General features: G+C 47.5%; 3 protein-coding genes, 1 long non-coding RNA gene and 1 other non-coding gene across 7 annotated transcripts in view; 3 read left to right on the top strand and 2 right to left on the bottom strand.

Moving 5' to 3' along the window:
- The first annotated feature begins 97,071 nt into the window (after positions 1–97,071).
- Positions 97,072–254,873, top strand: LOC138745403 (leucine-rich repeat and immunoglobulin-like domain-containing nogo receptor-interacting protein 1). Of its 3 annotated transcripts, none has more exons than XM_069902400.1 (4): positions 97,072–97,141; positions 148,408–148,592; positions 219,571–219,658; positions 252,985–254,873. In XM_069902400.1, exon 4 carries the CDS (start codon positions 252,995–252,997, stop codon positions 254,834–254,836), a length of 1,842 nt encoding a protein of 613 aa, XP_069758501.1. In that variant the 5' UTR covers positions 97,072–97,141; positions 148,408–148,592; positions 219,571–219,658; positions 252,985–252,994; the 3' UTR covers positions 254,837–254,873. The 3 variants fall into 3 exon arrangements, with proteins under 3 accessions (XP_069758501.1, XP_069758500.1, XP_069758502.1); XM_069902399.1 differs by lacking the exon at positions 97,072–97,141 and adding an exon at positions 116,318–116,559; XM_069902401.1 differs by lacking the exons at positions 97,072–97,141; positions 148,408–148,592; positions 219,571–219,658 and adding an exon at positions 231,708–231,786.
- Positions 245,078–255,371, bottom strand: LOC138745404 (uncharacterized). The gene is made up of 3 exons (XR_011346242.1): positions 255,318–255,371; positions 251,301–251,400; positions 245,078–246,399 (listed from the first exon to the last, which is right to left on the bottom strand). It is a non-coding gene; the product is annotated as an uncharacterized lncRNA (long non-coding RNA).
- Positions 255,372–270,825: 15,454 nt separating this feature from the next.
- On the top strand, positions 270,826–275,881 carry ppib (peptidylprolyl isomerase B (cyclophilin B)). The gene is made up of 5 exons (XM_069902398.1): positions 270,826–270,970; positions 271,632–271,745; positions 272,839–272,932; positions 274,819–275,003; positions 275,587–275,881. The coding sequence occupies exons 1-5, from the start codon at positions 270,842–270,844 to the stop codon at positions 275,707–275,709; spliced, it is 645 nt and encodes a 214-aa protein (XP_069758499.1). The 5' UTR covers positions 270,826–270,841; the 3' UTR covers positions 275,710–275,881.
- Positions 272,965–273,103, top strand: LOC138746403 (small nucleolar RNA SNORA79). The gene has a single exon (XR_011346942.1). It is a non-coding gene; the product is annotated as a small nucleolar RNA SNORA79 (small nucleolar RNA).
- Positions 275,874–288,358, bottom strand: part of LOC138745863 (sorting nexin-24-like) — an 18,732-nt gene continuing 6,247 nt past the window's right edge. Inside the window, exons 5-8 of the mRNA XM_069903287.1 lie at positions 284,276–284,370; positions 283,926–283,958; positions 283,679–283,746; positions 275,874–276,150 (exon numbers count right to left, since the gene is read on the bottom strand). Of these exons, the coding sequence (XP_069759388.1) occupies positions 276,014–276,150; positions 283,679–283,746; positions 283,926–283,958; positions 284,276–284,370 (333 nt within the window). The 3' untranslated portion in view covers positions 275,874–276,013. The remainder of the gene's footprint in view (positions 276,151–283,678; positions 283,747–283,925; positions 283,959–284,275; positions 284,371–288,358) is intronic.

The following is a 288,358-nucleotide window of genomic DNA, read 5'->3' as shown; positions in this document are numbered from 1 at the left end:
AAACAAATTCACAACAAAAAAAATCTGATTCAAATGTCGGAAAGTAGACAGTCGTGCACTTTGGCAGAAAAAAAATAAGTGGGCACATTATTTTCTAAACGGTGGGGGGGGGGGGGGGGGAGGAAATTGGAAATTCCCAGATGCAAAGGGACCAGGAGCCCTTGAGCAGGACAGCCTGAAGGTGAACCTGTAGGTTGAGGGGACGATGAAGGCAAGTGCAGTGCTGGTGTTCATTTCCAGAGGAGTAGAATGTAAGAGCCAGGGATGTGAAGTTGAGGCCTTTATAAGGCCCTGGGGAGACCTCACCTGGAGGATTGTGAGCAGTTCTGGGCTCCTCATTTAAGAGAGGATGAGCTGAAATTGGAGAGGGTTCAAAGGATGATTCAGTGAATGAAAGAACCATAGAACACTACAGCACAGAAACAAGCCCTTTTGGCCCTTGTCTGAGCTGGACCATTTTTTTAAACCTAGTCCCACTGACCTGCACCCAGTTCATCGCCCTCCATACTCCTCCCATCCATGTACTTGTCCAAATTATTAAATGTTAAAATTGAGCTCTCATTCACCACCTCAGCTGGCAGCTCATTCCACACTCCCACCCTGTCAGTGCGAAGAAGTTCCCCCGAATGTTCTCCCTAAACCTTTCTCCTTTTCTCCCTTAACTCGTGTCCTCTGGTTTGTATTTCACCTACCCTCTGTGGAAGAAGCTGACCTATATTTACTGTCTATTCCCTTCATAATTTTAAACACTTCTATTAAATTTACCCTCATTCTTCTATGCTCCAGGGAATTAAGTCCTGACTGTTGAACCTTTCCCTGTAACTCAGTTCCTGAAGTCCTGGCAACATCCCTGTAAATCTTCTCTGCACTCTTCCTATCTTATTGATATCCTTCCTGTTCGTGGCCAAAACCATACAATACTCCAAATTTGGCCTCCATGTCATGTACAACTTTAACATAACATTCCAGCTCCTGTACTCAATACTTTGATTTCTGAAGGCCAGTATGCCAACAACCCTATCCACCTGTGACCCCACTGTCAGGGTATAATGTCTGTATTCCCAGAATACAGATAAATAATACATAATGAAAAGGTTATTATATGATCAGTGTTTGACAGCTCTTGGCTTGTACTTGTTGGGATTTAGAAGATGAGGGGGATCTCACTGACAAATTTTGAATGTTGAAAGGCATGAACAGAGTTGTTTTTCCACGGTGGGAGAGTCCAGGATGAGAGGGGACAACTTCAAGATTGAAGGATGTACACTTAGAGCAGAGATGTGGAGGGATCTCTTCAGCCAGAGGGTGGTGAATCTGTGGAATTTGTTGCCACAGCTGGTTGTGGAGGCCAGGCCAGAGATTGATAGGTTCTTGATTAGCCAGAGCATCAAAGGTTATGGGGGGAAGGCTGGACAGTGAGGATCAACTTATGATGAGCAGACTCAATGGGCTGAATGGCCTATTTCTCTTCCTGTGTCTTGTACTGCTTTGGTCTAAACAGGACATCTGTAAATGCTGGGGTTCAGTGCAAGACGTTGAGCTGCAAGACCATTTCAGTGGCATTCAGCTGCAGTATTGTGGGTCTATGATGGGGCAAGGCCACGCAAGGAAGGCAGATTTCCCATTTTTACTCTTAGATGTACATTGGCTCAGTAGTTCCTTACAACACTCAGCAAGGACCCAGCATGCAAAATGTTTTGAAACAAGTTGGCGAAGGAAACTTTCTTTCTCTTTTCCTTCTCTGAATTTGAAGAAATTCTGTCTCACTAAGATTGCTCGGTTAAAGATATCCTGCACTCTCAAAAATCACACCGGCCATGCTCAATGCTTTTCTGTCAAGACCCAGGCTCCTCATGCTCTCCATCACTTTCCAGTTGATGTTTGAAATTCAGCATCTCTGGATCAATTTTCTCTCATTATTAGTATATTTGACTTGCATCGATCTTTTGGCTGAATTCCATTTACCAAATACAATAATGCTGTCAGAATTTTCCAAACTAAATGTAGTTCAGAAGCTCCATAACTCTGCTTCCCCTGAGTGCAGAGTTGGCTTCTACTTCCAAAGGTTGGCTTCTCGCCATCAGCTGGGGCAATGAGGCCAGGACTTCACTTGAGCATGTTGGGCACAATATCTGTGTGGGATTGAGAAGGGGTTTCTACTTGTTATGCAGTAGAAGTCCAAAAATCTGGATGCCAGAAATCCAGACCACCAGAGAACCCGCACTTTTCAAACTCTCAAACTTTTTAAATTTAGTGGCCTTTTGTATGAATAAGGCCCATAGATGCACAGCAGCAGGACGGCCACACTTTATTTTGCTTTAAAGCTTCTTGTTTTGATAAATGAAGTGTGATGTATTTGCTAATGTAAAAACTATCAAAATGTTGTTCACCTCTTTACTCTTTCTTAAATTAGAATTTTAAAAGTACTGCCCAAGAATCTGGACTGACCCTATCCCTGAGCAGTCTGGATTTTTGGACTTCTGCTTCCAGACTAGAATCTGCGAAGTATTTATGGAGCCCACCTGAATTGGTGGTAGATATCACCATGAGTAAAACACCAGCCCTCAGACAACAGAGTAACTTTCACAACACATTTTCATAAGATATAGAAGCAGGAATAGGCTGTTCAGCCCATCAAGTCTACCCTACTATTTAATCAGAAGCTGATCCACTTTCCCACAGGCTTCTCCCTATATCCCTGGCTGGTCAAGAACCTATCAATCTAAATGCACCCATGAATTGACCTCCACAATGATCTGTGACAACAAATTCAGATTTACTAATCCATCCAATAGTTCCAGTCCTTGAAGGAACGTTGGCCCAAAAGACAAGGACACTCTTCCTCTGAGTCTGAGGAAACCTTCCATGCACTGACCATCCTCTCCACTTGGCCCGCATCCCTCCACTGAGTCTCCCTGTGAGTTGCTCTGTTGAGCAAGTAGGTAAAAGGACCTAAAGCCCTTCTCCTCCATTAGCAACTCGAGTTCACTGCTTTAGTTAACGTGAGATGGCATCAATTTGACTTTGGGATTCTGCTGACCCCCATGGAGCTGAAAGAGGGTCGTCCCAAGTGATAAATTAGATACCTTTATCGTATCGAAGGCTGATCCAGGCCTCTGCCAATGGCCGATACCTGTCGAGACCCCTCACATTGGCTTGTTAGTTTGGCATGGAAGGCCATTGACTGAATCACAGTCTGAGACCGTCATTCCAAGTCTTGACTCTGTCAACCAGGGGACAATGCAGTGCTGTTTGGACAGAGAGCTCTCCTGTCCAAGGCTCCAAATTGTACCACTGCTCATGGAGAGGTTAAAGGTGTTGATGGAGCATTTGACAAAAAGCTGGGGATTTCTCCTTGTGTCCTGACCAGCAGTGCTCCATCAATCATTGCCACAGGTTTAACTGAAAAGCCAAAAAGATCCTTTGATGGTGGAATTAGAAAAAAAAACCTCTTAATGCTGTTTACACACATTAGCAGCAGATTTTTGTGTTTTATAACCACCACCAGATTTTAAGTGCTTTAACTGGCCATGAAGGGCTCTGCAGCATCCTAAAACAAGAGCATTGATTTTTTTTTTCTCGCTATTCTTTCGTGAGGGGATCAAGCAGTTGCCACTTGGTTGAAGTATGTCAATTCAACACAGAATGGCAGCTAAAATCAAAGCAGCTGGCTTTTTATTTCTTGTTCAATGTATCCTTTTTATTTTATTTCACTCTCCTTCCTTGGTATTCAAGGTAGGAATGAATAGGACATAGCAGAGCTCCTTCGGCCCACAATGTTATGCTGACCTATATATATCTACCCAATAAAGCTAAACCCTCCCTACCTCGTAACCCCTCATTTTCCAGATGCCTATCTCAGAGTCTCTTAAATACCCCTCATGTTCTAGCCTCCTCCACCACCCCAGCAAGGCATTCCAGGCCCCCACAACTGTTTATATATATATTTTTAAAACTTACCCCTGACGTCTCCTCTAAACTTCCCTCCTTTCACTTTCTACTATGTCCTATGGTGTTTGCTGCCCCTGCCTGGGGAAAAAGGCACTGGTGTCCACCTTATCTATACCTCTCAGAATCTTGTAGACCTCTAAGTCTCCTCTCATCCTTCTTCACTCCAAAGAGAATAGTCCCAGCTCTCCTAAGCTTGCCTCAGTGGAGATATTTTCCAATCCAGGCCACATCCTGTGAATCTCCTCTGCTCCCTCTCCACAGCGTCCACATCCTTCCTGTAACACAATATTCCAAATGGGATTTAATAAGTTCTTGTATAGCTGCAACATGACCTCGTGACCCTTGAATGCAGCCTCGCGGTTAGTGAAGGCTAGCATACCATACAACACCTTTATAACACTATTAACTTGTGCAGCAGCTTTGAATGTCCTATGCTTGATTTGCATAATTTGCATAATTTGCATAAAATTCTCATAAAGGCCTTGTCTCCTTGGCTGCAGGGGAGCGCTAAAGGATTGGAGAACAGCAAATGTAGTCCCCTTGTTCAAAAAGAATCCTGGGAATTGTAGACCAGTGAGTCTTACATCGGTGGGCAAACTATTGGAGAGGATTCTCAAGGATAGGATCTATGAGCATTTGGAGAGGTTCAGTTTACTCAAGGACAGTCAGCACGGCTTTGTCATGCCTCACGAGCCTAATTGAGGTTTTTGAGGAGGTAACAAAAGAAATCGGTGAGGGTTGGATGGTAAATGTGATTTAGTAAGGCATTTGACAAGGTCCCCCTTGAGATACTTGTTCTGAAAGTCAGGGGGCATGGAATCCTTGGAACCTTCAGTGTGGATAAGAACAGGCTTGCCTGTAGAAAGCGGAGCGTAGTAGACTAGTTGTAGGGACTGCGCTGTAATGTTCTATAGCTCTGGTAAGGAGCTTTCACTGATGGTGGGGAAGGGATACAGGGCTCTGTGATAATGAAGGAACAGTGATCCATTTCCAAGGTGAGATGGGGTAAGACTGGGACAGTAGTCTGAATGCTTCCTTGTGCCAGCTGCCATTTCTGAGAATTAAAGGGCAGAAAGGAAGGCAGGGCTTGATTTGGTGCAGCTGGTATGGACAAAGGATGAAAATTGTTCACGGGCATTGAAGAAACTGCAGACAGTTGTAAACATGGTTCAGGGCAATGAGTTAACCACCTCCCTCCATCGACTGGGTAGACACCTTCTGCTCTCTCAGGACAGCTTCTATCATACTAAACTGACTAATCCCACCCTGCTCTTGTTCTCATCATCCCTTTCATTGCACAGAAGGGTGCATGAGTCTGAAAACCTCTAGATTTAAGACACAAGTCAAACCAATAAGGCCTACACAGGCAGAGCCTTGAAGCTGTGAAAGTACAATTAAAATAAACACAATTTCCATGAGTTGCTGTAAATGAGACATCTAAAAATGAGAAGTGTTTGATGGCAGCTTCTTTGCCTCCTTGGTCTATGGGCCATTGCCTGCCTCAGGGCTGCCTTGCTATCTTCTTCCAGAAGGTAGTGACAAGATTGAGTCAAACGGCATGAATCAGACATCACACAGCTCAGACCTGCACCTTAACAGAGAATAAACTGCAGCTGAAAATGTTTCATGACTGCATTCACCATCTTGTTGCCAAACAATGTGAGCCATTCCATTTATTTTAAACAAAACGAACATCTGAGATGATCCCAGTTGTCGACAAACAAATGGACTTGGAAATTACTGAGCATTACTGATTGTTTCAGAATGAAGTGATTTGAAAGTAATCTCTGAAATTTGGCAGAATTTTCTCCATGTGTCTGGTGGATTTCACTGCTGGACAAGTATCAATGACTGGAATTCCCTGTGTAACGTTTCTTTTGGAGAGCTGAAGGTTGTTTCCATGCCAATCCCAGGACCACTAGCATCTCACCAATCTCTGCCTTGTATCCCTCTCATGTTCTTCAGGCTTTCCATACATCATTCTCTCCATACTTCCCAAATCCTGACTGAAGAACCAGCCACACTCAAGATGCACAAACCTTCTTTGCCTGCCCCCCCCCCACCCCCACCCTCCAGAATTTAAATTTGCTGGTTTTGAAAGGATCAGGATCAGCACATGTCCATAACTTGTTATTTTATATGATTTCCCAGAAGCCTCATCTCTTCTCCCCCCCACCCACCTTGCACATTGGCTCACTCTGAACAATGAAGCCAATATTCCAAGGGAAATCTGATCATAAACAAGGTATTGAAGCTCTTAGATGAAAGAAAAAATGAGATTGCCCTGAAAGAGCCAAGGGATGGGTCTCTCCTAGTGTATAAAGGTGTGGTCAGGGGCTCTCTATCAAAAGGTGAGAGCTGGATGAAGAATGCTGATTCCTTCTGATGTAAAAACAGCAGTTGTCACCCCGGAGAGCTGCCACAATGAAGTATCTCTTCACAATTACATGTCAACACTGACATTTCAAATAATACAGTAAATGAGACCAAATGCAGATTGGTGAACACAGTTCACTTAGAATCACTCATTTGCTATCAGAGACTCACCTGAAAGTCGATTAGTATCAATCTGAATTACTTCTGAATAATCTGAGAGCTGTAGTGTGAAAAAACAAGAAAGAAACCAATCATGAAACCTCAGCATTTAACATGTCACTTCACTGAGTTAATGCTTCCAAAGGGCCTTTGAAGGCAGAAACTCCACCCAGATATTTTGCACATTTGTTGGCTTTCTTTCTCCAATTGCCGACTGAATATTAAAAATACAAATGCTGGAGGAACTCGGCAGGTCTCGTAGCATCCGTTGGAGGTAAAGATGCATCACCGATGTTTCGGATATGGGCAATGAGAATGCAGAACGACCAAAGGAACTGCTCACACCCAACCATCTGAGGCTCTCTTATTCATGAAGCAATATTTGTCTCTGAATACTTGTCCTGCATATGTATTGTTTGTGAGTTAAGTCGAGTTGTGTGTCCGCGTATTTTGCACAGAGGACGGGAAGATGCTGTTTCAGCAGGTTGCGCGCCCCCTTCAGATAACGACCCCAGAAGATCACGTCAACGAGGAGGGCAGGGAGGAGACCCCAGTGATCCTCTCTGCCACTCTTATGGTCCTGTGGATTGACCTCTGATCCAGTTCCCTGCAGCAACCGAACCCACACTGTGATGCAACTGGCAAAGACAAATAGAGTTCGCAGCACTTGACTTAATTCACCTATCGTTATAAATACTGGGTGCAGCGGATAAATTTGGCTTTGCCTTTTTGCCATCTTTCCCTGCTTTGAGTCCATTTGGAGTGATGCTCTGTCCTTCCATAACCATGGTGGTAATAGATACAAATTTCGCTAGCTGTACAATCTGTTTCTGCCAGAGTGCTTTCCCCTTTCCCAGCACAACTGCCGGTGTCTCCTGAATCACAACCTACATCTCCATCACACATTTCGCCTGTGCTGCCACCAATTTGTGTTGAGCCCAGTCACAACCTGGAGAATATATCCTGTTTGGTTCTGCATTTTAGTTTGGACTCGAGCTTCTTCGCACTGGTAAATCTCTGACCTTCTCAACTCCAGAGAGCTGTGGAGGCCAGATCATTGGAGCTGTTTGAAGAGGAGATGGATGCATTTTATTTTTGGAAAGATGGAGTTGAGGCCTGGGGCACCTCAGCCATGGCCATAATGAATGGTGGAGCAGGGGAGGGGCTGGCTTTGATAGAACCCCCTCGTTTGTCCAACCTGGTGCAAGGCCGACAAGAGGGCCTTTGGAACATGGAGAACAGAATCTGGCCCCCTTTTGCCACCACCTTCCCTTTCACTTTCAATCCTAGCAGCACATCATGCGTGGTATTTGTAATATTCATCCCTATGTTGCCACTCTCTGCACATTTCTTCATCCAGGTCTGTGGCAGAGCCCAAGGGTGGGTGGGATAAAGCACAAATGTCTGCAGACCCCATAGTTGAAATAAAAACATGATGCTAGGTGTAAATGGGCAGCATGAGCTCGTGAACCAAAGGGCTTGTTATATCTAAATGGGCAACATGGGCTCGTGGACCAAAGGGCTTGTTATATCTAAATGGGCAACATGGGCTCGTGGACCAAGGGGCTTGTTATATCTAAATGGGCAACACGGACTCGTGGACCAAAGGGCTTGTTATATCTAAATGGGCAACACGGGCTCGTGGACCAAGGGGCTTGTTATATCTAAATGGGCAGCTTGGGCTTGTGGACCAAGGGGCTTGTAATATCTAAATTTAAAAAAAAATAAAACCAGTTTTGAGCTTGAGCCCTTCATCGGTATCACAAACAAAATTATAGGGGGAGGGGCAGAGTCCCACTGGCAGGGTGGGAGGGCACAGCAGCAAACGGGGAGGGGTTGGCTCTGTGAATGGAGAGGGAAGAAGATGGGGGAATGGGGAAGTGAGTGAGAATGGGGAGTGGGCTAGCAGAAGCCAGAGAAGTTGATGTTAATGCTATCTGACTGTAGAGTGCCCAGACAGAAAATTAAGGGTTGCTCATCCAGTATTTGGGGGTGGGGTTTCTGATGGGAATCGTGACTATTTGCACCTAATTCCCCCCCCCCCCCCTTTCAATTTCTTTAATAACTGCAGGTAAACTCCATTTGCCTTTTTTTCTTTTGTTTCACTTATTCTTGTAATTCTGAGAAAATAAGGGGTGTATTTAAGCAATTGAAGGATTTAGTACAGCCAAGGGTGGGATTACTAAGATCGAGCTTGTAGAGAGCAGGTGAGAACTTTGAGAAGTGTTTTCTATTACTGATGCAGAAATGCTTTTTATAAAATTATAGTGTTTCACTCTCAGTACCAAAATCCAGGCTTAAGGATCTCATTTCCAACTCCACACCAACCATTTCATACATTCAGGCACCATCCACAGCCTGCTGTACACAGTATACAAAGGGAAGATCTGTTGTCCCTCTGTTCTGTACTGAAGACTCAACTTGGCAGAGCAAGGTTTAGGATGAGGAATTTCAAGGCCCACTCTTGGATCCTGATAGCCATGATATCTAATGAGGGAGAGCTTTTCAGCGCAGTGAATCTATTAGCAGATCCTGGCATAAGGTGAGGAAACTCCCAGCATTAGATACCTTTGGAAACCATTGTCCAAATCAGAATTTATTGTCACAAAGTGTGTTGTTTTGTGGCAGCATCCAGTGCCAATATTTATGGAAGCTATCTTACAAAATAAATAAAAATAGTGCAAGAAAAAGACCAAGTGAGGCAGTGCCTGTGGTTCATTGTCCATTCAGGAATCTGATGCTGGAGGGGAAGAAGCCGTGCTTGTACCACTGAGTGCTTGTCTTCAGGCTCCTGTACCTTTTTCCCAACGGGAGCAGAGTAAAGTGGGCATGGCCTGGGTGGATGTTGGGGGGTCCTTGAAGATAGAAGCTGCTTTCTCAATGCATGTCCTGATGGATTGAGGTCTGGTGCCCGTGATGGCGTTGGCTGCGTTGGTCACCCTCTGGAGTTTTTTCCTGACCTGAGAGTTGGCACAGGGAGAGATGATTGTGGAGGTGACTGGTGTCCTGTTCACACTGAATTGATGAGTTGCAGACAGGAATATTTCAAATTAGAAAAGTTCTCGAGTGATCTCTTGACTAACTGTTTTCCCAAAGAGATGGATAATGAAGTCATCAGGCAGATGGTGACAGCGTTGGGATTATGGAGAAAAGTAATGGAGCCTGACTGATGTTTCTGATCATCTATGGACTTCTCCTGCACCTGGGTCTATACGCCATCATCTGCAGTTTTCAGAAGCCCTCAACAGGCCAACTGAAGTTTCTTTTTAAAACATTTTATTGATATTTATTCTATATTTTTTTAAAAAGTAATCAATACAATTAAGATCTGTGCGACAGAACAAATACAAAATGATACAATAATGATCGTACGTAGAAATTACGAAGTAGAATCGCAGGAACGTAATGATACAATAGAACCAAACAAAAAAAAAACCATAAAAAAGAGAAATTCTACACCCCTTCCCCTCAGCAAGGTTGGAGGTTGACATTTAAAAAATCCAAGTGGATTTTTGGGTTAGGGTTTTTTGGGATTTTTGGATCTTGGCGAGAGACAGCATGGTGCTCCAAAATTCCAAATCAACACCAGGAGACCATTGTAGTCCATAAATGAGCCCCACATCATTTGGAATTTGTTATGTGAATCTAATTAATTCCAAGTTTAAACAAGACGTGATATCCCTTTGTCCATGTGCGTGTGGAGGTGAAAGGTCGTCTTTCCATTTCATCAAAATTCCACTTCTGGCCATTCACGAAGAGAAGGATAAAAATGCAAGATTTGAATTGAAGTTTCTACAATATCCAAAAAGAGCAATTAGAGGGTTAAGTTCCAAATTTAATTTTAAAATAACTGATAGAGTCAGAAGTTTCCAGAACAGGTGCCTCACGTTATCCTGTCAGGCAAATTCTTCCAAGACCTGTTCTAAACACTCTCCTGGGCTCTTCTGCATCCAGAACAATCCAGACCCGCACCCCTGGTCCTGAGTAAAGTTCCCACCTTAAAGTACTTAATAAAAGAACACGAGACTCCACTACCCACCTACACAGCTGTCCCATCGGCCTTCCGGAGAGTGAACCCGTGCGAAGCCACTGGCCCAGATGGGAATCCCTGGACAAGCCCTTCTGCCTGCGCAGATCAGCTGGTGGGAGTGTTACAGACATCTTCTGAAGTACCCAGCTGACTGGCCAAAGGCCACTGTCATCGCGGAGCCAACGAAGAATGAATTGACAGGTTAGACCAGACTGGGAATACCATGCACAGGCTTGGTCTCTCTGTTCATGGATGATGATCTTGTACTGGGCTGGTGTAGTGTCGGATCACTGGGTAATTTCTTGAGATTAACAATCCCATAATAATGTGCTCCATTCTGGGCAGAACCCTAGTGAATCTGCTCTGTCCTTTCTCCAGTAAATAACGTGCTTCTCAAAGCAAACTATGTGTTGTGTTAAGCTGCAATATAGCATCCCAATCCTTGATTTTGCTTTCTCCTATGCCATCTGCATCATTCCATCTGCTTTCTTGAAACAAAAGTATTTGGACCTACCGTATATATGCATGTAATCATCAATTACGTAAAATTCAATACCCTATTTTTGCCGCCCACCCATCTGAACTCCTGTCTCCTTGAACAATGCAGGCACTTAGCTTGGTTAAAAGTAGTATGCCACTAATAGTTGACCCCCTAAATTTTACCCTAAAAATTGGTCCATAAAATTCAACTATTACAGGCAAACGGAAGGCCTCTCTGTTTATCAACTTTCTGTAGTACCTTACCATTGCCTGTATATGTCCTAACCAACCCTGCTCTAGTTCCTGTGGTGACCTAATTGCAAGGTGCTAGCCAACAGGAAAATTACAAATTCTGCTCAAACAATTAACCTTCCTGTAACCACGTCATCATTCAGCGATTGTAAAGTGTGTTTCGCTAGAGGAGTGACCTGTCGCCAGAGCAATTCAGAACAGGAGGCGATCCAGAAGGACGAAACCGGAGTCGAGCTTAAATAAATGAACTTTGGGACAGAGCGAGGGAGCCAGCTGATCAATGAGGGCAGGAGAAATGGAATTATAACAGCAAAGACCACTTTTAAAAGGTGTAATTAAGGGAACTCAGTAAGTGTGCAGACAAGAGATTAAACACTTTAGGACTGGAGGCATGGTTCCATTGATCCATGAAGTGCATTCCTGAGCTCCCATGAACAATGGGAACATTTCTGCAGAAGTGCTCTGTAATTCAATTAAAAGCCACTGGGAATATTAGTTTATTCAGTTACATGGTGAATGATTGGATCATCATTTCCCTCTGAACCATGTTAACTGTGATCTTCTCTATTTACATTCTGAAATTGGGATTTATTTCAGAGATTTTCAATTTTATATGTTTTTGATATAATAATCAGGAGAAACTTGGTTGGAATAAAAATGAAGCAAAATTGCGTTTCTGGCATGCTAAGCAGGAACCTTCATTTTGGAGGCTGATTTAAGGTCACGTCTTTCTAACAAAGCATCAAGGACCGTTAATGTTAAAATAACATCTTAGAAATTGGCCATCAGTCGTGCTGAGAGAAGTAGAAGGAGACAACAATGCTTCAATTTGGAGGGAAATTCCTGTCACACTGCCCCCTTCAAGCACTCATAGGCCAGGGTCCACGCAGTTTAGATAGGGAATAAAGTCCCTCTGCACTGCCCCACAGCAACAACGGCACAGTGCGTTCAGAGAAAAGCTCTCTCCGTACAGTCCCATCCCAGGGCAGATACAGCATTCGTTAGGGACAAGGTTTAGCTCTCGTTACACTGTCCCTCGATTTTCTCAGACCAGGGAAAAACCCTTACTGCCACAGACAAGAGAAAGGGAATGGACTTTGTAGTGGAGAGAGTGACCTATCGCGGATGCACAACATCTTCTCACTTGTCAGGAAGGCACAACAGCGACTGCACTTCCTGAGAAGACTGAAGTGGGCACGGCTACCGGCCGCCATCACGTCAACCTTCTAGAGGAGCTCTATCGAGAGCGTCCTGGCCGACTACATCCCAGTTGCTGCAGAGAAATGGATCAGAAGTCAATCCACAGGACTGTAAGAGTGGCCAAGAGGATCACTGGTCTCCCTCCCCTCTGTGCCCCACCATCGACGGGATCTACCAGGATCATTGTCTTAAGAGGGTGGGCAGAATCAGTGATGACCCCTTCCACCCGGCACACAACATTTTTCAGATGCTCTCATCAGAGAAGAGATCCAGGAGTAACAGAGCCAGCATCACCAGACTGAGGAACAGCTTATTCCCACAGGCAGTGAGAACACTGGACAACCAAAGGAACTGTTCACAATGAACCCCTCTCATATTCACAAAGCAATATTTATTTGTATATATGAATACTTGTCCTGTACATGTATTGTGTGTCAATACATGTGTTGTGTCTGGTTGTGTGTCTGCGTGTTTTGGACCGAGGACCGGAGAACGTTGTTTCGTTGAGTTGGACTTGTGCAATTTCCCCTGTGGTGGTGAGTAAATTTAAATTAAAATGATGAAATCTATTGAGAATAAAAATAATGTCAGTGTTAGTGAGTATAAAACTGATAGACCCACCTGGTTCACTGTTAGCCATGGGAGTGGGGAGAGGGGAAGGAATTTACCATCCCCACCTGTCCATCTAGTTTTTGTCTCCCAGAATTTATTTTACCCTGGATCTCTCTGCACCTAATTCCATTTGCCCATCACCCTCACCCCATCTTCTTCCACCTATTGCCCATCGGCGCTCCCTGCTGCTGCTATATCCTGACACAGGGTCTTGACCCAAAGCACCAACTTCCACATCTTGTCTCCACAGATGCTGCTTGACAAATTACGGATCAGTGCTTACACTTTTTTATTTGATTATATGTTGTGTCCTGTTTTTTAATACTTCCGCTGAATGGTAATTCTGCCTGGCCCACAAGAGAAAGAATCTCAGGGTTGTATGTGATGTTGTGTACATACTCTGACAATAAATCCGAAATCATCTCCATAATACCATAATAATGAGGATGTGAGCAAATGCTACATGCTGTTGACCATCACGACGTGGTTTCTTGTCTCCTGCCACCCTGCTTGGCTCCTGGTCCTGGCCTGATTGCAAGCCTAGCCTGGGGAGTCGAGCCTCAGTGGTTCACACAGCTCCGAGATGGGTGGCAAACACAGAGACTTTGAACCTTTTACGCTTGGAGGCGTTGACAGTCAGTGGTTGGACGGTGGGCTGGAAGTTCACCTTCATGCTCTGAAGGTTAGGAGCTCTATTCTGTGTCTGCATTGATACCCTCGTTGGGTTGGGGTCTGAGTTTACAGGGGTGAATACAAACGTGAGACTGTGCTGGCACAGACATTTATTAGAGGTTCAACTTTATTTATCATCTGATTGTACAACTGGACAAAGCAGCATTCTCCAGTGCCAAAAAACACGCAGACAACCAGACGTGACCCACACACAGACAAACACTACAAATTCTGGACAAGTATTCATAGATATAAATAAATATTGTCTATCGAATGAGGAAATGTACAGGAAGAAGAGAGGTCAGCTCGTTGAATGGTGTCACCAACAACCTGGCACTCAATGTTAGCAAAACCAAGGAGATGACTGTGGAATTCAGGAGAACATGAGCCAGTCCGCATTGAGGGCTGAATAGGGAAAAAGGCCAAGAACTTCAAATTCCTGGGTGTCAACATCTCTGAGGATCTGTCCTGGAGCCTCCATGTCGATGCATTCATGCCAGCAGCTGTACTTCGTGAGGTGTTTGAGGAGATTCGGTACGTCACCAAAGACTAGCGTAAACTTCTACAGATGTACCGTGGAGAGCATTTTGGCTGGTTGCATCGCTGTCTGGTATGGAGGGCCCAATGCACAGGACAGAGGTGGTGTCTTAGGACCCCCACCACCCAGACCATGCCCTCTTCGCTCTGCTACTATCAGGAAGAAGGTACAGGAGCCTGAAGACGAGCACCCAACGGCATAAGGACGGCTTCTACCCCTCCGCCTTTAGATTCCTGAATGATCGATGACCACACTTTGTCTTTTTCTTGCACTATTTTTATTTATTTTGTAAGGTGGTTTATATAAATGTTTGGCGTGATACTGCCGCAAAACAACAAATTTTGTGACTTGTTCATGACAATAAATTCTCATTCTGAATCTGAATTCTAAATAGTATCGTCTCGCATGGTGAGTGTGAGCAGTTCCTTTGGTCGTTCAGCATCCTCACTGCCTGTGGGAAGAAGCTGTTCCTCAGCCTGGTCGTGCTGGCTCTGATCCAGGGTGGAAGGGGTCCTCAATGATTTTGCACAGCCTCTTCAGACAATGATCCCAGTAAATTACATTGATGAGGGGAAGGGAGACCCCAGTGATCCTTTATGCCACTCTTATGGTCCTGTGGGTTGACCGATGATCCACTTCTCTGCAGCAACTGTACCCACACTGTAATGCAGCTGGCCAGGATGCCCTCTACTACCAGGTTATTAATGTGTAGTGGAGGGTGGTCGTTCCTGCTTGATGTTTTGGTGTCCGGTAGCCTTGCCCACTTCAGTCTTCTCAGGAAGTGCAGTTGCTGTTGCCCCTTCCTGACAAGTGAGGAGATGTTGTGTGTCCATGATAGGTCACTTGTTAGGTGGACTCCGAGGAAGTTGGTATTATCTACCCTCTCCACTACTGAGTTATTGATGTGTTGTGGAGGGTGGTCATTCCTGGTCCTGCTGAAGTCCACGATCATCTCCTTCGTCTTGTTCACGTTGGGACTTCCACCATTTCATGAGATTTTCCACCTCTTCTCTGCAGTGCGACTCACCGTTGTTGCTGATGAGGCCGACGACTGTCGCGTAATCTGCAAACTCACTAAACTGTTGGAGCTGAATCTGGTGATGCAGTCGAGGGTCAGTAGTGTGAACAGGAGTGGGCTGAGCCCTGACGGTGTTCTGCTGCTGACCTGGACACTCGGTGGTCTTTCTGTTAGGAAGTTCAGGATCCCGTTACAAAGAGGGGAATTGAGTCCCAGCCTCTCCAACAGCCTCTGAGGAATGATTGTATTAAACACTGAGCTGAAGTTGATGAACAGCAACCTGGTGTATGAAGTGGGCCAGGCCAGAGTGCAGGGACAAGGCTAGAACATTGTCTGTGGAACAGTTTCTTCTATAGGTGAATTGGAAAGGGACCAGTGTCTCTGGGAGTGTGCTTTGATGCGTTCCACACCAGACACTCAAAAGTGAGCGGGGATTTAATCTTACTCCTTCTTCCACCTCCTTGGCACAGGCTGGTTGCACCAGGTTCTCAAACTGCTACTGTGGCAAACTGAATCGAAAGAAATGGCCCTCACTTCATCAGAATTGGATGAACTAATATGGCCACTCCCTGTCTGTCCAACTAGCCCTCGGGCCATTCTGAGAAGCACAGTGGCCTGGTTTACACAGCCATTTGTCAGCCTGACGGATAACTCATTATTCCATAAACCAAAACCCGGAAGACGAAAGTGTCTCTGACTGAAGGCTAGTCCATCACTGGTGTGTTGTTGCTATATGCAGATCAATTCAAAATTAAGATGAATTAATGGAAGGACGTGAAATAACATTGCCAGTTTTAATCCATCATTTCATCATTAATGTGATGCAGAGCAAGCTGTTGAACATTAATATATCAGATTACATATCAATCTGTGACATAATTTAGACGTTTGTATATTCAAGGATTTTTTTTTATTTCCATCCGTCTGCGAAACAGTGGTTCTATCATTAGATTTGGAAATGCTTTGGCAAATTCTGCAGGCAAACTGAGCACAAGCCCTGCCCGTTAAGCTATTAATCACTAGAATCTAGATTCTCCCTTCAATCATGTTAATATTAATGGATCAATGTAGTAAAATATATTTGTGATGCTAATTTTGCCAATTCTCGCTGATTTATTGCAATAACACAAGGCAGGGAGTGGGTGAACTAGAAACGTGGAGTTTCGAGATTCAGAGAGCGTTCTCCTGCGATGAGAGCACTTTAATAATAATGTTGCTCCTGGTCCCAAAACAGCATTGCTGCACAAGATTGCTGAGCTGGATAGAATTAAGAGCTGAGAAAATAATTCTCTCCTGCCATTTCCCTGCCCCCACCCCATCCTGGACAAAAGGGAATCCACAAAGGATGGCGCGCGAGGCTGACATGGGGGACAGAGAGAGCTGAAGATACTGCTTCACCAACCTTTAAACGACGTGATACCACATCCATCGGCAACATTGAGAGGACGGACGGCTACCTGACCTGAGCTTTATTTCAGAATCTTGTCCAAGTGATTAGGCTGGACAGTTAATTATATTAATCTGAATCAAAATTCATTGTCATGAGCAAGTCATGAAATTCAGGGTTTGGGACAGCATCATAGGGCAAACATTCATATTATAACCATCTTACAACATTACTATATAAAAATAAATAAATAATGGAGCACGGAAAGTGAGGCAGTGACTGTGGTTCATTGTTCATTCAGGAATCTGATGGCGGAGTGGAAAAAGCCGTCCTTGTGCCGTTGAGAGCTCATCTTCAGGCTCCTGTACCTTTTCCCCAATGGTACAGCAGAGTGAAGAGAGCATGGCCCGGGTGGTGAGGGGGGCGGGGTCCTGAGGATAGAGGCTGCTTTTTTAAGCAGAATTAATGAATATGGTCAATTGCGAGAAGCTCCGGTGATCAGGTCTCTGGAGTCTGGTCCTGTAGCTAAGAAGGGAAAGGAGGAGATGGGGCAAGCTGTTGTGATAGGGGATTCCATAGTTGGTGGGACAGTGGGGCAGCTAAGAGGTTCTGTGAAAGAGATCGAGAATTCCAGATGGTGTGTTGCCTCCCTGGTGCCAGGGTCCAAGATATCTCAGATCAAGTTCACGCCATTCTCAGTCGTGGTGGGGGGAGGGGGGGCAGAGCTGCAAGCTGAAGTTGTGAATGAGGGCTCTATTAAGAAAGGGTAAGGAGGGCTCTGGACTGGGTGCGAGTCGGTGGGAATAGGCAGAAAAATGCTTCGTCACAGACTAGATGGGCCGAAGGGCCTATTTCTGTGCTGTAATGTTTTATGATACAGAAGTGGATGCAGATCAGCTTGGTAGGTAGTCAGATCTCTTGCTTCAACACAGGCCCATCACCAGCTGACTTTATGAGATCCAGCTCCAACAGTGTCATCAAGTTTGCAGGTGACACAAGTCGTCGGCCTCATCAGCAACAAAGATGAGTTGCCCTGCATAGAAGAGGTGGGAAAATCTCGTGAAATGGTGCGAGTGTAACAGCCTGAGTCTCAACGGGACAAGACGAAGGAGATGATCGTGGACATCTGGAGGACCAGGAATGACCACCCTCCACTACACATCAACAACTCTGGAGTAGAGAGAGTGGAGTCACCAAGTTCAACTAGTGACTAACTAGTGACCTATTGTGGAAACCCAACATCTCCTCACTTGTCAGGAAGGCTCAACCAGCAACTGCATTTTCTGAGAAGACTGAAGTGGGCAAAGCTACCAGCCACCATCATGTCAACCTTCTACAGGAACTCTATCGAGAGTGTCCAGGCCAGCTGCATCACAGTGTATTACGGTTGGTGCAGAGAAATGGATCAGAGGTCAATCCACAGGAAGAGTGGCAAAGACAATTTCCCTCCCCTCATTAAAATAATCTTACACATCGTTTTCTGAAGAGGGCACACAGAATCAGAACCCTTTCCACCCCACACACAGCATCTTTCAGCTGCTCCTGTTGGGGAAGAGATCCAGGAGGATCAGAGCCAGCACCACCAGCTGAGGATCAGCTTCTTCCCACGGGCAGTGAGAACGCTGATCGACAAAGGAACTGCTCATACTAACCAGCTGAGACCCTTATATTCATGAAACAATAATTATTTGTCTGTATGAAAACTTCTCGTGCATGTGTATTGTATGTGTATGTGCGTTATGTCTGGTTGTGTGTCTGGGTTTTGCACTGTGGACCGGAGAATGCTGTTTCGTTGGGTTGTACTTGTATAGTCAGAAGACCATAAACTTGACTTGAAATAAAGATACAGAGTGAAATATGCACAGGGATGGAGAAAAGATGTATGGACCAGGGACAAGATAGCACCCAGATACAAGCATTAATTAGTGCTGCTTAACAGATTATTGGCTTTTCTATTTGAATTTGCCAGATTAGTTTCATGAGAATGAATAGCAGATCCACAAACTAAACAATGGAAATGACAAGTATTCTTGGACTTGAAACTTCACCAGGTCTCGAAGGAAAGGAAAGGCCAAAGGTTGAAATGCTACTTGGATATGCCCTGGTTTGAAGGCTGAACTCCACATTACTTTTTGGCCCATTCTTTGAAGTACAATCAAGAATGGTCCAACCCTCAACACCCACAAATTCTACCTACCTGGCCCCAATGTTGCTCTCAAAGTTCCTGGTGAGATTGTGGAAATGTGAAGCACATCTATCTTTCAGGAACCACTTTTCCATGAAGCAGGTATCTATGATTGAATTTGCCTGGAGTGTTTCAGCACCAGATCTTCAAAGATCAAGATCTTAGAGCCAGAACCATTGCCACGGTACATTTGGACATGCCTCACCTGGAGCAGGCACTTCAAACACCGCAGAGAGGGGTCATTGCTGTTATTGCAAAATCATCCAAATCTGCTGCAAACCAGCCTCTCCCGGGGCAAATCTCCAGCCCAAGTCAGAATGACCCATCGTTGACATCTTTGGACATAATTTTTAAACTCAATGGCTCATCCAAAAGCAGGATATTCCAATTTTCCTCAGGTTACCAGGTAGACAGAGGAAGAGTAAAAATACATCAAAACGCTGGAGGAACTCAGCCGGTCTCGCAACATCCACAGGAGATAAGGATATGTGGCCGACTTTTCGGCCCTAACCCCTTCTTCAAAGAAGTCAGATTCCAGGAAGTTCTGGAGGCTCCCTGAGAAAAGGTAACCTGGCCACCAGTTTATGGATGGCTCAGATTGGAGGAGATAGATTTAGACATTGAGTCATCAGTTGGATGAAAGTGCATGAGGATTTCCAGCTGAGGTTCAGGTGGAGTGTTCCACCTCCTGAAGAACCCACCCACCCCATTGTGAACCTGCCATCTGGGCCTCATCAGCTGCTACAGAATCAAAACTGGAGTGGAGGCAAGTCGTCCTCAACCACAAGAGACCAGGGCTGAAGAAGAATGTGAGCAGAGTGTCTCTGCCCTTAATGAGCACCGACTTACCTCTCCTGCATTTAGATTGCGCAAGGTGCATTAACTTTTCAAGCATGTGAGTCATTTGCATAATTTATCCTGTCCTGGGGAAAAAATGAGCCCAGTGTCATCCATAATGGAAGAAACATCTTTGTTAATAATGGAAAGTCCTGGCAGGCAGCTCTATCCCATCGCCATATCTAGCAGTGGCTGTTATTATGATGTGTTTCCAGTAGATGTACACAGCCTTCCATCATCTAACACCCAGATGACATTGGATTGTCAGGTGATACTTTCTGGAATAGCAACACTACTCTGTTTTACTGTGGCACAGACGATGGCCAGTGGCTGGGATTATGGCGTTTGTCAAAACATGAGTCTGTTGTTTTTTGCCTCTAGGCTCAATGTGGTGGAGGAGCAGGGTCAAGCAACATCAGTGGGAAAAAAGGAAGATTGATGTTTAGAGAGATGGAATTTAAGAACGGGGATCTGCATCTGGACAAGGTCCTGGTGAGGCCGCATCTGGAGGACTGCGTGCAGTTCTGGTCTCCTGACTTGAGGAAGGGTGCACTGGCTTTGGAGGGGGTGCAAAGGAGGTTCGCCAGGTTGATTCCAGAGTTGGAGGGGTTGGCCTACGAGGTGAGATTAGGTTGTCTGGGGCTGTACTCACTGGAATTTAAAAGAATGAGAAGGAATCTTGTAAAATTATGAAAGGCCTAGATAAGATAGAGGTAGGGAAGTTGTTTCCATTGGTGGGGAGACCGGAACTAGGGGACAGAGCCTCAAGTTCCAGGGGAGTAAATTCAGGACGGAGCTGAGGAGGAACTGCTTTTCCCAGTAGGGGGTGAATCTGCGGAATTCACTGCCCATTGAAGCAGTGGAGGTGACCTCAGTGAATGTATTTAAGACAAGGTTGGATCGATTTTTACATAATAGTGGATTTAAGGGATATGGGGAAAAGGCAGGTTGGTGGAGATCAGCCAGTCATCAGATCAGCTATTGAATGGTCGAGCAGACTCGATGGGCTGGATGGCCGACTCCTGCTCCTATTTATGTTTTTACAGAGTGTTTGGGTCAGAATCCCTCCAAGACTAGAGGGCAGAGGGGAGAGGCCAGTAGGACATCAGACAGCCGCAGAGTGAGCAGTGGAGACAAAGGCCCCTAGTGCCGGAATCTACTCCAGAGATCTCATCATTAACTGTTGCGTTGAAAGGTTCCCTGGTATCGCTGCATGTAAAAGGATATAACAGAACTCAAACCATCACCCGAATGTTTCCCCTCGCAGCTGGTACGGCTGACAGAAGAGTGGTGTCTGGCACAAGAGTTCCACACTCTCTCAGTACTTGCACATTTACACACAACAGTGACTCGCTTTTGGTCACCTGTTCAAATGTTCTCAAATAGAAAGTAGATGAGCACAGGAACAGGCCCTTCATCCCACGTCTATGCCAAACGTGATGCCCAATTTACACTAAAACATTAAAAGATTCCCGGTAGTTCTGTATATTCACATTTTCTGCCTAGAGCTTCATAATGACTTAATGTCAAGATGTTTTGGTAATCATTCTAAGGCAACTTTAGATGTTTTATCATATTAAGAGTGCTTTATAATTGCCAATGTCACTGTGGGCATTAGTGGACCCTCTCCAACCGGCTCCATTAACATCGACTTCTCTGGTTTCTACCAGCCTGTTCTCCGTCCTTCCCCGTTTCTCTGTTTTCTTTCCTCCAGCTCTCCACCCCCTTCACAGAGCCGTCCCCACTCCCCCTGCTGTGCCCTCCCACCTTTATCCACCTATTACCTCCTCCCTGTGGGACCGTGCTCTTCCCCCTGCCCCTCACGCCCACCATTTTGTTCAGGCACCTGCAGACATTTTGCTCAGACCTCGAAGGGCTCAGTCCCAAAACATTGGTTCTGTACCTTTATCTTTGCTGTATTCTTTGACCTGCTCTGCACCCTCCAGCAAAATGACCACCTGGGGCCACTTGATGAGGAAGCGCCTTCCTAAATGCTGCTCAGCCAAGGGGGCCACGTAACCAAAGGCAGTTTCCAGCACCACGTCTGAACGGCAGGTCATTGACCTAGTGAGGACATGAGGCAGTGACATCCGCGTAACCAAAGGCAGTTTCCAGCACCACGTGTGAGCGGCAGGTCATTGACCTGGTGAGGACATGAGGCAGTGACATCCGTGACCCTTAGTCCTGCCCCAGCCAGGGCTCCAGAACGGCGCCCATCTGTTACCTCCTGCTCGACCACAACACCATCTACAAATTTGTTGATGATACCACGGTAGAGGGTTGTCAGCACACAGGAGGGAGATTGAACACTTGGCGAAGGGTGCACCAACAACAACCTCGCACTCAGTGTCACCAAAACCAAGGAGCTAATTGTTGACTTCAGGTCGGGAAAACCAGAGGTCATTGGGGGATCAGAGGTGGAGAGGGTGAACAAATCGAAGGTCTTGAGAGTCACTGTCTTGGAGGATCTTTCCTGGACCAAATACACCTCAGGAGGTTTGGTATGACATCAGAAACCCTGGCAGATTTCCATAAATGTATGGAGGAGCGTGTGCTGACCGGCTGCTTCATGGTCTGGTATGGGGACACCAATACCCCTGAGTGTAAAATGCAAAAGGTAATGGACACACACAGGGACATTACAGGCAAAGTCCTCCCCACCATCAAGAACATCTGCAGGGAACGCTGCCATCGGAGAGCAGCAGCAATCATCAAAGATCTGCACCACCCAGCACACACTCTATTCTTACTGCTGCCATCAGGAAAGAGATCTGGGTGCAACAAGACTTGCAGTGTCCACGTGCTCGAAGGTTTCTTGCCAGTCTTCAACCAGAAGTATTCCAGACCGCAAAGTGGTGTCAGCGCATCAATCACATCTGGTCAAACACTTCTGTGGAATCGCAAAGCCCAGAATATTGACTCGTTCTCCCTTGAACTCCCACTGAGCGGAGCAGAGGTGGATGCATTCTGCACATGTCCCTGCTCTGACAACAGATGTGTTCCACCACATCCTGTACGTGCTCGGCCACAACACTGGGCAGTGTGAGTGGGAGGTCAGAGCAAGGGGAAGCCCCCACTTCCGTGCCTCCTGCCACCATGATCCTTCCTGCCCAGCACGTTGCTGGAGCAGGGCTCAGGCAAGGGTATCTCGGCCTTTCCAGTTCTAATGCTCAACAGCTGCAGGAGTACGTGATTACTGTGACTGAAGCAATGGTGCCACTCCACCCTGTGAGCCTGCCAGGACATCTGGCCCTCCTGGGGCAGGGTAAGTGAAGTATGGCACACAGTTTCCCCCTGCACGGCTGCCCCCATCACTTGTGAAGTATGGATCACGGTGAAAGCCCATTCTTCTGCCTCACCTGACCCACTGTTGCTGGAGCCAGTGGCCAACCATTTCCATTCTGTGCCCCGCTGCATGACTGTCCATGTACTGTCAAACCAAGACCATGCATAAATTGGAGGACCAACACCTAATTTTCCGAAATGCGCCCTCTCCAACTGGACGGCATTAAGATCAATTTCTCCAGTTTCTGCCAACCCACTCCCCGTTCTCCCTCCCCTCCCATCCCTCTGTCCTTCATCCAGCTCTCCACCCCCTTCCCTCTCCATTCACAAAGCCACCACCCCCCCTCTGTTTGCTGCTGTTCCCTCCCTCCCTTATCCACCTCTTACCTCCTGCCTACATTTTTCCAGACCTTGATGAAAGGCTCAAGCCCGAACCATAGGTTCTGTATCTTTATCTTTGCTACATAAAGGAGACCATTTGACCTGCCGAGTTTCTCCAGCTTCGTGTTTTTATTTCAATCATGGTGTCGGCAGACTTTTGTGTTTTACCGCTGCTGGAGTCAGTGAGTCCACACTCTGATGCAAAGTTCCAAAGGAACTGCCTACACTAACCACCCCAGACTTTCATATGTACAAAACAATATTTGTATACGTGAGCACTAGTCCTGCGTGTGTACTGTTTGTCTGTATGTGTGTTCTGTCTGGTTGTGTGTCTGCGTGTTTTGTACTGAGGACCAGAGAATGCAGTTTTGTCGGGTTGTACTTGTACAATCAGATGGCTATAACCTTGACTTGTCTGTCACTCAGCACCCAGTTCGATCAGATGCTTGTCCGATGTTCTCTCTGCTTCCCCCTTGTTCTTGCCCAATTTGAGTGGTTTTGAATTTCTCATTGTGGAGTTGCAGCTGGGTAATTTGGAGAAACTCCACAAGAGACCAAAGTCTCCTTCTTCAATAGCTGCGGCTCGGCTGACCTGAATTGGATCTACAGTTCCACACAGTGCTTTTGCAATGGGTCACAATAAGGTTCATAACTGCATCACTGATAGAGAGAATGGAGGCAGCTTGGGGTCGCTGAAGATGATTCAGCTGGAAGTAATAATGATACAGTGGGGGCAGGAGGAGGCAGCACAGAGTGGTGACTAGTGCGGGACGGGCTGCAATGAAACATCGCCGAGATACATGGTGCATGCAGCTCCATCTCTGCTTTGTAGCTGCAAGGTTTCCTCTCCTGTCTGGTGTGTACTTTTACAGTTTTCTTGTCCAAAGGGACTGCTGCGTTCCTGGAGCATTCCATTCACACCACAGCCCACGTTGCCAGCAGTTTGCCATTATCCCCGCTGAGTGGCACTGGCAGAGAGCCCCGCATTTCCAGTCCATGACAGCAACTGGCTAGTGGAGGCATGACGGCCCTTGGGCCGAATTCCCTAATGTGAGCACTTTGGCTGTCAACGGGTAGTTGAGGTAAGGAACTCAGTGCACCCTCATGTCGTCCTGTCCTAGCACAATGATCTCTTCACAACAAGAATGGGGTTGGAATCAGGAGTAGTGACCTTGTGTAAATGTTCATACAATACCAGGAGCGCAGGGAGCACCGTGTTTATTCTTGCTACAGTAAAACCCCTCGTATCTGGCACCTATGAGGATTGGTAGATGCCAGATAAGTGTATTTAACAGTTGCTTAATTCTTAATTTTACAATGTCTATCTAATACTCCTGCATTAAGAATAAACAGTTTAAAAGACAAAAATACTGCACTAGTTACACTGAGCAAACTTCACTTCATAAATATATAAACCTTAAAGCATTTTACTTTATTTTCAGTTGCATTCTTTAAAAATATTTAACCGTCGCTGCACCTACAGGTTCCTCCCCCTCCACGGAGCCACCTGAGGAACGAACAATAACATTATAGATAATTATGCCCACCCCAAGTTTACAGATAAACCCTCTGACCGGGACAACTCTTTCTCAGCAGGGATAAGGGGACTCTTTAAGAGAGTCGCCCCAACAGCGAGCGCCACCAACCAGCTCTTCATCCTGGGCGACGCCATTACTGTTTCACACAACTTTATTCAAACAGCTGCAACAAGCAAAGCCTGACCAAAGCCCTCCACTGGCTGAATATTTGCTCCCATCTTCACCACAGGTTTAAGTGTTACTTCAGGGAACATTTACTTTTACAATTTTAAACTTGCGTATTTTACCTATTATTTTATACTTATTTATTTTACATTTAAAAAAATTATTTTCCTCGTTTTTTCTTTGCCGTTTGTTTGAATTCCAGATACCAGGGGTTTTACTGTATTCCTCAACATTTGGAATGTATCTCCATTCAGAGACAAGGAACATCTTTCCATTCATTCAATGGGTTGGAATCCTTTGCATCTGTTCATTGATCAGAGAGTCTGAGGAAATTTTACCAGGGTCTGGCCCATCACTCTGCAGGGCTGGGAGGGCTTTAAGCTGCATCCCTGCTAACTGGAGCTCTTGCTAACTGTAGTGGCCTGGAATGTGCCAGCTGGCACTACTCACCTGTTGTCATCTGGCGCCTGCATGCTGAAGAATTAGCCCAATGTGAAAGGGACATTAATTAACCAGGGACAAAGTAGTGACGCGTGGATGACGTTTTTGCATGAGTGCAGGAACATGAAGGAAGCAAAAGATTGAAAAGAAGGTATAAACTTTACTGACCCATATAAACCTTTATAAATCTCTGAAGGACCATGGGAAAGTTGCAGCAGGAGAGAGAGAGAGCGATGGCAGATCTGACCTCTCAGAATTCCGTGCGGCAGAGAAATTCCTCTATGAGTGCTCCTTGAGTGCTCCATGAATACAGCCCTGCCACATGGAATTCTGGGAGGGCAAGTCTGCCATGGCTCTTTCCCACAGTCTTTATAAATTGTGCGCTATTGCCTCTAGGACTTTTCTATGGTGTTTATAAATTGTGTGTTTTATACCACTTTCCCATGGTCTTTTATAAATCTATAAAGGTTTATATAGGACGGTGCAACAACAGGGGCTGAAGGGCTCAAACTGTGCTGTACATAATGCTTAATTATTTTAAAATTAGGCATGATTAATTTTGTTTAAATACAAGATGATAATGCATTGATCAGGATTTAGGGCAGGTCCACCATTACTCGAAGTGTCACTCAGATGTCACCAGTAGAGCATAGAATCCCCTATCCTCGGGGATACCTCGTGGTGACTGTGAAAGGATGCCGAGAACCGATTAACGGTGGTCCAGTGTGAATGGCAAAAACGGCTTCTAAAACCGGTTCACTGAATGGCCAATCTACTGGTTAGCCAGTTTGAAAAGGACAACTGCCTCTCAGAATTGTGTAGACTTCTATCAAGTCTCCTCTCATCCTTCTTCACTCCAAAGAGAAAAATCCCAGCTCTGCTAACCTTGCCTCTTAAGACATTTTCCAATCCAGGTAACATCCTGGTAAATCTCCTCTGCACTCTCTCCACAGCTTCCACATCCTTCCTGTAATGAGGATACCAGAACTGAACACAATACTCCAAGTGTGGTCTGACCAGAGATATGTAGAGTTGCAACATGACCTCCCTACTCCTGAACTCAATCCCCCTATTAATGAAGCCCAGAGTCCCATAGGCCTTCTTAACTATCCTGTCAACCTGTGACCTTGAGGGATGTATGGATTTGGACCCTCTGTTCATCCACACTCTTAAGTAACCGACTATTAACCCTGAACTCAGCTTTCTAGTTTGTCCTTCCAACATGCATCACCTCACACTCAGTCAGTTTGTTTACATTTCTTTATTTGTTTACATGTGTACATTGTCTATGGTCCTTTTTTGCACTTCCAATAATTGATAATTCTGCCTCGTCCGCAGAATAAAGAATCTCAGGGTTGTATTTTTTTAAAGAAGGACTATATGGGTTGCACAACATCAAGAGCCTGTACTGTGCTGTATTGTTCCATGTTCTGTCATGAACATGCTCTGAAATTTGAATCTGAGTTTCAAAGGAAATCTGGGGAAAGTTTTTCTGTCCAGAGGATATCTGCAACTCACTGCCAGAGGAGGTGGTGAAGTCAGATACAGTCACTAGGTTTAACCCTTTGGACTCCGTGTCCCTGTTTTCAGCGGCTACCAACAAGTGCATATACTCCATGTCCCCGTTTTCCAGGACTGATTTTATACCCACCCACCAGCTGGTTCATACTAGAGTTTACCAATGGAGCGAGTCCAAGGGGTTAAGGGGTTTTCAACAGACACCTAAATGGATAAACAACAAAGGATATGATCAGAGTGCGGGCGAATGGGACTGGTGTAGGTGGACAAAGTGGGCAGCATAGAGCTGTTGGGCCCATGTCTGCGCATAGGACTCCGAGACCCAGCATCATCCTTTGTTGAGCATTCTGTTGATTCACAGTATGTGCTGCACAACATTGCCGGAAGCTTCAAGCAATCAGATCGGCGGTGAAGGCACCAAGGGATCAGTTGGTCTCTTGGCCAGTTAACATGCTGCCATGTATTCTGCCCCCAGGAACTGGCTGCTCACAGAGGCTGATCTATCAGCCTGAAGGGCTTTGGTCAAGGAAGGTATTTCCACCATTGCCTCCCCTGCCCTCTTCCACCCATTCCCTTCCTGATGGGCACGGAGAAAGCTGTAACAAGATGAGGAGGGAGGACTGGATACAACTCCATATTTGCTGGAGAAACTTCCTTTTTCCTGCACGCTGATCAGGACTCCAGTGCACACGGCTTTGAGCAGCAGTGAGGCCAATTATCCATCACATCTCCGTTGCTTAGGCAACAGTACAGATCAGGGATTAAACCCTCAATCTCTAGGGTTCACATCAAGCTGAATGTTGGTTTTACTCATTCAAATCAAAGCGCATGCTCTGCAGACATCAGCAGTGCCAGGCAACCACCTCCAAATGTGCATCATTTGCATTGTTGAGTGTACATGAGTCATACAAGTAACATATTGTATGTCAGACGGACAGAGAGCAGTGAAATCTCGGTTGCCACATGCATCTTTTCTCAATGCATTTATTAAAGGGTGATTGTAAAGCCAGCATTCCTGCAGCATCCCAGGCTCCACACAGTCAATACCCATCACCAGTCAGCGTGTCTATCACCACTCAGGCAAGGTCTAGCTCAGACGGGCTGAGCAGAAGGGGGTTCGACAGAAAGACCACAGTCTGGTCCGGGTCGGTAGCAGAACATGGAGCACCGTCACGCTGAGCACTGGCGCACCTCAGGGCTGTGTGCTCAACCCGCTCGTGTTCATGCTGCTGGCCCACGACTGCATCGCCAGATCCATCTCTAACAGTGTCATCAAGTTTGCAGATGTCACAACAGTCGGCCTCATCAGCAACAACGATGAGTCGCCCTGCAGGGAAGAGGTGAGAAATCTCGTGAAATGGTGCGAGAGAAACAACCTGAGTCTCAACGTGGACAAGACGAAGGCGATGATCGTGGATTTCAGGAGGACCAGGAACGACCGCCCTCCACTATTGTGGTAGAGAGAGTGGCGGGCACCAAATTCCTTGACGTTCACTTAACTGGTGACCTATTGTGGACTCTCAACATCTCCTTACTTGTTGGGAAGGCGCAACAGCGACTGCACTTCCTAAGAAGACTGAGTCTGGCAAGGTTACCGGCCACCATCATATCAACCATCTTCAGGAGCTCTATCGAGAGCGTCCTGGCAGCTGCATCACAGTGTGGGTACGGTTGCTGCAGAGAAATGGATCGGAGGTCAATCCACAGAGTGGCAGAGAGAATCACTGGAGACTCTCTCCCCGCCATCGACGTGATCTACCGGGATAGTTGTCTGAAGAGGGCACGCAAAATCACTGAGGACCCCTTCCACCCTGCACACAGCATCTTTCAGCTGCTCCCGTCGGGGAAGAGATCCAGGAGGATCAGAGCCAGCACCACCAGGCTGAGGAGCAGCTTCTTCCCATGGGCAGTGAGATGCTGAACGACCAAAGGAACTGCTCACATGAACCATATGGGACTCTCATTGTATAAAGCATCATTTATTTATTTATTTTTGTAGATGAAATACTCGTCCTGCATATGTATTGTTTGTCTCTCTGTGTGTTATGTCTAGTTGTGTGTCTGCGTGTTTCGCACCGAGGACCGGAGAATGCTGTCTCGTTGAGTTGTACTTGTACAATCAGATGGCAATAAACATGATTTGATTCCCTTGATTGACAGGGAAATAACAACTCAAAGTCGTTAGTAGGGCTGCCTTCTCCATTGTCTCTCCAGATAAGGAGCTTTGTCACAAAACATCGAAAATTCCTTCTCTCCAATGGCTGCTGAGTTCCATCAGCAGATTGTGCTTGGCTTTAGATTGCAGCATCTGGACCCTCCTGAGTGTCATCGGCTGAGGGATTAGTCAGGAGCTGCCAAAAGTAGGAGGGGTGGATTAGAACTTGTTGTTGGAAAAGGTGCTGGACACACAATCCAAGCATGTCTGGCTGAGCACCAGGAATTAGAACCAATGCTTGGGATCCTTTTCTAGCCAGAGGGATCTGATGGACCTTCTGCTCTATGAACTTTGATGATGTTCTGATCTCAGGTGTAGTCTGTTGAACAAAGGTCCTTGGGTTGTGATGTTAGCTTTGTTTTTTGGGCTATCCAGGCAAGTCAACCTGTACAGAACGATGAGGGGGGACATCATAGAGGCTGAAAGGCCTGGATAATATTGAGGTGGCAAGGATGTTTCCCCATGGTAGGGAAGTCTAGGAGGAGGGGTTTGATAGCTCAGTGGTTAGAGCACTGGTCTTGTAAACCAGGGGTGAGGTTATTCCTCACTGGGACCTTATTTCTGTGAGGGGCGCTGGACAAACGGTCGACAATGTTCAAGAATTTCATGTATATTACATTTTAAATATAGTATTCTGTGACAATAATGGACAAAAAGGGCATCAATTTAAAACAGAAATGTAGAAAATTTTCTTTCGTCAGAGGGTCATGAGTCTGTGGAACGTTGGCAAAGGTGGTTGTGGAAACGAGGAAGTTTTCAGGTATTTGATTAGTCAGGGCATCATTGAACAAAATCAGGATCAGGATTTATAGTCATGAACAAGTTATGAAATTCGTTGTTTTGTGGCAGCGTCACAGGGCAAACATTCATATAAATCACTTTCTAACAATAATCATGAAAAGTGAGGCCGTGTCTGTGGTTCATTGATCATTCATGAATCTGGTGGCAGAAGAGAAGAAGCCATCTTTGTGCCGCTGAATACTAGTCTTCAGGCTCCTGTACCTTTTTCCCGATCATAGCAGAGTGAAGAGGGCGTGGCCTGGGTGGTGGGGGTCCTTGAGGATAGGGGCTGCTTTCTTGACACCACCTCATGGAGATGTCCTTGATGGAGTGAAGTTTGGTGCCCATGATGTCGCAGGCCAAGTTAACAACCCTCTGGAGCTTATTCTTGTCCTAAGAGTTGGTGCCTCCATACCAGACAGTGATGCAACCAGCCAGAATGGTACATCTGTAGAAGTTTCCAAGAGTCTTCAGTGACGATACCGAACCTCCTCAAACTCCTCATGGAGTATAGCCACTGGGGAGCCTTCTTCGTGATTGCCTCAGTGTGGAGGCTCCAGGACAGATCCTCGGAGATGTTGACACGCAGGAATTTGAAGTTCTTGACCCTCGATGAGGACTGGTGGGTCAATGAAATATATGGAATTGAAAAGAAGGGAAACAATGTTGCTGATGGTCCGGTGACCACCTTGACAGCTGGGATAGTGCTGTAACATTGTGTTGGCTGAAGGATGTGTTGCACTTTGTATGATAATTGAACTTTAATAAATGCATTGAGGAAAGATCTCTGTGATATTTCTGAAGGATTTAATGAGGCTTCATATTGTGCATACCGCAGGAACCTACTGCTTAGGCCCTCCCCCAAGAATGTTGAATACCATTGACAGTCAACTGAAAAATAAAGTTATTTTAAAACACTTAAAATAAAAATTGTCATACCCACACTCCTGTTCGGCTCCGAATCATGGGTCCTCTACCGGCACCACCTACGACTCCTAGAACGCTTTCACCAGCGTTGTCTCCGCTCCATCCTCAACATCCATTGGAGCGCTTTCATCCCTAACGTCGAAGTACTCGAGATGGCAGAGGTCGACAGCATCGAGTCCACGCTGCTGAAGATCCAGCTGCGCTGGATGGGTCACGTCTCCAGAATGGAGGACCATCGCCTTCCCAAGATCGTGTTATATGGCGAGCTCTCCACTGGCCACCGTGACAGAGGTGCACCAAAGAAAAGGTACAAGGACTGCCTAAAGAAATCTCTTGGTGCCTGCCACATTGACCACCGCCAGTGGGCTGATAACGCCTCAAACCGTGCATCTTGGTGCCTCACAATTTGGCGGGCAGCAACCTCCTTTGAAGAAGACCGCAGAGCCCACCTCACTGACAAAAGGCAAAGGAGGAAAAACCCAACACCCAACCCCAACCAACCAATTTTCCCCTGCAACCGCTGCAACCGTGTCTGCCTGTCCCGCATCGGACTTGTCAGCCACAAACGAGCCTGCAGCTGACATGGACTTTTTACCCCCTCCATAAATCTTCGTCCGCGAAGCCAAGCCAAAGAAAAAATAAAAATTAATGAAAAAAATAAAACCACATAAATATATAAAAAGAAAAAAACTCTTTTATCTTCAGTTGAAATCTGGAGAGACAGGCTCCAGTGTAGAGTGCTGGTGGCTGGCCAGTACGTCCGCCCAGTCATCTGGTCAAAACACTCAGATACATTACTCGACATTCTCCATCCGGATCAGTAATATTGATTGGAGATAGCAAAAGGTTCAGTGGGACCTCTATGTCACTCAGTGAGTAACAGCTCGGCAACTTTAATGTAACCCATACATTCCAATATCAATCAGTCCTCTATCCCTGTTATTGTGTTCCTATTATAACAGGCAGCACGGTGAGCATAGCAGTTAACACAATGCTGTTACAACGCCAGTGACCCGAGTTCAAATCCAGCGCTCTCTGTAAGGAGTTTGTACATTCTCCCCATGGATTTCCTCCGGGGGCTCCAGTTTGCTTCACTTCAAAATGTACTGGGGGTTGTAGATTAATTGGGTGTAAATTGGGCAACACGGGCTTGTGGGCGGAAAGTGCCCGTTACCGTGCTGTATGTCTAAAATCTAATTTAATTTTAAATAAAATGGTTCCATTTATAAAGCTGTGACCCTTTAATTTGCACATAATCTTTTATGTAGCATCTTATCAAAAATGTTTGGAAAGTCCTGAAACGTGGCATCCATTATATCTCCGTCATTTAGCGTGTTGGTCACAGATTTCAAATCTCTATTAGAACTTCAAATTCTTGGGTGTTAACATCGCCGAGGATCTGTCCTGGAGCCTCCAAGTTGACGCAATCACAAAGAAGGTTCGCCAGTGGCTAGACTTTGTGAGGTGTCTGAGGAGATTCAGTAGGTCACTGAAGACTCTCGTAAACTTCAACAGGTGGACCATGAAGAGCATTCTGGCTGGTTGCATCACTGCCTGGTATGGAGGCACCAACTGTCTGGACAAGAATAAACCAGAGGGTCGTTGCAACATCTCAGGCACCAGACTTCGCTCCATCGAGGACATCTACGAGGCGGTGTCTTAAAAAAGCAGTCTCTATCTTCAAAGACCCCCACCAGCCAGGTCATGCGCTCTTCACGCTGCTACCATCTGGGAAAAAGGTCCAGGAGCCTGAAGACAAGCACTCAGCAGCACAAGGACAGCTTCTTCCCCTCCGCCACCAGATTCCCGAATGATCAATGAACCACAGACACGGCCTGACCTTTTGTGCACAATTTATTGTTATTAATATTTTAGTTTAGTTTTATAGTAATATTGTAAGATGTTTCCACTGTGACGCTGGTGCAAAACACTGTATTTCATGACTTGTTCATGACAATAATTCCTGATTCTGATTTGTCCGACAAGGGTTCCCTTCGTAAGACAATGCTGATTTTGTATAATTACTGTATTACTCTTTAGGTGCCCTGTTAACAAGTCTGAAACAATGGCTATTATAGATGGGTCAAGCAGAAATGTCTGATGCTGTGGCATCTGCCCCAAAGATCTTCCACCTCTGTCTCATTGAACAATGATTGTATTAAAAACTGTCGTCCCGATGTAGTAGATGCAAGCCTTCCCAGCTCGAACTCCCTCTACAACACCTTGCTCAGGAATCCAGGCCGACCGTAAGGTGACGTAAGCTCAACACCCAGTATCTGCCCACCTTGCTGCTATCTACCGTGTGTCTGTCCTTGAAAGAAATATTCGTAAGGGAGGAAGCCCTTTGTTTGTCAGGAGCTTAAGGGAAAGCTGGAATCAGCAAGCAGACTGTAATTGGGGTCACGGCAGTTGAATTGAACAGCTACTGCGTACAAGAGCGGTTGGTGAGTAAGGTGAATACATTTAAGCTTGTTAGTGAAGGGACACTCAGATTTTGGATCCCCTTCAGCATTTAATGTGTGGCTAGGATGTCTAACGTGCTGAGTGCTGTGTTCTCTTACCTTGGCTGATCTGGTAAGTTCATTTGTTCTGGAAGTCATGCCGTGGCTTTCGAAAACTTTGGTTAGACCGCACTTGAAACTAGTTGGAATTTAGGGGAATGCGGGTATGGGGAGCAGGGGGCTCACTGAAACATTTTGACTGTTGGAAAGCATGGACAGAGTAGATGTAGAAAGGTTGTTTTCCATAGTGGGAGAGTCAAGGAGACTGGTTCTCAACCAATGGGCCATGGTGGGCCACAGCATGTTTCGATGTGGTCAGGGTGAGTCTGAGGTCACGTCGACCACTTATCTTCATGAATCAGGCATTCCGACATGGCTGCAGTTGAAGACGGGCACAAAACCACATTGAGGTGGAGGCAGATTTCAGGTGTGTATTATCTACAACAGAACCAAGGATATGGAAATTGGTGAAGAAACTTTAGGAACAGGGACTCATTAAAGAGGTTTCAGCTTTGATTTTGACTGAGAATTTTTATGTTCAGTGTGGACTTGCAGTGTTTTTTGTTCTTTAAAAAGGTGAAATAAAATATTTTAAATGAGAAAAATATGTGTTTCTTACAGAGCTGTCTTTGAATTGAAAATTTTGCTCAGTTATTAGCACGAGGTGGGCCATAGCTTGTTAGGCCGAAGCCAGGTTGGCCTTAGACTGACCGGAAAAGGTTGAAAAGAGGGCAAATCTTCAGGAATGAAGGACATCCACTTAGAACAAAGATGTAAAGGGAATACTTTAGCCAGAGGGCAGTGAATCTGTGGAATTTGTTGCCACAGGTGATTGAGGAGGCTGGGTCATTTAAGGCAAAGATTGATAGGTTCTTGATTAGCCAGGACATCAAAAGAGGAGAAGACCAAAGGAACTGCTCACACTAACCATCTGTGACTCTCATATTCATGAAACAATATTTATTTATATAGATGAATACTTGTCCTGCATATGTTTGTCTGTATATGTGTTATGTCTGGTTGTGTATCTGCGTGTTTTGCACCAAGAACCGGAGAACACTGCTTTGTTGGGTTGTACAATCAGATGACTTGATAATCTGGGACACCTCCCCATAACCAAAGACAATAAAGATCAGAAAAAAGGAATCTTTCTTTAAATGCTTTCATATTTCAGTGAAACCCTTCAGCGATCACACTTCTGAAATTACAAGATAATTAAACAACTTTAATCAAATCAGTGTGAGTGTTCGTGCCAACTAATATGCTTTCAATTTATTTTTTCCTTTTTATTTCAAAGGGTTTTTGTTATTTAAGAAATCTTTAGCATTTCACACAATATTGTGAGGCATTCACCCAGGATTAGCCCTGCACTCTGCCAGAGGCACACGAGATGAATGATTCATTATTTCCTAAGAGTGCCACTGACTTCATCTGTTGAAACACTAACCTTGAATAGACAACAGCTTTATGTAGTTACTCAGAGAAATACCGCGAGCACAGAGGGAGACGCAAAGAAGACAAAACAATGGAAGCACTGATGGGTCTTACAAAGGTTTAAAGAGAGCTAAATGCAACAGTTATGCTCCACTCCCGCACAACCCAACTTTAAGGAGCTCATGATTCAGAAGCCATCAAGTGGGTTTGACCACGTGGTGTTTGGCAGCTGATGTTTTGGCTAGAGGGAATATTGTGATTACTGCATCTGGCCTAATTTACAAAGCTCCAAAAAGTCCCCTTCACAGCCGCCATCCATCATCCGTGCCCAGGAGTAGGCAGGGCGAGTCTCGAGCTTACTCTCTGCCTGTCGTCCTGGGTTGAACATCCCCTGCCAACCCCCACACCCTACCCCACTCACCGAGTAGCTCCTCAGGTTGAAGAATCTGCAGGACTTCGCCTTTGTGAAGAGTTTCCTCTGCTTTAATGGTTGAACAAATCTTTCATTGAATGTTTCCACATCTTTTCCCCATCTCTGATATCTTTATAGCTGATATCCTTCAAGAAATCAAACTATTTCAATGGTCCTTTGACTTTTATTCTAGTTTTGTGACTCAAGGATTGTCGTTTAGATTCGTGGGGAATTCTCGTTTTCAGGGAGGTGCAACAGTGACTGCATTTCCTGAGAAGACTGAAGTGGTCAAGGCTACGGCCACCATCACGTCAACCTTCCACAGGAGGCTCTGTCGAGAACGTCCTGGCTGGCTGCGTCACAGTATGGCACGGTTGCTATAGACCAGTGGTTTTCAAACATTTTCTTTCCACTCTTATACCACCTTAATATGCCAGAGGTGCTCGGTAATTAGTAAGAGATACTTGCTATGAGATGTGGTATGTGAATGGAAAGAAAATGTTTGAAAACCACTGTTTTAATCGTACCTAATTGACTTGTTATGTGCACGATTCCAACCACAATTCTTCTCAAGTAAAAGATTTCAGTAACAATTGGGCCTAGAGGAGTGGTTCTCAACCTTATTTTCCCACTTATATCCCACTTTAAGTAATCCCTTACTAATCACATAGCCCCGATGACATAGGGATTACTTAAGGTGGTATGGGAGTGGAAAGAAAAAGTTTGAAAACTACTGTTACAGAGAAATGGTTCCGAGGACTGTAAGAGCGGCAGAGAGGATCACTGGAGTTTCCCTCCCCAACCCCATCAATGTGATCTCCCATGATCGTTGTCTGAAGGGGGTGCGCAAAATCATTGAGGACCCCTTCCACCCTGCACACAGCATCTTTCAGCTGCTCCCATCAGGGAAGAGATCCAGGAGGATCAAAGCCAGCACCATCAGGCTGAGGAACAGCTTCTTCCCACAGGCAGTGAGATACTGAACAACTGATGAACTGCCCCTCCAAAAATCTACGATTTATTTAACAATTTTTTTTTCATGTGTGCTATTTATAAATCCCTTGTAAATATGTGTGGACCGAAGAACACCAGATCGTCCAGTTGTACTTTACAATTGTATGGCAATAACAAAGTTGAACGTGAATCCAAGGAGGGTTGGTGGGTCCCCCTCTCAGCTCCCCCACATGTTGCCCACTCCCCATCTTAGGTTTATTCGAAAATGTCTGTAAGGGTTAAAACAAGCATGAAGTTACATTGAAACCACTTTGATCTTTCAGGGCCTCATGAAGATATGTTGGAAATCTGAAATAAACACTGAAAATGCATAGATGCTGCTGGACCTAATGCAGTGGTTCTTAACCCACTCACATGCCCCCTTAACCAGTCCCTGGGATGTCATAGGTGCTCTGTGGTTAGTAATGGAGCCAGAATCAGGAGTAAGGTTCGGGGTGGAAGACCCCACGATGGAACTGGAAGGAGCGATCTGGCCAGACCGCGCTACCTGTCCTTTCCTATTCCCATGTGGCTTTGCCCATGTTGTTGCTCAAAATCTGTTGCATCCAAAATATTAGCTGTCGGCGCAACGCTGTTACAGAGCCAGCGACAAGGGTTCAAATCCCGCACTGTCTATAAGGAGTTTGTACGCTCTCCCTGTGTCTGCGTGAGTTTTCCCCAGGGGCTCTGGTTTCAACCCAACCCTCAATGCATACTGGGGGTTGTAGGTCCGTTGGGTGTGCACCAGAAGGGCCTGTTACTGTGCTGTATCTCTAAATTTAAAATCTCCCTGATCTCTGATCATTATCACCTTCCTGTCAAGGGACCCGTGTTTCTGATATTACGGCAGTGGCTACACTTCCAGGGTGGTGGAGAGGGGGGAGTAAATGCAGTTCTCCCCATCTCCACACATAATGAGAGTCTGGAGTGTCTTCTGCTTGTGGTGGATCCCGACTGCTGAACCAACTGTTGCCTGGTGGATTTGCCACAGGGAACGATGTGGGACTGGAGGAGTATCCTAGTGGAGCAGTGAAGAGTGCTGAGCTTGGTTCTGAGGCATCTCCTTCACCAGGGTAGACAGGGACCTTAACAATACATCAGAGTGAGATCTGCTGTCAGGGGTAATGTTCAGACTCACTGTAGTGACAGTAATTTGGGCAAGTTATTAAGAATAGGCACACTGAGACCTTCAGAATCATCCTGACTGGACTCTGACCAATATTAATTCATCAAACACACCCAAAAAAAGGATTGCCTAGTCATTACCACAGTGCCAGCTGTGGGATCTTGCTGTGCTCAAGAGCTATATTTCTGACATTATCCTGATGTCTGAGAATCGAATCATGTGTGACGGGGTACAGTGGAACTTTATTTTACCATATAACCATTGACGGAGCAGAAACAGGCCCTGTTGGCCTTTCGAGTCCGCACCGGTTCACTGATTTTGTGCGCCCTCTTCAGGCCTTGGTCCCGGGAGATCTTCATTCAATAACGATGGGCGAATTCAATGCAGGTGGATTGAGAGCTCTCTGGTCAAATCAACCTATCCTTGAATACCGGAGGTAGTTAAAATAAAACAAAACTTCAGAGCACAAGACCATAAGACATAGAGCAGAAATAGGCCATTCAGCCCATCAAGTCTTCCCCACCATTCAATCATGAGCTGATCCATTTCCTCACTGTCCGGCCTTCTCCCCATAACCTGGCTAATCAAGAACCTATCAACCTCTGCCTTAAAAACACCCAATGACCCGGCCTCCACAACCGCCTGTGGCAACAAATTCCACAGATTCGCTGCCCTCTGGCTGAAGAAATTCCTCCACATCTCTGTTCAAAGCAGATGCCCTTCAATCCTGAAGTTGTGGCCTCTTGTCCTAGACTCTCCCACCATGGGAAACAGCCTTTCCACATCGACTCTGTTCACACCTTTCAATATTCTAAATGTTTCAATGAGATTCCCCCCTCATTCTCCTTAGTTCCAAGAGTGATCAAACATATGATCATCCTTTCATTCCCAGTATCATCCTTGTGACCTTCCTCCCCGAACCCTCTCTGATGACTGCACATTCTTTATTAAATGAGGAGCCCAAAAATTGCTCACAATACTCTACATGAGGCCTCACCAGTGCTTTATAAAGCCTCAACATCACATCCCTGCTCTTACATTCTATTCTTCTTGAAATGTATCTGGGTATTTTCAATTTTCTCCTCATTTAGAAAATAGTCTTCCCATTTATTTTTTTCTACCAAAGTGCATTTCCACACACTTTCCGATATTGAATTTCATTTGCCATTTCCCTGCCAATTCTCCTAATCTAGGTCCTTCTGCAGTCTACACTATCTGCTCCGCCACCTACCTTTGTATCATCTGCAAACTTGGCCCCCAAAGCCAGACGTTCCACAATCTAAATCATTGATATTCAAGAAGCAGCCCCAACATCAACCCCTGTGGAACAATGCTAGCAACTGGCAGCCAAACAGAATATAACCATATAACCATTTACGGAGCGGGAACAGGCCAGGTTGACCTTTTGAGTCCGCACCAGTTCACTAGAACAACTCCACTAGCTCAAACCTCCCGCTCTCCACCAATAACCCTCCAACCCCCTCTCCTCCACGTACACATCCAACCTTCTCTTAAATTTGTGAATAAGATTCCTAGAATTGGCCTTGGAAAGGTTCAGCTGAAAACAGTTCAACAGCAGTCCATTCAGGAGTCTGATAACGGTGGGCAAGGATCTGTCCTTGAATCTGAAGGTTGTGTTTTTAATATGGTCTCTTTTCTGTCCAAAGGGATTGGGGGAGAAGAGAGTGTGACAGGATGGGATGGGACTGACTGACTGACCTGGTTGGTGTTCACCTGTCCTCAGTAGTGACCTCAAGTCAAGTCAAGTTTATTATTATCTGATTGTACAAGTGCAACCCGACAAAACAGCATTCTCTGGTTCTTGGTACAAAACACATAGACACATAACCAGACATAACCCACAGACAATATATATGTAGGACAAGTATTTCAGCTATACAAATAAATAAATGTTGTTTCGTATAGATGAGAGTGTCAGATCATGATGAAATTAATAAAGTATTTTGGGAAATTTTATTCAGATTTATACAAATATCCAGATAATTCTGTTTTAATTGATACATTTTTGCAGTATTCCTAAAATATCACCAGAAGATCAAAACTTGTTGGAAGCTCCAATTTCAGAGTTGGAAGTTTCCCAAGCTATATCTTCTTTTCAATCTGGCAAGGCCCCAGGTGAAGATGGCTTTACAGTGGAATTTTAAAAATCATTGATTCCTCTGGGACCTTACAGGTAACTTTTTATGAAGCATCAATTTGACTAATTCCTAAAAAAAGTCTGACTGAATATACTTCCTTGCAGCCAATTTATTTTTTGAATGTAGATTTTAAGGCTCTTTCTAAGATTCTAGCCAGCAGGTTGGAAAATATTCTTCTAAAGATCAGACCGGATTTATTAAACATTGATATTCACATTTTAATATCTGTAGATTAATGAATATTATTTATTCCCCTTCAGACATAATTCCAGAATATGTCATTTCTCTAAATGCAGAAAAGGCTTTTAATAGAGTGGAGTGGAACTATTTATTTGAAACATTAAGGAGATTTAATTTTGATGGGGTTTTATATCATGGATTAAATTGATTTGGAGTAGCCCTGTAGCAATGGTGCTGACTAATAATAACAAATCCTCCTCATTTAGGTTGTTTGGGGAATTGGACGGGGATGTCCCCTTAGCCCCTTGCTATTTGATCCAGCTTTAGAACCTCTGGCAATAGCCCTTAGAGCAGTGGATCTCAACCATGCACAAAACAAGTCAATTCAGTACAATTAAAACAGTGGTTCTCAACCTTTTTCTTTCCACTGACATCTCACTTTAAGTAATGCCTATTCTATAGGTTCTCTGTGATGAGTAAGGGATTGCTTAAGGTGGGATGTGAATGGAGATAAAAGTTTGAAAGCCACTGTTTTAATCGTACCTCATTGACTCGTTATGTGCACGGTCTCAGAACTCCAAAGGAAATGGGCCAATTACAATTTTTCTCAAGTCAAATATTTCGGTAACAATTGGGTCTAGAGCAGTGGTTCTCAACCTTCCCTTCCCACTCACATCCCACCTTAAGCAATCCCTTACTAATCACAGAGCACTGATGGCAGAGGGATTACTTAAAGTAGTCTGTGAGTGGAAAGAAAAAGGTTGAGAACCACTGCCTTAGAGACTCTTATGAGGTTGAAGGGATTGTCAGAGATGGTTTCTTTGTGTGCAGATGACTTATGAGTTTATATTTCAGATCCCGAAATCTATCCCAGTTATGTAATCTATGTTTTCTCAATTCAGCTCTTTCTCTGGATATAAATTATTCCGATGACTATGCACTCAGGTTCCATTTAAGATTGTTAGAGATAAGTTCACATACTTGGGGGTTAAAATTACTAAAGATTGAAAGATTTGGATAAACTCAATTTTCTTCTTCAATTCGAGTAGGTGAGATTGTCGATTTCTAGATGCTCTCCCTTATTGTTATCTTTAAAAGGTCATATTAATGCAGTTATAATGATAATATTACCTAAGCATTTTATATTTATTTCAAGCGTTTCCAGTTTTCATTCCAAAATATTTTTTATTAATATTGATTCAAAAGTTTCTTCATTCATTTGGAAGAACAAAAACCTTAGAATTAGTAAATTTCATTTACAAAAATTGAAAAAAGGATGGACGTCTTCCCCTACCTAATTTTAGATTTTATTACTGGGCTGTTAATATTTGTTATCTAACTTTTTGGATTTTTTTTATTCTGACAAATTGGATCGTCCATTATGGACAGATTTCAAATTGAGATCGACACAGCAGTATTCAGGTGCCACTTTATTGGGACCTCTCTTCCATTTAGTTTTCCCAAGATCAATAAGAATATATCTAATCCAATACTCAAACATACATTGCGAATATGGTTCCAATTTAGGAATTTTTTAATTAAAAAAAACTTTGTTTTATCAAGTGCTATCTCTCATAATTACTTTTTTTAACCATCAATAATTGATCAATCCTTCTCTGTATGGAAAATCAAGGTATTATTTCTTTTGCCAATTTATTTAAGGAAAGTTGTTTAATGTCTTTTGAACAGCTGGCAAGTTGATATGATTTATCAAATTGTCATTCTTTTAGACATTTACAGATTAGAAATTTCTTAAATACCATATTACTGGATTTTCCATTTGTATATCCAGCAGATCTAGTTGGTAATATTTTTCAGTTGAATCCTTCTCAGAAAGGATTAATTGAAATTATGTATGATCAATTATTGAAATTACATCCAGTTATTCATGATAAGATTGAAAAGGCTTGGGAATTGGAACTTGCAAGACCCTTATTGGAGGATCTATGGGACAAGATTCTTAAACTGGTGAATACATCTTAATATGTGCCCGATGTTCATTAATCCACTTCAAAGTGGTGCATCATGTTTACATGTCCAAAGATAAGTTGGCTTGTATCTTTTCTAATATTAACCCGACTTGTGACAGATGCAAATCAGATATTGCTACATTGGCACATGAGTTTTGGTCTTGTCCATTCTTAGAAATCTATTGGATGGAGCTACGACCCAGTCCAATAACTGCTCTTTTTGGGGTTATTCCATCAGACATAGGGAGTTTTTTTTTCTGTACCTACGCAACTAGTTGTGGCCTTCTTTACATTGTTGGCTGGAAGAGCCATCCTTTTCAAATGGAAAGACTCTAAATCTCCAACAGTGTTTCACTGGTTTTCCCATATTATGTCCTGTTTAAGTTCAGAAAAAAAAGAGATATCATGTAATTGCTTCATCAGTGAAATGTTGTGTCTTATTTCATATGATGTAAATGTTTTGTAATGTGATTAGGTGTCCTCACTCTTCCAGATGAGATCTAGTGTCACCTTTTTTAAAAATTTACAGTAGGAACCAAAAACTACAAAATATCTGTAACCCTCAGGATAAGCTGCTCAGCTGTTTTTTGTTAGTTTTTTTTATTATGGAAGATTCGGTGGGGGTTTTTATACAGTACTTTTGATTTTTTTTTTCATTTTCACCCATTGCAGTGGAGGGGGCTGTGTTTAGACTGTTTGAAGTTTAATATTAATATATATACATATGTATGTGATTCTGCATTTTCAATTTCATTCCCTTTTCTTCATTCCACTGTATTTCTTACAAAAACCAATCAAAAAGAGAAAAAGAATGGGAGTCTCAGAGAGTTCGTGTGAGCAGTTCCTTTGGTTGTTCAGCATTCTCCTAGTCTGTGGGAAGAAGCTGTTCCTCAGCCTGGTGGTGTTGACTCTGATCTTCCTGGATCTCTTCCCCGATGGGAGCAGCTGAAAGACGCTGTGTGCGGAGTGGAAGGGGTCCTCCCTGATCCTGTGCGTCCTCTTCAGACAACGATCCCGGTCAATCACGTCAGTGGGGGAAAGAGACCTCAGTGATCCTCTCTGCCACTCTTGTGGATTGACCTCCGATCCATTGATCTGCACCAACTGTACCCGCACTGTAATGCAGCGGCCAGGACGCTCTTGAGAGAGGCTCCTGTTGAAGGATGACGTGACTGTGACCAGAAGCCTCGCTTGCTTCAGCCACACAAACGTGTGTCCACCACATGGTTTGATATCATGGTTCTGCAGCAACTCTGCACCATAGCTATAGAAGACAAACATATTCCCGAGACTCCGGGGATCTAAAGCAATTGATAATCTGTACAGATCTTGGCCAAGTGCAACCTTTAAATGAAGATGCAGTTGGCTGCACAGATTTGTGGCACTGTTTAAATTAGGTCAGGTCAACTCCAAGGAGACAAATTGAGTTTTTAGAGCTTGTAAACTGCCTCTGAATTGGAAATTTTCTTACTGCAATTATGAAAGAAATTGCAATGTTCTAATGGATTTCTCCACCACTGTGAAGGTTAACAGTTGTTTTGGGGATGAAATAGCTCTCAGTGGGATCTGCACTGAACTTGTTGTGGATATTTTAATATCAATATGTTAAAGCATTTGTTTACTCAGTTACTTCACAGGGAGAAATTCCACTGAATGTTCCTCTCTGAGAGGCTGAGCAGAACTGCACCCCTATAATATATTTTGTGCTTGGGCATGGTGAGATGGCAGACCATTCCATGTGGGGTGAGGTGTATACACACAGAGGCAATTAGCACCATGCTGTTACAGCGCCAGCGATTGGGACCAGGGTTTGAATCCTGCGCTGTCCGTAAGGAGTTTGTACACTCTTCCCGTGTCTGCACGGATTTCCTCCGGGGGCTCCAGTTTCCTCCCACCATTCTACACATCCTAGGGTTGTAGGTCAATTGGGTATAATTGGATGGTACTGATTTGTGGACTGGAAGGGCCTGTTACCATGCTGTAGGTCGAAGACCAGTTCTGGCAGAGCACAACAGGCAACAGAGACAATATTAAGTTTTAGGGCACCTCTCACACAGTTAAAGACAAAACCTTCTTCAAGCACTGTCCAACGACACGGTCGACGAGATTTTACCACAATAAGGAGATATTAGAATGTGACCAGAGCTTGGTCAAAGAGAGGGCTTAAAATGGGGGCAGAGAGGATCAGGGAAGGAATTCTTCAGCTTGGGCCTTAGGGGATGATCAAACAGAGGGTTTTTTTTAATTAAATTTTTTTTATTTTTCACACCATAAACCACATTAACCATGATATATACTTTTTCCTTTTCAAATATATACAGTGCCATTTTCTCCCCCCCCCTCCCTCCTCCCATCCCACCCTCCCTACCTCCCCCCCCCGTCCATTTAAAGTACAAAATCTAGGATACATTAAACCAGTCAAACAATGTTGTCATTCAATAAAAATAAACAAGAAATTCCACTGAGTCAATTCTTTTCATTTCCTTCTCCTTTCGTTAATTTAGGTAGTGAATGTCCCCGGTAGGTTTTCTCTATTGTGTTTCATGTAAGGCTCCCATATTTGTTCGAATATTTCAATATTATTTCTTAAACTATATGTTATTTTTTCTAATGGAATACATTTATTCATTTCTATATACCATTGTTGTATTTTCAAATTATCTTCCAATTTCCAGGTTGACATAATACATTTTTTTGCTACGGCTAGGGCTATCTTAACAAATCTTTTTTGTGCATCCTCCAAATCAATTCCAAATTCTTTGTTTTTTATGTTACTTAGGAGGAAGATCTCTGGATTCTTTGGTATATTGTTTTCTGTAATTTTATTTAATATTTGGTTTAGATCTTCCCAAAATTTTTTTACTTTCTCACATGTCCAGATTGCATGAATTGTTGTTCCCATTTCTTTTTTACATCAAAAACATCTATCAGATACTGTTGGGTCCCATTTATTTAACTTTTGAGATGTAATGTATAGCCTGTGTATCCAGTTATATTGTATCATACCTAACCTCGTATTTATTGTATTTCTCATCGTTCCAGAACATAACTTCTCCCATGTTTCCTTTTTTATCTTTATATTTAAATCTTGTTCCCATCTTTGCTTAGTTTTACCATTTGTTTCCTCATTCTCCTTTTCTTGCAGTTTAATATACATATTTGTTATAAATCTTTTGATTGTCATTGTATCTGTAATCACATATTCAAAGTTACTTCCCTCTGGTAAACTCAGACTGCTTCCTAATTTGTCCTTCAAGTAGGATCTCAATTGGTAATATGCCAGCGCTGTATCTTGAGTTATATTGTATTTATCTTTCATTTGTTCAAAGGATAATAATCTATTTCCTGAAAAAAAAAATTCTATTCTTTTGATCCCTTTTTTCTCCCATTCTCTAAAGGAAAGGTTATCTATTGTAAAAGGGAGTAACTTATTTTGCGTCAATATTAGTTTTGGTAATTGATAATTTGTTTTATTCCTTTCTACATGAATCTTTTTCCAAATATTGAGTAGATGATGTAATACTGGAGAACTTCTATGTTGTACCAATTTTTCATCCCATTTATATAATATGTGTTCAGGTATCTTTTCCCCTATTTTATCTAATTCTAATCTAGTCCAATCTGGCCTTTCCCTTGTTTGATAAAAATCTGATAGGTATCTTAATTATGCGGCTCTATAATAATTTTTAAAGTTTGGCAGTTGTAAGCCTCCTTGTTTATACCATTCTGTTAATTTATCTAGTGCTATCCTCAGTTTCCCCCCTTTCCATAAAAATTTCCTTACTATTTTCTTTAACTCCTTGAAGAATTTCTCTGTCAAGTGTATTGGCAATGCCTGAAATAGGTATAATATCCTTGGGAAAATGTTCATTTTAATACAGTTTATCCTTCCTATTAGTGTTAATGGTAAATCTTTCCAATGCTCTAAATCGTCCTGTAATTTTTTCATTAGTGGATAATAATTGAGTTTATATAGTTGGCCGAGATTTTTATTTATTTGTATACCTAGGTATCTTATTGCTTGCATTTGCCATCTGAATGGTGATTCCTTCTTAAATTTTGAGAAATCCGCATTATTCATTGGCATTGCTTCACTTTTATTTACGTTAATCTTGTAACCCGACACTTCTCCATATTCCTTCAATTTCTTATATAATTCTTTTATTGATAGTTCTGGTTCTGTTAAGTATACTATAACATCATCCGCAAATAAACTGATTTTATATTCCTTGTCTTTTATTTTTATCCCTTTTATATTATTTTCTGTTCTTATCAATTCTGCTAGTGGTTCTATAGCTAACACGAACAATAAGGGTGATAACGGGCATCCCTGCCATGTTGACCTGCTTAAGTTAAATTGCTTTGATATATATCCATTTACTGTCACTTTCGCCAATGGCCCCTTATATAATGCTTTAACCCAATTAATATACTTCTCTGATAAACTGAATTTTTGCAATACTTTGAATAAATAATTCCATTCTACTCTGTCAAAGGCCTTCTCTGCGTTTAAAGTAACTGCTACTGTTGGCGCTTTACTCCCTTCTACTGCATGAATTAAGTTAATAAATTTACAAATATTGTCTGTTGTGCATCTTTTTTTAATAAATCCAATTTGGTCTAGATTTACCATTTTTGGTACATAGTCGGCTAATCTGTTTGCTAATAGTTTAGCTATTATCTTATAATCTGTGTTAAGTAATGATATTGGTCTATATGACGCTGGTGTGAGTGGATCTTTCCCTTGCCTTAGTGTTACTGTAATTATTGCTGTTTTACATGAATCAGGTAAGCTTTGTGTTTTATCAATCTGGTTGATTACTTCCAGGAGGGGAGGAATTAATAAATCTTTAAATGTTTTATAGAATTGTATTGGGAATCCATCCTCTCCTGGTGTCTTATTATTTGGTAATTTTTTTATTATCTCTTGTATTTCTACTATTTCAAATGGTTCTGTTAATTTATTTTGTTCCTCTATTTGTAATTTTGGTAGTTCAGTTTTAGTTAGAAATTCATCTATTTTCCCTTCTTTCCCTTTGTTTTCAGTTTGGTATAATTGTTCATAGAATTCTCTAAAGTTTTCCTTGATCTCCTTTGGATTATATGTGATTTGTTTGTCTTTCTTCCTTGATGCCATTTTCTTAGCTTGTTCTGTCTTAAGCTGCCATGCTAGAATTTTGTGCGTTTTTTCCCCTAGTTCATAATATTTCTGTTTTGTCTTCATTATGTTCTTCTCCACCTTATATGTTTGTAGTGTTTCATATTTTATCCGCCAATTCTATTCTTTTAGTTGTGTCTTCCTTCATTGCTAATTCTTTTTCTATATTTACTATTTCCTTTTCCAACTGCTCTGTTTCCTGATTGTAGTCCTTCTTCATCTTGGTTACATAACTTATTATTTGCCCTCTAATGAATGCTTTCATTGCGTCCCATAGTATAAACTTATCTTTCACTGATTCCGTATTTATTTCAAAATACATTTTAATTTGTCTTTCAATGAATTCTCTAAAATCCTGCCTTTTGAGTAGCATGGAGTTTAATCTCCATCTGTACATTCTTGGAGGGATGTCCTCTAACTTTACTGTCAATATTAAGGTGAATGGTCCGATAATATTCTAGCTTTATATTCTGTTTTTCTTACTCTATCTTGCATACGAGCTGATAACAAAAATAGGTCTATTCTTGAGTATGTTTTATGTCTACCCGAGTAATATGAATATTCCTTTTTATTTGGGTGTTGTTTCCTCCATATATCCAAAAGTTGCATTTCTTCCATCGATTTAATTATAAATTTGGTTACTTTGTTCTTTCTGTTAATTTTTTCCCCAGTTTTGTCCATATTTGAATCCAAATTCAGGTTGAAATCTCCTCCTATTAATATGTTCCCTTGCGTATCTGCTATCTTCAAAAAAATATCTTGCATAAACTTTTGATCTTCTTCGTTAGGTGAATATACATTGAGTAGATTCCAAAACTCCGAATATATCTGACATTTTATCATTACATATCTCCCTGCTGGATCTATTATTTCCTCTTCTATTTTAATTGGCACATTTTTACTAATTAATATAGCTACTCCTCTTGCTTGTGAATTATACGACGTGTCCTACCCAATCTCTCTTTAATTTCTTGTGCTCCAATTCAGTTAAATGTGTTTCTTGCACAAATGCTATATCAATTTTTTCTTTTTTCAGTAAATTTAACAGTTTCTTCCTTTTAATTTGGTTATGTATTCCGTTAATATTTAAAGTCATATAGTTCAGCGTAGCCATTTCATACTTTGTTTATCTTCCCTTTCCGTTTCTCCATCATCACCTTTCCTTCTTATCCATTTCTGCTTTCTTGTTTTGAACACTTTATAAGACAACATTTCTAAAACATCAAACATTTTCCTTATTCTCCTATTTAAAACTTCTTTAACCCCATTCTCCCCTCCCCCTCCTGAGTTGCCCTTTATCCCTTGTCGGACAACCACATCTCCCCTCTCCATTTGGATTTGCGAATTCACTCGCAAATGTCAGCTGCTTTTGCAGTGACCGTAACTCCTCCCCACCCAGCCCCCTCCGAAAAGATTTCAATTTTCATATGTAACAAAGGTCACTCTTTTAATTCCCTCCTTATTCCCTCTATTCCATTTCCCTCCCTTATTAATTCTTGTCTATACTCTATATATTTTCCTTTAAATACGGATACATTCATGTATGCACACTATATATATATATATATATATATACACACGTATACCCCTTTACACACATACATATAGATCGTGATCATTTTTACTCTTATTACATGTCTTCATCTCTCTGCTTGTTTTGTAGTTGTTCTGCAAATTTTCGTGCTTCCTCTGGATCCGAGAATAGTCTGTTTTGTTGCCCTGGAATAACTATTTTAAGTACCACTGGGTACCTTAACATAAACTTGTATCCTTTTTTCCATAAGATCGTTTTTGCTGTATTGAACTCCTTCCTCTTCTTCAGGAGTTCAAAACTTATGTCTGGATAGAAAAAAATTTTTGACCTTTATATTCCAGTGGCTTTTTGTCCTCTCTTACTTTCTTCATTGCTTTCTCCAATATATTTTCTCTTCTATATCTTAAGAATTTTACTAAAATGGATCTTGGTCTTTGCTGCGGTTGTGGTTTCGGGGCTAAAGTTCTATGTGCCCTCTCTATTTCCATTTCTCCCTGTAATTCTGGTGTTCCCAGGACCCTGGGGATCCATTCTTTTATAAATTCTCTCATATTCTTGCCTTCTTCATCTTCATATTATTTCTTCTATTATTTCTTTCTTTCTTTGGCTTGGCTTCGCGGACGAAGATTTATGGAGGGGGTAAAAAGTCCACGTCAGCTGCAGGCTCGTTTGTGGCTGACAAGTCCGATGCGGGACAGGCAGACACGGTTGCAGCGGTTCTGAGCTAACAGCTCCTGTGTCTCTTTAACTTTTTTATTAGATTCTTCTAATTTCTCTTTTAAGTCTTCTACTTCCATTTCTACGATTATTTCTCGTTCTTCCATTTTTCCACTCTTTTTGCCAATTCTGATATGGCCACTTCCATTTTATTCATTCTTTCTTCTGCACTCTTAATTCTTCTTTTTATCATCAAATTCTTGTAATTGCCATTCTTTCACTGATTCCATATATTTTTTAAAAAAGGATACATCCATTGTTTTGCTTTTCTCTTCTTCCACTTCTTTCTGTTCTTCTTCTTCCTCCTCTGGGTTGACCATCTGTTGTTTCCTTGTTTTCTTTTTACCCTCTTCTTTCTTGTTCTCGTTATTGTCTGTGTTCTGCACCTGTTGCTGTGCTGCAGGTGTCTCTCTCAGCTGTGGAGATCGACTCCGCAGCTGTTCCCCCCTCCCGTCAGTGGGTTTTTTTTCATGCGCATCACGCATGCGTGAGGAGTCGCGCATGCACGGTTGCGCACTTTTACTCGGCTCTGCGAGCCATTTTTGTAGTCCCGAGCCCGGGACCTCCACTGACCTGTGGGAGCGGGCCTCTCTCTCCGCGGCGGGCCTCTTCGGACAGGTAAGGCCTTCACCTTCTTCTTCCGACATCTTTCCTTCTTCTTTTCTCCCGTTGTTTTTGGTTTTTCTTTCTTCGCTGCCATTTTCTCCACACTTTTACTTTCACTTTGTTTTGGTTTTTAAGTTTGTGCCTTTGCTTTTTCTCTATCTTTTTTTTAACTTTTCTGGAGAGGGCTGGAGTTCCCCGACCGGCCACTACTCCATCACGTGACTCCTGTAAAACAGAGGGTTTTGATGGGACATGTGCTGATGGAGAATGGTAGACTGAGGTAGGTAGAGAGATTTGCATTTGACCCGCTGCACTTGGAGTGAGCACAGGTTCGCAAGTGGAGCAGGCCTGAGTGTTGCCTTTCTGTTACTGTGTGAACCTTCACTTGGTGAGGCCCAACTTAACAAGACATTTGACTGCTCACTCCTCCAATGGAGGTGGCAACAGAGAAACCTCAAGGCAACACAGCCCAGGAGAGAAAGCCCTGTCCTACCCCATCCTTGGCACAGATTGGGTGCAGAGTAACAGTTTCAGATTTATTGTCAGAGAACATACACGACATCACATACAACCCTGAGATTCTTTTCCCTGTGAGTCAGACAGAATTACCACTAATTGGTAGTGCAAAAAAACTGTACACAATGTTCACATGTAAACAGATAATGAATGTAAATAAACTGACTACAATACAGAGAGAGTTCAAAAAAAATCAATAAAGTGCACGAGTCCGAGTCCTGAAATGAGCCCCTGATTGAGTTTGTGATTGAGGAGCCTGGTGCTGGAGGGGGAGCGGCTGTTCCTGAACCTGGGGCTGCGAGTCTTGTGGCACCGAGACCTCTTTCCTGATGGCAGCAGCGAGAACAGAGCGTGTGCTGGGTGGTGCGGGTCCTTGATGATCGCTGCTGCTCTCTGATGGTTCTCGATGGTGACGAAGGTTTTGTCTGAGATATTCTGAGCTGTGCCCCATCACACATGCGGAGTACAGGCGGCAATAGTAGATACAGTATAAGGCTCCACTGCACAGTCCCAACAAACAGTGCCAGGACAATGTTAGAAGACAAAGAATCAAGTTTCATCTTTGTAGATTCGTCCATGTCTACAGTGAGGAGGGAGGAGGACACTCAGGGACATCTGTGCATACGGGGGTGGGGGGGGGCGGCTAGTCTATAGCTCACTGCATGCGATGTGGATGTGTTGTAGAGACATGCTTGTCTTCGGTGTTCAAGACATTGAAAGTAAAGGTTGCAGCAGTATAAAATTTGGCAAGGCCACACCTGGAGCACTGCATCGTGGGCAGACTGGTGCCTACATTACCGGGAGGGCGTGGAAGCTTTGGAGAGGCTGCAGAAGGGGGTTCATCAGGATTGGAGTGCATAGGTGCTGAGGAGAGGTTGGACAAACTTGGATGATTTCAAGGGCTTAGGGGAGACCTGACCGATTTACAGTAAGTTCCTGGGTTAAGAGCGTCCATGTTACGGACAACTCGTACTTACAAATGGACTACGCACGGCTTCAGCGGCTTAAGGTAAGAGAGTGTTATCCACCATTTTAAGTCGGATTTACATTGCCGTTAACACTGTGTTGAGTGTGTAACTTAGAATTTGGCTAAAAACTTTCTCTTGTTTACCCTTGTAATCATATGTCCAAAGCGTAAATCTGACACAAGTGCTGGTGATGTGCAGGTTCTGTCTTACTGTCAAATTTGACTTAAAGACAGACTTTGGAACGGATCTTGTTCGTAACCCAACGACTGCCTGTACCTGCACTTATGAGAGGATGGTCAGATTTTTTTTATTCCTGGGATGGAAATGTAAAATACCACAGGATAGGGGTTTAAGGTGAGAGAGGGATATTTGAAAGCAAGTTTTCACACAGAAAGCGCGGTGCGTAGAAGGTGCTGCCAGGGGAGGGAGTGGAAGTAAAAGATCAGCAACATTTACATTTTTAATTCGAGACCTACATCACAGTAACAGGCCCTATCGGCCCATGAGCGCAAGCCGCCCAGTTACACCCAGTTGGCCTACAACCCCCGTACGTATTTGAACAGTGGGAGGAAACTCACACAGACGCGGAGAGAACGTCCAAATTCCTTACAGACAGCACTGGATTAGAACCCATGTTCACTGGTGTTGTAACAGCGTTGCACTAACAGTCGCATCCTTATCTGGACCAGCACTGAAATTGCCAGATGAGAGAAGGCTGTGGTCCAACTGCCGGTGAATGGGATTTACGTCGATGGCAACTCACTGGTCAGCATGGAGTGGATGGGCTGAAGGGCCTGTTTCTGAGTTCTATGACACTGAGGCTCCGGTAAATACAATTCTGCTGAATTCATTATTTGACTTCTCTGTGACCTTGTGATTTTCTTTTCCTTTCTGATTGACCATCAAAACATTGAAGAATTTTAAATGACTTCTGGCCTCAGAGCTGCAGCAGGCTCTGTCTCTCCTAAAGGAAATAACAATCCTCACAAATCTGTTGTGAAGACCCCCTCTACGACCATTTCCCTTTCATAATGTGGCAGGTGGAATTGACCTCACATTGCAAAGCTGATCCAGTTAAGGTTGGTTTGCAGCACACCCTGTTCCTGCCCTTATCAATTCCATCCCTGAAGAAACCAGCTCTGGTGCTCGATCTTATTCTTCTGGCCATCATTAATCCACATCGCTAACGCTGGTGATTTATGTGTTTGTAGTTTAGGATCACTTTATTCCTCAACCCCATTTAGATTCTTATTTTCCACAAACTACTGAAAATTTATTGAAAACATTTTCACTCCTGCAGTAATAGAGAGTTCTTAAAACCAGAGATTTTCAAAATTTTCCCATTCTCTTGGAACAGCGCAGTCTCTGCCAATTTCCCACTGCTCCCTTTACTGACAAGCTCAGGTTGCAACAATTCCCTGTGTGCCGGGCCATTTTGACAAAATGCTAACACTTGTTAACAAAATGTAGTTTGAGGCATCGCCAACTTGTTAACTGAAGAGGGGAGAGAGAGCTGACAGCATGGTGAAGCCAGACACCCCACGGGTGAATGACTGAGTCACCGTCATGGAGAGAGGAGGAGGAGAGAGGAGGGGGAGAGGGAGCTGACAGCATGGTGAAGCCAGACACCCCACGGGTGAATGACTTGAGTCACCGTCATGGAGAGAGGAGGGGGAGAGAGGAGAAGGAGAGAGGAGAGGTAGAGGGAGAGAGGAGGGGGAGAGGGAGCTGACAGCATGGTGAAGCCAGACACCCCACGGGTGAATGACTGAGTCACCGTCATGGAGAGAGGAGGGGGAGAGAGGGGAGAGGAGAAGGAGAGAGGAGGGGTAGAGGGAGAGAGGAGGGGGAGAGGGAGATGACAGCATGGTGAAGCCAGACACCCCACAGGTGAATGACTGAGTCACCGTCATGGAGAGAGGAGGGGGAGAGAGGAGGGGTAGAGGGAGAGAAGAGGGGGAGAGGTGAAGGAGAGAGGAGGGGTAGAGGGAAGAGGGAGCTGACAGCATGGTGAAGCCAGACACCCTACAGATGAATGACTGAGTCACCGTCATGGCCAGCTTGGGCTGATGCTGTGCAGATGTTGCAGGTATGCACTGAGCAACTGTGATTTGGGCTGCTCGCTGGTACCTGCTGCCATTCACGTTGCAGGATCAGAGGGAACATCCTGGGGATTAAGGCTGGCTGACAGATTTGAGTGGGGATCCCCGCTGCTCAATGAACATATGACGGAGACTTTATTCCGTTCACTTTGTCCTGTGGTCTGTGGGCAGCCAGCATTCAGTCCACTGGCTGAGGCTAAGATGCAGCCAAAATACCCTTTGACATTTCCTCCCCAGTTGCTTTCTTGGTGACAGTAACTGGTAGATTCAGAGACACACAGCCTGTTCAATTAGATGCATGGGAAACAAAACACTGAATATGGTGTCAACCCTTATCTGTCTGCCCTCAGCAAACAGGGAATCTCCCCACAAAGCCACTCATCTCCTGAGGTGGTCACAGTCACTTTTCTCCTTCGGTCCCTGCTCTGTCCCTGCACTCCCCAACCTTTATTGTGAGCAATTCACTTTTCTCTCTGTCGGTCCTTTAGGACCCGCACTAGTTCAGGAGGGTGTCCTGAGGCCGGTTGTCAGTTGCGGGGTGGAATCACAGTCCCTTCAACAACAATGACACCTTCAGGGAGTTAAACACAAAAGTCTGCAAATGCTGGAATTGAAGTAAAATCACAATGTTGGAGAAACTCAGCAGGTCAAACAGTGTCCATTATCCAGCAAAGTTAAAGATACAGAAACAATGTTTCAGGCTTCAGCCCTTCATCAAGGTGTGGGAAAATGTCGGCAGGCACCCAATCAAAATGGTTGTGGGGAGAAGGGCAGGGGGAGGAGCACGGTTCCACAGGCAAGAGGTAATAAGTGGATAAGGGAGGGAGGGCACAGCAGCAAACAGGGGGAGGGGGGATGATGGCTCTGTGAATGGTGAGGGAAGAGGTGGAGAACTGGAGGAGAGAATACAGAGGGACGGAGAAGGGAGGAAGAATAGGGAGTGGGCTGGCAAAAACTGGAGAAGTCAAGGTTAATGGTGTCTGGTTGGAGAGTGGCCCAGATGATTGCCCTTCCAATGTACAGGTGGCCTTGGTGTGACAGTTCACGGGGCCATGGACAGTGCAGGAGTGAGGCACAGAATTGAAATGGTTGGCCACTGGATTTGACAACTCTCAAGAACACAGTCCCACAACTAGCATGCGATGAGCAGGTATCCCTATCAATGATGGTGAGGGACCACCCGAGGGAGATACAGGTTCCAAGACATGAGGGAGGGGGGGGTCCACGCTCCTCTTCAAAATTGGACTGTGGGCTCCAGTTCAGCACCACAATGGAGAGAGAGTGCAGCACCACACCTGGAGCCAGTCTTGACTCTTACACCTGCCCATGAACTCGAACTGATAACCTAACTCTGAAACAAGTGTCCTCAACCCCACCACAACTGATGCTTGGCTGGGATTCCAGAATGCTGAGGCAATGAATCAGAAGGGCTTTCTGGAAGAGGTGGGGGATTTTGGAGGGAGAGATCAGGGAAGGAGTTTCATCCTACCATGGTCGTAAACCACTGTTATCCTATGATTGGCTGTGGCTGATTGGACCCTCCTCCCCCAGTTCAATCCTACCCATGGCCCCTTGCAAGCTCCCCATTCCACTCTGCCTTGATCTGTCAATGAGGTTGACAGCTGTTCCAGTCTAGAGTTAGTAAATGCCTGATAGTTTCACAACTCCAGTCCTTTGTGATTATTGATGATGTATCAGCCATTTAAGGAGCTCTTCTTATTACCAGTGGGTGAGACTAGGGCATCTACCACATTAAGTAATCCTGTACTAATCACAGAGCACATCTGGCATAGGATGTCGTTGGTGCTGTGTGGTTAATAAGGGATTACTGAAGGAGGTACATAAGTGGGAAAAATAGAACCACTGGACTAGAGTGAAGAATAAAGGCAGCAGACACCCAAGTTGAGCCATTGATCAAAGATCAGTCATCCCTTTAATCTATAAATATCATTGAGCACATTTCCTCCAAATGACTTTCAAGCAGTTTGGTTGTAGAGGTAATTAAACTGGAAATTCGGAATGGTCATCTTAATGAGAGCATCCTATCCACGAAGCACTGAATATATGACCTCAAAAAACTTAAACTTGCTTTTCTTAGGTTTCCAGTGAAATTGGCCGACAGGAGTTCTGTAATTGACAAGTCCAGGCAAAGGGAAAAGCTCAGAAGAAACCATTTAAATTGAAAACACAGTAGAAGTCTTAAAATCCGGACCACTCGGGAAATGGGTCTAGATTCTTGGGCAGTACTTTTAAGATTCAAATTTAAGGAGGAACAAGGAAGAGATGAACAGGTAAATGTTGATAGTTTATTCAGTAGCAAATACAGTGCACTTCATATATCAAAACGAGCAGTTTGAAAGAAAGATAAAGTGGTCACTTGTGGCCGCTCTGCACCTGCGGAGATTACGCACGCCCACTCGCACACAAAAGCCCACCAAATTTTAAAAGTTTGAGCTTTTTTGAAAATGCAGATTCTCGGGTGGTCCTGATTTCTGGCATCTAGATTTTTGGACTTGTAGTGTGAAAGAAAGTGACCATGAATAAGGAAGTGAGGAGTAAAATACGAGAGTCTGCAGACCCCATGGGTTTTTTTTTTAATATAATTTTTTTATTTTTCACACCATAAATCACATTAGCCATGATATACACTTTTTCTTTTTCACACATATACAGTGACTTTTTCTCCCCCCTCCTCCCTCCTCCCAAGCCACCCCCCCACCCCCCCCCCCTCATCCATTTTAGGTATACAATCTAGGTTGCATTAAACCCGTCAGACAATGTTGTCATTCAACAAAAATACACCAGAAATTCTACTGAGTCCATTCTTTTCTTTCCTTCTCCTTCCATCAACTTAGGTAATGTTTGTCCCCGGTAGGTTTTCGCTATTGTATTTAATGTAAGGCTCCCATATTTGTTCGAATATTTCAATATTATTTCTTAAACTATATGTTATTTTTTCAAATGGAATACATTTATTCATTTCTATATACCATTGTTGTATTTTCAAATTATCTTCCAATTTCCAGGTTGACATAATACATTTTTTTGCTACGGCTAGGGCTATCTTAACAAATCTTTTTTGTGCATCCTCCAAATCAATTCCAAATTCTTTGTTTTTTATGTTACTTAGGAGAAAGATCTCTGGATTCTTTGGTATATTGTTTTCTGTTATTTTATTTAATATCTGATTGAGATCTTCCCAAATTTTTTCTACTCTCTCACATGTCCAGATTGCATGAATTGTTGTTCCCATTTCTTTTTTACATCGAAAACATCTATCAGATACTGTTGGGTCCCATTTATTTAACTTTTGAGGTGTAATGTATAGTCTGTGTAACCAATTATATTGTATCATACGTAGCCTCGTATTTATTGTATTTCTCATCGTTCCAGAACATAAATTCTCCCATATTTCCTTTTTTATCTTTATATTTAAATCTTGTTCCCATTTTTGTTTAGTTTTACCATTTGTTTCCTCATCCTCCTTTTCTTGCAGTTTAATATACATATTTGTTATAAATCTTTTGATTAACATTGTATCTGTAATCACATATTCAAGGTTACTTCCCTCTGGCAAACTCAAATTGCTTCCTAATTTATCCTTCAAGTAGGATCTCAGTTGGTAATATGCCAGCGCTGTATCTCCAGTTATATTGTACTTATCTCTCATTTGTTCAAAGGATAAGAATCTACTTCCTGAAAAACAATTTTCTATTCTTTTAATCCCTTTTTTTTCCCACTCTCTAAAGGAAAGGTTATCTATTGTAAAAGGGAGTAGCTTATTTTGCGTCAATATTAGTTTTGGTAATTGGTAATTTGTTTTATTTCTTTCTACATGAATCTTCTTCCAAATATTGAGGAGATGATGTAATACTGGAGAAGTTCTATGTTGTACCAATTTTTCGTCCCATTTATATAATATGTGTTCAGGTATCTTTTCCCCTATTTTTTCTAATTCTAATCTCGTCCAGTCTGGTTTTTCCCTTGTTTGATAAAAATCTGATAGGTATCTTAATTGTGCGGCTCTATAATAATTTTTAAAGTTTGGCAATTGTAAGCCTCCTTGTTTATACTATTCTGTTAATTTATCTAGTGCTATCCTCGGTTTCCCCCCTCTCCATAAAAATTTCCTTATTATTTTCTTTAACTCTTTGAAGAATTTTTCTGTCAGTTGTATTGGCAATGCCTGAAATAAGTACAATATCCTTGGAAAAATGTTCATTTTAATACAGTTTATCCTTCCTATTAGTGTTAGTGGTAGATCTTTCCAATGCTCTAAATTGTCCTGTAATTTTTTCATTAGTGGATTATAATTGAGTTTATATAATTGGCCTAGATTTTTGTTTATTTGTACACCTAGGTATCTTATTGCCTGCATTTGCCATCTGAATGGAGATTCCTTCTTAAATTTTGAGAAATCCGCATTATTCATAGGCATTGCTTCACTTTTATTTACGTTTATCTTGTAACCCGACACTTCTCCATATTCCTTCAATTTCTTATATAATTCTTTTATTGATAGTTCTGGTTCTGTTAAGTACACTATGACATCATCCGCAAATAGACTGATTTTATATTCCTTGTCTTTTATTTTTATTCCTTTTATATTATTATCTATTCTTATCAATTCTGCTAGTGGTTCTATAGCTAGCGCAAACAATAAAGGTGATAGTGGGCATCCCTGCCGCGTTGACCTGCTTAAGTTAAATTGCTTTGATACATGTCCATTTACTGTCACTTTCGCTAACGGTCCCTTATATAATGCTTTAATCCAATTAATATACTTCTCCGGTAAACTGAATTTTTGCAATACTTTGAACAAATAATTCCATTCTACTCTGTCGAAGGCCTTCTCTGCGTCTAAAGCAACTGTTACTGCAGGTGCTTTATTTCCTTCTACTGCATGAATTAAGTTAATAAATTTACAAATATTGTCTGTTGTGCGTCTTTTTTTGATAAATCCAGTTTGGTCTAAATTTACCATTTTCGGTACCTGTTCTGCTAATCTGTTTGCTAATAGTTTAGCTATTATCTTATAATCTGTGTTTAGCAAAGATATTGGTCTATATGACGCTGGTGAGAGTGGATCTTTCCCTTGTTTTAGTATTACTGTAATTATTGCTGTTTTACATGAATCTGGTAAGCTTTGTGTTTCATCAATCTGGTTGATTACATCCAGGAGGGGCGGAATTAATAAGTCTTTAAATGTTTTGTAGAATTCTATTGGAAATCCATCCTCCCCTGGTGTCTTATTATTTGGTAATTTTTTTATTATCTCTTGTATTTCTACTGTTCCAAATGGTTCTGTTAATTTATTTTGCTCCTCTATTTGTAGTTTTGGTAGTTCAATTTTAGTCAAAAATTCATCTATTTTCCCTTCTTTCCCTTCGTTTTCAGTTCGGTATAATTGTTCATAGAATTCTCTAAAGTTTTCCTTAATTTCTTTTGGATTATATGTAATTTGTTTGTCTTTTTTCCTTGATGCCAATACCATTTTCTTAGCTTGTTCTGTCTTAAGCTGCCATGCTAGGATTTTGTGCGTTTTTTCACCTAGTTCATAATATTTCTGTTTTGTCTTCATTATATTCTTCTCTACCTTGTATGTTTGAAGTAAAAACCCAATGCTGGAGAAACTCCATCGGTGAAACAGTGTCCTTTATACAGCATATATAAAGCATTGGTTTTAACCACGTTTCAGGCTTGAGCGGATGGATACCTGCCGACATTTTGCTAACACCTTGAAGGCCTCAAGCCCAAACCGTTGGTTCTGTATCTTTACCTTTGCTACATAAAGGACACTGTTTGACGTGTTGAGTTTCTCCAGCTCTGAGTGTTTTTACATGAATAAAGAAGTCTTGATTGGGTGAAGATAAGCTCAAAATTACAAAGCTACATGTTTGGAGGAACACAAGGTGGGGGTAGGCAATTCATTTAAGTTTATTGATGGGGGTTCAACGCGTAGGACACAGTGCAAAAAAACTGCAGAGATACAGAGAGGGCTCATTTTGTACAGAGCAAGGGGAATATAATTGAACTCTTCTGAGGTTCGTTCAGAAGTCTAATAATAGTGGGAAAAAAACTGAATATGTTGTCACAAGATCACAAGCTCTAGGAGCAGGTTGGCCCATCGAATCTGCTTTGCCATTCTAATCATGAGCTGATCTACCCTACCACTCTCCGTCTTTCTCCCTATAACCCATGATGTCCTGACTAATCAAATACCTGTCAATTTCGGCCTTAAATACACCCAACGACCTCACTTCCACAACCACAAGTTCACAACCACCTGACTAAATTAATTTTTCTGCATCTCCGTTTTAAATGGATGCCCTTTTATCCTGACATTATGCCGTCTTGTCCTAGACTCCCCTACCGTGGTGTTCGATCTCCTCCTTGTGAATTTTCTTCCTCACGGGATGGGGGTCGGGGAGGGTGAAGAGAGTGTGGCCAGGGTGAGATGTTTTTTAAGTTGTTGGCTGCTTTTCCAAGGCAGTAGGAGGTGTACACAAATCGATGGAGGGGAGGGGGTACCACGTTCACAATCCCCTGGCATTTCTCGTGGTCATGGGCGGAGCAGTTCCCATCCCACACAGTGACACACCACGACAGGATGATTTCAATGGTGCATTTGTAGACATTATTAAGGAACACAGGCGACAAGTCTGAATTTCCTTGGGTTTCTGAGGACATGGAGACATTTTCCTGGCCATTGTGTCAATGTGGGTGGGCCAGGACAGGTCACTGGAGCACGATTAACACAATGCTATTTCAGCACCTGCATCCCTTGTTCGAATCCCGTGCTGTCTGTCAGGAGTTTGTGTCTGTGTGGGTTTCCTCCGGGTGCTCCGGTTTCCTCCCACCCTTCAAAATGTATGGGAGTTGTAGGTCAGATGGATGTAATTGGGTGGCACCTCCTTGTGGGCTGAAAGGGCCTGTTATCATGCTGTATGTCTAAATTTAAATTTATTTTGAAATATAATTACCTCCACTTCGCAGTGTTGATGCGGACTGGGGGGTGAGCTCCATCCTCCTGTGGAGGTCCATACCCTGCTACTTGGCCTTGATGACATTGAGGGAGTGGTCATTATCCTGAGACAGAGCCGCAAGGAGTCAGTATTCAATCAGAGATTAATCAATGAGGAGGTAGGAAGGGGGAAAACTGTGCAGAATGGAACATTTTATCTTGAATAGAAAGAAAAGAAAGTTGGTGAAAATAGCACAATATGGGAGAAAGTGAGAAAACTCAGGAGCTTAATTTAGTGACTGAGAAAGTATCGTCAAGTTTATTGTTCACCGGTCCTCGCGCGGGAGAAGTATTCATGTATACAAATAAATATTGTTTCGTGAATAAGAGAGTCTCGGGTGGTTAGTGTGAGCAATTCCTTTGGTCGTTCAGCATTCTCACTGCCCGTGGGAAGAAGCTGTTCCTCAGCCTGGTGGTGCTGGCTCGGATCCTCCTGGATCTCTTCCCCGCCTGGAGCAGCTGCAAGATGCTGCATGCGGGGAGGAAGGGGTCTTCGATGATTTTGTGCACCCTCTTCAGTCAACGATCCTGATAAATCACGTCGATGTGGGGGTGGGGGGAGAAGATTTGATTTGGATTTAAAATTATGGATATTTATTTCAAAACAGAAATGATATAGAGGCTGGAAGGATCATCTGGACAGTTGAATCAGTGCTTGACCTTTTGTTTAAATGTCAGATCAAGTGTTTTTGGAAGAGCAGGAATTGTGCCGCCATCTTTGATTTGTGTCAGGTTGCCACGGCAGCAGCTAAGTTTGCTGCAGGTTGCGGCCGAGGTGAATTGCTTTGTACTCCCCTGTGCTTTCCAAAAGAAATTTGAAGATCGCTGGTGTGACATTTCCACGACCTAATCTCTGTGGTATGCAGGAGATAATGAGATGTGAAATTAACCCAATAAATTGAACAACCAACAGATTAAGCTCTGCAAACTTGAGACTGGAGGCCTTTAATCGTTTGAATCAGTTTGTAGTGAAGCCAAGGTCTGAACATCTGTACATTGTGTGAGCAGAGAGACGGCACTAGAGCCCTGGACATCGCTGAACAACCAGACTTCGACAGAACACAAACCTCGTACACAGACGTAGCAGGGTCAAGGTGCAGAGCAGTCCTGAGACTGAACTGAGCAGAATATCAGGAAAAGTGTCCTTCTATAAACAAGGAAGGAGAGTAGAAGTTCCAACAGCTCTGCAAAGGATGGTTTATCACTGAACAACAAAGATTTTGCTTCTTGAACACTCTTGGGTGTAATTTATGGATTTTGGGCTGCTGATCTCGAAAATCACCTCAACGTTTTCCTATCACGTAACTGTTTTAGATTTCCTGTCATATTTTAAGTCTACTTAAAATATACAAAACCATAAAGTGCAACACGTCATTGAAAATTCATTTTCTGCTTTTGCACTTGGACTCCTTCCCCGCTGATCTTGGTGCCGTCAGTGACGAACGCAGGATATTGCGACTCTGGAAAAGCGGGATCAGGGCAACAGGAATCCATCAACACTGGCCGACTATTGTTGGACACTGACATGAGGGGCATCAGATGCTGAGTACAAACGAAAATTAGCAGCAAAACGTTTTTAGGTCGGTTGAACTAACACAACGTGTCAGCGTCACGATCCGATTACACAGGCTAAATTCAATAAAAGTTAATTTAATCTTTCTCCAACTTCCTACGCGATACAGCAAATCTGAAATTATCCTTGTGTTTAGCTTGAAGTTGTCTATCATAATCCCCAATGTCTTTTCTGGAAGCCAAGCTTTTGAAAAAGATTGTTGTCCAGTGTAATTCCTCGGTTTGCAGTACTGTACTCCAGAATGGTTCTGACGAAGAATAGGTTGTTCCACTGTTCGATTCCCTGAACCCTGACTGATTCCAGCGTTGGTCTTCAATGCGCATGGATGTGGATGGTTTAGAGCAGTAGTTTTCAGACTTTTTTATTTCCACTCACATATCACCTTCAGTAATCCCTATGCCATCGGTGCTCTGTGGTTGGTGGGATGTGGGTGGGAAGGGAAGGTTGAGAAGCACTGCTCTGGACCCAATTGTTACTGAAATATTTTGCTTGAGAAAAATTGTCTTTGGAATTATGAAACCGTGCACATGATGATTAAAACAGTGGCTTTCAAACTACTTCTTTCCATTCACCTCAAGTGATCCCTCAGTAATCACAGAGCACCTATGGCATAGGGATTATTTAAGGTGGTATGTGAGTGGAAAGAAAAAGTTTGAAAACTACTGGTGTAGAATCTGTCTGGAGGGCAAGATTTTGGAATGACAATCTGCTTCTGACCCCATGTTTAATCATGCAGTGGATTGAAAGAGCTCTTGAAACATCAGCGTCAATAGCATTATGTTCAGCTCCCAGATCTGCAGTCCAACCACCTCAGGCCTGCGCCCAGGTATCTGACAACTTCAAACCCACTGCTCCCCAAAGCCAACTGGTCCTTGAGACAGTCTGACCTGAGAAGTGTTACAATGCCAAGTGCAGGATAGATCTTGGCCCAAGTAGCCCAGTGGTCTCCACTGGCAGGACACACAGAAGGGTGTTACCAGCCTTGTGGCTGGAAACAAGAGCTCAGCTTTCGGACCGATCCAGAGTAGAGTGTGAGAGGAGAAGGAGGGGAAGGGAACAGAAGATCAAAGTTTGGAAAGTTCCAATGAGCAGTGAACCTGCATCTGTTTTCAGTCGTGCTGTAATTACACCGCAGTGAATCCAAAGCAGCTCAGAACTGATATGTTTCCGAAGACCCTTTTTATGAATCAAGGTTTACTGATCACAGTAATTATCAGGTTATGAATATATGGATATTTTATCTTCACATTGTATACTAAGTAGAAGAAAATGTGTTCAAACACCAATAATTTGACAGAAGAGCAAGAATTTCGGCAATGGATCTCACAGCAGGTAATTTTACACGAGCATCCTGATTGCGGGCGCTGTAACAGCAATGTGATCACCACTACACTAACCGTGTTGCCCAAAGTTATCCTTTGATAACTGTCAGGGATCTGGGGGTGTGCCATAGATGTGAAAGGTACTTTAGAAAACTAATTTCTTTCCTTGGAGCCACCTTGTTACATCCGAGATTGAACTGGGTGTAGCCAAAGAATGTGGGGATCGTCACTGATACGGCCATTGAAACCACAGAGTTTTTGACGGCCTCTGTCTGTGTGGAAGATCCTGAGGAAAAGCAGGTGAATTATCCCCCTGTAACCAGGCCACGATTTACTGCCCAGCCATACTGGTCCGTGGGCCAGCTGGTCAACTTCGGCCCTGCACAGGGCATTTTGTTTCCTCAGTTGGGCACCACCGTGAGGGTGAGGAGGGAGATATCACGGTGTCTGATACTGCTGGCTCTTTAATCTGAGCAAGATTAAGGATGGACCAGCAACGTTAGCCATGGCAGAGAAGCCCACGTCCAGCAAACACATCCTCAGAGTTTCGACAGGGCGTGTGGCGTTGACAATGAGGAGATGGATTCATTATGAAGGGGTGAATATTCCACCCTGGCCACTTTTCTCTTGATCATTGAGAGTCACAGTTCCATCAGCACCTTGTAGTATCTCATCCTCCATGAGCTTTGAAGAATAGGGCATCAGACTGGAATGTCAGAGAGATTGGAGCAGCATCTGATGTCAGACCCATGCCCATTCACAGCAGATGCTACCATTAGTGTAATCAGAAGTACGCCATTGTTTCACCTTCCCTAAGCTCTGAGGGTTTTGAGTAATTGCAATGGCCTATCACAGCCCTGTCAAAGATTTATGAACTTGCCCGGGGTTGAAATTTAATCAGGGTCTTCCACGGTGACTCAGGTTTATGATCATCTGATTGTACAAGTACAACCCAACGAAACAGCATTCTCCGGTCCTCGGTGCAAAACACACAGACACACAACCAGACATAGCACACATACAGACAAACAATGCACATTCAGGACAAGTATTTCAATGACACAAATAAATAAATAAATAGATTGGGTTTTGTGAATAGGAGAGTCTCAGAGGGTGAGTGTGAGCGGTTCCTTTGGTCGTTCAGCATCTCGCTGCCCATGGGAAAAAGCTATTCTTCAGCCTGGTGGTGCTGGCTCCGATCCTCCTGGATCTCTTCCCCAACAGGACCAGCTGAAAGATGCTGTGTGCGGGGTGGAAGGGGTCCTCAATAATTTTGCGCTCCCTCTTCAGACAGTGATCCTGGTAGTTCACGTCGATTGTGGGGAGGGAGACTCCAGCGATCCTCTCTGCCACTCTTATGGTCCTATGAATTGACCTCCGATCCATTTCTCTGCAGCAACCCCGTATCACACTGTGACACAACCGGCCAGGATGTTCTCAATAGAGGCTCCTGTGGAAGGATGACACAATGGTGCCCACTTCAGTCTTCTCAGGAAGTGCAGTTGCTGTTGTACCTTCCTGACAAGTGAAGAGATGTTGTGTGTCCATGATAGGTCACCAGTTATGTGAACCCCAAGAAACTTGGTGCTCTCCTTTCTCTCTATGACAGAGTTGTTGATGTGTTGTGGAGGGTGGTCGCTCCTGGTCCTCCTGACGTCCACGATCATCTCCTTCATCCTGTCCATGTTTTTTAAAAATAATTTTTTATTTTTCACACTGTCAACCAAAATATATACAAACATTTCTCATTAAATATACACAGTGGCATTTTCTCCCTTTTTTTCCCCCCTACCTTCCCACCCTCTTCCAAAACCAATAAATATTCAACATATACAATATCATCCTGTCCATGTTGAGACGAAGATTTTACTCATGCATCATTTCACGAGATTTTCCCACCTCTTCTCTGCAGTTCGACTCATCATTGTTGCTGATGAGGCCGACGACTGTTGTGTAGTCTGCAAGCGTGATGACACTGTTAGACCTGGATCTGGAGATGCGGTTGTGGGTCAGTAGCGTGAACAGGAGCGGTTACACACTGGACAACTTCATGGAGACCTGCTTCCTGCACATCACTGCACAGGCCCTTCAGCCCATGATGCTGTGTGACCTTTGTAAACCTACTCTACAATAATCTAATCCTTTCCTGCCTAACACCCATAACCCTCAAATTATCTGCCTCCTGCTCCAGTGTACGGAACATTATATCCAATTTCCCAAAGGTGAAGAAGGTGACTGTGGTACACTGTGCTCTTGTGGAGGGTGTGTGCACTGGCCCAAAGCAGGGATGAGTTTGTGTTTTCCAAAATGAAACAATCAAAAGAAAGGCATTTTAAGGAAGGAATGTTTGAGTGGTTTTGGCATTCAGTGGACTTCACAATCAAGGTTCAGATGTGCATCCTGTGCCAACAAACCAGTGAGGTTCAGTGATTAACTCCAGAAGAGATGAAAGAAGTAAAACACAAAATTCGGCAGACCCTGCGGGCGAAGTAAAAACACGATGCTGGAGAAACTCAGCAGGTCCAACAGTGCCCTTTATGTGGCAAAGCTACAGATATATAGCCAACATTTCAGGTTTGACCCCTTCATTGAGATAACCAGATGAGATGAAGTGTTTTGTGAGGCAATGTTCACCTGGTGCTGAAAGGGAGAAGAGAACAAAGCTTTCATGACCATCGATTGATATTCGTAGCTGTTCATGAGGTCAAGTGGCATAACTTAATATTCTTGAGGATAGGTATTGGCTGAAAGACTTCGATCAATGTTGTGGAGCAAGGACAGAATCAGGATTTATTGTCATGAACAAGCCATGAAATCGGGTGTTTTGTGAACATATTGTTATGAGAATTCAAAGACATCGGATCACTTTGGAAGCGATGAGTTTGCTTAGATATGGATGCATCTGTCTCCACTCATTTTCTGTGCTGGAGCACTGCAGACCACGTGATTTTCCTGAATTTTGCAAATCTTGCCAGAGTAGGGACTTAAATTTAATCTCATGGGCCCAATATTTGGGCTTCCCTGTTGGTGGATTTTATCCAGAATCTCTCAGGTGTCCCTCCACCATTTTGCCCCTGCACCCTAACCACCATTTTGATTGGGCGCCTACCTCCATTTTGTCCAGACATTGATGAAGGGCTCAGTTCTGTATCTGTATCTTTGCTATATAAAGGACACTGTTTGACCAGCTGAGTTTCTCCAGTGTTGTGTTTTTACTTCAACCACGGTGACTGCAGACTCTCGTGTTTAACATATCTCAGGTGTTCCCCAGCCCAGCCATCCCCTGGAATCCAGCGGATACAGTCTTCACTTGGTTGTTTACTGTGTGAATCATGGATTCCTTGCCTGCCGTCGGTGGAGAGATATATATCTCGAAATCTGCTTACTCAAGCATAAGGATGAATAAATTTTGAATTCATGTTCTCTAGTGACTTGAAGGTTTTACAAGGTAATTGGGAATGGGCACTGTGACATTTCCATGAAGTACTTCATGAAATGAGACAAGTCTATTAGTGAGTCTCTGAGTCTGCAATGATTGGTACTCTGTCTGATTCAGCTCTGATACTGCAAGTCTGCTGACCTCCTCTGCAGCACAATGCAATCCTTTGTGAAATAATTTAATATCAAGATCCCTGTAGTCATTTGGGTCACATTGATCCCACGTGCTTCCTTCTTTCAAGACCACGTTGCAAGCAGCCAGCATTCTAAAGTAAGCAGGAATCGATCCCTAACTCATGCCATAACAAGACATGTCTGATTTTTGCGTGTACAGTATATCTTTTTCTTGTACACCTTATTCATCCGTGGTGAGGAGTCTTCTTATTCATCTTTTTCGAGAGCAAAGATTTATTGATCACACAGAGCCCTGTGTGGCAGAGATTTCCAGATTCTCACAGCCTCTGTAGAGGAAGGTTCATGATCTCTGTCCCAAATGGCAGCCCTTCACCTTAACACCATACACCCTAGTGTAGACTCCCTAGGCTACTGCTTGATTGGTGCAGGGTGTGGTAAAGAGTGAGGCAACCAAGGCCTTTAGCCCTCAGCGAATGTCCACAGCTTCACATAGTCGGAGCTGGCCATCAATCTCTTTCCACTCCATGGGACCATTTATCCTTTGCCATTTTGTAAGCTCTTTGGTTCCTTCCTCCTTCCTAAAGTTCAAAAATTTCAAAGATCAGATTTATTGTCAGAGTACATACGTGACATCCCATATAACCTTGAGATTCTTTTCCCTGCGGGCCAGGCAGAATTACCACTTAATGGTCGTGGAAAAAATAAACTGTACACAACGTACACATTTAAACAAACAAACAAATGTGAACAGACTGTGAAATACAGAGAAAAAAAATCAATATAGTGCAAGAGTACGAGTCCTTTAATGAGACCCTGATTGAGTTTGTGGTTGAGGAGTCTGATGGTGGAGGGGGAGCAGCTGTTCCTGAACCTGCTGGTATGAGTCTTGTGGCACCGAGACCTCTTTCCTGGTGATAGTAGTGAGAACAGAGCGTGTGCTGGGTGGTGTGGATCCTTGATGTTTGCTGCTGCTCTCCGATGGCAGCACTGCCTGTCGATGTTCTCGATGGTGGGGAGGGTGTGTCCATCATGTTTCACAGGGCTTTCCACTCAGGGGTATTGGTGTCCCCATACCAGACCATGATGTAGCTGGTCAACACACTTTCCACCACATATCTGTAGAAATTTGCTGACAGCACCTCTCCCATCACCTCCCCCCCCCCCCCACCCACCCCAACACAATGAAACCAGGAGCAGGGATCATCAACACACAGTGATCTGTGTACCAAGAGCGCCAGGCTTTTCAACCCCCACAGTTTCTGGGAATATTTGTGTCTGATGAGTTGTTAAATGAGCCTTTTGGTGTTCGATTCTCCTCTGATACTCTGGATTTGAACAGAAAGGAAGAAAAGTAATTATGTTCATTGTTCGAACAGTGGTAACATTCATCCTTTTATGCCTTTGGCCTGTCTGACGTGATTAATTGCTACTGAGCTACATTCTCTCTCGTGGTACACCTACATCTTCATGATGGAAAAAAACAGTCTTGATTGGTGCTATCAAAGTTTACACAATAAACTATTTAAGTATGGAGTGTATTATACAAAGTTTCATCTCACTGCTTGAAATCAAATCTCAGAACTGTCTCTCCCAATCACTGAGGCTGTGATGTGTGCCGAGACTGGAAAGGCACCCCATGCTTTGATTGTTAAGTCGCCCACTGGAAAACAAATCTCTCTTTCACTGCAACCTGGATCATCAGGCACAACTCACGTTGCAAAGAGGGCTGGACACCTGATTCGAGCAAAGAATTGCAATCAGATTTATTGAACTTCGTGTCTGGCATTTAGGATCCCTGAGGATTGGTTCATGAATGAAGATGCGTGCTTTTTTGTTCAGCAGTGTCTGACGATGCTGAGAAAAAACTAGGATATCCCTGAATCCGTCGGGGTGGAACAGAGCTCAGCGGCACCAAACCAGTCAATGGATGTGGGCCTGTTTCGCTGCTGTGGCTCCATCAGTGCTACAATTCACCATCTGGCTCCCTGTTGCCTTCCATCTGTTCTTTCTCTCTCGCTCTCCCCAGGCTGCACTCAATCTGTCCGTCTCACAATGAATCAGAATGGATGCCAGCTCATCAGCCTGCAGAGAACTTTGCCCAGTTTGCCATTCCCAGTCCACCCTGCCTTGCCTCCACCTGCTTTGTGGCCTCACTCAGACCCTGGCTTTGAAGCCTCAGCTGTGCTTTGGCTGCCTTCTGCAGCTCTAATAAGTGCCTTTGACCCAACTGAAGGACCTACAGCAAGGCAGGAGGGGGCGGCTGGAATTGGAGAAGATTTGTGTGGAGCCCAAAGTTTAACCTGTTGAGCTGAATGCTTCTCTTCTGTACAGAGAATTCCCTGAGACTTTGTAATAGCCCAAAGGTAAATGATGCAGATTATTTACGTGTTTTGAGATGAAGGCTGTGACTTCAAGTAAATCAAAGGTCTGTAGACCCCGTGATTGAAGTGAGAAAACAATGCTGGGGAAACTCAGCAGGTTAAACAGTTGCAAAGATAGAGATGCAGAACCAACATTTCAGGCTTGAGTCCTTCATCAAATTCATTTTTAGGGCATTCCCCTGCAGAGCCCCTGGGACCTCTCCCTTCCCTGTGAACCACTTGAGTCCCTGTTCTACTGTCAGCCTCAAGGCTGGACAGGCTGGGCCATTTCTCCTTGGAGTACAGAAGGTGGAGGAGGGACTATATAGAGGTTTATTAAATCCTGAGGAGCATCAATGTTAAATATCCACATAACAGTTTATGGCATGGAAACAGTCCATCTCGGCCCTTCAAGTTCACGCCTGTTCATTCAAACAACTCTGCGAGATCCCCCCACCTATTCTCTGCCCATAACCCTCCAACCCCCTCATCCATGTACATATCCAGCCTCCTCTTAAATGAAAGAATAGACTCTGCCTCTACTATTTCCTCCAGAAGATTATTCCATTCAGCCACCACTCTCTGAGTGAAGAAACATCTTCTAATGTTTCTCCTAAAATGTTGCTCCCTTACCCTCAACTTGTGTCCTCTTGTTTCAACCTCCCCTGCTCTCAGAGGGAAGAGTCTACTTGCATCTAGTCTATCTATTCCCTTCATCATTTTAAACACCTCTATCAAATCCCCTCTCAACCGTCTATGTTCCAGTGAATAAAGTCCTAACCTCTTCAATCTTTCTCTGTACTCTAGATATTTTAAGCCAGGCAACATCCTTGTAAATCTTCTCTGCACCCTCTCCACACAATAATAGCAGGGTTTTTTGGCTGCTACATCAGAAGGGTGGCCAGCACCAACCCCCACTACCCCACCGCCCTCTCCGCTGACTGCCTACGACTGACAGACTGTATTCCACCCGGGCAGGTAGGCTGCCGCCAGCACCCACCCCCTCCCCGGTTACCCTAATGCCTTCCTCTAACACTGACCCTGGCACTGACCCTGGCTCCCTCTCACTTCCCAATTCCCTTCAGCCAGACTTGGCCCATTCTCCATGAATCTGCAGCCTGGTTGACCATAGTTGCCGGCAGCCCACAGCCTGCATGGGTTCCCTGCCTCATCGCCAACATCTTCCATCTCAGTAAGTCGGATGACGTGGTGGAGATGCATTATTAAGAAGGATCATTGCTGGTGCAGACCAAAGGAGAGTTGAGAGAAGAGACACAGTGCTCCGCTGCAGGGCTCTATTGATGGCTAAAGAAGGCGCTGTCAAGGCTTTTAACGGCCCATTAAAGGAGCTGCTGGTTTACTTTCAACTTCTGTGACCGTGGGGTCTGGGCCCAAGATGGCAGTGGCTGTGTTCGGCAGTGACCATGAAGGGTTACAGATTCCGGGGAAGCGGTGGACCGGCCCAGGGCACCAGAAAACAGGGAGAAGATCCCGTGTTTAAGAAGGAGAAGAAGAGGCAGTGAGACCAGTGAGGGGCTTTGCAGCTGAAAGATAGATTCAACATCAGTAGAAATCACCCAGCACCCCTTACAGTCAGAAAGAGTCCCACCCCCCCCCCCCCGCCCACCCCAGAGTCACCGAGTGTCCGTGGATTCGTGCAACCTCCGCAGAGTCTGAGACCGATGACATGAGGTTCAGAGCACTTTAGGTGGTCAGGACATTGCATTTTTGAGCCTAGAGTCCTTTTTAACTCAAGATTAGGAAATGGTGAGTAGAGGTTCTCTCTCGGTGAATGGACATCTGGTCCATTTTCTGGGAGTTGTGGAGTGGATCAATTTACAAAATGGTTGAGCCTGTGTGGCAACAGCAATGAGGCGGGGGGGGGGGGGGCGGAATCTTGGGGGTGAAATGTGGGCAGAAAGGTCTGTGGTGCACCCCATGAGGGGCAGTTCAGTATCCTTGAATGATCTGGTTTTGTTAATGGGAGTAGATACGAAGCCATTGAGGATTGCCAGCTATTAACTAAGGTTTGTTTTTGACTGTGCTGTCAGCATGCATTAGTGAGGGCAAGCTGAGACAAGACTCTTGAACCGGGCTGAACCCGTGTGAAGAGTCTTCGGGATCACCCAGTTGCCACTGGGCTGACATTACTCTAAACCTGATACCATTTACTGACTTGATTACAGCTGTAATTGGTCAGGGTGGAGCACATGATTTCACTGAGTGGCCTCATTCAGTGGCCATTGACAGTGTCAGCTGAATCAATCAATGAGCTCTTATCAGGCATTGATTTGGAGTCCCTTCCAGTTGCTTAACCCTTGAAACCTCTGCCTGTCATGCTGTATATTAGTGAGTGCATGTCTGCTCTTGGTTCGCTGAAGTCTTCCATCAACGGCAGTACGCACCAGATCAGTGGTTAAATGTTAATGTGGAATTGATATTTATTAATGGAAGCTAGGAAATTAGATCTTGATCGCTCATGGAATGGTAGAAGGTATGGAGGGGATGAATAGCTCCCTCCTGTTATGAAGTCAGAAGAATGCTTTGGTGGGGGGAACATTTAATGTAGACATACAGCATGGAAACAAGCCCTACCAGCCCATGAGCCCATGCCGCCCAATTGACCTGCAACCCTAACCCTAATGTGGGAAGTCATGGTTGGTGTAACAATTAGTGCAACGCCTTTACAGCTGCAGCAATCAGGACCAAGGTTCGAATCACACACTATCTGTCAGGAGTTTGTACATTCTTCCCATGTCTGCATGGGTTTTCCCAGGGGACTCCGGTTTCCTCCTATCATTTGAAACGTACCGGGGGTATAGGTTAATTGGGAGTAAATTGGGCGGCACGGACACATGGGCCGAAAGGGCCTGTTACCATACTGTATGTCTAAATTTAAATTTTTTTTTAAACCGGAACATTTTGAAGGGTGGGAGGAAACTGGATCCCCCAGAGGAAACCCACTCAGACACGGGGAGAACGTACAAACTCCTTACAGACAGCATGGGATTCAAACCCTGGTCCCAATCGCTGGCGCTATAACTGCGTTGCACCAACCTCTACTCCAATCATGTCCTCTGGGGATCCACCTTTCCTGTTACCCAGTATCAGAGGGGAAATTTAGGTAGTGGAGATGTTTGCCCTGCCTGACTCCTCCCTCATCCTCCTCCATTTCCTTTTGTCAGAGGGTTGTGAGTCTGCGGAACTTGTTGCCATGGGCAGCTGTGGAGGCGAGGTCGTTGGGTGTATTTAAGGCGGAGATGGACAGGTATTTGTTTTTCTGGGCATCAAGGGTTATGGGGAGGAACCTGGGGGGGGGGGGGGGGTGGGAGAGTGGAGCAGCTCATGATTAGAATGGTGAAGCAGACTCAATGGGCCGATGGGCCTACTTCTGCTCCTATCCTCCTATCCTCCTGGTTTCCTCTGGTATGCCAGTTGCCAGGTTACTGGACCACAATAAGTTAATGTGTACGTTGGGGGGGGGGGGGGTGACGAGATTTGGAGTGGGGAGGGGGTAGTATCTGTTCGTTTATTATTATGATACAATTGTAAAGTTCTACTGGACGAAACAATGTCGTTTGGTCCTCGGTGTAAAAACATGCAAATACGTGTATAAACACAGCACACAGATTTACAAGAGATCTATGTGCAGCGCATAAATAAATATCGTTAAGTAAATAGTAGGGTCTCAGAGGGATTGAATGAGCACCTCATCATGCGCAGGTAAGAGGAAATAGACACAGGTCAATAAATGGGGGAAATGGGATTGTACTGAAAGTGAACAGACAAGATGGGCTGAAAAACATCCTTCAATGCTGTAATGAATTGGGAGAAATAAAAGATCAACCAACTTGTGTTTCTATTTATCCAAGCGAAGTGGAGGAAATGGGTGTTTGAGCAATGACTGGTTTGGGCATTGAGGTCACTGAATATAGAGGTCCCAGTAAACTCTACCTTTCCACAGGTTTTTTTTAAAAATGACTGCAGAAAACTAGAGAATAAATCACTCTGAACAAACATCAGACAGTGCAGTTACTAGTATAGCGGGCGTCCTGAAGCAGTGCAGAGTCTTCCTCAGAACGTCCCTGTTATATCAGTGTTCCACATGTTGGTGCTGAATAAATCTGCCTGCTCACCACCCTTCTCCTCTTCCCTCTCACTTTATCCTCGGATTCCTCCACTCCAATTCTTGTTTTCTCCATCTCCATCCCTCCCACCCACAGTCCACCCCTAGCTCTGGATTGCTTCCCTGAACCGTCCACCTTTTCTTGTCTCCAGTTTATTTTGGAGTCAATAACTCAATGTGGCTCAGTTTCCGATCTACTCCACTCAGATCAGGTGGCTCGAGGAGCTTTTAATGACAGTCGAGTTTCTGTTTAAGTGGATGAGATTGGAAATTTTTGGAAGAAGGAGTTATTGCCAAACAGCTCAATACAGGCTGATCACTGGTGCTGTGTGGCCAAACTAAAGTGAAGCTCGACGGGGTCTTGACAAAGGTGCTGCACTCTGCAGCACTGTAAAGTTCTGGATCCTGAGGTGCAGAGGTTGCTCTGCAGTGTTCTGGAAACTTGCATGAAGAAACACTGGAATCCTCCGGCCTACAAGAGGAGAGAGCAAAAAGTCAGGAGAACACGACCCATTCCTCATCAAGAGCTCGACTGTGTAGAGGATCAATGACCTCAAATTCCTGAGTGTCAACATCTCCGAGGATCTGTCCTCATGGATGTCTACACTGTGATGCAGCCACAAAACTCCGGATTTTGTGACTTCTTCATGACAATTGAATTCTTGTGTGTCGATGCGTTCATGAAGAAGGCTCGCCAGTGGCTATCCCTCGTGACGAGTCTGAGGAGATTCGGTACATCACCGAAGACTCTCGGAAACCTCTGCAGGTGGACGTGGAGAGGAATCTGGCTCTGATTCTGATAAACCACGCACTGAGATGACATTCTAATGCAGATATCTCCCTGAGAAACGTGCCAGGATCAAAATTAGAATGTATTGTCACCAATTTCATTGTCTTGCAGCAGCAAGATATTTATATAAAGCACCTGAGAAAACGGACCGGGGTGTACGTTAATTGGGCGTGATAGGGTCTATCAATAACTCCAAAGCCGGAGAGTGAGGAGCGATGGGCTTTATTATACTTTAGGCTTGAAGCTGGTCTGATTCCAAGGGCTCAACTGAGATCAGGGAGAGGGAGGTTGACCTTCATTCCAGGGTCACAAGGGGAGGAGATATCAGGGAACGAGTCACCAGTGGGGGACGGGCCAGCTATCCATTGGCAGTTACATATTCATATCACCATAGGGTGCATATTGGGCGGCATGGACTCATGGACCAAAACAGCCTGTGACTGTGCTGTATGTCTAAATTTAAATTTACAAAAATAAATAAAAATAGAGCAAGATAAAGACAAAGTGAGGCAGGGTCTTTGGTTCATTGTTCATTCAGGAAGCTGATGGCTGAGGGGAAGAAGCCGTCCTTGTGCCACTGAGAGCTCGTCTTAAGGCTCCTGTACCTTTTTCCCAATGGGAGCAGAGGGCATGGTCTGAGTGGTGGGGGTCCTTGAGGATAGAGGCTGCTTTCTGAAAACACTGCCTCTTGTAGATGTCCTTGATTTGAAGTCTGGTGTTGGTGCAGGCCAAGTTAACAACCCTCTAGAGATTGTTAACCCCTCTGTACCAGACAGTGATGCAGCCAGCCAGAATGCTCTCCACGGTACATCTGTAGAAGTTTTGAGATTCTTTGGTGACAGACCTTGAAGGGTTTAAGCCCAAAACGTTGGTTTTATATCTTTATCTTTGTTCTATAAAGCACACTGTTTGACCTGCTGAGTTTCTCCAGCATCATGTTTTGACTTCAACAAGATGATCTGGATTTTTAGATGAATACTCCTCGTTTATATTTACACCTCAATGATCCTCCTTCTATGGTTCTGGCTAGTCAAACTGTGGAATAAAATGTTGACCCTCTGGGCCAGTTTTGTTTTGGATCTGTTATAACTATCAGACTGAATGTCACTCTGCCAATCATAGATCACTTCGATAAGATTTGTTGGCACATTGAAATAAGCCCAGCAGATCTGGTATCCACCATGAATCAGGCACATAGACGAGCACTTTGCCCCCTTTAACAGGGACATTCGGCGCAAACATCCTCACCACTCATCTTCCTGCAAGTTCAACTTCAAGGGATTGTCCGAGTTTGATGGAATGGAGGTGGGCACAGCTGTCAAATTGAGGTGGTGACCCCTCTAGAACTGTGTCAGTGGAGGCATTCATCTGCCTCACTGAGGAGAGTTGGCATGTGTTGGTCCCCTCATCTCTCACCATCTGTTTCCCTCGAGACAATTAAAGGGCAGGAGAAACTCTCATCAGTCAATGATGTGCATCAAGGAAAACAAATTCCACAGAAAACGTGGACTAGCTCAGGTTTAAAAGTAAAATGGAAGATACTATTTCATTAAAGAAAAGGATTTACAACTATGCCATAGGAGAAGGAGTCGAGGATTGGGAAGACTTTAAAATTTAGTCAAGAGTGGATGAGAAGTAGAATAACAGAACTAAAACCAGTCCGACAAAGCTTCTATACAAAACTAAGCAGGAGTCTCTTCTGGTGGAGTCTTCAGACACTGTGATTGTAGTAAATACACACAGTAAACGCTGGAGGAACTCAGCCGGTCTCACAACGTCCATGGGAGGTAAAGATACATTATCGACGTTTCAGGCTTGAGCCCCACTTCAAGGTACAAGCAGAGAACAGGGTCAGAATAAAGACAAGGATGGCCGGGGGAGGAAATCCTTTTGTTATTCTGTGGTTGGGTCACTTCACCACCCTCCACCCTGCCTGAGTCACTCTGGGTTCAGTGGCCAGTTTCCCGGGAGACGCCAGGAGATGGGAGGTCGCCACAGTGGCCGTGGATACTGAACGGGAATGGCAGCATTTGGAAAACTCAGGCATGTTGCAGGGAACAAGAATTAGGAGCTGGGTTCGGCCATCCGGCCCATCGAGCCTGCTCCGCCGTTCAATGTGATCACGGCTGATCTGATGATCGGCTCACTTCTACCTACAGGCGTTTCCCCTACGATGTAAAAATAAAGGTGAAGGTTCTACTACCGTCACATGTTACATTTAGAATGTAACATACCTGAAATTCTTTACGTTGTTCTACCGTCAAGAAGAGAGAGAGTCACCACTTTGTCCTGCACTCCTCACAGAAATGAGGTCCAAGTGAGGAAGAAACTTGCGACCCCTGGTTTACAAGACCAGTGCTCTAACAACCTTGCCTTAAATATATTTACTGAGGTCACCTCCACTGCTTCAATGGGCAGTGAATTCCACAGATTCACCACCCTCTGGGAAAAGCAGTTCCTCCTCATCTCTGCCCTAAATCTACTCCCCTGGATCTTGAGACCATGTCCCCTAGTTCTGGGACCCCCACCAATGGGAACAACTTACCTACCTCTATCTGATCTAGGCCTTTCATAATTTTATACATGTCTATAAGATCCCCTCTCATTCTTCTAAAGTCTAGAGAGTACAGCCCCAGACAACTCATGTATCCACATAGGCCAAATCCCTCATCTCTGGAATCAACCTGGTGAACCTCCTCTGCACCACCTCCAGAGCCAGTCCATTCTTCCTCCAGTCAGGAGACCAGTTCTCCAGATGCAGCCTCACCAGGACCCAGTCCAGTTGCAGCATAACCTCCCTGCTCCTAAATTCAATCCCTCTGTGAATGAAAATGAAGAGCAACATTCCAATGGCCTTCCTGACATCTCCTGCACCTGCAAACCAACCTTTTGCAATTCATGCTCAAGAAGGATTAGTTCGTGTCTGCAGCTCTCCTCCCCTTATTGCAGAATAGATGTGCCCTAGACACCGTTGTCATAGACTCTAAGCATTCAGTGTTGGACTTGCTGTGGGAGGGTAAAACTACCACTGTTGTCGGAATTAAATTAAATTTAAATTTAGACCTACAGCACAGTAACAGGCCCTTTCAGCCCACGAACCCATGCTGCCCAATTGCCCTACAACCTCCCGGTACATTTTAAAGGGTACGAGGAAACTGGAGCCCCCAGAGAAAACCCACACAGACATGGGGAGAACGTGCAAATTCTTTACAGACAGTACGGGATTGGTTGATTACCTTCATTTTCAATTCCAAATCATGAATCAGAAGGGGATGGGTTTTTCCTCATTCCCATCATCTACTCGGGCGACATTACCACCCTTGCGTCAAGCACCCACGCAGCTGTGAATTTTTTTCGGTCATATGTACGGAATTTGGTCAAGGTTGGAATGAGTTCAGTGGATGTCTGAGATCTGACTTTAGCACAGTAGTTGAGGAAGGATGTTCTCCTGATGTCTTTGGCCACCCAGCCCCATGGTGTTTGCAGGGCTCTGCCTCTCAACCTTTTTCTTTCCACTCACATACCCCTTACTGACCACAAAACACCCACAAAATAGGATGCACAGATCCCTTAGGTGCTGTGTGATTATTTAAGGTGGTATGTGATTGAGAAAAAAATGGTTGAGAATCACTGTTGTAGGAGCTTTACATTTTGAATGTTTTAATGTTTAAAATTTTAAATTTAGACATACAGCAATGGTAACAGACACTTCCAACTGCTGCCCAATTGGCCTACAACCCCCATATGTTTTGAATGGTGGGAAGAAACTAGAGCCCCCAGGGGAAAACCCACGCAGACAAGGGGAGAACGTACAAACTCCTTACAGACAGCGTGGGATTCGAACCCCGGTCGCTGGCGCTAATTGCCAGACCAACTGTGTCATCCTTACAAACCCATCTACCTCAACAGTGATTGCACAGGAATTCAGAAAGTGGAGCTCCTCATCCCCCTCTCTCAGTGTGTCAATGTGGCCTTCACTCTTTTTGGTTGACCACCCTGTGCTGAGATCTCTTGTTCAATGTCCTCTTTCAGACTTTGTGCTGTAAGGTACATCTTTGGTTAGCTGGGATGCCTCTCCACTCTACACCTGCGTGAATGATCTCACTTTGCAGAGACTGCACCTCGCACGTGGCCAAGTTTAATACTGTGCCACCAAGGGGGAGAGTGAAAACCTGGTTCAAAGTTGATTCCATGAAGAGGCACAGAAAGGGGGCATGCAAGAGGAAGAATTAGAGAGGGCAGTGATCTGAGCAGAACCGTGGGAGATTGGAGATGGGGAGATCCCAGGCTGTGGAAGGATTTGAAATCTAGGAATCAGTTCATCAGAAATCTGTGGTAAAATCACTGAGATGAGATTGTGTCTGCCAATTCTGATGTGTTTAGTTGAGTGATCCACCTTGCAGAGATGTGGGTCTAACATCCATATATCTACTGACTGATTTCTGTTGCGTTCAGAACTGTGTACACTGACAAACTCAGCTGACTTATCAACTTGATGGACTGACTCCCCCTGCACTGCCACTTGTGTATAATTAAATCTGCTGACAGCATTGCCCTGAGAGAACAATACCTTTCTCTGTCACACTACAGGCTTTGAAATGCTGCGTTCTCAACAGTTCATCTAACTCTCCTCGAGCTAGTCTGTGTTCTGTGGGGCTACATCTTCTTCTTGACAGAAACATTGAATTATATATGGCCCAAAAACCCAACACTGCACAGGAACATGTGCGCAAAATCATGGAGGACCCCTTCCACCCCGCACACAGCATCTTTCAGCTGCTCCCGTCGGGGAAGAGATCCGGGAGGATCAGAGCCAGCACCACCAGGCTGAGGAACAGCTTCTTCCCACGGGCAGTGAGAATGCTGAACGACTAAAGGAACTGCTCCCACTCACCCTCTGAGACTCTCGTATTCAGAAAACGATATTTATTTGTATAGATGAATAGTTGTCCTGCGTGTGTACTGTTTGTCTGTACGTGTGTTCTGTTTGGTTGTGTGTCTGCGTGTTTTGCACCAAGGACCGGAGAACGCTGTTTCGTCGGGTTGTACATGTACCATCAGATGGCAGTAAACCTAGCTTGACTTGGAACCTCCTGACCACTTCTCTATCTCTCCCAATGAGCAGGACCACTGCTCATATGTTTAAACAGATATTCCTTAAGCACCCACTGGTAGCAAGTTCCAATCTCTGGGTGTGATGAATACAAAACACAGTTGGCTATATTAAATCTTTTTACCTTGTGAGCCATGATTACTGCTGGAGGGAGGAGGCAGTTAAAGGTTAATGCGAAGGTTTACGAAGTAATATGTTTCAGCAGGGATTTACTCTGTCTGTCCCCCTCATAATTATAAATACCTCGATCAAATCTCTCCTCATTCTTCTACACTCCAGAAAATAAAGTCCTAACCTGTTCAACCTTTCTCTCTAACTCAGTTCCTGAAATCTGGGCAACATCCTAGTAAATCTTCTCTGTACTCTTTCTGTCTTATTGATATCTTTCCTGTAGTTTGGTGACCAATCTTCACCAAATTACCAAATTGGCTTTATGGTAAAGCCTCACTTTACCATAACATCCCAACTCCGACATTCAATACTTTGATTCACGAAGGCCAATATCACTTGTGATGCCACTTTCAGGAAATTATATATCAAAGGATTGGTAGCTGGCTACAAAAACAAATAGAATTGGACTGAAATACAGTTACTGGGAATGAGACGTTCACTGGGATCTGGATTTTTCAGTCAGGTGCAGTATAAAAATGTTCAGATGTCACCAAATAAATCTTGCAGCGGCTGACAATTTCAAGATGATGTTAAGATATTGGAAGGTTCAGTGTGACATTGTGATATGAATTTCAGTAATCACTGAAAGGAATTAAGAAATCTCACAGTTTAAGGTTGGAGAGACCCAGGGACATTGGGACCAGATTCATACATCACTAAATATACAGTAGCTCGTTAACTGGAGGTGCAACAAAGCTGAGGGGTAGGTAAAACATTGGAATATAGAACAGTACAGCACAGTACAGGCCCTTTGGCCCTTCATGTGGTGCTGACCCATATATTTCTTAATGAAAAGTACTAAACCCATCCTACCCCGTAACCCTCTATTTTCATTCCATCCATGTCTCTGTGTAAGAGTCTCTTAAATGCCCCTAATGTTCCAGCAAGGCATTCCAGGTACCAAAACTCTGTGAAAAACTTACCCCAATGTCTCCCCTAAACTTTCCTCCCTTCATTTTGTACAGTGTTTGCTACTCCTGCCCTGGGAAAAAGGTGCTGGCTGTCCACCTTATCTATACCTCTCATAATCTTGTAGACCTCTATCAAGTCTCCTCTCGTCCTCATTCCAAAGAGGAAAGTCACAGCTCTGCCGCCCTTGCCTCATGAGACTTATTTCTCCACTCCAGGCAACATCCTAGTGAATCTCCTCAGCACCCTCTCCACAGCTTCCACATCCTTCCCGTAATGAGGTGACCAGAACTGATACTCAAAGTGTGGACTCACCAGAAATGTGTAGAGTTGCAACATGACCTCTTGACTCTTAACTCAATCCCCTGAATAATGAATGCCAGTGTCCCATAGGCCTTCTTAACATGGCCTAACAAGATTCTGAATGACATGATTCTATTTTCCACGCTATGCCCAGCCAACTGATTGTCTTCAATTTCATGTCACTATCCCCCCCCCCCCCCACCCTGAAACGGGCTTGATTCCCAGTATTATGTTGGATTGGCCATCTCCAGGAACATGTTTATTTATTTATTTGTATATATGAATACTTTCCCTGTATATGTAAACACAGGCAAGTAGCAATACATAGTTCTCCTACGACTGGCCTGGTTTTCCTATTGTTAAGCACAAAAGTGGGGCAGAACTGCTGGCCTAGTGATGACCACAATGCTTTTACAATGGCAGCGATCGGGTCCAGGGTTCAAATCCCGCGCTGTCTGTCAGGAGTTTTCCCTGGGGCCTCTGGTTTCTCTCCACTGTTCAAAACACACTGGGGGTGTAGGTTAATTGGGCGCCACGGCCTTGTGGGTCTGTTACTGTGCTGTGTGTCTAAATTTAAATTTAACTTCTTCAGTTTCTGCTAGCCTATTTCCTGTTCTCCCTCTCTTCTCCACCTATCTGTCTTCTTCCCTCTAGCTCTCCATCCCCTTCCCTCTCCACTCACAGAGCCATCCTTCCTCCCCCCTGGATGCCCTCACTCCCTTATTCACCTATTACCTCCTCCCTGTGGGATTGTGTTCCTCCCCCTGCCCATCCCCCCCCCCCCCCACCATTTTGTTCAAATGCCTCCTACATTTTATGATATCTCGACGAAGGGCTCAAGGTCGAATCTTTATCTTTGCTACATAAAGGACACTGTTGGACCTGTGGAGTTTCTCCAGCGTCGTGTTTTTACTTCAACCATGGAGTCTGCAGACCTTCGTGTTTTACTCCTCTCTTCTCAAGATGCTTCTTTACCTCCTGTGGACACTGTGAGACCTGCTGAATTCCTCCAGCGTTTCCTTTTCCACCTTGACAGAACCTTGCTCACAGATTTTCCATGCCCCGTCCACCAATGCACGCACTCTAGCATCTGCTGTCATGTGTAAAGAGTACAATTCCACATCCTTTTATTTCAAGCCAAGTTAAATAAGTAGCTGAGATGTAATCAACAATTGTTGAAAACACCCTATAATAACAGTCACAATGAACACATTCATTTCCCCAATATTTGATTACAGGTTCACCCATCTGTTGCTTTACTTTGTGTCATTTGCTTCGCTGACTAAAAGTAATATTTTTGTATCCCTGCATGAAAGTTGTAATTACGTAATTGGAACTTAATTTGAACACAGTCTGATAAACTAGTTAACTCTGGCAGAATTAGGTTATAACCGGGACATGGTAAGGATATATAAACTACTTTGCTTTTTGGACTACAGAACAGGAGGGAGTAGAAGGAAGTCAGGAAAACACGGCCCAGTCCTCATTGAGGGCTCAGTGGTGGAGAGGGTCAAGAACTTCAAATTATATCCGAGGATCTGTCCTGGGGCCTCCAAGTTGATGCAATCACAAAGAAGGCTCGCCAGCGACTACACTTAGTGAGGTGTCTGAGGAGATTCAGTAGGTCCCCGAAGACTCTCGTAAATTTCTACTGGTGGACTGTGGAGAGCATTCTGGCTGGTCGTATCACTGTCTGGTAAGGAGGCAGTAACTCTCAGGACAAGAATAAACTCCAGAGGGTTGTTAACTCGGCCTGTGACATCACAGGCACCAGACTTCACTCCAAAGCAGCCTCTATCCTCGAGGACCCCCACCACCCAGGGCATGCCCTCTTCACTCTGCTACAATCGGGGAAAAGGTACAGGAGCCTAAAGACTGAATTTCATGACTTGTTCATGACAATAAATTCTGATTCTGATCAAAGTTCTGGAAATTCCCTCCACAACAGTAGGACCTTCTTCACATGGACTGGAGGGGCTCAAGAAGGACGCTCCCACAATAACTCCTGGGAAATTAGCTATTGGCAGGTTTACTCATTCCGTTAGATTTGGGGATGATAAATGACTAATTGCTAGTTCTAATAGACTGAACACAGTATTAAAGAGTCGGCCGCAGAGAGGAGGTTGAAATAATTGACGGGTTTCCAGGATTGTCCAACAATCTCACCACTGCAGGAAGAAGCTGTTTCCCAGCATGGCTGTCCTGGCTCTAATGTTCCTGTATCTCTTCCTTGAAGGTTGTGTCTCAAAGATACTGGAAAGGATCCTTGATGATTCTCTGAGCCCTGTTCTTCAAGCACCGCTCCCTGTAGATGCCGATAGAGGGAATAGACCCCGGTGATCTTCTCAGCAGTTTTATACTGACCTTCTATACTCTTCACCCTCTAAACAGATCTGATACTCTGCGATTACCATACCACACTATGATGCAGCCAAACAATGGTGCAAGAGCAACAACTGGTGTCTCGACGCGGACATGACAAAGGAGATGGCTGTGGACTTAAGGAGGATGAAGGACCACTCCCCACTAAATATCATGGGCTCCATTGTAGAGAGAGTGGGGAGCTCAAGGTTCATTGGCACCCATTTAAAGGACGACCCATCCTTGACCCACAACACCTCCTCATTCGGCAGGAAGGTACAGCAGATCTTACTCTTCTGCAGGAGGCTGAGAAGGCCCAAGGCGACCGGACCCCATCCTAACAACGTTCTATAGGAACACAATAGAGAGGGTCCTGTTTGGCTGCATCATAGTTGTAGAGCATCAGATCTGTTTAGAGGGTGATTAGTATAGAAGGTCAGTTTAAAACTGCTGAGAAGATCACCAGGGTCTATTCCCTCTTTTGGCATCTACAGGGAACGGTGCTTGAAGAACAGGGCTCAGAGAATCATCAAGGATCCTTACCATCCAGTATCTTTGAGACACAACCTTCAAGGAAGAGATACAAGAACATAAAAGCCAGGACAGCCATGCTGGGAAACAGCTTCTTCCTGCAGTGGTGAGAATGTTGGAGAATCTGGAAACCCATCAATTATTTTTAGATATATTTATTTTGGATCACTATAGATGTAAGTTGTCTGGGCGTCCTGTGTGTCAGTTTGTGCACTGTGGTCCGGAGATATGCTGTTTCATCAGGTTGTATATGTACACGTACACTCAGACCACAATAAACCTGAACTTGGCCTAAGGCATACTTGTGAGATTTCCTCGTCTCTCAGAAGGTTTTGACCTCGTGAGTCTTGGTCTTCCGTCTGAGATGTGGGCAAGGCCTGCTGTTAGATGAAAAAAACGAAGGCCAGTCTTGTAGGAGAAGCAAGGATTTCTTCCTTGATCAAACCCCTGGTATCCAGCATTTACGGGGATGGATAGATCTTGGATAAGTTAATTTTCTGGGTTGCTTGAGACTACGTGATTGGCAAATTAATGGCGAGGCGCGCCAATTTTAAACTTCCATATTTTTTACCTATTTATTTTCCGGGATTTTTTTTGCCGGTTGCTGGAATTCCAGCTAACAGGAGTTTTACTGTGCATCTTGGCTTTTGTCTTCTCTTTTCTTGTGGAATCTCTCACTGTGTGTACTTTACTGCCACTTTAACCCACAAGCAAGTGCGTTGACACAATGTATTTACCCAGACAGATGAAATAATCCATATCCCCTTCTTTCATAACGTGGCGCTTCCTTCCAACTTTGGGAAATTCTGGCATTTATTGGCAGCAAATTAAATCTCAGTTACTGACTCCTTGCAGAACCCACCAATAATTCTTAGCTTTGGTCATTTTAGACGATGCAACGTATTCAGATCTGATACTCTTTATTGTTTTGTCATGAAACAGCAATGTAATATTACACAAAATTGCCTTTTGTCTGCTGTAAGGCAGATAGATTCACCATCGGCAGAAGTGCCCCTTACTGTCCAAGGAAGAAGCAAAAGGAGAGTCCTCCCAGAGTCACCAAATGTCCATGGATTTACCTGCAGCGCTCCCACAGCCTCTCAAGTCTGCAGGGATCTCCGATAGGCCAGATAGGGCAAGTGAAATTATTGCGAATAGATTTCTTGAATTTTTTTTCCCACCAATTGTCATAGAAGAATCTTTTAATCTTTGTGCATTTCAGGTAATTGTTGTAATCTTACTGGCTCAAGGCACAATGCATTCATTCAGCAGGCAACCCAAAGGATATTTATCGACAGGTCTCTCCTCACCACAGTATTAAATGAAGCAAGATGACAAATGGGAATGTTTGCCAGCAAGAGTATTTTTTTCCACTTCATTTAATGCAACGCAATAGAATAGACCCTCACTAGACTCTGGCTGGCAGCCCATCTGAGGCATGCATATCTTGCAACAGGTAAGGCTATCAGCAAGTGCCACTCGTGGACAATGGGGACATCTGTTGCCGAAGCAATGGTTCATTACTTTCCTGATCATGGGCACCCAATCGGCCTGCTCAGCGCTGCAGACACCATCATTTGTAGCCCTATGAGTAGTATGGTAGACCTTCGCTTCTGCACTGTGCAACTTGAAGTTCACGCTTATTAGCATCCAGTTTTTCAGGAACAGTAAAACCCACGGCATCTAGAATTCAAGTAATCAAGCAGCTTCAAACAACTGGCAAAAAAGATCAAGGAAAATATATTCCAAAAAACAAATAAAAAAAAAGAAAAGAAAACCTTCTCTGAAGTAACATGTAAACCCTTGGTGAAGATGGGAGCAAATATTCAACCTTGGTCGGGCTTTGATCACAGCAGCTGTTCGAATGAAGCTGTGTGAAACAGCAATGGTGTCACCCAGGATGAAGAGCTGGTTGATGCCGTTGGGGTGACTCTCTTAGCCCTGCTTCGTTAGAGTTGTGACAAGGTCTCTGAAAGTCCATCGGAGGATGAGAATATGCCTGAATATGCCCCGGCCAGAGGCTTTATCTGTAAACTTGGTGGAGGGGGGTTAATTATCTATAAAGTCATTCTTTGTCTTTCGGGCAGCTCTGTGGAGGGGGGAGGAACCTGCAGATGCAGCGACGGTTAAATGTTTTCAGAGAATGTGACCCAAAATAAAGTAAAATGCTTGAAGGTTTATATATTCACACAAGTGGAGTTTGTTCAGTGTAAGTACAGTGCAGTATTTTTGTCTTTTAAACTGTTTATTCTTAATGCAGATGTATTAGTTAAACATTGTAAGAGTAAGTTTCAACCAACCGGAAAACACAGTTATCTGGTATCTACCAATCCCCATAGGTGTTGGACACTAGGGATTTTACTGTACAGTGGAGGGGAGAGAGACTCCAGTGATTCTCTCTGCCACTCTTATGGTACCTCACACAAGTTCCAAATGTTATGTGGATGCTGTATGCTTTAATTACATGTAATTGGAAGAACAAATTAAGTTAAACCATTAATTGAGAGGCAGGAGCATTAACAGAGCTATTCCTTGACTTTAAAAAGAGTTCATAACGCTAATGGCTGAGGATTATTTCATTCATGCCTGGAAACCTTCTTTAGGCTCCCTGAAGATTGAGCAAATGAATTGGTCTCTCACGGTTGTTACTGCCACTTGAGTTGTGACAAAGTCTCTGAAAGTCCATCGGAGGACGAGAATATGCCTGAGACCGTCTGATCTCAGAAGCTAAGCAGGCTCAGGCCCGGTCAGTACTTGGAGGGGAGACCAGACCACCTGTGAACACCAGGTGCTGGACAAAGTGGCAACTCTCTGTCGGCAAAAATTAAAGAATTTCATGCATGTTACATTTACTTTTACCTTTACATGGAGGTTTGGGGAGGTAAGGCAGATTTGGAAAAGGAATACAAAGAGACTGGACCAAGAATGGAGCGTGCGAGGAAACTCCTAGATCTAGTGCACATTTGGTGGAAGCTATCAAGGATGGAAATAATTCTCCATGTCCTGACAGGAATTACCAACCGATCAATGCTGGTGTTCAATGCTTCCACACAATACAGGTCCTTCCAGTACCCATACAACCTATTCTGCTTGTCTTCCTTGTCAGGAAGGCACAGCAGCGACTGCACTTCCTGAGAAGACTGAAGCGGGCAGGGCTACCGGCCATCATCAACCTTCGACAGGAGCTTTGTCGAGAGTGTCCTGGCCAACTAAATCATAGTGTGGTACGGTTGCTGTAGAGGAGAGGATCGGAGGACTAGGAACAGGACCATAAGAGCGGCAGAGAGAATTGCAGGAGTTTCCCTCGGCCCCATCAACATGATTTAACGGGATTATTGTCTGAAGAGGGCGTGCAAAATTTATTGAGGACTCCTTCCATCCCGCACACAGCATCTTTCAGCTGCTCACATCAGGGAAGAGATCCAGGAGGATCAGAGCCAGCACCACCAGGCTGAGGAGCAGGTTCTTCCCATGGGCAGTGAGAACGCTGAACGACCAAAGGAACTGCTTCCACTGACCACTCTGTACATGTGTTATTTCTGGTTGTGTGTCTGCATATTTTTGCACCTAGGACCGGAGGACACTGTTTCATCAGGTTGCACTTGTACAATCAGATGACCATAAACTTGACTTGAGTGCCTCACCCTGCCTCTACCCTCTACACTCTCAGTGCCTGACAAAGGATGTCAATCCAAAATGTCAACCATGTCCCTGAGGTTTCTCACCAATGGCTAGAAGTGTACAGGTACCATAGAAAGAATCCTATCTGAATGCTCTGGCCAAGACCGCAGGAGACTGTACAAAATTGTTAATGTAGCTACGAGCCCAACCATTGTGACTGAAACGTAAATTAAAACTCATCTCGATAATGATTTCAGATTCATATTTATTGTCAGAGTACATACATGTTACCACATACATCCCTAAGATTCCTTTTATAACCAATGTATACATGTAAACAAATGTAAACAAACTGACTGTGCAATACGGAGAGAAAAATAAGAGTCCTTAGGCAAGTCCCTGATTGAGTTTGTTATTGAGGGGTCTGATGGTGGAGGAGGAGCAGCTGTCCGTCCTCCACAAAACGACTGGATTGTTTCAAACACGCCCTTGTTCATTTATTCTCTCAAGGAAGAAACTCTACCCTTTCCTGGCAGGTGTTTTTTCCAAGTTGTGGAGAACTGGACCCAAAGACGCTAAAGGTACTATCTAAATCCAGCCAACGTTGGTCAGGGCCGGCACAGATGGAGGCTGCAAATGCGTTTTTGCCTGAAGGGGATTGATGAGAATTTGCTCTCCCTGTCAATGGTCAGTAAGTCTGGGGGTGACCACTTGCTCCCACATTATCTGTTGATGATAACAGGCTGCAGTGTATCGAGGAATGATTACAGGTTCCAACTGCACCCTGATAATAACCAGCATGGTAACTGGAGTTAGGTCATGGGGTTAGTAACCATTTATTATACTAGCAACCAGCTGTGGAACTAACAACCAGGGTGTGTTACACCAGCGAGTGTGTTTTAGAACCATAGCACATCGCAGGACTGAAACAGCCCATCTATTATTCTACTGAGTCCAGCTGACCTGCATCCAGTCCCTCGTCCTCCATGCCCCTCCAAGCCATGTACCTGTCCAAATTCTTCTTAGTTAAAATTGAGCTTGCATTCACCACCTCAGCTGGAAGCTCGTCCTACACTCCCAGTGTGAAAAAGTTCCCCCTCATATTCCCCCTTAACATTTCCCCTTTCACCCTTAACTCATGTTCTCTGGTTTGTATCTCACCTACCCTCAGTGGAAAAATTTCAAATACCTCTATCAAATCTCCCCTCATTCTTCTATGCTCTAGAAAGTAAAGTCCTCATCTTTTATCCTTTCCCTGTAACTCAGTTCCTGAAGTCCGGAAAACTTCCTAGTAAATCTTCTCTGTCTGTTACGATGAAATTCACAGGGCTGCTCATTTGAATCCTTGGGTTCACTACCTGTGATAGATCTCCAGACAGTTTCCCCTGTAACCTTGTGGTGCCATCGAGAGCACACAACATATTGATTGCTTTGAGACTCAAGACTGCTCCCTTGCTCTGGAAGGACGATACATGGCGCTCCCCACTTCAGTTGAAGTGGCATTTGTTACCTTTGCTTCAGTATTTTGGTGTAGATGCTTCTGGTGAGTAGATCTCCTTTAGAAGTTGCTTCCTGCTGTTCAACCAACTTTAACCCTGTTGTCTTCAGCATGCCTGTGTCTGGAACTGAATTTATAATCCATATAACAAAAGCCTTCATCAAATGTCCAGCGCTGCCTCTGGCTTTCAGATTTCAGATTTATTGCCAGGTACGTACCTCACAGACAACCCTGAGATTCTTTTCCCTGCGGGCCAGGAAGAATTACCACTTATTGGTAGTGCAAAAAAAACTGGACACAACGTACACATGTAAACAAACTGACTGTTCAATACAGAGAGAGAGAAAAATCAAATAAAGTGCACAAGTCAGAGTCCTTAAATGGGTCCCTGATTGAGTTTGTCGTTGAGGAGTCTGAAGGTGGAGGGGGAGCAGCTGTCCCTGAACCTGGTGGTGCGAGTCTTGTGGCACCGAGACCTCTTTCCTGATGGCAGCAGCGAGAACAGAGCGTGTGCTGAGTGGTGCGGATCCTTGATGATTGCTGCTGCTCTCCGACGGCAGCATTCCCCGTAGGTGTTCTTGATGGTGGAGAGGGTTTGGCCTGTGACGTCCTGGGCTGTGTCCACTACCTTTTGCAGGGCTTTACACTCCTGAGTATTGGTGTCCCCATACGAGACCATGATGCAGCCGGTCAGCACACTTTCCACCACACATCTGTAGAAACCTACCAGGGTTTCTGGTGTACCAAACGTCCGCAAACTCCTGAGGAAGTAGAGACGCTGACGTGCTTTCTTCATGATCCCAGGAAAGATCCACTGAGACAGTGACTCCAAAGAGCTCACTCTCTCCATCACTGATCCCCCAATGATCATTGGATCTGGTTTTCCCTTCCTGAAGTCTACAATCAGCTCCTTGGTATTGGTGGCATTGCGTTTGAGGTTGTTTTTGGTGCACCATTCAGCCAAGTTTTCAGTCTCCCTCCTGTACGCCGACCAATGCATTCACAATACTTGCAGTACCACAGCCTTCATTCTGATATCTGCCTTGTGGATCACCACATGGATCCCCCTCATAATTCCTGACCCGCTTTGGATAGCTCCACAGCCTTGCATGTTGGCAGGGACCTTCCCAGAGCAGCTGTTCCCTCTCTGGACTCCCAAATCCCACAAATAATCTGATCGCTCATGAGTAACTCCTCCAAATCTGCAAAAAAAGCAATGGTCTCGGAATGGTTTGTGTTCCATTAAGAAGGAATCAGTCGATTCCCCTGTTCCTGATGGCACATGAAGAACTGGTGAAGTCGAACCATTTTGTTTTGAAGCAGATTACAGATGTTGGAAACACATTGAATGCTTTTGCCAGGATTTCATGTGAGCTCTTTGTGGGATTGAATGATTCTCTGCCCTTGTGACCAATGAAACACCTTAACATTTGTCCATTCTGATTTGTCCACACGATCAGCTCAATAAACCATGTTAAAATTTCTCTCCAATATCTCCTTCTTTAAACAGGTTACTTCGAAATTAGGCAGTGACCAGGGGTAGAAACAGTCAGTCAACATCTTTGTCCAGACCCCAGAACAACTTTGAACACTGGTTCCCTGCAAATCCTGTGCCCCAAGCATTTTTATTTGTTCCTTCATGTATCCTCTGAATTGAATCAAACATCTTGCTCTCTCTCACTGCACTTCGATTGTTATCCCAAACAGGGAGAACACAGCTGACAGTCAGTATTCAGGCAGCCTAATGTTCATTATTAACCTTCACACCTGATGGTCCATGGAAACCAGTTGAAACGGAAGTAAAAGGCGTGGAAGTGCTTGCGAAGCAGTATGCCTTGCATTGATCTGTGCACAGAGGCAGGGGATGAAGATCCAGCTCCCGAGCTGAATCCTTGATGGTCCATGCACGTGGCCAGCTTCTCGTTGTCTCAGACTTTGGGGCAGCAACGTTCTCCCCGTATCTGCATGGGTTTTCCCCAGGGGCTACAGATTCCTCCCATCGTTCGAAACGTACTGGGGGTGTTTGGGTGTAAATGGGCACCATGGACTCATGGGCTAAAATAGCCTGTTACTGTGCTGTAGGTTTTAAATGAATTTAACATTCTTCCGACCTCTTTACTCAAAAAATGCACCAATTACAGAAAGCATTTGGTCACAAATGAACCATTCCTTCCACACTCAACACTTCCTCCTTAGGCACAACAACACTCCAACACTCAACACTCCCATCCTAGACACCACAACACCCCAACCCTCCCATCCTAGACACCAGAACATCCTAACACTCCCATTCTAGACACCAGAACACTCCAACACTCCCATCCTAGACACCAGAACACCCCAACACTCCCATCCTAGACACCAGAACACCCCAACACTCCCATACTAAACACCAGAACACCCCAACATTCCCATCCTAGACACCACAACACCCCAACCCTCCCATCCTAGACACCAGAAGACCCCAACCCTCCCATCCTAGACACCAGAACATCCCAACACTCCCATCCTAGACACCAGAACACCTCAACACTCCCATACTAAACACCAGAACACCCCAACATTCCCATCCTAGACACCACATCACCCCAACGCTCCCATTCTAGACACCACAACACTCGCATCCTAGTACTTTGATTTATGAAGGCCAATATGTCAAAAGTTCTCTTTACAACCCTATGCACCTGTGACACCAGTTTTTTTTTAATTTTTTATTTTTCACACTATAAACCACATTGATCAAGATACATATATTTTCCTTTTCAAATATGTACAGTGTCGTTTTCTCCCCCCCCTTCCCATCCCACCCTCCCTACCTCCCCTCCCATTCATTTAAAGTTCAGCCTCTAAGATACATTAAACCCGTCAAACAATGTTGTCATTCAATAAAAATAAACAAGAAGTTCCACTGAGTCAATTCTTTTCATTTCCTTCTCCTTCTGTCATTTTAGGTGGTAGATGTCCCCGGTAGGTTTTCTCTATTGTGTTTCATGTATGGCTCCCATATTTGTTCAAATATTGTAATATTATTTCTTAAACTATATGTTATTTTTTCTAGTGGAATACATTTATTCATTTCTATATACCATTGTTGTATTCTCAAGTTATCTTCTAATTTCCAGGCTGACATAATACATTTTTTTGCTACGGCTAGAGCTATCGTAACAAATCTTTTTTGTGCACCGTCCAAATCAAGTCCAAATTCTTTGTTTTTTATGTTACTTAGGAGGAAGATCTCTGGGTTTTTTGGTATATTGCTTTTTGTGATTTTATTTAATATCTGATTTAGATCTTCCCAAAATTTTTTCACTTTCTCACACGTCCAGATTGCATGAATTGTTGTTCCCGTTTCCTTTTTACAGCGAAAACATCTATCAGATACTGTTGGGTCCCATTTATTTAACTTTTGAGGTGTAATGTATAGCCTGTGTACCTGTGACACCACTTTCAGGGAATGATGTATCTGTATTCCCAGATCCCTCTGTTCCACCACACTCCTCAGTGCCCGATCATTTACTGTGTATGTCCTTTCTTGGTTTTCCCTTTCAAAATATAACACCTCACACTTGTCTGCATTAAACTCCATCTGCTATCCAAGAACTGGTCCAGAACCCTCTGCAATCTTTGAAAACCTTCGCTGTCCACAGCTTCCCCAATCTTAGTGTCATCTGCAAACTGGCTAATCCAATTTACCCCATTATCATCCAGATCATTGATAGAGATGACATACAGCAATCCGATCACTCGTCACAGGCCTCCAGTCTGAGAAGCATCATCCACTACTACTCTCTGGCTTCTACCATGCAGCCATTGTTGAATCCAGTTCACTACTTCACCATGAATACCAAGTGTCTGCACCTTCCTGACTAACCTCCCATGTGGGACCTTGTCAAAGGCCTTACTAAAGACCACGTGGATAACATTCACAACGTTTTCTTCATCAGTTCTCCTATAAGATTGGTTAAACACGACCTACCACCTGCAAAACCATGTTGACTATCCCTAACCAGTCTCTGGCTCTCCAAATCCTTGTACATTTATATGTGCTGTGAGTTCTTGCAGTGCAGGTAGTGTCTGTATTGTTCAGGACTCCATCGGGTGTGTGGGACCTGGAGAGATGATGAGTTAGTGAAAAGTACTTCACCCATGCAAGTTATTTTTCTTTAGTAAGTGGTTTAATCCACCATCTAACTACAGTAACCGTGCAGGTACTTGGGGAAATCACTCAGCAATATGAATTGATTCCCCATCTCTGTAGCACTTTATCACAGCTTGTAATTCTCTGCAAATGAAAAGATCCTAGCGTCTCTGAGAAATATGTGAAATGATCAGGTTATACACAGCGAGAATTGTGGAATGGGAAATGGGATGAAAGTTCAATTATGTTTTGTTTTGAATGTTGGCCAAGCTGGTGAGCAAACTTGATTGTTCTTTGAATTGGTCCACGGGATCCCCTACTTCAGACTGGCAAGTATGTCCATCCAAATAGGCAGCAGAATGTACCAGTCGCCAGGTTACCCACAGGAAGACTTGACTTATGGCTCAACAAGTCATTTCTTGTCACCAGTGTCTTTGAGCTTGGATATTATTGCAGACTAAGTGATGTGAAAGACCCAGCAATGTTCTCTTACATACCACGCTTTTTACCAGCAGAAAAGCATCAAACAGAGCACTGTTGTGAGCAAGACACGTGCGTGGTGTCGATTACCAGACTTCATTCTCAACTGGCCAATAAAGAAACTGGGATGTGAGAGGGGGCCGAAGACAGTGGAGGCTTCCTAATCGTGATGCAGGTTCAGATCTGGGTTCCTGATGCCTTAGGACTGGAGTTTGTGAGGCTGAGGGAGTGCTGGAGGCAAATCCACAGACTCTTGGTGACTATGGGGTAACTCTCTCTTTTGCTTCTCTTTCTCTGACTGTAAGAGGTGCTTCAGCCAATTTCTGCCCATGGTGAATCTGTCTGCCTTACAGCAAGCAAAAGCAATTTTGTCTAATATTGCCCTGTTTTTATGACATGGCAATAAATGAATCTTGAACTGTCCAAATATCTCTCATCAGAATGGGAGCATTCCCCTGAAGCACACAGTTGCTACCACAATGGAGAGAATGTCACCAAGAGAGCGGATCCGGTGGAAGCAGCAGAGTTTTACTTCAGGAACCAGAACAGGTCGAGGTCATTCAGCCGCTCGAGTCTGCTGCTGCATTCAGAGAGATCCCTTCTGTTCTGACCTCAGCTGTGCATTCACGACTAACCGCAGTGACTATCAGAACCAATTGACATCTGCCTTCAGAGACCTTCTTTGAGGAAGAGAGTTCAAGCATTCACAATGCTCTTAGAGAATAAATTTGTCTTAATGGCAGCTCCCTTTCTCAGCCGGTGACCTAATTTGAGAATTACAGATTCAGATTTCAGATTTATTGTGGGAGTACACACATGACATCACATACACCCCTGAGATTCTTTTTCCTGTGGGCCAGGAAGAATTACCACTAATTTATAGTGCAAAAAATATCTGTACACAAATAAAGAAATGTAGCCAACTGATTGTAAAATACAGAGAGGAAAGAAAATCAAACAATTGAGTTTCTTGTTGAGGAGTCTGATGGTGGAGGGGGAGCAGCTGTCCCTGAACTTGGTGGTGGGAGGAAATTTCCAGCAAGGGGAAACACCTCTCTACACCCAGCCTCTCAAGATCACCCAGGAAACCTCCTTGCCTTCAAGCAGTGGCTCTCACTCTTCCCAACACCAGTGGATATAGGCACAGTCTGTCTGGACCTTCCCCAAAGGCAACATCCCATTCCCATTAAAGGTCATTTACCTCCTCACCCTTTGGAAACCAATCACATTTTTCCACGATACTCTATTTGTCCCTTCCCTTCAATATCGCTCACGCTTCCTTACATCCTCTGTCAACGTGAAAGTCTGCAGACACCGTGATTGAAGTAAAAACACGACGCTGGAGAAACCCAACAGGTCAAACAGTGTCCTTTATGTAGCAAAGATAAAGATACAGAATCAATGTTTCGGGCTTGAGCCCTTCATCAAGATATAATTTCTGAAATATCTCCTTATTTCCTCTTTGCAATTTGTTTCCCACACTAACTTAGCAAGGTCTCCTTTATCCAGGTACTTGACGTCACTTGTAAATCATTGAGGACCTTCATCTGATCCACATGGCACATCATGCACTTCATCTTGAGAGACAGATGAAGATCCTTTTATGCCTAGCCTCTCTTTCCTGTCACCCATCTCCTCACCTCTCCATTTCTAGAGATCTAAGTACAGTACACCCTCTGCTCCCCCTGTATCCATGTTATCTATTCATAGAACAACATTAGATTGGTTAAACATGATTTCCCTCTCACAAAGCCATGTTGACTTTGCCTGATTGAATTTCACCAGGCACTTTGCTATAATGTCTTTCATAAAAGCTGATATTTTCCCCATAGGGAAAGTTTAAAAATTGGCCTGAAGTTTCTCACTATCTCCCTTTTTTGAATAGAAGAACCACATTTGCTATCTTCAAGTCAAATAAAATCTTCCACATATCTCGAGTTTCTGGAAAGTGCATCAATGTCCTTGTCCTGGGTAAACTTGTACCTCTCACTTTGTTCGTTTTAGAGCTACCGAAAGAAAATAGACACACACACCGAGAGCGCTTCAGTTTATACAAATCTTTATTACAAATTCTAAAGCTGATATCAAACTACAATATGCAAGCCCTTCCCAATTATACTTATCAACGCCTGGACTGGTCCCAACTGCTGAAGCGAGGCAACGACCGCACACTTGTAGTTGGTTGTCGGGGCGCCGGTAGCAGCTGCTCCACCTCCCCCAACCGGGACGTTGGCTGAACTCTAGAAGTAGTTCTTCTTGCTGAGAGATGTTGCCACCTCTCGGAGAGTCTCAAACTTCAGCAGTGGGACCATGGCTTATATTACCCAAAATCTGCTTACCCAAGCACCTATTCCCAGCACAGTAAGAAAGATAAGCGAGGAAGCTAGCATGCTAGGCTTCTATCGAATAACGTAATTTTCATCTTATCACTTTGAATACAATGGTTTATTTCGCATCAAGGCTAGGCCTCTGAAGGTCTGTGACCAAAACAAGCAGGAAGATTAAATGTTCTTGGTACACAGATGTCCTTTCGTCAGATAACAGCATCTCTGGCCCCTCGGTGGAATTTAGCTTATGTCTGCTGATTCTAAAAACAAGCAGGTTCTCAGCCTTGAAGATGTAAAGGCTGCAAAAGTAAAAAACACGGTTTAACTCTTCCATTACAGTCCTCCCCATCCATTTTTCAGTCCAGAGGATCAGGTCCATCTGGAGACCTGTTGTAGCCCCTCTGATCTGTCAGGAGTTTGTAGATTGGGTAATGAATATGCAACCTCAAGCCTCCAGCAGATTTTTCAGCCAACCTCTTTCTACGGTGACACCATCACCTGCCCACACTGAACTCCCCATAGTCGTTCACCTGTCCAATGTGCCTCCAGCTTGCTGTTTGCTCTGTTTCCTGGCCTGCTGGTATCTGGACCCAGACCCATTCTCAAAGGAGAACCAGCTTTGCAGATTGGACTGTGACCTTGAGATGTGACTTCTCTCCAGATCACCTGGAACCAATGCTCACCGTCCCAACCTTTGGTGACCCTAGTGTGGATTGTGGAGGGTCATGTGACATCTCCATCTGGAACCTCGTCAGAAGTAGCATCACCTGTCAATCAAGGTTGGACTCCGCCCACCCATTAATGCACATCTGACCATTGGTCCCTTAAATCACCTCGAGCCTCCAACTTACTGTACTCTAAAGGCTACCATGTGCGGTAGTTCTTCCTCTTTTACTCTTCAGTCCTGAGACAAACCCTGCTCAACTCCAGATCACAAACTGTGGACAATGCTGGAGGAGTCATTGATAAGGTGTAGACCACACAGGGATTGGGGCTGTTAAATAGCATTGGAGGCGTGTTCATGTTAGACCAGGAATGATGGGTAGCAATTGTAATCCTTGGTGTTATAAGTCTGTACATGTAACAGAGTTAAATGGGTTTTAATCATTTCTATATTTGTGAATTTTATCTCACTGAGTTACTCTATTTACTGTTATTTTAATAATGTTTCCAGTGGGAATGAGTTTGCACATCTCTTGTGCACCTCCTAAGCCCTCCCCCCCCCCTCTTCCTGTCCCTCACACTGCTGTTACCTTGGTAAGGGTAAGTGGGGGAGAAGATTGCTACTGGGCCATTTTAAATGTTTTCCTTGGAAAATGAATTGGTTTTGTCATCAATCTTAAGATGTATTGTTCAATACTAATATTATTATACTCTACAGTGGTTTTATATTGTTTTAACCATTAATGTAAGTTTTATGGATGTTTTTATCTTACTGGTGTTTTGACTTCATTACTATGTGCTGGTCATGTGATCGATGTAGCTTTGCTGAGATTTCACTGTATAAATTCTGTTATTTTGCATCCTCAGGAGCAAAGGGGTTAAAGAGGAAGAAAATGCAGAAGATAATGATGGTTGTGTTAGTTTGTCTTCTAAAGGTACAGAATTTCCTTGTTAGATGTATGATTCTCGCAAGTTAATTTTTCTATGCAGTTTTTAACTCACCCACCAGGTGCCACTGTTTTCACCTTGTAAATATAGTTCTTTTCAAATAGTTTGAAAATATTTTAAAATGCAAAATGTTTTCCTGGGCAAACCTTGAAAACTCTCAGCAAATACCATGTACAGTGAGTTGAGTACATATTGAAATGTTAAAATAAAGTTTAGGTGTGTAGTTGGGGAAAAGGATGGATGGGATGGTCACTGCTGTCACCTTGCAAAGGGAGCAATGGGGTAAAAGAGGAAGAAAACCCAGAAGACAATGGTGGTTGTATTATTTTGTCTTCTAAAGGGAGCGAATTAATGCAGGAAAACAATTCCATGAGTCTATGCCCTATGCAAACCCATTACATACACAGTTGCTAGTATCGGTAGTGTTAAGTCCGATGTGACTGATTATACTGTTGTGTGATTAAGAGTACTAGTGTCCATTATCCCTGCTGTGATCCCCACAGGTAATTTAATAAGGACCCTTCTTGTATCCACCATGTGTCCAGACTCATTGCTCTTTGAACTCTTTCCCTTCCCACACAACAGTGACCTCCCCTATTCCTGCTTTAGGCCAAGTAGGGGAGGGAGGGTGCCACAGCCTTCCAGTGTTTCTCCACAGGGTTCCACTGCCCACCCATCCTGCCCAGTGCTGCCTGGTGCAAGCCTATTCTCTATCGAGTGGGGCTGAGGCAGTCTTCACATGGAAGACCCTAAGAGGTCTGTATCCACAATGGCAATGCTCACATCTGGCACCTGGGCACTGAGGGCTGCGGGGACTGTGTAAGCAATGGATGAGAGCTGGACCCTCCACACCCTCCCCCTCTTGGCTAGAAGGGGGAGCCTTGAAGAGAACCATGCAGGTCCACAGGGGTGAGCTATGGGAAGGTGTTGGCGGAGGTTCCATAGACTTGAATGCCCCTGAGTGAAGCATTGTTGCTGTTGTGCCAGATTCTGTGCATACATGTTAATGAAGACCTACTGGACCAGAATATATCATTTAATATTTTATCAGGGGTAACATTGCTGCTTTCTACAACAATTTTCCCTTAATTTCTGCATGTTAATCTTTGGCTTTAATTTAACCATCATCCAGCTGGTCTCCAGAATGATAAAGGACTGTATTAGCAGAAATGAACGCAGCCAGAGCGGCTGATAATCGACTAGTCTGCCCCGACGGCCAGAGAAATTTTCAACCACTGGATTGCTTGGTTCGATTACTACATGGTTCAAAATAACGTGGTCAATGAAGTGATACAGTGGGGCCACCTGAACTCTCTGCTGGGTGAGGTTCCTTTCGCCGTAACGCAAGGAGCTACCACTCTGGCTATAGCCCGGGAACGTCTGACTGCTATGCAGCGCCACAGAATGTGGTGCTTGCTCGACCCCAGTTGCTGACTAGATGCCAGAAACCCAGGGAAAGTGATGGTGCTTATGCACTGGCCCTCGATGCGCTGGCAAACGAATATGATGTCGGGGCAGTCAATGTGCAACAACACCGCAATGCCTTGAAGCTGGATGCTTTTTTTCAACGGGATTGACTCCAGTTACATCTGACAGAGGCTGCTGGAGACGAAGTCCTTATCCTACGACCGGGCGTCACTCTAGCCAAAACACTGAGAAGTGCCATGCGGTCCAGTGAAATGCTAGAAACTGAAAAGGAAACATCCAGGAGGTGTTCATTCTATTCAGTCTTTATTGTGTACTGCAACAAATCAAACACCTCATGAACGTATGTTTGCCTTTCCTAGGAAATCAGGAACTGTGATGGACTGGCCAGCCTGTTTATCTGAACCTGGAACCGTGCTGCTGAAGAGCCACGTTCGGGCGCGTAAAACAGGCCCCCAGTTCAGCTACTGCATATTAACCTAACTACGCTCATGTCAAATTCCCAAATGGGAGTACTAAGAGATCTGGCCTTGCCTGGTTCGCCCCTTCCTCACACCCCTACTCAGAGTGAGCCTGAGAGGTTGAACTTACCCCCCCAGCCTGTGACTCCTAGTAAGCTTTCAGGTGGCCATGCTGAGGCTCCACTGCCTCACTCTGGCAATTCTGGAGCGGGTCCAGAAGTCAGTCCTTCCCACACTACAGACCCAGGACCTGTACCAGTTCCCAAGGTTGCAAAGGAGCCACCTGTTTTGAGACGAAGCACCAGAATTCGTAAACAACCTGATAGGCTTACAAATTCATAAAACATCTCATTATATTTCGATTGTTTGCTAGATACTGGTGTATATTGGCTGTTAGAGTATTCTCAAGACCAAACCTGGTATCCATGTATTTCTTGCTTCAGTCTTTCCTTGCACATGTCCTTTTGATTTTAACCCTTCTTCTGCCGGGGGAGACTGTAGTGAATGTCTGCCAAGCTGCCTGTCTCCCCTCTGGCGAGCCTTGCCGTACTAACATTGGCTGTGCAAGCGGCCTGGCAGAGGCAGAACCAGTGGAACTGCAGGGAACCACTGCTCCTGGCAAGGACAAGCTGATGGAGAATTGGCTCTATCCACAATTCACCCGACAGCAGGCAAGGGCTTCCAAAGGACGGAGGATGGAAACGAGGGTGTCCTGACTGAGTTCCCAATACCTCGCAGGCCTTGACCCCCTCCCTCCTCCCGGAAACAAGGACAAATCCCAGCCTTCCTCTCCCAAGCGCAAGCTCCTGCCGTTCTGGGAACCTCAAGGGTGTGTGATGAGCATTTGAACCTTGGCCTGTTTGCCCTGCCCCTCCTCTGTGGCTCCGCAGCTTACTCCGAAATGATCACAATCAGGGGAGGATGACTTGTTGTATCACTGTTATAATTGGAAAACACTTCACTTCAAGATCCCACAAACACCAGGGTCATTACACTGGACAATGCAGATTTCACTTCCTGAACATTTTTGGGTGCATTTTATGAATTTTGGGGCAGCTGATCACGAAAATCACCTTAAAATATTCCTATAGGTACCATTTTTTAGACAAAACTTAATTTTGTGAATTCCTGTCATATATTAAGTCTACTTCAAGCAGACGAAACTGTGAAGTGCAACAAGTCATTGAAAAATCATTTTCTGCCTTCGCACTTGGACTCCTTCCCTGCTGATCTTGGTGCCGTCAGTGACGAACATGGTGAAAGGTTTCACCAGGACATTGCAATTGTGGACAAATGGTATCAGGGCAACTGAAATCCATCATCGCTGGCCGACTGTTGTTGGACACTGACATGAGAGGCATCAGATGCTGAGTACAAACGAAAATCAGTGGCTGAACATTTTTAAGTCGGTTGAACTAACGCAACGTGTCAGTATTGTTATCCGATTATACACGCTAAATTCAATCAAAGTTAATTTAATGTTTCTCCCACTTCCTACTTGATACAGCAAATCTGAAATTATCTTTCTGTTCAGCTTGAAATTGTCTATCACAATCCCCAATGTCTTTTCTGGAAGCCAAGCTTTTGAAAAGATTTGTTGTCCAGTGTAATCCACTGTTGGACTATTCTGAAATCCCCAGGGTTTGGCATCTGGATCAGCAGCTGATATTTGCTGTGAGCAGTTGACCATGACCCTGAGCCGCTCAAGTAAGTGCCCTGCTGGTGGACCAGACTGATCCTGAACGCTACAGTTCTGTTGTTGAGCAGCAAGGGAGGAGAAGGCCTTGAACAAGACACTGAGGGGATCACTTCCAGTGTAGAAGCCAGTTTTGCAAATCTTGAAGTAAAATTGGATTGACTGCAGGGTTTCAGATGTAGCACCAATGATCCGGATTCATTGGTCTTTTCTCCTCAACGCTGAGATGGAGGCAGGGACCACCTGGATGTCAGGATCTCACAAATGCCCTCAGTTCCAAAGTGTGCCCTTCCATGATCTGGAGCCTGTTCTCCACAATCCTTAAATACTGCAGTAAAACACAAAAGCTTGGTTGTAGTAAAAACACAGCGCTGGAGAAACTCAGCAGGTTACACGGTATCCTTTATGTAGTGAAGATAAAGATACAGAACCAACGTTTCGGGCTTGAGCCCTTCGTGAAGATGTGAGCAAAATGGTGGGGGGAAGGGGCATGGTCCTTGGAATGGCCCACCATCAGCACCATCGTCTTCAGACTAATTGGAGACATGGATCTGAGGACATGGCATCACAGCTTTTGAGTGATAGGAGTGAAGGTGCCGTTTTTGATGAGGCAATCTTGGTCAGAGCCAGCTGACAGATGATGCAGCAGCTCTTGTCAAACAAGATGGAGAGATCGCCAACACTCAGCGACCCGCGAAGAACCAAAGTCTCCATATGCTGCAGATCAGAAATAGTTCTTTGAACAGGAAACACACCGTCGCCTTTCCTTTCTCGGGCTGTTGAATGATGAAATGCTGGCCTTGGGAAAAGAAATAATGTAAACACTGACTGTCTTCAACAGAAAAATCTTTAAAATCAGTCACCTAAAATGGGATTCTGACAGCAGTGCGTCTGAAGGCAATTTATTCCATGCTCACATCAGTTATTGCCTGCCAAGAACATACCTGCTTCTTCTAAATTAAGGAATCAATTGTCAGTCTCATTCATCTTCTGGATGTACAACTCTCTAAGGGGTACAGTCAATGAGCAAGTGACTATCCCCAGAACACAGTCCCTGAGGAGTTGACTGTCTCTGGGGTAAAGCCTCTGAGGGGGTGACCCTTCCCAGGGTTCAAACCCACTTCCTCAACATATCCTCACGTTAGGAAGGCACAACAGTGACTGCACTTGCTGAGAAGACTGGAAAGGCTACTGGCCACCGGTCAACCTTCTACAGGAGTTCCATCGAGAGCATCCTGGCCGGCTGCACCACAGTGTGGTCCGGTTGCGGATCAGAGGTCAATCCACAGGACCATAAGAGCCAGCAGAGCGAATCATTGAAGCCTCCCCCACCCCTTCATCAAGATGATTTAACGGGATCGTTGTCTGAAGAGGGCGTGTAAAATCACTGAGGGCCCCTTCCACCCCGCACACAGCACCTTTCAGCTCCTCCCGTCGGGGATCAGAGCCAGCACCACCAGGCTGAGGAAGAGCTTCTTCCCGCGGGCAGTGAGAATAATGAACGACCAAAGGATCTTCTTGCACTCTCCCTCTGAGACTCTCACATACACAAAACAATATTTATTTATTATTCACATATGTGAATACTCGTTTAAACAGACTTGTTTGTCTGTGTGTTCTGTCTGGTTGTGTGTCTGCGTGTTTTGCACCATGGATCAGAGAACGCTGTTTCGTCGTCGGGTTGCACTTGTTCAATCAGATGACCATAAACTTGACAACTTCCTTCCCCACCTGAAGCAGAGACTGAAGTCTCCACGTTGACCTCCTAGAATAAAGCTGATTATCCGTGGCCCCAAGGGTCTCCTTGAGAAGAGAAGGCCCAAGGTATGTGCACCTGCCCTGCACTGCCTTTGTTTCAGCTACAAAAGACATGAGCTGAAATTTGATGCTGGCTGCCCAGAGAGCATTGAAATGCCAATTTCTCTCTGTGTGCTGATTTGTTCCTGCATCCACCCATCAGTAGAAGAAATTTTAATCAGGTTACAGAATGATTGCATGCAGCTGTTTGCTCAACATGGAACCTGTGGAGCAGCAGGTATAATGAGGGTTGACCTAGTACTGAGGTAGACATAGTGGGAGGTGGCAAGAATAATCCCCTCCTGCAGATCAAGGAGAAATGATTTGCCAGGTGGATCATCCGTTAGCCACTGGTCCTTCTCATGTTGTTCAGCAACAAGCCACAAGTTTCCCACAGAACCTCTCTAGTCGTCCCTCCCATCCTGCACCTTTTCACTTGGAATATGAGGCATTGAACAGCTTCTCTCCATTGGAAGTGACATTAAAGTGCAACTCATGCTTTGGGATCTCACATTCTGCCTTTGTTCTGGTGTCTAAGGAGGAGTGTTGGAGTGTTGTGTGTAGGATGGGAGTGTTGGGATGTTCTGGTGTCTAGGATGTAAGTGTTGGAGTGTTCTGGTGTCTAGGATGGGGGTGTTGGGGTATTCTGGTGTCTTGGATGGGTGTGTTGGGGTGTTCTGGTGTAGAGGATGTGTGGGTTGTGGTGTTATGGTGTCTAAGATGGGAGTGTTGGGGAGTTCTGGTGTCGAGGATGGGCGTGTTAGGGTGTTGTGGTGTCTAGGATTGGTGTGTTGGGGTGTTGTGGTGTCTAGGATGGTAGTGTTGGGGTGTTGTGTTGTCGAGGATGGGAGTGTTGAGGTGTTCTGGTGTCTGGCATGGGAGTGTTGAGTGTTGGAGTGTTGTTGTGCCTAAGGAGGAAGTGTTGAGTGTGGAAGGAATGGTTCATTTGTGACCAAATGCTTTCTGTAATTGGTGCATTTTTTGAGTAAAGAGGTCGGAAGAATGTTAAATTCATTTAAAACCTACAGCACAGTAACAGGCTATTTTAGCCCATGAGTCCATGGTGCCCATTTACACCCAAACACCCCCAGTACGTTTCGAACGATGGGAGGAATCTGTAGCCCCTGGGGAAAACCCATGCAGATACGGGGAGAACGTTGCTGCCCCAAAGTCTGAGACAACGAGAAGCTGGCCACGTGCATGGACCATCAAGGATTCAGCTCGGGAGCTGGATCTTCATCCCCTGCCTCTGTGCACAGATCAATGCAAGGCATACTGCTTCGCAAGCACTTCCACGCCTTTTACTTCCGTTTCAACTGGTTTCCATGGACCATCAGGTGTGAAGGTTAATAATGAACATTAGGCTGCCTGAATACTGACTGTCAGCTGTGTTCTCCCTGTTTGGGATAACAATCGAAGTGCAGTGAGAGAGAGCAAGATGTTTGATTCAATTCAGAGGATACATGAAGGAACAAATAAAAATGCTTGGGGCACAGGATTTGCAGGGAACCAGTGTTCAAAGTTGTTCTGGGGTCTGGACAAAGATGTTGACTGACTGTTTCTACCCCTGGTCACTGCCTAATTTCGAAGTAACCTGTTTAAAGAAGGAGATATTGGAGAGAAATTTTAACATGGTTTATTGAGCTGATCGTGTGGACAAATCAGAATGGACAAATGTTAAGGTGTTTCATTGGTCACAAGGGCAGAGAATCATTCAATCCCACAAAGAGCTCACATGAAATCCTGGCAAAAGCATTCAATGTGTTTCCAACATCTGTAATCTGCTTCAAAACAAAATGGTTCGACTTCACCAGTTCTTCATGTGCCATCAGGAACAGGGGAATCGACTGATTCCTTCTTAATGGAACACAAACCATTCCGAGACCATTGCTTTTTTTGCAGATTTGGAGGAGTTACTCATGAGCGATCAGATTATTTGTGGGATTTGGGAGTCCAGAGAGGGAACAGCTGCTCTGGGAAGGTCCCTGCCAACATGCAAGGCTGTGGAGCTATCCAAAGCGGGTCAGGAATTATGAGGGGGATCCATGTGGTGATCCACAAGGCAGATATCAGAATGAAGGCTGTGGTACTGCAAGTATTGTGAATGCATCGGTCGGCGTACAGGAGGGAGACTGAAAACTTGGCTGAATGGTGCACCAAAAACAACCTCAAACGCAATGCCACCAATACCAAGGAGCTGATTGTAGACTTCAGGAAGGGAAAACCAGATCCAATGATCATTGGGGGATCAGTGATGGAGAGAGTGAGCTCTTTGGAGTCACTGTCTCAGTGGATCTTTCCTGGCATCATGAAGAAAGCACGTCAGCGTCTCTACTTCCTCAGGAGTTTGCGGACGTTTGGTACACCAGAAACCCTGGCAAGTTTCTACAGATGTTTGGTGGAAAGTGTGCTGACCGGCTGCATCATGGTCTCGTATGGGGACACCAATACTCAGGAGTGTAAAGCCCTGCAAAAGGTAGTGGACACAGTCCAGGACGTCACAGGCCAAACCCTCTCCACCATCAAGAACACCTACGGGGAATGCTGCCATCAGAGAGCAGCAGCAATCATCAAGGATCCGCACCACTCAGCACACGCTCTTCTCGCTGCTGCCATCAGGGAAGAGGTCTCGGTGCCACAAGACTCGCACCACCAGGTTCAGGAACAGCTGCTCCCCCTCCACCTTCAGACTCCTCAGCGACAAACTCAATCAGGGACCCATTTAAGGACTCTGACTTGTGCACTTTATTTGATTTTTTTCTCTCTCTGTATTGCACAGTCAGTTTGTTTACATGTGGACATTGTGTACAAATTTTCCCCCACTACCAATAAGTGGTAATTCTGCCTGGCCCGCAGGGAAAAGAATCTCAGGGTTGTCTGTGAGGTACGTATCTGGCAAAAAATCTGAAATCTGAAAGCCAGAGGCAGCGCTGGACATTTGATGAAGGCTTTTGTTATATGGATTATAAATTCAGTTCCAGACACAGGCATGCTGAAGACAACAGGGTTAAAGTTGGTTGAACAGCAGGAAGCAACTTCTAAAGGAGATCTACTCACCAGAAGCATCTACTCCAAAATACTGAAGCAAAGGTAACAAATGCCACTTCAACTGAAGTGGGGAGTGCCATGTAACGTCCTTCCAGAGCAAGGGAGCAGTCTTGAGTCTCAAAGCGACCAATATGTTGTGTGCTCTCGATGGCACCACAAGGTTACAGGGGAAACTGTCTGGAGATCTATCACAGGTAGTGAACCCAAGAATTCAAATGAGCCCCCCTGTGAATTTCATCGTAATAGACAAAAATGATGTCATTCACCTACTGGGAAATATCACAGAGAGCAGATAGGACTGATAATGCAACAATAATGAAGACGGCAATTAGATTTTAACATCACCTAAGTGGTGCAATCACAGACACACAGTCCAATTTATGTTTGGCCTGACCCTGTTGATGGATGAAGCCCAGGGCAGATAAGTCACTGTAGGAATGGTTGGGGAAATAGATACATAATTCCCTGAAAGTGGCATCGCAGGTGGACAGGGTTGTAAAGAGAGCTTTTTGGCATATTGGCCATCATAAATCAAAGTATTGAGTACAGGAGTTGGGATGTGATGGTAAAGTTGTACGAGAAATTGGTGAGGCCAAATTTGGAGTATTGTGTGCAGTTTTGGTCACCGAACTACAGGAAAGATATCAAAAAGATTGAAAGAGTTCAAAGAAGATTTATTGGGATTTTGCCCAGACTTCAGGAACTGAGTTACAGGGGAAGATTAAATAGGTTAGAGCTTTGTTTCCTGGAGTGTAGAAGAATGAGGGGAGATTTGATATTTAAAATTATGAGGGAGTTAGACAGAGTAAATATAGGTCGGCTTTTTCCACTGAGGGTAAGTGAGATACAAACCAGAGGACGTAGGTTAAGAGTGAAAGGGGAAAAGTTAAAGGGCAACTTCTTCACACATCGAGTGGTGCGTGTGTGGAATGAGCTTCCAGTGAAGTGGTGAATGCAGGCTTAATTTTAACATTTAAAAAGTATTTGGACAGGTACGTGGATGGGAGAGGTATGGAGGGCTATGGACTGGGTGCAGGACAGTGGGACAAGGCAGAATAATAGTTTGGCACAGACCAGAACAGCTGAAGGGCTTGTTTCTGTGCTGTTATGTTCTATAGTTCTATGGGAGATGAAATGGTTGGCTACTGGAAGCCCGCAGACAGAGTGTGGGTACCCTGCAAAATGGTCACCCAATTTGTGTTTGGTGTCTCTGATGTGGAGGCCACACTGGTAGATTTGGTTGTATAATGTGCAGATGAGGTTCTGCCTCACCTAATGTAAATGGGTTTGCAAGCACTCTGTGGGCCGAAGGGCCGACTTCCATGCTTTTGGTCTCCATTTCTCGACAGCTGTCCAGGGATTGAGCAGAGAGAGTGCAATGCTGATGCGAGAGCTGACCTTAATTTGACACCCCCTTGTTTCCTCGGCCACTGGCTTACCACGGCGCCATCGTTTAGCACACCCAGCGTGTTACCCTGATGTCCTGGACAATGCTTATCATAAACATCACTAAATGAATTATTAGCTCATTTTCAAACAGCCATGTGTGGGAGACCCGCTCTTTCTGCTCGAATGACTTCATTTGCAATCAAATGCTCACTGATGGCCTGAGACTACGAAAGTCCTTTGGGAAACCATCATCCTTCTTTATTGCAGGGGTTATATCTTCGCTGCATCACATGAATCCCACCTTCCCCTCACTCCTATGGCAGCTGTTTCCTGCTGTCTTCTGGGGTAAGACCAGCCTGTGTCAGTGTGACTGCATCTCACAGCCCCGTCTACAGTGGGAGGCCGCTGCACAGTCTCAAGAGGCTGAGTCCGGTAATTGCACAGATGAGGTAACATTGGAGCCTGCGAAAGGTGAAATAATTCACATCCTGAGCTTGAGAAGTAATAATAAGCTCACCAGCCCTGTAATTTGACTGAGAGACACTTACAGTATTTTCTCCAGGAATAAAGGCTTTGAGTTTGTTTTCCTATGTAAACAGTATGTCCAAGATTCATGAAGATTTCTTTCTGATTAGCCAATCACTGGAAATGACTGACTTTTTCCACAATGACCAACATTACAACTTGGAGGTGCCGTGTAAGGAAGATGGAGCATAAAGTAGATAAATGGGAGATACCCCACTTGAGTGATTAAGTTAGATTGGCAAATGTTACTTAAAGGATTAACTGTAGAAAGGCAATGGCAAGCATTTAAGGATCACCCGGATGAAATACAGTGTTTGTTCATCCCGGTTTGGAAAAAGAATAACTCAAGGAGGGTAGTACATCCTTGGATAACAAGGGAAATCAGGGAGTGTATCAAGTGTAAAGAGGAAGCGTATAGACTAACCATGAAAGACAGAATACCAGAGGATTGGGAGAAATTCAGAGTTCGACAGAGGAAGACAAAGGGATTAATCAGGAAAGGCAAAAGAGATCATGAGAGAAAGTTGGCAGGGAACATAAAAATGACTGCACAAATGTGGGTCCCTTGCAGTCAGAAACAGGTGAATTGGTCATGGCAGGACATGACAGACCAATTAAATAACTACTTTTGTTCGGTCTTCACTAGGGAAAATATGAATAATCTTCAGGAAATAATAGGGGATCATGGGGCTAATGTGACGGAAGGACTGGGGAAAATAAGTGTAAGTTATGAGGTTGTGTTGGATAAATTGAAGGGATTAAAGGCAGATAAGTCCCCAGGGCCAGATGGTCTGCATCCCAGAGTGCTAAAGGAAGTAGCCCATGAAATAGTGGATGAATTGTTGATCATTTTTCAAAACTCTTTAGATTCTGGAGTAGTTCCTGAGGACTGGAGGGTGGCTAATGTAACTCCACTTTATAAAAAGGGAGAGAAAGAGAAATCAGGGAATTATAGACTGGTTAGCTTGACATCGGTAGTGGGGAAAAAGTCAGTTATTAAAGATGTGATTGGGGCACATCTGGAAAGTGGTGAATTCATTGGTCAGAGCCATCATGGTTTTATGAAGGGAAAATCGTATCTGACTAATCTTATTGAATTTTTTGAGGATGTAACTAATAGAGTGGATAAGGGAGAACCAATGGATGTGGTTTACCTGGATTTTCAGAAGGCTTTTGATAAGGTCCTACACAGGAGATTACTATACAAACTTCTTTCTTTGGCTCGGCTTCGCGGACGAAGATTTATGGAGGGGTAATGTCCATGTCAGCTGCAGGCTCGTTTGTGGCGGACAAGTCCGATGCGGGACAGGTAGACACGGTTGCAGCGGTTGCAGGGGAAAATTGGTGGGATAGGGTTGGGCGTTGGGTTTTTCCTCCTTTGTCTTTTGTCAGTGAGGTGGGCTCTGCGGTCTTCTTCAAAGGAAGTTGCTGCCCGCCGAACTGTGAGGCGCCAAGATGCACGGTTTGAGGCGATATCAGCCCACTGGCGGTGGTCAATGTGGCAGGCACCAAGAGATTTCTTTAGGCAGTCCTTGTACCTCTTCTTTGGTGCACCTCTTTCACGGTGGCCAGTGGAGAGCTCGCCATATAACACGATCTTGGGAAGGCGATGGACCTCCATTCTGGAGACGTGACCTGCCCAGAGCAGTTGGATCTTCAGCAGCGTGGATTCGATGCTGTCGGCCTCAGCCATCTCGAGTACTTCGATGTTAGGGTTGAAGTCGCTCCATTGAATGTTGAGGATGGAGCGGAGACAACGCTGGTGGAAGCGTTCTAGGAGCCGTAGGTGGTGCCGGTAGAGGACCCATGATTCGGAGCCGAACAGGAGTGTGGGTATGACAACAGCTCTGTATACGCTAATCTTTGTGAGGTTTTTCAGTTGGTTGTTTTTCCAGACTCTTTTGTGTAGTCTTCCAAAGGTGCTATTTGCCGTTGTCGATCCTTGCATCCGATGAAATGGTGCAGCCGAGATAGGTAAACTGGTTGACCATTTTGAGTTTTGTGTGCCCGATGGAGATGTGGGGGGGCTGGTCGTCATGGTGGGGAGCTGGCTGATGGAGGACCTCAGTTTTCTTCAGACTGACTTCCAGGCCAAACATTTTGGCAGTTTCCGCAAAACAGGACGTCAAGCGCTGAAGACCTGGCTCTGAATGAATGAATGAAGACACACGGTATAGTGGATATGGTATTGAGGTGGATGCAGAATTGGTTGACAGATAGGAAGCAAAGAGTGAGAATAAACGGGTACTTTTCGGAATGGCAGTCAGTTACTAGTGGGGTACCCCAAGGCTCAGTGCGAGGACCCCAGTTATTTACAGTATATATTAATGATTTAGATGAGGACATAGAAATCAGAATTTCCAAGTTTGGAGACGACACGAAGCTGGGTGGCATTGTAAGCTGTGAAGAGGCTGTTAAGAGAGTGCAGGGTGACTTGGACAGGTTGGGTGAGTGGGCAAATGCATGGCAGATGCAATATAATGTGGATAAGTGTGTGGTTATCCACTTTGGAGGAAAGAATGGGAGGGGTGAGTACTATCTTAATGGTATCCAATTAGGAAAAGGGGAGATGCAAAGAGACCTGGGTGTCACTGTGCATCAGTCATTAAAAGTGGGCAGGCAGGTGCAGCAAGCAGTAAAAAAGGTGAATGGTATGTTTGATTTCTTATCAAGAGGATTCGAGTACAGGAACAGAGAGGTATTGATGCAGTTGTACAGGGCCTTGGTGAGACCTCACCTGGAGTATTGTGTTCAGGTTTGGTCTCCTTATCTGAGGAAGGACATCATTGCAACGGAGAGAATGCAGAAAAGGTTGACCAGATTGAGACCAGGGATGGCGGGACTTGCATATGAAGAAAGGCTAGAACGACTGGGCTTGGACTCACTGGAGTTTGGACGATTAAGAGGAGATTTAATAGAAACGTTCAAAATTCTTAAGGGATTTGACAGGCTAGATGCAGGAAGATTGTTCCCAATGTTGAGCAAGTCTAGAACCAGGGGTTCACAGTTTAAGGATAAATGGGAAGTCCTTTAGGACTGAGATGAGGAAGAATTTTTTCACTCCGAGGGTGGTGAATTTATGGAATTCTCTGCCACAGGAAGTGATTGAAGCCGGTTCCACAGCTATATTTAAGAGAAAGTTAGATTTAGTACTTGTGACTAGGGGGATCAGGGGGTATGGAGAGAGAGCTGGAACAGGGTACTGAGTGGATGATCAGCCATGATCAAAATGAATGGTGGTGTAGGCTTGAAGGGCCAAATGGCCTACTTCTACACGTATTTTCTATGTTCTATGTTTGGGTGGCAATAACGGGTGAGAAATTAGGAATAGGGAAGGTGCAACAAGATGGGGGGGGTTGTTGGTGGGGGTCATGAGTCAGTGAATGGTGGGACACAGGTACAGCAGGTGGTAAAGACCTGGGGGTCACAGGGCATCAGTCAGTGAAGGGTGGGGACACAGGTACAGCAGGTGGTGAAGAAAGCACCATTGTGAGAGATTTTAAATATAAAAGCAGGGAGATCACATGGTCAGCCATAATCCTATTGAATGGTTGTGCAGTCATGGCGGGCTGAATGGCCTTTCTGCATCTATTTTCTCTGATATTCTTTGGGTTATTTGATGTGAAGTGATTCCATTCAAAACGTGGGCAGGAGGAGACAGTGAGTTGAAGGCTCAGTCATGTGAATTAGAGAGAATTGGGAAAGGTCATATGGAAATTCATAGTTTGTTTTATCATTTGGAGCCTCCTCTGTTGGAAAGAATTTAATTTAATTCTTGGAACTAGACAAGAGCAACAATTCACCATAAAACTGCTCATTATGTTGCAGGACAATACAAGTACATGATCCTGGAAAGCTCCAAAATCCGGCAAGTGGGGACGGTGGTTGGGAGGCCAAGGGACCGGTGGTTGGGGGAAGCGGCCGAGGGACCAGCAGTTGGGGGAGGCGGCCGGGCGACTGGAAGGGGGTGGGGGTGGATACGGCAGTACAATTCGGGTGGGCTTTCCGAAATTCGGAACACACAGTCCACCAAGGGTTCTGGATAAAGAATTATGTACCTATTAGAACATTGGGAATGAACCTCATGTTCGATTAAAAGAAAGACTGGTGGGTTAAGACAATGGAAGCTGCTGGTGCTATGGATGATGGGGATGGTTGTCCTCGGCTACACAGCAGGATATTGGTCAGGCAGAGCAGTGGACGATGAAATTTAATCCCAACAAGTAGGAGGTACTTTGGGAAGTTAGATCAAGGACTTGTATCGAAAATGGTAAGGTGCTGACAAATGGGCACAGAGATTCAAGTCTATTGTTCCTTGAAAGTGGCATTACAGGTCAATAGGATGGTTGGTGATGAAGAAATGTGTAAAAACACTTGGAGGAGCTTGGCCCATCTTGCAGTGCCAATTGGAAATAAAGATATTTTACCGTCATTTCGGGCTGAGCTCTTCTTCTTCTTCAGTGAAGGACAGGAAGGTGTAAAAATAAAATGAAGACTGGCTGGGGAAGGGGTCCAGACCAACAAAGGGTGTTCATTAGATGTGGTAAGAGGAGAGGTGAGAATTGATTTTGGCTCGTGAAAGGAGGTAGAGGGAAAGGGGAAGACAGAGGGACAGAAGCTGGGGGGAAAACGATGGGGAAAGAAGGAACATGGCACATTTTTTGAAAAAAATAATGTGGACATACAGCACGGTAACAGGCCCTTTTGGCCCACAAGTCCATGCCACCCAATTAGACCAAAATAACCTACAACCCCTGATACAATTTGAATGCCGCATCCAGGGAAAACCCATGCAGACACAGGGAGAAGGTACAAACTCCTGACAGACAGCTCAGGATTCGAGCCCCGGTCCCAATCGCTGGTGCTGTAACAGTGTTGTGCTAACCTTACCCTCAGAGATTACCACATGGAGCATAACATTTGGTTGTTACATTGCAAGTTTACAAGATGCTGGTTAGACTGTGCTTGGAGTACTCCATCCACATTGTAAAAACAGGTGTGATTGCAGATTGGAGAGTGCAGATGAGATTCTCAGGACTAGAGGACTGGAGTCATGGGAGAGAATGATAGGCTGAGCTTGTTTTCTCTGAAGTGCAGGCAATGGAGGGCCATAGTTAGGACAGATATCAGCATTTTTCTCCCCTGGTTACGATTGTCACCTCTTCCCTTCCCTGTCTCGAAGTGGGCAGAAAGGACAGTGTGTTTTAAAGGGAATTTTGGAGGGATATTTTATGCAGAGAGTACTCGATATCTTGAACTTGCTACCAGAGGAGGGAGGGAGTCTGATACAGTCATTCTGGTTAAGAGAATTGTGGACAGATATTTAAACAGGCCACTCCTGTTCGGCTCCGAATCATGGGTCCTCTACCGGCACCACCTACGGCTCCTAGAATGCTTCCACCAGCGTTGTCTCCGCTCCATCCTCAACATCCATTGGAGCGCTTTCATCCCTAACGTTGAAGTACTCGAGATGGCAGAGGTCGACAGCATCGAGTCCATGCTGCTGAAGATCCAGCTGCGCTGGATGGGTCACGTCTCCAGAATGGAGGACCATCGCCTTCCCAAGATCGTGTTATATGGCGAGCTCTCCACTGGCCACCGTGACAGAGGTGCACCAAAGAAAAGGTACAAGGACTGCCTAAAGAAATCTCTTGGTGCCTGCCACATTGACCACCGCCAGTGGGCTGATAACGCCTCAAACCGTGCATCTTGGCGCCTCACAGTTCGGCGGGCAGCAACCTCCTTTGAAGAAGACCACAGAGCCCACCTCACTGACAAAAGACAAAGGAGGAAAAACCCAACACCCAACCCCAACCAATCAATTTTCCCCTGCAACCGCTGCAACCGTGTCTGCCTGTCCCGCATCGGACTTGTCAGCCACAAACGAGCCTGCAGCTGACGTGGACTTTTTACCCCCTCCATAAATCTTCGTCCGCGAAGCCAAGCCAAAGAAAGAAGCATGGAAAGATGCAGACCCACTGTGAGCAATTGGGATTTCTGTCGATGGTCAATTCCAGTGATGGGCTGAATGTCCTCTGTCTGCTATCCCACTTGGACTCGGTAAGGTTAACTTTTAACAGGAGCTCATGTTTTCTCTGATGTTAATTTAGTGACCTTTCTACGATTGTCACCTCTTCCCTTCCCTGTCTCGAATCTACGTATCAGTAAATCTCCAATTAGCATGTCAGTTACCATCTCTAATTCATTACTGCAATTAATTAAGCACAATTTATTTCTACACGTTCCAATGTGGCTTCTGAGATATATTTTTTAAAAGTCTGACACCTTAAACTGTGCAAGTCAGGCTGAGAGTGGGGGTTGGTGAGGAGACATTGTAGATCAGTGCAGGGACCATTCAACTGGACCATCTTCTCACCGTCTGACTTGGTCACTATCTCCTTCCATCAAAAATGTACCAGCAGGTTGCGTGAAGATTGTGGGAACAGCAGGGAGTGTTGGAAAGTTCTGCTGAGAAATGGTCCGCCCCTGATGGCATGGCAGACATTTTGTTGTTGTACACTAAAGATTTATCAGTTGCAGTTTTGCATCACCAGGGTTTTAGGGTGGTCCCTCTGCCCACCATTTAACAGGACTGTTTCTCCCGCCAGCCCTGAGCCTTTCTTGATCTAATTCCACCTTGTCGCAAGTCCTCCATACTCTAGGGAGGAAGGTTCCTCTCATCGCACTAACATAACCCCTTCATTATCGAAGCAGCCCAACATTCTTAGTGCTGAGTATTTACAAGATCAATCTGCCCTCAGGATCACTAATCCATCCTCTCATCCAGGTGACTGAACTTCCACCCTTTGAGGCCAATTACTCCATATGGGGTCTGACCAAGCCTTTCGTAAGGTTATCCAGGTCAGAGAGCTGTAGCAGACAGACACAGGTTCTTCAGCCCAACTTCCCTGTGTTGACAGTTATGTGAGCTGTACTATTCCTGTTGGACTGTATTCGGCCCTTTCATTCTCCACCTTTCCCGTTACTACCTAGCGTGGAACAGTTAGCCAGTAACCCGGGGTCAAATCCCACACTGTCTGTAAGGAACATTCTGCCCGTATCTGCGTGGCTTTCCTCCAAGGGCTCGGATTTCCTCCCACCCTTCAGAAATTGTACCGGGGAGCAATGCTCCCTCTAATTTTTAGTAATCAGTATGCGCAAATTTTATTCTTGGGACACGCATAGCTTAGAGGAAACAGGGCTAGAGGAATTGGGGTGGCAGGGGTGGTCAATGGACAGCATAGGCTTGTGGGCCAAAGGGGCCTGTTACTGAGCTGCATGTCTAAATTCAAGTGTAATTGGTGGGGCACTTTCCTCATTCCATGTACCCACTACCCTCTGTGTGAATAGTCTGCTCACCTCATCTCCCCCTCACTTTAATCATGTGCCCTGTGGTTCTCGACTTCACTCATCAAACAATCAAGTCGACATCTACCCCAACAAAGTCCCTCGGCCTCCCAGGTTCGAGAGAGAATAGCCCAGCTATCCGATTCTTAAACCTCCCCTTGGGACATGAGTCATGGACGCTGTGTGGTATTGCAAGTCACTTTCGCACGAGTATTTTTGTGAATATTTATTATTTATCTGGTCTATTTATTGCCTCTTTTAATGTTCAATTGGTTTACAAACATAGATTTTCTATACGAGTACCTGTTGTGTTCTGCAGCAAGTAGGAATTTGGAGAATATGTACGACAATAAACTCATGACTTTCATCATTAACATCGAGGGGGTATTTAGACAGGGACATGTACAGGCGGGGAATGGAGGCAGAGACCTTGTGCAGGTGGGTGAGGTTTGTTTAATTTGACATTGTGTTTGGTGCAGACACCATGAGCCAAATGTTGTCTGGGTCTTGCTGGGTGCAGGCATGACTGGAGGGGCAGACACCAGGATGGAAAGACACCAGGCCCATCCCTGGAGGGGAGGACACCAGGATGGGTGGACACCAGGCCCTTCCCTGGAGGGGTAGAGGCCGGGCCCTTCCCTGGAGGGGCAGACGCCAGGATGGGAGGACACCAGGCCTTTCCCTGGAGGGGCAGGCACCAGGATGGGCGGGCACCAGGATGGGCGGGCACCAGGATGGGTGGACACCAAAATGGGAGGACACCAGGATGGGAGGACACCAGGATGGGAGGACACCAGACCCACCCCTGCCTGCACTGCCCACGCTCTGACCTCTGGCCCCAGTCGAGATGCTCTCCCTTCCCCCGACCAATTAGACTTCACTGATTGGCTGGGTTTTTTTGTCCAACACCCGTTCCCCAAATCTCCCTCACACTTTTGTCATCGAAAAACAAGAGGGGAAAGTCCAAAGCTGTGGAGTTTTGTGCCACCTCACCTCCCGCGTCCTTCCTCCTGAGTGGATTGACCTCCAGGTCTTCACTGATGGGAGACCCGGTGAGATAGAACGGGACGAATGGACTCCGGGCAGCCTGAGGGGGTTGGGGAGCAGAAAGGGGCTGCGACTTTGCCCGGTGCTGCCCTCCTGGACGCGGCGAGGTGTCCGTGCGCTGAACGTCCCACCACGAAGGTCAGGGGGACGGGCGATGGGCACACGCTGCCGGGACGGCGGGACCGCCGCTCTGCCCCTGCCCCTGTCCCTGCCCGCGCCGCGGCACCGTCTCCGAGCCCTGCGCGCTGAGCCGAGCGGCAGGAGGTGGTCTGCGTCCCCCGGGGGAAGAGGCTGCATCTCCCGGAGCGACTGGAGGGGCTTCGCCGGGCGACATCCTATTTCACCCCTTCCCCCTCCCTTCCGGAGGCTTTGCCTCGATGCTGTGATCTCCCGACTGCGGCTCCCTCCAATTAACAGTTGGCGCAGGAGCCGAGTGCGGCTGAAAGGCTGCCCGTCTTCCCGGGAATGTCCTCCGCCGGGCGAGCGGGCGACAGCGGCAGGGGGACGTGCGCCTGAGCTGAGCGCCGCTCCGCAGAGGGAGAGTCCTCGCCGCCCGTGCCCGCATCTCGGCAGCCTGGCGGAGGAGAGCAGGCGCCCGTCCCCCACCCCGCTCCTCGCTCAGTGGGGTGATGTTGCAGTTCCACCGCGGCACAAATCGCCGGACCTCGGGGTAAGTGTCTGTCTGGGGAAGGTGTGGGGACCTTGCCTTGTCTGCCGTGCTCGGAGGGTGTGCGCCAGCCTCTCTGCATGGGCGAGAGGGTGTCGACGTGTGTCTCTGTGTCTTTGTGTGGGTCTGTGGGGGGGTGTCTGTGTCTTGGTGAGTCTGTTGGATGTGTGTGTCAGTCTGTGTGTGTGGGGGGGTGTGTGTCAGTCTGTGTGTGTGGGGGGGTGTGTGTCAGTCTGTGTGGGGGGGGGTGTGTGTCAGTCTGTGTGTGTGGGGGGGTGTGTGTCAGTCTGTGTGTGTGGGGGGGTGTGTGTCAGTCTGTGTGTGTGGGGGGGTGTGTGTCAGTCTGTGTGTGTGGGGGGGTGTGTGTCAGTCTGTGTGGGGGGGGTGTGTGTCAGTCTGTGTGTGTGGGGGGGTGTGTGTCAGTCTGTGTGTGTGGGGGGGTGTGTGTCAGTCTGTGTGTGTGGGGGGGTGTGTGTCAGTGTGGGGGGGTGTGTGTCAGTCTGTGTGTGTGGGGGTATGTGTGTCAGTCTGTGCGTGTGGGGGGGTGTGTGCCAGTCTGTGTGTGTGGGGGGGTGTGTGCCAGTCTGTGTGTGTGTGCGTTTCTGTGCATTTCCGTGTGTGTGTATGACTGTGTTTGTGTGTGTGCATTTCTGTGTGTTTGTGTCATAGCCTGGTGCTTTCCTCCGTTATCTACGCGGGGAGCACAGACATGGAGAATGGGGCCAATCAAGAGGTTTAACGGTCTAAATGTAGTCTGATTCTGACGGTAAGCCAGATCCTGGTGTTATTTGCAGGTGTGTACACACATCGGGTTCGTGTTCCGTGTCACTCGTGTTGGGGGGGGGGGGGGGTGGTGCTATAAGGAGCTGCCTGGGCTGTGTTGGCTCTCCCGGGTGCGGAAAGGCGAGGACCACTCTCCCCCAGCCCCGAATCCGAGCAACTTTGCACCATCCTGGTGTCGTGCGTGGGCTGGGTTCGCCGCGGGTGGGACCTGCCTGCGCCCGGCACAGTCCGGGGACGAGGGGGCGAGTGGCCGGGGGTGCTGCAGGCCGCGCAGGCCACTGGGTGCGAGCAAGATTTTCACCAAGATGCGGTGGGACTGTGCAGGGGAGCAGTTTGACATTGAGACCATTTCTCCTGCCCCGCCGCGCAGACCTTCTCGCTGATTTTGGAGGTTGAAATCTGCTGAGATTCAGGCAGGAAAAACAGTGCCTGGAAAGGAAGAGAAAAAAAACGGAGGCCAAAGCTTGTCCTGATAGGAAAAATATTCCGGAGCCGCTCTGCCTTCGACCCATTAGAAAAAAATAACAGTTCCCAGGATCCCCTTCATTGCAGCAGATTCTAACTGTATCGACTGCCTCGACACCATTGGAGATGGGATCGGTCGGAAAGGGGGCTTGAACACAGGAGAGGGTGTCCTTCCCCAGGGCAGGACTGCAGGGTGTCTGTGTGGGGATTTTTGCATGTGTGTGTGTCTCTCCCTGCATGTGTGGGTGTGTATTTGCATCTGTGTGAGGGTGTCTGTGGGTCTCTATGTCTGCCTCTGTCGATTTGTGTGTGAGAATGTGTCTTTGCGTGTCTGTGTGCAGGGGTATGTGTCCACAGAAGGCACAGTGTGAGGAAGAAGGGTTCCATCCTCCTGATGGAAGGGGAGGGCCAGCAGTAACAGGGGCTCCACTGTGGAGGAGAGGATGCTGGAGATGGTCAGTGGGTCAGGCAGCATCTGCAGAGAGAGAAAGATTATACCTTCGGTCAGAATGGTGACAATGTTGGACCGAAGACATTGCTTGTTTCTGCTCCCATGGAGACACTGGCACTGTCTGACTTGCCCACATGCCCCTGGTGTTTCTGGGTGACTGTTCCTGTCGCTGGGCTCTGCTTCCACCTCTAAAAGGCTCGTGGGCCAGTATTTCTGTCTCGGTTCTCCCACTGCTGACTGGAGGACCCCTCAGAAGCAGGAGAGGGATCTGCCAAGAGTTTTACTGGTCAGCACAGCATTGTGGGCCAAAGGGCCTATACTATACTGTGCTGCAGTGTTCCATGCTCTGTGAGTTGGCCTGCTTGAGGCGGTGGGGATTTCCTGGAGGCTGCTGTCGCTGAGCCCCTGCCACCTGTGTTCACCTGTGCCTGTCATCACTTGCATTGAAACGGCCCTGGGATCAGATCTCACTCCAGCGACCTACACAACCTGACTCAAGCAATGAGGGAATGCTGAGATCCTGTCAGTGGATTCAAGGCACTACTGAATGCTCTTGAAGAACATTCTGCCAATCTTCTGCTTCCCATCTCTATTACCTGCAACGAATTTCTGAGAATTCTTCCACCACTTCATCCAAAAACAGAGCAGTCACCCCTCTCTCCGGAGTTGGCGTAGGTGATATCGCAACCCACCCATTGGTCTCATGCCCTGTCAAGTGTCCCAGCCAATGTATATTCCAAATTCCATTTATTGCAAATGGAAAGCAAGCAGATTATTTATTGGATTCTGTTTGGGTTCCTTATCGTGTACGTATTGGTTTCCCCATATCAGCTGTGCTAAGAATGACAGAGAACCCTTTGGATGCCCAGAGGATGGGAAAGGGGCATCATCTTTCTTTTCCAAAACTGAACTGTCCCCAAGGACACATAAGAGAGAGGTAACGAGAAGCAGGCACATTCTGATCCAGTAAATGGCAAGGGACAGGGTTGATGTGGATGGACAGGTGATTGGTTGAACCACTCCCTCGTTGCCTGAGTGATTGGGAAGGGGTTTGGAGATGGAGAAACAGGCAGAATCTTCATTCGCACCACGGGACTGATTGTTCTCGATGAGTGAGAGGAGGTTCTCTGTGCAGTGAACAAAAGATGGAACTCTGAGATTTATTTCTGTTGATGGGATCCTAGGCAGCTTGGCCATAGTAAAAACACGATAGAGTTGGGAAGCAGAATATTGCTAGAATGCTCTTCAAGAGCATTCAATAGTGCCTTTGAATCTTCCCTGTCCACTGACAGGATCTCAGCAGGTCAAACAGTATCCTTTCTATCTCAAAGATAAAGATACAAAACCAATGTTTCAGGCTTGTGTATGGGTAAAATGTTAGCAGGTGCCTGAACTAAGGCATGGCCATAGGTTATGCGAGGTGATCCTGTGTGGAAGAGAATGCATGATTGGATGGATAATTTTGTTGAATCAGCTTTGTTCTCATGTTCAAGCTGTTGAATCAAAGCCCATTCTATGAATCTCTGGGAAATGTTTCCTCTGTCTGCGTTCAATGCACGGGGCACCCAGTGGTGGAACCACATCTTCAGTCAGGGCACTGGGTGGCAGCCTAGACCAGTACAAAGCAGCTCTGCTTCAGATAATGGTGCAACTTCTGTTTAGTTGATGTAGCTTTTATTTTACCAACTCAAACTGAACCAGATTTCAAACTGCTTAAGCTGAGCTGCCTCTTGCTGCAGTATGCTAAGGTCAAGTTGAGAAAGGTCTTTCAACCGTTTCGATCTGATCAGAATAGAACCTGCTGCCTGTGGCTCCCAAATGGGCAGATGGGCAGTCTTTGCTGAACCTCTCATCTGAAGAGTGCCTCCTACCACCATGCAGCACTCCCACCTGACCAGACCGAGGCCAGATCTACAAGCTGCCTCTCCAGAACATGATTTGGAACCCAATGTCTGGCTGAAGTTGAACTGACTCAGTGGGGTGGAAGAACATGTCCTTGGTCTAACCCACTGGTTCTTAACTTTTTTTTCCCCACTCATATACCTCCTTGAGTAATCCCTAAACCACAGAGCACCTATATCATAGATGCCATGGGTGCTTGGTGAGGAATTACTTAAGGTGAGTGGGGGGTGGGGGGGGGGGGTGGAGGTTGTGAGCCTCTGGTCTAATCTACTGGCAGAGGTCTCCCTTCTCTTGTCTCAGATTGATGAAGATTTCAAGTCAAGTCACCTTTATTTATCATTCATACCATGAACGATAAAGATGAGAGAGCATTTCTTCAAGACCACAGAGCAGATTTATATAAATATAAATTCAAATATTAAGACGTCTACACTAGAAATCCACTGTACACTATCCACATCCGTTCTGGGAGGTCAGGAGCCTTCGGTATGTTGGGAAGAAACTGTTGTCCAATCTGGACACAAGGTTCCGAGTGCTACGGTACCTTCTGCCAGATGGCAGAAGGGAGAAAAGCTTTCATGAGGGGTGTGGGGAGACCTTCACAATGTTTATTGCCTTTCACCTGCATCGAATGTTGTAGATGTCCTTCATGGTAGGAAGAGAGGCCCCAATGATCTTTTCCGCTGACTTCACTGTCCTCTGCAGGGCCTCGCGTCCCAAGGGGGTACAGCTTCCAAACCAGGTGGTGATGTAGTTGCGCAGGATGCTCTCAATATATCCTGTGTAGAATGTAGTGAGGATGGAGGGTGGGTAATGAACTTTTCTCGGCCTTCGCAGAAAGTAGTGATGATGCTGGGCTTTCTTGGTTATGGTGCTGTGTTGAGGGAGTAGGAGAGATACAGGTACATAATCCTTTATTCAGACACCTAAAATCTGGAAAACTCCAAAAACCGGCATTTTTTTCCTGGTGCTGATACAGTGGAGGGAGAGAGAGAGAAAGACAGCACCCGCGACTCGGGTGGGCGGGGAGGGGGAAAGGAGAGAGATGGCAGCGTGACTCGGGTGGAGGGGGAGGAGAGAGAGAGAGAGATGGCAGCCTGACTCAGTTGGGCGGGGAGAAGAGAGATGGCAATGTAACTCGGGCAGGGGTGAGAGAGACGGCAGTGAGACTTGGGTGGGCAAGGGGTAGAGAGACGCCAGGCAACTGGAAGGGGTTGGATACGGTAGCACCATTCGGATGGGCTTAAATCTGGGGCAGCTGGCTTTTGTTCTAAACTCCAGAAAAATCCAAAATTTGGAACATATTGTCCCCCAAGGGTTCCAGATAAAGGATTGTGTACCTGTATCAGATTTATTGTCAGGTACATACATGACATCACATACAACCCTGAGATTCCTTTTTCCCGCAGGCACGGCAGAATTACCACTAATTGGTAGTGCAAATAATAAACTGTACGCAGCATAAACGTGAACAAACTGCAATACAGAGAGAACAAAAAGAAAATCAATAAAGTGCACAAATATGAGTCCCTGATTGAGTTTGATGTAGAGGAGTCTGATGGTGGAGGGGGAGCAGCTGTTCCTGAACCTGGGGGTGCGAGTCTTGTGGCACCGAGACCTCTTTCCTGATGGCAGCATCGAGAACAGAGCGTGTGCTGGGTGATGTGGATCCTTGATGATTGCTGCTGCTCTCCGACAGCAGTGTTCCCTGTAGATGTTCTCAATGGTGGGGAGGGTTTTGCCTGTGATGTCCTGTGCTGTGTCCATTATGCTTTGGAGGGCTTTACGCTCAGGTTTAATACTGCAATTGGCAGCACATGTAAACACTGCCTTCATAACTGCATCTACACAAGTACCATCTATCTATCCCTGTGGTTCTCAACCTTTTACTTTCTACTCACACCACCTTAAGTAATCCCTTAATAACCACAGAGCACCTATGGTGTAGGATGGTATCAGACACCAAGGGATGTAAGGGATTACCGAAGGTGGTATGTGAGTGGAAACATAAAGGTTGGGAATCACTGATCTATCTAGTTAGATAGATCATAGAGCAACAACAAGTCTTTGCATGTCTCTGAAGCTACTGCCTGTTAATGTGCTCTGACAGTCTGGAAACTCATCACATCTTCCAAATGACATCGCTGAGCTGTGCGCACCTCTCCCGGGGGGATGTGTGGGTGTCCCATTCCCCTCTCTTGGGGGGGGCCTGTGTGGGGGTCCCCTAACCCCTCCTCTCTTCTGGGCAGCTGTGTGGAGGTCCCATTCCCCTCTACCGGGGAGGGGGGAGACGGACTATGTGGGCGTTCCATTCCCCTCTCCTGGGGGGGGCTGTGTGAGGGTTCCCCTTCCCTCTCCCTGGGGCTGTGTGTGAGGGTCATTTACCCCCTCCCCTGAGGCTGTGTGTGGGTCCCCTTTCCCCTCACCACTTCCCCAGGGCTGAGTGGGAGTCCCCCTCCTGTTCCCCTCCCCTGTGGCTGTGTAGGGGTGCTGTCCTGATACAAGGGGTGCTGTTCAGTAGGACGGGGACCTGGACCTTTTTCCTCACTTAACCAATGTCGGCCAACCTGAGAGAGACATTATTCATCTAATTTGTTATTTCACGATTCACTGACTTCAAATTGCCCCTCGTATTTGCTGTCTTGAAATGTGAAGGTTAAAAAATGGATTGTCAGATGCATTCAGACATGCAGAGATAAGCGTTGGGATTGTGCAGGATCTTTTGACATTATATTTGGGCAGCTTTAATATAAAGTGAGAGCTGAAAAGTCTGCCCACCATTTTCCGGAGTTTCCTGCAGGCAACTGGGCATTGTTTTCTGAGGTTGTGGCTCTGGCTGTTCTGGGTGTCCTTGAGTAGGTGACGTGTTGCCCCCTTCATATTGCTGAGGTCTGATGCAATCTAAAATCTTTGCTGTCCACCAGGATGCCAATTTGAGAAGCAGAACGGTCACTTCCGTTGTTCTGCCTCTTCCTTCAAACTCCGTCACAGTGCATCAGGAAGGAAACAGGTGGTCATTCGGAGTCTGGTCGACAACTTGCCAATTTGCTGTTCCCCACCACTTGCCATCCTCCCAAGTGCTAAAGGGGCAATCACACATGATGCAGACTGCAGCCTCTATGTGGGTGGGGTGCCAATAAGGTGGGTTGTGCCTTGACCCGTGGACTATGGAACAGCTCCTGCAATTGCACAGAGCTTAGAAGTGTTGCTGGATGTGACGAAGTCCAGTTTATTGTCATCTGATTGGTGAAAGTAAACTGGACTTCGTCCCATCCAGTTAATCTGGTGTTTCATCTTGCCCAGGGTTGGAATTGAAGCAGGGTCTTCCACGGTGAGTCAAGTCAAGTTTGTAGTCATCTGATTGCAACCCAACAAAACTGAGTTCTCTGGTCTTCTATGCAAAACACACAAACAGCCATAACACACATACAGACAAGCAATACATGTGAAAGGCAAATAAATAAATATTTGTACACGTGAGGTCTTGGAGGGTCAGTGTGAGCAGTTCCTTTGGTCGTTCACCATTCTCACTGCCCGTGGGAAGAAGCTGTTCCTCAGCCTGGTGGCGCTGGCTCTTATCTCCTGGATCTCTTCCCCGACAGGAGCAGCTGAAAGATGCTGTGTGCGGGGTGGAAGGGGTCCTCAATGATGTTGCACGCCCTCTTCAGACAACGATCCTGGTAGATCTCATTGATTGTGGAGGGAAGGCAGTGTGGAGGAGATTAGACAGGTGATCATGTGACAAGCATTAGCTCAGAGTGCAGTAGGGACACTCACTCTGTGGCTCAGACCACCTGTGATCCACCTCTTAATGTCCATGGAAGTCATGTTTCTTGAGAGCTCTTGGAACTGTGTTCGTTGAGGCAAGGTCACAATCTAACCTCTGTAGGAGGGGAACTGTTAGGGATGTTGAGGATTTCCCCAATCTAACCTCTGTAGAAGAGGGGAACTGTTTGGGGTGTAGAGGATGTTCCCAATCTAACCTCTGTAGGAGGGGAACTGTTTGGGATGTTGTGGATTTCCCCAATCTAACCTCTGTAGAAGAGGGGAACTGTTTGGGGTGTAGAGGATGTTCCCAATCTAACCTCTGTAGGAGGGGAACTGTTTGGGATGTTGAGGATTTCCCCAATCTAACCTCTGTAGAAGAGGGGAACTGTTTGGGGTGTAGAGGATGTTCCCAATCTAACCTCTGTAGGAGGGGAACTGTTTGGGATGTTGTGGATTTCCCCAATCTAACCTCTGTAGAAGAGGGGAACTGTTTGGGGTGTAGAGGATGTTCCCAATCTAACCTCTGTAGGAGGGGAACTGTTTGGGATGTTGAGGATTTCCCCAATCTAACCTCTGTAGAAGAGGGGAACTGTTTGGGGTGTAGAGGATGTTCCCAATCTAACCTCTGTAGGAGGGGAACTGTTAGGGATGTCGAGGATTTCCCCAATCTAACCTCTGTAGAAGAGGGGAACTGTTTGGGGTGTAGAGGATGTTCCCAATCTAACCTCTGTAGGAGGGGAACTGTTTGGGATGTCGAGGATTTCCCCAATCTAACCTCTGTAGAAGAGGGGAACTGTTTGGGGTGTAGAGGATGTTCCCAATCTAACCTCTGTAGGAGGGGAACTGTTTGGGATGTTGAGGATTTCCCCAATCTAACCTCTGTAGAAGAGGGGAACTGTTTGGGGTGTAGAGGATGTTCCCAATCTAACCTCTGTAGGAGGGGAACTGTTTGGGATGTTGAGGATATCCCCAAGCTCTACCCTTTGTAGCCACAATATTTGTGTGAATGTTCCTGTTCAGTTTCTGGTCAGTGGAGACCACGTATGACAGGGACCTGCTCATGACGGAATTCACAGACCAGATGTGGTTCAGCGGTAGTTGAATCTGGTGACCAAGGGTGGTAGTGATTCCGGAGTAGAGCAGTGGTGCTGTCAGGCCAAAGGCCACAATGTCGTTTGCAGCAGGTTTATTATTTACAGGATGCAGACTATTGAGATGGGCAAAGAGGTCTCCCTTTCGGAGACTCTGGGACTGCATATGCTGAATTTAGAATAATGAGAGCGGTTCTTATAGACATGTATAAAATTATGAAAGGCATAGATAAGATAGAGGTAGGTAAGTTGTTCCCATGGGTGGGGGAGACCAGAACTAGGGGACATGGCCTCAAGATCCAGGATAGTAGATTTAGGACAGAGATGAGGAGGAACTGCTTTTCCCAGAGGTTGGTGAATCTGTGGAATTCGCTGCCCATTGAAGCAGTGGTGGCGACCTCAGTAAGCATACTTAAGAGCAGGTTGGATAGAATTTTACATCGTAGAAGAATTAAGGGATGTGGGGAAAAGGCAGGTCAGTGGGGATGATCTCATCATCAGATCTCTTTGAATGGCAGAGCAGGCTTGAAGGGCTGAATGGCCGACTCCTGCTCCTCGTTGTTATGTTCTTAAGAGGGGACGGTGCCATCCCTGGCAAAGGAAGCACATTGTCTCATCGAGGCCACGCCAACTCCATCACTAGTGCCAGGTTTTAACACCATTCCATTTTCAATTGATGTGAGGATTGTGTGAAAGGCCATGTTGACCAGTGCTGCTGTCTGCATATGGCTGCAGAGCGAGGTGCACAGAGCACGGCATCATGAGAGAGTATGGTCACTGATTACAGTCGAGATGGCCATCTCTGGAACTAATTGAAAAGGACATTCCAAGAATCAGCTTAATCACAAATTATGAAAATTTAATCTATAACATTCAGATAAATTTTCACATGATCTAAATGGATTATCGTGGTGTTTGGTTCCCAGAGCAAGTCAGTACTGTAGTTCTGACCAGTATTTAATCTAATATTACTGATCTCACTCATCTGCTGTCCAGATTAAAATGTTTTCTTCAGGGCCTGTGGAAACAGATGTATCTTGATGCTGATTAGGGAAACATTACAGGATCCTAAGCATTACCGTCGTGATTGTAATCGGAGGAAAACACCTTGTTTTTTCAGTTCACATCCCTTGTGCAAGTCTAACACAGCGGAGATGTGTGGTGTTGGTCATTGTACACTACTCTGTGAAATGTTCCCAAGGCAAGGAGGAATCAGGGGCGCACAACAAAAAATGCCCCATATATGGTGAAATGCTACAAACCTCTTCTTCAGTTCCCCTTGGGATCCATCCTTTTCCTATATCCTGACCCAGTTCCTTCACACACAAACGCTTTCACCCAGTGGCTGTAATAAGCCAGTGTATCCTGCTGGTAGGAAACCTGGTATTGATTGATCTGCGTGTGATGCTGAACAAACAGGAATCAGAATCCAATTTATTGTCATGAACGTCACAAAATTTGTTGTTTTGCGGCAGCGTCATGGTGTAAACATGTACATAAACCACCTTACAAAATAAATAAAAATACTGCACGAAAAAGTCCAAGTGTCTGTGGTTCATTGATCATTCAGGAATCTGATGGCAGAGAGGAAAAAGCTGTCCTTGTGCCGCTGAGTGCTCGTCTTCAGGCTCCTGGATATTTTTCCCGATGGTAGGAGAGTGAAGAGAACGTGGCCTGGCTGGTGGTGGGGGTGGGGGGGGGGGGTCTTTGAGGATAGAGGCTGCTTTTTAAGGACACTGCCTCATGTAGGTGTTCTCGATAGAGTGAAGTCTAGTGCCTGTGATGTTGCAGGCAGAGTTAACAACCCTCTGGAGTTTATTCTTGTCCTGAGTGTTTGCGCCTCCGTACCAGGCAGTGATACAATGAACCACAATAGTCTCCACAGTACACCTATAGAAGTTTTCAGAGACCTACCGACCCTCTGGAGTTGTCCTGAGTGTTGGCACCTCCATACCAGGCCGTGATACAATGAACCACAACAGTCTCCACAGTACACCTATAGAAGTTTTTGGAGACCTACAAAATCTCCTCAGACTCCTCATAACTATAGCCTTTGGCCAGCCTTCTTCATGATGGCATCAACATGGAGGCTGAGGACAGATCCTCAGATGTTAACGCCCAGGAATTTGAAAGTTCTTGACCCTCGCCACTGCTGAACCCTTGATGAGGACTAGTTCATATTCCCCTAACTTCCTCCTCAAGACCACAATCATCTCCTTGGTTTTGCTAACATTGAGTGCAAGATTGTTGGCATGACACCACTCAATGAGCTGATCTATCTCCTTCCTGTACGCTTCTTCACTTCTGTTTGTGATTCTGTTGACAACCGTGGTGTCATCTGCAAATTTGTAGATAGCATTGGAATTGTGCCTGGCCTCGCCATCTTGGGTGTATAGAGAGTGGGCTAAGCACGCATCCTGAGTGAGGAGGAGACATGGTTTACAATTCCAATCCCTGGTTCTTGACGCTATGTTCCCTAGTCATCTTCCCCTCCAATGGAAACATCTCACCTACCTCAATCTTATCAATGCCTTTCATAATTTTATACATTTCTAAAGATTCCCTCTCATTCTTCTAAATTTAGTGAGTACTGTCCCAGACAACTCCATCTCTTCTTAGAGGCTAACCCCTCATCTCTGGAATCAACCTGGTGAACCTCCTCTTTTTACCTTTGTGGCTAGTTGATTGGATGAGGAGCCAGTGGTCTTGAGTGTTGATGATCTGAATCCCACCATGGCAACTGGTGAATTGAAATTTAGATTAATAATCATAATGTAACTGTAACGGTAAGATTCACCAAGTCCCTCATTCCCCTGAGCAACAGAAGGTGATCCACTACCATCTCCCAGTGTGGGCTGCACGTGATTCCAGATGGTACCATCTCCATTCATTCATAACCTCCCTCTGAACTACCCTTTAACGTACACTAGAAATCCTCCAGACAGTCGTGCCGTGCATCTGCTGTTCATTTTCTCTGAGGTCTTCAAAGGTTTCTATTCCTTTTAGACATATAGCAGGGTTACAGGCCCTTTCAGCCCACGAGTCTGTGCTCCCCAATGACACCCAATTAACCTACACCCCAGTACATTTTGAACGGCGAGAGGGAACCGGAGCCCCTGGGGAAAACCCACGGGGAAAACATACAAACTCTTTACAGACAGCGCGGGATTTGAACCCTGGACCTGATCGCTAGTGCCTGTAACAATGTTGTTCTGATCTCTACCCCAACCATGCCACCCCTACGTGGAGATGGGAACTGTTCTCCATGTGTCCCCGTGTACCTTGAGTTTAAGTGCTCTGCATATCAATTCCATGCAGCAAGAACTGAGCTCATTGACTAATTCTCTTTCCATATCCACACGAGGTTGCGTATCTGTCTGCCCAGATCCCTCAGTCCCCCCACTCTACGATTCAACACACTGTGATACTTACAACACCACCTCACTTCATGCTTATTTACCACATTAAAGGAGATTACTTCAAAATTTGTTTAGATTTGATAAATATACAGAATAAAAGTAATGACTCGTACTGAAATTATTAATATTAATGTACAGACACTGTTCTTGTATGCTGTACCAAGAACCTAATTGTGAGATCATTAGCTTGCTAAATTAGCCTTTGTTAAAATAATCATTCACTTTACATTTGTCTCCATTGGGATTTTCCAGATGAGGGGATCTTTTAATCCCCTCAGTTTACGAAAACCCAAACTCTAGGTTTTATTTGTAGAGCATCTGGAGGACTGGTGTGGTGGCCGGGCAGCTGCAGAGTGTTTGAATTTACCACAAGGGGCTTGGGTTCTAAAGTGTTCTTCCATCGGGAATGTGCACCAACTTTGGTAACTGCAGTCCAGGAGTCTATCACCTCTGGAGAGATTAAAGTTGAAAGAAGATTTAAGAGAAATTAGAAACTAATGACACGATTCCAGAAAGGAAAACAGTTTTTACAAACTTGAAAGAGTTCTCTGAAGAGGGGGGTTAGAGAGATGTGTGGTGTTTTTACAAAACCTAAATTGAGACATACACCACAGTAACAGGCCCTTCCAGCCCACAAGCCAGTGCCGCCCAATTAAACTACAACCACCGTCCGTTTTGAAGGGTGGGAGGAAATCAGAGCGCCTGAGGAAACCCATGCAGACACGGGGAAAATGTACAAATTCCTTACAGACAGTGCCGGATTCGAACCCAGGTCGCGCGTGCTGAAATAGCTTTGAGCCGCTTGCTATAGTAAGTGTGGCACCCCTGCTGTGCCATACCATCTTCATGGAGGTTGTTAGTAAGGATCAAAAGCCAATCAGAGAAGACATCCTGTGAGGAGCATTTGAATGCTCTTGGCCTGTACCCATTGGAATTTGGGTCAATGAGGGAGTTTCTCATTGAAACATTTGTATGTTGAAAGCCCTGAACAGAGTAGAAAGGTTGTTGGAGAGTCTGGGACGAGAGCAGACAACCTCAGGACTGAAGGGCATTCGCTGAGAACAGAGATGAGGAGGAATATCTTGAGCCCAGAGGGTGGTGGAACTATGCAATTTGTGGAGGCCAGGTCATGTATTTAAGGCAGAGATTGTTGCTTAGCCAGGGCATCAAAGGTTACGGGGAGAAGGCTGGGCAGTGGGGCTGAGTGGGGAAATGGATCAGATTAAATAGTGGGGCAGACTCAATGGACTCAATGGCCTATTTCTTCTCCTATGTGTTTTGGTGTTATTAAGGTGCAGGTAATTATGAAGTAGACAACAAACTACTTGGAAGGAGGAGAGAGAATCGAGGAGATGGGGCCACCGTGATGGGAAATTTGCTGTGTGGTCTTGCAGAGTCCTGCTCAGTTTCATTATGTTCACGGGCCCCTGGGCAGGGACTCTGTGGCCCCTGCTGGTCACAGGCCTCCAAGCAGGGTCTCTGGCCCCGCTGGTCATGGGCCCCCAGGCAGGGACTCGGTGGCCCTGGTGGTTACAGGCCCCTGGGCAGGGACTCTGTGGTCCCCACTGGTCACGGGGCCCTGGGAAGGGATTCCATGGCCCCCACTGGTCATGGGTCCCTGGGCAGGGACTCTGTGGCCCTGCTGAACGGTCACAAGGGATGAACCTGTTGATTCCCACCTGTTGATGTCCCTTCTCTTAAACAACTCCCGAAACCTCTGATCCACATCCTCCTGCCAACCTGGGGCCTTATCGAAAGTTTCCCAAAGGCTCTCTGCCTCCTCCTCTTCTACATCAGAATCATCTTCAAGATTTTCAGTTGATAAGTTGAAAACAATTTTCCTTTTTTAAACCCCTGAGGACCTTGTTGAATTATATTATTTTTCAAGTGTTTTGATATTACATTTTTCATCATTATGTAATATTTAGAAGGCTACTGTTGGTAGGACCCTGAAGGAATATAAAGATTGCTGAAGCTGGACATGAGGAAGGTGGGAAGGGGCATTTTATACTAAGATTCAAAACCCAGGGGTGACGGGGAAGAGGATAGGACTGCTCAAAGGTACAGGAGGGAGTTTAAATTTGGTGTTTGAGGATGTTGCCCACCCTCTCTAAGAGCAAACATAGATGTAGGAGCAGAATTGGGTCATTCAGCCATCGAGATCTGATGTATTTTTCTTCTCAACCCCACCACCTTTGATGTCCCTTACTTTTCAAAGTGGGTGTCCCATACACAAAGCATTCCAGGCGCCCACCTTGACTAGTGAGCATCATGAAAGGCTGTGGTGGGGGCTGGTGCAATCAGGACATCTACAAACCTCTGAGGTAGCTGTGGATGTAAGAAAAATGGAGGGTTATGAGCTGTGGTTGTGGAGGGCTAGATTTTCATAGGTCAGCACACACTGTGGGCCAAAGGGCCCACATTGTCCTGCACTTGTATATTAAAACTCCTCCCTCTTACCTGAAATCGTCTTGCTGTCCCAGAGCAAAAAATATTCTATCCACCCTCTCTGTCATGTGATATACTTTCAACTGTTCTTGAAATGACGTGTCCCCGTCAGACTCCAATCCAGTCTATAACAACCTCCGCAATAACTAGCAACTTCCTCTTGAATTTTCTTTGCATTCCCCAAGTGCCATCCGACCAGTGTTTTGTAAAGTTGCAAAACATACCAAATTTTATTTATTCTGTGTCCTGATCAATGAAGGAAAATTTGCCAAATGCTTTCTTCACCATCTTGCCACTGTCAGGATCCCCAGTTGTCCTGCTGTTTATTGATACAGGCAAACCCCACTTTACACAATGAATTCATTCCAATTTTTACTCGCTTGAGACAAATTCGTGTGAAGCAATGAATAGAATCAATGGGAATAATTACAATGAATCCCTGTCCTTTCAGACCGTCCATCAGACTAATAAAAATGTTTTAAAAACAACTTTTAGCTGCATATAATGCCAAAACTGTTAAAATATCTTAATTATTTTTATTAACCTTTCATTTATTTCATAATTACATCTTAACTAAACTATTTCTTAGAAAAATATTTGTTGAAAGTTGCACAGATATTGATTTTTTGTAAAATATATACATATATACAATTTCCTATAGCTGCCGATCACTTTTTTATAAATGGCTGTGGCCTTCCTTGCTTTGTTCCATGTTAGGATCAACATTTCGATTTTAAAAATCCCTGGCGGCTTCAACAAGATCAAATCCTTTTTGAAAAATTTCTGGAATTTTGCAGCAGGACGGGCAGCTTCCCCTGTCATTCTTAAGTAGTGTGATCCTGTTTGATGTTTAAAGTGGTCAAACCAACCTAATCTTGCAGCAGAAGTTTTGTATCCCCTTGAAATTTATTTTCTTTCAGCATTGAAAAGATATTTAAATCTTTGGTTTGAATTTTTTTTGTCCAAAATGGTTTTTGGTTTTGGTTACAATTTTCAATCCAAAGATGAGGTCACAGTTCCGTTTCAATCATTAATGGACTTCTGTTTCGAGCTGTATTTTCACTCATATAACGCGCACACGCATATAATGCACAGGTGTAGTATTCCAAGTTCTGACTGGCAATAGCAATTTATATTTAAATAGGACATGAGGCAAAGCCACAGTTAATCTCCTGCAATTAACACCGATCAACTTCCCCCAGAGGTGTCAATCCGCCATTATGTCGATGGCATCCTGCTGCAATGCATTAACGAGCTTTGGAGAGGAATCAATTAAATAGACTGAAGACAGATTTCTGAGTTGAGCAGGATTTTAATTCTAATGTTGTCTCAAATCCGAAGCCCTTAATATGTTCATCTCCTCCCTCAGGGACGGGTCTGGGCAATTAACATTGATAAGGTACAGTTCCCCAGTCAGAATGTCCTGTTTATAGGAATTCCATGGCATTGAGTACAAAGAGATATTCCCAAGATCAAAATTTCCCACGGCCACTATAAATTGCGCATTCTTTCACTGCCACTATTACGTTCTCATTCTTGCTATAATATTCCCACACTCACTATAAATTTCTGACGCCTCTTTCCCACGGCTGTTATTAATTGTGCGCGTTCTTCCAACGTGTCAAAATATTCTCACATAGGGCATGCATATAATGCGTGGGTGAACTGGTTTGTAAAATATGCATATAATGCATGTGTAATATGTGTAAAGATATGGTCATTTGCAAGCTTAGAGAAACTGATGCAACTTTACCTGGTTCTTTATATTTTCTTAAAGTTGTATGTTCCGTTGACGCATTGTAGCCCAGATCCTGTCTGAATTTTCACACTGCTGGCACGGTCTTCATGCTGTTTAATAACTTTGTTTTTCTTCTAAAGTAATTCCTTTTCCTTTCCTCTTAATATCACTGTCAGATTATTTTTCCACATTTTCTTTTATTCATGTCTAATAGAGGGCAAACGAGCCTGATGGTCATTTGCACATTTTATTTAGGGCCGTTCACACTGTCTACATGTAATTTGAGTTCTTCAGAAAGATCTCGCAGTAACTGAATAATTAAATGCATAAAACAGGAAATGGTCGCATTTTCCAAATTGCAGTAACTGAATTTTGCGTTGATTGAAGTAGTGGAGAGCGGGGCCGGCCTGGATCTCCTACCTCTCTTTGATTTCCCAGAATGCACTTGTGAGGACTGAATTCCATCTTCTAATATTTTGCCCAACTTTCCACAGGATCTATATCCTGGTGTAGCTTCGCTGTCCACAACACGACCAACTCTCGCTTCATGACCAATCGTATATTCCCAGCCAAATTATTGACATCGATCGCAAAGTTCCCAACAATGGCCTCTGAACAATCTGCTACAGCCAAGGCAAGTTTATTGTGATCTGACTGCACAGGTACAACCCAACAAAACAGTGATCTCCGGTCCTCGGTGAAAAACACACAGACACACAACCATAGCACACATACTGACAAACAATACATATGCAGGATAAATATTCATATATACAAATAAATAAACAAGCAAATAGTTTGGTGAATATGAAAGTCCCGGAGGGTTCGTGTGAGCACTTTCTTTGTCGTTCACCATTCTCACTGCCCATGGGAAGAAGCTGTTCCTCAGCCTGGTCGGGCTGGCTCTGATATCCCTTCCTGATGGGAGCAGCTGAAAGATGCTGTGTGCAGAGTTGAAGGGGTCCTCGATGATTTTGTGCGCCCTCTTCAGTCCAATGTCGATAGTGGGGAGAGAGACCTCAATGATCCTCTCTGCCACTCCTATGGTCCTGTGGATTGACCTCCAATCTATTTCTCTGCAGCAACTGTACCCACACTGTGATACAGCTGCCAGGACGCTCTCAATGGAGCTCCTGTAGAAGGTTGACATGATGGTGGCCGGTAGCCTTGCCCACTTCAGTCTTCTTAGGAAGTGTGGTGCTTTCTTGACAAGTGAGGAGATATTGAGTGTCCACAATAGGTCACTAGTTAAATGAACTCTGAGGAACTTGGTGCTCTTCCCTCTCCACGACAGTTGTTGATGTGGAGTGGAGGGTGGTCGACCCTGGTCCTTCTGATGTCCACGATCACCTCCTTCATCCTGTCCACGTGGAAACTCAGGCTGTGACTCTCGCACCATTTCACGAGATTTTCCCACCTCTTCTCTGCAGGGCGACTCATCGTTGTTGCTGATGTGACCGACGACTTGTGTCAATAGACAATAGACAATAGGAGCTGGAGTAGGCCATTTGGCCCGTCGGGCCAGCACCGCCATTTTAGATCATGGCTGATCTTACCATCAGTACCCCTTTCCAGCCTTATCCCCATAACCCTTAACTCCGTTACCCACAAGAGTCTTATCTAACTCTCTTTTGAACATAGTCAGCGAATCCGCCTCTACCACCCTCTGTGGCAGAGCATTCCACAGATTCACACTTCTCTGGGTAAAAAAATGCTTTCTCATCTCCGTCCTAAGGGCCTACCCTGTATTCTTAAACTATGCCCTCTAGTCCTCGTCTCCCCCATCACTGGGAACAAGTAATCCGACTTCACCCTGTCTATCCCCCTGATGATTTTGTATACCTCTATCATGTCCCCCCTCATCCTTCTAAACTCCATCGGATACAAGTCCAGTTTTTCTAGCCTTTCAGCATATGTCAACCCCGCCATCCCTGGAACTAACCTTGTAAATCTGCGCTGCACACCCTCTATAGCTAGTATGTCCTTCCTCAAAATTGGAGACCAGAACTGGACGCAATACTCCAGGTGGGGTCTCACCAGGGCCCTGTACAACTGCAGAAGGGCGTCTCTGTTCCTATACTCCAATCCCCTCTTTATGAAAGCCAACATGCCATTTGCCCATTTCACAGCTTTCTGAACCTGCATGCTAGCCTTCAGTGACCGGTGAACAAGTACGTGCAGTCGTGGGTCAGTGACATGATCAAGACCGGGCTGAGCACATGTTTTCAAATGCCTCACTGAGTCAATGTCAACAGCTCCCATTCTGCCTTCATCAAATTTTTTTCCCTCCTCCGAAATGTTACCAACTTAGGGTCTTCTCCAGTAATGTCCCCTGTACTGGCCTGAAGTTACCTGCTGGAGTTACTGAGATTGATCAGAAAATATCACTGTGCTGGGCCAGGTTGGTTCTCAGCTAATGATGTCCTGGTTGATGGTGGGCGGGGGAGGAGGGGTGTGAAAGCAGCAGATCATTATAGCCAGGCCATCATGTCCTTTGCAAGTTGTCTGGAGCACAAAATTGTGTGTGAATGGAAGGTTGGGGATGGGGGGAAGAGACTCTGGAGTTTGAGGTTTGATGGTACTGTGCGTCTGTCTCTGGTGGGAATCCGAGATCTCATGGCACTGTTTCAGTGGCTGGAGGAGTTCTCTGTGTTCTGCACCCAGCTGCGTGACCTGGAGACCACTGTCTCTGCTGTCACAGCGACCTGCACCCGTGGCTAAACTACCCGCTACATGTGCTGTAAATTGTTTTTGGGAAAGCTGCCGTTATAAAGGTGAGTTCCTTCTTTCTTCCATCATCCTGTCGAGACCATAGCTTGGCATTGCTTATTCATATAGACGCAGTATTTGCTGAAGGCCTGCGCCGATCTATTCTGTCCTCCACAAGGTATTACCAATAACCTCTTATTGATTACACTGCACAACAGTTTTTTTTCAAAAGATTTGCTTCCTGAAAAATAATTGGGGATCACGATAGAGAACTTCAAGCTGAACATAGAGATAATTTCTTATTTGCTGCATCACGTAGGAAGTTGGAGAAACATTAAATTAACTTTTATTGAATTTAGCCTGTTTAATCCCATCGTGACGCTGACATGTTGCCTTAGTTCAACCGACCAAAAAATATTTTGCTGCTTATTTTCATTTGTACTCAGCATCTGATGCCTCTCATGTCAATGTCCAACAACAGTCGGCAGCATTGATGGATTCCAGTTACCCTGATCCCGCTTTTCCATGGTAAATGTAACAGAATGTATTGCAGCTGTTGCGACATTGATGAGACATTTCCTGCTGTATTGAATCTTCCTGAAGACAACTATTGTTAACTACACTCATTATGCTATTGCCTGAAGAACATGTGCCTCAACATTAATGTCAATGTAATGAACAGCATCTATATGCGTGAGCTGCTTTTATAGCTTGTCTGCATCTATCCTGATTAAGCATGTTCAGGCCTTACACAACATTTGTATAGCTCCTGCACTGAGTGCATGCCAGGCATCCCTGGACTAACCAAAACAGCTTGCTTTGTGGGCAATGTACTAGTAGACGTAAAATATAATAGCAAATCACAAAAATAGGTTATATTTAAACAATTGTACGTGAAAAGAACATTTTTGTGATCAGCAGCCCAAGATCCAGAAAATACACCCAAAAGTGTTCAGAAAGCAAAATCTTTGTTGTCCAGTGTTGGAACCTCACCCAGTATAAATCATCTTCCATAGAACAGTTATCTTCTCTTCCCAAAATCAACCAGTAAATTGACTGAAGCATCTTTGTGCTAAATCCATTGATGTTCTTTTTGTAACCGAGGCTTTCTCGAGGGATAGAGCACAGATCTGAAGTGTCATTGTTTCGCTGAGTGGTTGGATGGACCTTGGGAACAAGGCCTGTTTATGGAAGCATTGAGATGCTATGGTTGCTGTGGAAAGAGGGAAGGTATTGGAATTTTGAATTAAAAACACAAATCTGGGTTAGACTGCCAAACCAAAGCCACCTGTAAACACCTGCTATTCCATCTGGCCTCCCACCCATCAGATTCTAACAGCCCACTCCCTCTCTTCTCCATCCCTCTCTTTCCTCCAGCCCCATCCATCTCCATTCACAGAACCTTCCCCCTCTCCCTCTGACATTGCTGTTCCCTCCCTCCCTTATCCACCTCTTACCTCCTGCCTGTGGGACCGTGCTCCTCCCCCCCCCCCACCACCATTTTGTTTGCCCACATTTTGCTCGCACCTTGATCATACCAGGAATCGGAGCTGAGGTGCGAGAGGGTGTTGGGGGCTTCCTGATCATGTCAGAGTCGGGTATCTGGAGCTAGTGTTGCTCATTGTTTGGAATGAAGGTTGTGTGGCTGGAGAGGCTGTGGGAGCACTGGAGGTGAAGCCGTGTCTGTCTCCGATGGACTCTTTCGCTTCTCTTTCTCTACTGTAAGGGGCACTGGACAGTTTCTGCTGAAAGCGAATCTTTACCTGCTTTACGGAATGTCGTATCACATTTTCTGTTTGATTTCCTGACAATGAAATAATCTTGAATATGTCAGCTTCCTTGAACATAGAGACTCCAAGGACTAATCTTGAATGTGCCAGCTTCCTTGAACATGGAGACTCCAGGGACTAATCTTGAATGTGCCAGCTTCCTTGAACATGGAGACTTCAGAGACTAATCTTGAATGAGCCAGCTTCCTTGAACATGGAGACTTCAGGGACTAATCTTGAATGTGCCAGCTTCCTTGAACATGGAGACTTCAGAGACTAATCTTGAATGTGCCAGCTTCCTTGAACATGGAGACTCCAGGGACTAATCTTGAATGAGCCAGCTTCCTTGAACATGGAGACTCCAGGGACTAATCTTGAATGTGCCAGCTTCCTTGAACATGGAGACTTCAGGAACTAATCTTGAATGTGCCAGCTTCCTTGAACATGGAGACTTCAGAGACTAATCTTGAATGAGCCAGCTTCCTTGAACATGGAGACTCCAGGGACTAATCTTGAATGAGCCAGCTTCCTTGAACATGGAGACTCCAGGGACTAATCTTGAATGTGCCAGCTTCCTTGAACATGGAGACTCCAGGGACTAATCTTGAATGTGCCAGCTTCCTTGAACAGGGAGACTCCAGGGACTAATCTTGAATGTGCCAGCTTCCTTGAACAGGGAGACTTCAGGGACTAATCTTGAATGTGCCAGCTTCCTTGAACATGGAGACTTCAGAGACTAATCTTGAATGAGCCAGCTTCCTTGAACATGGAGACTCCAGGGACTAATCTTGAATGAGCCAGCTTCCTTGAACATGGAGACTCCAGGGACTAATCTTGAATGTGCCAGCTTCCTTGAACATGGAGACTCCAGGGACTAATCTTGAATGTGCCAGCTTCCTTGAACATGGAGACTCCAGGGACTAATCTTGAATGTGCCAGCTTCCTTGAACAGGGAGACTCCAGGGACTAATCTTGAATGTGCCAGCTTCCTTGAACAGGGAGACTTCAGGGACTAATCTTGAATGTGCCAGCTTCCTTGAACATGGAGACTTCAGGGACTAATCTTGAATGTGCCAGCTTCCTTGAACATGGAGACTTCAGGGACTAATCTTGAATGTGCCAGCTTCCTTGAACATGGAGACTCCAGGGACTAATCTTGAATGTGCCAGCTTCCTTGAATGTGGAGACTCCAGGGACTAATCTTGAATGTGCCAGCTTCCTTGAACATGGAGACTTCAGGGACAAATCTTGAATGTGCCAGCTTCCTTGAACGTGGAGACTCCAGGGACTATCTGTGCCCTGTAATGTTGCAAAATTAGGTAGAAACTTTGTTGAGAATAAGGGTCCCTGGTGGAAAATCTCTGTCTGGGGAAGGTGATGCACCATCGATTACTCGAAAGACTGTTGTTGAGAAACCAATAGGCTTTTATTCACTTTAGGACAAAGGCACGTCTCTACTGCTCGACTGCCCTGCACTGAGGAGGGGGTTGTGGACAACCCCCTTTATACAGCTGCCTGTGGGGACGGGCCACAGGACAACTGGCCAATAGGTGTGCCTGTCCGGAAAATTACATACAACTATGGCTTACCCCTTGTTTATAAAGAGTGCAGCAGGGTGAAGTGGAACGTACAAAATTACAAATTCAAAAGTCACAAGTTCAGCCCATCGAGTGGTCTGGTCCTTCGCTAGTTGAAGCTGATGTGCATTGGCGAGGTCCTGGGTGGTCTCGGGCATCTGTAGGTACCCATCACTGTTGTGCTGGTGGGGAGGAGCCGATGATGCCGGTGTATCCTCCCTCGGGGCAGAGGCAGGGAACCGGGATCAGGTGCATCGTGTGTGTTCAATGAAGAGAGGGTATGGGGTGATCAGCAGTGGACTCCAGGGCCCCTGAGGGAGCCAAGTCCCTGACAGAGATGACGTCTTCATGTCCACCAGGGTATGCTATGTAGGTGTATTGGGGGTTGCCATGAAGGAGTGGGCCTTTCAACCATCACATGCTTCCGGAGCAGGACCAGCCCTGGGGATGTCAGCCATGCCGGTAGTGTGGACCCTTTCACCGATCTCCTGGGAAAGGGAAACACGCGTCATGCAGGGTGGCATTTGTGGCCGTACATAGCAGGGACCTGATAGAGTGGAGTGCTTCCGGAAGGACTTGCTGCCAGCGGGAGACTGGGAGGCCTAAAGACTGAAAGGGTAGGAGGACTGCCTTCCAAACCATAGCATTCTCTCTCTCTCTCTCTCTCTCTCTCTCTCTCTCTCTCTCTCTCTCTCTCTCTCTCACTTGCCCATTACCCCTGGGACCTGCTTGTGGCAATGCCACTAGCCACAGATACTGGCACAGCTCATCATTCACAAAGGAAGGCCCCTGGTCACTATGGGGTAGCCAAACAGAGTGAAGAGGCTACGCAGGGCCTTGATGACTGTGGCAGCAGCCATGTCTGAGCAAATGGAAAACAGGAGTATTCATCTATGATGTTAAGGAAATACACACTGCGGTCAGTGGAGGGCAGGGGTTCTTTAAAATTGACACAGAGTCACTGAAAAGGGCAGGTGGCTTTACTTAATTGTGCCAAGTCTGGCCGGTAGAAGTGTGGCTTGCACTCAGTGCAGTCTGGCAGTTTTTTGTCATGGACCTGATCTTGTCAATAGAGTATGGCAGGTTGCATGCTCTGACAAAATTTTTTTAAATCTGGTAACTCCGGGGTGACAGAGATCGTTGTGGGGGGTTTTCAGCCAGTTAATCTGTGCGCTGGCCCAGGTCCCGCAGGACAGGGCGTCTGGTTGGCTCATTAAGTTTCCCCAACCAGTACAAGATATCATAATTGTAGGTGGACAATTCAATCCTCCACCTCAGTATTTTGTCAGTTTTGATTTTACCCCGCTGCTGGTTGTTAACACGAACACAATTGCACATTGATCAGTCAGCAGGGTGAATCTTTTACCGGCCAGGTCATAGCACCAGTGCCTCACTGCCTTGACAGTGGGTTGGGCTTCTTTCTTAGCCGAGGAATGTCGAATCTCAAGGCCCTGCAGGATATGTGAAAAAAATGTGATGGGCCTGCCTGCCTGGTTAAAGGTGGCTGCCAGGGTGAAGTCTGACAAATCACTTTCCACCTGAAATGGGGTGGATTCATTCCCAGCATGCCTTGTGGCCTTAATGATATCTGCCTTAATGTGACTGAAGGCTGCACGAGCCTCCTCCACCAGGGGGAAGGATGTGGATTTGATGAGGGGCCAGGCTTTGTCCGCCTAATTGGGAACCCATTGAGCATGAGAGGAAAAGAACCCAAGGTGCCTCTTCAGGGCCTTGAGGCTGTGTGGGAGGGGAAGCTCCAGGAGCCAATAATTCCATTCTCCACCACACAGTCCAGGGTGGCCAGACGGGTTATGTGGATCACACAATTGGCCTTATATGCAAGGTTAAGGAACTTGACTGTTTCAAGAAATTTCTCGACTGGCATCATGGTTGTAGCTGCAGTTGGTGATGCTATCGAGGAACGGGAAAGTGGCCCACAATGCGTACCACCTGGTCCATCTCCCGCTGGAAGACCAAGACGCTGTTTGTGACTCCGAAGGGAACCTGCAGAAAGTGGTAGAGGCAGCCATCCACCTTGAACGCCATATACTGGGCAGGGTAAAGAGCTGGGGGTATGCTGACTTCAGGCCAGTGGTCAAAAAGACCCAATACTGGGGAATTTGGTTGACTGTTGGCGATGCATGGGAGGGGGTACACATGCATCTAATTGTGCGTATCTGTTAATGGTCTGACTGTAGTCGATGACCATCCTGTTCTTTTCCCCTTTCTGTACTACCAATACCTGCGCTCTCCAAGGGCTGGTGCCAGCTTCAATAATCCTCTGCCCAGATGAAGGCCCTGTCCCGGCACTGTATCGCCTACTTTTAGTGATGACGGGTTTGCAGTTCAACCTGATCCCCATGGCATAGGTGTCCCGGATCAGATCCTCTGTCTACTCCACAGTGGACACGGCCTTGCATTCAGTCCTGCAGGGCTTAAAGGTATTCGGCATTGGACTCACCGGGTCATTGTTTGAGGGTCACTAGCAGATGTCTGGCGTGGACAACACTGATCTTACTGTCTTTTGTGTATGTCCGTGGCTTCGGGGTACGATGTAGCGTCCCTGATCATGGAATACACCACCATGCCAACTCGGGAGGGCAGCACTTGTAGCTTATCGCCCTCTGATCGCACAATGGTAGAGGAAACCTGCGGGAAGGCCTCAAAACATCGCAGCCAGAGCTCAGAGTTGGTGGAGGGCCAATGTCCAGTTTCTCTGACTTCAGGATCTGCTCCATTGTCGGAAAAAACTTTAAGTGAATAAAACTGATACCCATCAATTACTCAAAAGATTGTAGTTGAGAATCCAATAGGCTTTTATTTACTTAAGAACAACAGCATTTCCATACTGTTCGACTGTCCTGCACTGAGGAGGGGGCAGTGGGACATGCACCTTTATAAAGGAGCTTGTGGGGAGGGGCTACAGGTACAACTGGCCAATAGGTGGGCCTGGCCAGACCATTCTACACCCATAGAAAGTCCTGACCACTGGCAGGAGGATATGGCTTTGATCACGTGGAACCTTCAAGGACTGTGAGAAGGAACTGATTGAAACACAACAGTTTATCGAATGTGCTGTCGTATAAGATGACCCCAGAATTTCCACCTGAAATGTATAAGACATTTATACTTGTACCCACTGTATAAAACACTTACTGCTGACCAGTGGGTTATAAACACACCATGCTGGAGAAGGACCGGTAAAGATACAGAACTAACGTTTCGGGCTTGAGCCCTTCATCAAAGTATGAGAAAATGTCGGCAGGCGTCCGAACAAAGAGTGGGGGGGGATGGGGGATAGCAAAGGCAGGAGATGGTAGGTGGAGAAATGAGGGAGGGGACCACAGCCATGAGGGGGAGGGGGATAGCTGGGTGAGTTGAGGAACTGGAAAGACAGGGAAAAGGGAGGGGAAAGAAAAGACGAGCAGGTTTGGTGGAAAGCAGTAAAGACGATGTTCTCGCCATCTGGCTGGAGGGGGGCCCAGACAGAGATTAAAGTGTTGTTCCTCCAATCTGCGGGTGGTCTGGGTGAGATCATAGATGTGAGCATGGGAGTGTGGCCCGGAATTGAAATGGTTGGCCACTGGGTGGTTGCGAATGAAGAGGATATGCTGAGCAAAGCGATCTCCCAGTCTGCGACCAGTCTCTCCAATGTAGAGAGGGCCACAGAGGGAGCACCAGATACAGTAAATAAGTTCCCCGGATGTAAAGTGAAGTGTTGCAAGGGCTCAAGCCCAAAACATCGGTTCTATACCTTTATCTTTGCTACGTAAAGGCCACTGTTTGACCTGCTGAGTTTCTCCAGTGTTGTGCGTTTTTACTTCAACTGTGGTGTCTGCAGAATTTTGTGATTTACCACTGACTGGTGGCTTGATGCTGCTGGGCTCATTTAATGTACTAATTCATAATATTTTAAACACAATTCACCCAATAAAGGTTGAAATTTTATTAGTATATTTTAAAGTGACCCACTGTTGACTTCTTTAACAGGCCGTTTAAAGCCTGTACAGAGCCGATGGCCATGGGACTGGGCAGCGCTGAGACTTTGCTGTTCATGTTTGGATTTTATTCGTGACGTACAAGATGGCCCCTGGTTTTGGGGTGACATTCTTAAGATTCAAATACTGTCTTGTATGCTGATGTACAGTTCACAGAGTAATCTGGGGGCATCAGTGGGAGTACGGAAATCCCTTACCTGCCTGTCGTAGAGCAGTGGGTTTCTCAGCTATTTCTTGTATCAGTCATAGACGTGTAATCATAGTTTTATGCACAGAAAAATCCCCTTTGGCTCATCAAAGTAATGCTGTCTATTGTTTCCAGCTCTACCAATCTTATTGGCCAGTGCATTTCTGACTGCAACCTCCCCTCTTTGCATGAGTCCCTTCTAAATCTCTTGCCCCTTTCCCAAAACCAGGTCCCTCTGCCGAGAGGCTCTGGAAACGTCTCTGGCCTCTCCCCTTGAGGAAGACTAGCCCGTTTGTGTGCTGGAGTATCCTGAGCCTGGAGTGGTGCTTCCTGCCGGGGCAGGGCGCTGCTGCCCCTCACCTGAGGGAGAGTTGCAGATGTGTGAATGAGCAGCTGATGCTGCAGCCCCGTCAGGCTGCGGTGAAGTTACACCAGCTGGAGCTGGCACTGCCTCATGCGCTGAGCCTGCCTTGTGTGCAGCACTCGGGGATTTACACACTCAGCAACTCCCACTGACGTGCTGGGGATATGACGTCTCTGGGCGCTGAAGAGTGATTAACTTGCTCTGGTTTCCACAGAGGCCTCTCACATCTTCAATTGCACCAGGAGGTGGTGCAAGTCAATTGGGTGTAATTGGGCGGCACGGGCACATGGGCCAAAAGGGCCTGTTACTGTGGTGTATGTTGAAATTTTAAAAAAATAAATTAAACATCTGCAGCTATTTGCAGGGACTCAAGGAAGGTAGAAAGCCATTCATCCCTTGAACAGATCAGCTTGTAACCCAGTACCAACCAGCAAAACTCTCTGCCTTGAAAGCTCCAAACTTTTGGGCAAGAACTTTACATTTCTTCATTCTCTGTGAATAAATGCCTCTGCATTTTCCCACATTAAGCCATGGCTCAATAGCTAAGCTAATGTTCTCTACCAGAGGAAATAGTTTTCTTGCATCGACCTTACCAAATCCTTTCAACCTGATGAGATCATCCCTTGATCTGCTACAGATATGGGATGTGTGTGTGTGTGTGTGTGTGTGTGTGTGTGTGTGTGTGTGTGTGTGTGTGTGTGTGTGTGTGTGTGTGTGTGTGTGTGTCTCCTCTAACTCTTTCCAATAAGGGGGTTGGTTTGCTTGGGACCGGGGCCACAGGAGGCTGACTGGATTTAAACCAGCAAGACGTGGGCCAGCTCCGTGCACGAAGCATTCTCCTGGCATCATCGGGCCCGTCGATGATGAAAATGTTCATTGGTGGTATTAGGGCTGAAACTAGACTGTGGGCTGTAAACAGTGGAAAACTGACAGGTGCAGGTCCAGGTGAGAGGGGAGAGGTGTGAAAGGGACCCTGTTTTCACACAGAGTATGGTGGGTACGTGATTGGAGCCCCCATGCTGAGGCAGGGACAGTAGGGACATACTTTAATCAAGGGCTCAAGCCCAAAACATCGGTTCTATACCTTTATCTTTGCTACGTAAAGGTGACTGTTTGACCTGCTGAGTTTCTCCAGCATTTGAGTTTTACTTCAAAGACTTTTGTGTTTTACTGCAGGGACAATTGTAACAGTTAAAAGGCACCCAATCAGGTCCATGGATAGGAAATGTTTAGAGCAACCTTTTTTCCCCACTCATTTACCACCTAAAGTAATGCCTTACTAACACGGAGCATCTACGGCCTCCCATGTCCTTGGTGCTCTGGTTAGTAAGGAATTATTGATGCTGCTGAGTTAGAGGGACATGGCTGACCCCAGGCATGTGGAATTAGCTCAGGTTGGTGAGCGCGGGCATGTTGGCCTGAAGGGCCTTTTCACTGCTGTAAAACCCGATGGTGGTATGGGTGCTTGTCCCCAGCTGGGGGTAACACGTATCACCTTCAATGCAACAATCTTGCCATGAGACTGGAATTGATTTTAACCCAGGATCCAGCAGTAAACCAGGATTAGATTTTAGTCTTCTGCACTGCGGCTGCTTTCAATAAACTAGATTTGGGGGAATGTGATGAGGGAATGGGTTCATTTTCTGCGATTACCTCAGGGCAGTACTTTGCAAGCCAGCAGTCACTGTGTTAATCCAGAGATCGGGTTCAGTGCTCATTTCTGGTCTTCTCCCTATGTGCTCCAGGGATCTCCACATCCCAGAGATCTGTGGATTGGTGGGTTATGCGGCCTGATGCAGGCCAAGGGGTAGATTCTGGGGAGAATAAACAGCGTAACGGTTAGCACAACGCTGTTACAGCACCAGTGTCTAGGGTTCAAATACCGCGCTGTCTATAAGGAGTTTGTGCATTCTCCCTGTGTCTGCGTAGGTTTCCCAGGGGGCTCCAGTTTCCTCCCACCTTTCAAAATGTACCGGGTATTTAGGTCAATTGGGTGTAATTGGGCAGCATGGACTCATGGGCTGAAAGGGCCTGTCACCCTGCTGTATGTCTAGATTTAATTAAAAATTATATGGGAGGGACACAGATGAGTGTAACTGGCTACTCGATAATTGGAGCATCCATGGTGGCCTGTCTGATGATGACAAACTGGAAATCAAGGAACTGCATTTGTGTCTGCAATGTTCCCAAGGGGTAAATGTGGACTCTGGACCCTGGCAGGAACTCCAATGGTCTCATCTCCACACCCACCATGTCTAGCATCTCATGTGGTAGTCAGCATCACACATAGGGACTCTCCTGCGGAGAGGGGTTTGAGATCATGGCTGTTGGGACCTTCATCGTCCCTGAGCTCTGATCATTACGGTGTGCCTGAGTCGGAGGAGAGATGCCTCAGAATCAGAATCTACTGATTCATTTCAACATTTCAAAATTAAAAATTAGTGGAAAAAACAATAAGAGAAAGTGAGGCAGTGTCTGTGGTTCATTGTCCATTCGGGAATCTGACGGCAAAGGGAAAGAAGCTGTTCTTGTGCCGCTGAGTGCTCGTCTTCAGGCTCCTGGACCTCCTTCCCGATGGTAGCAGAGTGAAGAGGGCTTGGTCTGGGTGGTGACGGAGGGATAGGACCTTTATAGAGGCTGCTTTCTTAAGACACTGCCTCGTGTAGATGTCCTCGATGGAGTGAAGATGGTGCCTGTGTTGTCGCAGGCCAAGTCAACGACCCTCTGGAGTTTATTCTTGTCCTGAGAGTTGGTGCCTCCATACCAGGCAGTGACGCAACCAGCCAGATTCCATCACTCAGTGGCCAAACCGCCCACCAATGCCCGTGTTTTTGAGGTGTAGGAGGAAACCCATGTGGACTCAGGACATGCACACTCCACACCGACAACATCTGAGCTCTGGATTGACCCTGGGCCACAGCAGGCGCTCCACCCCTTGTGGGAACATGCTGTGCACATTATCGGCTGTTGTGGGCAAAGTTTCAGAAGCATTTCATTGATCACCACAGAATTGTTTTTGAAGGCTGGAGGGTGCAGAAAGGTGCCACCGTTGTGCGAGTCCAGCCTTGATTTGTTTTCTTTTAATCATTCTTGTTCCCATTGGGTGAAATGCTCCTTGAGTAATGAGGCTGTATAATTTGGAAGAAACGGAGCTGACTTTGATCCATTGGGACTTGGTTTCTACTGGATTGATCTGATTGCTAGTGTCGTGTGCACCGTCTTTTAATTACTGAGTACTTCTAATGAGTTTTCAGGATTAATCAAGAGCAAATCCCTCCAGAAATGATTCCCTGTGAAAGCCCTAGCGATATGTACAAAGTCTGCAGCAGAATTGGAGGCTAATAAAACGTATCACTTCCAACCATCTGGAGGGCAAGGTGAGGTTGATGGAGACTGGCTTTGTTTGAGTTTTATGGACCTGATTAGAATTTTGAGACCTGTTTGCCGTGATCAATGATCTGCTTCCTGATGTTTTCTCTTGCATGAGGGAGAAGTGTTTCCAAAAGTCATCAATATCCAAACTGGAAACTCTCAGGGATCGATGTAGCCTGCATGGAGAGAGTGTCAAACCGTGTCAGTACCCTGGTGGGTGCAGCACTAGCCCAGAGCCTACTCTTTGTCATGCCCAGAGTACAACATTTAACAGTGGAGTGAGTAACTCTGACACAGGCTGTGCTACTGGCAGAGGCTGGATCCAGGCCGACAACCTTCCATGAACAGGGAGGGCTGGGGGCACAGCCGACGGTCTCCCCTGTACAGAAAGGGCCAGGGGAGCGGCCAGCGGCCTCCACCATAACCTTGTCACACGTTGATATTTCCTGAGGGTGAGTACTTTTGTAAATGCAAATTTCCACAGGGGAGGGAGTATTGGAGAATGGGAAATGTGGTCCCCTTTTTTAAAAACTATAATAGTGAGAATCGTACGAATTCTAGACCGGTGAGTCTTATGTCAGTGGGGTGCAAAATATTGGAGAGGATTTTTAAAGACATGGCATTTTCCTTCACATTCTCTCCAATTTTGACTCTTCCTGATTCCTTTCTCGAGGTTTTTCTTGTATTTTTTATAATCCTCGACTCCGTCATTTGGTCCACATTGCCGAAACCTGTTGTATATCTCTCTTCTTCCGAACCAGATCGTCAATTTCTCTCGAAAACCTAGGTTCTCTGTACCTGCTAACCTTGCCTTTAAATCCTGACAGGAACGTACAGACTCTGTACTCTCAACATTTCCCCTTTGAAGGTCCTCCACTTACCTCGCACATCCTTGCCCGCAAACAACATCCCAATCTACACATTCTGGATCCTTTCTCATTTCTTCAAAATTGGACTTTCTCCAACTTCGAATCTCAACCCGAGGCCCAGACTTATCCTTCTCCGTAATTAACTTGAAACTAATAATATTACGGGCAACTAAAGCGGCATCGTCTGCAAAGAGTAGTTCACGGACGAGTTGCTCTTGTGTCACAGTTCGGCGGTCAGCAACCTCCTTTGAAGAAGACCGCAGAGCCCACCTCACTGACAAAAGACAAAGGAGGAAAAACCCAACACCCAACCCCAACCAACCAATTTTCCCTTGCAACCGCTGCAACCATGTCTGCCTGTCCCGCATCGGACTTGTCAGCCACAAACGAGCCTGCAGCTGACGTGGACATTACCCATCCAAAAATCTTCGTCCGTGAAGCCAAACCATAGAAGAAGAATAATATTATGATCACTGGACCCAAATATAATCCCCGACATGTACTTCTGTCACCTGACCTGTCTCGTTCTCCAATAGGAGATCCAGTATTGCACTCTCTCTCATTAGTACCTTGATATATTGACTTAGAAAACTTTCCTGAACTCATTTGACAAACTCCAAGCCACCCAGCCCTTTGACAGTCTGGGAGTCCCACTCAATACGTGAAAAGTTCAAATCTACGCACCTGTGCAGGTCCTATGACATTCTGTAATAACTGGATGCTGTTCCTGGAGGTATTGGGTGGAGAAGGTGAGGTCATGGCGCCTCTCCCTCACCATTGGATGTACTGGGAACCCTCATCACTGCCATCACCTCAAAGATGGATGTTGAAATGATGGTTTTCGTTGCAACGCCCATGTCCTGTAAAAGAATAAGAAGTAAATTAAGTAAAACCCTCCCCTTTGCTGCAAACATTCACTTGAGTTTGTGTCCTGCCCACAGATTGTGTTACTGGGAGTACTGGAGTGAAGATTTCCAGATGGACCTCGTGGTTTGTGGAGATTCCCCTGCTCTGAAAATATTCCGCTGATTGAGACTTGGACTCGTGCCCAGTGCGGCTCCCAACAACCTCTGCAGGAATCAACGAACCAATCCAGTGCAGCTTGGAAAATTGGGGAGACTAACAGGTAGGAAGTGGATGGAAATTTGACCTGAACTGTCTGACATGCTTGGGTGGATCAGAGTAAAGAGGCTCTGATTGAGTTTCTCTTGTGGCTCTGTGGTGTGACCCTGGCCCAGAGCCCATTGCCTTTGGATCTTGTTGGAGCAGTTTCTGAAGTTGCTCTATCATTTGGTCTGTGTGGATTTTGGCACGTGAGGGATGAAGATGGAATATTTCCCGAATGTTCGATGTTGCAGGGTGAATGTGTTCTGCTCTGTGAGCACTGTGGACCTCGACACTGACACTGGGAAGCTCTTATGTTATAGGTTTTGATTTACACTGTGTGCCTGGGTACCATCTTTGAGAATCTTCTGTGTTATAGGCTTTGATCTACACTGTATGCCTGGGCGCTGTCATTGGGAAACTTGTGTATTTATAGGCTTTGATCTACACTGTATGCCTGGACACTGTCGTTGGGAAACTTGTGTATTTATAGGCTTTGATCTGCAGTGTGTTCCTGGACACTGGCATTGGGAATAAAAGTGGAAGGTATTGCTTTTTGCTGGAACCTGTGGGTTATCTCTGAGGGTGTCCATACTTGTGTTGAAGTCACCCTGTATGGAAAGTCAATTCATTCTGTGATGTCCAGGACAATGTTTCCCTTTTCACTGGCGGGTCTGTGCCCACAGCCTTCACCTAGACAGGGACAGGTGGGGATGACGCAGCTTTTGCCCAGAGTGGAGTTGGCCATTGTTGGAGCAGGTCTGAGTGTGGCGCAGCATTCCTTCCTCTAGAGCCTGAGATTGTAGCATCTGACCTTTCATCTGCAAGGGGGAGGCTCGAGTTGGGCTTCATCAGTCAGAGTGGAGAGAGAGAGAGAGAGATAGAGAGAACTGTGAGAGGGAGATGGAGACTACTATTCAGGGACAAAACCTTGCTCAGACCCAGCCAGGCCAAAGAGAAATGACAGCAACTACAAATAACTTGATTCACTGTAGTCACGCCAGGAGCTGGAACCCAATACTGAGGAACTCAGCTGGGCAGGAGTATCCGTGGGAAGAAACGGACAGTCTCAATGAGGGGTCCTGAGCTGAAACATTGACAGTTGCGCCGACGAGTGCCCGCTGCCCTGCTGAGGTCCTTCAGCAGCTCGGCATTTGTCAGAGAGGGAGTTGATTTTGCACTGGGTGCGGACGTAGATATTTCTCCAATTGATAAGTCTCTACTTCCTCTCCCACTGACTGGCTTTTAACAGTTGATAGTTCGAATTTTACACCCGAGGAGCGTTTTATAATCTGTTGTCTCCTGGATGTGTTCTACTGTGTGGCATTTTTATAGCTTTAACATTCCTCTAAAGAACACAGCCTGCACTTGTGAAAGCTGATTTGAAGTACGGAAAATTAGCCAGGTCCTATCCTTGGTTGTGTTTATTTTCACCATTCCTATTTTAATGGAGCCAATGTTATGCCCCTTAGTGACACCCAAGAGAGTGTGTGTTGTCTTCATTAACCTCTCTCTCCCACGCTCCCTCAGTTGGTTCCATGCAGCACATTGGTGTTGCATCACAAAGTTCCACTGGGACGGGGAACGCAGATGTTGGCGTCTGCACCAAGCCCGCAGTGGAAGAGGAGCGACAGCAGGCCTGCTTGCCTCAGAAGCTCAGTGTGAACGGTCTCTGCAGGGCCTGCGCCTCCCTTCCATTCTCATGCTTGGTCATCCCCGAGATGTAACGGCTCCTCTGCTTCCCCAACCCACCTCACTGACCTAGAGGTTGGTCACCTGCCCTAAACCTCTCCCAGGGTCTGCGAGGTGCCTGGGACAGGCTGCCGACCCTTGTTCATGAATGTCTCCTGCTGCTATTCATTTATTACAGGCATTAAGAAATCCATATGAAAACCAAATTGCAAGAGGCTGTTTGACCGTGCTCCGTTAATCAATGAGATTGGAGTTGATTCAGCTCACTACCTGCAGCTGCTGTGAATGGTGGGGCAGACGTCAACTCCTGCTCCTCATGTCTATTCGTTGGGTAGGGAACCCTTGCATCCTTGCTCAAAATGATTCAACCATATTGTAAAATACTGTGGTCCCAGCACTGTTCCCTCCAACTCCCCAATGGTTACAGGCTGGCATTCTGAACTTGGCCCCCTTGTTCCAACTAATCCTCGTTAATGAACCAGTCCACTATCCACACCACCTCCATTGCCAATTGTGGTGACCTTCTGTGAGGCCCTTGCTGGAGCCTTTGGAAAATACTTGTCCCCTCTAACACTCCTTGCTGATAGCATTGGACAACAATATTTTTCAAAAGGTTTTCTTCATGTAAGAAAATTGAGGATTATGGACGACAACTTCAAGTTGAACACAAAGATAATTTCAGATTTACTGTATCACGTAGAAAGTTGGAGAAACGTTAAATTAACTTTTATTGAATTTAGCGTGTTTAATCGGATCGTGACGCCGACGCGTTGCGTAAGTTCAACCGATCTAAAAATGTTTTGCTGCTGGTTTTCGTTTCTACTCAGCATCTGATGCCCCTCATGTCAGTGTCCAACGATAGTCGTTCAGCATTGATGGATTCCAGTTGCCCTGATACCACTTTTCCCTGGTTGCAATGTCCTGGTGAAACCTTTCACCATGTTCGGTGGCCACTCCTATTTGTCCCTGAGAAGGGGCTAGTGAGCTGAAGTGCATCTAGTGAAGGAGCCCCTGGATTGATGGGGAGGGAGTTGCAAAATTTAGATCCATTGACGACATCCAAGTCAGGATAGTTTGTCTCTCTTTCCCATCCCTTCTCCCCTCCTCCCTGGACCAGGTTGTCATGCAGAAGCTGATCTCCCCATAACGCGGCCTGGTTCTCAGCCAGGCCGGTGTGAACGGGGATCACTGCAGATACAAGCGAGCAGCAGCTCTTGCCCAGAAGCCGAGCTGGGGACAGGAGATGCTGCCTCCCCAGCAGCAAGTGCCTGTGTGCCTGGAACTGGAGAGGTTGTGGCACAAGTCTCTGGCCAGTGTGGTTTCAGCTTCATCATCAGACAGGGAGCAGACTAAGTGTACATCGGCCAGATTCGACCATTCCACCCAGGGGCTGTTTCATGGGGCTGAGAAACCTTCTGCTCACTGACAAAAAAAATGAAATGAAATCTGATTTTAAGAGGAGATGGATGCAATCTTTTGGGCAGGGATTGATTTATTTAAAGGAAACTATTTTAAAATTGAGTATTTCCAGGAAGGAACCCTCAGCTCACTGGGGAATGGGCTCTTCCCCCAAACCCAGACTGGGGAATGGGCTCTCCCCAAACCCATTCTGGTTCAGGTAGGATTTCTGTTGAATACCTGTGGGTGCAGTGGTGGTGAGAGAGGGGCAGTGGTGAGGGAGCTCCCCACTGTGGGAGGGGTGGTACTGAGGGAGCTCCTCACTGTGGGAAAGGCAGTACTGAAGAAGCTCCCCACTGTGGGAGGGGCAGTACAGAGGAAGCTCCCCACTGTGGGAGGGGCAGTACCAAGGAAGCTCCCCACTGTGGGAGGGGCAGTACCAAGGGAGCTTCCCATTGTGGGAGGGGCAGTACTGAGGGAGCTCCCCACTGTGGGAGGGGCAGTACAGAGGAAGCTCCCCACTGTGGGAGGGGCAGTACCAAGGAAGCTCCCCACTGTGGGAGGGGCAGTACCGAGGGAGCTCCCCACTGTGGGAGGGGCAGTAATGAGGGAGCTCCCCACTGTGGGAGGGGCAGTACTGAGGGAGTCCCGCACTGTGGGGGGTGGTGGAGAGGAGATGCTGCACGCTGGAAGGGGCCACATCCACTTCCAAACTGTCAAACCCACCCCACACCCTCCTCCTAACCTACTCCAGAGGAAGGTGGCCCTGTGTGTTGGTGGAGGTGGGTGGGCCGATGTTGACAGAGCGCAGGACCCTCCGTGGTGGTGGGGGGGGGGAGGGGAGGATGCTATTATGCCTCTGACCTCTCCTGCCTTCACTGCAGAGAGAGACAGCACAACCAATGCAATGCCTGTGTTGGGGCTGTCTGTGGGTGTAGAGGGGGGACAGCTTTTCCCGGCCAGCCCACTGCCTGCAACTAGTCAGTGTGTTGGTGAGGTCTGGGGCCCCCCCTTCACTCACCTGAAGGGGCCTGCTCCTCAAACTCGAGCTGCACTTCAATACTTCGCTCCTGATCTACAGCCGCCCTGTGCAGAGGGGGAGGGGCTTGGGTGTTTGGAAGATCTCCTTTGGGGTTGCTGTTGGACCTGGCCAAGCTGGCTATTCATGGGTCGAGATTGTGGGGCAAGCTCTTTTGGGGTTATGTCTGTGCCCGTGTGGTGTTGGAGCATGATGTCGGAGGCGATTATGGGCGAGTTCCGGGAACGGTGGGATCCCCCGGGGAATAATTGCATCATAGACAGTAACAATGGAATTTTAATTTGAGAATATAAAGTGTATGTAACAGGGGGGCGGTGGTGATTTATCGCAAATTGTTCTGTGTTAATGTAAATTGTTTGTTAGATGTAGTTCTCTCTGTTGCTGGTGTTTTGACATGTTGGTATTGCAATAAATATTGTGTTTCTTAAAAAAAATGAAGGTTGGGGACTGGGCTCTGCTGTGTCAGGGCCCCTGGAGAGGGGACACGTGGCTGGTGTTGATGTTCACAGATCCAAAATAATATGGAAACCCTCACGAAACACTGAAGGTGATACAGAGACCCACCTGGGCACGCAGCGTCTGTGGCAGGGACAGAGTTCATGGTTTCCATCTGTGAGATTTGATGGAAGGTCATTTATAAGAAATGGTAAATCTCCTTCTTTCTCCACAGCTGCTTCCTAACCTGGGAATTTCTGACACTTGCCCTGTTTTGTGTTGTGTAATTGAGTTGAGTACGAGGGCTTGACATTGCCAGTTGCACATCAAATGCTCCGGTGATTTGGAAAATGTGTTGGCGCCCTGAATGGAGAATATGCAGAGTGTGCTGTTGGGGATGAACCAAGGTTCATCCTGACCTTCATTGAAAGGGAGGTCACGTCCAGAAACGTGGGGCTGAAAGCTGGGAGAGCCACAACCTATTCTTCTCTCCAAAAGGGCGTGAGGGAAATGATTTGGCTGGGTAGCGAAAGCTCTGTGGCCAGTGTGTTTGATTGTGGGTCACCAGTTGGGCCAGATGTACTCATTTTAATGAAGGTGTAACTATCAGCCTTAGTCATCACACAGCGTAGGTAGATCACGACACCTCCCCCCAAATCACGCAAATACTCCGTCTGCTTTCTCCATTTTCCTGCACAATTTATGGAGTCCATTCGATTGGTTCAGAAGTTGTAATAAATGTGTTGCATTGCAGAGATTCACATATCGTACCTAGTGTTCATGCGGACAACCAATCTCACACTTCAGGAAGCCCCAGTGCGGATTCTCGTTCCATCACACAGAGGTTTTTCCTGCTTGTCCCAATCTTTATTTTTGCACTCGGCAAGATGTTTTGAATTGATCCGTTGTACTTTGCCTTTATTTTAAACTTTTCCGGAGAGGGCTGGAGTTCCCCAACCGGGCCACGACTCCATCACGTGACTCCCCCCTTCCTTTACCTTTATTGGGATTGCTTTAATGTGATTGGTTGTTCAGCAACGATGACATCACTGTTGCTAGACAGCAGGGATTCAGAAGTTTTCATCGGGAGAAGGAAATGTTCGGCCAAGGGATTGTTGAGTTCTCGTAGCGCCTTTTCTGTGAACCCAGTGACCTGTCAGCAGTGAGGGGGCAGCAGATTTCCAATCCCCCTCCCCTCCACAGAGCTACTCTGGCTGGTTCCAGGGACTCAGTTCCCTGTCAACCAGTCGCTCTTCAGTGCCGACCAGTGAGCTGGTCCACCCAGCCGGACAGCTGCTGGCAGAGGAAAGTGCACCCGTGGGCACTGTCCTGCATGGAGATTTACCCAGGCCCCCTGGCTCCTAGGCTTCAAAACTCCAGTACAATTACATACCCCAACGTCTCCCATCTCAGTGAACTCAGCACTGGTTTCCCGAGGAATTGCATACAAGAGCAGGGATGTCATGTTGAGGCTCTATATGGGCACTAGTGAGACCTTGCATATTGTACAGAGTGTATAGTTTTAGGTGCCTAATTTGAGGGAAGATGTTCAGAATTATATCAAGAATGAAAGGGTTAACATATGAAGAACAATTGTACTTGTTGGAGGGACCTCATTGAGGCATTTTGATTGCTGAAAGGCCTGGACAGAGTAGATGTGACAGGGTTTTTTCCCATGGTTGGGGAGTCTAGGACGCGGTATAACTTCAGGACAAAAGGGCATCCATTTAAAACAGTGATGCAGAAAAATTTCTTCAGTCAGAGGGTTGCGAGTCTGTGGAACTTGTTGCTCCTGTATCTTGTGATCCTATAATAACATAACATAACAATTACAGCACGGAAACAGGCCATTAGGCCCTTCTAGTCCGCACCGAACCAAACACCCCTTTCTAGTCCCACCTCCCTGCACAATGCCCATAACCCTCCATCTTCTTCTCATCCATAGACCTGTCCAACCTTTTCTTAAATAATACAATTGACTCCGCCGCCACTATTTCTCCCGGAAGCTCATTCCACACGGCTACCACTCTCTGAGTAAAGAAGTTCCCCCTCATGTTACCTCTAAACCTCTGCCCCTTAATTCTTAACTCATGTCCTCTTGTTTTAATCTTTCCTCCTCTTAACGGAAATAGTCTATCCACATCCACTCTGTCTATCCCTTTCATAATCTTAAATACTTCTATCAAATCCCCTCTCAACCTTCTACGCTCCAAAGAATAAAGACCTAATCTGTCCAATCTCTCCCTATACTCTAGATGCTTAAACCCAGGTAACATTCTGGTAAACCTTCTCTGCACTCTCTCCACTCTGTTTATATCCTTCCTATAATTAGGCGACCAGAACTGCACACAGAACTCCAAATTAGGCCGCACCAACGTCTTATACAGTCTCAACATCACCTCCCAACTCCTATATTCCATGCAATGATTGATAAAGGCCAGCATACTAAAAGCCTTCTTCACCACCCTATTCACGTGAGTTTCTACCTTCAGGGAACGATGTACCGTTACTCCTAAATCTTTCTGCTCTTCTGTATTCCTCAATGCTCTCCCATTTACCACGTATGTCCTATTCTGATTCTTCTTACCAAAATGAAGCACCTCACACTTATCAGCATTAAATTCCATCTGCCATTTTTCAGCCCACTTTTCTAAGCAGACCAAATCCCTCTGCAATCCTGTTGATTGTTGGTTGTGGAATAATCTGCTTCAGACTGTAACTACATTTCCCTAATCCAGTCCACTCACCTGCCTTCGTGCCAATGTTTCTTGTGCTCCCTGTTTCTTCCCACCCTCTGGTGTTTATCAAATTCCATTCGGAAGGCTCCTTCCAGGCCTCATGTCCCACATTGCAGTAACTGGGTGGGTAATGGATGTTTCCCTTGCTCCTTCCCTGGCAGGTTCCCTCTGCTTCCTGACCCTGATTTTCTGTCTGGGCCTCTCCAGGCAGATGGCAGTAACATCGACTTCTCTGGTTTCTGCTAACCTGCTCTCTTCTTTCCCTTCCCTCCTTCCCTCTTTTCAGTTCTCCTCCCTCCCTTCCCCAGCCATCCCTCCTCCCCTTGATCGCTGCTGTCCCCTTCCTCTCTTCTCCACCTAGCACCTTTGTGACCACCCCTTCCCCCCCCTTTACTCTTTCATTCAGATGCCTGCCTACATTTTCCCACACCTTGATGAAGGGCTCAAGCCCGAAATGTTGGTTCTGTATCTTTATCTTTGCTACGTGAAGGTCACTGTTTGACCTGCTGAGTTTCTCCAGTTCTGAGTGTTTTTTTACTTCAACTGCGGTGTCTACAGATTTTTGTGTTTTACTTCCTGCCACAGAAAACTCCTTCAAACACCTGGTTTATAACCTCTGATTGCTCCATCACCTTCCCTGCTTTCATGAGAGCAGTTTCCAGTTTCCAAAGCCCAGTTCTTGGGAGAATTCAAGTGAATCTCCTCTGGGTCTTCCCGAAAGCTTGTCGCTGAGGGATCCCTCAACAGATTTTGTTAAATTTTTAAAGGTAACAGGCCCTTTGGCCCACAAACCCTTGCTGCCCAATTCACCTACAACCCCGGTACGTTTTTGAATGATACTTGTCAGGATGTCACCGTACATTGAGTGGATTTGTTTTGTTTGTGTCGCTTGGATTTTTTTCACAAAAGTTTATTCGGAACAGCATGGCAAGACACTAAACATACGCAGAACTACATCCAAAACCATCATAATCATCATTGAAAGTCCGTGAGTGTTATCGCTGTCCAAGATGCATGCAATCCCCTGGGGGCTCACTGTTCCAGAACTCACTCACTGTCCCCTCGGACATCCCTCAGGCATGGATATAACCCTGAAAGAGGGGCAGGCAGTCAGCTCGCCTCACCCCCTCGACTGCCCCCCACCTCGACACGTGAACAGCCTTTTTCGCCAAAACCCCACAAGGAGATCCTTCAGACACCCAACACCACACCCCACCCCCGGCACCGGACGGCCGTAGATCAGGAGCGTGGGGGCTGAAGTGCGGCCAGAACATGAGGAGCAGCTCCTTCAGGGAGGTGAAGAGGGGCTGCAACCTTGCATGCTCCCCGTACATGTGATACACCGTCTCCTCCTGGGCGCGGAAGAGACAGGTGGCCAGGGTATCAGTGTATCCATTCGGGAAAGAGTGACACGTCACCATTCAGTGCAGCCCTCTCCAGCCTTGGTCCCCAATGTAAAGGGGAAGGACTCCTGCATACAGAGACCTGGGCCCCCCTTGCCGCTGGGCGGTAAAACAGGCCGCCATGGTGTGTCCGAACTGATTCTTACCTGCTCTCACCAACTTCAACCGCTCTGCGTCCCAGTGCCCCCCTCCTTCACAAACGCGCTGGCTTTACTCTGTAAACATATCATTTCATTTTGAGCTGTTTGAACTGCATTTTGCTGGTCCATTTTAACTGATGTCACACAAACCAGGTCAGTGAGCAAACAGCAGGGGTTTAGTTCTCAGCACCAGGCCAGCACCTGAGCCACACACAGAATTATTGTTTAATGCTGCTGCATTTTATTCCAACTCCAGCACAAATATTGTGCAGCTTGTGGCTCTGGGCACATTTATTAAACAAAGAGCAGGGCTCTGTGCAGCTGTGATGCTTCTTCAGCTCACCCTAGCTGTCTGCGGCTCTTCCGTCCCCAAGCACCAGCCCTCACGTCCCCTGCTCACACTGTCCGTTGGGACACATCTTTCAAATTTGGAAGGAAATCTATCAAAGAAACAAAAATTTCAGTCCCTGAGGGGGTGACTGTGCCTGGGGTAGAGTCCCGGAGGTGGGGTCTCTCCCTGGGGTAGAGTCCTGGGGGGGGGGGGGTGACTATGCCTGGGGTACAAGATATTTTTCCAATAATCCCTCCAAACTGCTTCCAAAGCATTAATTCATCTCTTAACTAAGATCAAGGGTACACTCACCTCTGGTATAGTCCAGTCAGTGCCCGATTCATTGTGTGAAGCGAGGAAGATTTAAGGGAGATGTCAGGGGTGTTTTTTTACACAGAGAATGTGGGGGCCAGGAATGCCTTGCCAGGGATGGGGGTGGAGGCTGGAACATTAGGGGCATTTAAGAAACTCTTAAGCAGACACACGGATGAAGGAAAATAGTGGGTTACAAGGTAGGAAGGGTTTAATATTTTTTGGTGGGAATATATGGGTCTGCATGACATCGAGGGCCGAAGGGCCTGGACTGTGCTGTAGTGTTCTATATTTGATATCATCTCTTATAGTAGGACTCTGAAATTGTGGAAAGTGTTGTATAAATTCTTGAAATGCTGGAAACACTCAGCAGGCCAGGCAACGTCTGAGGAGGAAGAAACAGGTTCATCATCTTCCAGCAGATGTTCATGGGGCTTCCTGCCTTCCTGGGTCAGGGGAGCAGTGGAATCACATGTTGTTTTATTCCATCGCCTGTGCCTCCGGTCAACAATTAGCAAGAAATGCCCCTGTGTCTCAACAAAATATTATTCTCCAGGGAATGTGAAGTGAAAATGCTCTCCGTGATTGAGAAAAGTCTTGAGGTGAGTTGACCGGTTTAAAGGCTTTTTATTGGAAATTACAGGCGAATCTATTCTACTTCAGAAAATTTGTGTCTGGCACCTATTATTGATTTTTTCTGCTGCATTTTCCTTTTAATTGACTGGTTTCATCTGAGTTGGTTTTGCAAATTAGCTGGGCAGAGAGAATTGTCCCTGTGGGGCGGGGGTGTGGGACTGACATCAACTCTCAACCCAGCAGCATTCTCTGACCTTCAGAGGCAAATGTTTAATGTAGGTGCTAGCCTCTGCAGGAGCTACACGGAACATGTGGTGTATTCAGCCGGATATGTGATGGGTAATTTATTTATTAATTCATGTAGCTGAAATGAAAACTCAGATAAGAATATCGACTGCAAAAAGGAAATGAAAAATAATTGGATCAGATCCTGTAGGAAGGTGGTTTATCTCATTTGAATCTTCACAGGATAAGATGAACCCCTTCACTTTCTCCCACTGTCACCAATGTGGTGGACGTCGTCGTCCCGCTCTGCTGCGTTAGCTGCCGTGTATCTCACAGGAAAGCTCGACTGCAGATGCAGTTCATTGAGAATATCTACTCTGTGTTGGCTCTGAAGTATTTCCATTCAAAGATGGGCGTGGAATGTGTGTTGGGGTTACACAGATGTTTCTGAGTTTCCAAGGAGTTTGAATAGGCCGTATTGTCTGGCATCCAGTGCATTTGGACAAACGTTGCTAAATGTAATGCACTTTTCTGCCGCCACTCCCTTGCACAAGGTTCTTGGATCTATAAATGACATAGAAGCAGAGACGGCTAAATTCACATCATGAAAAAAGTTCCAATATTCATCTCCAGAGACTCGGAGAGTTGAAGCTATTTTTCTTGGAACCCAGTGACACTTGTCATTAGGAACACAGTGCCACTGCTATAAAAGGGCTGATGAGCAATGAATCCAGCCTGTTGCCTTCTCCTGATCGTGCAAATAAAGGTTCCTTAATTGTATAATTTTTATACTGTTCGGCAAGCGTTGGCTCCATATTTCACTGGTGCTGAACTTGTCAGCGGGATCAGTGGTGGCTGGGTGTACATGTCGTTGCAGGTTCATCGGCTGAGATTTTTTTTAACTCTTGCCTTGCCTCTACTGGCACCCTGTTAAATGTTCATGGATTCAGTCCTGTTCACAGTCTTGTAACTGAGTACAGATGATCTGCGACAAAGCGCTTTGAAGGACCGTTGTGCTGAAGGGTTGGTCTCACTCAGCGTGTACCTTCTGATGAATGGCAGGCTTCCCTAAAGACTTGGGCCTCAGACACACTGGCCTCATCACTGATGAACTGCATGCACCACTGTCAAATGCGACAGTGGTTGGCAGAATCACAGACGGCATTGATGTAGCAGACAGGAATGAGATGGATCAGATAGCAGGCAGCCTTGCCCTCGATGTTTACAAAACTAAGACACTGATTGTGAACTTCAGGAAGGGGAGACCATGAGAACACAAACCAGTCCTCGTCCTCATCGAGGGGGGTCAGCAGTGGAGAGGGTCAAGAATTTCAAATTCTTCATGCTGATGCAATTATGAAAAAGGTTTGTCAGTGGTTACATTTCATGGGAAATTTGAGGAGATCGGTATGTCGCAAATTTCTACAGCATTCTGACTGGGTTGTGTCACGGAGGGGCTAACACAAGAAAAGGATACAGAGAGGTGTGATCAAGGCCAGCGCCATCATGGGCACCAGTCTCCACTCCATGAGACAGTGTCTTAAGAAAGCAGCCTCCATCCTCAAAGACCCCCACCACCCAGGCCAGGCCCTCCTCACTCTGCTACCATCGGGAAAAAGGTATAGGAAGACAAGCACTCAGCGGGCAAGGACAGCTTCTTCCCCCTCCACCATCAGATTCCTGAATGAACAATGAACCACAGACATGGCCTCACTTTTTTTCTCCTTCTTTTGCACTAATTTCCTTTTAAATAGTGTATTTAAGGAAATGTCATTTATGTTAATTTTTGGACCCACAATCCACAACACTGCTGCCATCAAAGAACAAATTTGGTGACAATAAACCTGATTCCGATAGCTTATCATCACACATAAATCACTTTGGGTATCACTGCAGGCCTTCCTGAAAACACAAGCTCCTCAACTGTGATACTGAGGACGTCCCTCGGTCAGATGGGCTCACGGGAGTGACGGCACAGAATCCGATGACAATGAGCTCCCCTCCTGAATGCAGCAAGTCCTCCAGTGTGGACTAACGTAACTCCAACCTGGGCCAGCAGAGACCATCGTCGTCACGATGGGCTCATCCCTCTTCCTTTGACATTCTACGACATGAGCAGCACCAGTATCAGCTTTCTGGAATTCGCCTTGGAGCAGAAGGTCAGCCGGACAAGCCACATCATCCTTGAGTATTCTCATTGTGTGACCTGCCTCCTGTGTCTCCCAGAGGGACAGGCAGACAGGATGGAGGGTCCTGCATTTGCCACCACCGTCAGCAATTCCAACAGGACAGAGCAGTCAACCACAGCACCTTGTCACCCCCGTGGTTCACCCCACCTCTATTCATCGGGACTCTGACAGTTCCTCCCAACCGAGAAGGTCACCCATCGGGGATTATGAACAGCAGAGGCCTGGGAATATCATCCTGTACAGGTTAAAGACCCTGGGAATACCGTCCCTACAGGTTAAAGACTCCGGGAATACCATCCCTACAGGTTAAAGACCCGGGAATATCATCCTGTACAGGTTAAAGACCCTGGGAATACCGTCCCTACAGGTTAAAGACTCCGGGAATACCATCCCTACAGGTTAAAGACCCGGGAATATCATCCTGTACAGGTTAAAGGCCCCGGGAATACAGTCCCTGGGAATACCGTCCATACAGGTGAAAGACCCCAGGAATACCGTCTGTACAGGTTAAAGACGCTGGGAATATCATCCTGTACAGGTTATGAAAGGGAAGGGGTGATGAGTAGATGTTGGTCATTTCGCATCCATGTGAGCAGGCTGGCAGAGTCTATAACCGCTCTTGGATGGCGCTGTGGATAAGAGTTTTGAGAAACTATTTGATTGGGTGCTGCATCAGAATTTATTATGAAAAACAGAAGCTTTTGGTGTGGGTGGTAACAGACTGGTGTGAAAAGAGATTGGAGGAGACTGAGGGAATGTGTCTGGATTTTCTTGGCAAAATGTAAGGAAGAGAAAAGTATGGACGGATTGGAGTTGGTACTTCAAGGTTTTACATTCCTTATCGGTTAATGAAACCTTTGCAGGCTATTGCTGATGCCGTGAAGATAGCTGTGAAGAGGTCAAAGGGTGGTGATAAAGGGATTATAGCTAGGTTCTGTGACAGGGTAAAGGTCTGGCAGAGGGATTTAAATGTAGGAAAATAAAAGTTTGTTTTGGCAAGAAAACTAGCAAAGGAACATATGGTCTGAGGTTGTGGAGCTAAAATTAATTGAGAGCTGGGTCCTTGTGGTGTACAGCAACAACAGATAATTAGAGAACCCGTGAATCATGAAAATATCCAGGCGCTGTAATTGTAGTAAAATGCAGACCAGCAAAAGGTGTTAATTGGATGTGATGAGAGGAGAGGTGAGAATTGATTTTGGCTCTGTGAAAGGAGATGGAGGGAAAAGGGGAGAGAAAAAAGACAGACCTGGGGGAAGGCGATGGGAAGAAGAAGGGGGGGCTTAATGGGAACTGTAGAAGTGGATGTTGATGCCATCTGGTTGGAGGGAGGCCAGTTGGAAGATGAGGTGTTGTTCCTCCAATTTGTGGGTGGTTCAGTCTGGCAGAGCATGAGACTATGGGCAGGGAATCGAAATAGGTGGCCATTGGGAGATCCACAATGTTGGGGCGGACAGAGCCGAGATGCTCAACGAAGCAATCTCCCAGTCTGTATCCAGTCTCCAATGTCACAGGGGTAGGTGCCAAATGGACAATTGTTGGGGAGGGAGGACTGGACAAGGGAGTCACACTATAAACCACATTGATCAAGATGCATACATTTTCCTTTTCAAATATATACAGTGTCGTTTTCTCCCCCCACCCCTTCCCCTCCCACCCTTCCTACCTCCCCTCCCATTCATTTAAAGTTCAGAATCTAAGATACATTAAACCCGTCAAACCCATCACTCAATAAAAATAAACAAGAAATTCCACTGAGTCAGTTCTTTTCATTCTCTTCTCCTTCTGTCATTTTAGGTGGTAGATGTCCCCGGTAGGTTTTCTCTATTATGTTTCATGTATGGCTCCCATATTTGTTCAAATATTGTAATATTATTTTTTAAATTATATGTTATTTTTTCTAATGGAATACGAGAGCAGTCCCTGTTGAAGGTGGAGAGGGGAGGAGAGGGGAACGTGTCTCATGGTGGGATCACACAGACTGGGAGATTGCTTTGTTGAGCACCTTGGGCCTGTTGGCCACAATAGTGTGGATCTCCCAGTGGCACCCATTTCATTTCTCCGTTTCATTCCCTTGCTAACATGTCTGTCCATGGTCTCATGCAATGCCAGATGGTGACCCATCTCAGAATGGAGGAACAACACCTTGTCTTCTGTCTGGGCCCCCTCCAACCAGTTGGCATTAATATCAACTTCTTCAGTTTCCATTTTAACCCCTCCTTCTTCTTCATCCATCTCCATTCTAAATCTGTCTGCACGTGCTCTCTCTCTCTCTCTCTCTCTCTCTCTCTCTCTCTCTCTCTCTCTCTCTCTCTCTTGCCCCCCTTCCCTTTTCCCTCTGTCTCCTTTCACAGAGCCAAAATCAATTCTTCCCTCTCCTCTTGTATCGAATTAACTCCTTTTGTCTGCTCCTTCTCCCATTCAGGTTTATTGTCAGGTTCATACACATCACGTACAACCCTGAGGTTCTTTTTTCTGCGGGCGAGACAGAATCACCACTTATTGGTCATGCAGAAAACTACCCAACATACAGATGTAAACAACTAAAGAAATGTAAACAAACTGTTCAATACAGAGAGAATTTTTAAAAAGAAGTACGAGTCCTTAAATGAGTCCCTGATTGAGTTTATTGTTGAGGAGCCTGATGCTGGAGGGGGAGCAGCTGTTCCTAAACCTGGGGCTGCGAGTCTTGTGGCACCGAGACCTCTTTCCTGATGGCAGCAGCGAGAACAGAGTGTGTGCTGGGTGGTGTGGATCCTTGATGATTGCTGCTGCTCTCCGACGGCAACGTTCCCTGTAGATGTTCTGATTGCCCCTTTCCCCGGCCTTTAAATGTGTCTGTGTTTTACTCTCACATACCTTGCAGAAGGACTCAAGCCCAAAGTGTCAGTAATCCAACTTTACCTTCTATGGACATGGCGAGACCTGCTGAGTTTCTCCAGCAACTCTGTGTTTTGACGGTAAATGTAGACAGCTACTGGATGGTCAACAGTAATATGATGGGCCAAAAGACCTGTTGCTTTTCTCAGTCACACTGGGGTGTGCTGCAGGAGACTCCCCTTTCTCTTGTCCAGCTTCCTTTGGGCAAGGAGAGAGTTGGTGACAGTGTGAGCAATTACCCAGAGATTCAATTTGCATTGGCAGTGGGATTGTGGAGACGAACTACAGCCACATCCTTGGAGGGATTTCCCAGAACAGATTAGTATGTTGTGCAGTGTTGGCAAATTCAATATAAAAATGTGTTCGTCAGCTCAGAGTCTCGTCTTCCACATGTGCGAAGAGATCAAGGATTGAGCCGTCAGTAAACAAGATTCATTCAATCCTGTTATATGGATCAAAATCAGAGATAACACTCACAAGGAGATTCACCCATCCTCCCTCAACTCCCCCGGGATATAGACCCTGAGGGGATGACTCCACCCTTGGGTACAGGCCCTGAGGGGGTGGCTCTCCCTGGGGTACAGGTCCTGAGGGGGTGGCTCTCCCTGGGGTACAGGCCATGGGGGGGTGGCTCCGCCTTGGGTACAGGCCATGAGGGAGTGGCTCCTCCTTGGGTAGAGGCCCTGAGGGGGTGAGACTCTCCCTAGGGTACAAGCCCTGAGGGGGTGGCTCTCCCTTGGGTACAGGCCCTGAGGGGGTGGCTCCTGCTTGGGTACAGGCCATGAGGGGGTGGCTCCTCCTTGGGTACAGGCCCTGAGGGGGTGAGTCTCTCCCTTGGGTACAAGCCCTAAGGGGGTGGCTCTCCCTAGGGTACAGGCCCTGAGGGAGTGACTCCTCCTTCGGTACAGGCCCTGAAGGGGTGACTGGTATCACTACACTGGGAGTGGACTCGCTGCACTGAGAAAGGACTGTGGGAGCCTTACTGCTGGTATGTTTGTATCAGTTGGGTCTCTCCTTGCCAGTCTCATCTCCCACTGTCCCAACACTCTTCTCAGGTGTTGGTCGACGCTGGGTTCTGTAAACTGATCAAAGTCACGCAATTCTCCCCTGATGTGTGTTACTCCATTCCCAAGGTTCTCATTATTTGGAGCTGAGGCCAGTATTCATCTTCTATTCAGTAAAATTTCAACAAGAACTGAAAGGTTTGTGTTGTGGAAACACAGATCTCTTCACACAAGAAGGGGGAAATCACCTTGTTTTATACAGGTACCCGGCTGCATTGTGTTCACACCATGATGAAGGCCTCAACCCCGAAATGTCGGCCACATTGACCACCGCCAGTGGGCTGATATCGCCTCAAACCGTGCATCTTGGCGCCTCACAGTTCGTCGGGCAGCAACCTCCTTTGAAGAAGACCGCAGAGCCCACCTCACTGACAAAAGGCAAAGGAGGAAAAACCCAACACCCAACCCCAACCAACCAATTTTCCCCTGCAACCGCTGCAACCGTGTCTGCCTGTCCCGCATCGGACTTGTCAGCCACAAACGAGCCTGCAGCTGACGTGGACTTTTACCCCCTCCATAAATCTTCGTCCGCGAAGCCAAGCCAAAGAAAAAGAAAATAAAGGACACTGTTTCACCTGCTGAGTTTCTCCAACGTCGTGTTTTTACTTCAGTCACGGTGTCTGCAGATACTCATGATGTTTACCTCTATCACCTTGACAGAGTGAAGAGGGTGTGTAAGATCTCCACCCCAGTGGCAGTGAGTGTCTGTCTCTGGGGAAGGGCGCATGAGGCTTCTCGCTGTCACCACGGACAAGACTGGTCACCATCAAGGCTGGGGTCTGGACCAATATCTATGTGTTAGTTCTTGGCTTCAAACACTTGGAGGCGTGACCTGTGCATTTGAGCTTCCGACTCTCAGATAAAAACGATTTGCCTCCTGATTTTTGGGTGTTTGTAGCACTTTGGTTGTCTGGCAGGTAGCGTCTGGTTCTTACTGCATGGATTACTGCCCCTCGCGGGTCGATTCTACCACGTGTCCAGGTGCCTCTGACATCCCACAGATGGCTCATTGGTGAGGGGTGGACTCTGGGCAGTTTTTAAATTTAGGCGTACAGCACAGTAACAAGCCCTTTCAGCCCATGAACCATGCAACCCAATTACACCCACTCCTATACGTTTTGGAGGGTGGGAGGAAACTGTAGACACTGGGGAAAACGTACAAGCTCTTTAAGGACAGCGCGGGATTTGAACCCTGGTCCCGATTGCTAGTGCTAGAAAGGCTGGGGAGGCAGTGGCTGCAGATACAACAGTAACAATTGAGGTAGGGGGTGGGGAATCCAGACCAGGGTCAGGCAGATGGGATCAGCTTCACCCTTTGGTCTCCAATTTGGAGGAGCGAGAAAGTTAAGGGGCAGTGACAAATAAAATGACGGGTAGCTCAAGAGGAGCAGCCAGTGAGTGAGTGGCTCAGGGTAAGAGTGGGACTTCGGAGGCTTTGGCGAGCAGAGGTTCCAGTGAGGTAAGACCAGGTATGATCTTTGTATTTAAACTCAGAAGAGTTAATGGAGACAGTGGAATGCTCGAGTGCAGCGTGTGGGAAATCTGGGACAGGATACCACAATTGTCCCTGATGATTTCATCTGCAGGAGGTGCATATCCAGTGCGGCTCCTGGAAGACCGAGTTCGAGAACTGGAGCTGGATGAACTCTGGATCGTTTGGGAGGCAGAGGTAGTGATGGAGAGGAGCTTCAGGGAGACAGTCACCCCCAAATGTCAGGAGGGAGGGGAAGGGGAATAGGCAGACAGTGCAGAAGACCCCTGTGGCTGTTCCCCTCAACAATAAGTCTTCTGTTGGGGGGGGATGATCTACAAGTCGTGGTGGACATATCTGTCTGTGGTACAGAAACTGGTCCCTTGGCTCAGAAGGGAAAGGGGGGTTGGGGGGAGGAGGAGAGCTAGAGTGATTGAGCACTCGTTGGTTAGGGGAGTGGATAGGACATTTTGTGAGTGAGATCGAGGGTCCAGGATGGTATTTTGCCTCCGGTGCCAGGGTCAGGATTGTCTCTGATCGAGTTGACAGAGGTGGAGGATGAGAGGAGTAGGGACAAGGTCCTGAAGAGGGAATATAGGGAGTTACGAAAATTAACAAGCAAGACCTCAAGGGTGGTAATCTCTTTAAAAACATTTGCCGTTCTCCAGTCCTCCGGCACCTCCTCTGCCTGTGCCACAAGCCAGAGAAGGGAGGAACAGGAAGTTGTGGCAGAAGATTTGGTGCAGAGGTTCAGATTTTTGGATCATTGGAATCTTTTCTGGGAGAAGGTCTGATCCGTACAAAAAGGACGGGCTGAACCTGAACTGGAAAGGGACCAATGTCCTGGCGGGCAGGTTTGCCCGCTCTGTTGGGGAGGGTTTAAACTCGTTTAGCAGGGGGTGGGAATCAGAATGTGAGAGGAGAGATTGGGTGGAAGGACAAAAGCACGATGCTGTGTGTTCTGAGTGGGTGAGGAAGAACGGGCATAAAAGCAACCAGTGAGATGACGTTAGAGTGTGGATCAGGATGTGGAACCATGATGTTGTGGCTGTTACTGAAACTTGGCTGGAGGAAGGACAGGATCAGATGATGCAGGGACCGGGGTTTAGGGGTTTTTAAAAGGAATAGGATGGGAGGTAGAAAAGGTGGGGGGGGGAGTAGCATTACTGGCCAGGGCTAGTATCACAGTGGTAGAAAGGGAAGGGCTGCAGAGGGAGTCGGGGTGGGTGGAAGTCAGAAACAGAACGGGAGGTGTCACTGTGCTGGGAGTCATCTATAGGCCCCCCAAGGAGAACACTGATGGGTAGATGAGCAGGCAGATTTGGGAACGGTGCGGAAATACAGGGATGTAGTTATGGGCGATTTCAACCTCCTTGGTTGAAAAAGTCTTATTGATTAGCACCTACTAACTGCAAGAGGGATAGATAGGGCTGAATTTGTCAAGTGTGTCCAAGAAGGATTCCTGTCAGAGTATGCGGATCGGCCAGTATGTGGAGAGGCCAGACTGGATCTGGGGAATGAACCTGGTCAGGTGGCGAACCTCTCGGTGGGGGAGCATTTTGGTGAGAGTGACCACAACTTCAACATAGCTATGGATGAAGATAAAAGCAGTCAAACAGGGAAAGTCTTGAATTGGGAAGAGCTAATTAGGATGAGATGAGGCAGGAACAAGCAAAAGTAAATTGGAAACAGATGTTGAAGGGTGAAAGCAAAGAACTAATGTGGAGGAAGTTTAGGGACCACTTGTGCTGGGTTCAGGATAGGTTTGTCCCTCTGGGACAAGGAAAAGATGATAGGAAAAGGAAACTATTGTTGATGAAACCGGTGAGGGAGCGTCAAGAGGAAGAAGGAAGCAGGAAACAGGAAGGGCTCATGAGAAGTACATGGTAGCCAGGAAGGAGCTCGAAGCGGGCATGAGAAGGCCTTGGCATGTTGGATTAAGGAGAACCCTGCAGCATTCTATGCGTATGTGAAGAACATAAGTATGAAGGGTGGGCCACTAAAGGATAAAGGAGGTGACATTTGCCTGGAGGTGGAGGAGGTTGGGGACGTCCTCAATGAATACTTTGCATCAGGATTCATAAGAGAAAAGGACCTTGATCAGGGTGAGGTGGAAATTGAACAGGCCTGTGGGTGGACAATGTGGAGATTAAGGAAGAGGAAGTGTTGGACCTTCTTAAAAACATCAAGATTGATGAGTCCCCGGGGCCAGACGCAATGTACCCCAGGCTGCTATGTGAAATGAGGGAAGAGAGAGCTGGGGGAGTAGCGATGATCTTTAAATCAGCTTTGGCTGCAGGGGAGGTGCCGGAGGACTGGAGAATGGCAAATGTTGTCCCCTTTTTTAAAAAAGGTAATAGGGAGAATCCTGGGAATTATAGACCGGTGAGTCTTATGTCAGTGGTGTGTAAACTAATGGAGAGGATTCTTAAGAATAAGATCTATGAGCATTTGGAGAAGTCCAGTCTACCCAAGGATAGTCAGCATGGCTTTGTGAAGGGAAGGTCGGGCCTCACAAGTCTAATTGAGGTTTTTGAGGAGGTAACAAAAGAAATTGATGAGGGTTGGGTGGTAGATGTGGTCTACTTGGATTTTAGCAAAACATTTGACAAGGTTCCCTATGAGAGAGTTGTTCATAAAGTCATGAGGCACGGGACCCATAGAACTTTGCCTCTATGGCTAAAAATTTCACTTACAGGTAGAACGCAGAGAAGGAAAGTTTTCTGCCTGGAGGTTGGTGTCTAGTGGAGTTCCTCAGGGACCTGTTCTGGGACCCCGGCTCTTTGTGATGTTTAAAAATGACCTGGATGAAGAGGTGGAAGATGGTCAGTAAGCTTGCTAATGGCACGGAGGTTGGAGGAGTTGTGGATGGAGCTGAAGGTTGTTGAAGTTTGCAAGAAGATATGGAAGATATGGCAGATGGATTTCAATCCATATAAATGTGAGGTGATGAATTTTGGAAGGACAACCCAGAAGGTAGTTACTTAAGGGTGTGGATGAACAGAGGGACCCTGAGGTCCAAATCCATGCATCCCTCAAGGTCACCACACAGGTTGATAGGATAGTTAAGAAAGCTTATGGGATACTGGGCTTCATTAGTCAGGGGATCAAGAGTAGAGATGTCATTTTGCATCTCTACAAATCTCTAGTGAGACCAGAGTATTATGTTCAGTTCTGGTCACCTCATTTCAGGAAAGTGGAAGCTGTGGAGAGGGTGTAGAGGAGATTTACCAGGATGTTGCCTGGATTGGAAAATAAGTCTTGTGAGGCAAGGTTAGCAGAGCTGGGACTTTTCTCTTTGGAGCAAAGAAGGATGAGAGGAGACTTGATAGAGGTCTACACAATTCTGAGAGACATAGACTGGGTGGACAGCCAGTGCCTGTTTCCCAGGGCAGGATCAGCAAACTGTACAAAGTGAAGGGAGGAAAGTTTAGGGGAGATGATTTTTACACAGAGAGTTGTGGGGGCCTGGAATGCATTGCTAGGGATGGTGGTGGAGGCCGAAACATTAGGGGCATTTAAGAGACTCTCAGACAGGCACATGGATGAAATAAAAATAGAGGGTTATGGGGTAGGGAGGGTTCAGCACTTTTTTTAAAGAATATATGGTTGGCACAACATTGAGGGCCGAAGGGCTCGTACTGTGCCGTAGTGTTCTATAATCCATACTCCAGACTGGGTCCATGGGTAATCTACAGGGTAAACATACTTGTTTATATTCAGCTGGTGGTTGAGTATGAAATCAGTCCTGGAAAACGGGGACACTGAGTGCATGCCCCTGAAAACAGGGACATGTATTCCAAAGGGTTAAATTGCCATCATAGTCAGTACAGCCCTGGTCGGCCTGTGTTGTGCTGTTGACCAGTGCTGAGAAGGTCACAGGGAGTTTGAAGGGATGGACAGACATTTCCCCCCCCCCCCCCCCCAATGAAGCTGTGACCTTATCGAGGATCCTGGGAGATTACCATTGTGGATAAGAGTGAACATCTGTCTGGCATCCCCACACACAAGCACGGCCATGCCTTCACTTACTCCACGTGGAGAACTGCATCAGCATGGAGGCACGGTATGGCCCTGGTCCTTCCACCACCCCAGGGGCTCTGCCTTACCACAGAGGGAGGGCAGACCCTGAAGCCTCGTTCCTGCTGTTGGTTGTTATCACAACACTTTCTGTACGGGTAACTCTCATAACAGCGTGTAATCCAAATCATGTCAGGATGTTTGTTATTTTGATGCAGTATTACAGGGAGAAATATTGCGCCAAATTACATTTTTAAAAAAATAAATTAGTGTAAAAGAAGAGAAAATGTGGGTGTGTCTATGGTTCATTGATCATTCGGGAATCTGATGGCGGAGGGGAAGAAGCTATCCTTGTGCCACTGAGTGCTTGTCTTCAGGCTCCTGGACCTCCTTCCCAATGGTAGCAGAGTGAAGAGGGCCTGGTCTGGGTGGTGGGGGGTATTTGAGGATAGAGGCTGTTTTCTTAAGACACCACCTCCTGTAGGTGTCCCTGATGGAGTGAAGTCTAGTGCCCATGATGTCGCAGGCTGAGTTAACCACCCTCTGGAGTTTTTCCTTGTCCTGAACCAGACAGTGATGTAACCGGTCAGAATGCTCTCCACAGTAGACCTGTATAAGTTTGCAATATAAACAAATAGAAAACCCCTGATGCTGAAGTAAAATCCAGAACTGCTGGGAGCACACACCAGGTAAGGCAGCATCTGTGGAGAGAGAAGTGGCCAACACTTTACGTTGGAGATTCTTCATGGGAAGTGTGAACCTTTTAGCATTTCTCTTGCCATGGGTGCTGCCTGACCTGTGACTTGGGTAAGATTGGCCTCAGTGTCGGGGCCAACCTCCCTCTTCTCCAGAATAATGCCGTGGAATATTTCACTTATTGAGGCCTGCCCTGGCCACCTCTGCCCCATTGGTGACACAGTGGGGTTGGTATTCGCTCGCCTCCTGTATCACTGCACCCTGGGATTTCCTGCTGTTGGGCTCCTCCCAATACCTTCTGTCTTCAGTGTGAAACAAACTGCTTATCACCCATGAGCTGCCCACAGTATCAGTGAGTCTGTCGAGGAGTTTCATTGGAATGTTTCCCGGTCTGGCTGAGATGATTTGACAAGAGGGCAAGGTGAGGAATGAAGGGGGATGTGGAGGCACCAGAACCTGGTTATGTCAATCCAATTCTGTTCAGTAAATGCCTTCAAATGCTCCTGGATTTCCAGCTGGTAAATCCAAGCTGCGTATATCATCCTGAACAGGGCGCTAGATACAAAATCAGCAGGTGCAGATTGGGGAAGGTGGCCATCCGCACCCCACATCCACACACAACTGTTCTTCCCCACACGGTACCCTCCGCCTGATTTTGTGGGGCTGGATCAGAGATCACTCAATTTCCACAGTCCATCGCACCTTCAATCAGACCCCATCTCACTGCTTCTCCGTGGATAATGACAGGGGTGCGTTCACTTTGATGAAACGTTTATTCTGTTGGAGGCCTGTGTCCCTCTCTGAGCCTGGCCACCACTTGACCCTCCCCTCCTGCCCCTTCCTCCATGAAGCTGACCCTCCCTCCCCTTCCCTGACCCTCCGTCTCTGACACTGAACCTCCCTCTCTGAGCCTGCCCCTCGCTTGACCTTCCCCTCCTGACCCTACCTCCATGAGGCCGGCCCTCTCGCCCCAACCCTCTTTCCCCTTCCCTGATCCTCCCTCGAGGCTGACCCTTGCTCCCTTTCCCTGACTCTCCCTCTCTGAGGCTGAAAACAGGGTCAAACCGGACCTCCAGTTTCCATTAGCCCCCCCCCAACCATCTATCCCTGTCTCCTTTCCCCAGCTCTGCATGCACAGAGCCCCAAACAACCCCTTCTGCCCCTCAGTCAATTCCCACCTTTCCTTTCCCCTCTCCCATCCATATCCAATTAACACCTTTTCTCTGTGGGTCTGTGCTCCTCCCCTGCCCATCCTTCCCTTCTCCACAACTTTTAATTCAGATGCCTGCCAGTGTTTTACTCATACCCTGAAGAAGGCCAAGCTCCTCCAGCATCTGTGTTTTTACCACAATCACAGTGACTGCAGATCTCTGAGTTCGGAACGATTCACCCAGCGACTGACTGTGCCCAAAGCTGAGAGGGATATACTTTTTTAACATTGTCCAGGGATGTGCGGGAGTGTGGCTGGGGAAGAAAGAGCTCTGGAAGTGGAGGGAGAGCAGGGAGAATGTTCCGAATGTTGGGGAAGCCCAGGACAAGGACTCCCAGTTTAAGGAGAAGGGAGAGGTCACTTGAGGCTGAGATGAGACATTGAGGCCAGTTTATTCGATGTGTTCGCAGGGGAATTGGAGTGGTCCTTGTGATTGAAGGGATCGGTGGGGTGTGGAGAGCACGCAGGAATAGCATAGAGGTCATATAAACAGCCACCATTGCATTGAGTGGTGGAGCAGGCTCGACGGGCTGAGTGGCCTTCTGGGCCTATTTCCTTGGATTCTGTGTGAAGGGACACTTGTCCCATCTTTCAGCCTCTCTTCCAATGTTCTTCAGAGTTGAAACCAGTCAAATAGCCTGTTTCTGTGCTTTGTGTTCAACGTGGTTTGTATAATTATATTAATTTGACTGTACCACAGGGATTCTGCAGTAGAACAGTGTTAATCTTTGATTCACTGAGGGAAGATTATGTTAATTTTGTTTTATTTGCTCTTCCGTGGAACTGCTGCACGTAATATAAATTACCAGGGCAATGGCAGGGAAATATTAATTGCCTTGCACTCATATCACAAAACTCTTTCATAAACACACACCGCACACCCCCATTCAAGTCAAATATTTAATTTGGAGACAACCACCACAAATGACTCCGAGTATCTGCCACGTTAATGAAGAAGGATGGTTGAGCATCGAATCCCGTCTCGAGCTGTTTCCATGAGCGTGTTGGAGGTGGTGCAGGGCAGCTTCTGGGCACAGCAGTAAAACACAAGAGGTCTGAAAACACAATGCTGGAGAAATCCATTTATTGATTATTTTTTTCTCTCTGTATTCCGCAGTCAGCTTGTTTACATTTCTTTATTTGTGTACACGTGTTACGCTCTGCAGGAAAAGGAATCTCTGATCACGTATGTACCTGACAATAAATCTGGAATCTGCAAACAGTGAACTTTATTCAGCAAGGATAAAGATGCAGAACCAACGTTTGGGTTTGAGAGTTTGTTAAGGAATGAGCAAAATGTAGGAGGCACCTGAACAAAATGGTGGGCTTGAGGCGCAGGAGGAGGAGTACGGTCCCACAGGGAGGAGGCAATAGGTGGATAAGGGAGGGAGGGCGAGGGGGTGGGGGGGGGGGATGGCTCTGTGAATGGAGAGGAAAGGTTGGGGGGGGGAGAGCTGAAGGAAAGACTGAGGGGCAGGGAAGGGAGGGAGAACAGGGAGTGGACGGGCAGAAGCCAGAGAAGTCCATGTTAATGCCATCAGTTGGAGAGGGCCCAGATGGAAAATCAAGTGTTGTTCCTCCAATTTACAGGTGGTCTTGGTGGGATAGTGCACAAGGGCAGGTAGCATGGGGGTGGGGGGTGGGATTGAAACGATTGGCCATTGAGAGATCCCTAAACACTCAACTGTGCCCTGATTAACTGTGCACTGGGTGAACAAGCTGTTGCCTCGGCCTGGTGCAGGCAGATTGCGTGGATGAAATTAACTCGGTGGGTCTGGTGGCAGGCACTTCTGTCCCAGCACCACAGCCGGTGACTGAAGTCTCAGTGAGGTCTCCCACAGCCCCGCTGGACATGGGTCAGCTGAGGTTTTTATACTGAAACCATATTCATTCCTGTATATTTTAAAGGATGTTACCAACACCAAGGAGCTGATAGTTGACATCAGAATGGGAAGCCAGAGGTGTTCGATCCAATATCAGTGGGGGATCGGAGGTAGAGAGATTGAGCAAATTTAAGTTCTTGGAGGATCTTTCCTGGACCCAACACAATAATGGATGGCATCGTGAAGAAAGCATGTCAGCGCCTCTACTTCCTTCGGAGCTTGCAAACGTTTGGTGTGACACCAGAAACCCTGGCAAATTTCTACAGAGGTGTTGACTGGCTGCATCACAGTCTGTATGGGGACACCAATACCCCTGAGTGTAAAACTCTGCAAAAGGTAGTGGACACTGCCCAGGACATTGCAGGCAAAACCCTCCCTACCATCGAAAACATCGATAGGAAACGCTGCCGCCGGAGAGCAGCAGCAATCATCAAGGACCCACACTACTCAACACGCGCTCTGTTCTCGCTGCTGCCATCAGGAAAGAGGTATTGGTGCCACAAGCCTCGGACCACCAGGTTCAGGAACAGCTGCTCCCCCTCCACCATCAGACTCCTCAACAACAAACTCAATCAGGGACCCATTTAAGGACTCTTGTGCACGTCATTGATTTTTTTCTCTCTGTATTGTGCAGTCAGTTTGTTTACATTTCTTTATTTGTTTACAGGTGTACATTGGGTACAGTGTCTTTTAACTCTACCAATAAGCAGAAATTTTGCCTCATCCACAGGAAAAAGAATCTCGGAGTTGGATGTGATGTTGTCCTACAATAAATCTGAAATCCTGACAAATCCTGGATCAGGGCAAGACAAACAATAGGCACAACACAGTAGGATGTAAATAGTAAAATAAATGCGAGGTCATTTGCTGGAAGGAAAAATAGAGAAGTTCATTGTTTCAGTGGTGGAAGATTGCAGCACACTGTGGCACAGAAGGATTTGGGAGTGCTGGCGCATGGTCCACAAAAGGTTGGTTTGATGGTCATCGAGAAGTCGAACAGAAAGTTGGCTTTCATTGCTAAAGGGATTGAATCTCAGCACAGGGAGGTTATGCTGCAACTGGACAGGGGGACTGGTGTAGCCGAACCTGGAGTACTGCAAAACTTGAGAAAGGATAGACTGGCTTTGGAGGCAGGTCCAGGTTCCTGAAATGAGGGGGTTTGAGTCACCTGGGACTGTACTCGCGGAAATTCAGAAGAATGAGAGGGGATTTTATGGAAACATTGAAAATTATGAAAGGAATAGATGAGACAGAGACAGGAAACTTGTTTCCCCAGGTCAGTTTCTACTAAATTTCCTTAGAAGACTGAAGCGGAAAGGCTACCTGCCACCATGATGTCAACCTTCTGCAGGAGCTCTATTGAGAGCATCACAGTGCAGTACAGTTGCTACAGAGAAATGGATCGCTGTGGTGTCAATCCATATCTTCCTTAATAAAGAGTACTAAACCCTCCCTACCCCTATTTTTCTTCAATCCATGTGCCTTAATTTCCCCTAATGTTCCAGTCTCCACACCATCCCTGACAAGGCATTCCAGGCCCCCATAACTCTGTTTAAAAAAAACCTACCCCTGACGTCTCCCCAAAATTCCCTCCCTTCACTGTGTACAGATGACCTCTGGTGTTTGCTGATCCTGCCCTGGGAAACAGGTGCTGGTTATCCACCCTATTTATGCCTTTCATAATCTTGTAGACTTCTATTAAGTCTCCTCTCATCAGTCTTTGCTCCAAAGAGAAAAGATCCAGCTCTGCCAACCTTGCCTCGTGTGACTTGTATTTCAATCCAGGCAACATTCTGGTGAATCTCCTCTGCTCCCTCTCCACAGCTTCCTATAATGAGGTGACCAGAACTGAACACAATCCTCTAAGTATGGTCTCACCAGAAATTTGTAGAGTACAACATGACCTCTCGACTCTTGAACTCAATCCCCCCCCAATTAATGATGGCCAACATCCCACAGGCCTTCTTAACTAACCTATCAACCTGTTCAGCGACTTTGAGGGATGTGTGGATTTGAACCCTGGGTCCCTCTGTTCATCCACACTCTTAAGTAACCCGACCATTAACCCTGTACTCAGCCTTCTGGTCTGTCCTTCCAACATGTATCACCTCACACTGATCCAGAATGAACTCCATCTGCAGCCTCTCCACCCACCTCTGGGTATCACTTTTTGTAACCTTTGAGAATCTTCAGCTCCATCCACAACTCCTCCAACCTTCATGTCATCCACAAACTTATGGATCCATCCTTTCTCCTCTTCATCCAGGTCATTTATAAACATCACAAAGAGCAGGGGTCCCAGAACAGATCCCTGCGGAACTCCACTAGTCACCAATTTCCAGGCAGGATAGTTTGCTTCCACCACTACTATTGGTTTGGTTGGAAAAACTGGGAATTTTCTTTTTATTTGTCTTCAAATTTATATCCTGATTTTTATAGTATTTGTCTCTCAAATTAGCAATATTTGTGCTAACACAAACCACCCCGAGAAAACTCATGGACCACCAGTCCTCGGAGAACAGATTGAGAAACATTGCATCAGTGAGAATGTTTTTGTGAGAGGAGAATCGCTGGAAACATTTGTGTAAGGGGCTTGTACTGGACCTGGTACACTTGTGTAATGGCCCTGGACTGGACATGGAACACTTGTGTTACGGGCTTGCACTGGACATGGAGTGGGCTCTGTTGAGCTTCAGAAAGCCTTACTCTGAGATGAAATGAACTGTCCCCAATAATTACCAGAAGGGAGAGATTCAGGAAATGAAGCAACTGAGGTGGCATTGAGTAAAAATAAAGAATTTGGTGAGTTCACACAGAAAGATGCATGGAATAATTATTAAAGGGGATTAGATTGTCAAGAAAGAATGGGCACTACATCTTCCCAGCTAAGTTAGTAGATGGAAGTGATCACATCAGCAGAGGGTGTTAAATCCCAGGCACTGGCAGTTTCCAAGCTAGGAGAACCAAAATAAATGTTGTCTTCCTCGATTCACAATTAAATGAACTTCAAAAGTTCATCATTTCCATCAGAACTCAGTGCCTGGATTTGAATTCCACAGGAGGAACATTAAATCCTGCCACGTCTCACAGAGATAGATGGTCCGCTAGTGGCCATTCAGCCTTCAAACCTATCACCTATGCAGTCAGACAGCTTGTCTGTGCTGATCCTTGGATCAATTCCAGTGTTCACCCAGGAGCTGGTTAATGTGATGAGTTGCACGACAGAGAAGAGGTGGGAAATTTCATGACAACCTGAATTGTCAAGATGATCATGGACGTCAGGAGGACCGGGAACAACCACCCTCCACTACACACCAACTCTGTAGTGGAGACACCAAGTTCCTTGGAGTTCACTTGACTAGTGATTTATTGTGGACGCTCAACATCTCCTCACTTGTCAGGAAGACACAACAGCGACTGCACTTCCTGAGAAGACTGAAGTGGGAAAGGCTACCGGCCACCATCATGTCAACCTTCTAGAGGAGCATCCAGCCGGCTGCATCATAGTGGGGTATGGTTGTTGCAGAGAAATGCATCGGAGGTCAATCCACAGGACCAGAAGAGTGGAAGAGAAGATCACTGGAGTCTCCCTCCCTGCGCCCACCCCCTCCCTTCGTCAACATGTCCTTCCACGATTGTTGTCTGAAGTGGGGGCACAAAATCATTGAGGACCCCTTCCACCCCGCACACAGCATCTTTCAGCTGCTCCCGTCGGCAAAGAAATCCAGGAGGATCAGAGCCAGCACCACCAGGCTGAGGATCAGCTTCTTCCCACGGGCAGTGAGAATGCTGATCGACCAAAGGAACTTTTAACATGAACCATCTGAGATTCTCATATCCATGAAACAATATTTATTTATTTGTATCTATGAATACTTGTCCTGCGGGTATATTATGTGTCTGTGTGTATATTATGTCTGGTTGTGTGTCCGTGTGTTTTGCACTGAGGACTGGAGAACGCTGTTTCGTTGGGTTGCACTTGTACAATTAGATGAACATAAACTTGACTTGACAAAGGCAAAATGTCCAGGTGAGCCCTTGGACCGAAAGCTGGACCGAGTTGCTGGAGGGGTGGATCAACATGGATGGGTGATGAACCTGGATGATGGGCTAAATGGCCTGTTCCCATGCTGTTTGTCTTCATGGCGGTGAGATTTGATAGGGGTGGGACATTGGGTTCAGGCCGGGTCGAGAGAGGAGTCCTGCTTGCGAACAGTTCCAGAGCTAAGATCCCGAGGGGAGTGAGGAGGTTCCACAGGCAGAGTGTGGTGGTTTCCTGGAGCTCGGGGCTGCTGCAGGTCAACAGGGAACGAGACAGGGAATGGGACAGGGATGCAGTGAGGCAGAAATGAATTCATCACGTTTATCGATATGCAGCATCTTCAAAAGATCATCCAGCAAACAGGTTTTCTGCCTAATTCCAAGGGTAATAGCACCATCAATATTAATGGAATCCTTGAATAAGATGAATGCACCAATTGCTCCAATTAAATATACTATTAAGACCAAGATTAAAAGATCAAAATTTGTAATCACTGCAATAATTGTGGTTCATTTTTTCCCATTTTACTGCCAAATGTTGGATATGTGCATTAAGTCCATTTCTTTGATGGTTCTTTGATTCACCACTTTTGTCAGACAGATGCCTCCCATCTCTGCTTCTCTCTGTGATGCAATGATGCGCAGTTCCCCAAATTCCCACCTCTGACTGGATTGGAGTCACATGATTCCATGCAGTTCCATCCCCCCCCCCCCCCCCTCCGCCCCATCTGACAGATACACTGCCTGGGATTTGCTTTGTCTCAACAAGGGCTCCCAGGCCAAAACGTTGCCTGGCCATGTCTCCCCGGACGCCTGCCTGCCCCACTGAGTCCCTGCAGCTTCTCTTCGTTCACACAAGATTGCAGAGTCCGCAGATCTCATTCGCTTTCTGAGGTCTGGGCGCAAGAAAATGTGGGTCCTGGGATCTGAAATGGTGGGAATACTCCATAATTCGGGCATTATCCGTGGAGAAATAAACAGGCCTCATCTTCCAGTCATTGTCCTTCCAGCAGATCCCTTTGATGTGTAATTGACCAACTGTTATTGGTCACTTGGAGTTTTTCACCGCAACTCCATCAGAAGCAGGGTTATTATCATGAACACGTGTCAGGAAATTTGTAATTTTGCTGCAGGAGTGGGGTGCAGAAATACCAAGAAATTCCATTCCATAAATGCACTATTTAAAAATAAACAATTAGAACAAAAGAAGAGAGAAAGTCGGTTGGTGTCTGTGGTTCAGAATCTGATGGCGGAGGGGGAGAAGCAGTTTCTGTACCGCTGAGCATTCGTCTTCAGGCTCCTGTACCTCCTTCCTGATGCTAGCAGAGTGAAGAGGGCATGGTCTGGATGGTGGGGATCCTCAAGGATCGAGGCTGCTTTCTTGAGACACCACCACTTTATTGATGTCCTGAATGGAATGAAGACTGGTGCCCGTGATATCACAGGCCAGGTTTACAACCCTCTGTAACCATTTCCTGTCCTGTACAATGGCATCTCTGTACCAGTCAGTGATGCCACCAGCCAGAATGCTCTCCAAGGGTTTCTGGTGACATAACAAATCTCATCGAACACAGTATCACCACTGGTAAGGCTTCTTCGTGATTGCATGGACATGGAGGACCCATGACGGATCTTTAGAGATGTTGACACTCAGGGAATTGAAGTTCTCAACTGCAAGCTGTAGGAATGATGCAGCAGCAAAGGAAGGAGTGACAGGTTTTGGGAGGCACTGGAGAAACTCAGCAGGTCATCCCACATCCTTGCACCCGTGTTCTCCAGAATGAGGCCCCTTACGATTTAAGAAAAAGACTTTCTCTGTCTTATCTACATTCCTCATTAATAAATCTCTGCAGGGGTCACCCCCTCATCCTTTACACTCCAGTGAGAAAATTCCTCGCCTGTCCAAACCCTCCACATAACATCTAGCCAACATCCTGGTGAATCTCTTCTGCACCCTCTACTGCAACACCCTTCAAGTCATGCAGTTACCAATATTTTGTACAGCTGCAAGGCTCCTGCCCAGTATCTCCGCCCTATCCACCCTTGGTCAGTGCCTTCGATAAACTGTGGACAGACCCCAGGAGTAAAAGATGGCTTCAAGGAAATGGGGGTTAAATGGAAGGGGTGTTGAAGTATGGGTGTGGCTTCACCACCATTGGGTGTAATTTCTGGAGCCTTCTACCCCACACCTTCCAACTTTAGACAATAAACATGATTTAGTGACAAGCAATAAATGGGAGTGAGATCCACGTCCAGCAAATCAATGGGTTCATCTTAGATTGGATCAGAAACTATTTATGGTTGTGGAAAAAGTCATGACATAAAACAGAAATGTAATATTTCAAGAAATTGCTTTTAGTCTTCCATAAGGAAGACAAGGATTTTCCATTAGCATTGCCTGGCACCCCTTACACTCAGGGAAAGAAAAGCAAGAGAGAGATCCCTCAGAGATGTGAGTGTGTGTGGATTTGCCTCCAATGCTTCCCACAGTCTCTGCAGCCACAGTAGAGTGAAACATGAAGGCATCTGAATTAAAGACCGGGAGAGAAAGAGGGAAGAATGAGAGGGGGGAGGAGTCCAGACCAATGGACAAAAGGTGTTATTTGGTTATGAGTTGTCGGAGAGACTGGACACAGTCTGGGAGATCACTTTGTTGAGCACCTCATCTTTGTCCACTACAATAATGTGGATCTCTCAGTGCCCACCCATTTCAATTCCCTGTCCCATTTCCTTGCTGACATGTCTGTCCATGGTCTTGTGCATTGCCATACTGAGACCACCTGTAAATTGGAGAAACAACTCCTCATCTTCCATCTGGGCCCCCTCCAACTGGATGGCATTAACATCGATTTCTCTGGTTTCCATTAAACACCCTTCTTCCGTCACCTTCCCCCAGCTCTGTCTCCCTCTCTCCATTTTCCCCGTCTCCTTTGACAGAACTAAATTCTACTCTCACCTCTGCTCTTCTTTTATCCAATTAACACCTTTTGTCTGTTGGTCTGGACTCCTCTCCCTTTCTCTCCCCCATCTTTATTCAGATGCCTTCCTGGTTTTTTTTATATACCTTGACGAAGGGCTGAAGCCTGAAATGTTGGTTCTGTATCTTCACCTCCTATGGACGCTGCAGCCAGACGAGACTCCAGTTCATTTCAAACCATCGGCAACTTGAGCCCAAATCTCATGCCCTCCCACAGCTCAGAGCTCGGCTCTGGAGAGAGACATCTGCTCCTGTTGTGCTTTGAGAATTGCTTCTGAAAACTTCTCTTTTGAAGTAAAAAGGTTTGGCCACGTTGCCCAGAGGATCCAGCAATCATTGAGAGGTCAGCAGTGGAAGGGGGTCAAGAACTTCAAATTCCTGGGTGATGCAATCATGAAGAAGGCTCGCCAGTGGCTGTACTTTATGAGGAGTTCGAGGAGATTCGGAATGTCACCAAAGATTCTCAAAACCTGGACCCTGGAGAGAATTCTGGCTGGTTGCATCACTGTCTGGTTCGGAGACGCCAACGCTCAGGACAAGAATAAACTCCAGAGGGTTGTAACCTCGGCCTGCGACATCACGGGCAACAAACTTCACTCCATCGAGGACGTCTACAAGAAAGCAACCTCTATCGTCAAGGAAAGCAACCTCTATCGTCAAGGACCCCCACCACCCAGGCCAAGCCCTCTTCACTCTGCTACCATCAGGAAAAAGGTCCAGGAGTCTGAAGATGAGCACAAGGACAACTTCTTCCCCACTGCCATCAGATTCCTGAATCAATGAACCACACACACTGCCTCTCTTTGACTTGCTGTGCACTATTTTTATTTATTTTAAATTGCGCCCTGTGACGCTGCCACAAAACAACAAATTTTGGAGCACGTTCTTGACAATAAATTCTGCTTCTGTCTCGGTGCTGATACCTGCTGGCCAGCTGTCAACACTGCAGGCCAAATCATTCAGGGCCACACTGGCAGATAACCAAGCCTGAGTGGAAGGCAGAGTGTGTTGGTGGAGCTTCTTGTGCTGAGGCCGTTCTGCAGTCAGTTGTTGACAAAATCCCATGAGCAGTGGTTCACAGTGATTTAAGGAATCATGGAATTGCTATGCCCATCTAGTCCATGCCAGCTCTGTACAGCAGTGGTGCCTAGTGGTCAGCGATGGGGACAGACAGCCAACGACGGCTGCGCCAGCATGGTGAATCCCGTCAGCATTTGGCAGGTTGGACTGGCTTGTGGCAAAAAGGTTCGTCCGATGAAAGGTGAGGAGTGGCTGGAACGTTTCTATGGGCTGCAGGCACGGAGCTGGTACTACAAGAAGCACCAGGTTCCTGGGCTGTGTGAGGATGTTTCTGCCCCTCATCCACCCCGTGTCTCCCCACAACTGAACAATATGAACAGCATTGATAAAAGATACAATATAACAGGATCGAATGTTCCCCTATATGTAAAGGAGGGAAGATTAATCCAGTAAAAACCCCCAGTATCCAACACCTACAGATAAACCTTAAAAGATTTTACTTGATTTTCACTCACATTCTTTGAAAACATTTAACCGTCGCTGCATCTGCAGGTTCCTCCCCCTCCGTGGAGCCGCCCAAAAGACAAACAATAACGTTACAGATAATTAACACCCCTTTCCCCAAGTTTACAGATAAACCCTCTGACCAGGGTGACTCTAACTAAGCAGGGATAAGGAGACAACTTAAGTGAGTCACCCCAATGGCGAGTGGTATCAACCAACTCTTCACCCTGGGTGACACCATCGCTGTTTCACACAACTTTATTCAAACAGCTGCTATAAGCAAAGCCCAACCAAGGCTCTCCCTCCGCTGGCTGAATATTTGCTCCCATCTTCACAAGTGTCACTTCAGAGAACGTTTACTTTCCAATTTTAAACTTACATATTTTTTCATTTATTTTATTATTTATTTTAAATTTTTAAAATTTATTTTCCATTTTTTTTTGCCAGTTGCTTTAATTCCAGAAACCTGGGGTTATACTGTACTTTAAACTTAAATGAGGACAGTTATGGAAGCAGAGTTCGTGCATGGCAGGCTAGTCGATGGGATCAGTCATGAGGCAGGGACAACTACTAAGGGAATCTTTCGAAACACACAAGACTGTACGTCCCAATGAGCGAGAGGATTTCCAGGGGGAGCTTCCACTGTCTACCCCAGTGGTTCTCAACCTTTTTCTTTCCACTCACATCCCACTTTAAGTAATCCCAAGGCCATCGGTGTTCTGTGATGAGTCAGGGATGGCTTAAAGTTGGATGTGGGTGACAAGGAAAAGTTTGAAATCCACTGTTTAAATCGTCCCTAATTGACTCGTTATGTGCAGGGTTTCAGGACTCCAGAGGAAATGGGCCAATGACAATTTTCTCAAGCAAAGTATTTCTGTAACAATTGGGTCTAGAGCAGTGATTCGCAACCTTCCCTTACCACCCACATCCCTTGCCAATCACAGAGCACTGATGGCATAGGGATTACTTAAAGTGGAAAGAAAAAGGTTGAGAACCCCTGGTCTCCAGGGTGGTGAACCTATAGAATTCATTGCCCTGGGCAGCTATGGAGGCCCAGGTTGATTTAAGACAAGAGGTCGACTGCTTCTTGATGAGGAAGTGGGAGGGTCACAGGTAGAAGGCAGGAGAATGGGGTTGAAAAGGGATCGTAAACTAGCCACGATGTGATTGTGAGGCGGCTGATTCTGCTCCTACATCTATCTGCGGAAATCTCACACTGAAAGATGGAGCAGGTCATTGGAAAGGTCAGGGGTTTGGGCAAAATGTGACCAACAGCGAAACAGTAGTTGAAGGGGTAATCACAAGAGTTAGTGGGGAGGAAAACAAAAACTGTAAGGATGGCTCTCTGCCGATACCTTTTTCAATAAGGGTTAACAGAAAGTGAAAGTGAAGCCTGGGGGGTGAGCAGGGGGATTGGATAGGGGTTTAACCTGAGTCCTCCTTGTGGATGGGACATCTGGAAATGGCTGGAAATAGGGAATTGGAAGTGGAGGAACGGCTCAGGAAACTGACAATGGCTGGGGAAGTGACAAATCAGATGGCACGATTGACAGAATGGACTCAATGGGCTGAAGAGTCTGTTTCCATGTGACTGTGATGCCTGGATCCTGATGACCTTCATCCGAAGTAGATGCTCTGACAATGCTGGACAACAAATATTTTGCTTCCTGAACATTTTTGGGTGTAGTTTATGGATTTTGTCAGCTGATCATGAAAATCACTTTAAAACTTCCCTATCACACACCAATTTTCAGAAAGAACCTATTTTTTGTGATTTCCTGTCATATTTTAAGTCTACTTCAAGCAGACAAAACCGTGGCATGCAACACGTCGTTGAAAATTCATTTTCTGCGTTCGCAGTGGACTCCTTCCCTCGGTGCCATCAGTGATAAACACAGTGAAAGGTTTCACCAGGACATTGCGATCGTAGAAAAATGGCGTTAGGGCAACTGGAATCCATCAATGCTGGCCGACTATCGTTGGACACTGACACGAGGGGCATCAGATGCTGAGAACAAATTAAAATCAGCGGCAAAACATTTTTATGTCAGTTGAACTAACACAATGTGTCAGCCGCATTATCTGATTAAACATGCTGAATTCAGTACGTTAATTTAATGTTTCTCCAACTTCCTATGTGATACAGTAAATCTGAAATTATCTTTGAAGTTTTCAACCATATAACCATATACAGCACAGAACAGGCCAGTTTAGCCCTACTAGTCCATGCCGGAACAAATCCCCACCCTCCTAATCCCACTGACCAGCACCTGGTCCAGACCCCTCCAATCCTCTCCCCTCCATGTAATTATCCAGTCTTTCCTTAAATGTAAATAACGTCCTTGCTTCAACCACCTCTGCCGGAAGCTCATTCCACATCCCAACCACCCTTTGCATGAAGAAATTTCCCCTCATGTTCCCCTTATAATTTTCCCCCTGCAATCTCAAACCATGGCCTCTGGTTTGAATCTCCCCCTTTCTTAATTGAAAAAGCCTATCCACATTGACTCTCTCTGTCCCTTTTAAAATCTTGAACACCTCCATCAAATCCCCCCTCAATCTTCTACGCTCCAGAGAAAAAAGCCCCAGGATGCTCAACCTTTCTCTGTAACTCAAACCCTGACATCCTGTCAACATTCTCGTGAACCTTCTCTGCACTCTCTCGATTTTGTTTAAAAAAAATATTGTCCAGTTTATGCCATAGGTTTCAACTTTCCAGAATCCTGTAATTTGAGCAAATTTGCAACTATATTTTCTTTGGCTTGGCTTCGCGGACGAAGATTTATGGAGGGGGTAAATGTCCACGTCAGCTGCAGGTTGACTATATATTGCAACTATATATTGTTCATTGAAAAGGAGGAGTGATGGGAGAAAACCAGTTAATATTGTGTGGGGAAATGTCAGAGGCATGAGAGCAGGGACAAGTGGTTTTGTCCGATGGTTTGCTCCGAAGCATCCCATACCCCCGGTATCTGGAATTCCAGCAACCAGCAAAAAATCGAGGAAAATACATTTAAAAATTAAATCTTCTTCTTTGTGTTTAAAATTGTAAAAGTAAACGTTCTCTGTTGTAACACATAAACCTGTGGTGAAGATGTGAGCAAATATTCAGCCAGTGGAGGGAAAGCCTTGGTTGGGCTTTTCTCGGAGCAGCTGTTGGAATAAAATTGTGTGAAACAGCGATGGCATCACCCAGGATGAAGAACTGGTTGATGCCGCTCGCCTTGGGGCAACTCTCTTAAAGCGTCTCTTTATCCCTGCTTAGTAAGAGTCACCCCGGTCAGAGGCTTTATCTGTAAACTTGGGGGAGGGGGGGTGTAATTATCTCTTATGTTATTGTTTGTCTTTCAGGCGGTTCTGTGGAGGGGGAGGAACCTGCAGATACAGTAATGGTTAAATGATTTCAAAGAATGTGTCTGAAAATCAAGTAAAATGCTTTAAGGTTTATATATTCATGCAAATGAAGTTTGTCAGGATAAATTCAGTCTAGTATTTTTAACTTTTAAACTGTTTATTCTTAATGCGGGTATATTAGTTAGACATTGTAAGAGTGAGTCTTAAGCAACCAGGAAATTCACTTATCCAGCATCTACCAATCCCCACAGGTGCCGGATACCAGTGGTTTTACCATATGTAAAGTCGATAAAGGCCATCCAGAATGTTCCCGACCTAAATTTCAAAAGGCATTGGGTTAGGTGCAGAGTCAAAGTTTATTGTGGGAAATGGTGCAGCGTATTGACATTGTAATACGTACAAAACACAGGGCATTTCATAGGAAAAAATGAAAGTAGGGTGCAATGGGTGGTATGTAACAGGGGTGTAATGTGTGGTGTGTCACTGGGTTGTAATGGGTAGTGTGTCACAAGGGTTTAAGGGGTGGTGTGACACAGGGGCGTAAAGGGTGGTGTGTCACAGGTGTATAATGGACAATGTGTCACTTGAGTGTAATGAGTGGTTTGTAATAGGGTATTACGGGTGGAAGATATCAGAGATGTGTCGCAGGGGTATTATGGTGGAGTGTCACATGATTGTAACAGGGCTGTGTCATAGAGGTGTAATGGGTAGTGTATCTGGGCCTGGAGATAGGTGCACGTGTGAACTGATATTCAGTGAGAGTTCATCTCCACGTCTGGTGTGACCATGTCTCGGTGACCCCGCCACTGCTTCCACAGAGGGAACGCTGTGGTGGAGTCTCCCTCAGCCTCTCCCAACATTTGTTCTGGTTATGTGGTGACAACTATCTGCGGGGACGGGTACCTGCAGGGACATGTACCAGTGGTCCCACCACCTTTATCATCGCTGCTCCCTGCCACATTTTCCCTCTGATATGTTGAATGCAGTGGATGGGAATCAGCCGAGACTGTGGTTTGCAATCGCTCCGGGGCCTGGTCTTCCAGCAGCTGCTGCTTTGTGCAGCTGATCCATGGTTTTCTCTTGAATCTGGGGCTCTCTCTGCCGCTCACTGTCATTTCTGCAGCCTCTCCCTTTTATTGACTCGAAATTTGAGTCGATGATACAACTCACTGCAGTATCCTGTCCTTATGTCAAACTCGGTTAAACAGCCAAGGTTGGAGAGTGGGGAGTGAGAACATGCTCGTATCCCTTCTGTAAACCATGCAGAAGGTTCCAGCATCAACATCCTGCCCAATCTTTATTGCTGAAAGCTGCCATGTGCCTCCAGCCTGTGGTGCTGCTCCAGGGAAAGGGAGAGGGAGGCAGGCTCACATAGGCATTCCCTCTGGGAATGTGGACAGGAACACTTGCAACAGGTTCCTCAATGGGGAATGTAGCTGAATGGGTTCATGACCAGTAAGCTGCTTTGGTGTAATTGTTTCAGAGGGTTTCCGGGATTATGCTTCCAATGTGCATCCTTCTCCCTGAGCACACGTGCACTGCACACCTCGACATCTCACACGCACGCACACATGCGTACACATCTCACGTTCACACACATGTGTACACTGTGCACACCTCGACATCTCATGCACACGCACATACACACACACATGTACACTGTGCACACCTCAACATCTCACACACGCGTGTGCACTGTGCACACCTCGACATCTGACACACACACACCTCGACATCTCACACACATCCGTGCACACACGCACACTGTGCACACCTCAACAGCTCAGGAGTGCACACACTCACACACACACACACACACACACACTGTGCACACCTTGACATCTCACACGCATGCACATACACACACGCAGACTGTGTACACCTCGACATCTCACATGCATGTACATACACACATGCGCACTCTGTGCACACCTTGACATTTCACATGCATGTACATACACACACGCGCACTCTGTGCACACCTCGACATCTCACACGCATGTACATACACACACACGCAGACTGTGCACACCTCGACATCTCACACGCATATACATACACACACACGCAGACTGTGCACACCTCGACATCTCACACGCATGTACATACACACACACGCAGACTGTGCACACCTCGACATCTCACACGCATGTACATACACACACACGCAAACTGTGCACACCTCGACATCTCACATGCATGCACTAACACACACACGCAGACTGTGCACACCTCGACATCTCACACGCATGTACATACACACACACGCAGACTGTGCACACCTCGACATCTCACACGCATGTACATACACACACACGCAGACTGTGCACACCTCGACATCTCACACGCATGTACATACACACACACGCAGACTGTGCACACCTTGACATCTCACACGCATGTACATACACACACACACGCAGAGTGCACACCTCGACATCTCACACGCATGTACATACACACACACGCAAACTGTGCACACCTCAACATCTCACATGCATGCACATACACACACACGCAGACTGTGCACACCTCGACATCTCACACGCATGTACATACACACACGCAGACTGTGCACACCTCGACATCTCACACGCATGTACATACACACACACGCAGACTGTGCACACCTCGACATCTCACACGCATGTACATACACACATGCAGACTGTGCACACCTCGACATCTCACACGCATGTACATACACACACACGCAGACTGTGCACACCTCGACATCTCACACGCATGTACATACACATGTGCACAATGTGAATACCTCGACATCTTACACGCATGTACATACATGAACACTGTGCACACCTCAACCGCTCAGGAATGCACACACACACTCACACACACGCAGACTGTGCACACCTCGCCATCTCACATGCATGTACATACACACACATGCAGACTGTGCACACCTCGCCATCTCACACGGATGTACATACACACACACGCAGACTGTGCACACCTCGCCATCTCACGCGCATTTACATACACACACACGCTCACTGTGCACACCTCGCCATCTCACACGCATGTACATACACACACATGCAGACTGTGCACACCTCGACATCTCACACGCATGTACATACACACACACGCAGACTGTGCACACCTCGCCATCTCACACACATGTACATACACACACACGCAGACTGTGCACACCTCGACATCTCACACGCATGTACATACACACACATGCAGACTGTGCACACCTCGACATCTCACACGCATGTACATACACACACACGCAGACTGTGCACACCTCGCCATCTCACGCGCATTTACATACACACACACACTCACTGTGCACACCTCGCCATCTCACATGCATGTACATACACACACATGCAGACTGTGCACACCTCGACATCTCACACGCATGTACATACACACACATGCAGACTGTGCACACCTCGACATCTCACACGCATGTACATACACACACACGCAGACTGTGCACACCTCGCCATCTCACGCGCATTTACATACACACACACGCTCACTGTGCACACTTCGACATCTCACATGCATGTGCGTACACACACTGTGCACACCTCGACATGCGCGTGCACACACACCTCTGCACCTTGCGCATGTGCACATACACTGCACATCTCATACACAAATACACACACACACACACACACACACACACACACACACACACACACACACACACACTACACATGCTCTGCATCCATACACAATATTCATCTACACATGAGAGAGAGAGAAAGATCAAGACAGAGCTGGGGGAAGGCGACAGGAGAAGAAGGGGAGGGTGTTTAATGGAAACTGGAAAGAAAGAGAGAAATTGAGATTTTCTGATAAATATGCTTTGGGTGGAAGCGGAATGAATGTTGATGGATGAATCCCCAGACTGCAGTTCTCAACCTTTTCCTTTCCACTCACAGACCACTTTAAGTTATCTCTATGCCATAGGTGCTCTAAGATTAGTAAGGGATTGCTTAAGGTGGGATGTGGGTGGAAAGAAAAAGTTTGAAAACTACTGTTTTAATCGTACCTAATTGCCTCGTTATGTGCACGGTTTCACAACTCCAAAGGAAATGGGCCAATGAGAAGTTTTCCCAAGCAAAATATTTCAGTAACAATTGGGTCTAGAGCAGTGATTCTCAACCTTCCCTTCCCACTTTCATCCCACCTCAAGCAATCCCTTACTAATCACGGAGCACCAATGGCCTAGGGATTACTTAAGATGGGATGTGAGTGGAAAGAAAAGGTTGAGAACCACTGCCCCTGAGGAAACATTTTCTGGCCGGTGAGCTGGGGTCGGGACCAATTGTGTCCTGTCTCGAAGAGCCTGCTCAGGTTCGATGGGCCCATGGCCTCATCCTGCCAGTCACGTTGATGGAAAGGTGGCAGAGGTGTGGGCGCTGTCTCCATCTTTGCCCCATGGTGGTCAGGAGCAATGGGGCTGATTCCAGGGCCTCACTGTTGTGTCAATGGGAAGTTGCTGGCATTTGGATTCACAGTTTTCAACGTCAGTGATTGCAAGAAGATGAAGTAACCTCAAATGAAATGAAAATGAATCAACAGCTCGAACAGAGATGAGAATGGAAAGGTTCAGCAGCAGGTGGTGACATGGTTTAGTCCAACACTGTTACAGCACCAGCGAGCGGGGTTCAAATCCCACGCTCTCTGTAAGGAGTTTGTACGTTCTCCCCGGGTCTACGTGGGTTTTCCTCAAGGGGCTCCAGTTTCCTCCCACCCCTCAAAATGTAGGCTAATTGGGTGTCATTGGGCAGCGTGGGCAGAAAGGGCCTGTTAACTTGCAGTACATCTAAATTTAAAATTTGATGGCCACATTTTGGAAAATGAATAGATGAGGGAACTCTTGTTGGGAGCAGGTGTATTCCTGGACTTACTGTGGAGCTGTACTGGCCCAGTGAAGGAGTTCTACAATCAGTTCGGTTTTTCTCCTTTGTCAGAAGCTCCATCCACCAAAAAGACATCCAGTTCCTCTTGGAAGGATGTTACTGAATCCACTTCCCCCTCTGGGACCTCTGAACGCCCACAACAATGTACAACCGCCCACGTACACCCACCCACAACGACACACGTACATCTGCCCACAGCCACCCACGTGGGGACGGGTCTGTCGCTGTGTAACACTGGGATACATTACTGGTGGGGATGGGTCTTTCACTGTATTACGCGGGGGTACAGTACTGGTGGGGACGGGTCTTTCACTGCATTACACTGGGGTACAGTACTGGTGGGGACAGGTCTGTCATTATGTAACACTGGGGTACAGTACTGGTGGGATGGGTCTGTCACTGTATAACTCCAGGGTACAGTACTGGTGGGGATGGTCTGTCACTGTGTAACACTGGGATACAGTACTGGTGGGGACGGGTCTGTCACTGTGTAACACTGGGGTACAGAACTGGTGGGATGGGTCTGTCACTGTATAACTCCAGGGTACAGTATTGGTGGGGACGGGTCTGTCACTGTGTAACACTGGGATACAGTACTGGTGGGGACGGGTCTGTCACTGTGTAACATTGGGGTGCAGTACTGGTGGGGACGGGTCTGTCATTGTGTAACACTGGGGTACAGTACTGGTGGGATGGGTCTGTCACTGTATAACTCCAGGGTACAGTACTGGTGGGGATGGTCTGTCACTGTGTAACATTGGGGTACAGTACTGGTGGGGACGGGTCTGTCACTGTGTAACATTGGGGTGCAGTACTGGTGGGGACGGGTCTGTCATTGTGTAACACTGGGGTACAGTACTGGTGGGATGGGTCTGTCACTGTATAACTCCAGGGTACAGTACTGGTGGGGATGGTCTGTCACTGTGTAACACTGGGGTGCAGTACTGGTGGGGACAGGTCTGTCATTATGTAACACTGGGGTACAGTACTGGTGGGATGGGTCTGTCACTGTATAACTCCAGGGTACAGTACTGGTGGGGATGGTCTGTCACTGTGTAACACTGGGATACAGTACTGGTGGGGACGGGTCTGTCACTGTGTAACACTGGGGTACAGAACTGGTGGGATGGGTCTGTCACTGTATAACTCCAGGGTACAGTATTGGTGGGGACGGGTCTGTCACTGTGTAACACTGGGGTGCAGTACGAGTGGGGATGGGTCTGTCACTGTGTAACACCAGGGTACAGTACTGGTGGGGACGGGTCTGTCACTGTGTAACACTGGGGTACAGTACTGGTGGGGAACAGGTCTGTCATTATAATACACCGGGGTACAATACTGATGGGGATGGGTCTGTCCCTGTGTAACACCGGGGTACAGTACTGATGGGGACGGGTCTGTCACTGTGTAACACCGTGGTACAGTACTGGAGGGGATGGGCCTGTCATTTTATTACACTGGGGTACAGTACTGGTGGGGATGGGTCTGTCCCTGTGTAACATACTGAAGATCCCCCAAGTTTGTATCACAATGGCCCAAACACACTTATGTCAGATATCCAACCCAGAGTAAAGAAGCCCACTGAGATGCACCCCAAGCCACCCACAGCCCAATATTAAAGCTCATCAGAACCCATCTTCCAAACCAAACCCTGCCCTCACTCACTACACCATTTTGTTCAGGCGCTTGCCCACGTTTTGTTGAAGGGTCAAGCTCAAAATATTGCTGTGTAAGGGCTCTATAAAGGACACTGTTTGACCTGCTGAGTTTTTCCAGCATCGTGTTTTTACCCTATACAAATGCTCTCACATTTTCTGGAGAAGGATAATGACCCCAATTCATTCTTGCCATCATCTTATTTCAACAGGTCAGTGTGTCCTATCTGGACCGTCTGATCCGTCCATGTCCAACAGGTCAGTGGATGTCCGATCTGCTCCATCTGCGTCCGATCTAGACCATCTGGTCCATCTGTGTCCAATGGGTCATGTATATCTGATCTGGACCATCTGCTCCATCCATGTTCAATGGGTCAGTGTATGTCTGGTCCAGACCCTCTGCTCAGTCCATGTCCAACAAGTCAGTGTTTGGCCAGAGACTGCACCGTGGTGAGGACACAGGCTCCCCAGGGTGGGATGGAACTGGGATGCCTCAGCAGCTGACAGAGAGAGTACTCTGGGTCAAGGTTGTTATGGAAACCATTGCTTCCAGTCTGAGTGTCGACTCCCAGCAACAGCAGGGTTGGGAAAAGTATCCTGTGTCAGTTGGAAAGGAGAAGAAATTAGATGTCCTGTACTCACTGGGAGACTGATTTTCATATTCTGTTCGATGTACACTCTTGAGAATTAATGAGTGTGGGACCTGTCCCCCAGTGAGGGTCAGTGTATATGGGACCTGGACAGCATGCTATTGGGGTCGACACACCCCTGTGGGAGGGTCAGCGATGAAAGACATCTGCCCACTCCTCATTCTGGGTGTCTGAAACCCAAGTGCCCAGCTCGACTCCCACACTGGGAGGCTGAATAATTTAAAAGTACATGTTAAAAATAAAGGGTAGTTTGCTTGAAGGCAGATTTGAGCTCAATATCAATGTGTTATTTAAATGTTTGTTATGCACGGCACTTGTTTCATTTTCTGTTTATTGGCTTTCTGATTTATCGACTCCATTATGTTGGAGGCTCGTTCGCCGACTGCCACAGGACCAGTGCCTGGAATATATTGCAGTCATTTCTCCTTGATAATAGAACTGTAGAATTCAGTAATGATAGATGATCACAGCTCTGTCTAATATGGTGCAGGAACATGTTGGCTCCCACATCTTAGTGGAGACATCAGATTCCAGTAACCAGCCTGCCCAGCATGCACAAACCATCACCAGTTCCCACAGCCACGCGGAGCACAGCTTCTGCAGAATGCCAGTCACAAATAAAATACGGAAGTCTGCAGACACTGTGGTTGGAGTAAAAACGCAGTGAAATGCTGGAGGGGCCCAGTGTCTCTAGGAAACAAAGATATATTGCTGACACTTTGGACCTGAGCTGGCTGAGTACAGAGAAAAGCTCCCTCTACCCTGTCCCAACACACACTCCTTGGGCAGGGACATGGGTTAGATACAGAGTGAAGCTCCCTCTACCCTGCCCCATCACACACTCCCAGGGCAGGGACATGGGTTAGATACAGAGTGAAGCTCCCTCTACTCTGCCCCATCACACACTCCCATGGGAGGGACACGGGTTAGATACAGAGTGAAGCTCCCTCTACTCTGCCCCATCACACACTCCCATGGGAGGGACACGGGTTAGATACAGAGTGAAGCTCCCTCTACCCTATCCCATCACACACTCCCAGGGCAGGGACATGGGTTAGATACAGAGTGAAGCTCCCTCTACCCTATCCCATCACACACTCCCAGGGCAGGGACATGGGTTAGATACAGAGTGAAGCTCCCTCTACCCTGTCCCATCACACACTCCCATGGGAGGGACACAGGTTAGATACAGAGTGAAGCTCCTTCTACCCTGTCCCAACACACACTCCCAGGGCAGGGACATGGGTTAGATACAGAGTGAAGCTCCCTCTACCCTGCCCCATCACACACTCCCAGGGGAGGGACACGGGTTAGATACAGAGTGAAGCTCCCTCTACCCTGTCCCATCACACACTCCCAGGGCAGGGACTGCATACTTTCCACTCAAGTGAAGCCCTCTCTACATGACATTTGTCATTTTTCCTTGGTTTGATTAGTTGCTGTTTCAAGTTTCCAATCAACTATGGACCGACAGTTGAATCCCAGAGATTATCAAAAGGTTGTGAAGTGTCGGTTTATAATGGTAGTATGGGACAGTGTGGAGGTTCAATATGCGAGAAGCTCTACTGCTCTCTTCCACAGCCTGGCTCTGCAATTATTAATTCAATTATTTTATTAAATACTAAAGCTTTTCTAATTATATAACAGATTGAAGAAATTTATTACATTAGGCTTGTATTATAAGACATTTCGACCTGGTTAAGCTGTATTAAATGTAGTCAATATATTTGTCACACTTCCTATCTGAAACAAATCAGTTTGTGGTTGACATGAGTGTGTTAAATTCATCAGAACAGGAGCAGGAATCAGCCATCCAGCCCATCAAACTTGCTCCATTATTCACCATGCTGCCATGGGAGAGGGTTCAGAAAATATTTCCTAGAATGATACTGGGAATGAAAGGGTTATTACATGAGGAATGACTGTCGGCTCTTGGACTGTACTTGTTGGAGTACAGTAGGATGAGGAGGAGGCTCTCACTGAGACATTTCGAATGCTGAAAGGCCTGGACAGGATGGTTTCCCATGGTAGGGATGTCTCGCACAAGAGGGCACAATTTCAAGATAATAGGGTGTCAATTTAAAACAGTTTTGCTGAATAATCTCTTTAGCCAGAGGGTCCAGAGTCTGTGGAACGTGTTGCTACAGGTGGCTATGGAAGCAAGGTTGCTGGGTGTATTTAAGGCAGAAATTGACAGGCACTTTGTCAGAGCATCAGGGATTACGGGGAGAAAGCTGGAGAGTGGGGCTGAGTGAGAGGATGGATCAGCTGATTATTAGAATGGCGGAGCAGACTCGATGGGCTGATGGGCCTCCTTCTGCTCCTATACATAGTGATCTTGTGAACACGATCTGGCTGATCCGGGCGTGGACTGCAGCAGAGAATGTGTAAGTCTCATACAGATTCAAGCACCTTTTATCCATGAAGCACCTGTGAGCAACACATCGAAGTACCAAACTTCCCGGACTGGTCGTCATCCCAGCTTCTCTCCTGGGTTTGCTCCTGTCCTCTCCCAGGGGAAACAAACTATTTCTCACAGTGCCCCAGCAATTGTGCACAGTGCGCCTCGTTTGGAAGGTGCTTTATTCTCTCATGGGGATAAAAAACACAGTAAACGCTGGAGGAACTCAGCAGGTCTCGTAGCGGCCATAGGATTAAAGATATATTACGGATATTTCGGCCTGAGCCCTTCTTCAATATATGAGCAAAAAGTAGGAGGGCATCTGAATAAAGACTGGGAGAGAAAGGGGGGGAGAATGGGAGGGAGAGGACTCCAGACCAGTATGGATGATAAGAGGAAAGGTGAGAATTGACTTTGGCTCTTCCCAGACGAGGAAACTCCCCTCCCATTCTTCCCCCTTTCTCTCTCCAGTTTTTGTTCAGACACCTGCCTACTACTTTCTGCTCATACCTTAAGAAGGGCTCAGAATGAAACGTCGGTAATCCTGTGGATGCTGCAAGACCGGTTGAGTTCCTCCAGTGTTTCTGGGTAATCACAGTGTCTGCAGACTTCATGTTTCACTCTGTTCCATTGATCCACTGTGAAATCTCTTCAAGGGATGCCTACCCTGAAGTTCCCCTCCTCTCTCCGAAGGGAGTTCTATGAGAGGCTCTCTCAGTTATGTTTTTTCCGTTCTGAAGTGTCTCCCTACCTTCCGGGAGCACACAGGAACGACCAAACCTCCAAATGTTCGTATCACGTTTAGGCAGAACACCCTGAGTCCAGTAATTAAGAAGTGGGATTTGCAACCCTGCTGTGGCAACATTGACCTCACCGTCTGACAGACGCGGGACGTATGGCACCACTGCAGCAATGTCAGGTGTGACGTGAATTGCACGTCGTCGATACATGCTATACATTATTCCGTTGTCCACGGAACGCCTGCAGTTAACTTTAGGCCGCAGGTGCTCCCGGAAATTATTAGGGTCTAGGAGGTAAAATATCAGAATGGGAATAACTGCTTATTCCCGTTCTGATCTTTTTAAACACCATGTGTTCCGGGAAAATGGTAATAATTTCCTGGGACACAGTGGCTGTGTAGAAAACGTAAATGCTCCCTGTCTGCATCCCCTCCTGCTCCCCTGGTCATATCCAATTAACATCTTTTGTTGGTCCGGACTCCTCCCCCAGCCAGTCTTGTCTTTATTCCTGATCTTTGCTGATACCTTGAAGAAGGGCTTAGGCCCGAAACACCAGTTTATCTTTACCTTTACCTATATCTTTACCCTCCTGTGGACGCTGCGAGACCGGCTGACTTCCTGCAGCATTTACTGAGTGTGTTTTTTACTACAATCACAGTGACTGCAGACTTCGTGTATCACTCACCTCTTGGAATGCATGTATTGCTGACAAGCCTTGCATTTAACAGCACTCCCTGGCTCTGCTTAAAGAGGTGGTGGTATCCTGACCTTTGGAACAGGACCGGTGGCGGGGCTCCAGCAGAGCAATACTATTGCAGCAATAGTTCAGGATTCGTGTCCACCGGCTGTGAAGGAGAGGCCCTGCATTTCCACATCAGGATTGCGTCTGAGGGAGAGGAGTGTGGTTGTGAGGCTGACCCCAATACCTGCTACCTTATCTTTGGGAGGAGAGAAGAAGGATCGGGGGCCTGCTGTCACATGCACTAGCCCACAGGGTACTGGTGGTGGGGGAATCATTGAGAATGAATTGCCTTCTGTTTGCGTTGAGTTTCTTGAGAGACGTTGGCCATGCCCTCATCAGTGATGTGATGTTGTTGCTGTGGGTGGCAGGCGGGGAGATCTGCGGGTTTCCACCCTTCAACCCTGGTTGTAGCCACGGTATTAATGTGAATGGCCGGTTGTGAGAAGTGGTAAATCTCACGATATGGTGCAAGAGTAACAACCTGAGTCTCAAAGTGGACAAGATGAAGGAGATGTTCGTGGACTTCAGGAGGACCAGGGTCGACCACCCTCCACTACACATCAACAACCCTGTAGTGGAGAGAGTGGAGACACCAAGTTCTTTGGGGTTCACTTAACTACTGACCTATTGCGGAAACTCAACATCTCCTCACTTGTTAGGAAAGCGCAACAGTGACTGCATTTCCTGAGAAGACTGAAGCGGGAAAGGCTACGGCCACCATCATGTCTACCTTCTACAGGAGCATCCAGCCAGCTGCATCACAGAGTGGTCGGTTGCTGCAGAGAAATGGATCAGGGGTCAATCCACAGGACCATAATAGTGGTAGAGAGGATCACTGGGGTCGCCCTCCCCACATTGATGTGATCTACTGGGATCATTGTCTGAAGAGGTCACGCAAAATCGTTCAGGTCCCCAACCACCCTGCACGCAGCATCTTTCAGCTACTCCTGTCGGGGAAGAGATCCAGGAGGATCAGAGCCAGCCCCACCAGGCTGAGGAACAGCTTCTTCCCACGGGCAGTGAGAACGCTGAATGACCAAAGGAACTGCTCACACTGACCCTCCGAGACTCTCATATTCATAAAACCATATTTATTCATTTATTTTTATCCATGAATGTGTACTGTTTGTCTGTACGAGTGTTCTGTCTGGATCTGTGTCTGTGTGTTTTGCACTGAGGACTGGAGAACACTGTTTTGTCAGGTTGTACTTGTACAATCAGATGATCATAAACTTGAACTTGACTTGACCCTGGCTTGTAGATGTGGTGACTTTGATAAACAGTTGGTTTGATTGTCTCTCTCAGTCCCTAGAAACGTATGGCATGTGAAAAAAATAAGAAAATGACTGAAATTATTGTCAGACCATTGTAAACGGATGCCTGATGGTTGTCAGGTTCCCACAAGGTGTGACGAGGAATGTTTTCAGCCCAAGCCCAAATGTTGTTCGGGTCTTAAATAAACGCAGAAGATGCCAGAAACACTCAACAAGTCAGGCAGCATCTGTCGAAGGGGAACCCAGTCCACACATCGGATGCAAGACCCTTGAATGAGGGCCTGAAACACTAACTCTGTTCTCCATGGATGCACTTACGGGCTTTGCCGGTTTCTGTTCGCCCCACCCCACACTATGGACGCTGCCTTACCTGCTGGGGTATTCCACTTTGGTTCTAATTTCTAGTCTCTCCCAGTGACAGAAATCCAACACAGAGGGACATTTTAGAATTGGTGTCCATGGCCTGGTAAAGGTTTAAGGAGTGCTTCTTCAAGGGGAGAGTGAGGTGGGGAGACTGAGGGAGGTAACATTTTTACAGAAGGCGAAGGTGTATGGGATGGGCTGCCAGAGGAGGTGATTAATACGGGGTCTATTGCAATGTTTGGACTATCCATGGTTGGGACAGGTTTAGAGAGATATGAACCAAAAGCAGGCAGGAGGGACTAGTGTGGGTGGGACCTTTTTTGGGTGGCATGGTCAGGTTGGGCTGTCGGGCCTGCTTTCACTCCATGTGACTCTGTGACCATGAGCTCAGAGCCTGGGCAGCTGAAGGCATGTGTGTCACAGTGGGACAGGGCTGGCTCAGGTACGCCTAAAATAGGGCAGGTGAATGAGGGAGCCAGTGGCAAGGTGTGTGTACCTTCAAAGGAGCTGATTGCAAGGCGTGTGCTCACCTGTGGGTGGACTTGACCTTGAGTGGCAGATGTGGTGACCTCCGACTAGATGAGTGCTGGCAGAGTCGTATATCACCCTCCAGACTAGAATGGATTCCTCTCCCTCTCGGTTCAGAGGGAGAAGAACAGGGCCCTCCCTAATGTTTGGAACAAGGCCACGTTTTTCCTTTATTTTCCCCTGTGCTCCACAGTTTTAAATTTCTAATTGAACCATCCACATTCCAGATTTTACTCAAGGTTATTTATAGACATTTTGATTGTAGAAATTACAGCACTTTTTCTACATAGTCCCCTCATTTCAGGGCATCATAATGTTTGGGACATTCCAGTGATATGTATGTTAAAGTGGTCATGTCCACTACCTTGTTGCATTTCCCTCGCAGGCAACGACTGCTTCACGTCTGTGATTCATCGACTTCACCCGGTGCTGAGTATCCTCTCTGGTGATGCTCTGCCAGGCCTGCACTTCACCCACCTTCAGCTCCTGTTTGTGTCGGGGGCTTGTCCCCTTAACTTTTCTCTTCAGCATATTGGAAGGCATAGCCAATTGAATTTAGATCAGGTGACTGACTTGGCCTTTCAGGAATTTTCCAGATTTTGTTCCTTTAGCTGCATGTTTGGGATCATTGTCTTGCTGCGGGATGAAGCTCCATCCAATGAACTTGGAGGCATTTGCTCGAACTAGAGCAGATAATATGTTTCTCTACAGCTCAGAATTCATTTTGTTGCTGCCATCAGCAATTACTTTGTCAATGAAGATAAGGGGGCCAGTACCTGTGGCTGCCAGACATGCCCAGGCCATAACACTCCCACCACCAGGTTTCACAGATGAGGTGGTCGATATTCGAATAACCTGGAATAAAATCTGGAATGTGCACTTTAATCACGTGTGAACTGTTCAATTACAAATTTAAAACTGTGGAGCACAGGGTCAAATAAAGGAAAAGAGTATCTTTGTCCCACAGATTATGTACGTGTGCGTGGAGTTTGCATGTCGCCCTGTGGCCTTTCCCCACGTACTCCAGTTTCCTTTCACAACTGCTGCAAATAACTTGGTCTCGAGTGACCGAGGGTGATTGATAGGCATGTGTGGGAGAGAATGAGTTACAGAGCTAAGGGGGAACTTTGGAGGAGGGGACGAGGGTCTTTGGAGCTAGCATCATGGGCTGAATGGCCTCCTGTGATAACGTGAAGAAGTCAGGAAGGAGGAATAAGGAATGAGTTGCCAGCTGAAATGGTGAATGTGGGCTCAGTCTTCACATTTAAGAGTACATGGATGGCAGGGTGTGGTGGGATATGGACTGGGTACAGTTCTGTGGGACTAGAGAATAATAGTCTGGTACAGACAAGAAGGGCCGAAGGGTCTGTATTCTGTGCTGCAATATTCTTTGGTTCTAATTTTCTTGCCACAATGTCAGATCTTCCTGCCCCTGCAGGTGATAGGTCCCTGGCCACCACTTCCTCACAGTGACACATCTGGGCATTGCCTGTACCCAGCTCCTCTGGAGATGGCAGCATCTCTGGCCAACTCTCCTTTGCCAGCTGTGTGCTTGCCCCTGGCATGCAGGGCTTGGCACTACAGAACACACAGCCTGGCCACATACAGGCCTGTGCTGCCACAACTGGCACCGACTGCTACTCAGATGTTGAGCCACATGGCTTGTGTCTGGGCTTTGAGTTGCCAGCGACTCCCTCCCCTCGTCCTTGAAAGAGAGAGAGAGAAGGAAGAAAGAATGTTCAACAGATGCCACTGATGAGGCTGTACAACCTGCTTCCCCCTCTCTGGTTTGTGTCTCTGGCTCCCTCAGCCCAGCTCTGAGGCCTGGGATCCACTGTCCCCATTAAGGTTGGTAAAGTCTCTCTGGAGGGACAGCTCAGCCTCTGCTTGTACAACACACACTCCCGCTGCTGATGTGTCTCTCTGCGCCAGCCCCTCACTCCCCTCCCCGCACCTCCTCACCTCCACCAGGACTTCTCCAGGGTCCCTGTGCCCCCGTGGTGTGGATCATTGTCTCCAAGATACTGGCCAGCATGATGTAGGTGAAGCTGAGATGAGTCGCTCTCCATTGCATTGACAGGTGAAGCTGAGATCCCGTCACTCACTGAAGCTCCACAAGGGAGATGCATTGTCATAAAGCTTTCTAGATTTCACAAGAAATATTTGACGTGCAGCAACACAGATTTAAAAGAAAGGATTGTGTTTACAATGGACCTCACGGTGTTTAATAATTCATTCTGTGGCTGATCCTAAATTAAAACCACAGAGAGCAGATCAGTGTTGGAGAGACGAGGCCACTGTGAGGTTGTCCCAGCTCCTAGCAGAAAAGAGAGAGGCAGCCAGTACCCGTGAGGCAGGGTGGGATCACGGCGATGTTGGAGGAAGGACAACCCCCCCACCCCATCTCGCTCGCTGGTCCTCTTGACGTTGTTGGCTGGGGGGTGGTCACAGCTCCTTCGGACCGGGAGCAGGAGGCTCGTCCACGTGCAGGATTATGGTCACTCCCTCACTGCCATTTTTTTTATTAACATACAAATTTTATTTAAAACTGCAACAAAACACAAAACACACACGGAGCTCCAACTAAAAACCCCAATAACGTGGCAACAGAACTGTGAGGAGCAGTAATTACAACCTCCTCTCTATTACATGTCGAATTAAAACACGATTTTCATCGTTAACCACACACGCGATCCCCTGGGGGGCCTGGAACTCACCCACCATCCCCTCGAACACTGTGTGTTCCCATTCCAACACCGCACGGGCCCGAACGTGACCCCAAAAGAGGAGCAGGCAGTCAGCTCGCCCCACCACCAGTTTTGCCAGGTCCAGCAACAGCCCCACAAGGAGATCCTCCAAACGCTCGGCAATCCCCACCCCCCCCCTCCCCACTGGACAGCCGTAGATCAGGAGTGTGGGGTTGGTGCAGCCAGAGCATGCAGATTATCTCCTTCAGGGAGGCAAAGAGGGGCTGAAACCGCACTAACTCCACATCACGTGATACACCATCTCCTCCTAGCCACGGAAGAGACAGGTGGCCGGGGTGTCGATGAACCAACTCAAGAAGCACTGCTCAGTGCAGCCCTCTCCTCCTCAGGTCCCTCTCATTGCCCCACCCACAGTTAGACACTCCCTCACCCCTCCCACCCACCCCACAATGGGCATCAATCTTGGGTAAGGGGGGAAGATTTAAAGGGGACCTGAGGGGCACCTTCTTCACACAGAGAGCAGTGGGACTGTGGAATGAGTTACCGGAGGAATTAGCGGAGGCGGGGACCATACACAGGAAAGGTTTGGTGGGATAAGGCTGAAAGCTGGTGCATGGACCTGGCTCATTCTGCCAGGACATTGGGCAAAGACCTGTTTCCGTGCTGTAATCATGGAGGAGTCATGGTCTCAACCCAGAGCCCCTTCCACTGGGGCATCCGAGGCACTGTGTGACTGTGCTCGAACTCTGGTATCTCTGACCCTGGGGACACGGGAGATGAGGGGTTCCAGTCCAAAATGTCAGCCCACTCCTTTCCTCCCATGGATCCTGCTGTGTCCCTCTGGCAGACTGTGATTAGTCCAGCTGATTGAACATTAGGAACAGGTCACAGACCCTTACCTGCTCTGCTTCTCAGTAAGACCGTGATCAGGTAACCCCGTGATTTGAACACATTCTCATCTGCTCTCCCAATCCCGTCATTCCCTCGTGCTGTGTAAGGAACAAGTTCAACGGGTCCAAGAGCAACGAGTCTGGACACAGCTTAGTCGTGACATGAGGGAAATTCACCACAGGCAGCGCAGCTGCAGTGGACACGTCTAAACAGGTAATAACTACAAAGCACACGAAGGATGTCGTGGAGAGAAAAGTCCCCACCGTCCCTCTACCTGGTGCAGGTAAGGCACCAAAACACAGTCAGATGATGGTTCATTCGAGGGCATCACAAAGCCCCGTACCCGTTACTGCCACACACCTTGGTACTGATTCTCCGGCATCGGCTCTGGACCATGGCCTGGAGTGGAGCTCAGGTTCGATCCTCAGGGACAAGATACCCAGCTGCTCCACATGCTGGTCAGTGAGGCTGGCCCAGGTCTGCCCAATATAGGGCAGGGGATTGACAGAGTTGGTGGTGATGCTTGTGTGATTTTTTAAAAGGCCAATTACAAGGTGAGTGCTCAGCAGAGATAGTCTTGACCTTTGACATGTGGTGGTTCTGATCAGGATGCTGCTGGAGAGGTCACATGACCCTCCACACTACACCTCCATATCTATTGCAATTGTGAAGAAGGCTTGCCAGTGGCTGTACTTTGTGGGGTGTTTGAGGAGATTAGGTACGTCACCAAAGACTCTCGAAATGTCTACTGATATACCCTGGAGAGCATTCTGGCCGGTTGCATCACTGTCTGGTACAGAGGTGACAATGCCCAGGACAAGAAAAAACTCCAGAGGGTTGTTAACTCGGCCTGCGACATCACGGGCACCAGACTTCACTCCATCGAGGATGTCTACATGAGGCTTAAGAAAGCAGCCTCTATCGTCAAGGACCCCCCCACCACCCAGACTATGCCCTCTTCACTCTGTAACCATTGGGAAGGAGGTCCAGGAGCCTAAAGACGAGCACCCAGCGGCACAAGGACGGCTTCTTCCCCTCCGCCATCAGACTCCTGAATGATCAATGAGCCACAGACCCTGCCTCACTTGCACCAGTTTTATTTATTGTTGTCAGGCGGTTCATATCATTGTTTGTGAAGATGCTGGAAAACAACAAATTTCACGACTTGTTTGTGACAATAAATTCAGATTCAGATAAATCTCAGTGTTGATCCTCTGTTACCTGGAACAGTTGCATGTGTGTAACAGAGGATCCTTGCCAAGTTAATCATCTGACAGCAAGCCTTGCAAAGGGCACTGGATAGACAGGAGAAGGTGAGGGAAATCCAGAGGTTGGTCGATTTTGAGAAAGGATTCCAGAGGTTTGGGCTTTGGGAGCGTCCAATAGCGAGAGAGCAATTAATTCAGGGAGCTGCAGAATGACAGAATCAGGTCAGTGTGTGGAGTCCTCCAGCGAAAGGAAGGTGGTGGGGTGGGGGGGGGGGGCGGGGAGGAGGTTAAATAAGAACACACTGATGGAGAAACTCAGCAGGTCAAACAGTGCAATTTAAAGGAAGGTCAAGATCGAGTAGTGCAAACTGTCCCATCTAACTGGCTCACGTCGAATAATTAGTGATGGTGAATTAACGTCTTCCTGACCAAAGTCTTGCTCTCAGCATGGCAGAGTGGTGTGTTTACTGCCCCGAGAGACTGCATTGGTATGCACACAAGGACAGAAGGAAGCACACACAATCCTGTTACCCTGTGATGTGCAGGCCTCTGTGTACACCCCTGCTGTCCTGAACCCAGTCTTATCTGGGCTTATTGCCTTCAGGAACAACTGGGTCTCAGAAGATAACCAAATTAAAAACCACTCAAACAGATTGTTGTGATCTTATTTAGATTTGCCTTTCCTAATCCATTGAAGAAGGTGTGACTGTGTGATTGAGATGGCAAATCGTTTTATTTAGTTCATGCTCTGATCTAAGGGAGACACCATTATCACACGGCGAGCAGCAGGATTCAGAGTTCACCTTGATCAGCCACAGCTAGCGGAGGTTGTGCGTTAATGGGGAGTGCCAGCATCTGCTCCCACAGCAGCGATTACCAGTTTCAAAACTCTTTACAATTTCCATTTTTATACTGAGGGCTAAAGTTGGTAACCAGGAACTTTGCAAGTTGTGAACAGAGTTGAGAGATGGCTGTGAGTTCCACATCCTGGACAGTCCACAACGATGTGTTCACTGTCCCAGCATGCAGGAGCCTGAGTTTGGGGGTGGGGGGGGGGGTGGTAACATTAAAGGGTCTGTCACTGCACAACCCAGCAGACAACAGAGCCAGAACACTCACACCCACGGACACTCTCTGCACCCACAGGATCCCCTCCCATGTCCACAGACACACTCCCCTCCCACAACCCATGGCAACTCTCCCTACCCACTGAACCCCCTCCCACTGTGAACCCTATCCCACACCCACGGACGCTCTCCTCTCCCGTTGAATCCTCTCTGACACTAAGGGACACTCTCCTATTGGACATTCTATCCACCCACTGAATCCCCTCCCACACCCACAGACAATCTCCCCACCCACTGAATCCTCTCAGATACTGGGAGGGCATTCTCTTCTCCCACTGAGGTATATCCACGGACCCTCTCCCCATCTACTGAATCCCCTCAATCACCCACGGATATTCTCCCCACCCACTGGACCCCTCAGACACTCTCCCCACCCAGTGAACCCTTCCAATCCCCATAAGCTATCCCCCTTCCCACCGAAGCCCCTCCCACACACACAATCACTCTCTGCATTTCCTGAACCCTCCCCTCTCCTCCCACCGAAGTCCCTCCCACAGCTCAGTCTGTGAAACCTGTAACAATTAATAATTGCTCATTCCTTCCTTATTTTGTGAATACGAGAGTCTCGGGTGGTCAGTGTGAGCAGGTCCTTGGGTCGTCCAGCGTTCTCACTGCCCGTGGGAAGAAGCTGTTCCTCAGCCTGGTGGTGCTGGCTCGAATCCTCCTGGATCTCTTCCCCGACGGCAGCAGGAGAAAGATGCTGTGTGCAGGGTGGAAGGGGTCCTCACTGATTTTGTGTGCCCTCTTCAGACAACGATCCCGGTCGATCATGTCAATGGGGAGAGGCTAATGGCCTCCTCCTGCTCCTAATTCTCCTGTTCCCATGTTCCATGTGTTAGAGAGCAGCAACTAACACGGGGAAGGTTCCCTCAGTGAACCAGCCCTGCCAGTCTGTTGGGGAGGATCACTGCACTTGGAAGGATCTCTCTGGTGCAACTACAACCACTAACTGTTCAGCTGCCACTCTGGGCTGCCTCCACGGTGTCTGTTCCAAGCTCTAATGCTATAAATTAGATTGTTAAATGCAAAAAGATATGTTTTAGTGTTGGATATTAAACCCCAGCATCATTTATTGAATATTGCAGGATAATTAGAGACAACTTTGGGAGAGGCTTCACTTTAACAACCCCTTGAATGTAAAGCATTACACTTTGCCAGTTAATTCACGGCCCATCCCCCCACCCCCCAAGTGACTTGAGTCCCATTAATGTTTCCAGGAAGACGTTGTTGAGCTGGTCACAGTGGGCAGCTTGGAAATTCAAAGACTTTCAGCCAAAGCCCCATCACACACGCCCAGATTGACAGAAGCCCAGGTAGGTATATTGAATCATCGAACTGTGCAGTATGCAAGTCGGACATTCAGCCCAACTTATCCATATGGATCAGGGGGTACCCTACAGTACAATCCCCTACTCCCCACCCCCACCTTCCTTACAGTCACCTACGTCAGAGTGATTCGAGTGTTCATCTCAGCATTCCTCAGTAGCAGTAAGGGAGCCAACATCCACTACCCCCAGGTGATGATATCAAGTTTAATTTTGATTTGTCACACTATACAGTAAATCCCCTCATATCCGGCACCTGTGAAGATTAGTAGATGCCGGATAAGTGTATTTTCCAGTTGCTTGAGACTCACTCTTAAAATGACTAATACACCTGCATTAAGAATAAACACTCTAAAAGAAAAAAAACAGACTTTACTTACACTGAACAAACTTCACCTGCATGAATATATTATCCTTAAAGTATTTCAGTCACATTCTTTGAAAACATTTAACCATTGCTGCATCTGCAGGTTCCTCCCCCTCCATGGACGAACAATAACATTATAGATAATGAACCCCCCCTCCTTCTTCTACAAGTTTACAGATAAAGCTTCTCTCTGGGGCAACCCTTACTAAACAGAGATAAGGAGATACTTAAGGGAGTTGCCCCAACAGCATCAACCAGCTCTTTACCCTGGGCGACGCCATTTCTGTTTCACACAACTTTATTCAAACAGCTTCTACGAGCCAAGCCCGACCAAGGCTCTCCCTCCGCTGGCTGAATATTTGCTCCCATCTTCAATAAAGTTTATGTGTTACACTTCAGGGAACATTTACTTTAACAATTTTAAACATATGTATTTTTTACCTATTATTTTATTATTTATTTTCATTTTTTAAATTGATTTTCCTCATACCTCATTCAGTGAGAAGGGTCATTCTGCGAGCAATCTCATGGATTGGCTCTAATATTCAGACATTTAGATAAAGTAGAAGGCCACAATAACAGCACAGAGTTACAATGAATGAAACGATCAATTCCTACATAGCACGGGCAACGTGAGAGCACGGATCTGGGGATCATTCAGGAACCTGAGATCTGCAGGGAAGGGACTGGCTTTCAACCTGCTGGTGTGCGATTTCACATACTCGAGCCTTTTCCCTGATGGTGGGAGGAGAGGAGGGAGATGAGAGTGTGTCTGAGATGGGACGGAGCCTTTCTCAGGCAGCGGGAGATGTTGAGAGTGAAATCACACACATTACAAGACAGGAACAGCACTCACTTCAGTGCAGCCTGGCAGAGACTTCGTCCCATGTACAGCCCACAAGGTTTCAGATTCAGGTTTATTTCCAGAGTACATACAGGACATCACATACAACCCCAAGATTCTTTTTCCTGGTAGTGCAAAATAAAGTACCCAACGTTCACATGTAAACAAATAATGAAATATAAACACATAACGAATGTAAACAAGCTGACTATGCAATACAGAGAGAATAAAAAAATCAATGTGCAAAATTAAGTGGTCTTAAATGAATCCCTGATTGAGTTTGTGGTTGAGGAGTCTGATGGTGGAGGGGGAGCAGCTGTTCCTGAACCTGATGGTGCGAGTCTTGTGGCACCAAGACCTCTTTCCTGATGGCAGCAGCGAGAACAGAGCATGTGCTGGGTGGTGTGGATCCTTGATGATCGCTGCTGCTGCTCTCAGATAGCAGTGTTCCCTGTAGATGTATTCGAAGGTGGGGAGGGTTTTGCCTGTGATGTCCTGGGCTGTGTCCACTACGTTTTGAAAGGCTTTATACTCAGGGGTATTGGTGTCCCTATACCAGATCGTGATGCAGCCGGTCAGCACACTTGCCACCACATATCTGTAAAAATTTGCCAGGGTTTCTGGTGTCCTACCGAACCTCTGCAAACTCCTGAGGAAGTAGAGGCACTGACGTGCTTTCTTCACGATGCCCCATTAGTGTGTTGGGTCCAGGAAAGATCCTCTGAGACAATGACCCCAAAGAGCTTACATTTGCTCACCCTCTCCACCTCTGATTCCCCAATGATCACTGGATCGGAGACGTCTGGTTTTTCTGTCTTGAAGTCGACCATCAGCTTCTTGGTCTTGGTGATATTGAGTGTGAGGTTGTTGTTGGTGCACCATTTGGCCAAGTGTTCAATCTCCCTCCTGTACACTGACTCATTCCCTTCCTTTATACAACCCATGACCTGATACTGTTAGCAAATTTGTAGAGGGTGTTATTGTCGTACCGAGCCACACAGCCATAAGTGTAAAGTGAATAGAGCAGGGGACTAAACACAGCCCTGTAGTGCTCCAGTCCTGATGGAGATAGTGGAGGAGAAGTTCTTACCATTCTTCACTGATTGTGGACTGGAGGTGAGGAAATCCATGATCCAATTACACAGTGGAGTGTTAAATCCCAGGTCTTGGAGTTTGCTGATCAGCTTTGAGGGGATGATAGTGTTAAACGCCGGACTGTAGTCGATAAAGAGCATCCTGATGTCTGCATCTTTGCTGTCCAGATGTTCAGATGTTCCAAGGTAGTTCTTGAAAAGAATAAGACTGGAGTTTAGTGGCGGAAGGCTAATTACAACAGTGTTAGGCAGTAGCTGGTAGGAGAGACTGGGACTCATTGGATGTCTGTATCCGACACATGGGAGTCGTCCAAAGACAAGCTGATCAGAATTCTAGACCAGCATGTTCCAGAGAGGAAAAATATCAAGAAAAGCAAGCTCAGGACCCTTCAAAAATGTTGTCAAAGAACAATGGGAAGTAGATGTATTCTGTTTCCCTCTCAAGAGGTACTCACTCAAACTTTGTGGAATAAACAGTGTCTGCCATCAAGGTGCCTGCTGTTCATGACCTCTTGAATTTATGTGGCATATTTAATGTAATTAATCATCTCAAGATAATTGGGCAGTTCAGTCAACGATACAGCTTTGAGAAGGATCTTGGAGGAGGGTGCAGAGAGCAGAATGCTCCAGGAAGAATTTGAGAGTTCATGACCCAAACAGCCAGGACACAGAAAAGATATGTTGTATACATGCTGTAGATGTGTTGTAGACAATCAGATGACCTAACTTGTTAGGTCAACCTCTGGCCCAGTGAGGTTGTCTTTCCCTAATGTGTTTATCCTTTTGTAAGTGCACTGTAAATACACCTGATAATTATTTGAGTGAAGCTCAGAGCCTCCCGGTCCCGTCCCCCAACTTATGTCTCTGGGCTTTCCTTGCCTCCCTGCAGCGCTGCCTCCTGCCCCTCGTGCACCCTGGCTCCTTGCAGTGGTCTCCCTGCACCCACTGTGCGATGCTTGATCGACATGTCTGGGTCCTCCACTTCCCTCTCCTTGCTCAAACCAATGTGGGGACTGGGGAGGGGTTCGGCCCACCGAAGGGGAAGGGGGAAGGAGGTAAGCTGTGTGTATTCAATGTCAGTTGGAGCATTTAATACTTTCTGCCATTGTTCCCTCTAATTTTAGGAGTTAACGTGCACAAAAATCTGATATTGTGCAAATGTTCTTTTTGTCTGACACAAGTCTGTGCGCCCTGAACGCTTGTGTTAGTGTAAACCTGAAATTGTTTCAAGGCGCAAACCCAAGCAGGAAAGGTGAATTAGTGATGTCCAAATGTGGTGTTTGATAAAACTGACTAACTAGTTAACAGAAACAGTTAGTGAAATGATTATTCTCAAGAGGTATAATTACGAATTGCTGCATTATTTCGTTGACTAACCTTTTGTGCGCGCATGGATTTCCTTTGTGCGCTGGTGGCAAAACCGGAGCGTGTGCACGCCTCAGAACTCTCTCCCCCTCCCCCCCGTCCATCACCCCTCCTCTCTGTCGGTCCCCCTCCAACATTTGCCCATCTTTTTCGGCCGTTGTCTTGTGACAGTGATGGTCTTTGAGCAGTATCTCTTCCAGGTTTTCACCAGTACAGTTTGCTGTGTTTCCATGGCGACTGGTCCATTTTCTGTGTCATGAATTGTGTAGGTAATTGTCAGCAATGCTGGGGGACGAATCCATTGGAGATCTGCACACAATGTCACTCCTCTGCTCCTGTTTGAAACTCTGTGCACAGTTTAATTCACTCAAGAATCTATTAATATCCAACACTGCGAAGTTTCAGGAATTGATGGCTCCCTCTTGTGCTCCACAATGAGCTGTGTTTCCACGTCGATGGTCGGTCGTGCTCCTCAGCTGAGGCTGAGGCGAGGCCTCTGCCCTGTCATGGTGATGCCTCTCTCTTGCATCTGTCCGCATGATGTCTCTCTGCCCTAGGGGGCGAGTGGGACCCGAGAGCTGAGGGTCTGGCCCCCAACATGGAACACTCTCCACACTGTGATGCAGCCGGCCAGGATACTCTCAGCAGAGCTCCTGTAGAAGGGTGACATGAGGGTGGCCGGTCGCCTTGCCCACTTCCATCTTCCCAGGAAGTGCATTCGCTGTCGTACCTTCCTGACAAGTGAGGAAATGTTGAGTGTCCACAATAGGTCACTTCTCAAGTGAACTCCAAGGAACTTGGTCTCTCTCCACTACAGAGCTGTAGATGTGTAATGGAGGGTGGTCACTCCTGGTCCTCCATTCGAATTATAAACGTGGATAAAGGGTCAGGGGACAGCAGTATTGAGGCCATGATTGCATCAGCCATGACCTCATTGAATGGTGGAGCAGGCTAGATGGACAGAGTGGCCTTGTACTCCTGCTTCTGTTGTTGTTATGGACCTTTCCCTGCCTAGTGTCAGTGGAACAATTCTGGTTGTTATCTCTGTGTAGACCAGGTGCCAGGTCAAGTTGCCTCCGGCCCACCAGAATTCCTTGTGATTGGGCTCCACGGAGTCACTCAGAATCCTCAATGTGACGCACTGAAGGCATCCTCTCCCTGTGCCACCAACACAGCCCAGCAAAGCTAGCAGACCACAAGGAGGTCACTGCAGGTCTGACCAACTGCACACAGGGACCTAGCACTCCCCAGAGGAACCATGCAAGGGGCAGTGCATCTGAGCACACTGCCATGGCCCACAGCCACTGCCAGCGAACGTCCTCCATCGAGGAGCTGTCCTGGTGGAGCAGGGATGGGCCTGCGTATTCCAAACACCAAGGAGCTCCCCCCTGTCCAGGGCTCTCCTCTATAAAGTGTAAAGTGGGAAAGTGGGAGGAGAGGTGAGAGGGTGAGAGAGGAGTAGAGAGGTGGGGATAGGGAGGGGAAAGAGGGTAATCGGTGTAGATGGGGAGGAGAGAGAGAGGGAGCAAGAGAGGCTTGGAGGGCAGAGGGAGAGAGAGTGGTGGAAGTTGAGAGGGTATAGAGAGGGGAAGAGGGGGATAGAAGAGAAGGGTGGGAGAAGGTGTAGAGAGGGGGAGAGCGAGAGCACGCTCATGCATGGAGGGATCATGGACTCACATGGCCACTTTCAGCCTCTAGGTCAGAAACTATTCTCGTCTCAATGGGATGGAGGGCTGCGGAGGGAGGGGCCAGGTCAGTCTCACTGCAGAATCCACTGCGTCGACACCTGCCGACTGTATCCAAGCCACAATCTCACCTTCAGGAAGTGTGCGAAGGGTAAGGGAAAGGCTGTGAACAGTGACTAGGAATTGTGGGAGGGTTTGATACCAGGGAGAAGGACTAATGTCTGTCAGTGCTGACAGCCACGGTGAACCAGGAGCAGACGTGACAGCAGAGGTTTCGGGAGGTGCAGACCTCGGGGTAGAGCGTGGGTCCATCTGAGTACCATCTGGGCTCCATGGATCCATCACTCCCACTCATGTTGAATTGCCCAGATAGTGGTGAGCATCGAGATGAGGGAGGTGGTCGAACAGAGGGAGTTTGGCCTGCAGGGTACTAGTAAAAACACTCCAAAATGCTGGAGGAACTCAGCCGGTCTCGCAGCATCCATAGGTGGTAAAGATCTATTACCGACGTTTCGGGCCAGAGCCCTTCCTCAAGGTATAAGCAGAATAAGCCAGAACCAGGAAATCTCAGAAAGTCTCAGAATTCAGACAATGGTGGCTGAACCCAGACCAACAAAAAGTGTTAATTGGATATGAGAAGGGGAGAGGTGAGACTTTATCATGTTTGTACGAAAGGAGACGGAAGGAAGAGACAGCTGGGGAAAGGTGATGGGGAGGGACAAGAATGGGGGGGGGGGTTTAATGAAAGCCAGGGATATCGATGCCTCTGTACCTGCATCCACCATGCCTTCTAACAGCAGGGAGGGAGGGAGCCCAGATGGAAAATGAGGTGCTGCTCCTCTAATTTGCAGATGGTCTCAGTCTGGCAGTACATGAGACCACGGACAGACATGTCAGAAAGGGAATGGGACAGTGAATTGAAATGGGTGGCACTGGGAGATCCACGTGGAGAGAACCAAGGTGTTCAACGAAGGGATCTCTCAGTCTGCATCCAGTCTTTCTGATGTAGAGGAGACCACAGCAGGAGCACCAGATACAATAGGTGACCCCTACAGATTCACAAGTGAAATGTTGCTTCACTTGGAAGGACAGTTTGGGGCCCCGAATGCTGCTGAGGGAGGAGGTGTGGGCACAAGTGGGGCATCTCCTGTGGTAACAGGGGTAAGAACCAGGGGACAATTGGTGGGGAGGGAGGAGTAGATGAGGGAATCACAGAGGGAGCGGTCCCTGCGGAAGGCGGAGAAGGGAATATGTATCTAGTGGTGGGCACGTAATTGGTGGTGGAATTGGCTTGATGGGGTGGTAGGTGAGTACAAGAGGAATCCTGTCCTTGTTGTGCGTAGGGGCAGAGGGGACCAGGGCAGGTATGCTGGTAATGGAGGATATGCAGGTGAGGGCCGAGTTGATGTGGTAGAGGGAAAGCCACACTGTTTGAAGAAGGAGGACATCACTGATGATCTGGCATGGAAGTCCTCATCCTGAGTGAAGATACGACAGAGACAGAGACGGGATCTGCAGGGTACTGGGAACTGCTGCTCTCTCCCATACAATTCCCGATGTTAAGATGGTCAAGGATTAGTAAGGCACAACAGTGCTGAGGTGAATGGTCAAGTATGATCGTACTGAATGAAGCAGCAGAGGGCAAGGGACTGATGCAATCTAGACCGAGAGAGCACAAGTTTAAGGGGAAAGGCAAAGGCGATCTGGGAGGCAGGTTTCTCTATCTCAGAGGCCGGTGGTTATCAGGAACGAGCTGTTAGAAGGCATGGTGGATGCAGGTACAGAGGCATTTGATCATTCAGTAGATGGGAAGGGAGTCAGTGGGGATGCAGATGGAGGCAGGTGATGGGGATTAACGGTCAGCATGGATTAACAACAGGGGCTCCAACACCGATCCTGCAGAGCCCCAGCGTTCATGGGCCTCCAGCCAGAGCAAACCCTTCCACGTCACCCCTGCACCGCCACATCTAACTCCATTCACTGTTGGTCACGTCCATCTGCACCTTCTGGGCCAGCTGAGCAGGAGGGTCCTTGTCAGGTGGCACAAGGGGTGAGCCTGGCACTCCCTGCCAACCTCCCTGAGGGGGCAGTAAATGCTGGCGTGGTGAAGCAGTAAATGTTGATGTGGATAGGTAGTAAATGCTGGTATGGCGGGAGTGGATGGGCAAGAAATGCTGGTCTGTCTGAAACCCCATGAAACTGCCCCATTCAATGAAATATCCTGATGAGAGATGAGGGAGAGGAAAACAAGAGGGGAGCCGGATGCTGATCAAGGATAACACTTTCATTGTTGGGAGAGCACTGAGCTGACACAGTGAGGTGTGGCTGGGGTGTGTTCATGAGATGAAATATCTTTGGCTTGGCTTCGCAGACGAAGATTTATGGAGGGGTGTGTCCACGTCTGCTGCAGGCTCGTTGGTGACTGACAAGTCCGATGCGGGGCAGGCAGGCACGGTTGCAGCGGTTGCAAGGGAAAATTGGTTGGTTGGGGTTGGGTGTTGGGTTTTTCCTCCTTTGTCTTTTGTCAGTGAGGTGGGCTCTGTGGTCATCTTCAAAGGAACTGTGAGGCGCCAAGATGCACGGTTGGAGGCGAGATCAGCCCACTGGCGGTGGTCAATGTGGCAGGCACCAAGATATTTCTTTAAGCAGTCCTTGTACCTCTTCTTTGGTGCACCTCTGTCTCGGTGGCCAGTGGAGAGCTCGCCATAGAACACGATCTTGGGAAGGCGATGGTCCTCCATTCTGGAGACGTGACCCACCCAGCGGAGTTGGGTCTTCAGCAGCATGGATTCGATGCTTGCGGACTCTGCCAGCTCGAGTACTTCAATGTTGGTGATGAAGTCATTCCAATGAATGTTGAGGATGGAGCGGAGACAGCGCTGATGGAAGCGTTCTAGGAGCTGTAGGTGATGCCGGTAGAGGACCCATGATTCGGAGCCAAACAGGAGCGTGGGTATGACAATGGCTCTGTACACGCTGATCTTTGTGTGTTTATTCAGGTGGTTGTTTTTCCAGACTCTTTTGTGTAGTCTTCCAAAGGCGCTATTTGCCTTGGCGAGTCTTTTGTCTATCTCGTTGTCGATCCTTGCATCAGATGAAATGGTGCAGCCGAGGTAGGTAAACTGGTTGACCGTTTTGAGTTCTGTGTGCCCGATGGAGATGTGGGGGGGCTGGTGGTCATGGTGGGGAGCTGGCTGATGGAGGACCTCAGTTTTCTTCAGGCTGACTTCCAGGCCAAACATTTTGGCAGTTTCCGCAAAACAGGACGTCAAGCGCTGACGAGCTCTGAATGGGCAACTAAAGTGGCATCGTCTGCAAAGAGTAGTTCACGGACAAGTTGCTCTTGTGTCTTGGTGTGAGCTTGCAGGCGCCTCAGATTGAAGAGACTGCCATCTGTGCGGTACCGGATGTAAACACCGTCTTCATTGACTTCATTGTTGAGGTCTTTATTGGCCCGAGGTCCTGTTGCTGCCGCAGATGAAATATAACTCTATGTTAATAGGCTGATGGAGAGCACACAGTGACGAGGTTTGATTGTAATCTCCCAGGAGGTGAGCAAGGCTCTGCCTGATCTCACCAGCCTGGGAAAACATCGAGGCCACTGGTGCTGCGTCTGCCGACTGTCCACCCTCTGCTGTTCTCCTGCTCTGAGATTTCTTGGGTGGCGGAGGGTTGGGGGGGTGGGGTGGGGGCGTCCTCTGCCCTGTGTCACGGTGCTTTGCTCTTTTTCAGGCCTTGTTCCCCATGCTGGGATGTGTCTCTGCTCCGTAACGAACAGAGCTTTCTCCCCTGAGCCTGGTTTATCCTGTGAGCTGCCTTTTGCCCTTGTGATAGTACAGATTCTATCACCAATGCGTATAGGTACAGATGGTAGTGTAGGATGACTGTGATTGGCTGAGAGTGTGGCCACACCTACTGGCAGGTCTTAAAGGATGGCTCCTAGCCAGACCAGGTCATCTGGACTGGTCGACCTACTTGTGATATGCTCCAGTCTTTTAGTTAATAAAAGCCTTGGTTTGGATCAACAAGTCTTTGGTTCTTTCGATGCGCTCTACAGCCCTGTTTTGTCTCTCTGACCTTTCCCCGCCGTGTGGTAACTTCTCTGCTCCTGCCTCCCACTGTGTTGTCTTTCTCTGGATCCATTGTACAACATGTGCCATATCTCAGACAGGGCTGTGTCTCCGAACCTGTGCGTACTCCCTGGCACACTGACCCCCTTCCGCTCCTTTTTCTGTCTGCTCAACATTTATGGCCGTGTGCGTTGTTTCTCTGACTGACTTCTGCTCTCTCCACATACAGTATGTTGTCTCACCACCCGCTGGGCGCCCCTGCCGTCTCCCTCTGCTTCATTCCACTGTCAGTATCGAGAAGAAGGCATTTGGCAGGTCTGCCTTCATAGGCCGGGATGTTGAATGTAGCATGTAAACACAAGCTGGAGAAACTCGGCAGGTCCATCAGTGTCCTTTATGTAGCAAAGATAAAGATACAGAAGCAACGTTTCGGGCTTGAGCCCTTCATCAAGGTATAAGCAAAATGTAGACAGGCACCTGAACAAAATGGTGGGGGGGAGGAGCAGAGTCCCACAGGCAGGAGATAATAGGTGGATAAGGGAGATCACCTCACTGAGCACTTTCACTCTGTCTGCATCAATGACAAGGAACTCCCAGTGGCCAGCCCTTTCAACTCTATCTAGCAAAGGTAAAGATACATAACCCCACGCCCCTGCTGACATGTCTGTCTGTGGCCTCATGTACTGTCCCACCAAGACCACCAGTACATTGGAGGATTAACACTTGATTTTCCATCTGGGCTCTCTCCAACCAGACAGCATTAATATCGACCTCCGGTTTCTCCAGCCCACTGCCCATTCTCCCTCCCTTCACTTTCCTCTGTTTTCTTTCCTCCAACTATCTACCCTCTTCCCTTTGAAGTAACTCACTGGGGCGCCCCTCCGGCACCTCATGGGACGTCACGTGGCATTTGTACAAAGCATGGTGGCCAGGCTGAATGGAAATTGGTCTAGTTCTGGTCACCACACTCCAGGAAGGATGTGGTGGCAGAAGAGAGAATGCAGAAGAGATTTGCCAGGATGGAGGGCAGTAGTTATGAGGAGAGTATGGACAAGGTGCATTTATGCTGGAAGCCAAGGGCTGCCTTGTGAAATCCTGAGGACCCCAGTTAGTCAGAGACCTCTTGTAACCCTCTATTTTTCTTCCAACCATGTGCCTGTCTAAGAGTCTCTTAAATGCCCCTAATGTTTCAGCCTCCACCACCATCCTCGGCAAGGCATTCCAGGCCCCCTGAATTCTCTGCGTAAAACAAAACTTACCCCCGTTGTCTCCCTGAAACTTCCTTCCCTTCACTTTGTACAGGTGTCCTCTGGTGTTTGCTGTTCCCACACTCTGTTCAAAATCAGAATTTATCGTCTTGAATGTCATGAAATTTGTCATTTTGCAGAGCGTCACAGGGGCAAAATTGTTGTAAATTATATTTTTTAATAAATATATTAGTGCAAAAGAAGAGAGAAAGTGAGGCCATGTCTGAGGTTCATTGTTCATTCAGCAATCTGATGGTGGAGGGGAAGAAGCTGTCCTTGTGCCGCTGGGCGCTCGCCTTCAGGCTCCTGTATCTCCTGCCTGATGGTAGCAGAGTGAAGAGGCCTTCATCAAGGCCTGGGTAGTGGGGGTCCTTGAGGATAGAAGCTGCTTTCTTGAGACACCACCTCTTGTAGATGTCCTCGATGGAGTGAAGACTGGTGCCCGTGATGTCGCAGGCCAAGTTCACAAATCTCTGTAACTTGTTCCTGTCCTGTGCATTGGCGACTCTGTACCAATGAAGCAGCCGGTTAGGATGCTCTCCACGGTACACCTGTCCAACAGCTCCCCACCATTTCTGGGTCTTTGTCCTGTTTCCCTACTGCGCTGTCTGTTTGTCGCCCCCTCTCCTCCATTCATTCTGTTTTTCTTTCACTGAACACAAGAACGTGGGGACTGAACGGACAGAGGAAAAAATGCTGGAAGGAAGGTACGAGAATTCCTTGGGGTTCACTTAACTGGTGATCTATTGTGGACACTCAACATCTCCTCACTTGTCAGGAAGGTGAACAGCGACTGCACTTACTGAGTTGACTGAAGCGGGAAAGGCTACCCGCCACCATCATGTCAACTTTCTCCACTGCATCACAGTGTGGTACGGTTGCTGCAGAGAAATGGATCGGAGGTCAATTCCCAGGACCATAAGAGTGGCAGAGAGGATCACTGGAGTCTCCCTCCGCCCCCCCATCGACGTGATCTATCGGGATTGTTGTCTGAAGAGGCTGCGCAAAATCACTGAGGACCCCTTCCACCCTGCACACAGCATCTTTCAACTGCTCCCATCGGGGAAGAGATCCAGGAAGATCAGAGCCAGCACCACCAGGCTGAGGAACAGCTTCTTCCCACCAAAGAAACTGCTCACACGAACCATTTGAGAATCTCATGTACAAAAAAAAATTACTTATTTGTATAGATGAAAGCTCATCCTGCATATATACTGTTTGTCAGTATGTGTGTTCTGTCTGGTTGTGTGTCTGCTTGTTTTGCACCAAGGACCGGAGAACACTGTTTCATCAGGTTGTACCTGTCCAATTGGATGACCATAACCTTGACTTGTAAGCAGGAAACATGAAGGGAGAGAAGGGAAGAAAAGTGGGGAAGCAGGAAAAAGCTGGAAGGAGGCTGTAAAATCAGGTGGAGGCCATTCGTCCCATCAGCTATATGCTAAGCAATCCCATCAGGTCTGAAACGTCAGTAATGTATTTTATCTTTGCTGTATAAAGGACTCTGTTTGACATCCCCAGCGTCGTGGTTTTACTTTACCATGGTGTCCGCAGATTCTCGTGTTTTACTTCCATCATGCCTAATGCCCTTCCTGTTATCTTTACCCAGCCACACTCATTTGGATCCCCTTACCACTTACCCACACTGAGAGTCAGGTTACCATTGGGGATATGGTACCCAAGGGAAAGCCACACAGTTACAGAGAGAACGTGCAAACTCCACCCCCGAGGTCAGGTATCAGCACTACCTGGTGTGTGGCCTTGCAGCAGAGGAAAGGAGGGAGACGCTGAAATTTGGGCGATATGGGCAGCTAAAGGTCGTGGGAGGAAGGGAGTGGATGGGAAGAGCAGGGCCAATCAATGAGACAGAGGCCATCTGGGTTAGAGGAAACAGTCGGGGAGAGAGAGAGCAGAGATGGGGTTAGAAGGGGTAGGGTCAGGGAGAGAAATTCTCCTCAATGAGAGCGCAGGTGCTTGGAATCGGATGTTGTCCGGGCAGCTGTCCGGCTCCCTCCTGGTTGGATGTTTGGATGCAGTGGAACATGGTCCATCCGCTGAGGTGGAATGTATTCCCCACAGGTCCATCATTGAGGAGTAAGAGATGGGGTGGGATGGGATGAGGTGTAGTCAACTGACTCCCTCTGGAGAAGGGGGTGGGAGAGCCAGATCGAGATTCCGATCTAACATTCATGTCCATTTCTCTTTCAGTATATGTTTGGGATCATCCACGTCTTTGTGAGCAAGGGCCACCTCTTGGCTGTGGAAGACACCAGCTTTTGGCAAACATTCTGTGCAGGTCAGTATGTCTGTTCCTCTTCGCTGACGTGAGCTACCTGTAACTGCCAATGGCTGTGGTTCTTTCACTATATTGTAACCCGCAGGACAGATTGCACACTACATTGTACCCCGCAGGTGTCCCGTGGACTGGGAGACAGGAGGACAGAGGGATAGAGGGATGGGCTGTGTCCCATGGACAGGGTGACAGAGGGTGTGAGCAGAGTCCCAATGGTGAGACAGCAGGACAGGAGGGTGGGCAATGTACTAGTTGTCAAACAGAGGGACAGAAGGTGCATTTAATTTCCCATCATCTCTATTGCTGCTCTGAATGTACACACAGGATGAGAGCTGGCATGGAGCTGGTTCCATTTTGCTGTCTTCGTTAACACTCAAGGACAAAGACTGGCGAGTGCTGTCACAAACACGATGCGGGGATTGGGGCCCAGATGTCTCCTGGAAGTACATCTGTGGTCTAGTCTGGGGACCGAGATCAAGGTCAGGTCTCAGCCTGGATCAGCTCTGAGGTCCTGGGGCCTGTACCTGAGGTGTGTACGTGGACCAGGGGGTGTGTAATTGGGGACTGTATATGAGGTGTGTACCTGGGGACTGTACATTGGGTGTGAACCTGGGGATTGTACATTTGGTATGCACCTGGGCTATGTACCTGGGGACTGTACCTGGGGTGTGTACCTGGGGACTGTTTCTGGGGTGTATACCTGGGGACAGTATCTGGGGTATGTATCTGGATGTGTCTCTGGGGTCAGTGCAAGAGGCCCCAGTGGGGATAGAACATTGTTCCTCTAGTCAGAAGCATCTGCTGTCAGTTATCGCAAGAATCAAGAGGCTGCTCAGGGAGCATTTACACAAGAATATTTAAAGGCACGAACAACTGTTTATTTAATTAATACATTAAATATGAGTGGAGCAGGGTGGGGTTTCCCTCTTCCATATTCATTTCCCCAACTGAGGTGTTCCTCAAGCAAGTTTTACAACCAGGGTCCAGACTGTACCCAGGGATGATGGAAAGGGGCCTGGATCTTCTTCTGTACCCAGGGACAATGGGACAGGGCCCAGACTGTCTCCTGTACCCAGGGTCTCTGGGACAGGCCCCAGACTGTCTCCTGTACAAATCAAGATATTAGTGCAACAAAGTTATGTCAAGAGGATTGATTTTTTGTTTGGATCTGGGCATCAGGTGAGAAGATGTTGGACTTCATGGCAGGAATCAGCAGGAATTCTTGGGGATCAGAGCTGTGGGAACTGTCCCTACACCTCTGACCAGATCACATGGTGCTACAGTGCAGATGTGGACCTGACTGAATCCTTCAGGTCTAGGAAACAAACTCATGCCTGAGGCACAAGGCAAAGAATTGTACCCAGCAACCTCTGGCAATGAGAGAATGTCAACAATGAGCAACTGTGCTTGGGTTGGAGTTACCCAACACCGTGCAGGTATTTTTGCTGCAATGATGTATTGGAACCTCTGATGAATCAATACCTCTCAGCTCTTAGCTGAGCTGCCTACAGCCAACAATCAATGCTCCTCGACTGATTGATGCCAGAGCTGAACTGGTATTGAGGTGCCCCGCTGCCCCTTTCCCAGGGCACAGTGCGAGCAGTCTGTACCTGATGAGCGTACTTTGGGTCAGTTTATCAGCCACCTTTATATCGAGGAGCTCCCACAGAGGCCAGAACATTATTTATATCCCATGTGGCAGCAACATTATTTACATCAGTGCTTCATGTCTACTTCTCAAAGCAGCTGTCTGGCAAAGAGCTGTAGAAATGCCCCCCTTCTGTCTTGTGGCTGAGACTGAGACCCTCGGTCTGGATGCCCACCTCACACTGTCTATTCCATGACTGCACTTCCACAATTCCATTCTAGACATTCACCTGCTTTAGGTGAGGGGGGGGTGGAATTCCCTCCTCTTCTCCATTTCTAACCCCCTCAGAATCTTTGTATGTTTCAGTAAGATCATCTCTTCCAGAGTTCAGCCCCAACCTACTGAACCCCCTCTCCAGTGTAGAGACCAGAACTATGTCCAGTCTCACCAGGGCACTGCAAAGCTGCATCAATCCTTCCCTGCTCTTGTGCTCCATGGCCCTTGCAAGTAAGACCGACATTCTCCCTGCCCTCCTCGTGCTGCATCATTACATTTAGTATTTCAAGCAGTTGGGCCCAAACCTCCTTGTACACTGACACGTTGTAGCCTCGCTACTAATCACAAATCTTACACGGTTATTAAAATGGAGACAACAACCCTCTCCCTTGATGTCAGGTTCGAGACTGCCAGAGGAGGGTGGAACTTGCTCTCCGGTCTGCTACACTGTCCTTCCTCCAGAGGACAACCTCCTGTTTTCCCACATTACACTCCATCTGCCCAGTCTTCCCCACCCTCAACCTGCCTCTGTCCCTCCACAGGTCTGTGTAGAACCCTTCTACAGTTCCTTCTGGACTTGGGCGAAGCAGTTCCCGTCCCTCGCAGCCACATACCCTGATAGGTTGCTTTAAATGGTGGAAGTTGTTCTGGGACATGTCAAGTCTCCTCAGACTTCTAAGGACCCCGAGGTGCTGGTGCACTTCTGTGGCCATTATGTGAATGTAGGTAGAGCAGGGCAAGTTACTGGGGATGTTGACCCCCCATAAGTTCAAAATTATCGATTATCTCCACCTACACCACTGTAGCAGACCGGAGAGCAAGTTCCACCCTCCTCTGACAGTCTCGAACCTGACATCAAGGGAGGGGGTTGTTGTCTTCATCTCCTATTTATTAACCGTGTAAGATTTGTGATTATCACGACCTTGGTGAGTACTGTCCATCCTGCCCCATTAACACTAATCCTGCTCCAGTGCCACATAACCCTCAGTTTCTCACACTCATGTTTACAGCAGCCATTGATGGACATCTTTAGGAAGTGGGAGGAATCCAGAGCACCCAGGGAGAACATGCAAACTCCACTCAGTCAATGCCCAGGGCCAAGATTGAATCTGGGCCTCTGACATTGTGAGGCAGTAGGTCTACCCACTGTGTCCCCTCCCCTCACACTTCCTCTGGACTCTCTCAGGTTCCCTAAGGATTTGGGGAGATTACAACAAAGAAGGTAATATTTCCCTCCACTGACCTTTCGCCAGAACTGATCTCTGGAGGTCGTCCTTCAGATTCAGATTTATTGTCACATCATATCCAACCCTGTCATTCTTTCACCGGAGGGTGCGGCAGAATTACCACTAAATGATGAAGCAAAAAAAACGTTCACAACGTACACCTGTAGGCAAATAAAGAAATGTAAACAAAGTGACTGAAGGCAGTTCTCGGTGCTGCCATCAGGAAAGAGGTATCGGTGCCAGGTTCAGGAACAGCTGCTGGAGGGGGCTCCACCTCGGACTCCTCAACAACAAACTCAATCAGGGACTCGTTTAAGGACTCTGTCGTGCACTTCATTGATTTTTCTCTCTTTTTCTTGGAGTTTGTTGACATTCCTTTATTTGTTTACCTGTATACAGTTTTTTTTGCACAACCAATTAGTGATAATTCTATCTCGTCCACGGTAAAAAGGAATCTCAGGGTTGTATGTGATGTCACGTATGTTCTCATAATAAATCTGAAATCCGAATCTAAGTACAATCCCAGGTCTAATGGCAGATTTCAGATGTGCTGAAAGATATTTAGCAAAGGGAGGCTTGGTTTGCGTGTGGTTTGTACAACGCCTTTACAGCACCAGCGATTGGGACAGGGTTCGAATCCCACGCTGTCTGTAAGGAGTTTTTACGTTCTCCCCGTGTCTCCGGGTTCCTCCCACTGTACCGGGGGTTGGAGGTTAATTGGGTATAAATTGGACAGCATGGACTCGTGGGCTGAATGGCTTGTTAACCTACTGTATGTCTAAAAGGATTTAAAGATAAATCAGTAACGTTTCAGGCTTGAGTCCTTCATCAAAGTATCATCACCAGATGAGATGAAGCTCTTCGTACCACCTGGTGCCACTGACCCTTGGTTCTGCTCCTCATCAGAGGATGGGATTTCCTCAGCGTGTTCGTTTTTAACAGCAGCAAATCAATCAAGGTCAGAAGCCCATTGATTCCCTGCCCTAATGAGTCTGAAAGGCTGATTCCAACAACGTAGCTAATCAACTACAGCACGTCGCACTGCCAAAGGCCAGCGGCTGGATTAGACACAGAGTAATGTGGTCCCCACACTGCTCAACACACCCTCCCAGTACAAGCTGAGCATGGGTTAATGCAGAGTCATGTGCCCTCTCAACAGCAGTAAAACTCGAGAGTCTGCAGACACCATGGTTGAAGTAAAAAAACGACGCTGGAGAAACTCGGCAGGTCAAACTGTGCCCTTTGTATAGCAAAAATAGAGATACAGAACCAACGTTTCGGGCTTGAGCTCGTCATCAAGGAGTGGGAAAATGTTGACAGGTGCCCGAACAAAACGGTGGGGTGAGGGGGAGGAGCACGGTCCCACAGAGAGGAGGTAATAGGTGGATAAGGGAGGGAGGGCACAGCAGCAAACAGGGGGAGGGGATGGCTCTGTGAATGGAGAAGGAAGGGGATGGAAAAATGAACGCAAAGGGAAAGGGTCAAGGGAAGGGAGGCAGATTGGAGAGTGGACTGGCAGAAATCGGAGAAGTCAATGTCAATGCCAACCAGCTAGAGAGGGCCCAGATGGAAAATTAAGTGTTGTTCCTCCAATTTACGGGTGGTCTTGGTGGGACAGATGTGACTGTGGGAGAGGGACATAGAATTGAAATGGTCAGCCACTGGGAGATCCCTGTCACTGGTGTGGACTATGGACGGAGCAAAGGTCCTCAACGAAGCAATCTCCCAGTCTGCGCCCAGTCTCTCTGATGTAGAGAAGGCCACAATGTGCCATTAAGCCCATGGACCTTACCGACTTGGCTTCCACACTTAGAATCAGAATTTATTGTCATGAACATCACAAAATTTGTTGTTTTGCAGCAGCGTTACAGGGCAAATATTGATATAAACCACCTTAAAAATATTTAAATTGTGCAAGAGAAAGTCAAAGTGAGGCAGTGTCTGTGGTTCATTGTCCATTCAGGAATCTAATGGCAGTGGGGAAGAAGTTATCCTTGTGCCTCTGGGAGCTCGTCTTCAGGTTCCTGTACCTTTTTCCTGATAGTAGCAGAGTGAAGAGGCCCAGCCCTGGGTGGTGGAGGGGTCCTTGAGGATGGAGGCTGCTTTCTTAAGACACCGTCTCTTGTAGATGTCCTTGAAGGAGTGAAGACTGGTCCCCAAGATGTCGCAGGCCAGGTTAACCACCCTCTGGAATTTTTATTGTGCTGAGTGATGGCACCTCCGTACTAGGCAATGATGCAACCAGCCAGAACGCTCTCCACGGTCCACCTGTAGAAGTTTCTGAGAGTCTTTGGTGACAGTCCGAATCTCCTCAAAACACCTCACGATATACAGCCGCTGGGGAGCCTTCTTCATGACGGCATCGACATGGAGGCTCCAGGACAGATCCTCGGAGACGCTGATACACAGGAATTCAAGGTCGACCCTCTCCACTGCTGAGCCCTCGATGAGCATTGGGTCATGTTCTCCTGACTTCCTCCTGGTCCACATTCATCTCCTTGAATTTTGCTAACCTTGTTGTTATTATGACACCACTCAGCCAGATGATCTGTCTTCCTCCTGTTCGCTTCCTCATTGCCATCTGTGATTCTGCCAATAACCGTGGCGTCATCGGAAAATTTGTAGATAGCATTGGAATTGTGCCTGGCCTCACAGTTATGGGAGTGGAGCGAGAAGAGCAGAGAGCTAAGAACGCATCCTTGAGGAGCACCTGTGTTGATCGTGTATGACCTGCTGAGTTTCTCCAGCTTTTTGTGTTTTAACTTCTCCCACAGTGTCAACAAATCTTTGTGATTTACTCGTGAGGAGGAGACGTTGTTTCTGATCCGTACTGACCGAGGAAGTCAGGGATCAGTCGCAGAGACCCAGAGTTTAGAGCTTGTTGACTAGCACGGAGGGAAGGCTGAGCTGTGGTCTATGAAAAGCAGCCGTAAGTTTGAGTGCTCCAGAGCTGAGTGGAGAGCCAGTGATAATCCCTCATCTTTCTCCTCCAATCGTGAGGGGATTGAAACTCAGCACCACACCACTACCTCCAATGACCTTTCTCCCTTTGCTCATCATGACCCTTTTCCTAAAACTGTTCCCAGACCTTCCTCCACCATTTGAGGAAGAATTCCAAAGACTCACCAGCCTCTGTGAGGAAGGGTTCTCCTTCCTCTCCACCTTTGACCAGCAGCCCCCCATTCTTCATCAGTTGCCCCTAGTTCTGGATTCTCCCACCAGAAGGAGTATCCTCTCCTGTCCAGCCTGTCAATTATGCCTTTCTTCATGGATTAATGTGCTCGTTCCAGGTCCCACTCTGAACCACTTCCAATCCATTCGCATCACTCCACAGATAATCCTGTACATGATGCTCCAGATATGGTCTCATCAATCCCTTATGTAACGTCTTAATTTTGGTCTTTAATTCCCCAACATAAGGAACAATAATAATCTCTGAACGTCCCTGATTATGTACAGTTCCTGCTCACTTGTCATGCACTGGGACTCCCAATTCCTTCTATAACTTAGAATCTGCAACCTCTCACCATTTACATGGACATTAATATTGACTTCTCTGGCTTTCGTTAAACCCCCCCCTCCCCCCCATCTCTCCATTCCCTGTCTCCTTTCGCACAGACATGATAACTTCTACCTAGTCCCTGATCACATCCAATTAACACCTTTTGTTGGTCTGGATTCCTCCCCCATTGATTGAATTCTGAGAGTTTCTGAGATTTCCTGCTTCTGCCTTTTCTGAGTTTTCCTTGAAGAGGGGCTCAGGCCCGAAACATCGACAATATATCTTTGACTCCTATACATGCTGAAGAGTCCAGCCAAGTTCCTCTGAGTTCGGAGCTTTTACTACAATCGCAGCACCTGCAGTCGATCATGTTTCTCTCATTTCACATTATTTCTCATTCTCACTGGGCTTGTTGTTCCCTGCTATCACTGGAGCTTTTCTGCATCTTCTTTTGCTTTACATGTACCAAGATACAGTGAATAACTTCATTTTGGATGCTATCCAGGCAGGTCAATGTATACATGTATACGCCTGAGATTGTCTGATCTCGGAAGCTAAGCAGGCTCAGGCCTGGTCAGTATTTGGAGGGGAGACCGCACAGAACACCAGGTGCTGTATTTTTTCTGTGAGGGGCGCTGGGCAAGATGGCGACTCTCTGTCTGCCTTACGGTGGACGAAAGTTAGAGAATTTCACGCTTGTTACATTCTAAATGTAGTGTTACATGACAATAACGGAACCTTTACCTTTTTATGTACTTAAGTACAACAGACTGTGCAAAATGAAACAAAAGTCGAGAAAAGGCTCACTTCTACCAGTGCAGCATTGGTTTATTGATGAGGGGTCTGTTCAACATCGCTGAACAACACATTTATTCAAAAGGTTTGCTCCCTGAAAAAAAAATTCAGGATTATGATGGAGAACTTCAGGCTGAACACAAAAGATAGTTTCAGATTTACAGAATCACGTAGGAAGTTAGAGAAACATGAAATTAACTTTGATTGAATTTGGCCTGTTTAAACAGATAACGATGCTGACCCATTGCATTAGTTCAACCGACCTAAATATGTTTTGCCGCCGATTTTCATTTGTGCTCAGCATCTGATGCCTCTCATGTCAGTGTCCAACAATAGTCGGCCGGCAGTGATGGATTCCGGTTGCCCTGATCCCGCTTTTCCATGGTTGCAATGTCCTGGTGAAACCTTTCACCGTGTTCGTCACTGAGATCAGCGGGGAAGGAGTCCAAGTGCGAATGCAGAAAATGAATTCTCAATGACATGTTGCAATTCATAGTTTGGACTCCTTGAAGCACGTTGTCGATCAGCTGGATATAGTTTGGTGCTCTGTAGTTGCCAAGAAAATTCTCAACATCTCTCAATGCCTTGCAAGCAGACCCAGGTCTAAGACAGCATTTACATAGCACCTATACTGCGTGCATACTGTTAGGTCTGCTTTGTTCATGAATGAGTGAGACAAACACCAGGCTGAGTCGAAATCAGGGTTCTTTGTTCTTTATTACCGGATTGTAACACTTGCGACTAACCATGTTAGTCGGAGAATGCATTCTGCCGTTATCAGCAAAATGGTGATTTTTTATACCCTTGGATATGTGCTTAGAACATCATCATATCATTACTTGTCCAATGACTAAAACTGTTGCTATCCTTTCCCTGCTAGCTTCCTGCCTCTCAATCCATCAATGTCTCTCTTATCTTGTAAGTACAAGGATGCATTCACATCTTGTTACAGCCCTGTACATTCCCATCTCATGATGCTTTACCTAACAGGAGTACAAGGACACCTCCCCTTCTTGTTACTGCCCTGTACAGGGTAACTCCCTACACATTCCCATCTCATGATGTTTTACCTTACAGTAGCCAGGCATGCTTGGACTGACCTAAAACGCTGGCTTTGTGGGCATTATACAGGTATACAGGTAGACTTAAAATATGTCAGAAAATCACAATAGGTTAGATCTAAAAAATGGTACATGATAGGAAAATGTTACAGTGATTTTCGTGATCAGCTGCTCAAAATAAACCCAAAAGTGTTCAGGAAGCAAAATCTTTGTTGTACAGTGCAGCTGGAAATCAATGGGGAAGGAACAGTCCTTGAATCTGGTGGTGCATGTATCATCTGGCCGGCAGGAGCGGGCTGGGTGGGATGGCTGGCTCATGTCGTCTGTGAAGTCAGGCACATTACGTCTTCAATTTCTGTTCTAATTCCTTATGCCTAATTTAATTTCTCTGTCACAATCTATAACAGACCCGCCGCTTTTTCTCTTTGACGAGGCAGCACGGCTGGCGTTGCGGTTAACCCAGTGCTGTTATAGTGGCAGGAACCGAGTCTTGGGTTCGAATCCCACGCTGTCTGTAACATGTTGGTACGTTCTCCCCGTGTACTTGTGGGGCTCGTTTCCTCCCACCCGTACTGGGGGTTGTAGGTCAATCAGGTGTAATTGGGCAGTACGGGCTCGTGGGCTGATAAGGCCTGTTACCATGCCTGTATGTCTAAATTGTTAAAAAATGTAAATATCTGCAGGAACACTTTTCACTTATATTTATGTTTTTTGCCAGATTCCTCTCACATGCATTTTCTTCTCAATATCTTGGTATTTCTTTGGAGTTGGCAGCTGCCCCCAGCGCTCAGGGTCACCGCTCTTTAATGCGAGAGACATACAGGTGGCAGATGTTGGAATAAACACACTCTGCCAGAGGAACTCAGTGGTTCGCACAGCATCAGTGGGAGAGAAGGAATGGTCGCTATTTCGAGACAAACCCCTTCACCTTGTTCTCCCACTGATGCTGCGCGAGCCACTGAATCCCTCTGACAGAGCATGTTTAGCTCTTTAATGCAATGCAGCCTTCTCCTTTGATCTTGGTTTGTTCCCCACACTGGACCTCAATTTCTGTGCCTTCAAGGGATTTGTCTGGAACGATGGAGTCACTTTTGTTAACTGCCATGTCAATCCATGTGGTGCCCACAGCCCTTTCACCAGCTCACACCTCGTCCCTGGTTTCAGATTGGACTGAATCAACACACTTCTGCTATCTACAACATGATCTCAACTCCAGACACATCTCTCCCTCCCCTCCCCTCTGTATCCTCCATAGAAACCACTCCCTCCGTGACTCCCTCATCCACTCATCCCTTCCCACCAATCGCCCCTTCAGTATCTTCCCCTGCAGCCACAGGCAAGTGCCACAGTTGCACCCACACTCTCACCACCATTCCCAAACAGTCCTTCCAAGTGAAGCAACGTTTCACTTGTGTATCCGGGGGAGCCATCTACTGCATCCAGTGCTCTCGTTGTGGACTCCTCTACATCGGAGAGAATGGGCGCAGATAGGGAGGTCACTTCACTGAGCACCCTTGCTCTGTCCACATCAACTATTTCAATTCTGTGCCCCACTCCCGCGCTGACATGTCTGTCCATGGCCTCGTATCCTGTCGAACCCAGGCCACCCAAAAATTGGAGGAGCAGCACCTAATTTTCCATCTAGGCCCTTTCCAATCGGATGGCATTAACACCGACTTCTCCAGCTTATGTTAACCCACTCCCTGTTCTCCCTCTCTTCCCCGTCCCTCCAGCTGTCCACACCTTCCCTCTTCATTCACAGAGCCATCCTCCTCCCCCTGTTTGCTGCTGTGCCCTCCCTCCCTTATCCACCTATTGCCTCCTGCCTGTGGGACAGTGCTCCTTCCCCCCCCACCATTTTGTTCGGGCGCCTGCGGATATTTTCCCGACCTCGAGCCCGAAACGTTGGTTCTGTATTGTTACCTTTGCTGTATAAGGGACCTTGTGTGACCTCTTGAGTTTCTCCTGTCCCATTCCCCGGTTGGCTCCTCCACACCCTCATCCACAACGTCAATCTCTTCCACTTGATGAAGCCTCTTCAGGGCTTCTGCCAGGTATTAGACTTTGCCCATTCCACCTGCAGCTTGAAATGGCCATGATTTGTCCCTGTGTTAACAGCCCCTCACCCCTCCTGGTTCACTCTGTGCCCTGTTTGGGCACCTGGAGAAACCTCCTACCAGTGTTTCCTTCCCTTTGCTGAACAGGAGCTCCACAAGTTGTGACGTCCTCACGTTCTAACCCTCTTGGCTCTGATTCCATACTAAAGATTCAGTATTCTGGAATATTTGGCTTCCACTTGTTCCCTTTTCAATTCCCTTTCTGTATGTGCTATTGAATCGCTCCCCTTTATTGCTTGGCCGGTGCCATGGGCTCATTGGTGTGTCTTTGGCCTCATCCACGATGTCCATCATTTGATGTTCAAGGGCAGTGGTTGAGAACACTGAGTGCAAACTGCCAGAGAACATCTATGTTTAATTCCACATTGGTGCAAAGTGCCTTGTGAATTACAACCACTGCCCCAGTCACAGGGCACAGCTCCCTCACCACCTGGTCACAGCTCCTTTACCACCCCTTCACAGGGCAGAGCTCCTTCACCACCTGATTACAGCTCCCTCACCGCTCCAGTCACAGGTCACAATTCCCTCACCGCCCGGTCACAGGGCAGAGCTCCCTCACCGCCCCGGTCACGGCACAACTCCCACACCGCCTGGTCACAGCTCCCTCATCGCCCCGGTCACAGGGCAGAGCTCCCTCACCCGCCCCATCATAGCTCCCTCACCGCCCCAATCACAGGGCAAAGCTCCCTCACTGCCCCGGTCACAGGTCACAGTTCCCTCACCACCTGGTCATAGCTTCCTCACCACCCCAGTTACAGGTCACAGTTCCCTCACTGCCTGGTCACAGCTCCCTCACCGCCCCAATCACAGGGCAGATCTCCCTCACCGACCCGTCACAGCTCCCTCACTGCCCTGGTCACAGTTCCCTCACCGCCTGGTCACAGCAACCTCACTGCCCGTCACAGCTCCCTACTGCTCCAATCACAGGGCAGAGCTCCCTCACTGCCCCGGTCACACCACGGAGCTCCCTCACTCCCTCTCCCACGGTGTGACACTCCCTCACTGCCCCTCCCACAGTGCAGGGCTCCCTCACTGCTTCTCCCACAGTGTGATGCTTCCTCACCACCCCTCCCACAGTGAGAGGCTCCCTCACCGCCTCTCCCATGGTGTGACGCTCCTTTACAGTCTGTCCCACAGTGTGACGCTCCCTCACTGACCCTCCCACGGTGTGACGCTCCCTCACTGCCTCTCCCACGGTGTGACACTCCCTCACCGTCCCTCCCACAGTGCGGGGCTCCCTCACCGCTTCTCCCACAGTGTGACGCTTCCTCACCACCCCTCCCACAGTGAGGGGCTCCCTCACCGGCGCTCCCTCGTCCTCCCCCTCGCGGACCCGCTCGCCTTGGGCGGAGCTCCGCGCTGCCGACGGACCGCTGGCCGGGCGCTGCCCGTGTCGGAGCGGGCGGACAGGGCTGCGGGGCCGGGGGAGTTCGTGCCGGCTCCGCTCCCTCGCACTGCCATGGTCCCCGCCGCTCGGCCCTGCTCCCTCCTCCTCGCTCCGGTGCCGGGGTCGCCGGCCAGCCTGCAGCCGGCGATGAATTAGGATCCCCGGGGGCCCTCGGAAGGGTAAGTGTGTGCGGGCGGCCGCTTCTGCCGCAGCCCCGGGTTCCTCGCCCCGCTTCCCGGCCACCGGGCGGCTGCAGCCCTCGGCGTTCGGCTCCGCGGCTCTGGGAGCTGCGTTCAGGATTCTCCTCACATCGCAGCGCTGCGGATCCCTGCCCTGGAACCGCTGTGGGAGAGTCTGCAGTGAGGGGGGTGGCTGTCCGGGGGCAGCTCCCTCACCGCTCCACCGTGTGTCTGTGGGCAGCTCCCTCACCGCTCCACCGTGTGTCTGTGGGCAGCTCCCTCACCGCTCCACCGTGTGTCTGTGGGCAGCTCCCTCACCGCTCCACCGTGTGTCTGTGGGCAGCTCCCTCACCGCTCCACCGTGTGTCTGTGGGCAGCTCCCTCACCGCTCCACCGTGTGTCTGTGGGCAGCTCCCTCACCGCTCCACCGTGTGTCTGTGGGCAGCTCCCTCACCGCTCCACCGTGTGTCTGTGGGCAGCTCCCTCACCGCTCCACCGTGTGTCTGTGGGCAGCTCCCTCACCGCTCCACCGTGTGTCTGTGGGCAGCTCCCTCACCGCTCCACCATGTGTCTGTGGGCAGCTCCCTCACCGCTCCACCGTGTGTCTGTGGGCAGCTCCCTCACCGCTCCACCCTGTGTCTGTGGGCAGCTCCCTCACCGCTCCACCCTGTGTCTGTGGGCAGCTCCCTCACCGCTCCACCCTGTGTCTGTGGGCAGCTCACTCACCGCTCCACCGTGTGTCTGTGGGCAGCTCCCTCACCGCTCCACCGTGTGTCTGTGGGCAGCTCCCTCACCGCTCCACCCTGTGTCTGTGGGCAGCTCCCTCACCGCTCCACCGTGTGTCTGTGGGCAGCTCCCTCACCGCTCCACCCTGTGTCTGTGGGCAGCTCCCTCACCGCTCCACCGTGTGTCTGTGGGCAGCTCCCTCACCGCTCCACCGTGTGTCTGTGGGCAGCTCCCTCACCGCTCCACCCTGTGTCTGTGGGCAGCTCCCTCACCGCTCTACCATGTGTCTGTGGGCATCTCCCTCACCGCTCCACCGTGTGTCTGTGGGCAGCTCCCTCACCGCTCCACCATGTGTCTGTGGGCAGCTCCCTCACCGCTCCACCCTGTGTCTGTGGGCAGCTCCCTCACCGCTCCACCCTGTGTCTGTGGGCAGCTCACTCACCGCTCCACCGTGTGTCTGTGGGCAGCTCCCTCACCGCTCCACCGTGTGTCTGTGGGCAGCTCCCTCACCGCTCCACCCTGTGTCTGTGGGCAGCTCCCTCACCGCTCCACCGTGTGTCTGTGGGCAGCTCCCTCACCGCTCCACCGTGTGTCTGTGGGCAGCTCCCTCACCGCTCCACCGTGTGTCTGTGGGCAGCTCCCTCACCGCTCCACCGTGTGTCTGTGGGCAGCTCCCTCACCGCTCCACCGTGTGTCTGTGGGCAGCTCCCTCACCGCTCCACCGTGTGTCTGTGGGCAGCTCCCTCACCGCTCCACCGTGTGTCTGTGGGCAGCTCCCTCACCGCTCCACCGTGTGTCTGTGGGCAGCTCCCTCACCGCTCCACCGTGTGTCTGTGGGCAGCTCCCTCACCGCTCCACCATGTGTCTGTGGGCAACTCCCTCACCGCTCCACCGTGTGTCTGTGGGCAGCTCCCTCACCGCTCCACCGTGTGTCTGTGGGCAGCTCCCTCACCGCTCCACCGTGTGTCTGTGGGCAGCTCCCTCACCGCTCCACCGTGTGTCTGTGGGCAGCTCCCTCACCGCTCCACCGTGTGTCTGTGGGCAGCTCCCTCACCGCTCCACCGTGTGTCTGTGGGCAGCTCCCTCACCGCTCCACCGTGTGTCTGTGGGCAGCTCCCTCACCGCTCCACCGTGTGTCTGTGGGCAGCTCCCTCACCGCTCCACCGTGTGTCTGTGGGCAGCTCCCTCACCGCTCCACCGTGTGTCTGTGGGCAGCTCCCTCACCACTCCACCGTGTGTCTGTGGGCAGCTCCCTCACCGCTCCACCGTGTCTGTGGGAAGCTCCCTCACCGCTCCACCGTGTGTCTGTGGGCAGCTCCCTCACCGCTCCACCGTGTGTCTGTGGGCAGCTCCCTCACCGCTCCACCGTGTGTCTGTGGGCAGCTCCCTCACCGCTCCACCGTGTGTCTGTGGGCAGCTCCCTCACCGCTCCACCGTGTGTCTGTGGGCAGCTCCCTCACCGCTCCACCGTGTGTCTGTGGGCAGCTCCCTCACCGCTCCACCGTGTGTCTGTGGGCAGCTCCCTCACCGCTCCACCGTGTGTCTGTGGGCAGCTCCCTCACCGCTCCACCGTGTGTCTGTGGGCAGCTCCCTCACCGCTCCACCGTGTGTCTGTGGGCAGCTCCCTCACCGCTCCACTGTGTGTCTGTGGGCAACTCCCTCACCGCTCCACCGTGTGTCTGTGGGCAGCTCCCTCACCGCTCCACCGTGTGTCTGTGGGCAGCTCCCTCACCGCTCCACCGTGTGTCTGTGGGCAGCTCCCTCACCGCTCCACCGTGTGTCTGTGGGCAGCTCCCTCACCGCTCCACCCTGTGTCTGTGGGCAGCTCCCTCACCGCTCCACCGTGTGTCTGTGGGCAGCTCCCTCACCGCTCCACCGTGTGTCTGTGGGCAGCTCCCTCACCGCTCCACCCTGTGTCTGTGGGCAGCTCCCTCACCGCTCTACCATGTGTCTGTGGGCATCTCCCTCACCGCTCCACCGTGTGTCTGTGGGCAGCTCCCTCACCGCTCCACCATGTGTCTGTGGGCAGCTCCCTCACCGCTCCACCGTGTGTCTGTGGGCAGCTCCCTCACGCTCCACCGTGTTTCTGTGGGCAGCTCCCTCACCGCTCCACCGTGTGTACGTGTGTGTGTCCGTGTGTCTGTGGGTGCATGTGTGTCCGTGTGCATGTGTGTCTCGTGTGCGCGCGCACATGTGTGTGCATGTGTGTCCGTGTGCATATGTGTCCATGTGCACGTGAGTCTGTGTGTGTACGAGTGTGCATGTGTGTCTGTGTGCAGGTGTGTCTGTGTGCATGTGTGTCTGTGTGCATGTGTGTCCATGTGCATGTGTGTCTGTGTGTGCATGTGTATCCTTGTGTCTGTGTGTGTCCGTGTGTGTGTGTGTCCGTGTGTCCCAAACATATGTGTATGTGTGTGCATGTGTGTGTGTCACAGTGTATCTGACTACATTGTGTGCATGTGATTGTGTGCCAATACTGTGTGTCCTCTTCTGTGTGGGTCCTGCAAGTCTATGTCTGTGTGGTTATGTGTCTGGCTTCTATGTCTGTGCATGTATTCATGCATATGATGTCTGTTATATGTGATTGTCTCTACCCTTTGTGGGTGTATGTGTGTGTACATTTCTGTGCATATGCCCTGTGTTTGTATCCTGTGTGTCTGTGTCTGTCAGCATAAATAATTGCGTGCGCGCGCGTGTGTGTGTGTGTGTGTGTGTGTGTGTGTGTGTGTGTGTGTGTCTCTGTGCACTTATGTGGGAGAGAGATTGAGAGGTAGTTTTCGAATTTGCCATTTTCTTTCCCTCTCTATCATTTCATCTGGATCTTCATCAAAGGGGTAAAAGCACCGAAATGCTGGGGGAACTAACTCAGCTGGTCTTTTAAGCATCTATAGGAGACAAAGATCTATCGCTGACGTCTCATGCCTGAGCCCTTCTTCAAGCAGACCTGAGACAATGACTGCCCATGGATGCTGTCTGACCCACTAATTTCCTCCAGAGATTCTTCGCTTAAAATTCTAGAATCCGCAGCTTTTGTGTTTCTGAATTCTGAAAGTTTGACTTACACTTCCCATTAATCTGAATGAACCTCCATCTGCCATTCCTCTCCCCCACCCCCACACTGACGCTGTTGATCAAGATGGTAAATCAGGGCTCACTCTAAAGTTTTAAGAATAAATTGGATAGATACATGGATGGGAGATGTCTGGAGGGTTATGGACTGGGTGCAGGTCAATGGGACTAGCGGAATGATATTATGCCACAGACTAGAAGGGCCAAAGGGCCTGTTATCTGTGCTGTAATATTCTATGGTACTAGGATCCCATTGTTGTTGTAGATAACCTTCAGTGTCTACTCCACCACAGATTCCAATGTCATCTGCAAACTTGCCCACCGTGCCATTGACGTTCCCGTGCAGATAACAAACCACAGTGGATCCAATACTAACCCTTGCAGCACATCCAGGCCTCCAGTCTGAGTGACACCCCTCCACCACCACCACCCTCTGTCTCATCCCATCAAGCTAGTTCTGTATCCCCTTGCCCAGCTCACCCTCGATCCCATGTGATCGGACCTTCCAAAATAACGGTGGAAGCTGAAAAAAAATCCATTTCCATGCAGAGTAATGTCGGGCAACTCGACGTAAATATCAGTGTAGAATTTAAATTACCTGCAGATGAGTTCAGCCAGATGAGGGGGTTCACTGGTGAGGGGGTTCAGCTGGATGAGGAGGTTCAGCTCAATGAGGGGGTTCATCTTGATTAGGGGTTCAGCCAGATGAGGGGGTTCAGCCAGATGAGGGGATTCAGCTGGATGACAGGGTTCAGCTTGCTAAGGGGGTTCTTCTGGATGAGGGAGTTCAGCTCGATGAGGGGGTTCAGTTGGGTGAGGGAGTTCATCTCAATGAAGAGGTTCAGCCAGATGAGGGGGTTCAGCTCGATAAAGGGGTTCGGGTCAATGAGGGGTTCATTGAGCTCAGGGGGGGTTCAGAAACAGATTTTATTTTCATGAACATGTTGGGAAATGTGTTGCCTTGTGGCCTCGTTGCAGTGCAAACATTGCTATGAATTATGTTTTTAAAAGTAAATTAGTGGGAAAGGAGAGAGAACGCAGGGCAGTGTCTGTGGCTCATTGTCCATTCAGGAATCTGACAATGGAGAGGACGAAGCTGTTTCTGAACCACTGGGTGTTTGTCTTCAGGCTCCTGGACCTCCCTCCTGCTCCCTCCTATGGTAGCAGTGTGAAGAGGGCATGATCTGGTGGTGAGGGTCCTTGAGGATCGGGGCTGCTGTCCTAAGCCATCTCCCCTGTAGACGACTTCAATGGAATAGAGACTGATGTCCATGAAGGCACCTCCATACCAGACAAAGCACAGCCACTGGCGAGCCTTCCTTGTGATTGCATCGACATGGAGGCCCCAGGATAGATCTTCAGACATGCTGATACCCAAGAATTTGAAGTTCTCAATCCTTTCTACTTCTGACCCTCTTGATGAGGCCAAGTTCGTGTTCTCCTGAAGTCAACAATCAGCTCCATATTTAATGTTGAGTGCGTTTGTTGATATGACACCACTCAACAAGGTGACCTCTCTCTCTCTCTCTCTCTCTCTCTCTCTCTCTATCTCCTGTACACTTCCTCATTGTGATTCCGCTGACAACTGTGGCCTGGCCACACAGTCATGGGGCTGGAGTGAGTAGAGCAGTGGGCTAGGCCCGCATCCTTCAGGTGCGCCTGTGTTGATCATCAGTGAGGAGGAGACGTTGTTTCCAATTTGTACTGACCGTGGGCTTCTGATGAGGAAGTCAAGGATCCAGTTGCTGATGCCCAGGTTTTGAAGCTTGCTGATGGTGTTGAGAGCTGAGCTGTTATTGCTGGTGTCCAGGTGAACCAGGGCTGAGTGGAGAGCCAGTGAGATTGTACCTGCTCAGGAGTGATTCTGGAGGAACCTGAACTGCAGTGGGTCCGTGTCAATTCTGGCCATGACCAGCAAAGCATTTCATCACAGTAGATGTGGGTTATTACTGGGCCAATAGATGTTAAAACAGCACACTCTACTCTTCTTGGACCACTGGGATAATTGACACCCTTTTGAAACAGGCAAGAATCCCTGACCTCAGCGGGGAAAGGTTGAAAATGTCTGTAATCAATCTGGCCAGTTGGTTGGCACAGATTTTCAGTTTGCTGCCAGGTCTGCCATCAGGGCCCGACACCTGGCGTAGGTTCAGCAAGGTGAGGGTTCAGTCGTTGCACTTGGGAATGGATTCTTGGTTCAGTGTGTGAGGAGGTCTTGGCCTCAGGACCAGGGAGGGGAAAATGAGTCTGACAGTGGATCACGTGTAGGGGGTGGGGGCAATGTGAACAACATGAGCGATGGAGTCCTATCCAGTCCACTCACTCTCATTCCCTCTCACATCCCTGTCTTTTGATCTCATTATCTCTTTTATTCTCATCCCCTTCTCTCCCCCAACCTTACACACGTACTTTCTCCTTAAAGCCCTCTTGCTCTTCCCTTTCTCCCCCTTCTCACTCCTTCTCTCCCACTCCACTCTTTAATTATTTTTTATTTCGACATACAGCATGGAATCAGGCCCTTTTGGCCCACAACCCCATGCCATCCAGTTACACCTAATTGATCCACAACCCCCGTAACGCTTCAAATGGTGGGAGGAAACTGGAGCCCCCGGGGAAAACCCACGCAGACATGGCGAGACAGTGCAGGATTCAACAGCTGGTGCTGTGTAATATCGTGGCACTAACCACTTCGCAAACCATGTCTCCCTCTTTCAATATTTTTCTTCTTCTTCCCTCGCTCTCTGCCTTCCCTCCTGCTTTTAATTTTTCTCCCTCTCTCGCTCCATCTCTTGCTTTGCCCTGCCTGTCTCTCCCCCTCCCCACGTCTCTTGCCCCCCCTGAGCCTTTCACTTCCCCACTTCATTCACCCCCCTCTCCCCGCCTCTCTTTCCCCCTCTCCCCGCCTCTCTCGCTCTCCTCTCTCTGCCTCTCTCACCCACCCCCCCTCCCCATCTCTCGCTCCCCTCTCCCCGCCTCCCTCGCTCCCCTCTCCCCGCCTCTTTCACTCCCCCTCTCTCGCTCCCCTCTCCCCACCTCTCTTGCCCAATGCCTCTCGCCCCCCCACATCTCTTGTTCCCTGCGTCTCTCGCCCCCCCTGCTCCCCTCTCCCCGCATCTCTTTCCCCCTCTCCCCACGTCTCTTGCCCCCCCCTCTCCCCGCATCTCTTGCCCCCCTCTCCCCGCGTCTCTCCCCCCCACCCGCATTTCTCATCTCCACCCATCCTATTCGATGTGCAGAGGATGGCTTTGTTGTGTTCACATTAATGCTTGAGGAAGTCAAACACAAAGGTCTGCAGACACCGTGATCGAAGTAAAAACACGACGCTGGAGAAACAGAGCAGGTCAAACAGCAAAGATAAAGATACAGAACCAACGTTTCAGGCTTGATCCCTTTGTCAATGACGAGGCTCAGATTTATTGGATATTAGCAGATCAGGCCATGAATCTTGTTAAATTCCTTCCAATCTCTGTCCTGAGAAAAATTGGGAACATTTGGTGATGTGTCAGGATGAGGTCTGCTGGCAAATGTCCAGATCATCGCTGGATCAGCCTTGAAGGTCACCAGGTGTAGGATGGTGTCCATACACCCAGAGGCAGGAGGGAGGGAAGAGAGTGTGGGTGAGGATCCAGTCCTCACTGCTCCTGTCAGCAGTTCCTGAGCTATCCCTGAGAACAAGGGCAGGGGAACCCCTCCACATTACCCACCATCCCCACTTCACGGTAACTGTGTCTGAAACTCCCCCCATTCACAGCTCCAGGGCCCTCTGCACCCCAGTAGTTCGAGGGTAAGCACATAACGGTGGTCGTGGGTGCTGGGAAGAGCAGAGTTTGTGTCTAGCCTAGTGTTGGGTCCCTGGTGTAGGGGGCTGTGGGGGAACAGAGATAAAAAAGTCCAGGTTACTTCATCACATTATGACAGAATAATGGTCCAGAGGGGTTCTTCTGCAAAGTGTTTAACAGAGTAGATGGAGAAAGGATGTTCCCCATGGTGGGAGACTCTAGGACAACAGCAGGATTGAATGGCATCCACATAGGACAGCCAGGTCATTGGGTGCATTTAAGGCAGAGATTGAGAAGTTCTTGATTAGCCAGGGCATCAAAGGCCGGGCAGTGGGGCTGAGTGGGGAAATGAATCAGCTCATGATGGGCTGAATGGCCTATTTCTGCTCCTGTGTCTGTTGGTCAGTTCTGTGGCTGTACAAATTAGAAGGACAAGAGCACAATTGGAGAGGATGGAGTAACATGGGGTTCATTCAAGAGCTTGGTGGTTGCTGAACGCGTTGGTGTGCGATGACTCACTCTCTCTTTTATGAATACTCTATTTAAAAATTTAAATGTACAATATATATCCTCCCCCCCGCCCCCAACCCCCATACCCACCCCCAAAGACCCCAAGAACAGAAAATGGAGATTCAATACCAAAGATACAGTAAATCACCACGGATCAAAGCATCCCCTCCCCGACGAGCTTCCGGGAGTTCAACACTTTAAACACATTGAGTCCAAACTCGAGGAAAAAAAGATAATTACCACGTAAATTATACGTTATTTTTTCCAAAGGAACACATGGCCTCAATTCTAGATGGAAACTCGTTTTTCCAAGTTACAGCTCGACATTTCCTCGCTACAACCAGCGCCAACTTAAAAACACAATTTGATACTGAGTTGACCTGCAATTATTCACTCTCGAGCCATCTCCCAGGCGGAGAACGTGAGTCCAGAATGGGAGGGGTCAGCTGCCCTTCCTAGGTAGTGGGCTAGGTGGATGGAGTTGACGGAGGGGAGGGAGCTCTCTGTCTGTTACCTCACTAAATTTCCACACTCCATTTCCAGCCATTTGATTATTTTCCCCACAGTTCCTTGACCCACCGCTGATGTTGGTCCCACAGTGCACAGAGCTCTCCCTTATTTTAATCTTTAAATTTAGACATGCAGCACAGTAACAGGCCCTTTTGGCCCACGAGCCTGTGCTGCCCCCCACCCCCCCCACCAATCCCCGGTATGTTTCGAACGGTGGGAGGAAATTGGAGCCTCTGGGGAAAACCCTTACAGAGACCGCGGGAATTGAACCCCGGTCCCAATTGCTGGCGCTGTAACAGCGTTGCACAAACCGCCCTTTCTCCATCCTTATCCCACTCCCTCCTTGACCGAGCATTGCGCGAGACTTCCGTGTGTTTTCTCACTGATAAGGCGGACATTAAGGATGCAGTAGAAATGGAAGTTGTTGCAAATGTCTGGGAACTGGCAGGTTAGAAAATGAGCAATAGAGAGTGATTCAATTGGTTTTGCGTTGATTAATGCAACAGGCAACAAATTAACAATTGATTTATTGTTGGAAACTGAATTAAAATCTGATAGGATCTCTTTGGCTTGGTGCTGCACAATTCATTTGTCTTGTTGTAAGCAATGGAATTATTCACAGGTTCAACTCATTATCTCAAGCAGTTGCCCGTGGAATTACTTTGACTGGGGACTAAATCTGATTCTCTCTCCTTAATTGTGGGCTGTGGGTGTGATAGGGGCACCACGTTTATTCGCAGCTGGTCACTGTTCCACATCCCCTCCCCCTGGGGGCAGGCAGCAGGGTGAGAGGGGAATCAGCCAAGCTGGCAGTCCATTCACACGAGTTCTTCACCCCATTAAGTACCCATGTCACTAACCCTCCACTGTGCTTTGGATGGTCAAACCTGAAGGCTGCGTACAGGGTTAATGGTCGGGTGCTTAGCAGCATGGAGGAACACAGGGAACTTGGGATCCCAATCCATACATAGTTATGAGATGCTGGAATTCATTAGTCAGGGGTGTGAGGTTAGAGGTCAAGTTGGAGCTCTACATATCTCTGGTGAGTCCACACTTAGAATGTTGTGTTAATTTTGGACCCTTCATTAGAGGAAGGATGTGAAAGCTGTGGAGAGGGGGCAGAGGAGATTCACCAGGTTGATGTCTGGATTGCAGAACGACTCCCATGAGGCAAGGTTAGCAGAGCTGGGGCTTTTCTCTTTGAAGTGTAGAAGAATGAGAGGAGACTGAATAGGGGTCGACAAGATTCTGAGAGCCATAGGCAGTGTCTGTGTCCCAGGGTGACAATAATAAACAGGGACGTCTGTACAAAGTGAAGGGAGGGAATTAAAAAGTAATCACAACACTGGAGAAAGTCAGCTGGTCAAACAGTGCACTTTGTATATCAAAAACACAGATACATAACCAAAGCTTTCAGCTTGAACCCTTCATCAAGGTCAGACAAAGTGTCGGCAGGCGCCTGAAGAAAATGGTGGGGGGGACGTCAGGGGCAAGTGTTTTTTACACAGAAAGTTGTGGGGACCTGGAATGTGTTCCCAGGGATGGGGGTGGAGGCTAAAACGTTAGGGACATTTAAGAAACTCTTAGACAGGCCCATGGATGGAAGGAAAATAGAGGGCTACGGGGTAGGAAGGGTTTAGTACTTATTGGTAGGAATGTATGGGTCGGCACAACATGAAGGGCCGAAATGGCCTGTACTGCACTGTAGTGTTCAATATTCCCCTTGACCCCCCTTCATTCTCCATCCTACCTACACTGGAGATCATGTGAACTCCACACAGACACCATCGGAGGTGATCTGGAGTTGTGAGGCAACACCGCTGTGGTCCCCTGGTGACCAGGTGCGTGTGCGAGGCTCAGCGGTGACTGAGGCTGACAGCCTGTGCCTCAGCCGAGTTAACACTGACCCCCCACCACATTCGGGCAATCCCAACACCAACAGCTGCCCGAACCCTGCTCCTGTTACAGCCATCCTGTGTGCGGTGGCCATCCAGGAGAGTGGGTCAACCTCCAGCACCGTGAACGGCCCCCATTCACAGTCACCACCAGCAGACACTACAGAAGGGGCGTGGAATGAGGTGCAGGCTGACAGGACTGTGGAAGGACATCTCCAACCCAGGACGGGACGCTGAGAATCCCTGACACTGGCGCTCCTGTGTACGGGGCAGCCGGGGAGGACTAATGGGGAGCAAAGTCCGCCGGCCGCATATCACCAGATAGATTTCGGCCAATGTCATCGCTTGCCAGAAGCCGGCTGAACTTCCCTGAACTCTGATTGGTGCTGCGTAGACATTAAAATAGGCAATACAGATGGTGCATGGTGCTGGGTCTTCATTGAACTAACACAGCGATTAGTGATGTGCTAATTAAATTATTTCTCCAATTTTACAGCAAACACATGGCTTGTCTGAGCTGCATGTCATGAACCATGCCTTCCCAACTGGCTGTGACTATATCCTGAACAGGGTGCTCCTCCCCCTCCCTCTCCCCCTCCATCCCCCCCCCTCTGCCTCTCCCTATCCCCCCTTCCTTCCCTCCTTCTTCTCTCTCCCTCTCCCCCTCTCTCCCTCTCCCCTTCCTCCCTCTCCCCTTCCTCCCTCTCCCCCTTCCATCCCCCTCCCTCTCCCCCTCCTTTCCTCCCCCTTCCTTCCCCCTCCTTTCCTCCCCTTCCTTTCCTCCCCCTTCCTTCCCCCTCCTTTCCTCCCCTTCCTCCCCCTCTCCCCTTCCTTCCCCCCTTCCTCCCCCTCTCCCCCCCTTCCTCCCCCTCTCCCCTTCCTTCCCCCCTCTCCCCTTCCTTCCCCCCTCTCCCCTTCCTTCCCCCTCCCTCTTCCCTTCCTTCCCCCTCCCTCTCCCCCTTACTTCCACCTCCCTCTCCCCCTTCCTTCCCCCTCCCTCTCCCCCTTCCTTCCCCCTCCCTCTCCCCCTTCCTTCCCCTCCCTCTCCCCTTTCCTTCCCCCACTCTCCCCTATCCCCCCTTCCTTCCTCTCCCCTTCCTTCCCCTCCCTCTCTCTCCCCTTTCCTTCCCCTCCCCTTCCTTCCCCCATCTCCCTCTTCCCCCCCTCCCTCTTCGCCCCTCTCCCCTCCCTTCCCCCTTTCCTCCCTCTCCCCCTCCCCTTCCTTCCCCCTTTCCCCCTCCCTTTCCGTCTCCCACCCAACCCCACCTCCAAGAGTGTGTGTGGTGTGTGACTATGATGTGATGTGCGGTGTGGGAGTGAGGGTGCGGTGTGGGTGTGGGAGTGAGTAGTGTGTTGGGCTGTCGGGTGGTGTCCTCTGCTTCACCTCGCTGTGTTATCACGCACACTGACTGTAGAAGACTGTAGAGGGGAGTTTGATATTTAAAATTATGAGGGGGTAGACAGAGTAAATGGAGGCCGGCTTTTTTCACTGAGGGTCAGTGAGATACAAACCAGAGGACGTGGGTTAAGGGTGAAAGGGGAAAAGTTTAGGGAGAAAATTGAGGGGGAATTTCTTCACACAGAGAGCGGTGGGAGTGTGGAATGAGCTGCCAGCTGAAGTGGTGAATGTGGGATCAATTTGAACATTTAAGAATTTGGACAGGTACATGGATGGGAGGGGGATGGAGGGATATGAAATGAGTGTAGGTTAGTGGGACTAGGCAAAATAAAGGTTTGGCACAGACTAGAAGGGCTGAAGGGACCTGTTTCTGGGCTGTAATGTTCTATGGTCTGCAGGGAGAGAGGAGAGGAAGCTCAGTCACACAGGAGGGGCCGGTGTGATTGAAGAGAGACCCAGGCAGATCTAGGTCCCTCCCTCCCATCTGTCACCACTCTCAACACTACCTGTACCATTACTACTAAATTAATTGGTTTAATTGCAGGCTTTTAATTTGAAGATTGTTGGTTCTGCTTTGGAGTATCAGTGATTTCACTGTCAACAATAATTAAAGTAATCATTTGTTTTGATTCCAGTGATCTTTCCCTTCAAACACCAACAGCGTTTCTGCATAAACTCTGCATCCGCGCTAGGAGTCACCCTCCAACCCCTCACCCTGAGGGCACCACTCCCTGACCCTCCAACCCCTCACCCTGAGGACGTCACTCCCTGACCCTTCACCCTGAGGGCACCACTCCCTGACCCTCCAACCCCTCACCCTGAGGACACCACTCCCTGACCCTCCAGCCCCTCACCCTGAGGTCATCACTCTGTGACCCTCCAACCCCTCACCCTGAGGACCACTCCCTGACTCTCCAATCCCTCACCCTGAGGACGCCACTCCCTAACCCTCCAACCCCTCACCCTGAGGACACCACTCCCTGACCCTCCAACCCCTCACCCTGAGGTCATCACTCTGTGACCCTCCAACCCCTCACCCTGAGGACCACTCCCTGACTCTCCAATCCCTCACCCTGAGGACGCCACTCCCTAACCCTCCAACCCCTCACCCTGAGGATGTCACTCTGTGACCCTCCAACCCCTCACCCTGAGGACCACTCCCTGACTCTCCAATCCCTCACCCTGAGGAGTCACTCCCTGACCCTCCAACCCCTCACCCTGAGGACACCACTCCCTTACCCTCCAACCCCTCACCCTGAGGATGTCACTCCCTGACCTTCCAACCCCTCACCCTGAGCACATCATTCCCTGACCCTCCAACCCCTCACCCTGAGGATGTCACTCCCTGACCCTCCAACCCCTCACCCTGAGGACATCACTACTTCACTCTATCCATTGGTGAATGTTTTATTTGTGTCTGGAACAGAACTGTCGCTGGCCAAGCCAGCATTCTTCACCCTTCCCTTATCATCCTCAAGGTTGTTTAGCAAGCAGTTGACATCTCGTACCTAGTACAAGTAAGACATGGTTCTGAAGTGCAGAGTTGTAGAGAGATGTGGAGCAACTATTCTCAATGGAAGCCCGATGGACCCACTAGAGTTGGGCATCAGGAATATAAATCCCTATCGGGCAAATCAGTGACTTCTTGAACCACCCCAGCAAATCACTGGAAAATTAAATACACTTGTCATGCCAGGAAGAATGAAATATTAATGTCCAAGCTGCAGAGAGCTCATTTAAATGTAAATTTGGCTCATTAAACCATAGTCTATTCCCCGTGTTGAGAACTGGTGCAATGTGATGCTAAAGGGCACCTTTAGGAGAGCAACAGTGAACAGCCCCACTCTGGATCATCCACAACCCTCAGTGTAGCTCTGTCACACTGGCACAGTGCAGGGTTGGGGGCTTCATCACACTGGCACACTGGCACTGTGTGTGGAGTCATTGCTACGCTATACTGCCACAGTGCAGGGTTGGGTGCTATCTGTGCACGTGATTACAAACCAGTCTGTGCTCTCTCCACAGTGTGATGGTTGACGTCTTGACAGTGTTTGATGACATGCTACATCGCCTCAGACTGCCAAGAAAGGTGTGGCAGAACCTACTTCTCAGTTGTCCCAAAGTGCTGACTCCAGGAGAGGTTTTCTCATCCATGGACTCTCTCCGCTCCCGTCCCATCAGTGCAGACTGGGGGTGAGCCCCCACAGCCTCTCCTTCCTAATTTCAACAGTAAACCCCCTGGTCGTGGTGACGTTGAGAGCAAGGTTGTTGCTCTGGCACCACCCAGCCAGGTTCTCCATCTCTATCCTGTGCTCTGACTCACCATTTCTGGTTATTCAGCCAAGTTGGTGGTGTCATCGGTGAACTTATAGATTGTGTTGGTGTCAAACTTGGCCACACAATCTTGTGTACAAGGAGTGAAGGAGTGGAGTAAACACACAGCCTTGGAGTGCCCCTGTACTGGTAATCAGCAGGGAGGTGGTGATGTTGCCCATCCACACTGATTGGGGACTGCCGATGAGGGTGTAGAGGATCCAGTTGCAGAGGGACAGACCCTTCAGTTTGATCATTAGTTTTGCTGGTACGACCTGTAGTCAGTGCACAACAGTCTAGCTGATGGTGTTCCTGTTGTCCAGGTGATCTAACGCAGAGTGGAGGCCAGAGCGATGGTACCCGCTGTTACCTCTTGTGACAATAGACGAGTTGATGTGGGCCCAGGTCCTTCCTGGAGAACAAATCAATTAGCGCTGTAGCCAACCGCTCGAAACACCTTCATAGTTGGCGACAGAGCCGCCACCCAGTTGTCATTGAGACAGGTTACTCTGCTCTACTTGGGCACCAGAATAATGGGTGTCCTTTTCAAGTGGGTGGGGATCTCTGACCATTGTAGTGAGAGGTTGAAAATATCTGCAAGAACTCCAACCAGTTGTTTCCCACAACTGGACTCCGTGTCCCGGCTTCCAGGAACTATCAACAAGTGTATATACTCTGTTTTCCAGAACTGGTTTTATACCCAACCACCAGCTGGTTCATACTGAAGTTTACCCATGGAGCCAGACCGGAGCATATATTATAAAAATGACCGATCCTGTGATCAGGTACAACATCTGGGCCAGAAACTTCTGGAGAATTTACCCTCCTGAAGGTCCTGTTCATGTCCAGTTTTGAAACCAGGAGCACGAGTCAGCGGGGGTACCTCGTCCGGAGTCTGGACTGGGAGCGCTCTCAGACTTGGTGGCTGGACAGGGCAAGCTCCTGTTCTCTGAACCCAAGGCCAGGGGTCATTGGGTCCAGCATAGAAACCAGCCTTTGTCAGAACTCAGTCAAAGGAACAACTTGTGGAGCTATTTGCTGAGTTCCAAGTGTGTGATCAACAAGTTCCCAGTCAGAGCAATTAACTCTGAAGCTAAAAAAATTAATGAATGGGTGCAGAGGAGATTTACCAGGATGTTGCCTGGATTGGAAATAAGTCTCATGAGGCAAGGTTAGCAGAGCTGGGACTTTTCTCTCTGGAGCATAGAAGGATGAGAGGAGACTTGATAGAGGCCTACAAGCACCTGTTTCCCCAGGACAGGGGTAGCAAACACCAGAGGACATGTGTACAAAGTGAAGGGACGGAGACCTCAGGGGTTTTTTTTTTAAACGCAGAGGTGTGGGGGCCTGGAATGCCTTGCCAGGGATGTGGGTGGAGGCTGGAACATTAGGGCATTTATGAGACTCTTAGACAGTCACACAAATGAAGGAAAAGAACAGGGTTATGAGGTAGAGATAGGTTTGTACTCTTTTTAAGGAGTAACACGAGCAGGCATAGATTTATGGGAGTAAGTATAGGAGAGGGTGTAAAAGGTAAGTTCTCATTCAGAGAGCGGTGGGTGTACGGTATATGCAGCTGGCAACGGTGGTGGAGGCATGGATTCCTTGGACTCTGGCCATTCGTAATGTGTACTCTGGACTGGGTCCATGGGTAAACTCCAGTACGAACTAGCAGGTGGTTGGGCGGAAAATGGGGACACGGAGTACATGCACTTGTTGGTAGTCCCTGAAAACAGGGACAGAATCCAAAGGGTTAAACGACTATTAGATAGGCTCTGGGAAGTAAGAAAAATGGAAGGTTATGTAGTAAAATCACACTGAAATGCTATAGGAACTCAGCTGGTCTGTCAGCATCCATAAAGACCATGTATTGTCAACATTTCAGGCCTGAGGCCTTCTTCAAAGAATGAGCAGAATTATCCCAGAAGCAGAAAGTCTCAGAATTCAGACAAAAGGTGTTAATTGGATATGATATGGGGAGAGGTGAGAATGTATCATGTCTGTGAAAAGAGACAGGGAAGGGAGAGAGGGGTTGGGGGATCTTTCCAGAGAAGTCAACGTTGATGCCATCCAGTTGGAGGGAGTCCAGTCAGAAGATGAGGTGCTGTGACTCCACTATGCGGGTGGTCTCAGTCTGGCAGCTCATGAGACCATAGACAGTTCATTGTTGGCAAGAGAATGGCACGGGGAATTGAAATGGGTGTCATTTACAGTTGTTAGAGCTGGTTATTATGTCGACCCAACACTGCGAGCCAAAGGGCCTGCTCTGTCCTGCAGGTTCCATGTTCTATGTTGGTAGAAAGCAGAGAGAAGTAGTGGAAGGAAAGTTTTCTGCTTGGAGGTCGGTGACCAGTGGAGTTCCTCAAGGATCTGTTCTGGGACCCCTGCTCTTTGTGATGTTTATAAATGACCTGGATGAAGAGGCAGAAGGATGGGTCTGTACGTTTGCGGATAACACGAAGGTTGGAGGAGTTGTGGATGGAGCTGAAGGTTGTCGAAGGTTACAAGGAGATATGGACAGGATGCAGAATTGGGCGAAAAAGTGGCTGATGGAGTTCAATCCAGTTATGTGTGAGGTGATGCATTTTGGAAGCACAAACCAGAAGACTGAGTACAGGGTTAACGGTCGGGCCTTGGGATGCAAATCCATACATCCCTCAAGGATGCCTTGCAGATTGATAGGATAGTTAAAAAGGCCTATGGGCCTTTATTCAGGAGTAGAGAGGTTATGTTGCAGCTCTACAAACCTCTAGTAAGACCATTCTCAGAATATTATGTTCAGTTCTGCTCACCTCATTACAGGAAGGATGTGGAGAGGGTGCAGAGGAGATTTACCAGGATATTGCCTGAATTGGGAAACTTATGAGGGAAGGTTAACTGAACTGAGGCTTTTCTATTTGGAGTGTAGAAGGATGAGAGGATACTTGATAGAGGTCGACACGATTCTGAGAGGCATAGATAGGGTGGACAGGCAGTGCCTGTTTCCCAGGCCAGAAGCAGCAAACACCAGAGGACATCTGTACAAAGTGAAGGGAGGGAAGTTTAGGGGAGATGTCAGGGGTGAATTTTTTACACAGAGAGTTGTAGAGGCCTGGAATCCCTTGCTGGGAGTGATGGTGGAAGCTGAAACATTAAGGGCATTTAAGAGACTCTTAGACGTATGGATGAAAGAAAAATAGAGGGTTACAGGGTGGGGAGGCTATAGTACTTTTTTTTAAGGAATATATGGGTCAACACAAGATAGAGGGCTGAAGGGCCTGTACTGTGGATACTGTATCCATCCAGAGGCAAGCTTGGCCTTTCACTGCAGGAGGTGGAGGGTATAAGCCTTTCATTAACAGTTCCTATCCAGTGCTGTCAAGCAGTAGGGTGCCTGTTTGCCCATAGAGCAGAGATGATAGGTTAACAATGAGTGAATTAAACAAACTGTGGAGAGACACCAAGGGCAAAAGCTGCAGGCGCTGCCATCTTGAGCAGACAGAGAATTGATAGAGGAACTCAGCGGATCAGACAACAATCAGGAGGGGATATGGGCAGCGATGTATGAGGTCTGAAACCAGGATAGAAGAGGTGATAAAAGTGGGGGAGGGGAGCAGAGGTGTTCGAGTGACTTCTGCAATTCAGTTTCACAAAGACTGATAGATGCTGGACTCTCAGGCAAACAGTGCAATGCAGAGGAAGCCAGGGGGTTAAGTAGCCTCAATAGAGGAAAATACGAGAGTCTATAGACACCGCAGTTGAAGTAAAAACACGACGCCAGAGAAACTCAACGGGTCAACAGTCTCCTTTATAGAGCAAAGATAAAGATACAGATGGGTAGGGAGGGAAGAGTGCACAAGGGAGTCACAGAGGGAGCGGTCCCTACGAAAGGCTGAGAAGGGAGGAGAAGGAAAAATGTGTCTGGTGGTGGGGTCCTGTAGTAAGTGCCAGAAATTCCAATGGATAATGTGTTAGATGGAGCTAATAAGTGGATGAGGGAGGGCACACCAGAAAATGGGGGGAGGGGGTATGGCTCTGTGAATGAAGAGAGAAGGGGGTGAAGAGCTGGAGGAAAGAAGACAGGGGGACAGGGAGGGGAGGGAGAATGGGGAATGGGCTGGCAGAAACCGGAGAAGTCTATGTTAATGCCGTCCGGTTGGAGAGGGCCAAGATGGGAAATCAAGTATTCCTCCAATTTATTGGTGGCCTTGGTGGGATAGTTCAAGACCATGGACAGGCATGTCAGCATTACCTGTGGGACCCTGCCCCTCCCCCCTCCATTTTGTTCAGGCGCCTGCCAACAATTTTCCACACCTTGTTGAAGGATTCTATAACTTTGCTCTATAAAGGACACTCTTTGACCTGCTGAGTTTCTCCAGCATTGTGTTATTACAACCCAATAGAGTTGCTGATCTGAAGTGGCCAGTTAATGTTTCTGGCCACAGATGCTGCCTCCTGCAGCTTGTTATGGCCCGTGGCAGATGGATTCCGGGATGGAGACTGATCCTCTCTCTGTCAACAGCAGAAGCCACCATATGCAGCACCTTGCTGTTGGTCAGGGAATCTGCCCGGAGCCACTCCCACAAGGGAGGAGTGGAAGTCTCTGGGCTGCGTGAAATACAGCGGGGGCAGTGGGGGAGACCAGAACTAGGGGACATGGCCTCAAGGGGATGCCTTGCCAGGGATGGTGGTGGAGGTTGAAACATTGGGGACATTTAAGAGACTTAGACAGACACATGGATGAAGGAAAATAGAGGGTTATGGGGTAGGGAGGGTTTAATACTTTTTTTAAGGAAGGAATATATGGGTTAGCATAACATTGAGGGCAGAAGGGCCTGTACTGTGCTGTAGTGTTTGATGAACTGCTTTTCCCAGAAGGAAGTGAATATGTGGAATTTTCTGCCCATTGAAGCAATCTCCCCTCCCCAGACAAGGTTCTATGGACTCAAAATACACAAATATAATTTCTTTCCATTCTGCTCTAGATTCAAGCACAGCAGAATCGCATTGCCACTGCAGCCCAATTCCCAATCACCTTTCCCCCTGGAATCTCCTCTCCTCCCACAGAGAATGGAGACGAGACTACCCCAGCAGAGACCGCGCGGGCAAAAGCCCTCCTCTTGCTGCAGTGAGTGGGAAGCTGGTTCTGATTGGCTCCCTCCATCCCCCTTCTCTCCCCTTTCCCCCTTCCCCTTCTGTCCCCCTTCTCTCACCTCCCCTTCCCCCACTCCCCACTTCCACCTCCCCCTTCTCTCCCTTCCCTCCACTCCCCCTTTCCTCTACCCCCTTCTCTCCACCCCCTTCCTCCTCCGCTCCCTCTCCACAGAGTGATACCTGAATTTGGAGAACATGTCTTCTGTGACAAGGTTCGCATTGCTGGGACTTTTTTGAGTGTTGAAGGATGAGCAGTGACTCTGCAAGATTCTTTGGGCACCTGTTTCCCAGGGCGGGAATAGCAAACACCAGAGATCATGTATACAAAGTGAAGGGAGGGAAGTTTAGGGGAGATGTCAGGGAGAAGTTTTTTTACATGGAGAGTTGTGGGGGCCTGGAATCCCTTGCCAGGGATGGTGGTGGAGGTTGAAACATTAGGGGAGTTTAAGACTCTTAAACAGGCACATGGATTGAAGAAATATAGAGGCTAACGGGAATGAGATGAAGAAAGTTTAAATTGTTGAGTGGCTTGTATAGGTTGGTACAACATTGTGGGGCGAAGGGACTGTACTGCGTGCAATGTCCTGTGCCTGAAGTCTGCATCCTCCAGGTTCAAGAGCAGTTCTTGTCCAACATCGAACAGGCTCTTGAAGCTCCCATGCTCCACAAACCCTGACCATACTACCCCTGCCCCAACCATCTGGGAACACTGTTGTAACATCAGCTACAAATATTCATTTATCTTTCATGCTTATTATTTTGTTTTCTGATTCGTGGCACACAGATCGTTTGTCCTGGTCTAGGTGGCATGGCTGCAGCAAGTCAGAGATTGGCGCCTCTGAGCAAGGCTAGAGGTCTTGGCCTCTTGTCTGCAGCCCCCGGGTGGGGTGGGTTCCCTCACCCAGTGGTGTTCTCCATCATCGAGGTGGGATCTGGGGATTCAGGGGCATGAGGCCAGACCAGACACCTTTCTTGAGCAGGAGTCAGCCCACGCCTGTAAACCCTGTCCATGCCTTTATCCATCCACCCGTCTCTAGTGTTAACCCTGTCCCGCCTGTGTCCATCCACCGGTCTCTCGTGTTAACCCTGTCCACGCCAGTGTCCATCCACCAGTCTCCAGTGTTAACCCTGTCCGCGCCAGCGTCCATCCACCGGTCTCCAGTGTTAACCCAGACCGCACCTTTATCCATCCACCGGTCTCTAGTGTTAATCCTATCCACGCCTTTATCCATCCATTGGATCTAGTGTTAACCCTGTCTGCACCTGTGTCCATGCACCAGTCTCCAGTGTTAACCCTGTCCATGCCTGTTTCCATCCATGAATTTCAAGTGTTAACCCTGTCCACGCTGTGTCCACCGACAGGTCTCCAGTGTTAACCCTGTCCATGCTGTGTCCATCCACCGGTCTCCAGTGTTAATCCTGTCCACGCTGTTTCCATCCATGAATCTCCAGTGTTAACCCTGTCCACGCTGTGTCCATCCACAGTTTTCAGTGTTAACCTTGTCTGTGCCTGTTTTCAATGGTAGGTCTCCAGTGTTAACCCTGTCCATGTTGTGTCCATCCACTGGTCTCCAGTGGTAACCCTGTCCATGCTGTGTCCATCCACTGGTCTCCAGTGGTAACCCTGTCCACGCTGTGTCCATACACAGGTCTCCATTGTTAACTCTGTCCATGTTTTATCCATCAACCAGTCTCCAGTGTTAACCCTGTCCATGCTGTGTCCATCCACAGTTTTCAATGTTAGCCCTGTCCACACTGTGTCCATCTACCCATCTCCAGTGTTAACCCTATCCATGCTTGTGGACATTGACCGTTCTCACTGCCAGGCCTCGCTAACCAGCCATGTCTTTCTGTGCTTCCACAGGTGAGGGAGGATGCTGGCTGCAGGGGCCAGCGTGCAGAGTCCTGGCCTGACCTCCTGGCCGCCCATCCTCTTGCTGATATTGGGAGCTGTTCTCTCTGGGCATGCCATGGGCTGCCCGGCCCGCTGCGACTGCTCGGCACCGGAGAGGTCGGTGGTGTGCCATCGGAAGCGTTTCATCTCCGTCCCCGAGGGCATCCCGACGGAAACCAGACTCCTGGACCTGAGCAAGAACCGGATTAAGACGCTGAACCAAGATGAGTTCTCCGCCTTCCCCTTGCTGGAGGGGCTGGAGCTGAACGAGAACGTTGTCTCGACGGTGGAGCCTGGGGCTTTCAGCAACCTGTTCAACCTGCGCTCACTGGGGCTGAGGGGTAACCGCCTGAAGCTCATCCCACTTGGGGTGTTCACCGGCCTCAACAACCTGACGCGGCTGGACATCAGCGAGAACAAGATCGTCATCCTGCTGGACTACATGTTCCAGGACCTGTCCAACCTGCGGTCTCTGGAGGTGGGCGACAACGACCTGGTCTACATCTCGCACCGCGCCTTCAATGGACTGCACAGCCTGGAGCAGCTGACGCTAGAGAAGTGTAACCTGACCACCGTGCCCACCGAGGCCCTGAGCCACCTCCACGGCCTGATCGAGCTCAGGCTGCGCTTCCTCAACATCAACGCCATCCAGAACTATTCCTTCAAGCGCCTGTACCGCCTCAAGCTGCTGGAGATCTCGCACTGGCCCTTCCTGGACACCATGGCCCCCAACTGCCTGTATGGGCTCAACCTCACCTCGCTCACTGTGAGCAGCTGCAACCTGTCCTCGGTGCCCTACCTAGCCATCCGGCACCTGGTCTACCTGAGGTTCTTCAACCTGTCCTTCAACCCCATCACCGTGATCCACGGCCACATGATGCAGGAGCTGCTGCGGCTGCAGGAGATCCACGTGGCCGGGGCTAGGCTCGCTACCCTGGAGCCCTTCGCCTTCCGTGGCCTCAGCCACCTGCGGCTGCTCAACGTGTCGGCCAACGCGCTGCGCACGGTGGAGGAGAGCGTCTTCCACTCGGTGGGCAACCTAGAGACCCTAATCATGGACCGCAACCCCCTGGCCTGTGACTGCCGCCTGCTCTGGGTGTTCCGGCGCCGCTGGCGGCTCAACTTCAACCGGCAGCAGCCCGTGTGTGCGTCGCCCGAGCTGGTGCAGGGCAAGGAGTTCAAGGACTTTCCCGACGTGCTGCTGCCCAGCTACTTCTCCTGCCGCCGGGCCCGCATCCGCGACAAGATGCCGCAGAAGGTGCAGGTGGATGAGGGCCATACAGTGCACTTTGAGTGCCGGGCGGACGGTGACCCAGAGCCGGCCATCGTGTGGGTAACCCCGCGGAAACGCCGCGTGTCTGGGCGGAGCAGTGGCCGCCTTACCGTCTTCCCCGACGGCACCCTGGAGGTGCGCTACGCCCAGGCGCAGGACAACGGCACCTACCAGTGCGTGGCGGCCAATGCGGGCGGCAATGACACGGTCACCGCCAGCCTGCACGTCCGCGGCTATGCGCCCGACTGGCCGCAGCCGCCCAACAAGACGTTCGCCTTCATCACCAACCAGCCGAACGGCAGCAACGCCAATGGGACGCGCGCCTCTGTGCCTTTCCCCTTCGACATCAAGACTCTGATCATCGCCACCACCATGGGCTTCATCTCCTTCCTGGGGGTCGTCCTCTTCTGCCTCGTCCTGCTCTTCCTGTGGAGCCGGGGCAAGGGTAACACCAAGCACAACATAGAGATCGAGTACGTGCCCAGGAAGTCGGACGCAGGCATTGGCACCGCGGACGCGCCGCGCAAGTTTAACATGAAGATGATCTGACAGCGCTGCTGGGACAGGGGGGAAGGGTGGGTGGGGACGGGTCCAACTAGGACAGGACCTGACGGGAGGGAGATGGGCAGTGGGATTCCCACTGCAGTAATGCTCTGAACCCCCGGCTCACAGTTCCTGGGGCCGCCCCGGTCATGGCACCCAATGCACGGCACCGATGCGGTCTGACCCCGGCCGTAACATGGACCACACTGACAGGCGGGCGGGCTCGGTGGGAGCCGCTGCTGTGCGTAGCCGGCGGGACAGGCCGAGTCACGGCCACGTCCCCCCGTTTCTCCCGTGGAGGGGAGTGTTTCTGGCTCCGAGCAGCGGGGGAACGGCTGGGGCTCCGGGAGGACTCTCCCTCCCCATCTCTCTCCCTTCCACCCCCTTCCCTCCCTCCTTCCCTCTCACTCCCTCTTTCCCATCTCCCCTTCCCTCCCTCCATCCTCCCTCTCTCCCTTTGTCCCTCCCTGGGGAGAGAATGGGTTACCATAATTACCACCCTGGTGACAGGGATGGGGTCACTATGGTTGCCCCCATGGTGACAGGGATGGGATTACCACAGCTAACACCACGGAGATTGGGTCTGGGTTACCATGGTAACAACCATGATGACAGGGACTGGGTTACTATGGTTATCACATTGGCGACTGGGATCGGGTTACCACGGTTAACACCCCGGTGATAGACACTGGGCTACCATGATTACCATCACAGTGACAGGGATGGGGTTACTATGGTTACCACCCTGGTAACAGGGATGGGTTACCATGAAGGGAGCCACAGTGCCGAACAACACTGCAGTACAATGTACATACCATCTTGTTACCATGGTTACCTTGGCTCCAATTTTTTTTTAATTTAAATGTAGACATAGAGCAGGGTGACAGGCCATCCCTGCCCACAGGTCCTTGTGGCCCAGTTACACCCATTGTCCTGCATGGAACTAGCTCTGGACAGTGGTGAAGTGGCCTGGCCATGCAGCACTGGCTGAGTCTGGCATGGGCTAATGGACACGCCTGGCAGTACTGGGAGTCCCCATGGAACCCTTCCCTCCCCACCCAGTGCACCCCCTCCCCACCCATGGACATTCCCCATCCTCCCCGTCCCCCTCCCAGGCAGTGCACCCCCTCCCCAACCTCCCCCTCCTACACCCACAGACACTCCCCATCCTCCGCTTCCTCCCCACCCAGTGCACCCCCTCCCCGTCCCCCACCCAGTGCACCCCCTCCCCACCCACGGACACTCCACACCCTCCCCGTCCCTCCCCAACCTCCCTTCTCCTCACCCAGTGCACCCTCTCCTACATCCACGGACACTCCCCACCCTCCCCATCCTCCCTTCTCCTCACCCAGTGCAACCCCTCCCCACCCACGGACACTCTCCACCCACCCCTCCCCTCCCCAACCTCCCATCCCCCCACCCAGTGCACCTCCTCCCCCACCACCATTATTCCTTGACCACCACCCCCCCCCCCAATTTGCATGCAGCGCAAACCTTATTGAAGAGGTGAGGGACGATGGCCCAGGAAAGGTTGGTGGGGCACTGGGCGGCAGAGAACATGGATGGGTCTCACCCTTCCACAAACACTCACTGGGTTCTGTGGGTCCCTGATCTGAACTCTGGAAGTCTTCACCCACCCTTGCTCCCCTCAACAGGACCCAGGGTGTGCAGATACACCAAGTTGTTGCAGAAACTCGAGCAGCATCCATTGGAAGGAAAGGGTTTCAGATGTGGGCCCTTGTTCAGGTGGGTTGGTTACCCTTCCCGTGGACAATGAGTGACCTGCTGAGTTTCTCCAGCATGTTTGTGCACTGCATTGTCCCCAGCATCTGCAGACTTGCTTATTGACCTGGAGGAGGGGATATACTGGGATACCGAGTGCCAAGCAGCAGGCTTGCCCCCAACATCTTCCCACCACAAGAGCCAATATTTCCAACCCAGTGGCAACCTGACACTTTCCAAGTGAAGTTTGGGAGAAGAGGATGGCCACTGGGTGGGCGAGAGGCCAATTGTCATCACCCCCTCGGCCACCGATGTCTGCCACGGAGGCTCATCTCCAGAGGAACCCAAGGCCAGAGGAGATGCTCACGCCCTGCGCGAGCTGTAAATATTAAAATATAGCATTTTTATCAGAATATTCTGAGCACAACACCTGGGGTTGGGAGGGTGGGCAGGAAAACTTTTGACAAGGAAACCCCTGGTATCTGATGAGAGATTGGCACCGTCGCATTTGTGTAAGAGAAATATAAATATATATATATATGGAATTTTCTTTCCTTCACTTGAACTTCCATGACGTCTTTTGATATTAAACAAAAAAAAGCGGAGATTTTCTGGTGTTTTCTGTAACTTTGACCCCTGAACTGGCACCTTGACCAGGCAGCAGGAACATCTCCACGTTTTTCTACAATGTCTGGCACAGAGAGTGCAAGTGTGGCATCGAAGACTCTTCTCGAATTCTCGGTTTTTATTTGCAATAAATGGGAGAATAATCACGGTTCATTAATAAAGCTGCAAAGCAGGTTTTCTATCTAACGGCATCAGGTCCCGGCCCTTGTGTTTTATAATTGTGAGACAGCGGCTTGATTCCAGCCCCAGAGTCCATCAGCCTGTTCACACAGGTGTTTGTGTGTGAGGGGTGTGTATGTTAGTGTGGGTATATGTGTGTGAGTGTGCGTGTATGTTAAATTGAGTGCAGGGTGTGTGTGTGTGTGTGTGAGTGTTAGTGTGGCTGTGGGAGTGCATGTGGTGCATGAATGTGTAAATGAGTGTGTGGGGAGTATGTATGTGAACGTGTGTGTATATTAGTGTGGGTGTATGTTCGTGCGTGTGTATGTGAGTGTGCGTATGTTAGTGTGGGTGTATGTTAGAGTGAGTGTGTGTATGTACTTTCAAGTCCTTGAGTTAATGTTAGACGTGCATTAATTGGAGACGTGTACCCATTCCCTGTGCTTCCTTGTTGATCATTTCCTGATCCACAAATTGAAGGTGTGGTACATTGATTGGAACAATGTGGGGTAGTCATCTCCACCAAGCAGGTTCAAGGTGATACAATGCCATGGAACAGGCTGTGTCATGGTGTGTAATGTTCTGGCTTATTCCAACTGTGTACATTTCACAGATTGTTCTACATTAATGTAGAATCTCACTGTGTAATTCATCCTCTGGAAGACCTTGAGGTACAACATTTCACACAGTCTGACCCATTGATCACAAAGCATGTGTTCCCATTTGGGTGCGGATGCCATTGGTGAATGTCCTCTGGTGCCAGACTGGCCAGAAACCAGGCAGAAGCAACCTCCAATTCCCTCCTCAGTCACCCCTGTCCATGGACGCCCCATCTCCACATTGCTCCATTCTCCCTCAAAATTAATCCTGGGAACACTGAGAACCCTTCTGTGGCTCCAAAGGTAGAAGGTTCAGGATTCACTGGTTGGAAGGTGAGAGATGGATTCTTGGGTACTGCAGGAGGGTTGGTCTGTCTTCAACATCTCAGGAGGATAGTGGGCAGCCAGTCTGCACCTTCTGGCTGATGGGATGTGCCCTGTCCCAAGGCCCTTGGTCTTGTCCACAGAGGGATTGCAGCAGGCAGCAATGTCGGAACCTGCCAGCCACCAACTGAAGAACAGAGGAGCTGGAGTCATCTGGTCCCTTGAGCTGCTCCCCAGCCATAGCAGTCGGACTGATCTAACTGGACCAGGTCCACGTTGCCGTTCCTCCGGAACCCCCACTGTTGACTCTAGTAAACCCCTGGGCTCAACAGTCTTCGCTTCTGTTTGTTGGATGTACTTCAAACATTCCCAATCTTTATCACCACCTAAGAGGGGAAGTTCCTCCTCACCCCTTGAATCTGGACAGTTCAGTTCTAGGGGATCACACTCCAGAAGACACCATGAAAACCCCTCCAAAGTTCCTACATTCAGAAGGATCTCATCTTTCTAACCTTCCCCCTGGAGTTAATCTAGTTGGCATCTGTTGGAACATCTTCACGGCAACTCGTCTTTATAAGATATACAGCACCCTCCAAAGTGTTTGGACACTTTTTTTCCTTTATTTTCCCCTAGTTTTAAATTTCTAATTGAACCATCCACATTCCAGATTTTACTCAAGGTTATTTATAGACATTTTGATTGTAGAAATTACAGCACTTTTTCTACGTAGTCCCCTCATTTCAGGGCATCATAATGTTTGGGACATTCCAGTGATACATATGTTAAAATGGTCATGTCCACTACCTTGTTGCATTTCCCTCGCAGGCAACGACTGCTTCACGTCTGTGATTCATCGACTTCACCCGGTGCTGAGTATCCTCTCTGGTGATGCTCTGCCAGGCCTGCACTTCACCCACCTTCAGCTCCTGTTTGTGTCGGGGGCTTGTCCCCTTAACTTTTCTCTTCAGCATATTGGAAGGCATAGCCAATTGAATTTAGATCAGGTGACTGACTTGGCCTTTCAGGAATTTTCCAGATTTTGTTCCTTTAGCTGCATGTTTGGGATCATTGTCTTGCTGCGGGATGAAGCTCCATCCAATGAACTTGGAGGCATTTGCTCGAACTAGAGCAGATACGATGTTTCTCTGCAGCTCAGAATTCATTTTGTTGCTGCCATCAGCAATTACTTTGTCAATGAAGATAAGGGGGCCAGTACCTGTGGCTGCCAGACATGCCCAGGCCATAACACTCCCACCACCAGGTTTCACAGATGAGGTGGTACACTTTGGATCTTGAGCAGTTCCTTTGTGCCTCCACATGTTGCTCTTGCCATCACAGCCTAGCCTTGGACTCATCTGTCCACAGGACCCTTTTCTAGAATTCTGCAGGCTCTTTGAAATACTTCTTGGTAAAACTGTAATCTGGCCAAGCTTTTTCTCTGGGTAACTAGTGGTTCGCATCTTGTGGTGTAGCCTTGGTATTTCCGGTCAGGAAGCCTTCTGCGGACGGTAGTCATTTTCACATCCACACCTGCCTCCTGAAGAGTGTTTCTGATCTGTCGGACATGCGATTGGAGATTTTTCTTCATTATGATGAGAATTCTTCGGTAATCAGCAGTGGAGACTTCCTTGGAAAACCAGTCCCCTTGTGATTACTGAGCTCAATGATGTTCCAAACTTGATTTTGGTCATCCTAAGGTTTGGGCGATGTCTCTTACTGTTTTATTCTTGTTTTCAGCCTCTCAATGGCTTCTTTGACTTTTACTGAAACAACTCTGGTCCTCATGTTGAAAATCCGACTCCAAAGGTGATCAAAAGCTTAAAAGCAAGCCGAGCTCTCTTACACCTGCCATTAAACATACCCGAGTCCTCACTAACACCTGTAAAGCATATCCCAAACATTATGGTGCCCTGAAATGAGGGAACTATGTATAAAAAGTGCTGTAATTTCTACACGATCAAACCAGGATGTGTATGAATAACCTTGAATAAAATCTGAGACGTGCACGTTGATTACAAATTTAAAACAATTTAAGGGAAAAGGTCCCAAACATTATGGAGGACTCTGTTGGAGGTGAAGGAAGCCCACTGATCCATCAAGTCTGCTCTGCCATTCTATCATGAGCTGATCCACCCTCTCACTTGGCCCCTCTCCCCAGCTTTCTTCCTGTAACCTTTGATGCCCTGATTAATCAAATACCTGTCAATCTCAGCCTTAAATACACCCACTGACCTTGCTTCCACAGCCGCCTGTGGCAACACGTTCCACAGACTTTGGAACTTCTGGCTAAAGATGTTTTAAATTGCCTGAAGTTGTACGCTCTTGTCCAAGATTCTCTGATCCTGGGAAACCACCCTGTCCAGGCCTTTCAGCATTTGAGGGTCTCGATGAGGTATCCCCTTCATTCTGTGAAATGGAGACTGAAGTAATAGATACTTTTCCCCCCAAAATTCACTTCCTGCTAATGAGAAGGGGTCTGCAGTGGAAGGGCAAATCCCTGCAGGACATGGGTTGAGTGGCAAGGTTACCAAGTGTGGTGAGGAGGCACTGGAGGGGAGGTTGGCATGACATGGCCTGAGCTGTGTCCACCACCCTGCAAACCACACGGGGACTTTGGTTCCTGTGGTTTGCAGCACGCCAGACAGTGGCTGCTGCCTGTGGACTACGAACCCATTGGGTCTAACACTTTCTCTCAGCATAGAGCTGAATCCTAGCTAAGGCTTAGTATTGTATCAAACTCTCCTGTTAGAATGCTGACGCCTGTAAATATTGCCATCAATAAATCTGAAGCTGTAAAGTTTAAGAAGGAAACAAATAGTTTATTGATTCTGGTTTGTCCCAGTGGACGTAGCCCTTGATAGCCACTGAGTCAATACTAACTCTCTGCATGACATGGTAGCTCAGAACCAAGAGACACTGAACTCACTCAAAGCCTCACAGATCCACAGATATATGTAAGGTGGGGGTGAGACAAATGGTTGAAAGGAAGGGTTAGTGGGGAACTGGCAGCAGAGGTTGTTGAGGAGATGGAGGAGCTGAACGGTTGTTCCTGCCCCAATGTCCTTCCCTTCCCACTATCCACGAAGAGGGAGAAGGTGAAGGGAAGGTTGAACACCATGTGAATGGTCAATGTTTGTTTTATAGTCCATTCCTGGTGGGTTTTTTGACTGAAGATGGCATTCTCAAGTAAATTATGAGAAGATTTGGAATTGTAACTGTGACCCTTGCAGGTCAGCTGTCTGGTCTGGGCATCTTTGAGTGGATAAAAGAGACATCGAGAACCAACAGTGGATTTTGAGGCAGTGGGCACTGGGACAGAGCCACTGCTGGGCACTTTCTGCCCTCATTTAACTCTTTCAGTTCCCTTTGTTCAAAGTGGGTCCTCAGAGAGAGGAAAACCAGTGTTAGACCCATAAGATGTAGGAGCAGGAATAGGCTCTTCATCCCATCGAGTTTGCCCCGCCATTCAATCATAACCTGATCCTTTTCCCTATTTGAATATTTCCCTGTTCTGTATTTATCCTGCACCTTCCGCATTTCTTGAAGAAACTCCATCCATTGTTGCCCTGCTCCCTTCCCAACTAGTGCTCCCGTCCCATCTACTTTGGCCAGTTCCCCTCTGTGTCACTGAAGTTCCCTTCAGGCCACTGAAATACCCACATCTGACTTCATTTTCTCCTTGTTAAATCTCAAGTTGAACTCAGTTGTGTTGTGATTACTGCCGCTTCATGGTTCCTTTACACCAAGCTCTCTAATCCCTTCAGGTGCATTACACAGCACCTCGTTCAGTTCAGCCGAATCCCCTCGTGGACTCATCAGCAAACTGCCCTAAAAAAAACTATCTCGTAGACATTCTACAAATTCTATCTCTTGAGATCCATTGCCAACCTGGTTTTCCCAATCTGCTGGCATTTTAAAATTCCCCCTGACAACCATAACATTGCCCTCCTGACACCTCTTTTCTCGCTACTGCTTCAGTTTGTTGTCCACATTGCAAATGACAGGACCGGCGACGGAGTGCTGAGGGCAAGGTGGGGAAGTTGAGCAACCTTCTGCAATGTGCGACAAAGTGCTCCTCAAACTCCAAATCTAGAACTATCCCATTGTCAACGTCTGTGTCAAACCCCGAATGCTACAGCCTCTCCAAATCTTATCCAGGGCCTTTTGATGCCTTCTGAACATCCAAATACACCTCATCTATTCTGTCTCTAATTTTCAACAGACTTGTCAAACATGGTTTTTGTAAACCTGCGTGGATATTGAAGAAACAGTAATTTTGGCAACCTTTTACCACTTCCTTAATGATGAATTCCTGCACTATCCACACTGTTGATCACAGCAAACTGCCGCTCCCCATTCCAAACCATGATGAAGGGCTCAAGCCCGAAACATTGGTTCTGTACCTTTATCTGTATCAAGTTGACTGTTTGACCTGCTGAGTTTCTACGGCATCATGTTTTTACTACCCTCTTTCCTCTTCCCTTGTGTCAAGGAGAAATTGTTTTTGCAACCTTCCAAGTTGAGCTGGATCTGTGGAGCTTTGAAGAATAAACCACCAGTTCTCCAACTTGCAAACTGTCTGGCACAAGGCATTTATTGCCTCGCCTTCTATTTCTCCATCAGCAATGTGTTACTGAATTTTTTAACCGAATTTTTCCTTGTCATCACTTCTCCAGAATCTCCCGAGGGGTCCAGTGGTTTCTCTTGTTCCAGAGACCTCTCTCCATCCAAGGGTTTGTTCCCCTTTGATGAAGCCTGATATTCCCTACATCCTTGGGCTTGTTGCTGCCTTGGGGAACATTATGATGCTTTTCTTTCAAATTAATCCCATTTTTAACTTTATTTAATAACTGTGCTTAGACCACTTCCCCAAAGTTGTTTTTCCCCTTGAAGGAACATGTGTTCCATGAAAACTAACCCTCTGAGTGTGAGCCAATCAGTCCATTGAGTCCACTCCGCCTTTCTAATCATGAGCTGATCCATCTCCCACTCATCCCCACTCCCCGGCCTTCTCCCAGTAACCCTTCATGCTCTGACTAATCTAATCTCTGCCTTAAACCCAACGACCTCATTTCCACAGCAGCCTGTAGCAGCAAGTTCCACAGACTCACGACCCTCTGTCTAAACAAATGTTCCCACATTGCTGTTTGAAATTGATGCCCTTTTATCCTGAAGTTGTGCCCTCTTGTCCTAGACTCCCCTACCCTGGGAAACCACCCTGCCACATCTGCCCTGTCCAGGCCTTTCAGCATTCGAAAAGCCTCTATGAGTATTAACATAACATTCCAACCCCTAGACTCATTCCTTTCATTTCTGAAGGCCAATATGCCAAAAGCTCTCAACCCTGTCCACCTGTGATGCCACTTTTGGGGAATTATGTATTACCCCCTCGTCCTTCTGTGCTCCATCGAGTACAGTCCAAGAGCCAACAGTCGTTCCTCTTAAACTAACCCTTTCGTTCCTTGTATCATTCTAGTAAATCTTCTCTGAACCCTCTTCAACGTCAGCACATCTTTTCTCAAATTAAGCCACCAAGAAACCATGTGGTTTCCAGCCTCGTACCTCATGCCCTTGGAGTTCCCTTCATTCAGATGTAAGATTCTGGTTTTGGATTGGAATGACACGCTTTTAATCTTCATTTAAAATGTCATCATCAGTTCTCTTAAGGCTCGGAGTGACTGAATCTCTCTCGTTAGGTGGTACTGGATCACTGAGTGTCTCTTCTTGCTTCTGCCACGGAAAATGACTTCTTACACCCTACACACAATTACTGAGACTGAGCCTACCTCCCCACCCTGTCAACCTCCCCTCCTTCCTCCACCCTCACGACTCCCTCGGCGAGTCGGAGTCTCCACTTTCACAGCAAGCGATGCTTTCATTTTGTATCCTCGGGGAACAGATCATTTCAAAGGTTTTCGAGTTTGATTCTGAATTTGCATATTTCCTTTTGATCAGAGCTTTCAACGGCACAGTGCAGTTTTCCTCTCTGGAACAGGAACAGCTCCGGTGCCAGGGGCCGTTCATGTGAAAGCTAATGATCTGCACGAGTTGCCTGACCTCACAAAAACTCTTATCGGCCTCCTCATCCCTCTCAGTGGCTGTTACCCTGTCCAAATCCTAACCCCCTCCAGAGAACCATAGAGCATTCCAGCACAGAAAACAGTTCCTTTGGCCCTTTCTTTCTTTGGCTTGGCTTCGTGGACAAAGATTTATGGAGGGGTATGTCCACGTCTGCTGCAGGCTCGTTGGTGACTGACAAGTCCGATGCGGGACAGGCAGGCAAGGTTGCAGCGGTTGCAAGGGAAAATTGGTGGGTTGGGGTTGGGTGTTGGGTTTTTCCTCCTTTGTCTTTTGACAGTGGCCCTTTAGTCTGTGCCAAACTATTATTCCGCATAGTCCCACTGACCCATACCCAGTCCAAAGCCCTCACACCCCCTCCCAAGCATGTATCTTCTTAATTGAGCCCACATTCACCAGCTGGCAGCTCGTATCACACTCCCATCACTGTCTGTGTGAAGAAGTTCCTCCTAAACCTTTCCCCTTTCTCCCTTAACCCAAGTCCTCTGGTTTGTATCTCACCGACCCTCAGTGGAAAAAGCTGACCTATATTTACTCTATCCATACCCCTAATAATTTTAAATACCTCTATCAAATCTGCTACACTCATTCTGCTACACTCCAGGGAATAAAATCCTAACCTGCTTAACCTTTCCCCAGAACTCAGTTCCTGAAGTCATGGCAGCATCCCAGTAAATCTTCTCCGAACTCTTTCTAACTTATTGATATCTTCCTTGTATGTAGGTGACCAGAACTGCACACAATACTCTAAATTTGGCCTCACCAATGTTTTGCACAACCTTAACATAATATTCCAACCCCTAGACTCATTCCTTTCATTTATGAAGGTTCATATGCCAAAAGCTCTCTTTACAACCCCCCTGTCCACCTGTGACGCCACTTTCAGGGAATTATGTATCTGTATTCCCAGATCCCACACTCCTCAGTGCCCAATCATTTACTGTGTATGTCCTACCTTGGTTTGTCCTTCCAAAATGCAAAATCTCAACATTTGTCTGCATTAAATTCCATCTGTCATTTTCAACCCATTTTTCTAGCTGGTCCAGATCCCTCTACAAGCTTTGGAAACCTTCCTTGCTGTCTACACAACCTCCAATCTTAGTGTCATCCACAAACTTACTGATCCAATTGACTCTTCCTAACAATATCCTTAACACCTCTCTCTCTCTCTGAAACCCCACTCCCTGCATCCCCTACACCCCTCTTTATCACTGTAACCCTCTCCAATCCCCACATCCCTCCCTATCTCTGTAACCCTGTCCAGCTCACCCCTCTGCTTCCTATTTCTTTGGATGCTCCCTCAGTGCTGGTGGAGATGGAGTTGCAGGATTCCGACTCAATGCCAATATTTTCCAGGGGAGGTGTGTAACTTGTGGTATCCCCCACACCTACTGCCCTTGTCCTTCTAGGTAGTGGGTTTAGGGAGTCCTGTCAGAGTAACCTGGCAGATAAGTGCAAAACATTTGGAGATAGGACACTGCAGCCACTGTGGATGTTCTGGGCAGTGGGATGGGTCCCAGTCATGTCTGAACATTGCTGAGTTTCTTGAGGAGCCTTTCTCCTCCAGGTAAGCGGAAAGTTCTCACAAGATATAGGAGCAGAAGTAGGCCAATCAGCCCATCGAGTCTGCTGCTCCTCTCCATCACGAACTGATCCATCCACCCACTCAGCCCCACACCCCATAACTCGATGCCCTGACTAATCTAATGCCTTAAAAAACACCCAATGTCCTCGTCTCCACAGACACCCGTGACAACAGGTTCCACAGACTCACAATCCCTCGAGCTAAAGAAATGTTTCCTCGTCTCTGTTTGAAATGGACACCCTTTTATCCTGAAGTTGTGCCCTCCCTACCACGGGGAAACCTTCTCGCCAAACTCTGTCTAGTCCTTTCTGCATTCAAAGTGCCTCCCCCCTCATCCTTCTGTACTCCGACAAGTCATCAAGCATTCATCACGTACTAACCCTTTCATTCCTGGTATCATTCCAGTAAATCTCTGCCCACTCTCCAATGCCAGAATGTCTTTTCTCAAACAAGATGCCCAAAGCTGTCCACAGTCTCCATGTGAGGTCTCATTATCACATCCCTGCTCTTGTGCCCTCTCCCTCAGCACTGCATTTACCTTCTTCACCAACCACTTAACCTGGAGATTAACCTGAGGGGATCCTGCACAAGGCTCCCAAGTCCCTTTTCACCTTGGAATTTTGAATTTCTCCCCTCCCCGGATGTGCCTGCTAATGGTGCAGAGGGTTTGGGTTTTAGGAGGTGAGATACCCAGCTTCAGGCCTGATCGTTAAGCTACAGTTGGCCAGTGGTGGCCCCTAAGAACTGTGAGGTCAGTGGGGACTTGGGTGATGATTATAAGCAGAGACCCAGGGGCCAATGTTTCAGGCTGACTCTCCTCGCCGAGGGAAGTGTGGTCCTTTGCTTTTCTCCTCCGATGCTGTCGACCCGTTAAGTTCCTCCAGATTGTGTTTTGCTTCACATTCTGTTGTCTTCTGTCTCCCACTTCCTCTTTGGTGATTATTTGAGAAGGTGGTGATGGGTGGGGGAGCGTGGGAAAGAATTGGGGTGGGTGGGAATGGGAAGGGAAGGGATGGTGGGGGTGGGTGGGGATGTGTGTGGGTAACTATGGATGGGGGGAGACAGATGGGACTGTGAGGATGGGAGCGGTGGGTTGGATTGGGCGGGGTGGACTGGATGTTTGGGGATGGACTGTCACTTGCTGAGCCTTGCCTTTCTCCAGATCCTCCTCAGCATGCTGATGCAGCAACACATCCCATACACCCTGACACCCCCATGGGCCTGACTCCCACCGTGTGTCGCATGTGGTGAGGGGAGGAGACATCGCTGGGGATGGGCATCCTTTAAAACTAACCCCATCACTCAGGGCCAATAATCTGTTCCACACCTTCCTGCACCTCCCCTCCCCTCCTCTCACCTCCCCATCCTCCCATCCCCTCCCTTCCCCTCCTGTCACCTCCACATCACCATCTCCCCTGTCACACTCCCCAAAGTCCCATGAATGTTCCTTTCACTATTTGAACTGTTTCCATGTTCTCGTACCTGGAAAGTTTGCCTGCAATCTATTGCCAAGATTTTTCACTTCAGTGACCTGAATTCTTAACAAACTCTGCAGCAAAAATATAATTAATCTGAAATTTAGTTCCACATTCTAATGAATAGTGACCTGAAGCAAGTTATATTTTCTTGTGTTAATCATGTTTGCCAAGGTTTTATACAACTCTCGGAGGAGAGGAAAGTTTGCAAAGACATTTTATGGAAAAAGGTTTATATTTCCAAGTGCCAGGTCCACAGCAACAGCTCCAGGCAGGGTCCCATCACTGGACAGAGCTCAGCGCTGGGCCAAGAAAAGGAACAGCACACTGAGCACTGGGAACTGGACAGAACACTGGGCTGAGCACTGGCCGCTGGATTAGGCACTGACTACTGGGCTGAGCACTGGCTGAGAGACTGGGACGTGTGATGAGCAGCCCAGGATGTTTTTCACACTGACTTTGGGAGTTCTGCTACATTCCCTGCTGCCCTGGGGCTCAAGGATGGTGGATGGTGGAGCCTGTCCCGGTGGAGAACAGACTGGTGTGAGCTCAAGCTGTAGCCACATGATCACTGACAGTGCCTGCCTGCTGCGGCCTCTCCTCTTAGTGTCAGTGATACATTATCAATAACTTCAAAAGGCTGGAAATTACCAGATGACCAGCTTTTATTTCCATATACTCATGTTGCTGCCCGAGTCCATGGTTTGTGCTGGAGGAGGGACTTGGGTCAAACTGGCTTCATTAGGGAATTCCAAGGGGAAGGAGTCAGCAATGAGGCAGGCCAGCCATGCACACAGAGACAGGACAAATGGAACAAATAGCATTACCATGGTATCACCACAGTTGGCTTCCCTCAGGCTTTGGCTCATCTACTCCAGAGCATTCTCCAGAGACTCTCCAGTGCCAATAACCCCATTGGCAACAAGAGCTATGGACGATCCATGATCTTCGACAAGGTATTGGAGCAAAGGAAGTAAAGGCCTGAGGCCTTCATTAAGGTATGCAAAGGGACACAGTAAAAACACAGAAATGCTGACGATGTATACCTCCTATGGACGCTGTGAGACCAGCTGAGTTCCTCAGCATTTTGGTGTGTTTTTACTACAAATCACAGCATCTGCAGACATTTCACAAATAAAGGGATGTAACCAGTGTTTTGCGCCTGAGGACTCGACGAAGGGCTCAGGCCTGAGACATCATGACATTTGCTTCTCTGCCCTGGTCAACCTTCTCGGCCACATTTTGGGTGACACGGATACATCGCCAGTGACTGGGGTTCAAATCCAGGGCTCTCTGAAAGGAGTTGGTACTTTCTCCCCATCTCTGCGTGGGTTTTCTTGGGGGCTCCAGTTTCCTCCGGTGTTGTAGGTTAATCAGGTTCCATTGGCCAGAATTACTTTATTTAATTTAACCAATTCTGACTTTTGATTACCAATGAACCTACTACCATGCAGAATCGTTAAAATTAAAATAATCAGATTTGTGAGACGAGACCCCACTGAAACTGAAACTGGCCAGAGCTGCTGTATCGGCAGTGCTGCCGTTGGTGTGAACCCACGGAGAGCGGGGAGCGGACCCTCACAGCGCTCTCCCGTGGGGTCCAACCACCCAGTCCAGCTGCCATCAGCTCCTTGAAGCCTTTAAACGGCCTTCTTCACCCAAGGTGGCGACGCCTCTGATCAGCAGCGGCCACGAGGCGTGGTGGACTGGCACGGGGCACCAGAAACCCCCCCCTCCCCCCCCAAGTCTGAGAAGGAGAAGCAGAGGATTCGACCCACAGGTCAGCAACCACGGCGGTGGACCAGTGAAAGTCTCAGGCTGAAGAAGTCACAGGCTGCTTGGTGACTCGAGGTGAGGAACCACGCAGACTGTGGCCTGCTGAAGACTGCAGTCAAAAGATTCACACCTTGAGTTCCAAATTCTGGCCATTTCCCCATATCCCTCAATACCCTGACTAATTCTTTGGCTTGGCTTCGCGGACGAAGATTTATGGAGGGGGTAAATGTCCACGTCAGCTGCAGGCTCGTTTGTGGCTGACAAGTCCGATGCGGGACAGGCAGACACGGTTGCAGCGGTTGCAGGGGAAAATTGGTGGGTTGGGGTTGGGTGTTGGGTTTTTCCTCCTTTGCCTTTTGTCAGTGAGGTGGGCTCTGCGGTCTTCTTCAAAGGAGGTTGCTGCCCGCCAAACTGTGAGGCGCCAAGATGCACGGTTTGAGGCGAGATCAGCCCACTGGCAGTGGTCAATGTGGCAGGCACCAAGAGATTTCTTTAGGCAGTTCTTGTACCTCTTCTTTGGTGCACCTCTGTCACGGTGGCCAGTGGAGAGCTCGCCATATAACACGACCTTGGGAAGGCGATGGTCCTCCATTCTGGAGACGTGACCTGTCTGGAAAAACAACCAACTGAAAAACCTCACAAAGATAAGCGTATACAGAGCCGTTGTCATACCCACACTCCTGTTCGGCTCCGAATCATGGGTCCTCTACCAGCCTGACTAATTAGATCCCCATCAATCTCCTCCTTAAACTCCCCAGCTGAATGTGGGGACCCTGCAGCTCAAGAAATTTCTCCTCATCTCTGTTTTAAATGGGCACCACCCTGGATTCTCCCACCATCTACTCTGTCCAGTCCTTTCAGTATTCAATTAAATAAAATATTAAATAAACATAGATATATTTTCGCATATCAGAGGAATCTCAGGCTCAGGGGAACGGCCAGGCAAGTGGAAGTGAGTCCACAGAGAACACAAACTAGATGGGACGAATGTCCTCCCCATCCGCCCAGCATCAGTAACATCACGCAGCTCGGGAACCAGGTCCGTGGACCACGTTGGGCGGTTCACTCCTGCTGTTGATTGACGGCTTCCCGAGACTCTCGATGACTGATTGGCCAAAGCGCTCGGAGAATTGACCAATGGAAAGAGGGTAACGTGGCACGTTCCGCGGCTCGAGGAACGTGTCACCGATGTCTGGCACAAATGCAAATGATTAAAACAAGCACGAGCCAAGCTGTTTATTTCCATGGTTCCAAAATGAACATCTCATTTAATTATCTGGCTAAGATTTGGATTTAACATTTGTAATTAGTTTCCCATTCATCACAGAATTCGCAAGCCCCTCCACTGCGCATGCGCATTACGGGCATGTTGAGCCTTGGGAGATGCCATTTCTGAGAGAGTGTTCCTATTTTATAACCTATGACCAAATTACAGGATATTGGGGTTATATATTTCAATATCATACGGATCAATATGGAACATTCTGCTTTTTCATCAGATATTATGCTGTGACCACTGAACCTTGAGCACGGATGAAACGGTTGAGTGTGAATGGCGGCTCCCCCCCCCCACCCGATGTGGCAGATTCGGGCCACCATTTTGCGGGGCATTTCCACCCCTCGAGCCTCGGTTTGAGCCGGGTCCCGCCAGCCCAGCGAACGGCGCATGCGCATCACCCGGAGAACGATGAAGGTGGCGGCGGCGACGGTGCTGCTACTCGGCGCCCTCGGGCTGTTACTGCCCGGGGCCTCGCGGGGCGAGGACAAGAAAAAAGGGCCGAAGGTCACCGTTAAGGTGCGCGCCCGGGGGGGAGACAAAGGCGCGTTCGTTGGGGGAGGAAGCGCGGTCACGAGGTGGGGGGAGACGGGAGCGCGGCCACGGGGGAGGGGGAGACGGGAGCGCGGCCACGGGGGAGGGGGAGACGGAGACGGGAGCGCGGCCACGCGGGCGGGGGGGGAGGAGGAGACGGGAGCGCGGCCACGCGGGCGGGGGGGTGGGGGAGACGGGAGCGCGGCCACGCGGGCGGGGGGGGAGGGGGAGACGGGAGCGCGGCCACGCGGGCGAGGGGGGGGGGGAGACGGGAGCGCGGCCACGGGGGAGGGGGAGACGGGAGCGCGGCCACGCGGGCGGGGGGGGGGGGGGGAGACGGGAGCGCGGCCACGGGGGAGGGGGAGACGGGAGCGCGGCCACGGAGCAGGGGATGGAAACGCAGAAGTGGGATTAACGATGTGCAGATGCTGTGACCCTGAGCTAAAGAGCTGGAAGACTCCACATCTGGGCAGGGTCTACCAGCGGTGCATAATTGGCTTGTTGCCCCTGCCCTGGAACGGATTGGTTTGTCCTGTGCCAACTGCGTCCCACACATGTCCACTCTGTACCCCTCCTCTGTGCCCTCCTTTCCATGACTAACTGCCCCCAGGTTGGGTGGATCATTCCCTTTCATTCCCTTCTCCAGGTATATTTTGATATCAAGATTGGCGACGAGGATGCTGGCCGTATTGTCATCGGCCTGTTCGGGAAGACTGTACCAAAGACAGTTGAAAACTTTGTAGCCTTGGCAACAGGAGAGGTGGGTGTATCTGCCTGGGCTCCAACTCCAGGATTTTGTCATGGTTTTACTCAATCAGTGTTAGACCATAGGAGCAGAAATGGATCATTTATCCCATCCAGTCTGCCCCGCCATTTCATCATGAGCTGATCCATTTTCCCACTCAGCCCCACTGCCCAGCCTTCTCCCCACAATCTTTGATGTCCTGGCGAATCAAGAACCAATAAATCTCTGGCTGACTTCACCTAATGACTTTGCCTCAACAATCGCCCGTGACAACAAATTCCATAGATTTACCACCCTCTGGCTGAAGAAATCCCTCCGCATATGTGTTCTAAACCGATATACCGGAAGTTGTACCCTCTTGTCCTTGATTCTCCCACAATGGGAAACGACCTTTCCACATCTACTCTGTGAACATATCCTTCCAGTCTTTCAGGAAATGAAGGTCAATCTTCTCACCAATGGTTAATGATCATACAGAAACTTCCTTGGTTCTCACAATGTCCTTGGGTACACTTTCCCCTGGGGATTTATCCAGCTTAATATCCTGTAGGACTGCAAGCAGCTCTTTTGTCCAGTGACTAGGTTCCCAAAACATAATTACTGTACATCCCCGGTATTTCCATCTTTGAGTGCTACGCTCTTTATAAGACAACCCCCCCCCAACCCCAAAATCTGGTGTCTACACTGACCAGTGGATGCAGTTAAAAACCAATCACGATATTTTAATAATAAGTTACCATGTTAAATGTTTCAATTTTATTTGTATATTTTAAAATAAATCATCAACTCCTGTAGCAGGCTGTTTAAAGCCTGTACAGAGCCTCAGAAGATGGACCGGGTAGATGGACCCCACGGGTCGCACTGGGATTTTGCAAATAACTACAGGACCTGCGCAGAGCTGGTAGTGTTGAAACTTTGCCATCAGGGTACCGATTTTTAGACCTGGTGTATAGGATGACCCGATTTTAAGCCAAATCTTTGAGCATGTGTGGTATTTGTGACCCTGAATTCTGCAGCTTCTGTGACCAGGAGAAAGTGAAGTAGAGCCAGTGTGTCGTGCTGGAGAGGTCAGGTTGCTCAGTGCATCTGATGATCTATTTTTCCGCAGAAGGGCTTTGGTTACAAGAACAGCAAGTTCCATCGGGTGATCAAGGAGTTCATGATCCAGGGCGGAGACTTCACCCGTGGTGATGGCACTGGTGGTGAGTGAGCTGTGGTGAGGCATGTGATCACCCGATGACCGTTCCTCCTGCTGCCCCGAGCTCTGGCACCAGGATTTTGTGTCATCGCAGATGAAACATGGCTTTATTCACTCAGTGTACGGGGACAGTGGTTGTCCATCTGTGCACTGAACTTTGCGGAGTCAGACACACTTTAATGGAACATTGCCATGTGCATCAAAATATTTTGACTGGTGGGATTGTCAGAGGGTTGTACAGCATAGAAGCTAGCCTTTCGGCCCATTATATCTATGCTGACCATCTTGCGTGCCTCCAGCAACCCCATGCATTAACACTACATCTCGCCAAGTCCTGCTCATTCACATTTTTGCCCAGATATTGTGTGAATGGTGTTGCAGCTCCTGACTTCTTCACCACCTCCAGGAGCTCATTCCAAACACCAATGACCTTGTGTGGAAAATCTTACCACTAGCATTCCCTTTAAACCTCCTCCTCTTCACGTCATCCCTCTTGGCATTGGCCCTGTTTTTCAGGTTCCTATCATTTCACTTAAGGGAAAACTGGCTTTGTCTATCCAACCTCTCCTTATAACTCAAGTCTTCCAGTCCAGACAGCATCCCTTGTGAAACTTTCCTTCACCCTTCCTAGCTTAATCATGCCCTTCTTATAGTGGGGTGAACAGAATGCACATATTACTCCAAATGTCATGGTCTGGTATGGGGACACCAATACCCCTGAGCATAAAGCCCTGCAAAAGTAGTTAACACAGCCCAGGATAAAGCCCTCCCCACCGTCGAGAGCATATACAGGGAAATGTTGCTATTGGAAAGCACCAGCACTCTTCAAGGATCCACACCACTGCAGCCATCAGGAAAGAGGTCTCGGTGCCAGAAGACTCACCACCAGGTTCAAGAACATGCTCCCCCTCCACCATCAGACTCTTCAATAGCAAACTCAATCAGGGATTCATTTAAGGACTCACAGTTTGCACTTTACTGATTTTTTTTCCTCTCTATATTGCAGTTGGTTTGTATTTCTTTATTTATTTACATGTATACATTGTGTAGTTTTTATGCACATCAAATAATTGGTAATTCTGCCTGGCCCACAGGAAAAAGAATCTCTGGTGTATGATGTACAACCCATGATTTGAAAAGCTTTCACACAAAGTCCCATCTCTGCCACACACCTTCACCACCCTGGCTACCTGTGGCTACTCGCGGGGAACTATGTATTTGAACCCCAAATTCACTCTGTTCTAGACTTTCCAGGGCCCTGTTGTTCTCTGGACATGTCCTGTCCTGGTTTGACATGTTAGTTTGTCAGAGTTCAGTTCCATTTCTCTTTCCCACCTTCCCAGTTGATTAATATCCTGTGGTAACCAGAGACCACCTTCCTCTGCAAACTTAATAGCAGGTATAGGCAACGTGGAGCAAATTAGGTATTTGAAGTATACAAAATGCAAGAAAAACATGAAGAAAGAAATCAGGAAGGCTAAAAGACATGAGTTTGTTTTGGCAGACAATGAAGGAAAATCCTAAGGGTTTCTACAGGCATATTAAGAGCAAAGGGATAGTAAGGGACAAAATTGGTCCCCGCGAAGATCAGTGGTCGGCTTTGACAAGGAACAATATGGGAGGTTAGTCAGGAAGGTTCGGGCGCTAGGTATTCGTTGTAAAGTAGTGGTGGATGTTTGCTTTTCAGACTGGAGGGCTGTGACTAGTGGATTTGGGACCTTCCTGTGACAGGAGTTGAAGAAGACTGCATGGAAAAGTACAGAGTTGGGGATAGCATTCCGGAAGTGTGTCTGCATGTGGCTTTATTTCATCTGCTATCTGGGTGGAGGCAGGGCTGCCTTCTGCATATGAATATTGGTCTGTCCAACTGTTACCCATCCCTGTTTTCAGGAAAGAGCATCTATGGCGACCGTTTCCCAGATGAGAACTTCAAGCTGAAACACTATGGGCCATACTGGGTGAGCATGGCAAACGCTGGAAAAGATACCAATGGCTCACAGTTCTTCATCACCACCGTGAAGACCACTTGGCTGGATGGCAAACACGTTGTCTTCGGAAAGGTCATCGAGGGATTTGTGAGTACGCGCACCCAATGGTCTCAGTGTCCACTGGCTCCCTCTGCTCTTAGCTGTGGCTCCATAACCTGCTTGTGTTAACCTGCTCTGCTGCCCAGAGTCAGACTGAAACTCAGTTCCAAATGACAGAGGTTGATGTGTGGTGTGGAAGCCTTGAGCCATGGCTGTCTCAGGCTGATGTCCTCTTCATCACCAGAAGTGGATCTCTCCATTTTTTAGAGTGTGATGTGAACACAGGGTGATAATGGGTTTACAAGAAATGGAGCAGAAGCAGGGCCCTTGGGTCTACTTCGCCATTCTAATCATGAGCTGATCCACCCTCCCACTTCCTGACTTTCTTCCTGTAACCCTTGATACCCTGAATAATCCAATACCTGTCAATCTCTGCCTCAATGACCTCGATTTCACTGCCACCTGTGGCAACAAGTTCCACAGACTCCCGACCTTCTGTTTTAAATTGACACACATTTGTCCTGAAGTTGTGTTCACTTCTAGAATACTCTACCATGGGAAGCATGGTTTAGGAGTGGAACAGAACCCAGTGCGAGCTGAGAGAGCATAACACTGCCTGTTACTGTTGCAGGACACTGTGAAAAGAATTGAATTTTCGAAGACGGATGGCAGAGAAAAACCATTAAAAGATGTAGTCATTGCAAACTGTGGCAAGATCGAGGTGGAGAAGCCCTATGCAATTGCCAAAGAGTGAGCTGGGAGCTGTCTGTGCAACACAGGGTTGGTGAGCTGGGTGCTGTACTTGTAGCACCACTGATACATTCCACTACCCTGCACTGATTCTGGGCCTTGTATATATCGGAATATTCCAGCTTTGTAAAAAAGAACTGAACACCATCCACCCCAATAAACACGATGGTTTTTTAGCTGTGGCTTTGTTTAATGTAATAGTCGTGTTTGGGGTTGCAACAGCCTGAACTTCTCCCCTCCTCCCTTAACAGGCTCTAGGTGATAGTTAACAACATTTTAATGTACACAAAATAAATATTCTGGCTGAGTCAGATGATGCTGCCCAGCCCTGTGAGCTGGTGTGTGTCTCCCCCGGCACAGCTGGACTCTGGCTGGATCTCAGCAAGTGGGTCAGTAAGGTACAGTCCCTGGAGAACTCCTGCCATGATCACATTCGGCAGCAGGTCTGAAAAGGCAGGACCGAGAGTTAGGTAGCAACCCAAGGTAATGTCCCACTGCCCTACCCTCTCTCCCCACCACTGTCCCTTGTCTTTCCACTTCCCTCCCTACTCCTCTACCCCCTCCCTCATCCCTTCCCTATCCCTTATCCCATCCCTCCCAACCTCTTATCCCTTCTTTCTCCCCTATCCTCCCTTTCTTCCCTAATCCCTCTCCCTACCTTCCCTAATCCCTCTCCCTACCCTCTCATCCCTTCCTTCCCCACCTCTGACCCTTGTCTTTCTCCTTCCCTTCCCTGTCCCATCTGTATCCCCTATACTCTACCCCCTCCCCCCCAGCCTTCCCATCTTCCTTCCCTCTCCCCCTTATCCCTTTCCTACCCTCCCCCTCCCTTAACCTTCCCCCAGCCATCTCCCTCTCCTCCCTAATCCCCTTCCTACCCTCCCTTAACCCTGATCCCATCCCTCTCTCCTATCCCTCCCCCTCCACTACCTCCCCTTATCCTATCCTTCCCACCTCTGCCTTAACCCTCCCCTTCCATCTCCCTCTCCTCCCTGATCCCCCCTCCCACTCCTTCCCCTATCCCTTCCTTATCCCCTCCCAATACCTCCCCTCCCTTAACCCTCTCCTATTCCTTCCTCTACTACCTCCCCACCACTGTCCCTTGTCTTTCTCCTTCCCTCCCCTATCCCCACCCATCCGTCTCCCACTCCTTCCCCTATCCCGTCTCCCTCCCCTTATCCCTTCCCAGTACCTCCCCTTTAACCTTCCCCATCCATCTCCCTCTCCTCCCTAATCCCCTTCCTACCCTCCCTTAACCCTCATCCATATCCCCCTCATCCCATCCATCTCCCTCTCCTCCCTTCCCACCCCACCGTCGCTTGTCTTTCTCCTTCTCTTCCCTCTCCCTACTCCTCTACCCCATCCATCTCCCTCTCCTTCCTACCCCTTCCTTCCCTCCCCAAACCCACATCCCATCCCTCTCTCCTATCCCTCCCCCTCCTAGCTCCCTATCCCCACCCTCTTCCCCCTCCCTGTCCCATCCGTATCCCCCTTATCTCTTCATCCCTTGCTACCCCTTCCCACTCCCTCCCCTCCCTTAACCGTCATCACATCCATCTCATCCCTTCCCACTCCCTTATCCCTCTCCTTCCCCTGTCCCATCCATATCCCCTTATCCTATCTCTCCCACCCCTGCCTTAACCCTCATCCTATCAATCTTCCCCTATTCCTACCCCCTCCACTATCCCTTCCTTATCCACTTCCTCCCGCCCTTCCCCATCCCTGTCCCATTTGTATCCCCTTATCCTATCCCTCCCTTAACCCTCCCCCATCCATCTCCCTCTCCTCCCTAATCCCCTTCCTACCCCTCTCTTAACCCTCATCCTATCCCTCTCTCCTACCTCCCCAATCCCTTTCCTCCCCACCACTGTCCCTTGTCTTTCTCCTTCCCTCCCCTATCCCCACCCTTCCCCTCTCTGTCCCATCCGTATCCCCTTATCCCTCCCACCCCTCCTCCCTACCCCCTCTCCACTCCCTTATCCCTCTCTCCCTTTCCCATCTGTATCCCCTCTCCCTACTCCTCTACCCCATCCCAACCATCTTCCTTCCCTCTCCCCCTTATCCCATACCCTCCTTCCCAATACCTCCCCCTCAACCTTCCCCCATCTCCCTCTCCTCCCTACCCTCCCTTAACTCTCATCCCATTCCTCTCTCCTATTCCTCCCCCCTCCTACCTCCCCACCACTGTCCCTTGTCTTTCCCCTTCCCTTAACATTCCCCTATCCCCACCCTCCCCCCCTCCCTGACCCATCCATATCCCCTTATCCTATTTCTACCCCTCTCCCTCCCCTCATCCTTCCATCCCATCCCTTCCTACTCCCTCCCCCTCCACGTCCATTTCCTATCCCCTCCGTCCCATCTGTATCCCCCCTTATCCCTTCCTAACCCTCATCCTATGTTCCCCATCCATCTCCCTCCTATCCCTCTCCCCTACCTCCCCTATCTATCCACTCCTCCCCCTCCTTTAACCCTCATCCCATCCCTACCTCCCTTATCCCTTCCTTATCCCCTCCCCCTAACCACTCTGCTCCCTCATCCTCTATCCCATTACCTCTCCTTCAACCCTCATCCGCTATCCCTTCCCCATCCATCTCCCTCTCCTTCCTACCCTTCCCTCCCCAAACCCTCGTATATCCCCTCTCCCCACCCTGCCTTATCCCATCCCTCTCCACTCCTTCCCCTATCCCTTCCCTCCCCCTCAACCCTCATCCCATTCCCCTCCCAATACCTCATCCCATCCCTTCCCCATCCATCTCCCCCTTATCCCCTCTCCCTTCCCAATACCTCCCCCTCCCTTAATCCACATCCCATCCCTACCTCCCCCATCCTCTCATCCCCTCTCCCTTCCCAATACCTCCCCCTCCCTTAACCCTCATCCCATCCCTCTCCTATCCCTTCCCCCTCCCTTAACCTTCCCCCATCCATCTCCCTCTCCCTTCCCAATACCTCCCCCTCCCTTAACCCCTATCCCTTCCCCATCCATCTCCCTCCATCCTACCCTCCCTTAACCTTCATCCCATCCCCCCTCCTATCCCTTCCCACACCCTTCTCTACCCCTCTCAACTCCCTTATCCCTCTCCTTGTCCCAACCCTACCATTATCCTTCCCAATACCTCCCTCATCCATCTCTCTAATTTCCCTCATCCCATCCCTCACCACTCCTTCCCCTATCCCTTCCCACCCCCTCAACCCATTCCCTCATCCTATCCCTTCCCCATCCATCTCCCCCTTATCCCCTCTCCCTTAACCTTCTCCCATCCATCCCCCTCTCCTATCCCTTCCCAAAACCTCCCCCTCCCTCTCATCCCTTCCCACACACTTCTCTACCCCCTCTCAACTCCCTTATCCCTCCCTTCTAATCCCTGTCTATCCTATCCCTCATCCCATCCATCTCCCTTATCCCTCTCCTCGTCCCATCCCTACCATCTTCCTTCCCAATACCTCCCCATCCATCTCCCTAATACCCCTCCTCTCCTTCCCTCAACCCTCATCCCATCCCTCTCTCCTATCCCATCCCTATCCTATCCCTCCCCCTACCTCCCCTATCCCCTCCCAATACCTCATCCCATCACTCCCTCCTCCCTAATCCCCTATCCATCTCCCTCCTTCCTACCCTCCCTTAACCTTCATCCCATCCCTCTCTCCTATCCCTCCCAATACCTCATCCCATCCCTCTCTATCCCTTCCCCATCCATCTCCCCCTTATCCCATCTCCCCCTTATCCCCTCTCCCTTCCCAATACCTCCCCCTCCCTTAACCCTCCCCCTCGTATCTCCCCACCCTCTAACCCCTACCTGTCGCATCTGTATCCCCTTATCCTATCCCTCCCATCATCCCACTCCTTCCCCTATCCCTTCCCAAAACCCCCTCCCTCTCATCCCTTCCCACACCCTTCTCTTCCCCCTCTCAACTCCCTTATCCCTCCCTTCTAATCTGTCTATCCTATTCCCCATCCCTACCATCTTCCTTCCCTCACCCCTTATCCCGTACCCTCCTTCCCAATACCTCCTCCCCCCATCCATCTCCCTAATCCCCCTCCCTTAACCCTCATCCCATCCATCTCTGTCCACTCCCTGTCCCATCTGTGTCCCCTTTACCTTCCTCTCCTTCCCATCCCTCCCTTAACCTTCATCCCATCCATCTCCCCCCTATCCTCTCTCCCTCCCTTAACCCTCATCCTATCCGTACCTCCCCTATGCCCTCCTTATCCCCTCTCCCTTCCCAATACCTCCCCCTCCCTTAACCTTCCCCATCCATCTCCCTTTCCTTCCCAATACCTCCCCCTCCCTCTCAACTCCCTCATCCCTCTCTCCTATCCTTCCCTTCTAATCCGTCTATCCTATCCCTCATCCCATCCGTATCCCTACTCCTCTACCCCATCCCTCCCATCTTCCTTCCTTATCCCGTACCCTCCTTCCCAATACCTCCCCCCATCCATCTCCCTCCTCCCCCTCCCTTAACCCTCATCCCATCCCTACCCACTTCCCTCCCTCATCCCCTATCCCTTCCCCCTCTCCCTAACCACTCTCCTCCCTCATCCCCTACCCACTCTCCTCCCTCATCCCCTATCCCCTCCCTCTCCCTTCCCAATACCTCCCCCCTCCCTTAACCCTCATCCCTAATCCCCTATCCCTCCCCATCCATCTCCCTCCTTCCTACCCCTTCCCTCCCCAAACCCTCCCCTCGTATCTCCCCTCTCCCCACCCTTCCCACACCCTTCTCTACCCCCTCTCAACTCCTGTCCCTCCTCTCTCCTATCCCTCCCTTCTAATCCCTGTCTATCCTATCCCTCATCCCATCCATCTCCCACTCCACTCCCTTGTCCTTGTCCCATCTGTATCCCTACCATCTTCCTTCCCTCTCCCCCTTATCCCGTACCCTCCTTCCCAATACCGCCCCCTCAACTTCCCCCCCTATCCATCTCCCTAATCCCCCTCCCTTAACCCTCATCCCATCCATCTCTGTCCCCTCCCTGTCCCATCTGTATCCCCTTTACCTTCCCCCTCCCTCTCCTTCCTATCCCTCCCTTAACCCTCATCCCATTCCTATCCCTTTCCCCATCCCTATCCCCTCTCCTCCTTCATCCCCTATCCCTTAACCTTCCCCCATCCATCTCCCTCTCCTTCCTACCCCTCCCTTAACCCTCCTCCCTAATTCCCTATCCCTTCCCCATCCCTCTCCTATCCCATCCCTCTCTCCTATCCCATCCCTATCCCTCCTTCCTACCCTCATTTAACCTTCATCCCATCCCTCTCTCCTATCCCTCCCAATACCTCATCCCATCCCTCTCTATCCCTTCCCCATCCATCTCCCCCTTATCCCCTCTCACTTCCCCCTCCCTTAACCTTCCCCCATCCATCCCCCTCTCCTATCCCTTCCCAAAACCTCCCCCTCCCTCTCATCCCTTCCCACACCCTTCTAATCCCTGTCTATCCTATCCCTCATCCCATCCATCTCCCTTATCCCTCTCCTCGTCCCATCCCTACCATCTTCCTTCCCAATACCTCCCCATCCATCTCCCTAATCCCCCTCCTCTCCTTCCCTCAACCTTCATCCCATTCCTCTCTCCTATCCCATCCCTATCCTATTCCTCCCCCTACCTCCCCTATCCCCTCCCAATACCTCATCCCATCACTCCCTCCTCCCTAATCCCCTATCCCTATCCATCTCCCTCCTTCCTACCCTTCCTTAACCTTCATCCCATCCCTATCCTATCCCCTCCCAATACCTCATCCCATCACTCCCTCCTCCCTAATCCCCTATCCCTTCCCCATCCATCTCCCTCCTTCCTACCCTCCTTCATCCCATCCCTCTCTCCTATCCCATCCCTATCCCTCTCCCTACCTCCCCTATACCATCCCTATCCTATCCCTCCCCCTACCTCCCCTATCCCCTCCCAATACCTCATCCCATCCCTCTCTATCCCTTCCCCATCCATCTTCCCCTTATCCCCTCTCCCTTCCCAATACCTCCCCCTCCCTTAACCCTCCCCCTCATATCTCCCCTCTCCCCACCCTCTAACCCCTACCTGTCGCATCTGTATCCCCTTATCCTATCCCTCCCATCATCCCACTCCTTCCCCTATCCCTTCCCAAAACCCCCTCCCTCTCATTCCTTCCCACACCCTTCTCTTCCCCCTCTCAACTCCCTTATCCCTCCCTTCTAATCTGTCTATCCTATCCCTCATCCCATCCGTATCCCTACTCCTCTACCCCATCCCTACCATCTTCCTTCCCTCACCCCTTATCCCGTACCCTCCTTCCCAATACCTCCTCCCCCATCCATCTCTGTCCACTCCCTGTCCCATCTGTATCCCCTTTACCTTCCTCTCCTTCCCATCCCTCCCTTAACTCTCCCCCTATCCTCTCTCCCTCCCTTAACCCTCATCCTATCCGTACCTCCCCTGTGCCCTCCTTATCCCCCTCCCTTCCCAATACCTCCCCCTCCCTTAACTCTCATCCCATCCCCTATCCCTCCCCCTCCCTTAACCTTCCCCATCCATCTTTCCTTCCTACCACTTCCTCTTCACCCTCCCTTAACCTTCCCCCATCCATCTCCCTCTCCCTTCCCAATACCTCTCAACTCCCTCATCCCTCTCTCCTATCCTTCCCTTCTAATCCGTCTATCCTATCCCTCATCCCATCTGTATCCCTACTTCTCTACCCCACCCCTACCATCTTCCTTCCTTATCCCGTACCCTCCTTCCCAATACCTCCCCCCATCCATGTCCCTCCTCCCCCCCTCCCTTAACCCTCATCCCATCCCTACCCACTTCCCTCCCTCATCCCCTATCCCTTCCCCCTTCTCCCTACCCACTCTCCTCCCTCATCCCCTATCCCCTCCCTCTCCCTTCCCAATACCTCCCCCTCCCTTCCCAATACCTCCCCCTCCCTTAACCCTCATCCCTAATCCCCTATCCCTCCCCCATCCATCTCCCTCCTTCCTACATTCCCTCCCCAAACCCTCTAACCCTTCCCACACCCTTCTCTACCCCCTCTCAACTCCTGTCTCTCCTATCCCTCCCTTCTAATCCCTGTCTATCCTATCCCTCATCCCATCCATCTCCCACTCCACTCCCTTGTCCTTGTCCCATCTGTATCCCTACCATCTTCCTTCCCTCTCCCCCTTATCCCGTACCCTCCTTCCCCATCCATCTCCCTAATCCTCCTCCCTTAACCCTCATCGCATCCATCTCTGTCCCCTCCCTGTCCCATCTGTATCCCCTTTACCTTCCCCCTCCCTTAACCCTCATCCCATTCCTATCCCTTTCCCCATCCCCTCTCCCTACCCACTCTCCTCCTTCATCCCCTATCCCTTAACCTTCCCCCATCCATCTCCCTCTCCTTCCTACCCCTCCCTTAACCCTCCTCCCTAATCCCCTATCCCTTCCCCATCCAACTCCCTCCTTCCTACCCCTCCCTTAACCTTCATCCCATCCCTCTCTCCTATCCTTTCCCCTACCTCCCCTATCCCCACCTCCCTCCCTCCCTCCCTTAACCTGCATCTGTATCCCCTTCCTTCTCCCCTCCTTTATTCCTTCCTCCCTAATCCCCCTCCCCCCTCCTCCTTCCCTATCCCTTCCTATTCCCGTCTCCTCACAGTTCCCCCATTCCCTACCTCTCTCCACCCTATCCTTCACCCACTGCCTCTCGCTACTCCCCCTGCTCCATTATCTCATCAGACCTTACCTCTCTGGAGCAAGCAAGCTCCTCTCCTTCAGTAGCCTGCTCCTTTTATTGTACGCTGCCAATTAACTCTCTTACCAAATTAATTTTATTACTCAATGCAAATCAAAATTCAGTTTCTCCAGCATTGTGTTTTTACTTCTGGAACAGGACTTGCTTTCACTCTTCGCTGTCTGGGGGGAGGGGGTGTGGACAGTGGAACACAGAATTCCCAAGAAACCTTCCCACCTTCTCGCCCACAAGCACACCCATAAGGTAGCATTGTACCCTACACAACTACTCCATCACCTTCAGCACTCTGGAAACCACCAGCAAACGAGTCCTTGGTGAAGGTAACGACCTGGTGACAGAACCTCCTGGAAAACAGGGAGAGGGCATTAGCATTAGACAGCATTAGGGTGGGGGGGGGGGGGGGCGCAAGAGAGATCCAGGGCAGAGCTGGAGGCCAGGGAATCCAGCAGCAGGGGAGTTGAGTAGCGCGTGTTGGATGAGATCAGACCTGGGCAGCCAGAATGAGCACAGAGCATCTGCTCACCTGTAATTCTGTAAATCCACTTCACCCAGCTCTCTAAAATCAATAATGACAAGGGATCAGCTCACACTTCGCAGGAAATCCTGTTCAGTATGCCGCGATCTACAATTCCTCTCTCCCAGAGACGGGTACACCACTGACCAGATGTCCGTCCCCAGGTCTTGCACAACTCCCAATTTAATTCAGAGATACAGCCCAGTTACAGTCCCTATAACCCACACTACCCAGATGACTCATTAACCTACCAACCCCGTCCATCTTTGGAAGGTGGAAGAAAACCCATGCAGTCACAGGGAGATCGAACAGATGGTGCTAGATTCAAATGCAGACTGACCCTGGCAGCGAGAACTCACCTTAGGTTGGTTGGAGGCTTCCCAGATGGAACATGTTTGATGTTGAGGAAGTCGAGGATCTCCTGGGAAACCAACTGTGTGCTGCAGAGGAGGGTCTGTCAGGAGAGGGTGTGAGGATGGGGGAGAGTGCCTGTGGTTAGTGTTCAGTGAGAGTTGCCTTCATCGCTGACACAACCTACATTCCCATAACTTACCAGAATGTTCTCCAACCTTGACATGTCCAGGGTAACCCTACAGGCCTCAGGGCTCAATGGCTGCACCCCCCCTCTCCAAGACATATGCACACAGTCACAACCTCAGGAGAGGGGCAGGAAGTTGCCACTGGACCTGCAAGTGGCTACCTTGACCACGAGCCGACCAATGAGGAGGTCTCTCTGCACCAGAGGCCCAGAGATCAGGAGTATGGGATGAATTTTTAACTAAAATTGAACTATCAAAATTACAAATAGAGGAACAAAATAAATTAACAGAACCATTTGAAATAGTAGAAATACAAGAGATAATAAAAAAACTACCAAATAATAAAACACCAGGAGAGGATGGATTCCCAATAGAATTCTATAAAACATTTAAAGATTTATTAATTCCGCCCCTCCTGGATGTAATCAACCAGATTGATAAAACACAAAGCTTACCAGATTCATGCAAAACAGCAATAATTACAGTAATACCAAAGACAGGGAAAGATCCACTCGCACCAGCGTCATATAGACCAATATCTTTACTTAACACAGATTATAAGATAATAGCTAAACTATTAGCAAACAGATTAGCAGAGCATGTACCGAAAATGGTAAATCTAGACCAAACTGGATTTATTAAAAAAAGATGAACAACGGACAATATTTGTAAGTTTATTAACTTAATTCATGCAGTAGAAGGGAATAAAGCTCCAACAGTAGCAGTTGCTTTAGATGCAGAGAAGGCCTTTGACAGAGTAGAATGGAATTATTTATTCAAAGTATTACAAAATTTCAGTTTACCAGAGAAGTATATTAATTGGATTAAAGCATTATATAAGGGGCCATTGGCGAAAGTGACAGTAAATGGATATATATCAAAGCAATTTAACTTAAGCAGATCAACAAGGCAGGGATGCCCACTATCACCCTTATTGTTTGCGTTAGCTATAGAACCACTAGCAGAATTGATAAGAACAGAAAATAAAATAAAAGGGATAAAAATAAAAGACAAGGAATATAAAATCAGTTTATTTGAAGATGACGTTATAGTATACTTAACAGAACCATAAATATCAATAAAAGAATTACATAAGAAATTGAAGGAATATGGAGAAGTGTCGGCTTACAAGATTAACGCAAATAAAAGTGAAGCAATGCCAATGAATAATGCAGATTTCTCAAAATTTAAGAAAGAATCACCATTCAGATGGCAAATGCAAGCAATAAGATACCTAGGTATACAAATAAATAAAAATCTCGGCCATCTATAAAAACTCAATTATTATCCACTAATGAAAATACAGGACGATTTAGAGCATTGGAAAGACTTACCACTAACACTAATAGGAAGGATAAACTGTATTAAAATGAACATTTTCCCAAGGATACAATACCTATTTCAGGCATTGCCAATACACTTGACGGAGAAATTCTTCAAGGAGTTAAAGAAAACAATAAGGAAATTTTTATGGAAAGGGGGGAAACCGAGGATAGCACTAGATAAATTAACAGAATGGTATAAACAAGGAGGCTTACAACTGCCAAACTTTAAAAATTATTATAGAGCCGCACAATTAAGATACCTATCAGATTTTTATCAAACAAGGGAAAAGCCAGATTGGACTAGATTAGAACCGAATAAAATAGGGGAGAAGATACCTGAACATATATAAATGGGATGAAAAATTGGTACAATGTAGGAATTCTCCAGTATTACATCATCTGCTCAAGATTTGGAAGAAGATTCATGTAGAAAGGAATAAAACAAATTATCAATTACCAAAACTAATAATGACGCAAAATCAGTTACTCCCTTTTACAATAGATAACCTTTCCTTTAGAGAATGGGAGAAAAAAGGGATTAAAAGAATAGAAAATTGTTTTTCAGAAAATAAATTACTATCCTTTGAACAAATTAAGGATAAATATAATATAACTCAAGATACAGTGTTGGCATATTACCAATTGAGATCCTACTTGAAGGACAAATTAGGAAGTAGTCTGAGTTTACCAGAGGGAAGTAACTTTGAATATGTGATTACAGATACAATGACAATCAAAAGATTTATAACAAATATGTATATTAAACTGCAAGAAAAGGAGAATGAGGAAACAAATGGTAAAACTAAACAAAAATGGGAACAAGATTTAAATATAAAGATAAAAAAGGAAACATGGGAGAAGTTATGTTCTGGAACGATGAGAAATACAATAAATACGAGGTTACGTATGATACAATATAACTGGATACACAGGCTATACATTACACCTCAAAAGTTAAATAAATGGGACCCAACAATATCCGACAGATGTTTTCGTTGTAAAAAAGAAATGGGAACAACATTTCATCCAATCTGGACATGTGAGAAAGTTGAAAAATTTTGGGAAGATCTAAACCAGATATTAAATAAAATTACAGAAAGCAATATACCAAAAAATCCAGAGATCTTCCTCCTAAGTAACATAAAAAACAAAGAATTTGGACTTGATTTGGATGGTGCACAAAAAAGATTTGTTAAGATAGCTCTAGCCGTAGCAAAAAAATGTATTATGTCAAACTGGAAATTAGAAGATAATTTGAAAATACAACAATGGTATATAGAAATGAATAAATGTATTCCATTAGAAAAAATAACATATAGTTTAAGAAATAATATTACAATATTTGAACAAATATGGGAGCCTTACATGAAACACAATAGAGAAAACCTACCGGGGACATTCACTACCTAAATTAACGAAAGGAGAAGGAAATGAAAAGAATTGACTCAGTGGATTTCTTGTTTATTTTTATTGAATGACAACATTGTTTGATGGGTTTAATGTATCTTAGATTCTGTACTTTAAACGAATGGGAGGGGAGGTTGGGAGGGTGGGATGGGAGGAGGAAGGGGGGGGAGAAAACGACACTATATATTTGAAAAGAAAAATGTATGTATCTTGATCAATGTGGTTTATAGTGAGAAAAATTTAAAAAAAATTTTTTAAGTAGGTCCCTATGATATCAGCCTTCTCCACTGACCCAGCCATGCATTCCAAACACCCACCACTGTCTTAAAAAAAAACTGACATCTCCCCTAAATGTTTGTCCCCTCACTTTAAAAAGATGTCCTCTGGTGTTTGCTATCTCCATGCAGGGAAAAATGGGCTGGCTGTCCAACTTATCTATATGCTTCATAATCTCACACACCTCTATGGTCACCCCCTCATCCTTCATTGCCCCAAAGAGAGAAGCCTCAGCTTGCTCTACCATGCCTCATTAGACTTGTTCTCTGATCCAGGCAGCATCCAGTCAATCTCCTGAGTACACTCTCTGAAGCTTTCATGTATTCCTATAATGAGGTATCCAGAACTGCACCAGAGTGCAATATTACCTCACCGCTCTTGAAGCCAGCACACTATACACCTTAACCACTCTTGTGGGCAACCATGAAGGAACTAAGGACTTGGACCCCAAGATCACCTTGGTTCAGAGCCCTGATGTTAACCCTGTACTCCGCCTTCAAGTTTGACCTTCCAAGTGAACTTTCATCACATTTATCCTGATTTAACTCCATCTCCCACTTCTCTCCCCAACTCTGCAATCCTGTTTATATCCAGTTGTAACCTATGACAACTTTCTACATCAGTGGGTTCCAACTTTTTCCTTCCACTCGCATATCACTTTAAGTAATCCCTATGCTTGAGGTGCTCTGTGATTACCATGGGATTACTTAAGGTGGTATGTGAATGGGAAAAAAAACGGCTGATCTGCACCATCCACAACTCCGCCAACTTGCTGACCATACTTCTGTTTCTTCATCCAGGTCCCTTATAAAAATTATATAGAGCAGGGGTTCCAGAACAGATCCCTGCAGAACTCTACCAGTCACTGACCTCCAGGCAGAATACCTTCCATCTA

Source organism: Narcine bancroftii, chromosome 11 (genome assembly GCF_036971445.1).
Source record: "Narcine bancroftii isolate sNarBan1 chromosome 11, sNarBan1.hap1, whole genome shotgun sequence".
Taxonomy (NCBI): domain Eukaryota; kingdom Metazoa; phylum Chordata; class Chondrichthyes; order Torpediniformes; family Narcinidae; genus Narcine; species Narcine bancroftii.
This window is presented reverse-complemented; position numbering and strand designations above follow the sequence as displayed.

Bases quoted from the DNA above. Each gene is read 5' to 3' on its own strand.
- ppib (XM_069902398.1), top strand. From the start codon at position 270,842: ATGCGCATCACCCGGAGAACGATGAAGGTGGCGGCGGCGACGGTGCTG. The intron at 271,746-272,838 runs GTGGGTGTATCT...ATTTTTCCGCAG, and splicing joins TAGCCTTGGCAACAGGAGAG to AAGGGCTTTGGTTACAAGAA. The intron at 272,933-274,818 runs GTGAGTGAGCTG...CCCTGTTTTCAG, and splicing joins CCGTGGTGATGGCACTGGTG to GAAAGAGCATCTATGGCGAC.
- LOC138745403 (XM_069902400.1), top strand. From the start codon at position 252,995: ATGCTGGCTGCAGGGGCCAGCGTGCAGAGTCCTGGCCTGACCTCCTGG.